Source organism: Corvus cornix, chromosome 6 (genome assembly GCF_000738735.6).
Source record: "Corvus cornix cornix isolate S_Up_H32 chromosome 6, ASM73873v5, whole genome shotgun sequence".
NCBI lineage: Eukaryota > Metazoa > Chordata > Aves > Passeriformes > Corvidae > Corvus > Corvus cornix.
In genome coordinates this window covers 181,663-469,355 of record NC_046336.1, presented here as the reverse complement: position 1 = coordinate 469,355, position 287,693 = coordinate 181,663, and the positions used below count along the sequence as shown (strand labels likewise).

General features: G+C 44.9%; 3 protein-coding genes and 2 long non-coding RNA genes across 8 annotated transcripts in view; 3 read left to right on the top strand and 2 right to left on the bottom strand.

Moving 5' to 3' along the window:
• Positions 1 to 30,520: 30,520 nt before the first annotated feature.
• Positions 30,521 to 33,671, bottom strand: LOC109145846. The gene is made up of 2 exons (XR_005602227.1): positions 33,405 to 33,671; positions 30,521 to 30,897 (listed from the first exon to the last, which is right to left on the bottom strand). It is a non-coding gene; the product is annotated as an uncharacterized LOC109145846 (long non-coding RNA).
• Positions 33,672 to 34,719: 1,048 nt separating this feature from the next.
• LOC104694926 lies at positions 34,720 to 55,975 on the top strand. The gene is made up of 4 exons (XR_752775.2): positions 34,720 to 37,293; positions 53,108 to 53,292; positions 54,477 to 54,656; positions 55,527 to 55,975. It is a non-coding gene; the product is annotated as an uncharacterized LOC104694926 (long non-coding RNA).
• A 9,415-nt stretch (positions 55,976 to 65,390) lies between these two features.
• Positions 65,391 to 258,510, top strand: INPP5A (inositol polyphosphate-5-phosphatase A). 4 transcript variants are annotated; one of them, XM_039553869.1, is made up of 16 exons: positions 65,391 to 65,508; positions 111,536 to 111,577; positions 120,115 to 120,215; positions 120,656 to 120,743; positions 162,938 to 163,001; positions 166,528 to 166,631; positions 174,195 to 174,247; positions 177,967 to 178,086; positions 193,337 to 193,421; positions 222,691 to 222,786; positions 223,114 to 223,188; positions 235,484 to 235,557; positions 251,185 to 251,296; positions 255,467 to 255,535; positions 256,740 to 256,776; positions 256,926 to 257,070. In XM_039553869.1, exons 1-16 carry the CDS (start codon positions 65,434 to 65,436, stop codon positions 256,973 to 256,975), a joined length of 1,245 nt encoding a protein of 414 aa, XP_039409803.1. In that variant the 5' UTR covers positions 65,391 to 65,433; the 3' UTR covers positions 256,976 to 257,070. The 4 variants fall into 4 exon arrangements, with proteins under 4 accessions (XP_039409803.1, XP_039409804.1, XP_039409800.1 ...); XM_039553870.1 differs by having other exon boundaries at positions 65,392 to 65,508; positions 256,740 to 256,827; positions 256,926 to 258,510; XM_039553866.1 differs by lacking the exon at positions 256,740 to 256,776 and having other exon boundaries at positions 65,392 to 65,508; positions 256,926 to 258,510.
• Positions 258,511 to 260,486: 1,976 nt separating this feature from the next.
• Positions 260,487 to 263,325, bottom strand: NKX6-2 (NK6 homeobox 2). Its single transcript, XM_039554498.1, has 3 exons — positions 262,443 to 263,325; positions 261,988 to 262,160; positions 260,487 to 261,297 (listed from the first exon to the last, which is right to left on the bottom strand). The coding sequence occupies exons 1-3, from the start codon at positions 262,855 to 262,857 to the stop codon at positions 261,049 to 261,051; spliced, it is 837 nt and encodes a 278-aa protein (XP_039410432.1). The 5' UTR covers positions 262,858 to 263,325; the 3' UTR covers positions 260,487 to 261,048.
• Positions 263,326 to 279,237: 15,912 nt separating this feature from the next.
• Positions 279,238 to 287,693, top strand: part of LOC104694925 (opsin-VA-like) — a 10,775-nt gene continuing 2,319 nt past the window's right edge. The window contains exons 1-5 of the mRNA XM_010408411.4: positions 279,238 to 279,970; positions 281,451 to 281,661; positions 282,270 to 282,387; positions 285,911 to 286,150; positions 287,285 to 287,693. The exon at positions 287,285 to 287,693 is cut by the window's right edge and continues 2,319 nt beyond it. Coding sequence (XP_010406713.1) covers positions 279,583 to 279,970; positions 281,451 to 281,661; positions 282,270 to 282,387; positions 285,911 to 286,150; positions 287,285 to 287,515 — 1,188 coding nt within the window. The 5' untranslated portion in view covers positions 279,238 to 279,582 and the 3' untranslated portion in view covers positions 287,516 to 287,693. The remainder of the gene's footprint in view (positions 279,971 to 281,450; positions 281,662 to 282,269; positions 282,388 to 285,910; positions 286,151 to 287,284) is intronic.

Here is a 287,693-nt window from a genome sequence, read left to right as displayed (position 1 = left end):
TCCTTGGCCTCTCAGGTTTCTGTAGCCCCATCGTGAGGGGGGAGAGACACCCACGAGGCGCACAGGAAGCTCCAGCTCACATAAAGTTTCAAGAAATTTTGATAAATAAAAGAAAGGCTTGGGAATTCCACAGGCTTCCTGGGGTGGCCAGCTCAGCCCTGCCCAAGTGCCCAGCTGAACTCACCAGGACAGGGCACGGTGCTGTCCCTACCCCTGGTGACACCCCAGACACAGCCTGGCACTGTCACTGTTGCAGATCAGCAAGACTGGCATAAAATTTCTGAAATTAAACACACTTTGGGCTTCAAATGGTGAAATGCTCCTTGTGCCTCTGGCTGGCAGAGGGGACAGAGTGTGGCCCCTGCAGTGTTCCCAGTGCTGCCTTTGCCCCACAGCACAGACAGACCCCACACCCAGTGCCCTGGACCTGCTGCTACCCACCCCTGCAAGAGCCTTGGGGTGCTGAGGTTCATTTTGGGCCTCCAGCTTCCCACCAAGAGCATCTGGCGCTGTTTCCAGTCTGCTGGATTCCTTGTGTAATTATTATCTCAGCCACCCCTCACTGTTCACAGTTTTACTTATGAGTCACTAAATATTGTGTGATTTATACAGCTGTGTTTTGGGTTTGCAATAAGCACCCCGCTGAAGGCCTAAACCTGGACTTCTGTGGAATCAGGGAGTCCAAAAACTGCTCACAGGCCATATGGAAAGGGCAGGATGGACTCAGAGCTCAGATTAGACTGAAGGATTGGCTTTGCACTCTTCAGGAGCACTTTGTTTCCTCCTGGCCTTCTTCCTTCTCTTCCGACCCATAACATAAAATATTTTGAACACGGAAAAGATGATCCAGTTCACCTCATCTCAGTGAAGTTGTTGTTTACAAGTACAGAGACAAGACGGCTGCATGGAAGGGTCCCAAAACGCCAGTTCCTTGCAATAAAAATAGAATTTAGGGGACTCGCTGTGTAAAGTTGTTTTTCATAGCTATAAAAAGAAAATGGAAATGTTTCCCTTTGGTACCTCTACATCCTTCCCACTAAATAAGCGATTTCCTTTTCTCCTTGCTGATTAGGAAGCTCTCCTCTGGAGGTTGGCTTTGATGTCTCAGGAAAAGAAAAATCAAATTAGCAAATCTACAGGAAAGAATTAGCATGGCCCCATTCCCTGGGCCTGGAATGAGGGATTAACCCTCTGACTGATTCCTGCTGGCTTCAAGCAGGCCGAGGAAACGGGAGAGCAGTTGGCTTGGAGTTCCCTGAGGGCAGAACAACGGGGCAATCAGGAATGCTGCCAGCAGCATTTGGGGATGTTGTGTGCACAGAGTGTCACACACTGCTGTCACTGCTGTGGGACGGGCACTGGGCATCCCTCCATCCCTCATGGCTGGCCCCCCACTGCCACCGCCTCAGCCCCCCCAGTGCAGGACCTGACCCCACCTGGGCCACTTCGGTGTAAAACAGGGGCCCAGCGACCAACCCAAACTGCCCTGACAGGAGCTGGGGGAAAACTATGGTTAGGATGTATTTGCTGTGTATCCCTCCTCCCTGGAAACCTCAGCTGGCATAGATCTATCTAATGCATTGAGGGCTGTTCAGCGTCGATGTGGCACGGACAAGTCGATGTGCTCTGTGTTTCACTTTCTGGATAAGCACCACTGTTCCCAGCCATGCCCCGAGCATCCCCTGCCGACCCTGCCGAGGGCAGCCTGAGCCCCTGCCCCGAGGGCTGGGACACGGCATCGCTCTCCGCTCCCGGCCATGTTTTGGGGCACAAACAGAATTCCCACTCAGATTTGTGTGAAACCAGAATTGCCCTTGACAGCCAAGCCCCCATCGAGTGCCCAGGGGTGGCTGCACCGCATCCCCATTTCCAGCCACACTGCTGGGATCTGCTCCCTGTCCCGCTCCCCGTGGGCTGGCAGGGACGAGCCAGGCAACGGCAACGCATTCAAGGTCTGTGTGTGAGCACTGTTCTTCCATTTCCTCTCATTAAGCAAAGCCTCTGCCTTGTTTATCTGAGCTATAAATAGTTTCCCCGTGTCTGCGTTTGCTCTCGCTGTGGTCACTGACAGGCGGAGTTGGGGTTTGGGGATGGGGTTTTAAACCTGATGGGGTTTTTGCCTGTTGCTGATGTCAGAAGGGAGTGCAAAACCAGATTAAACACATAGAGATTAAACAGAGAGATGTAGAAATGCATCTAAAAATAACCAGGCTTCACCCTGGGCTGCGCAGGGCAGCAGGCGCCAGTAATGCACAGGGCAGCCCGGTGCTGTGACAGTTCCGAGTCCCGTGATCCCCACTGGTGACAGATGGGACGTGCAGAAATCCCTGCCTCCATGAGGCACCTCCGGGACCCTGCTGGCCCATCCGGGCGGGACCCACCGCGGGCCCAGACACACGGACCGCACTGCTTCCTGGCAGCTCTGCAGTGCAAAATCAAACCTGGTCTGACCTCCTGCCTCAAGCAGAAAACACTGGGGTGCTGCAAACCCACCCTGAGCAGGGCTGGTGCTGGTGCTCAGGTGAAACCCAGGTGGTGTGGCTTTGGTGGGTGCTGATTTTCTGGGTGCATTTTCTGCCTTCCTGGCCGGGGCCGCTGTAGCAGCTTCGGAAGCGGACACCAGCAGGCCCCAAGGGCTGCTGGCCTCTGCCTCTGAGCACCTGGAACGGCTCGGACAACACGGACCCTGTCACACAGATGGAGCAACTGTGGAGTCATTGGGCAGGAGGTGCCGTGAGGAAATGGAAAATCCCAGGCCAGAGGAGGCCGAAGCCGGTTCCTGCACATACGGCCATGCCTGAGTAGTGCAGAGGAATTTTGGCTGATTGGTGCTGCTGGGTGGGGGGAGCCGCTTGGACAGGCCCGGGTACGGGATTAGCGTGTAGGTAATTCCCTATCAGGTATTAGTAACACATAAGGGTGGAGTAATGGAAAATGTGGAGAGCTGGCACACTGGCTCGAAAACCTGCTTGACGAGAAATAACCTTGGGCTGCTGGAGGTGGATCATTGGGAAGTGTCATTTATGGATGGGGGCGGGGGGCACAGGCGCATTAGTTCTCTGTGAACAGACTCTTTGCCTGGAGAAATGACTGTTGATAATGGAGATATTCCCCTCCCTCTCGGGTGTGTGTGTAAGCACCATTGGTGTGTTTGCACTGCCTGCTCCCTTCTGGAAACAGACCCATGTTTGGCATGTGCATCCTGGCACTGCCAGCCCTTTAACTACTCCACTGCTGGCACCTCACCTGCACCTGGCTGCCACCTCCCTGCCAGCTCCCTGCCACCTCCCTGCCACCTCCCTGCCACCTCCCTGCCAGCTCCCTGCCACCTCCCTGCCACCTTGCTGCCTCTGTGACTCATGAACTGTTTTTGCAAATCCCAGCAGCAGGAGGGAGGAAAAAACGCAGGGCCCACCTATGGGCCCACTATTCTTACACCTGTCATTGAACATGCAGTGTTAAACACCTGCCATGAGTCACCCCAAAAATCTTTCAATTCACACTCTTATTCCCAGGAAGAAAGGTGATCAGTTTGGCCACAGCTTGGCACAAATTTTTCACAAATAAAGGCTTTGGCATTTACTAACATCCAGGAGTTTGTTGAGGGACACTATGTGACACATGGGGAAATGGAAACTTTTAAATGCGGTGAGTCTTAGGGAAACTAAGGAAGTATTTCCTGAGGGAATTTTCAAGTTGCTCTCCTGATCTCTTGGAGCACTTTTAAGCACTAGAAGGAGCTCTAAGGTCTCCCTGGAGCCTTCTCCTCTCCAGGCTGAATAGCCACAGCTCTCTCAGGCTGTCTGGTGTCTTCATTGTCTGGTGATGCCTTGAGTTCTTCGTTAATAATTTAATTTATCCCTTCAGATTTGCCCAATTTTTGTTCACCACCAACACAGGTTTCTCAGGTGCCCTGCCCTTGAGAGTGTGAGTTATCCCTGCCACTGCTCCCTGTGCAGCCACAGAACAGATGAAATCACACTGTACACCATGACTTCCCGTGATAGCACTGAATCCTCACGGCAGTGTCACATTTCCACACAGCACAGTGGCAAACTCCAGGTTTTTATGCCACGGTTGTTTTTAGTGACTTGTCACGATCTGAAATTTACCCTCCAAGCGCAGCGGGCACTGGTGGGCAGGGGGGGCAGTGGTCGATGTTTCCAAGCACTGGGGCCTCCTGCTCAGATGGTGCCGGGGGCTGGCGGACACCGGGGCTGTCCCGATTCCATCCCGATTCCCGGTGTCCCTGCTGCTGACTGAGGGAGTTGTGACCCACATTTGAAAATACTTTGTCTTTAGTTTCAACCTCTTGGATGCATATTTCTTTATATCTTCATATTCCATCAAGCTAACTCTGAATGTTACCTTTCCTTGGATTTAATTTAATTCCAGCTTTTAGCTTTGTGTTTTGTAGTTACCTTACTTGCAGGAGAAAGGCTGGAAGAGGACAATGCTGGGAGGAAACATACAGCAGGAGCCACATCTCTGCCCTGACAAAGCATCCCTGCAAGGGCAGTGTCCTGGGACAGAGGAGAAAGTCACAGCAAGTGTCAGATTTTTCTGCAAGCTAAAAGCAGACAGATTAACAACATCTTCAGAGAGAGGAAAAAAAAAGGAGCTCCGAAACATATAATTCAAGCATGAAGTTTCGAAGTCTGGATGTGAAAATGAGAGCTGAAGGCTCTGAGAGGCTCATCTGTCACTGAAACCCTGCTGGTGACTAAGGAAAATGTCCGACCCAAAAACGTAAAAGTCATGAATCATTCCTGAAAGTCAGAACATGTTTCCTAACTTTCATGACTTCAGACCAACCCTCAGCATCCTGTTTGCCGCTGGCCTTTGTTCCAGGACTGTGACTCAGGATCTGTTGGGAGACTCACCCCAAGAGTATGGAGGCACAAAGCTTAAATTTGAAAAAATGACTCTGGGGAGACACGATTTTTTCCAAATTGTATGTGTGTATGTGTTTCTGTGTATTGCTGCTTGCCTGTCACTCGTCTGGGAGAGGGAGGAACATCCACAGCCCTTATTTCCCAGGGCCCTGGCACGTGGCTGTTGAGGTTGGCATGGCACTGGTGTGGAGCAGCAGGTACTCACTGGGCACTGTCACAGCTCAGCATGATCCCCACTGCCAGTCATTGGGTTAGCTTACCTATACATGTATTTTTATGTGTGTGTATATATATACACACACATACCAACAGCTGTGTTTGTGTGCATGTGTATGCATATCTACATGGACATATAGCTCGCTGTGGTTTTACAGAAAAAGATAAGAGCTCCTGGCCACAGTGACTTTGCAATTGCAAATATACCTATTCAGAGATGGAGGAAATAACTTATGGCTAATTTGATGGGAGCAGAATGGGCCTTCAGTTTCCTGCAGGAGTTCTGGGAGTTAGGATTGGCTCAGTAGGTCTGTTCCTCCCCCTGCAATCTGCACTGTGATGGTTCAGACCTGGGAAAGAGAAATCACCAGTGGGAACTTGGGCACCAGCCCATTGTCTCTCTCCTTCCCAAGGCCACAGTCTGCAGCGTCAAATAACCCCTAAAGCAAAGGCACCTCTTCTGCTGTTGGTTTTCAGTATTTCTTTCCTCATGCAGAGCACTAGAAATTCTCCATTGGAGCCAAATGAATTCCAGGCTGCTGAGGACACTCCTGCATTTTGTGGGCCCTTTGGACCCATGGGGTCTGGGAATCCCAGGCCAAAACCCAGTAACTGCTCATCCATTGGGAAAAATCTCATGTATCATGATGACCCCAGCTGCGTCTGTGCTGGGCTCCCTGTTTCCAGACACCCTGACTTTACAAATGCCAAGGAACTGATATTAATTATGAAATCGCGCTTTATGAGAGACATGAGAGCATGTGATTCCTGCCTTGTCTTTCAGGTTGAGAAATAATTGCTTCACATAACAGATCCTCCCCTGGGAATCACATATACATTTCCATTTGCTGCAGCTGCAGGAAAATCCAGCAGCTCCACAGCCTCGGTGGTGCCACACAGCCCTGGGGATCAGCAGGTGGGGAGTTCTCACTTGTGGGGCTGCTGGAAGCCCTCGGCGGCACAGCCCGCCCGCTAACCCGCTTTCATTGCCCCCAAAATGATCATTTTCCTCCTGCTCCCCACCAAGACCCTTGGTTTTAGCTAAGAAAGCCTTGCCTGGGTTCTTAACTAAAATCCCTGGAGTCCCCTACCCTGCTCCTATGGATGACCCCAGGGACCCCATGGCATTGCTCAGGTGACGGACCTGCCAGGTCAGGTGTGAGTGGGTAATAAAGGTCCCTGTGTGCCCAGGGGGAGCAGGCACAGAGCCCCCAGTGCAAAGCCACATCTGGGGGTGAGAAATGCCCGATCCCCTCATCGCCACCGCCGGGTACATGCCCTGGCACCCCGGTCCCCCCACGGACACCACCTCATGCTGTGATAAATATGAACAGAACTTATCACCCCGCAGCCAGCAGGGCGAAGCATCCTCCTGGGGAATTAATTAGAGGAAATGTGGAGGCAATGACCATGATATGCAAATCAGGATGAATCACAGTCACCAAAGGGATGAGTTTTGTGCTGCTGCAGTGCAGGGAGCGGAGGTGCAGGCTGCTGGGGTCAGGGTGCCGGGGTCGGGGTGCCGGGGTTGTGGCACTGCAGCCGTGGTGCTGGGGTTGGGCAGGATGGAGTGAGTCAGGGTCACCAGAAGTGTTCTTTCATCAGCTCCATATAGTTGAAGACATCTGCTCCATCCTTTGTGTGAAGACTAGGGGGGTTTCTACCTTCCCACCAGCTTTTACCTGATGGTTTATTGTCATGCAAGGAGCCATTGCTCATAGTGGGTTTCCACACCGAGAAATGCAAATTTCATTTCTTGTGGAAGACAGTTAATAAATGCTCCTCAACAGTTACCCTTGTTAATAGCTCTTTAATTCTCTAATGAATATTTATGAGCAGTTGCCTGAAAGCAATGAACCTTGGGCTGTATAGACTGATATTGATTGTGTTTGAAATTAAAAGAAACTGATTTTTTCTCTTTTGGTGGAAAAGCTGAAACAAGAGGCAGACAGCCACAAATTCAGAGTGGGGTTTTTAAATTTTGGCAGGCAATGAATTACTGAAACATCTCTTTCCAGAGAAGTGCCTTAAGGAGGGTGATTTGGTGGCGTATCAGCAGTGTCTGCCCATTTTGGGGACCCAGTTGTGTCCCTGCCCCTGTTGTGTCCCTGTCCCTGCCCACATCGTGGCAGTGGCACCCCAGGCAGCCCCGCTTTGCCCCCGCAGAGACCCCTCTCCCTGTCAGAGCCCTGTCCTGCTGAACTCTCAGCACCGCTGCCGCCGGGGCTTCCAGGGTGCCTTGTGGCAGGCGATAAAACCTGAGGGTCCCGGCCCCTGGGCCTCATCTTTGGCTGGTGGTTGTGACTCCTTACACAGAGCCCAGGCGTTCTCAGTGCACCGTGTTCCCAGATGGATTGTGTTCTCTCGTCTGACTGCATATCCAATGGACTGTGGAAATCTCCTTATTAGTATGACAGTGGCATATCCCTGTGGCTGTGGTTCCTGCCTGCCGTGTTCCCGCACTGGGGCCTCTCTGTGAGCCCGGCATGGAACACAGCACTTCTGCTCAGGAGAAATGACTCAGCCCCAGCCACGCTCCCACAATGGATCGGGCCGGTCAAAGGCTGTTCATCCCCTGCAAGGAGAGAGCCGGCGGGGACGGGCTCTGGGCATCGCTGGCGCTGCGGTGCAGGCTGGGGGCATTGGTTTGTCGGGGCCTCCTTTTGCTTCAGTTCTGTTGTTTTTCTGGGTTTGAGCATAAAGAAAGCAAATAACCGTGGATTTGAGGAGCGAAACATCAAACACTGGTAATGCTTTTCTCCGAGCGATGCCAGATGAGCTCACTTGCAGGAAGACTTCCAGCAGCTCGCCCTGCTGGTTGCAAACCAGTTGGGTGGGAGAGCCAGGCCCCAGCTTGCCCGAGGGCCCTGCTGGGGGCACAGCACCCAGGGGGAGCATTCCCTAGGGCTGGGACCCCACGGCCTGGGGCTGGGGTCAGACCCCACAGACACTCAGCCCCATGCCTGTGCTTTGCCCCCAATGTGCGGACATTGGCCTGCTCACCCCGGCATGCTCCAGGTATTTCCAACACTCTCCTCTCCAGGGCTTCTGTTACCTGCTGGGCACCCTCTGGCTGACATGCAGAAGATCCTAGGGCAGAGTTTTGTCTCCAGAGCTCTTATAAAATGGTAGAGAAGCTGATGTGAGGAATTATTGTCTTCCATGCTGGATCAGTTTTAAAAGAATAGTCATTTAAATCACTAGTAAATGCTGGGTTTGGTGCTCACTAAGAAAGCAAGCACGAGGGATGCAGGGAGCCTATTTGTTCCAGTATTCTATTCCAGAATATTCTGGAGCATCCATATATCAGAATATTTTATTCCCAGATTTTTTTTACCCTTGAGGACATGAAAATCCAGCATGCTGTAAGTGCAAAGTGGCTGTTTGCAAACAGGGGCAGCACAGTTGGTCTAAAACCCATGTCCACATTCATGATCAATGCAAGTTAGGTTTGAATGGGAGTTGATTAAAGGGACAGTGTCCATCTGAGTTTCAGACTGGGTTTCTGTCATAATATCCATCCATATTTCCATGAAATTTACTTTATTCTGCGTAGGATTTAATGGAAAGGAGATAAGAAATAGCTTTTCTTCCAGTGCAGAACAGCACACACAGGCACAGCCACATTGGTTGTTACATATTAAGCTCCTGCATGTTCAGTATTAAAGTCAGTGGAACGTTCCTCCCTGGAATAGTTTCAGTGGGAGAGTGAATCTTTCGCTAAATTGTGCTTCTAAAACAGTAATGTGAAATAAAAGTTTTTAAATCAGAGTTTCATGCTGAGATTTCCGACTGCTGGGACAGCTCGTTTAGCTGTTGTTGAGCTGAAATCTTGTGAAACTGCTCCGTGTCTCCACTTCCCACCCTCATTTTGGATAAAATTGAGTGTCAAAATGACAGTATTTCCATGGGAGATTCCTCTCTGGCTGAGTTAATTCCTTGCCATGCATTAGCTGCTACTGAAGGCTGGTCACCACATGCCAATGACAGTAATCCTTCCAGGGTGATGCAGCTGCAGCCCCTAGCACATGGTGCTGGCCAGCAGCACCTGCCTTCAGTCCATACCTCCAGTGCTTCCAACACCTCCAACTCTCCAGCCCTTCCAGCACCTCCACCATCTCCAGCGCAGGTTAGCACAGACTTGGGAAGCCCTGGGTCCCCAAGTGGGTGACACATCCTGCCATCAGAGCATGTAGGACACCCACCCTTCCCTGCCCAGATAGCACCATGGCACAGCACTCACTGGTGGCTGATTTTACAGAAATAAATAGGAAGTAAAATAACCTCTCCGAGCTGCCTGACCTTGGGGACGTGAGCACTGATGAGCCCTAATGTCCCTGACCAGCCCCACTTGGGCCGTCCTCCACCGGGAGCCCATTTCAGCGTAGCCCAGGGCTGGGGTGAGGTTCTGGGCTCTGGTTGTGTCTGACATCCCTGGGAGAGATGGCTGACCCAGCTCAGTCACTGACAGGTTTCTGCAGGGAGTTGGGTGCATCTTGTTTCACCCAGGTAAGGCTGAGCACAGCACTTCAGAGTTTGTCATCTCTACCCCACCGTCCCCAGCTGCGGATCCAAATGTTCCCAGGCTGGTTTGTCCTGAGCTATCTCAGTTCTTGCTGTTGTGTGCATGCAGGCAGGCAGCCCTGGCTGATGGAGAATGGCTCCTGCCTTTAAAATGTAGGTCACTTGGAGCTCCACAGGTCTGTAAACGCAGGGGTTTGTGCTTTCAGAAACCTGGGCTGCAGAAGGCAGAGCTGCTGGTAGGTTCTTCTTTATCTACAATCAAATTAACTAAATAATAATTAAAATAACAAATCGGGAAATACAAGTGCAAGAGTTGCAAGTTCTGTGGAACCTTACAAGGAAAAGCTTTTGCTTTCAGGCTGCAATGGAGTCCAGTACCTTCTTGGAAGGGCTCAGGGTTTCAAGGAAGCCCTTGGGCAGTATGTTTCTATTCAGAAATCATGAAGGCTTCCAGGGAGGCATCTCAGGGGGGTCCCAGGAACTGAGGACACCTCTGAAAACAGAGCTTAGACTCCAGTAACAGAGTGTGTGCCTGGGATTGGAATGGACTGTAACCAGTGAGGTCTGCAGCAGGTGAGCTTATGAAACTGAGAAGACCCATTAGTGAGTTTCCTTTTTCTGATTTATTTATTAACACTCTGAACCTTCATATGAACAGCTGTATTGATTTCTGAAAATTACCAAATAAAATTTAAACTATTTCCTTAGAACAGAAGAGCAAGCATGGAGAATGCTGGGCTGTGCATGGGCAGGCTGTGATGCAGGTGCCAAGCAGCTTTTGGACATGTTTATTTCATTTTCCTTTGTTTCTATCCTTGCCGCTTTTCCAATGGAAGACTGAATTTACCTAATAAATATTTTTCTCTTCTTAAGCTCCATCAAAGCTGTCTCAGTGGTTCTTGGTATCACTGCTCAGAGTCAGCACTGCCCAGGGCAGGCTGGACCCCTTCTCACCCTGGCTGGTGCTCCCTTGGTTTTCCCTGCCCAGAACAAATGCCCAAGGAGCGTTAGAGAGCAGCCGTGCCACACTGGAGGCAGCACGGGACCTGCAGCTGGAAACAAGGCCAAGAGCTGATCTGCCAAAGGCGAGTGGCGAGGAGAGGTCAGTGATCCACAGAGCTATCTGGGCACTGTGCCACCCTCGTGTCACTGCTGATGCACTGTCCTGACATCCCCTGCGCTGGACGAACACAGCTCTGAGCGTGTCCCTCGTCCCCACCGACCGGGCCAGAGCCCAAACTGCCGGGTCTGGGGGTGAGCTTCCCCCTCGGGGCTGAGACACGATTTGCTCCGTGGGGCTGGCGCTGTGTCCCGGGCAGGGAGCCCAGGGCAGCGGCTCGAGCAGCTCGTGGCCTTTGAGCGGACCTGAAGCCATCCCGAGCAGAGGAAGGTGTGGTGGGGTCTGTCCCTCAAGCGATGCCCGGTCTCTGTGGCTTGCAGTGTGGGATGCAGCGGCGGGATGGGACGGGACAGCCCCCTCCGGGTCCCCGGCACCGCGGTGCCGCCGCAGCCCAGCGCTCCCTGCCCAGCGCTCAGCTCGTGTTGCAGCAGCGCTGCGCCTGAAGTGCTGCTGTCTGCATATCCTTCCTGTCGGAGAATAATCCAAATGTGCTGATGAACTGGAAAATACTGGATCAGGAGCCCTGGCCGGTGTCCCAGCAAGAGGCTGTGTGTGACCCGAGGCACCCAGTGTCCCCTGCCCAGCTCCCCTGAGCAGCAAACCCTGTCTCCCCTCAGCGTGGGGGTGACTGCTCCCCTGCGAAACGCTGACAATGACCACTGATGGATAAAATATTCCCTGCCCTTCAGGGATACCTTTCTGAAGCAAAGATTAGTGTTTTAAGCACCTAACAATGTTCTGACCCTGAATGGGGTCACACCTCCTGGTGTTTTAGCTTTCAGGATGGGATGGAGACACATTGGAGGGAGGAAAACAAAGAAATCAAAACACCCCAAAGTTTCAGAGCAGCTGTTGGTAGCTTTGTGACAGTATTTTACTTGCTGGATTCTGTAAAGGGTGCAAGGAAAGGACCCCATTTTTATGGCATCATAAGGAACCTGCCTCTTCCTTGTGTTTCCAGTGGGTATTCAGCTTTTGCAGTTGTCTGAAATCAAGGGACTGTGGCAAAGGCACAAGGCTGGTTTTTACAGGTTTTTATCACTACCAAAAAGATCTGTAGAGGGAGAACTTGTCTCACTAAATTCGTGGTGCTCTTTGTCCGGGAAGGAAGGGCCAGCCCTTGGGATTAAAGCCTGGATCAAATTGTGCCCCGACTCCAATTTGGTGCAGTAAAATGCTAAATATACTGAAAGGCTCTTTTTCATGGAATACATGACAAACCCCTTCAATCCTGTCATCCGCTCTGTCACTGTCACCATTTCCCATAGCTCATTTGGGTCAGTCTGAGGTTTCTGGTGCAGGAAAACATCCTGTTTTTCCTTTCAGCTGGATCACTGGAGGGTTTCCAGCCTGCCTGGGAGCTGGATGGGATGTGAAATGGTGGGTTTGTGCTGCTTTGACTCTTCCTGGGTGCTGGAGTGACTGGAGGCTGCTCAGCTTCAGGTTTGCTTTGGTGTGCCCTGAAGGCATAAATCAGAGTGCTCTGGGTGCCTGGCTGCCAGAATGGCCCTGTCAGGCTGCGGACAACCTGCCTGATCCCACTTTTCCCCAGGGCCCAGTGAGGAGAGGTACAAAGCTGCCACCAACACATTGTAGATCTCACAGGGGGTCTTCAGTTGTCTCTGCAATCTCAGTTTTGATTCCTTGGCAAGTCCATCCTGCTGGATTTGGGTTGAACCCCTAATGTGTGAAGAAACATGGTTCTGCTCCAGTGGCTCATCAGAACCAAATTGCGAGGGGCTGGTGGTCTGAAACTTTCTCTGTGCTCATGAATGTGCTGTCCTGAGAGCTGTGGTTCCTCAGTTGTAAACCACCTCAAGCCCACATACTGACTTGCTCTCCGCAGTGAGTGGGAATGCCAAGGACTTTGTTTTAAGAGCTGTTCCACTTGTGATGGTTTTGTGCCAGCGTAGAGGGAAGGGATGGGGGAGTAGCACAGACAGGACAGATAATCCTGCACTGTGGCAAGGCTGGGATCCATAGAGCAGATCCTGGGATTTGCTCATGCTGTGAGCTCTGGGATAAGAGCTTGTGTCAGGGCAGTGCTTTAGAGTGATGTTATTGTGACCTTGTGTGAGATGGCATCAGTCCTGGGCATGGGTGGGCAGGGGGAAGGTACAGAGGCACAGAGGCCCTGCACTGGGGGTCCCTCCCCAGCCCCGGGAAGCTTCTGCAGGGATGCAGGAATGAGCACTGGTGATGCTCCACCGTGGCCATGTTCCCTTGCCCTGATCCTTACTGTGCCAGATGAGTCAGGCTCTTTGTGCTGCAGCAGAATTCAGTTGTCCAAAGAAATTTTGTTTAACCTTGCCATTGTTCAGTGTGTTTTCCCTTGGTCCCAGTGATCCACACCTCTCCAGCCCCCACTGGTCCACCCCCACCCCAGCGACTGCAGCCTGCCTGGCCACCCTGGGCTGGGAATGGAGCAGGATGGTGAAGGCTCCATGGTGTCATCCCTGGCATTTCCCAGCATGAGAACATTCTCCCAGGACATCCCTCACTGCTTTGGGGCTTGGTTTTGCTGCTGCTCGAGTGCGCAGTGCTGAATCCAGCCCAGCAGACACAGCCTGCATTAATTTTGCTGCAGTCTGGTGCATTAATACAGTAATTATTAACCATTATAAATCATTTTTATGAGATTTTGATCAATAACATCTCATATTCTAAAAATAGACCAGGAAGATAAGAAGGCACAAAACCATGAGCACCAAAGAAGCTACTTTAATTTCCTAATATAGTTCATGCTGTTAATTTATAAGAAAACTGTTGCTGTGGGGATTGAAGAATTAAATTGCACCTGCAGGATGAAATTTCAAATGAGGTAACATTTTTCTCCAAATGGGTGCTCCATGTTTGGAGCAGAACCTGTGCTGGCTCTTCTGGAGGTTGCATTTCACTTGTAAAATTCAAGTATGCGTGCAAAGAGCAGCACTTCAGTGCTGGCTGTGTCACAGCCGTGTCATTCAACCACTGAGAATCTGGTTTGTATTCATGGCTGAACTGAATGAGTGCAAGGGACAGTCGGGAGCAGGGCCGGGGTCAGGGAGCTCCACAGTGGGGATGAAGCAGGGATCCCATGCAGGGGAGCAGTGTCAGGGGGCTGTGCAGCTCCTGGGAAGCCGTAGTATGCGTGCCTGCAGCACTGCCAAGCACTAACCCGTGTCCCCAAGTGCCACATCCACATGGCCTTTCAATCCTATCAGGGATGGGGATTCCAACAGTGCCCTGGGCAGCAGTGCCAGAGCTGAACAGCCCTTTCCAATAAGAAATTTCCCCTAATATCCAGCCTAAACCTTCCCTGGCACAACTTGAGGCCATTTCTTCTTGTCCTGTTGCCTGTTCCTTGGTGTCCAGGGGTTTCCTATGAAATCCACAGTGACCCCAGCGAGCTGTTAAACCAGTGAGAAACCAAGCAGTGATGGAAACTTAAAGGAGGTTGCTTAATATCCCTAAACAGAAAATTTCCAGGGTGTTGGACAGGATTGGTTAGAGCTGTTGGACAAAATCCTTGTTTTCTGCCCAATAATCGAACCTGGCTCTAAACAAATGGCTGTTTGGAGCCCCCAGGACTGGTGAGGCTGCGGGGCTGCATTTGGGTTCACGCTCATAATTCTCAGCAGTTCGAACACAGGTCACGAATTCCCGAAGAGAGCGGGAAGGTGCTGCCCGTGGCCCGGCCGGAGGTCGCGGCTCATCGCGGCCGGGCTCCCGCGGCCCCGCGCTGTGCCGCGCATCCCATCTCCTGGCCGCAGCCGGGAACAGCAAGCGGGAGAGCCCGGGAGCGGCACAGAGCCTGTGGGGATGCTGCAGGAAAACAGGCGCCACTTTTTGTTTTATTTGCGCAGAATGTTAATCCTTTGGAAAATGCCGATTTTTTTCGTAGCGAGGGAAGGGTGGTTTGACTTCCTCATCTGACTCACAGGTCCTGGAGAAGAGCTCGGGAGCTGTCAGAACGTGTCCCTCGGGACAGTCGAAGCTGCAGAGCTCAGCCGGGGCACTGCACAGGGATTTCTGTCCTGGGGAATTGTTTACAACAGCAGAACTGCACCTGAAGTCCAGGCGTCTGCTCGTCCCAGCACGGAGGGTGGTCGGGAACCCAGACCCAGAACAAATATTTCCCCAGAGGGTCTCCAGGAGCTCCTGAGGAGGACCAGGGCACCCCGGACCGTGCGGCACTGCTGGGGCTGTGGTGGTGCCAAGTCCCCCAGCGCTTTTCTTCCCTGTCAGCTTTGCTGCTGGTTTGAGCTCTCGGCTGCCGGTGCACAGCCGGCAGCTGTGGCCAGGTGGTGACACGTGGCCGGTGGCCATGTGGGTGCCTGATGTCACACCATGCCGCTGGGGCTGCTCCTGCTCCCACCCACCTGCCTTCCGAAGGCTGCAGTGCCACCCCCTTGAGTGGAGGCATGTTCTGGCTCAAGGAAAGTGTTATGTTCAGGCAAAATTTTGAAAGAAAATTTTGACATTTGGTGAGTTTCCAAGCAGGAAATACTTGCTGCATCTTATCTTGTCCTGAGAAGAAAGTTTCACAGAGCTCCTGCCCTCATGGCTGTGCGATTTGTTATACTTGAGTGTGACAGGGCACACTGGATGCATCCATGAAGACAAGCCAGACACACAGCCATCCAACACGGGACAGGGAAGCCCTCAAACCACGTGGCCTGAGCTACTCAAGCAGTGTGGTGTCAACCAGAGGTGGGCAGCAGCAGCACTGCCTCTTATTGACATCTCCTGGCTCTCGTACACCTCATCAAACATCACACACAATCTGGCAAAATAAAACGAAGTCACAGCCAGCCATTGGAGCCTGTCTGGGACATGAGTGACGCTGCACAGGGACCCACAAAGCAGTGATTCACCAGTGGCTCAGGACTTGCAGTGTTGACTCAGGAGTCTCTGGAGACCCGCGTCTCCCAGTCAAATGCTCTGGCTGTCCTTCCTTGGCAGCTACGGACTGGTGGCTTCTCTGAGCACACGGGACGGACTGCTTGGAGCCTAGGTGCCCTCTGAGTCACGTGCCAGAAGGACTGAGCTAGACATGAGGCCTGTTTTCTACAAGGCAATCATCCCTTGCTGTAGCAGCTCTTGGTACACAAAGCCGACAAACTTTTCTCTCAGCCGGAGAATGTTGGGCACAGGCGATATGGGCACGGAGCCCCTCGGCAGCGGGAGGTGGGAGGTGCTGCCCGTGCTGTGAGGATGAGAGCGCTCAGTGAACAGCGCTGCACCTCCGCAGTTTGGGATAAATGCTGGAGAGCTTTTGACAGGCCAGAAGAACACGTACACCAAAGGAAGTCGTGCTCTTTAGCTAAGCACACCTTGGCCTTCAGAGCTGCTGGCAAAGCCGCCTGTGGTTGTCTGCTCTCCCGCTCCAGCCTGGCAGCCCAGGAGCGCTTGCCCTCGCTGTGGGCGCCACGGGGGCTCGTGCCAGCTGCTCCAAGCCTTCCAGAACATGTGTGAATTACTGGGGCAGATGGTGCTTCACCCACATGCCAGCTGCTTCTGCATGAGGACATGTTTGTGAAGGATGGGGAGGGTGCCCATGGCACGAGGTGATGGGACAGAGCTGCTCTGATGGCCGAGCACATCCATGTTTTCCAGCAGAGAGATGGAGAAGAAGAACACAAGGTATTCTTGGCTTTCAATCTTTCAAGGCCTGTTTCCATAGCCGTAGAACAGCAGTTTTCCTTGTAATAAAACACCACAGTAGCTTGGGAGTGCCCAAAATAATCCATTTCCTAGTCCACATCTTAGAACTGAGTAAGCAGATGAGCCACAGAGGGATAAAGCCTGCCATGAATGGGATGGTGGGCTTGGGATATCGGGGCTCACCTGCACACTAATGAGGGAGACCCTTATGGCAAACAGCCTCCCCTGAACTGCTCTAAATTGCCTCCAAGGTTCTGCTTCCCAGATGACACCATGAAAAACAGTTTTGTGAGCAGAAGTGGAGCACTGGGTTGCCTTCAGCAGGGGTTGGGGTGGGATGAACTCACAGCATGTGGGGAGAGAAATGCTCAAGGGACCAGGGCAAGGATAAGGCCAGGGCTGTGGCAATGGCTCTGGTGGTGATGAGTCTGGTGACAATGGCTCCAGGGATGAAGGCTCTGGTGGCAATGGCTCTGGTAGTGATGACTCTGGTGCTCACCCACCCACCACCCCGTGGGAAAGGGGAGAGCAAGGCATGGATGAGTTCAAGGCTGGGACTTGCCTCGGCTCTGCTGGGAGCTGGTTTGCTCCACACTACAACCTGGTCAGCAGCATTTAGAAAGTGCTGAGATGGATGTGGTGCCTACAGCTGCGTCTGCCAACACAGCACTTTGTCCGAGCAATCCCTAATCAATGTCTCTGCAAGCTGCTGCTCATTTGGAACATCCACCCTGGGCCTAGGGGTAAAACTGGATTGTACATGTGCGTCTTCATCGCCGTAACTTTGCTCTGGCCTATGAAGTAGGAGCAGAAATAACTCCCTCAGGAGACCCGCCTTTTCCATTTTCTAGGCATGAGTCTCACAGCCACAAGGCAGAGCAGATAATTAAAAATTAGCTTCTGCAGGCAAATGAGATACTGAAACCCACTAATTACGTATCTCCACCCAAACCCCCCACATCCTGCAGCCACGTTGCACTGGGTGGCTGAGGACAGCTGCTGTGTGGCATGGGCCCTTCCCAGGCACACACCCACAGAGAGGGTTATGACTGCTGTGTCATTTTGGAAAACCCAAAGAAGTAAAATTACACTTTGAAAGCATTTGCAAGCGGGAATGGGGAGGTTTGAATCCACAGCAGTTTCTGCTGTGAGGGCACTGCTGGAGAGAGATTGGCAATGGCACAGGGCTCTACCCACACATGGCACCACACATGTCCCCTTGCTTTCTGATCCCAGGGGCTTTGGTGCTAAAAACATGTGTTGTTTTATGTTCCTCCGACACACAGGACTGAAGAGCTTCAGTGAAATCCCATTTGACATTTCAGATTAAAACAAGGAATGCTGCTTTCTTATACACAAGGTTTGGAAGTCAGCAGAGGACTTGTGGAGCTGTAATAGCAGCTCTGGGTTCACAGAGAGCTTGCTGACCACACCAGTAGCACAGACACCGGCGCCAGCAGCTCCCAGGTGGCTGGAGAGACCCACCCCGTGCAGCTGGCTGTGGGTCACCAGCTCGTGCAAGCAGGATTCCTGTGATGCCATTAATGATGCAAAGGAAGGACCTGAGCAATCCTGGCAGCAGGCTGCACTGTGCCCATCAGGCACAGCCTTCCAGGAAAGTCTCCTTGCACAAAAACATAGTTTATTAAACTAATTCTGCCCATGAGAGGCCAATATAGCCAGGGAAAATCCAGAAGCTGGCTGGCTGTGGTGCCAGGCATGCTGCCTGCCCACAGGTGGGAACAGCCAACCTGTCCCTCAGTGCCTCTGCCCAGCAAACCAAATGGCCAGGGCAAGGAATGAAGCCCCTGGGGAGAATATGAGAGTCTTGTTCCAAGGGCTGCACAGATTGGAAAGAGAAGCAACAGAAGTAAGGGCTCACTTGCATGCCACTGTGCTATTTACCCATAGTTCAGGAGCCAGAGTGTTTCTGATGATGACAAATTCCTTCCCTGAAGCAGTGCAGATCACTGCTCAGCTGGGAGTCAGACAGCTCCGGACAGCTGTGACCCCGCCTCCCCCCACCCATCACAGTGGCCTTTTCTTGTGGCTGGCCTGGCAGCTGCCTGCACATCAGAAAACGATTTTGGGATAGAGCTATGTGCTTTTAAGCCACGTTTGATATAATCAGTGTACACTTCCCTCTATTTTAGAAAATAATTTATCATGCTGTTGGGTTGACTTTTCCTTTAATGTCCTTCCACAACCAATCCATTGGAGGGATGGATCTGATTTGAGAAACCGATCTGTCTGAGAAAAACCACCTCCAGTTCCTGTTAGATGTGATCTGCCCGTCCATTATCGTGTTATTTCTCACATTATCACCAGATGTGTATCAGTAGCACATGGTAAAGCAAATGTGCATCTAAATCTCTCTGTGAAATGTGATCCCATTCAGGCCCAGTTACTGGGTGCAGAATGATGGCAGAAATGGGGATTGCTCACAAGTGTGTGGGGCACACACACCTCAGGGCTGCTGCACTGCACTGCAACTCCAATGCACCATGTGCTGAAAGAGCTGTGAATACAACTGGCAAAAATGGACTCACCAGAGCCAGGGAAGAACCAGCTGGATCAGGAGTAAAGTAGCTGCTTCCCCAGCTGGGATGTGACGTCTGTATATTATTTATATGTACAGTCATATACACAGCACTCTAAGAGCCCACCATGATTTATCAACATGGACTAATTAACCCCATTCCTTCAGCCCTCGAGCACACAGAGTGGTTGGGGAAGCTGTAAAAGTGACTCCTGTGAAATGAGACCCCATAAAGGACATTCCGCGAGCAAGCACGGAGCCGCTTCCTGACGGAGCAGTGACGGAGAGCCCGTGTGGTCACTCAGGCTGCTGGCCACTCCAGAGGGTGCAGGAGACCGGGGTGAGGGAGGAGCCATAGGAGTGTGTGCCGGGAAGGGGCAGTGGGAGAAGCAGTAGCTCCCTTCTTCAGTACAGAAATTGCACTTTGGAAAAGGCCTCTGCTTTGAGATGCAGCTCCAAATGGTGAACATTTAGAATTTTCTTTCTAAGTTTTCTCCTTGATAATGCTTTTCTAAAACCCACGGGAACATGCAGCTGCTACTCCAGCAGAAAAAGGATCAAATGAAAAAGCATTTTAATAAGAATTTTATCCCGTGTCATAAAAATAATTACATTAAAAAACCCCACCTGTTTATGTGCAGGTACTGTATTTACTATGGGCAATTGAAGAAGAAATAAAATTCAACTTCAACCTCATTTTGATTTGCAAGTTATGAGAAATGTTTCTGGAAGGAGCTAATAAATGTGATGAATGCGCCCAGCAGTAATTGATCATTTATATAAAAAATTCTGGCAAACATTTTATTCCACTATTCATTAAAATGTTGCCCTTGTGAGACATAATCCATAAAAATGATCTATCCAATAACCAAGATGTCAGGGAACTGAGATTGAGGGTGAAGGTAACCTGGGATTCCAGGAGGCAAATTCCAAATGCTGATTCTCTGACGGGTTAATGCAAGTGGTGCCTGCGTCTGCTCAGCCCAGTGTAATACACTGGGAACAGCCTTTCTCCCCCGTGTTTGAGTACATTATTTTTAAGCGCTTCTGTACAATAAAAGCTTTAAGGTGTTGGAAGAGCAAACACAAGTGCTGGACACGTTTGTCCTGGTCAGCTGCTGGGCTGCATTGTGAGCAGTGGCACGTCCTGCCGCAGCCCTTGGCTTGGCCCCAAGCCCCCACTTCAGCCCAGTGTGACCTGAGAGCCCCAAAATCACTTGGGTGCATGTCTTGCCACATTCCCCCTTTGTCCTGGGAAGGCTGTTTGGCTTCTCAGGCGGTGCTTGAGGGGCCTGTCCAAGCTGTGGCTGAGGAGATCCACCACCAAACCACTCTTGGGGCTTCAGGGTAGCCATGGGGGATTTAGTGTGCCAAATCGAGGTGTCCTGCACATGGGGAAGGAGGGACTGTGTGGGCAGTGTGGGCAGGATAAGCAGTATGGATGGCACGGGATGTATGGATGGCATGGATGCTGAGGGTGGTATGGGCAGTACGGACAGGATGGGCAGGATGAGTGGGGTGGGTGGTGGGGGCATTGCTCGAGGCAAGGCTGGTGTCAGGGCACAGTGTTGGGGCAGCACCAGCTGATGCCAGGGCAGAGCTTCTCATCTTGGGATGTTCCCAGGGGCTCCAGATCCCCCCTGTGCTCCCAGACCTGGGGGAGCCCCGGGGTGCGTCAGGCATGCCCGCTACCCTTACCTAAATCAAAATCCTCTTTAAGGTGAGCAAGCCAGACATTGCCTGGTAATTCTAATTAGTTTGAATGGCAGAAAAGAAATAAAACCAATTAAGGACTAATTGCAGGGTTGCCCTAATTTAGGGAGTGATGATCTGTTTCTGAGCAGATAAACAAAGGCAAAGGGTTTATCTTTGCTGGGAGCTGCAGTACTTTGGGGAGGGACAGATCCTGTAGCCAAATCGGAGAGGAAATGCAGCATTTCAACATGAGGTTTTTGGCCTCCTGTTTGTCCTTGTTTTCCAGTTTCTCTTGTAGTAATCATAAAAGCCATGTGGATGTGGTGTCAGGAGACATGGGTAACTGGGGTCCTTAGCAGGGCTGGAGAATGGTTGGATTTGATGGTCTGAGAGGGCTTTTTCAACATAAACAATTCCATGATTTCCTACAGCATGCCAGTGCCAAGTGCTGGGCTTCCCCCACATTAGATCTTCCCAGGGAAATGCATCTTCTCACAGGGCACAGGGACAGTGTTCACGATGCAGGGCCTGTCTCGCCAGGCGCTCCAGCACTGGTACCGATGCTCTCTGCTCCGAGGCTCTGACACTGCAGGTCTACTGTAAAAAAAGGAGGGTTCAGGCATCCCAGTGACCTCTGCCCATAGGTGTGTGTCAGCATGACCCTGGTGCTTTTAATTCCTATTCTAATTTCCACTTACAAAGCCATATTGAGAGGGGAGAGGAGCAGGAGTCCAGACACAGGGAGAGAGTCGTGATCACGGCAGAATTCCAGGCTGCACAGGAGAAGTAAAACCACCATGTAGAAATGTCCTCCAGAGAATTGATTTCAGTAAGTTTTTTCTCAATTAGTGTCTGTCTCAGGGTAGATGTTCTTACCCTTCAACTTCCCAGGGCACTGGAAACTGGCAGCCCTGACACAGGCCCATCTGTCTCTCGGTGGCCCCAGTGGCCGTTGGGCTCATGACAACACAACCAACCTGCCAGTTGCACTTGGGACGTAACTCAGGCTAAAATAAGGCAAGACAGGTGGATTATTACTGGGCTTGTTATTTTTCAGTTAGCACGGTTCCCCACCATTAGCCAGGATGGGAGCAGGTGGGGGACTGAGGTGATCACAGCCTGAGGCAAGGACAGGGACCACCCACCCAAAGTCAGAGCTGCATCCAGGAGAATGAGCTGAGGAGGCTTGGGGGCCCAGGATTGGAGAGGTGGCAGGAGGGAGTGGTGCTCAGAGGTGCTCAGTGGTGCTCAGAGGTGCTCAGAGGTGCTCAGAGGTGTTCAGTCATGCTCAGAGGTGCTCAGTGGTGCTCAGAGGTGTTCAGTGGTGCTCAGAGGTGCTCAGCCACAGTAGGCAGAGGAGAGGACACTGCAGGTGTGATGGGACAGAGTCAGCATGAGCTGCTGTGAGGGGGGTCAGTGGGCAATGGAAATCAAGGAATCAGAGAGCATCCTGAGCTGGAAGGGATCATTGAGTCCAGCTCCTGGCCCTGCACAGGACACGCTGTGCCTGAGAGCCTTGTTCAAGCAGTCCTTGAGCTCTGGCCAGATGGGCCTGTGACCACGTCTGTCCTCATTTCTCATTAATGAGAGGGCAGGTTTATTTTAACAAAATTGGGTTTTTCTTAGTTAATTCTGTTATTTCAGAGCTTTATGAAAAGCTAGCATGACTGCCCTTTTGCAGCCACATTTATATCATTATGCAACCGTATCGCAGAGCTCTGTTACAGAGATTTTATGGTTTTCAGGACAAATCCTTCCATACGTAGAGACATGCATTCCCGAGGAATGCATTTGTTTGAAGTCACAGTGTTTTCTGGAAAACCTCAAGTCTGTTATGAGGATTAAGTGAATCATTATCATTTTGAAGTACTGTGTGGGATCAAGGGGTGTAAAAGACATTCTCTGAAGAAAGCTTATTCCTGGGGCATTTCAGGCCGAGGTTGCAATGAAAGCTGACCTAATTAGACAATTTATAGATATTCGGTTACCTAATTTAAATTGGCTGCAGTATAAGTGCCAAAAAAAATCCCTTTTTACCTCCCCTCTGCCAAGTCTTCTCTTTGGAAATTTATTATGTTTTAAAGCACCACTAGAGCAGCATTCCAGGTTTCTTTTTCAAGGCTCCTTCATTTTAAAGTCATCACAGTGCACTTCAAACAAGGTGGAATTGCAGTCTCACAAAAGTATTTCCAGGTTGCAGAGCAGCTCAGGAGATCAGCTGCCACAGCTCACCCTGTGATGAGTGAAGCACCTGAAGGCACAGCAAGGGGTCCCAGGGGATTGATTGTCTTAAACCCATTTCATTCAAGGATTCTGTGGAATTCCAGAATGGTTTGGGTTGGAAAGGACCTTAAAGACCACCTACTTCCAAAACCCTGTCACAGGCAGGGACACCTTCCACTAGACCAGATTGCTCCAAGCCCTGTCCATCCTGGCCTTGACAGCCCTTTCCGTGAAGAAATTTTCCCTAATAACCAACCTAAGTGTCCCCTGGCCCAGCCTGAGGCCGTTCCCTCTCCTCCTGTCCCTGTTCCCTGTGAGCAGAGCCCGACCCCCCCGGCTGCCCCCTCCTGTCAGGGACTTGTGCAGAGCCACAAGGTCCCTCCTGAGCCTCCTTTGCTCCAGCCTGAGCCCCTTTCCAGCTCCCTCAGCCGCTCCTGGGGCTCCAGCCCCTTCCCAGCTCCCTCAGCCACTCCTCATCAAACTTGTACTCCAGACCCTTCTCCAGCTCTGTTGCCCTCCTTTGGACAGGGGTTTGGGATCATGTTAGCCCTGGGCTCCTCCTCCAGCTCTGCAGCTGGTCCATTAAGTTGTTCGGTTCCCCTTTCCAGTGCCTCTTTGTTCATTTGTGTTTAGGGAAGTAAGCTGGGAAGTCAGGCTGGAAATGGGCATTAGGTATGGAGTAGTTTAATTTGGAAGTCCTGACAGATACACTCGATATTGTGAGCTCTGTGGTTTTATGCTGAGCACTGGCACTGTGACTCTTCCAACCTTCTCAGGTAAAGTGTGTGCAAAAGGGCAGGAAGGTGAGAAGGTGAAATAGGTTGTCTCACTGGGGGAACAGCCTGGTGCAGATGTAAGTTATGTGCCTCTCGTTAGTCTATTCAATGACCCTGTTTAAAATCCAGCCTTTTTCTCAGCAGAAGGAGCTGGTGGGGTCATGCAGTCGCTCCAGCTGCAGGTGCTGCGTGAGCAGCTTCGACAGCGAATGCTGCCAGGGACCTTTCTGATAAGCAGCTATTCTCTAACATAATCTGCAACATTTAAATGCTGCAAAAGCAGCAGCTGACAGCGTGGATTAACCCAGCGCTGAGGAATGAGCATTATTTCCTCTGCACTGCACTCCATGGGGGACCAAGGCCAAGCCTTCCTGTAGGCGGCAGCCCGGGATGCTTGGATCCATGTCCAGGTCGACTGGCCAAGGAGGAAAATAAAAGAAATCCTGGCTGATGTTTTACTCCAGTTCTCCCAGAGTTTGGAGGCTGATGGGATCACAGTGAAACAACAAAGGGCAGCTGAGCAAAGGGCAGCTGGGTTGAAATGGGATGGAAGAGCTGCAGCCTTGGAGCATCAGGAGCCCCTGGCAGAGGCTCATCTGTGGGAGAACAGGCAGGAATAGGAGACACCCTGCAGTCCCTGGCTCAGCGTCGCTGCTGAACGGCTCCAGGGGCTCCCAGCCCAGCACTGCTCTGTGTGACCAGCTCCCCAGCACTGGGCTGTCAGCAGCACCTTGTGAAAAATGTGGCTGGGGCTCTGCCTGCCTCTCACAGCCAGACTTCTCGGTGCCCAGGAGTGGGTTTGGGATAGGGATACACTGGAGGCAGGAGGATGCTGGCAATAACCAGCCAAGCCAGAACAATTGATTTTCTGAAGCTGCCCAGCAGCTTGCATGGAATCTGCGTTGTTTGGAGGCATTCTGTGATCAGGTGTAATTTGCCTGATTTTAGTAAGACACTTTAAAATTAGATTTTGTATTTGACAGCTGGATTGGTTGTGCAATTTACAGTGGAAATATCCCTTTTATTCTGAAAAGTGCCTTCCTAGCTTTTATTTGAGGGTTTGGTACATGGCAGCCCCTGTGGAAGATTTAGAAAAGACCTGGAAATTTTGCTCTGCCCTTCAGCCCCGAAGGAGGTGCCTCTCTGAGGGAGCTGAGGCCAGTGGGATTGGTACCCGCTTGGCCAGAATAACGGGACACAGTGAGAAGGAACTAAAAGCAGGCTTAATGCTGAAATATCCAGCTGGTGTTTCTAATCTGCAGTGTATTATATTGATCCCCTGAACAGCGTGTGCGGGGCTGTAATCCCTTTATGTAACTCTTGAGGAGGAAGCAATAACCCCTGAGTGGGGCTCTGCCCCCCAGCCAGGAGGAAAGGGCATTATCAGATCCTGGGTGGGAGATGTGGTGGTAAAGAGGCAGCAGGTGGTTGTGGAAGGAAACTATTCCCTGTAAGTCAGGTCTCTGAAAGGGTCAGTGAGAGAGAGGGGGTGCTCTGTTCGATAGTGTGCACCTGGATTTCAAACAGCTTTTAGTGGTTCTGCATCCAAAGTCTATAGCTGATGTCAGCTGCAGTTGCCAGTGGGAAGAGAGAGTTGGTGTTAAAGGAAAAAAAGGCAAAACAAAAAACCAAACCTAACCAACCAACCAAACAAACAAAAAAACCCACCAACCCCCAAAACCAAAACAAAACCCACAAAAAACAGCTGTAAAAGAGTGGGAGTGAGGTGCCACTGCCTGCTGACCATAGCACAGTCATAAGGTACACAAGCAAAAAAAATACTGAGAAACTGCTCAAAGTGGGCAAAAAGAGAGGCAGAGTACAGGAAGATGAGAGAAGTTACAGGCAGAGAAGGCTTGTGGGGTGGCTGTGGCCAGTTGTGGAAGAGGTGCTGGCATCGCTGACAATGCCCTGTCAAATGCCAGCTTGCTCCTGACCCATCACTGCAAGGGCAGGTGAAATCCCAGGGAAACGCTGACTGGGTGGGAGCCGGACTGCTCCCTCTTCTGTGCTCCAGGACATCATAGGGTCACAAAGTCATAAGGTGTCTTTCCAGTCTGGCCTTCAAAATGCTGTATTTTATCCCAAAGTGCCAGTCCTGGGGGCACAGCTTTCTGTCCTGTGCCCCAGCCAGGGGCTCCGTGCCTCGCACAGATGCTGTCACACGTCCTCTTGTCTCCTGGCGTGTGCCATCTCTACCCCTGCGATCGTGCTGAGCATTCCTGGTAGAATCGCCCATGTAGCCAGTTTGCACATTCGTTTTTAGGCCATTGTTAACAACAAGTTTGCTCCTTGTGTAATATGTCCCAAGTCTTTCACTTCCTTAAAAGCCTGGAGGACACTCGCAGTAATGTCGGTGTGATCCGAGCCGAGGCTCTGGCAGACCGTGGTGCTTTGATTTCTGGAAATCCTTTCTGGAACACTTCACACTGACACCGTGCACAGGTGTCTGCAGGGACAGCGTTGTCCCGTCCCGTGGCATCGGACAAGTCCGGATCACAGAGCTGCTGGAAACAGGCGGTGGGCGGGGGCGAAATGATCTTTTCCATGAGAAACTGTTTGTGTTTCTGCAGGCAGAGGGAGTCTGAGCCCGAACAGCCAGAGCCTTCATTGGACTGACTTGCTTCATTGTTTTGCCCTGATTTGCAAAGACTTCTGTAGGAGGAAGACGAGGTTTACGAAAGCGAGCAGAGCCAAGGAACCGGCCCGTGCTGTGCTCGCTGCCGTGGCCGAGCCCCGGCTGCCCGTGCCGGGCTCTGCCCGGTGCCCCCGGACCCCCGAGCCGGCCGGGGCTGCCCACCGGTGCCCGGCCCACCTCCCCTGCCCCTTCCCCTCTGCCCACTACGCTGCCCCCTCCGTGCCCCTGTCCCCAAAACCCCAGCGGTCGCTGTTATTTTCAGCCTCTTTTTGTGCTGCTTCTTCCCTATGGGAACTGGGGACTTAGTAATATCTCCCTGAACCGATGGAAGGTCTGATTCCACCCTTCAGCAGAGGAGGAGTCGGGAGCAGCGTCCCGTCCCCTTGGAGGACAGAGCTGGTGAGAGGATGCTGAGAGATGTCTTTGCAAACAGGGCACAACCCCATGCCCTCCCCACTACACATCCCATGGACGTAGGAGAAGTTGCTAAATAAGTATGTCCTTAACCTTTCTTTTCTTGAACGAAACTGCATCCAGGTTTTAACTCCAAGGATTTTCTTAGATGAATAGCAGCTACTGCTGAGCTGCCAGGAACACGTTTGAGCAGTAAGTGCTAAAGCCTGCCGGGGCGACTCTGAGCTAGGATGTTCACAGCGCTGTTCCGGGCACGCACAGCCACACCTGAGCACACACACACAGCTGAGGACAAGCCATGTCAGGGGTTTAAGGGCTACAAACAAGGAATGGGCAACAAATTGCCAGTCAGAGCAGTTCAGCTGTCACAGCAAAACCTTCAGTGATTAGGCTTTTCTTCTTTTTTGAAAGTAACTGCAAATTTTCTCCAAGGATTTGCCTTCTATGCATTGGGGGTGTGCAAATTGTAAAGGGGAGAAGAGAGGGGGGAATCACTCACTCCCACCCTGAACTCAGTCCTGACACCTCACACTGGCTGTGAGCAGGGAGCAAGTGCAGAGGGCAAAGAGCAAGTCCCAGTTTTCTTCCCAAATCTGTGGCTGGGGAGAGGCCTTGTGTTCGTATCCTACAATGTCCCAGCAACTCCAAGAAAGGTGTGAGTTGTCCTTCCACACACTTGATGATTTTTTTTGGTAGCTGTAAAATGTAGCAAAAAGCATAAATAACACCATAAGCTCTAAGGGTGGGCCATTAGTAATCTGAAAAGTGTTCTCCCCTTTGAAATACAGCAGAGATTGTCTTAGCAGAACATTTTGAAGTGATACAAATAGTCATGCCAATTCTTAAGATGCAAACGTTGATAAAATACCATTTTTCTCCACATCAGTATTGATAAACGTGTCTTGAAAAGCTATAGCACTAAAGGTTAAAAAGTAAAATTAACTTGTGCCTATGAAATTCACTTGTTTTAATTTATGTTTATTCTTTAGAAACAGCCATAAAAAGCTTCTTGTCATAATTTATTCTTGAAATCAGTATTGCCTCTGGAGTTTCCATAGTTACAGATGTTTCTGGGTCTGTAATGTTTGCACAATTGACATTTACCACACAGCAAAAACCTCTAATTGATTTTTCTACCTGGAAAGAAGAACACGAGTGCTGGGCGATACACGGGGTGTCCAATTGCCAGGTTCTGGGGGACCTGGTGATGCAGCCGAAGGGCTGCAGGGGTGGAACAACACAGGGCAACACTCATAAATAATGTGACAGTCACAAGGTGAGATTGTCAGCAGAGAGCAGTGCAGGAGGGGGCAGCTGGCACCCACACACCGAGCCCCGGTTCTGCCAGGACCGTCCCGTGGGTGTGGCATTCCTGCAGCTCTCGCCTGGCACCGGCTGGGGCATGGCCCTGGACCCAGCACCCTGCCCCAGCTGCAGTGCTCCAGACACAAGGGTGCCGAGTTTGACTCACATTAAGCATTCCCAAACTAAGAATCCTACATCTGAAATAAAGGAAATAGTGCAGGGAGAGGGGAAAGAATGGAAGAGGCACAGAGAAACCCTGGAAGGTGCCTGCAGCGATGGCACAACCTGACGAACTCAAACACAGCCTGAGGCTCTGATTGCCATCCTTCTCACACTGCAGGCTCTCTGGGATGTTGGAGAAGTCCTTTCCACGCTGTTTATTCCGCATGGCTGGGTGTTTGCGAGGCTGGTGGGTAAACTGAAGGTCTAAACTAGTGATCCAAAAGCAGCTTGTCCAGCCCCTCCCCGACACCCACCACTGCCCCCCATCTGGTGTCTGCCCCCTGTCCCTGGCTGTCACTGTGCACTCTCTGCTCCCCCACAGCCAAACAGCCATTGCTGGTCACCCACAGGTATGCCTTGTAGGGAGTTCAGCTGACCAAAAACACTATCAAAGAAAAAAATATTTTCACTAATAATTTTTTTTAAATGTAATTTTTAACTGTTGGCCCTAAGTTAGCTGTATTGACAGCAATATTTAAGTCCTAAAGGTGAAGATATGGATACACAGTGCATTAACTTTCTCAGTTGCCTTGTTCCATCTTCAAAATAACAGGAAATGATGACGCATGTTGGGGAGAAACTGCATCAATTTATACTGAGAAAAGTAAATCCATTCTCTGCTGCTGTAACTCATGGGACTGTCACTTCCGTAAAACGTGTGAACTCTTTTTTCAAATGTAATCCCATTTTCTAAAAACGCCTCTCACTAGGACATTCTTTTTCCTTCTTCCCTGGCTGTTTGATTATTTTCAACTACTTCTAATCAGGCAACAATGAGATCAGGGTAGAAGTATCTGGAGGAGAAAACAAGGTGGATTAAAGCATTAGGGCTGTAGCAAATCACTAAAGATTAGGAATTCCAATTTATAGTCCCAGAGGCAAATGCTGCTGAGAACTGCAAGAGCAGTTTAATAGGCTGATGTGAACACCATCAGGTTAAACTTCTTGTCTCCCTAAATCCGTTTTCCTCATCTCCCGTTGTTACCCAGATATTACTTTTTTTTTTTTTGCTGTTTTGAGGAGATTCAGACCATGAGATAAAAGCATATTATGTAAAGAGACATATGCTGTGATTTGTGGGATAACTCCTGTTGAGAGGCTGCTCAAGGCTGTTCTGGGCTCCAGTGACCAGGCACTGGGGCTGTCAGGGTTTCCTGTCTGTCAGGGGGTGCAGCCCTAAAGATATCTCAGCCAGCCTTTTCCACAAACCTTATTCCTGTGTAAAGTTTTAATGATAACAGAAATTCCTTAAGAAAACTGAAATTACTTCTAAAAAGTATTAAATATGGCTGAAAAAGTGCACAAACTTGAGTTGGATCCACGGGTACTTTAAGAATTAAAAGACATTTTTCATGGAATGGTGACAGGAGCTTGTTTCCTGCATGGAGAGTTTCCTGGGAGCCTACAGGGCTCGTAAACTCAGTGGGGTTGGATATTAACCATGACCATACAGCCTAACAGAAGGAATGGGGAACAGGAGCCTGAGTAAAGGTGTTCCCATAGAGAGCCCTGGTGGAAAGTGAAAAAAACCAACACAAAACACAAAAGGTGATGGGGACTGACTTTGTGTGCCAAGGCAGTGTGAGAGCTCTGGAGAGTGTCAGTAGAGTGAGCAGCACTCGAGTTTGATGTGGAAAAAGAAGGGAGAGAGAGGCAAAGGGAGGGGACAGGAAACTGCTGTCATGAGGGTGTCCTGCGAGGCTGCAGCGGGGCTTTGGCCAGTGCCAGGTGTTGGCATGCTGCCGTGTTTTAGACCCCTCCTCAATCTCTTAATTGTGTATCTCAAAATTCAAGCTCCGGAGTAATCAGCAGCAATATTGCCAATAACAGCGAGGGCTAATTAGGATTTTCCTTTTCTATTAATTGCTATTTTTCATCTTCTGAGCTTTAATTATAGCTGGCAATTACGCAGACCAGGGGTTATTACGTGGGTTGGGAACAAGCGCAGGTGAGCTGAGAGAAGCCGCGTCTCGCCCCGGCGCTGCCAGTGGAACGCAGCGGTGACGGCCGCGGCAGGAGGGCCTGGAGCCGAGGAGAGCTGCAGAGCAGCCACACTACAGACCCCAGGTGGAAGCACATTGCAGGTGACTGGCAGGAATCAAGTCACCTGCCAGCAAGAAAATGACAGCAGTGTCTGCTGGAACCAGTGCTGGTCCAGTGGCACTCACTGCTCCATCTCCTATCCTCATCCCTCCTCATGCTGGGCACGTGGCGAGGGCTATGCTCCAGCCGGGGCTCAGGGCCCCACCGCTCCAGCAAACAACATCTGGAGCATTTCCAGTCCCACTTTCCCCACTGTTTCAAGCCTCAGATTTCAACCAGTGTTTATTTAAACTGGTTGGTCATAGCAGAGTTAATTTTTTGGAAGGCTGAGCCAGACACTCTTGGCAGCTGGACAGGAAAATCTCAAACAAACAAACAAAACCTCCTTAAACTGTAGGCATTGCTTAATTCTTCAGTCTTAAGTACAAAACACCTTAGAGAAATCATCCATTCTGTAAGAGTAACGAGGCCAGAGCTGTTTCATTCCAGGATACAGCCTTTGGGTTTTGGGTGGTTGTTGCTGTGGGCACAGCACTGAGCTGGACCCACTGGCACCGAGTGTCACAGAGGCCTGGGCGCCTTCCCCGTGGGACAGGGCATGAGTTGGGGCAGCCAAGCAGAAGCACAGAACATCTTTTCCTCTGCATTAAAAACAAGAAAAGAAAATAAAAAGCATAACCAGCACTTTTCTGTCCATTCTCCAGGAGCACAGCCTCATTTTGGCAATGGATATGAGTGCATGCACACACAAAATAGAAATGAGAAACAAACAAGTGAAATTGGCTAGAAGAAAACATTTAGTATTTCCCTTTGGAATGTTTTCTACACAAATACCCAGGTTGTGGATTTCATGCTGATTTGGTTACTGGTGCAGACTGAGCTTGAAACACTCTGATTTAACACTGAGGTACTGAGAAAGTGCTATGATGGCCAGTGAGGTAGGGGAGCTTTTCCAGGAACCCCAGGAATAACGTGGGATAACCCTGCATGGCACTGGGGATGCTGGGGGCTCCGGCTGCTGCTGCAGGGCTGAGCAATGACTTGGTCTCCCAGACTGTGCTCCCCTCCCAGGCCAGGACCTACTCTAAGTGCTTTACCTGGCATGTGCTTGTTGAACGTGCACTTGGGAATATCCAACAACATGGACACAACAGAGTCCCTGGAAAGTTGGTTCTGCCATCAGCTGAACTTACCACTAATGAGTTTCCTTGTGTCTAAACCCAACCTTTCTTGCCCCAAGTTAAGCACACCAGCTTTGTTCTCTTTGCTGAAGGAGGTAGCCTGTCCCCTGCCCCTTTCTTACATCTGTGAGCACTTGAGGCCAGCTGTGTCTCCTGTGGTTGGCTCTTCAGCCTCAGTGACCCATTTCACCACCTGACCTCTGGTTTTTGGTTATTATCCACCCTGTCATTGGGACTTTGAGCTCTGCTGCCCTGCCCTTCCCTGCCAAGCCAGTGGCCATCCTGGGCAAGGCCAGCCCTGTCAGATAGTGAGCAGTTCCCTTCCTGCCCCAGCTGCCAAGTTTGAGGGGAGCATGGTCCTCTGCCGGAGTGGCCCCTGGTGATTTGCACCTGGGGGTGCTGACGGCAGAGGGGAGCATGTGCTGTGCAGTGCAGCACCACCACTGAGAGTGGAGGCCCTGGGTCTTGGACTGCCCAGCCAAGGCTGGGACGATGACATCTGCAGGGTGGCACTAGCCATGGCCAGGCCAGCATCTGGCCATGCCACCACATCCTCCCTACACAGCTCTGTCAGCAATCCTGCTCCCCAAACCCCATAGGGGAAGAAACTGCTGATGCTGAAAAAACCTTGCAGTACTTGGTGATGCAGACAAACATCCGTCAGGATCCAGACTGAGAATCCCAGTCTGGTTTTACCTCTGCCCCAAGACACTCAAACAAAGTTTTCAGAAGGAGAAGACTAATAAATCAAGACCATACTTCTCCAGGCCCTGCTCAAGGGAGCTGGTTAAAATTAGCAAGGAATGTGGGCCGGAGGAGCCCTCCCTCACATCGCAGCTCCCAAAGCCACGGCGCCGCACCGAGCCCGTCCCGGCTCTTCCAAAAAAGGCGATAACCAGTTCTGGGCCCATCGGTGCCTGTGCTCCCTGCACGCCCCAGGGCACGCAGGTGCTGCCCTTCCGACTGAGAAATGAGCTGCTGCCAACGCGAGGAGAGGCTGACTCCAATTTAAACGTTGGGAAAGGAGTGGGATGAGGCATCCCCAGGTCCTTGTGGGCTTCAGGGCTTTTTCTACACATCGCTAAATATTAATGGGTCATTCAGCCCAAACAGTTGAAGGGAGGCTGCTGGGGCTCACTGCATCCCAGAGAGGAGGGTGATGGAAGGAGCACCTTGGCCATGACAGCAGCCACAGCATGCAGCAAGGTCAAGGAAATGTCCCCTGGATGTTCCAGAGCCAGGTCCTACAATCCCAAGCATGCAGTAAAAATCAGGGCAGAACATGTTATTGCAATCCTGATGGAGCCAACAGTAGGTTTTGGGGAGACAGGGACAGGCCAAATGGTATGGTGCTCAGAAAACCCCAAGACACCTGCTCCCAGTGCAGGGAGGGCAGGAAGGGCTTCCAAAGGCTTCCCAGAATTTACTTCTTCTGCTTGTTGGAAATTGAGCATGAAAAAGGATGTCTGGCTGCTGCCTAACTTTACTCTGCAGGCAGCAGCAAGGCCCTGGCCGGCACATCCTCCTCAGCACACAACAAAGCCATCATGAAGTGCCCTGACCTTACGTGCCTCAAATGTCACACACAGAAGCAGATTGTCTCTGCTGAGCAGATGCCTGTTTCAAAAATTGCATGCCAGATTTTCCTGGTTGTTTCCAGGTAACAAATAACCTGTACTTTTTAAAAAAGCCTTCATTTTTCTTAAGAAAAGACAGTGGTGGGGGCACATTCACCAAGAACAGTGTTCAAGGCCAGGTTGGACAGGGCTTGGAGCAACCTGGTCTAGTAGAAGGTGTCCCTGCCCATGACAGGGGGTTGGAATGAGATGAACTTTAATGTCCCTTCCAACCCAAAGCAGTCTGTGATTCTCTGGCCTGTGATTCTACGATTAATTCTATGCCAGCCATTGATGGCCAGGTGGCAGTGACAGCTGCTCCTTGTCTGCCCACCACGTCACACAACTCACCGAGAGAGGGGAAGAAACATGTTGAGAGGTGAGTAAGATCAGGATCATCGGCTGCATCGCTTCTCTCTCCTCTTGTGCTGCTGTGTCTGTGCTGGGGCGGCCGTGAGCCGTGCCGGAGGTGGGACTGCCCTTCCTCAGCACGGGGATGACGTGGCGGTAACGACGCGCTCCAGCCTGCAGGAACCTCTGCAGCTTTTGGGTTTTGCCTCAGCCCATGTTTCTCTCCTCTAGGAGATCAAAGCAGGAGCACTGGAGCAAGCAGTGCCCAGCAGTGAGCCGGAACCCAAGGGCTCTCTTCACTATTGCCTTTCTATTTTAAGAACAGGGGATTATTGTTAATATATTTCTTGTGTTTGGTTTCTATCAGAGTCAGTTTGTTTAACTAATAGGCAGATTTATTTACTGAAAGGAGGAGGAAAGCAGCAGTTAAAAGAATACGGCAAATCCAGCAAATATTAATCTTGTCCCCAGAAAAAGCCACTGGCAGCACCTTGGAATTTTTTCAACTTTTCTACAAGGTCTTTAGATTGTAGTCAAAATAATGCCTTAATCTGCACATTCCCAACTCCAAGGTCTGGAACAGGAAGGGCTTGTGCTGAAGAGCAGTCTTTGCCGTAAAATGCAATGGAATTCGTTGAGCAACGCAGGAACGGATGCCAAAAACGTAATTCCCATTTATCTCAACAGGAGGTTCCTTACTGCTGCTCAGGGCCTACGGTATAGGCACTTTTCCAATTTAAAAGAAAAAATCTCCAGCAAGAGAGGACAATAATTTCAATTTATTTTGTTTCCTGACTTTTACCAAACAGAGCAGTTCCATTTTGTTTCTTGGACACAACTAATATGAATATTTGCCTTTGCTGAGAGGTGACACAAACTTTACATTTCCATGAAAGTGGAATTTTATTTAAAGGAAAACAAAACCAAATAAAACAGCAACAAAAACAAATAAAAAACCTCTTGAAAACTCAGGTTTTACTCTTGGATATTCCCATCTCTCTCTAAAGAGAGTGCTTCAGATCAAATATCCCACATGTGAAATATTCTTTGAAGAAGCAAGTCTCAGTGAAATATTTTCACTTTGAATGCCACATTTTGGTGAAATGGTACTTCCTTGAAAACGTGCCAGGTGATGATGATGATGATTACATCCTGTGCTGGTCCCCAGCCTGCCCCATGGTCTTTCCCACCCCAGAAGCAGCTGTGTGGGTGCTGCTGGCAAGGGGACACCACTGCCACAGGGGATGTGCCTGAGCCCTGAGAGAGCCAAAGCCAGCCTGTGGGAACAGAGCTGCAGCACCAAGCGTGGATCAGGGCTCTGCAGGCCACACAGGACTCTTGGGAAGAGCACTGGATGTGAGATTAATCTCTGGATTTTGGTACCTGTATCCACGAGTTACCTGTGAATGACAGTGATGCCTTACAAAAAGCAGACCACCTCTTTTGTAAATTCTTGGCAACACACTGCCATTTATCTCTGTGCTTATATTGGTGCAGAAAAACATTTGATTTTTTTTGTCCAGCTGAATTCCTTGAGGCTTCCTGTGGTTAAAAAAGAACAGTAAATTCTGAAATTTAGAAAAAATTAAATGCTGTTATTCTGAACATCAGCTGGCTGGAGATACTGGCAGTAACTTGCTTTTAACTCTAACATCCACAGTTCCTATTCTGAAGCTAAAATTGGCACTGACAAACTTTGGCTATCCTGACAGTCCCACTAAAATCAGTCAGACTGTTGACATGAGTGATAGCACACAATATATTGTAGTTTATTTGTGGTTAATGATTTATAGAATCACGGATTCTCAGAATTTGGGTTTGAAGGGTTTTTCCTTAAAGCTCGTCTCATTCCCCTCCCTGCCATGGGCAGGGACACCTTCCACCAGCCCAGGTTGTTCAGAGGTAACTGTACAGACAAGCACAGGATGTTTATCTGCCCTTTGTGAAGCTGTATGATGGCACAAGGTTTGAGCATTACTAAAACATCCCTTGTCTGTGGGCTCACACACTGGAGGGCGGGTTGGGGAGGGGTGGGACACTTGCTCACTTTCTTAACCATTTCCCTTCTGAGTGAACCAGGACACAGCTTTGCATGTGGGTCAACATCCAAGAAAAGTGAAATTAATTTGTTCAGAACATAAAACAACCATCTCTTTGCTCACAGAATTTGTCAGAGAGCTGCCTTTCTCCTTCATTTGCTTTACAAAATGCTAATTTTGCTTAACCACCGACACACAGCATTTTGTAAAAGAGAACCATTTTATTCTCATTATGATGTTTATGTTAAGAGGAAGAATGAGCAGCTTTGTGACAAGAAAACATCTGAGTTTTCCAAAGAAGAGGAGCAAGCTGGCTGTCACGTATTGTTTTGCTATTCTCCTATTTGCATATCAGAGTGATCTTTGTTAAAGGTTTGCAAATGAAACACTTGAGATCCGTTTTTGGTCCCCAGCTGAGGGCAAGAAGTCCTGGCCAAGATGGCCACAGAGGCAGGAGGACATGGTCCCAGTCCTGCTCACGTGCCATGGGCAATGCCAGCCTGGTGCTCACCCGTCTCCCTGCAGCTGCCGACATGCTCGGCTCTGAAGGAACGTGGATTTGCCCACAGCCTTGTCTTAAATGCAGAGCTAAGCAGCTGTCTGGTATCATCTGTCATAACCTGTTCTCAGTATCCCTGCTCTGTCTCGCCAGAGGTTTTCTGTCTGCTGTGCGAGCTGTTCTGCTCCCTCCACAGAGGGACAATGTTTTTCCCAGGGCGAGCTCTCCCCAGGCTTGGGACCATGGCTTGGGATGCAGACAGCAGCACCCCTCCTGTGATGACTCAAGGCATTGGGAAAGTAGATGGGGATATATTTCTGACATTTGCCACCACCGTGGAGTCCAGGGGCAGACCCTGCCCTGCCAGTGGCACCCACCCAACAGGGTTCCAGCATGACACACCACCGTGACAGACTGGGGACACTCCCCCTCCTCAGTCCTCAGTGCACTTTGAATATCCACCTCCACCAGGAAGTCCAAGAACTGGCCTTGAGCTGAGTTGAGTTTCAGGCTTTTATTTATTCAGGTCAATAGTTCTTATTTCTTTGATGCTGCTCTGTGCTCACCTTTTGTACATTCATTTTACCCTCTTCCTGTTTTATATGTTCCCTAAAGCCACCAAATCAGGAAGGATGGGTTTGGCTTGCTGAGCCTCGATCTTTCTGTCCATCAAACACTTGCCATCTTGGGGACCCAACTGTTTCTCACCAAAGAGCTGAAAAGATGCTTGCACTCAACCCTTACAGTCACTCTGTGCTCCCCATCCTCACAGGATCTCTGCTCCAAAGGGACAAGATTGATGCTTCCTCCTGTCACCTACATCAGGCCTCTCTTCCTACCGCTTCAGCCAATGTAAAACCCTTCTGATGAGCCGGGATTAGGCCTTGCTCTTTCTTGAATCGGCTGATCATTAAAGGAGCCCCCCTAATGGAGACACATTAGTGATTTGAGAGGTGAACCATTTGCTCTTGTGAGTACAGAACAGCACCTGGGATGGCATCCATCTGAAAGATGATGGTGCACTGATCTTCAGAAACCCAGTAAACTCTCCTGGTAATCCTGATTAGGTGCTAATTTGAGCTGCATTTTTTCTGCTCTCTTTCACCCTCATTTTCTCCTTGCAGGCTTTACAGTTTCCCTCCATTCACTATGTTCCTCTCCCAGGAAGGCTGTGTTGGAAGAGCAGATTAAACCTTTACACAGGTAGCTGTGAATAAATGTCTGTGAGAATTTGCTACCTTCCAGCAGTTTTAGCACATCTCTTGGAAAGCGCTTTCTGTGTGTGAAATACAGCAGGCACCATCTCAGCTGATCCAGCAAACTCCATCTATGGAGATGTCACCTTCTTCCTGTAAGTATATTGAGTCCTCTTGATACTGGTTTTTGTTTGCTTCTTTTGTTATTTCCTGTTTCCACAGGCTGATAACTCTGAAAATCAGTCCCTGAACAACAAATCGTGGGAGGGCTGGTTGTCTCTGACAGAGCTGCAGCACCCAGACATCAGCCATGGTTCTACCAATCACCAACACATCTTTGGGGAAAGGCGTCTGTCACACCACTCTGTTCAGCATCCCTTTCAGCAGAACTAGTGCAGGCATCTCTACAAAGTTTTTTTAGGCCTCATTCCCAGTAGCTCTTTGAAGGAAAATACTACAGCAGCTGAGCAGCGGCTGGATGCAGAGGCATGTAAACCAGCCCTGAGAGTGCCAAAACAAATGAGCTCGTACAGTGGGAAAGCTCAGGCCTGCAGCCCAGGGGTGAGTCCTTCCCTCTGCAAATCCCTGCCAACAGGCACACGTTCACTGCAGCACAGCTTAGTTTGCATTCTCGTCACTGGATGCTCTGAAAGGCCAGATTCCCTGACACTCAGGTGCAGTTCACTCCCCTCTTGCTTGTCCCCACCTCCTGAGAGAACACAAAGCTGAACAGAAAGGAATGTGGTAAGGGTAGATATATGTTCGTGTATTTAAAAAACAAACAGGAAAAAGAAACAACATGAGTCAATGGTAAAGCAGTTACAGAAAGGAGCACAAAAATAATCTCCATGACAGCACCATATCAAAGGCTGTGTGTGATGGAAGGGCACAGAAAGTACCATTAGACACAGATGAAAGCCTACCTGGGAAGGGGAGACAAGGGAAAGCAACAGAGCTCGGTCACTGCAGGTGTGGAGGTGACTCCTCAGGGGCTGAAAAGCCTCATTGCTCAGAGAACAGTTGCAAGAGGAGAACAGGCAAGGCTGAACTGCTGCCTCCACTCTGGGAAAGGGGGCTGACCACTTGGCTGAGGAGCAAGGCAGTCTCTGCAAAGTTTCCTTCCCTGCCACAGCCATGGACGAGCTTTTGGTTCCAGTGGTACATTTCTTGACCTGTCTCTAGGGAAAACCCCAAAGAAACAAAGGCAGGAGCCCGGTGTGCATCACAGCGGGCCTGTGCTCTGCTGGGCACCTCTCTGGGGCCTCCTTTGTCTGAAGCCAGTATTTCAAACCCCAAACCTCATGCAGTACATGAGGATGGCATTGGTGCTCACAGCAACCTGGGGTTGGACAGAGCCAGAAATGTTTAAAGAATATCTGGTTTATATAAGCCAGAATAAAAAAAAAGCAGAAGACTAGTTGTATTTGTTAACATCAGCATAGAGGTAAGTGCGGGAAATAAATGGCATATCTAAGGACTCAGGGGGAAGGTGGGAGGGGCACAATCTAGGAATACGTGGGTCTTTTTGCCAGAACCGTAGGTTGAATGTTCCTATTTAAATATGTTGTTAATGTCTTTATATAATTAATTTCTAAGTTGGTCACCATGGCAGCAATGGCAGACTCACATGAATGAAAATAGACTTCAGCATAGATGAGAGCAGAGAATAGCTGGAAGTTGTTTTTGCCATCCCTATTGGTTTTGGATCCACTAGTTCCCAAAAGAGTGAGTTTCCCCAGCAAGGGCTGATTCCTTTGCCAAGCTGCTGGGAGCTGGGCACCCTCTTCCTGCCTGGGATCACCTTCCAGGCATGGCACAGAGCTCTTTTTCATCACATTGAACTTAGGACCCAGACTCAGATTTATTGCCATCTTCCCAGGTTTCTTTCTGCTACTGATCAGCAAAGACAAATTTGCTCCCACAGCAACACAAACTACCTGCCTTGTTTGTTTAGTTGGCACCTGTGTAAGGAGTAAGCGAGCCCTCATCCTGTATCCTCCTAAATCCAGCAAAAAAAGAGAATCCCACCCGGCTCTGGAAGCAGAGGGCTGATAGTCCCCAGGGACATCACCCAGCACTCAAAACATCATTTCCAAACCCTTCTGCCGGAGATCTCAGAGGAGAACAAGGCAGGAAGAAGCTGATGACGGCACAGAGCTGTCGTCTCAGCTCTGGCACTGGCCTCCAACCCCCTCATCATCCCTCCCCATCAGCTGTGTCAGTCCTGTTTTCAAGGATGGAATATTCACAGCTGGAGAGGGGAAAGCACAGACACCCTTTGGAACAGCTGAGTAGCTGGACATTAATTAAAACAGATCTAGGGATATTAAATTATCTGTGACTGGTTAATGACACTGCAGAAAGCTCGCCAGTGAGAGAACTATAATGTTGCCATGGACTTGTGGCACTGGCAAGGATGGCAAGAACAGACGTGGATACCAGGATGTCTCTTGCACAGAAGGAAAACCCTGAGTTGTTCCTGGAGTTCTGTAGGAAAGTGTCTGTCTGTGACGCAGGGCCATGGAGGGAACACCAGCAGCCTCTCTTTGCTGACGCCATCTGAATGGCATGGTGGGAATGGGGCTTCCTCTAACTCTCTGCCTTGACTTTCTCCTTGAAGAAAATCTGGTGGAAGATTTACATTTGTCTATGTTAACGTAAACAGAGAGTGGAAAAGGAAGTTTACACCAAATAGAAAGAGAGACAACTTTCCAAACAGGCTTTTTGCTGTGAACCAGCCATGCTTGGCTATCCAGGGAAGGTCCAGGAGACAGCTCTTTGCTGGGGGGTCACACGGGCACAGGATGCTAGGGATTTCAGTGCTTCACTCAGAAAAAACTGATTGAGATCAGACTCATCGGGGATTAGGTAAATAAACTGCTTTCCTGTTCTGCAGAGAGAGAGGCTGGACGTTCCAGTCATTAGGTGGAAGAGAAAAAAAACAGCTGAAAAAGGAAGGTAGTGTCAGCCTTCATCCATTCCTAATCCACAGGTACCGAGCAGCAGCACCAGCAGCAGCATTTCTGGACTGTCAAGGATGGGTTTTGTGAGAGAGATGATCTCAGGACAACTGACTGCCAGTCTCAGGGCCTTGTTCCTCGGCTGGGCTGGGCACCTCAGAGTGCGGGGGCAGCTGGTTCATGGAGCACATTGCTGATCTCAGCTCACACTTCTGCTCACAGTGGGACCCCCAGGTGCTGAGGTGTAGGGCAGAGTTCAGGGGCTCTCTCGGGGTGCATTGCAGCGAGGTGAGGGCCAGGCTGTGCCCCCAGCCCGCCAGGCCACAGAGCCCCTCTAGCACAGGCTCTGCTCATGTTCTCACCAGCCTCCTGTGGCCTTGCGGCTGCTGGTTTCCTCCCTGGTCGGTGTCGTGGCAGTGGTGCACACACCAAGTCCCCAGACAGCCAGTTACGCAGCCAGGCAGGGGGGAAACCAATATTTGTTTATTTCACATTTTTTTATTTGTTTCTAGGAAATTGAAACACAACTTTTATCAGAGATAAATTTGCTTCTGTAACCACGAAGGTTTCTGCCAGAGGCAAGTGCCGCCTCTCTAGGAAGGGAAGTTCAGCCAAAGGCTCTTCTAGGCTTGGTTTGTTTTCCAGACCCACTGCAGCAGTTTTCTAGTCTTTTGACCAATTTCCATGTAATTTGATAGGGACTGAAGCATATTCACCAGCTGCAGGTTTCACTGAGGAGAGGAGGCAGGAGCACAGCCAGGAGGGACCCCAGGCACTGGTGCAGTGGACACCGCTCTGAATGGACAGATGGACACTGCTCCAGACAGATGGACACCACTCCAGCAGACAGATGGACAGACAGTGCTCTCCAGCCCAGGCTCAGTCCTTGGGCAAGACGACTGCCTGGTCTAGACCTGCTTCTCATTTTGCAGTCTGCTGAAGGCCTTGGGATTAACGAGGTGATAACTTGGGCTCCCCAGTACAGCAGCTGGGCCACAGCCCAATGAGCAGAAAGTGAAGCACCAAACTATTTATGTTCCAGTTCCTACAGCTATTTTTAATAGAGCTTCAGAGACTTGCTGTATTATCCTGCCTTTTTAGTGTCTGTTTCTTTTCTTAATCTCATTTCCCCTGCCCTTTCTTTATCTTTGGATCAATTTATACCATCCTTTTTATCATGCTCTAATCAGAACACACTTTATGATTTCAGATAAATGTAGTCATGGTAATTTTCCACTCCATTTAGGTCAAGTCAGGATGAAACAATTTTTTTAAATCTTATCTAGTAACCACCAGAAATGGCTCCTTGTTAAACTGTCTGGCCCCTTGCTTTTCTAACTTTACTAGATTTTAATGTCAACTGTCAGTCTCCTTTTTTGGGTTCTTCAGGAAATTGGTTCTGCACTGAAAGCCAACCCATCAACCCTAGGAAGAGCAGCAGGGTGGTCCTTTTTCTGGCAGGGGGTGGCTGATGAAGCCCTTCCATCCCTTGGTCCCACAGGCACAGCCATCCTGTGATCCCCCTCAGGCCACAGCAGCTGCGTGGCATTGGCCACACTGCCACATGTTGGGCTGTGCACAACTCTTCACCATCTAAAATTGGCCTGTTGGAGAGGGGCTCCCCAGCACCTACAGGCACAGGGAGTGGCTGGAGGAGGGCTTTGCCAACAGCTCATGCAGCAGCCACTATGACAATCTGCACTAATCCACAGAGACTTGGTACCAGCCCCCCACATCCTCTCTGACAAGGCCATGTCTGGGATTTATCCATTTGGGAGTGCCTTGGGAGTGGCAGCACCGGCTGGGGAGAAATCCTGTGCCTGAGCTCTGTCCCAACAACACAAGCCCAGGTTTCGCTGCCGTCACACCAAGGGTGCAGCTGTGGGCGCTCCTTGTGACCCTGCCTGGGTTTCAGTGTGATGGTGATGGCACTGTTGGCGTGTCCTGTGACCTCGGCTGGGGGTCCACTTGCTCTCTGCAGCCAGTTGAAATCTGCCTCACTCTTCTGAAGTATTTGGAGCAGGACTTTGTTAGCTTTGGGTGACACATGCTGCGGTTTAATAATATCACTGAGAATAATACTGCTCAGCTTTGCGCAAGCTCACAGAATGTTAACCATCATTTCATTTGATATTGCATGATTTCAAAAGCATTTCTGTGCCAAATTGTCACACTGCTCCTCTATTCTGTCCTCTGAGGATGGCATTGGTTCCAGCTTTGAAGTGCAAATACCAGTCCCAGAGCTCCCACTTCCTTGCAAAGGTTAAGAACACATTTATCTGCTGTGCCTGGCTGGCTGGAGAAGGGTAGGAGATGGGGGCTGGAATGAGGGCTACAGCTCAATCCCAGTTTGGCTACAGCGGGCTTTGGAGCTCTGCTGGTTATATTGTCCCATATTCTGTTTACATTTGAGGGGTTGTTTTATTGAATATTGCAGCTATTGGTAAAGATATGTTCAAGACTTCTGAGGATGTGTGAAGTGAGGACAGAAGTATTTGGGATAAACATTATTTTTAAACCTCAGTGTAATTAGGGCAATTGATCATTTTAACTTTAAAATCACAATTGAACTGTTGGCCAGGGTGCTCTGAGGATGGACAGTGGAGCACGGGATCCTCTGCAGAGGGGGAGTTGGACTGAGTTTGGGGCACCAAACTCAGAGTTTCGGGGCAAGGGACAGCTCCTGTTCCCGGGGGACCGAGCAAACCTGTCCCGTTCCGCCCGATGGGCGCAAGGGGAGGGGAGGGAGGCTTCGTTTTGCGGGCAGCGCTGAGCTCCCAGGCAGAGCCCGGAGGATGCACAGTGCCTCGCTGCGGGATGCAGTAACGGGACGTGCCCCAGCGAGGGCTGCTCTGCCCGTGCCAGCCTCTAGCCCGGCTGCCAGCACCCTCTCCCGCGCCTGCAAGGGCACAGGCACTCCTTCCCAACAGCCCTGCTTGCCCTCGCAGCACGTACAGCTTCTTCTCGCCTGACTCACGGCCCCTCCCCGCAGCCCCGGATCCCCCTGGCAGCCACCGGGGAGGCGCGGGCAAGGCGGCTCACGGGGACCCGGGCAGCTGCGGGGGGACAGCGGGGACAGAGCCTGGGGACAGCGGGGACAGACCCTGGGGACAGCGGGGACAGAGCCTGGGGACAGCGGGACACCGCCTGGGGACAGAAGGGACAGGCTGGGGACAGCGGGGACAGAGCCTGGGGGCAGCGGGGACAGCGGGGACAGACCCTGGGGACAGCGGGACACAGCCTGGGGACAGCGGGGACACAGCCTGGGGACAGCGGGACACAGCCTGGGGACACCAGGGACAGCCTGGGGACAGTGGGGACACAGCCTAGGGACAGCGGGGGCAGCCTGGGGACAGGAGGACACAGGCTGGGGACAGGAGGGACAGGCTGGGGACAACGGGGACAGCCTGGGGACAGCGGGACACAGGCTGGGGACAGCGGGGACACAGCCTGGGGACAGTGGGGACAGCCTGGGGACAGCGGGACACAGGCTGGGGACAGCGGGGACAGGCTGGGGACAGCTGGTCTGCGGTGCGGAGCGGACGGGCAGGGCAGGGAGGGAACGGGGCAGGGCGCAGCTGGAGCAAAGCCGCCTGCCCTGGAGGGTGCGTGGGCCCGGCATGGCCCTGCAGAGGGACGGCAGCTGCCCCAGCGCGGGGCTGGGCTAAAACTGCCCCGAACGCGTGAGATACCGAAATTTTGAGATGGTGTCCAAAGGGCTCATCATATTCAGTGCCATCATCTCTCTGCTGTTCACATATGTGAACTCCTCTAGAATAAAATAAAATCTGTGCTCCCCAGTAGTCTGCAGAATTGAAATTCTGTGGATTACACCACAGATATTGCTGCCTGACAATTAAAGGTGGCAGCACTAGGCCCAAGAGTGCTAAAATCAAAGGGAAGCAAAAGGGAAATTACTTGGTAATGCTTTTATTGGGTTCTAACAGCTATCAAACCACAGCACAAATGGCTTAAACTGTGTAACTTCTACTTTCAAAATGAAACTGGAGTGGAAGAGAACAGACTGCCTAGGCATTAATCTCTTGTCTTTCACTGAGCTACCTGAGACGTAACAGGACTCAGTGCCACAAATCCCTCTTTCAAGGAGCCACCAGCCCCTACATGATGAGGCCATGAGCCCCAGAAGGGTCAATGAGGTGCAATGAGGTCATTTAATCTGAAAAAACTCTCTAAGATCGTCGAGTCCAACTGTTCCAACCAGCACTGCCAAGGACACCACTAAGCTATGCCCCATGTGCCACATCCACATGGCTTTTAAATCCCCCCAGGAATAGGGACTCCACCACTTCCCTGTACAGCCTGTGCTTGGGTTGGACAGACCTTTCCAGACAGGAATTTTCCCTAATATGCAACCTAAACCTCCCCTGGTGCAACTTCAGGGGTTTCTCTCTTGTTCTGCTGCTTGTTCCTTGTGGAAGAGACCAAAAACCACCCAGGTCTTTGCTTATCTGGGGATGGGGGGTAGGTTTTTAATTTATAAGCTATTTGTGACTTACCCAGGGAAGGCAGCTCATATATAAGGGGACTTGCATCCAGCCCTTGCCAGATTTCATGCGTCCTGCTTTTACAGAAAGAAAAGATAATGTGACATGTCCTTATGGCTCTCAGCTCCTCTTGCCTCAGGGGTGCCACTGACACAATGCTGGAAAAGCCCCGTGCTGAGCCCTCCTACCCAGTCATGGTTACGGCAGCAGCAGCTCTATGGAAACAGCTCTCATGAAAACTGATTTAATAAGTTTGGAGCAGTTGGCTGTTTGTTTTGGTCTGTGCTATAACAGGGGAGAGGGGAACTGTTCGTTTGGGGGTTTTAAGATTCCTTCTACGTACAAGTTAGGAAGTAAACAGCCTAAAGACTTGAAGTGAATGTTATCAGGAGTATGGTGCTCTAATTATAATTGCATAACTCATATTTCAATTTTATGGGAATATTAAAAGGATTCCTGGGAGAGTTTTGAACAGTCTAAAAGTGCAACAGCACAAAACCCAATAAACCTTGCCTTCTTTTGGAGGACATTTCCTTAAAGGGCCCAGTTCAGCTGCCAGGGCTGCACTCTGTGCACAACTGAAATTTCCTCAAACTCCCTAAAAGATAAACTGCTTCCACACTAGAATTTTCTCCCCTCCACGCTATGGAGTAATGATAGCTTTTGCTGTTGTCAGGGCTGGAATCCAGAGGACTGTGTGAGTGGATGCAATGTATAAATATTTTCAGTGCACGCCTGATTTGTATAGAATGCAAGATGTATTTATAGCCCTCATGAACACAAGACGGATGTGAGTTGAGAGGGAGCCCTGTCTGTGTGGGCAGGAACACTTGCTGACCTCCACAGCAAGTTCGGGGGGGGTTTGAGGGGCAGGAACATCATCAAACTTCTCCCCCTTTGCAGTCCTGGAGCTGCTGGCAGGTCCAGTTACCATGGGCAAAGCCGGGCAGAGCCAGGATCACAAGAAATCATTCTGTAAAACTGCCACCCCCTGAGCTGTGCTTGCACATTTGGGGTGAATGTGGCTTCATGTGGCTCATACCCCAAGCACATACCCCACACACATTGCTGCTGGGGGCAGGAGGAGAGTCCTCTGAGCTCCTCCAAGGGCACACAAAAAGCTCGTGGCACAGCCCAGTGTGTCCCAGAGGGCACATGTCCTTGTCCCAGAGCAGAGGAGTAGGGAAGGCCACTCTGCACCTCTCTGCCCCTATGGTAGCTGTCCCAGGAGCTGGGAAGCAGAGCCTGGATGCAGGTGCTCACAGAGGTGTGTGCCCATGGTGGTGTGGGAGCAAGAGGAATGTCCAGCAGCTTTGCCCACACCTGAACCAGGCAACTGGGGCAGCCTCTGGGGGAGGCAAACAGAGGGAAGGGAGGTTGTCTAGAGGAGAGTGAGGGTGGCCAGGGTGGCCTGTAAGGTGGGAGCGGGTCCCTGGGGCACCATTTCTGCTGCAGCCCCCACAGAACCAAACTCCCAGAGCAAACATGGGATGGGAACAGCCTGGAATGCCTGACAGGCACATCGGGTCTGAGTGTGTGGGGCTGGGGTCAGCAGGTGTCAAGGGCCAGGGCAGCCTGGGGAGCACAGGGCTGTGGGGTGCACAGTGTTGTGGGGTGATGGGGAGCACTGCTGCTGCTCACAGGGAGCAGATGTTAAAATAACACCACTCCCATCTCACATTGCTCTGTTGATTCAGAAGCCTTAACTAGAGTTTCCCAGCCCTTGTCCCCTCTGATATCCAAATACAGCCTGCAGGAAATACTGCCTGTGCTCCCTGGAGTGGCGGAGAGGAATGGAGGGAGGGAAGGAGGGAGGCGGGGGGAGGATAAGTCCCAGCTCCTACGCCCATGGCCTGGCAGCAAAGAGCTGCAGCCCCTTGATCCCATGTGGTCCCCCAGGTCCCCTCAGCCCCTAAGATTCCACAGGTCCTCAGGCTCCCCACCCACACCCCTGACTTCTTCAGGCTTAGCAGAGTGAGAAAGACAAAATGTTGAAGCTCTCATTCCCACTAGGAAATAAAAAATGTCCTTAATATCTGGGCTATCATCATCTTTTAGGTCTTCAGACACTGCCATTTCATTACTTGAGTATTTGTGCTTTAACTGCTTCACACCCTGAAGCACTTTCTGAAAGGAATTCATTTGGGAATCCTACTTCTCACAAATAGGGTCCACTGGCATGAGCATGAGAGGACACCAAGAAACCTGAGTAAATACCCTGGCTTGCTTCAGAGCTTCACTGCTTTTAGTTTCCAGGGTTAAATGAGTTTTCTGAATCTCCAGTTGTTGTTCTAATGAAACTGCAACATACTTACTGGGTTATTCATCTCATTCTCCACGTGCTCTCAATCCTGACTCAGTCATAGTGACAGCTCCTGCATGGGAATATGAACTCAATCAAAAATCATGCTCTGGGGTTGTAAGCCTTCCCAGGAAAGGATTAAGCCTTGCCTACAGGCAAAATTACATGTAATATTAACAGGTGTTCATTCTATCGTGGTAAATTTTAGACAAAATAAAGCTCAATGAATCATTTTGTGTAACACAGTGCATTGCTTAGTTTTATATACTGAGAACCAGGGGATTAACTGGGAACTGGAAACCAATCTGAAACATGCACTTGTGTTTAAATGCATGCACTAAATACAGGCACAGATTTGGGCACATGAAAACATTCCTGTGACCTTTCCTGTTCAGCCAGACACACCCTCCCTGTGTGTGCAGGTCATGGCTCCAAGCACAGCCCGGCCAAGAGCTGGGGCTGGGGGATCCTGCAGGCAGGGGATGATTTTTGGGTAAAGTGGCACAAAGAGAGCTCTCCCCACCAAAATGCTGCTCTCTGGAAAACACACTGACCTCAAACAAACGCCTGCTGGTCACAGAGCAAACGCTCCCACAACTTTGTGCAGTTGTGCCAAGACATCTATGCAAACCCTTTTATTCAAGTTTCCTCTGTTTTCTCTCCAGAAATTTTCCAGGCTTCTTCAGCCTATGCTAAGCTCAAAAATGAGGAAAAAGCTAACCCTAGAATATGTTATTACCCTTGCGAGGAACACAACTGCGGTTGCACTGGGCCAGAGGAACTCCCCAGTCCATGGCAGGGGGAACATAGCCCTGTGCTGATGCTCATGGCGTGAGAGGTGGTTCCTTCTCACAGGAGGAATGCCTGGAAGACCAAACCAGACCCAGCTGGCCTTTGTTACACAGGAGGTGAAGCAGTTTCAGGCCCAAGCCAGTCACTGCCCTGGCTGCAGCCACTGCAATCTGTGTCACTGGAGGAGTTGGGGTTCCTTGGGGCCACACCCTGCCTTGTGCCAGGGCCGTGTGCCTTTCCTTGGTGTCACAGCTTTGCTAATCATCAACTGCCACCTCCCCCCAGGTGAGACACTGGTGCCAAAATGGGGCTTGTCCCCTGCACCCTTTGGGGCCTGGGAGCCTTCCCCCTGCTCCTGCCAGGACAAGAAATCTGGTACCACAGAGGGGCAAATCCTGGGGGCTGAAGAGCACTTCTGCCCGAGAGAATGTGATTTAGATTAACTATTTTTAGCTGGATCTAGTGGGAGTTGAAGAAGGAGAGTGTCTTCCAGGAGATGCAGAATACCACGCTATATTGGGCGCCAAAATCGGAGCAGATGCTTCCAATTACACTTAATTCACCTCAATTATAGAAAAAGTAAAAAAAAAAAAATTATAGTTATACTAAGAATATCCATCCTCTGAAGTTACAAGTATTTGGCACTGCAGACTGCCCGCACTGAAGAGCAGGGACACTGTGACGTAACCAGCCCTGGAGCAGTTTGGGACCCTCTGCTGCTGCTGCCCCAGGGACACGGGGCTGCTGGCAGGCGGGGCTCACTTCACACTCCGTCTTCGGGACAGTATATCCAGTGTCTGTTTCCTGGCATTAACCAGCTTTGTGATGTATTAGTACATCCTGGAAAAAGTGTTTTGTTAGAGTTCACATAGTAATATGGTCTGGTGCTCACCCTGAATCAGACAGTGTCACAAAGACAACACTGTGTCACCCTGTCCAGGTGACCAGAGGCTGGGACTAATGCCTGGAATCACAGCCCAGCTGGACTCACCACAGCCACAGCAAACAGTAACAGTCTGTAACATGCTTGAGACTGGGAGATGTTCCAGTGTGCCCATGTTTCACACAGTCATATCCTTCCTGGAGAGAAAGAACTATCCCAGCTTCCTGGTGGTGCATCCCAGGTAGGCAAAGGAGCTCACATTGGCACACCATGACTGGTCTTGGATGGTACTTCCTCAGTGCCAAGTCATGAGTCACTTTTTCCTCTGGCTTTTCCCTCTGACAAACTCTTTCCTACAGTCATGCTGCCCTTTTTATCAGCTGGAGACAGACATCAAAGCCTGGGGTTTCCACCCGCTGCTCAAGGAGGGCAGGCAGCTCCAGCTCAGGCACCAGGGTGTCCCTGTTCAGCTCTTGGCTCTGCTGCAGCCGGGGCCTGCCAGGCACAGAGGGGCCCACATCCCAGCCCTGTGTCCTACCAGAGCCCTGGCCCCCCAGGCTCTTCCAGCTCTCCCATGGTCCCAGCCCCACCTCCAGCACCCCCAGGACCCAGACTGCCCTGGGCCCCCATCCTTGAGCTGCAGGCTGGACAGGTTCTTGACATTTTGTCAGACTTAAGGGGGAGAAAAAGCCGTTCAGTCAGTGCTGATTTCCTAATTCAATGTAACCTTTTCATATCCAGGCTAAGGACAGCTTGACATTTTGTCTGCAGCCCAGGGAGAGGCTACAAAGCCTCTCAGCTCTGCTCCTGATGCTGCTGCACGTCTCTGTGACACATTGTGCATTGTCAAACATTTGGAAAATATTAAACTAATTTTTAAAGCCTTTGTTCACCCCCTTGAGTCATGGAAAACCTACAGGGCATTCCACTCTACTCGGCCCACTCCCCCCCAAAATCCTCCAATTTACAGCTTCCCTGTGAGGGTGGGCAGGCCCTGGCACAGGGTGCCCAGAGCAGCTGGGGCTGCCCCTGGATCCCTGGCAGTGGCCAAGGCCAGTCTGGACATTGGGGCTGGGAGCAGCCTGGGACAGTGGGAGGTGTCCCTGCCCATGGCAGGGCTGGCACTGGGTGGGCTTTAGGGTCCCTTCCAACCCAAACAGTTCTGGGATTCTCTGATTTTCTCTAGAACATCAATATAACCTTTTCAAGACAGAAAGCAGAAAAAATACGTGTTACCCTTAGAGTAGGCACCAAAAGGAGGTCATGTCCACTTATATATCACTGTGCAAGTTCTGCAGAAGGGAAAGGGAAAGCTGTGTTTCAGAGATGGAATACCACCAATCTTGGATCCCTTCTCCTGGCTTCCAGTGTGTCCAGGACTCTGCTGCCTGAGCTCCCTCCAGCAACTTAACACATGGCCAGTAGCCGCTTTGTCCTTACCTATTGCTCTGCTCAAAGGGAAATATTGTTTAACATGGCAGAGAAGCCTTTGAAAATAACATCTTGGATGAATTAACATTTCATGTCTATGCTTGATTTGTTGTCCCTAGATAATGTAACAGGAGCAAGCTTTTGCCAGACTCTCTCATGTACCCTTTATGGGATCGTGGGACCTTTTAAAGCCTCCCTTCATCTGAACATTCTGCAGGTAGTGTTTCTCCAAAAAGCAAAGGTATCTTTCACCTTGAATTAAAACACCATGTGGGAGATTAAAGGGCAACTTTCCTTCCACTTTTCTGACATCCCTTTTTGTTCCAGAATCAGCCTGTGTCCTGTTCCCTATTGAATAAGTTGATCTTTTTCCAAACCCTACAATTTGCAGAGAAACTTTGCAGGCTGATTGTCCCTCAAACTGGCTGGAGTTGTTCCTCTTTTAATAACCATTTTTCAAGCTGCCAGCAGCTCTTAAAAGTAGTTTTGGATTAAAAAGGAAGGAAGACATCCCAGGACTTCATGTTTCTAATTATGCTCCCAGAGAGCCTTGAAATGACTTTCATGAATCTATACCCACAGCAGCCAAGTCTCTTGCTGCTCTCCACGTTTCTGTCCTGATACAAATCTATTCCCTTTAATGGGACTATTACTGTTTTTAAAAGGCTTGCATAAGGGTAGAATGGAAGCCAGTAGGTGGTCTCCAGCTCACACCTCTTCCTTTATTTCAAACAGCTCCTGAAGGAAGAAAACCAAGTTAGTTAAAATAAGGCCAAAAAGTCTTCTGTACACGTAGGAAGAAAGGCAGCAGATGCCCACCCATTGTTTACCCCTCAGGCCCCAAGATGAGATGAGCTCCCAAAGTGTTGTGAGTGCTGAGCTTCCCGAAGCCAAACACCCCTGGTGGGCCCAAGATTCCCATTCTCTGCAGGTCCTGGGTCCATCCACTGCCTGGAAAGGGAAGTGAAATCACATTGGCCATGCCCGGCTGGAGCCCAGTGCTCCTCAGCAAACCCACAGGAGCCAGCTGGCAGAGTTTGGAGAAAAGTTATTCCTAAATAATTGTCTGCATTTACAATTAAGGAAATTGTGTCCTTATAACAACTTCTCTGTTAAAGGCTGGATTTAGAAAAAGGCACTTTGCACTTAACCACATCCAGGTCTTCTCCATGCCTGTACTTCTCCCTGGCACTCATGAGTAACACAGGAACTACAGTCCATGTTGAAGACTGATGCCAGCTCACCAGGTAGCCTACAAATACGATGTCTTACAGAATTTTCACGTGAAGCGAAGCATTGGATATTATTCTCAGATTCACTTTCCTCTACTAGGCTTCTTGGCAAAAGTAGAAACAGGATCATGAGAATATTTTTTATCTGGTTATCTGTCTCTTGACAGCTACTGAAAAAGAAAAATACAGATGTTTCTTTAGAACTGCAAACAGTTTCAGCCATGAGAGGGGCAATAAACAATACAGGTTCATAAAGGAATTGAAATACAGCTTTGCAAATAAACTCATGGTGAGGTGTCTCTGTGGATGGCTTCTGGAGAGCAGGGAATAAGGAAGTATTCACTGAAAATAACCTGTGTCTTGCCTTGGAGTTACTCCAGTTCTTGTTCCAAGTTTCCTGCTTTCATGTCTTAGAGCAGAAGGAAGGAAAGAGTGGTGCCTGCATCCCTGCCTCTGCCTCTTCCTCTTTGGGCAGTCCCTCCACCTGAGCCCTGGGAGCTGGAGGGAGCTACTCTGCTGCCCATGCTCAGCTGTGGACATTTTGTGAGCAAGTTATGAGCTCTGTTCCTACTTCAGGAGACGAATAAACTTCTGAAAGCCATTTACAAGGGTTTATGTGTGTCAGTTTTATTGCTGGTGCAGTCTCTGAAGCATTCTGAGGTGGAAGGAACTGGCAAGGAGTTGCTGCTGCAGTCCCACCTCACCAAAGAGCTGTGGTCAGCATTCACTGCAGGGCTTGCTGAGGATGGACTTGGGAGCTGGGGCACAGGCTTTGCTTCAGAACTTGTCTGACAACTGACCCCCAGCAACAGCACCTGTTTCTGGGAAAAAGCTCTCCTTAAACCTGCTCAGAGTGGGAGACACAGAGGGAGAAAAGGTAACTCTTTAGAGGAGTTGGCATTCAGTATGAGATGCTTTTGCTTTGGCACATTCTCTTGTTCCCTACCAATATAACCATATGGAAAGTCCCAACTGGAAGTGCTGTACCTGACCTGTGTACCTGGCCAGGAGCTGCCACAGGATAGCAATTCTCAGCTCTCATGCTCACTTGCTGAAACACAAGTACATTGCTGTGACAGTTGGTTGGGTTTAGCTCAGCTTTGAAGGACCCAAAATCACACTGCAAAGGGAGATGCTGCTCGCTGGCACTAATGCTACACGTGCTGCCATCCCACCAGCTCCAGAGGCTTCCCACAGCCTCCTCGCATGGCAGGGACACGTGGAACAGAGGCACGGAGGAGTCAGTCCAGGGGGTGACAAAGGAGCAGCTCTGGGGCACCAGCTGCAGAGGGAACAGACAGCAGAGACTGCTTGAACACGGGGCGAGAGCCAGGGGAGGCTGTGGTGCAGTGCTGAAAGGAACCTGAGCAGCCACTGCATGAGAAGCAAACGTTCCACGTTTGGGTCAGCTCCAGAGCTCTCTCTGGTGAAGGTGAAGCATGGCAGCCATTGAGACCCACTAGTGAGGTTCCTGCCCTCTGACGAGTTTTTCTCTGGCTGGAAAAATCTAAGATATTACATAGAAAATCTAATTGACATAGGACTCGTGGCTGTGCACAAATGATAACCTTGCATTAGGGGTAGGGTGAATGAAACCCTCACCTGGTGTTAATGTTTGCACATAAGGAATCGTAAGGAAAACCTCATGCTGACTAATGACACAGGTATTCAGGACTAGAGCAAACAGCTGTGAATGCTGATCAAAGCAATCCATTGTCTCCACCATAGGCTGAATAAAAGTTCATCTTTGGCTCACTGTGAAGCTGTTGTACTTTAAATAAAGTGGCACAGCTGAACCTGAACAATTCATTGCCATCTGCTCTCAGGATCACTGTAATTCTCTCTTTTGGTTTTTTTTTTTTAGGGGATCCTTGCTGCCCAGCTATGTTTCCCAGCACGAGCAAGGTCTGCAAGCTGAGGTTTTGGGTCTAAAACAGCAGCTGCCATCAACCAGGGGTCGCTCTGGTGGGTCTCCTTCAGGGCATGTTGCTCGCACAGTGCCCTGGCCAGGTCGGGTCCTCCCGTTCCCTGTTCCATGCGGTTCAGCAGGTGAGTGTGTCCTCAGCGACATCCTCGGCTTCATCCTTGCCTTCATCCTTGGTTGTGCCTTCAGCTCAGTCGTCTCTGGAAGACCTGCTTCCTCATGGCCCAGCTCTCCACTATTAACAGGATTTAGCTAATTAGCTGTGAGCAGTGCTGTTTTCCCTCACCAATGTAAAGGGTTTACTATTTTTATCTGACTCTGGATGGTTTTGGTTCCAAGGGGATTAAGGTCATAGGGCACATATTTATTCAGATGCTGGAATTCTTACATTGTTTTTCCATTACTCAGTTGGGAAGGAGGAGCCTCAGCCTTCAACTCCCTCTTCCTCCCCTCTGGCTGCTCGCCCTCCCTGCCTCCCTCCCTGCCTCCCTCCCTGCCTCCCTCCCTGCTCTGCATGGGAAGCCATTTCCTCTGAAACAAGAACGTTCTCTACTTTCACTAGTGGTACAGAAACCAAACAGCTTATTTTTAAACACAAGTGGTGTCCAAGTGAGCAACAGAGGCATGCAGCCACTCCATACAGTGCCCTATTGTTTATCTGCAGCACAAGAGTTTATTCTAATGCATTTTTGAAGCTATTGCTTCCATATGTTGCTTGAAAGCAAGGGTTCTGCCTGGCAGGGCAATGTTATTTTCCTTCAGAAAAGCTCTCCCTTGGTACAACCCCAAAATCCCTCCACAGCCTGAACTCACAACACTTATGGTATTTCAGTGATCCCAATGCTTTGAAGTACAGCCTGAAAACATTCCTGATACACACATACTTCTGGTTAGCTGAATCCCACAACACCTTAGGCTCTGAAAAGGAAGTTTCCATCAGAAATTTTAACACCAGTGGATTCAGAGCATCATTTCAAGAGTTGCCCCTGTATGGCTATAACCATTTCAGGACTGGCTCCCCGATGGTGCTTAACTGCAGTTCATGAGGGATTGACTGCTTTCTGGTGCAGAAATCACACATGCTATGAGGCATTTTCCTCTGGTGTGCGATATTTAAACATCCATGTGGGATATGAGAGTACCCAAGTGAGCAAGGCTTGGCTTTAGAACTGCACCTACTGCAAAAACACTGAGATTCATGATGAGCCTCAGACCATGCAGGAATTTCTGCAAGAGTCTCAAGGTGGTCCTCATAGTTCTGCTTTCTGCTCTTAAGTTAAAGCTTTACAGGTTTCCATCTATTTTCCAGATGAGCAAAGCTACTGATCAGGACCTTCCCTGCACATCCACTGACCTGCTGCTGTGCAGTGGAGGGCCTTGCAAGGAACACGGAGAGCCTGGTTTGACAGAGGATCCCCAAATATTGTGGTGGAGTGGACAGGCCATGCTCCCACACCCTGGTCAGACGTGCCATAGAACTCATCTCCAGGTAAAATTTCCCACAGGCTGATGGCTCTGGGCTCAGGAAAGTTGTGTTGCTGTAGCTCAGATGAGGTGTGTGTCTTTTGTAACACAACTTTGGCTGAGGATCCGAAACCTCGTCAGGTTATGGTTTAGTCCTGATTTTCTCTTCATGCTGAGCTCATCTTTTATGATAAAATAATTTACAAATTATGGCCTGTTTCCTTCCCACATAGTAAAGGCCAGGTTGGACAGGGCTTGGAGCAACCTGGCCTGCTGGAAGGTGTCTCTGCCCATGGCAGGAGGGTGGAATGAGATGAGCTTCCAACTCAAACCATTCTGTGATTCTGTGATTTTATGAAAGCACACAGGTTGTTAGTCTTTAAAGTTCCGAGTCTGCATCAGTTCTGAGTCTTCTTTCTATCTCCTTCACACTGTAGGAGAAAAAATATGCTATGAGATGAAAATGATTGGGCAAAGAAGGCAGAGAAATATGGTACACATTTAACAATAATATTTCTATATAGAATTCCATAGTGTATTGAATCTATTTAATGAGTTTTCTAGATTAAGTAGAAGTCTGGGGAATTTTTATTATAATGCCATATCCCACAAAAATATCTATGGTCCTGGGAGAACAGACACCATGTTAATCTATTTCTTTAATGTTAGGTGATTAGGTAATAGCCTTTCTGCAGCAATGTTACACTGTTACTCCTTGTGTAATTTAGTTAAAAAGTTCTGTTCCTCTAGGCCTTCTCCATCCCAGCCTCAGGGCAGGGTAAGAAGGGTGAAAGTGCCGGTGGCTGTGCAACCTACAGGGTACAGACTAAATTTATGGCATTCCCTACATTTAACTACATTGGGATATTTCTATTTTTATATATTTTGTATGCAGGCAGTTCATGAAGGGATGAAGAAGACCAGCTTCATGAGGAATAGCCCCTGCTTTGCCAACCCACAGCTATAAGAGGCCTGGACTCCTCGATTCTGCCGGGAGCTGTGGGGAGGTGCATCCGACCCAGCCTCCCTCCAGCTGGTTTCCACACACACAGAGGAGTCACTGCCTGCTCCGTGTCTTCACCTCAGTGTCCCACCACTGTGCTTCACCACACAGTGCCTGAGGTTTACTTATAGATTTGAGGAAAATCAAATTTCTAGAAAAATGTAGGTACAGAAAAAGAACTGGAATCATTATGCTGGGTTAGGAACCCTATGGAGACAGCAGGTTTGAACTAATCACACAGACAGACACCCAAATTACATCATAGCTCTTGCTTGAAAGAAACCGAATTCTGAGAAACATGAAGTGGCTTAAATTATAAATTAGTTGCTTCTGTGTGTGAATTATTTGCTCATGAGACTGGGAATTCCTCGTCATTACCTTGTGAAAGCCTTGGGAAGGGGCCGGGGCAGTCCCACAGATTCCTCATCAGCTGCTGCTGCCACCAGCAGCACCAAACCATGTCCTGGTGCCCCCGTGCAGCACCTGCAGGGGTCCAATCCCCATGTCCCTGCTCGTGGGACTGGCCAGACCCTCCAGGGCAGTGGGACCCCTCCATGGCACCGTCCCCCAGCAGCTCCCACCCCGATTGCCCCCGTTCAGCACACAGTGGGGTCACGGAGCGGCCAGCCCTGCTGAGAGCTGTGCACCAAGGTGCCTGAGAGTCCTCCACAGACATCCAACAACAATTTAGTAATTTTAAATGGCCAAAGGAGGGTTAATTCTTCTTATAATGAAAATCAATGGCCATCTGACAAGAGGGTTTTAAATCTTTTCATGAGGAAATTGCTCAGCAAAAATGCTTAATTCCCTTAGTGTGCCACCATGCATCTCACATCCCCCCCATGGTTTTCTGGGTTTTCTCTTTGTTTTTAGGGAATTGTTTGTTCTACCAGGTATAAATGGGCAATATAATAAATCCAGCTTTTCAAAAATTAGTATATAAATATTGTGATACCTGCCATGTGAATATATTCATGCTCAACAAGCTCTGCTTTCTCCTGTGACTTTTTTCCATAGGAATCCCATGACACTGTGGTCTTGGTGGTTTTTTCTTACTGTTTTATATGAAAGTGAGGGATTGATACCACAGAGCAGAACTGGGCATTTCTTAACATCCCCTGAAGTCCCTCTTTGTCTGCTTTCTGGTAGAATCAGCTGAAAGTCCTCAACTTTTCTTTGTACACTCTTTTCACACTTCACAAGAGCTGGAGGAAATGTTGCAGTTCACACCTTGTCTCACAGGTTGTTACTGGGTTCTGGAAGATTGTTATGCAAGAGAATGACCACTGGTTTGCTGTTTAGAGGTCCTGCTTTCTTTAATCTGTTCCATACATTTATAAAATTTTCCATTTCACACCTTTCTGTACATACAACTTTTTGCAGCAGAGACTAAACTTTAGCCAAGAGCAAACAGAGACAGCTCATCCCCAGCCAGCAGAGGCCCAAATCCAACTGCAGTAAGTTTTGAATGCTCTCAGCAGAAAATCAGGGTCAGAGCTGCCCTGTTGCTCTGCCAGGGAATGGCCAGGTGAGAGCAAGGTAAAGGTGTTTGGCTTTGAAAGCAGCGGGTCCTTACTCTTTTACGACGATGACAATGGTTTTTAGGTACTTTTTCACTTTTGTATCAACAAAAGATCCAGGAGATAGAACTTCAGTTTCACACACTGCCTTAGAGAGCAGGACAGGGAAAAGCCAAAGGTTTTCCTGCTCGTGCCAAGACTGTGTGTCTGGCGGCTGAGATGCCACCCTTGCAGCACGGAGCCCTGCCCGCCCCAGGACAGATGGACAAAGGCTGCTCAGCCTGGAGGCACATTGCTTTGCCCCAACATCAATGACCTCATGAGCTTTCTCGAGGCTGAGAGGGCTCAGACTGGGAACACCTGAAGCAAACCCAGGGGAGTCAGAAGAGAGTTGCAGGGTCGTTCACTAAAGCTCTCCGTGCTGGCACACAGCCCCCGTGCCATGGCACTGCCATCCCGATGGCTCCTGGTGACACTCCCCACACACTGCTGTCCCTGCTGTCCCTGCTGTCCCTGCTGTCCCAGTAGGAAAGCTGAGCTTGAAGCACTCTGGGGAACTGAAACCCACCATGGCAGCACCCCATTTATTGTTGTATTGGAATAAATTGCTACTCAATCCATATTTCTATTGAACAAATAAATGGTGTTGCAGCCTTCCAACACCCCAGGCCCAACCTTTCCCAACTGCTGTTGCTTGGAATGTGGCTTCCTGCTCCCAAGGGTGAGCAGTGCTGGGAATGGCACGTGTGGATTTCCCAGGCACTGTCCACCTTCCTGGCACCGCTCACAAAGGGTAGCAGCCTCGTGATGAGCAGTCACTGTGCCCTCCTCCAGGAGCAGCTGCACCTCATTTATATATGAAACACCCCAAACACAAAGTCTATACAATGCTTTAGGATTTCTCAAGGAGTGTTTGCAAGGTGTGACTCTTTATGAGCTGTAAAAAGTAAATATTTGGATAGCATTTAGCAGGCCGGACGGATCTATCTGGGGATAAATCCTCATAAGGGAAAGAACTGTGAGAAGAGAATAAATATGAGAAACACAAAGAGCTGGAAGAATCTTTTATTCAGCAAAATGTTTCAAAATAGGAGCAGCAAACAGTTTGGGGGTAGGGCTCTTGTTTGGCTTCTACAATAGTACTTCGTTTGGCTGAAGTTTAAAAGGTCAAAACTCTCTGTTAATCTTTATTTGGCCAGTGACAAACACTGAAAGAACCATCTTAAACACGTGTAGGTTTTGTTTTGCCTTGCCTGTTAAAGGAATTCTGGTAAGTTTCATTTGGAAATGTGTGTGACAACACCAAACACTGAAAGAACCACCTTAAACATATGGAGGTTTCATTTTGCCTCGGCTGTTAGAGGCACTCGGGTAAGTTTCACTTGGAAATGTGTGTGACAATACTGCAAAGGCAGACAGAGATTAAAGACCCACAGAAACTGATGACAGCCCTGAGGCTGCCGTGAGAACCCCTGTGGGATGCCTGGTAGGAAACACAGCAGTATAATGGCAGAGCTAAGCTCTACTGAATGACACGGTTAGTCACAGTCTCAGAGGCCTTATGTGAGGCTCCAGAAAATGCAAGAACAGACATATCACTGCCCCTGACCCACAGTTTGGCTCCAGATCCCACTGTGGGCAAACCACTGTGCCAGTAACCTCCCAGTGCTCATACAGTGACTGCTTGGCTGGAAATACGTTTTGAAGGATGAAAAAACACTTACCTCATCCCCCTCACTCACATTAGCTGCTTGTGAAGTCTCCAGAGCATCCACGTGCCTTGGATTGTCTGTGTCCAATGACGGCAGCCACGGTGCGCCAGAGCTGGGCAGTAAGAAATGCCTCAGGATGCAGCTCCATTGGTAAGTGAGCAATTGTGTGGCACAAGTAAAATCATCCCCACCCCTGACCAGCAATGGGCTTTTGGCAATTTCTCTGCAACTGCCTGGACTTGAGAGTGACTAACATGTCTCATGGTTACTGTGTAAACACCACACACACCCAGGTACGAGGGGACAAGGCAGTGTGTGGCTCTAGCTGCGTTATCCTGAAACACTCGGAAGGGAAAAATGGGGAAGGTGATATTAACTGTCCCTGTTGTGCATCAAATCTTTACTGAAAGGGTGGCAGGGGCTGCCCAGGGAGGTTTGGAGTCCCCATCCCTGGAGGTGTCCAGTGAAGGTCTGGACATGACACTCAGTGCTCTGGGCTGGGGACAAGGTGGAGATTGGGCACAGACTGGACTCGATGGTCTTGGAGGTCTTTTTCAGCCTCAGTGATTCTGTTACTCTATGAAATACAGCTGACATAGCTGATGATGATTATCAGCATGTACTTTTCTTATTGCTCGAGAGACTTTGGACACAGGCCCTTTATCAAGCTCTGTGTTGCTAAAGGAAGCCACCCTATTGAGCTGATGCCAGCAACACCTGGCTGAGAGCCCCTGGGTTATTGCTGGGTATCTGGGTCTGTCTCTCACATTAATATGCAGATGCTCACAGGCTGTCCAGGCACCACCTTCCCGGGATTATGTTCCGGTTCTCACCGAGTGCTCTGTGATACTTTATACAGGAAGCTGGACTCCTGAGATACTGCAGAAGTGCTGCAGAAGCAGTGCAGCTGCCTCCTGTTACAGGAGGGGATTTGTGAGTCCTCAGTTTTATTCCCACATGTACCAGTCCTATTCTTTAGGATCCCTTTACCTGTGGACTTTGTCACTGCATGGTGGCAAACACTGACACAGCTGCCCAGGGCAGTGAAGGTGCAAACTTCACCATTTGCCCTTTCCCTGTTTGCAGTGGAATAGTGCTGCTCCCCCAGCCTCACCTCACTGCAGGAGCTGCTTGAGGCATCCACTGCCAAAGAACAGCAGCAGCAGCAGCATCTCACTTCTGTAGCCTCGAGCAGCTGGAAGAAATAGAGCCTCACTGAAGACACCAGCCTGTGAGGTCCTTTCTGCCCTGATTTACTCCTGTACACTCAGCATAACGTAAATCACATCCTACCCACTGCAAAAGCCACAGAATCACAGAATGGTCAGAAGGGACCACCCCCCTGCCATGGGCAGGGGCACCTTCACCCGGTTGTTCAGTGTTCCACCCAATCTAGCCTTGAACATTTCCAGGTATGGGGCAGCCACAACCTCTTTGGACAACCTGTTCCAGTGCCTCACCACCCTCAAAGTGTACACTCTCCCTCCTGTCCACCCTGGCTGTAAGCACAGGACAGCAACATCCAAACAGTTTCAGGCACACTGGGAAACATTGTGGTGCAGCTGGAAATTGTTTTTGAATAACAAATTCAGTAGCTATATTTTATTTATTTGTTTTAAAGCAGTGTTTTCAGTGCATAGCATGGACTGCCAATGGATTCAGTGCTTGTTGGGGTAAGGGACACCCACTCCAGGAAATACAAGGAAATACATCTCTGTCATAGACCTGATCAAATGGCAGCACCTTAAAAGAGAATTTTAAATAAAAGAAATGGCATTTGTAACGATTATAGAAAACAGTCCATGTCTGTCCAAAGTTACATTTGTCCTTGTTGCCTCCCTCATGGCTTGGAGTGTGAGCAGATGCTGCTGGTCTCTGCCACCCTCCAGAGACAAAACAGGCAGCACCTGTGTGCTAGGCTGTGAACAGCTCCGATGTGTATCACCTGTAATTTCAGTGTTAAACTGATCAGTTGCAGCTGCCCAGAATCACAGCAAAAGGCTTTAAATACAAGTGGCATTGAGATGGGAGTTTCACCCTGAGGGAAAAATCTCAACAGCTCATAGGGCCAATCCCTAGCGATACTTAAAGATATTTAGGCTCCATATCTAAGCAAAACCTGCAGACCCTGGGCTCTGCTCTGCTGACTCCAGTGCCTCAGGGAGCCCCCTGCCCCCTAGGGCCCTCACAGTATTACTGTGTTCACATCCAAACATCCAAGGTCTAAAAAATTGGTAGGAAAACCTCAGCTTAAGTTACTGCACAGCTCTTCCCTCTTGAGATGTTTGTGGCTTGAAATGGGCTCTCCACAAAACTGCCCATGTTATGGACCCAGGTAAGCACTTACACCCACAAATAATTTTAACATTTATGACCGACTTAAGGATTTTGAGTCTTGGAGGCTTTGTTCCTGAGAGCCCAAGTCTGCAAGCCCAAAATTCAGCAGTACAAGTGAAGATAGTGAGAAGCCAGTGCTCTCAGTTGGAAAGCTCCTTTACTGACCTGTAAAGGAGGTAGAGGGATGGTCAGTGCTCACCTGGATGGATTTCAGGCACTGCAGGTCCTATGCTTCCCAGAGAGCTGTCCTGGACAGTTATCACAGGAGCTACAGACCATGAAGTTTCCTTTTTATGCAGAAAATATCTCATAATGGACAGCAATAAGTTTCTGCTGAGAAATATAGCTGAAGCTGTGTCCAGTTCAGAAATGGTTCAGAAGAATTTCAAATGACTTGAACCTAAATGAAGGACCTGTAGCAGCTGTGAGAGCTGCAGGACTCAGCCTGACACTTGTACCTGACATTGGCGACCTGTGGTCCGAGGCACAGAATAGACACTGAGCACCTTATTGGAGGTTTTCTACTCTGGTTTCTGTGGCACCAGCAACAAAGTCAATGGAGGGAGCAGATACTAGAGCGGCCCTTCCTACCTCCCAAAGTGTAAAACAAAAAAATGACAGTGAAAGCACTGTGACCATTTCCTTCATCTGTGTTTTGCAGCCTGGAAAGTACAAAATGGCCCATTTAACCAGTTGCTGGGAGGTCTCACAAATCTCACTAAGATCCCTCTCAGGGGGAGAGCAGAATCCATCCTTCAGGGTCAGAAAAGAGCTTTCAGACAGTAAAACGCAACATTGCGTTTGAAAAGTTAATCTGATGTAATTTGGGGGTTTTGCTGTTATTCCTGCCCACATAAAAAGCTCCTCATAAAGATCTTTCTAATAAAAGCATAAGCCAATTAGTAGAGCCATAAAGGCAATGATGAAAGTAAGTCACACACGATTATAGAGGGATTACATAACCGGCATGTGAGCACTCCCTCCGTCATCCCTTCGCAAGGGACAGGGAGCTGCAGCTCCAAGCACTGGCCTGGTGCTGCCACGCTCCTGTTTTATTTCAGTAGGAAAAGCAGTGAAAATACTGCAACTTGGGTCAAAAACACAATATCCCAAGCCTACAAGACAACCTTCTGTGGCACCTTTACAAGCGGTGACATTGTTTCCCAAGCTGTGCAATAAAAATCCATGGAGACAGTGATGTTGGGCACTTATCTGACCCTCAGGGTGATTTGAAAAATTCAGCCTCAAGACCATTTTTACCTCATTGTTGCAAAGCTACTTTGTAAAAACTAACCTGATTCTTGAGCTCTCTTGCTCAGTCTTAGCATTCAAGGCAGGCACCAAGACTGGAAATACTCAGACTACACTGTCTGGGTTTTAAGTACTGGAAAACGAGGAGCTGTGACAGGAAACATGAAGCAACCTTAGCCAGTAGTGGTGTTTTCCCCACAGTAATGCACTGATCAGCTCCCACTGCCCTCCAGCTCTGTGTGGGGAGGAAGAGAAATATCTGACCTGCCTCTGACCCTTGAGCCCGTGGGACTCAGTTCAGGGTCATGCTGGGAATGCTGGAGCTGGTGCAGACACAGCTGGAGGCAGCCACAGCTCCTGCTCACTGAACAGATGGGAAGTGTCACTTTCATACTTATTCCTATTTCCCCACCACTGTAGTGTACCATCTCCTCTTGAGAGTTATCCTTTGCAGTATGTGGAGGAAAGCATCAGCTCTACAGCACCCACTGAGGTTTAACATTCATGTGAGGACATGTAAGTCAGCCCTCACCTTTTATGAGCACTTCTACTTACTGCTCGCTTCCATTGCCACAGGGAAACTTCATATTCAAATGGATTTGTCCAATTATTTTTTTCCCACATAGCACAGGTACAGATCTTGCTCATCCAAATTTAGCAGGTACCAAAGTATCAGCATTGCCCAATGCAAACCAGCTCATGTCCCCTCTACCCCTCCCCTCCATCTTCCATCACGTTTGTACTGGATCCTGTAGCAACCCAGAATCCAGCTTCAATCCTTCCTGCCATGGGTCACCGCCAGAGCTGCCCAGGCCACATGTCTGGGCTGGTCCTGTCCCCTTTGCTTCTCTGTGGGGGTGTGGGATGTTCTGTCTGGCCTGTGCTGCCCCACACACAGCCACTGCTCTCAGGTACCATTGCACCTCACTCAGTGCTCAGCGTCCCTTGCTTTTGGAAACAGCTTCCATGATAATCCCTTGCTGGATAAAGCCCTTGGGAACTCACTTGAAAACACTTTATATATGTTGTGATACTTTATGTTCCTGTTTTCTAAGCTTTTATCCACTCCTGTCTCTGCAGGAGGTGTGGGATTCACAGCCATCAGCCCAGGCATTGGTCGGACTTGCTCTACTCGTGTGCAGCCGCAATACTCTCACTCTGTAGAACTTCCTCTACTAAAGCAATTGGCAGAGTCCCTCCACATCGCAGCAGCGATTCCTCGCTGGGTTCTTTACATTCTATTTTCCTGTTCTTGAGCACTGCCAAACTTTTCACCTGGATGCCATATGGCTTGGGATCCCTTTCCAGCTGGGTGTAACCTGACACGGCTACCTCCAGCATACCCTGGTTTTGATGTAATCGCTGCTGGCCGAAAGCTGTAAGACTGTGCCAAAAACACAGCAGCAGCAAAAGTTCCTTCCCCATTTTATTTTCTTTTTCCTTGTGTGTGAATATAACAAGGTACACCAGGACAGTGTTTTGGATCAGCTCATTTTTGACAGCTCTGATGGCTGCATCCACATAAGATCACCTTATCTACAGTGCAACTTTATGCAACAGTTGTCTCAGGAGCTGCACAAAACATTAGACAAGACTTTCCAGAGAAGTCCAGCACTGTTCCGTGTCTCTGCATTGCATCTATCTGTGTGCCACAGGTCACTGGACGTCAGCAAGTATCCCATGGATGAGGCAGAATTCCAGAATTTCAATATATTTTTTATTTAATTGTACATTTAATTTGTACCTTCTGACAAGGAAGGCCGGCGCTCAGGATCTGGCAGAGCTTTTGCCGTTCCGGTCGCATCCCTGCCTGAGAAAGTTCGCCTCAGAGGAGACTTGAGAGGACTGGCCCATCAGCTCAGCGTTCCCCCGCTCTGACCCTCGGCCAGCTCGGGCACGGGCTTTCCGCGCGTCGTGTCCCTTGCTCCGATCAGTGAGACACGGACCGTCACAGGGGATGTTTCACGCAAAGCAGCAGTGACTTATCTGTCATTTCTCACGTTTCTTTAGCAAAGTTACCGAGCAGGTTCCTTCCGCAGCGGGGGTTGCCGTGAGCTGCGGAAGACTCTGGGGCACCCCCAGGCTCTGCACGGACCCCTAGAGCCCAGCCCTCCGCGGGGCTGTTCGCTCCCGGGCCGAGCGCCGGGATGCTTGTCCAGCATCGCCAACCACCTCGTCGTCCCCTTGCGACAGAGCCCTATCGCGATGCTGCGCCGGGCCCTTCCCCGTGCCGGCACCGCTTCCCGCGAGCCTCGCTCGGGCGGTGGCACCGCCGGGGCTACGGCCGCCATCCCCACGGGGGGCCCCCGGGGACACCTCCCGGTTGCCCTGGAGAGCCGGCCCCCCGCGGGAGGCAGCGCCCGCCCCGCCGTGCCTCGTCCCGCGCCCCGGCGCCGGTAGGGCAGCGCCGCCGCTCGCAGGTGGGGGCCCAAGGGCCCCGCGCGGTCTTCGGGGAGCGGCCGCCGCGCCAAGCAGCGCCCGCCCGCGTCCCCCCGCCGCGGGGACAGCCGGGCCGCGGGACAGCGCTGCCGGCTGCGTGTGCGCGCCCCGCCGCGGGTGGCGTTGCCCTTTTAAGAGCGGCGCGAGGCGGCCGTGACGTCGCGCGCGCAGAGCGCTATCCCGGCGCGCCCGCCCGCCCGCACAGCCGGGAGCGGCGGCGGCACCGCGGAGCGCCCGGACCCGCCCCGGCACCGGCCCCGCCGAGCCCCGCACCGCCCCGCCGGCACCGCCGCCCTGCCATGCGCCGCGGCCCGGCGCCAGCCTCCGCCGGCGGGAGCCGTCCCGGCAGCAGCAGCAGCGCGGCGGCGGGCGAGCGCTGAGCCGCGGCCCCGCAGGGCGCGGATGTTCGCGGGCTGCCTGCACCGGGAGCTCTCGCTGCGCTGACGGGGCGGGCCCGGCGCCCCGCTCGCCGCAGCGCCCCGCGCCCGCCCCCGGGCTCCCCGCAGCGCCGCCGCTCCCGGCCGCGCTTCCGCCCGCGCCATGGCGGGGAAGGCGGCCGCGGCCGGCGCCGGGGTGCTCCTGGTCACCGCCAACGTCGGGTCCCTCTTTGACGACGTAAGTACCGCGGGCACCGGGGGGAGCTGGGGGCTTCGCGGGCCGCCGGTCCCGGCGCCGCCCGCCCCCCGCGCTGCCGCCCCGAGCGCGGGTGCCGGTGGCGCAGGGGGGCCCGGCGGCCGTCCCGGCCGTGTCCTGGCGCTTCCCGGGGTGGGACGGCTCTGCTGGAGCGAGGGCTGGGGCGCGGGGCGGCGGCGCAGCCGTGGGAGCGCCAGGAGCGGGGCGACGGGGAACGCCGGTGCCGTGTCCCTGGCCCAAGGTGGTCGCCGTGTAACACCGTCCGCAGTGTCCGGGAGCTTCCTGGGGGAGCGGCGGAGCCCCCCGAAGCGCCCTGCCCGCCTCCGGGCGCTTCTCCCCGGCTGCCGGCACGGTGTGACACGAAAATGCAGCGTAATTTCTGTTCGGCGTAGTGTGTTCGGGCAAACCTCGGGAACGTTTCTTATCGCTGCAAATAAGGCGAGAGCCGCAGCTGGCACAAGCGAGCAGAGGGAGGAACGCTCGGTTCGGTGCGTGAATGAAGGCAGATGTCGATGACTATCGCTGGGCTCCCGCACCCCGGAGACTGACCCCCGAGAGCCGCTGAAACCAGCAGCAAAGCCCCCCTGGGCCCGAGCAATGCCGGCACGTCCCACAGCCCGAGGGGAGCATGTCCAGGGGTTTGCTAGTTACAAAGTAATACGCATCTGGCATGGAATTGGGTCCAGGCTTGTGCTGTGTGTTCTTGCTGTGTCTTACAACGGGCTTTGCTCTAAGCCCAATGCACAGAGCCCCGAAATGCAGTAACCGAGGAGTTTTTTTGTCTGGTCTTCAAAGTCTGCTTTGCTTTTTCATCACTTTAAAGGCTGTTCTGAAGTTCACACTTTGATCGTAACAGCTGTAGTCAAAGGATGCAGTTCATCTTTTCTTCAAGTTAAGTAAACTTCTACAGTTATCACCATAGTTAGTTTTACACTTAAACATGCCACTTTGTATTAAATGAACACTGTGAAAATGCTCATTTCATAGTAATTGTCATGGTTGTGGCCTTGGGCACACACAGCATCTATGTGTGAGTGATGCCGGTGTGTTCAGTGGGGTTCCTGCCTTTTTCCTACTCCATGGCTGGAGCCGAGGGGTGAAGACACCTCTGTGTCACCGAGCTTGCCATCCATATGAGCCCTGCAACTCCAAGTGCTCTTGTGCTTTGATAAGAGCAGGCTCTTCAGAGCACTGTCAGTGCAGGAATCCCTGGCTGTCAGACCCAGCCATTTCCTGGTTGTTCCTGGTTGGTATTTGCGGCTCCGGGCGTTCCTGTAGCGTGCTCCCTGTGCAGCGTTTGCTGTACCGGAGGAAACGCGCTTCAGTTCTAGCGAGCAACTGCCTTGCCATGAAAAATTTAGTTTTCTACAGCAACCAGACCGAGCTCGTTTGGATCAGTTTCACTGCAGGGTGGGAAACTGACAGACTGCTCTGAACATCTGTGGTTGTGGTCCTGGTGTGTGGCTGTTGGAGTTGGGACTGGTGGCTGCCTGGCCAAGCTTCTGGAGTTACATTAGTGCAGTTTGGGTACAGGAAAGGTGACACTAACTGGGTTTGGGGATTTGGCTCTTGAGTTGTGTGTGGGAGCTGTCAGTGGCTGCTTCTGCTTGCTGGGCCCTTCCTATGCAGTCGAGGAATATGTTTCTTTGCTGTGACCTGGAATGATTTCAGTCCTGAACAAGGACTTGCTTTGATAGACTGTGCCAGAGCTGGGCTGGAAAACCACTTCCCATTCCTTTAACTCATGTTTTCTATTTCTGATTTCAGTGGGAAATATATATTTTAATTAAACACTGCACTCTTAGTCAGATGTTGCCTGACCTCGAGGTAGTGTTATGGTGTGTGCTGTCACAAGGCAGTGCAGGAACGCTGAGCAGATGGGATAGCCAGGGCAGGTATCCCGCACTCACACAGTCCTGCTGGCTCTTGTTCTGGGATCCCATCTGCTGTGGGCCAGAGCCCTCTGGAAAACATTCAGGAGCTCCAGGGCAGGCGCCCATGTAGGCGGCTGCTGTTGGCAGGCTGGGTCTGGGCAGGGGGCTCTGGGGATGGGGGGCCCTGCAGGGTGGGACTCCTGCCCCCCTTCCACCAGCAAACCCCTGTGATGGCTCTGCACTGCCCCGTCTCTGTGTGCTCCCAGCAGCCTGAGTGGTGCTGTGTGGCAGCAGCGTGATTTGCACTTCATGTGTATTTTGTGTGAGCACTGTTTGCTTGTGTGTGCAAATGCTCTTGGGACCAGCATTTTATAGCTTAAAATGCCTTTGGTAGGCAGGTTTGCCTGGGTGGGGACAGTCTTTCCTAGATCACTGGTGTTGCTGACCTGCTGTACTTTTGCAAAGAAGGGAAGATTGCTTTTTTTTGCTCTCCGATTGCCAGAAGCAGGTTATGATAACACACGGGTTTGTTCCTGCCAGCTATCCCCATTCACTAATTACCTGTTGCAGTGGTGACCTGGGAGCTCATGAATAAACATGGAAAAGTGAAGAGGGACTGAGCTGGGTTCATTTCATTCCTCTAGTAGTTTTGCTGCTTCATTAAAAACATTAATGGAGTGTTAGATCTTCAAATATTCTTCCAAGTTACATGAACATGTGCATCTCGTGAATATGAATGTGTATGATTTTTGTTACCTTTGTGTTTACTTAAGCATTTAATGCTTTTCTTGCTATAGAATCTCTTCCTGGTTTTATCACAGTATACACAGTAACAAAGGATGGAGTTCAGGCTACCCATGAGTCACTCTTTCTCTTTTTGCCCTCTTCTGATGCTGCTGCCCATGGCAGGGGAATTCAACTAGATGATCTTTAAAAGTCCCTTCCAACCCAAACCTGTGATCCCATCCTCTTCCTCTTTCTCTCCCTCCCCAATTCCTTGCTTCCTTTGCTTCCTCTAGCTGCATTGACAACATTTCACATGTACCTTGGAATGAGCTGAGGGCTGTGGTAGGCACAGAATCCATCTGCCTGGCACTGCACTGCACTGCTTTTGCTGTACAGGGATTTAATTAATGTCCTGAGGTTTTTTCCCAGTCTGCTATATCCCCTTCATTCTGTTCAGTTGATTTAAAACGACTGAGTGCTGCTTGTTTTCCCCTGTGACAGACACCTGGGAGTGGGGTGTGAGCAGCAGGCGAGGGGAGGCTGTGTGGAGAAAGCTTCCCTCACCACACGCGTCTCATGGCCAGTGCAGCACAGGAGCTGTGGCTGCTTCTGCTGCTGGGAGGCAGCTGGAGATCTTTGCAATTCAGTTGTCACGGCTGTGCCAGAAGTTTTGTTACTGTGTGCTGTGTGTTCATCTGGGTGCAGGCACAAACACTGAAAAACCACCTTGGTGCTCACACCTGAAAATCATGTCTTACTCAGTGTCAGTTTTAGGTGACTTTAACAGTGGTTTAGTGTCTCCATGTAGATCTTTAGGGAAAGGATTTACAATATGCCCAGCAGACTTAGCTGTACAGGTTCCGACATTTCTCCCTGGGTTGGAAAATAGTTCATTTGTTCCACTTATCTTTGAAATTGGAATGTATGAGCCTAAATCAGGTTGGAGCTTCTGAAACCCTTCCATCTTTATACACTAGATGTTTGTAATTCTTAAATTCTCAGGACAGGTTTAGTCAGAATAGAAGTGCAATGATGACAAGGTAGGTAAAAGTTAACCAGAACATGTTATTTTATTAGCTTAAAAGAGAAGGAGGGGAGAAGTGTGCCAGGAAATTGCTGTATGGGGCTGATAACCCATGATTTTAAATGACTAACAGCATTACTGCCCTACCTGTGCCCCTATTTTCTTTGACTCTACAGAACACTGACCTTCATGTGACAGTGCCATAGTAGGGCAATAACCTTGGACATTCCAAGGTGGTCTTCACCTATCCACATTTGGGTGAATGTGTCCCTTTTTCATACAGTACACAAAGAGGGCAGGGATGGAATTTCCTGTTTTAAGTCCCATTTGTAGTACTATTATAAATAAAGTTATTATTTAATTCTGAGTATGAACTTGAAATATTCTTTACTTCTGTTAAAAGCTGAAGTCTGTCAATTGAATTTGAAGTAGAAGTAGTTCCCATAATAATTTTTCAAAACAGCCCGCCCTTCTGATGGGTAGTGATCACAGTGTAGTGTCTCTTTATCGTGTCTGATCCTAATTTTCTGATTCTGAAGCAGTGGGCGTAGATTTGTTTTTGTATTGGACATCTGTGTATTTAGCTGGTATTAGCTGATAACTGTAAGAGGTTTTTTGGCTTTCATTTTGTTTTCTTCTATTTTTTTCCCCCCATGAATAATTGTTTGTATTTTGTGGAATGTTTTGAGTGTGGTAGGATGGGAAATGTATTAGTTCGGGTTTGATTTCTAAATAAGCATTAAGACTAGCATGTTTCAATTCAAGGCATGCTCTCTTCAAATCACAGCTATGAGATTGAGTGAAAGGTAATGTTTGATTCATTGTGGCTTTTTAAAAGAAACTCTTGATTTCACTGCTGAGAAACACTTAACCCATCCTTATGGTCAGGCAGTGTTGATGTTATCTGGAGTGGAAGATCAAACTAACCCAACCTGTCCAGGTAAGAGTGATGTTTCTCGGGTTGTTTCAGTGTGTGGGAGCATTCCCGCAGGTGTGCTGGATTGGCAGCTGGCAGGGAGGGAGTGGGGAGCCTGGGCTTGTGTTCTAGCCAGGTGAGGGCAAGAGCAGCAGAACTGAGGAAGAGGGGAGAGGCTGGTGGGAGAAGAGTCCTGGCCCGTCTTTGCCAGTGGGTCCATACTCCTGTCGCTGTGCTGCCCAAAGTTCAGTGGGAGCTGGGGCTATGGCCAGGGGGATCTGGCAGGCTGGAGCCTGCCAGGGCTGAGCTTGGCACTGAGCACTTTGGCTGGCTCCCAAGGGCTCCAGACTTGGGGGGTTATTGTCTTGCTCTCTTTGATGCCGCAAGATTGTGCGCTCACAGCTCAGACTTGGGTTTGAGGGCTATGTACTTTTGAGCAATAACATAGTATTTATAATAGGAAAAGTATTTTTCAATGTTCTTTATGATGGGAACTGTAGAAATAAGTAGTCTCCAACTTCTCTTTATCTGACTCTGTGCTTTGCAGTTTCTGGTTGTTTTGGTGTCTTCTTTCTGGTGTTTTTTTGTTGTGGGAGTGGCCTTGTTAATTTCTTAAGTATTGTTGCTGCCTTCTGTTTGTTTGGTTTTCTATGGCAGAATCTCAAAAGTTTTTCTTACAGTTTCTACCATACTCATGTTTATGTTGTATTTTAGGAGGCTTTCTTGTTTTACTCCATTCTAAACTCCCTGTGCAGAAGGGGAAATTTTGAGGTAGACCTGGCTGCAGAATAGCCCTGGCTTTGTGTGCCCTTCTTAGTATGATGCTGTGAAAAGGGATTTTGGTTTGAAAATTCACTGCTGCTTGTATTTTGCGCTGGGGGATGAGCTGAGGGATGTGTGTGTGGGCAGCTGGTGGGCTTGGGCCATACGGTGGAGCTGCACCAGCAGCAGTGCCCAAGCTGGCCTGTGTTACAGAGGTGCTTTTTGCAGGTGTCTCGGGACAAGAAGCAGGTGCTGGTGCATGTGCTTTGACACAGCTGTAGGCTGTCTGAGGAGTGGTACCCGTTAGTAACTCCTCCTTTGTTTGGTCTTTGGTGGGTGATGGTGTCAGACGTGCACAGCGGGTGATGTGCTCGCAGCTGTGTGGTTTGACAAGGTCAGTGTCAATCCCTCACAGCCTGCTCGGAGAGGAGCTGAATACTTGTCCTGATTTACGGCTCCCTGAGTGTCAGCTCTAAGTAACCCAGCTCTTGGCACGCCTAGGGTAGGCTAAGGACACATATCAGTGTGTGCTGGGGGGTTACTGGTGACCAGTGCCCCCCCGCAGAACATCCCCATCTCCAGCACTTCCCATGTGAAGGCTGTGAGTGTCCTGCTCATCAGCAGCCCTTCCCCTTCAGCCCCTGAGCTGTACTGAGAGTTGAGTATGAACTGCAGAGCAAAGTCCTCTTTTAAATATAAATGAGGAGCAAGACCTAAAGCAGACATGCAATAAAGCAGTGGCACGTTATTGTGCATCCATGTACTTGTAAATTTAAAGCTCTAATTTACTGAAGATGACTGGAACAGTAACAGTACAGGCAGCACAGAGGGTGGAGGTTTCCTCCAAGATGGAGTTGTATGCTTAAAAAAATCTACTTTTTTCTTTAGCAAAAACCCAGCACTTCTTTTCTTTAGCAGATAGTTTTACAGTTTTCTGAGCAAAAGAGTTTCCATTAAGAGCTGGTACAGTGTTTAGCCTCCTTTAAGGAGGATGCTCAGAGGCTTATCTTATAGACAATCTTTTCTTTCCTTGTGATTAAGTGCTATCACTGACAACAGGAGCACATGGAACATGAGGAGGTAATAGTGGCAAAGTGCATTATAATCACACCTTTCTTTTAATGTGGTTTTATAGCAGTAGAGTTGGCATTTTGCAGCTTGTTGGGTTTCCACAAATCACCACTGTATCAGTGTGATTGTTTAAAAGGACTTTGTTCCTATTTTATTTCATATTTGAATATGATACTATGCAATATGAATAGGATACCATAGGAAGAAAGCTTTACATGCAGATCTGATAGTTTTTTAGCTTGGACAAGCTCTAGGCCATATTGTAAAGATTTTGTTCTGTTCCAAAGTTCTCATCATCAATTTTCTTACCACAAAATTTGACTTCAAAGACTACCAGTCAAGCCCTCAAATTTCGTGATTTACATAAAAAGCTGATCTGGTTTTTACTTACTATTTCTGTTTCCCCTTTTCTATTATTTATTTCATCATACTGTTTATATCTTCTACCCTCACTAATGTATTTCTTCTTTTTACCTCAGACACTTTCTTTCCCTTTCTGGTATCATGTGTACTCACCTCCTTCTGGAAGCTCTCCCCTTACTCCTCATTTATGATTTGAAGCGAGTCACTTAAAGGAGTCTTTTTGATTTGTAGTTTTGTGGGTGCCTTGTACGCCATCAGGAAGGTGAGTGTGGCTGTCCTGAACACACTCTTTCCTCTGTTGAAGAGGAGATCCCACGGGTTAAACTCAGTTTCCTCTCCACCATGGGCACGCTGTGCCTTGGCATCCTAGCGGGAAGAGGAAATCAAGTGACTGAACTACCTTGGAAGACAAACTGGCTTTAAGTGTGGCTCTGGAAGATGTCTCTTCCACCACCCTGCAGAGGATCAGCCACTTTGTCTGTAGCTTTGCTTTGTCCTCCGCCCCTAAACTCTTACCTTAAATTGGAGGGGAAAAAAAAAAAAAAAAGTCAGGCAGACAGGTGTGACTGCAAGCTAGTTGTGTGCTTTTAGTATGTGGAAACTCTCAAAATACATCTGTGTTAGAGTAGGTTAATACTTTATTTGATATTCTCTAATCATCTTGTTTCACCCTCTTAGTGGAGAACAGGAAGTGGTCACAGGAAAATAGGATTTTCTGACCTCAGTGGCTGCTTGAATGGCCTGTCAGAGTCCTTTGGCATCCTTTTGGCATCTCTATTACTGCAGTGGCATCTTCCCCTGCTGAAATTTCCATGGAAATGTGTTATTTTTTATATTGTGGAGAAGGTCACATTAAACACAATAATCATCATTCTGGGGAAGAGAGAGTTTTAAAAGTAAAATGCTACTTTTGCTTCTTTTCTTCCAATGGTGTGTAGTAGTTATTCAACACTCTTAGCACTAGTATCAGTATTTGTACATCATTTGAAAATGTAAAAATTTTATTTAATCACTTTATTTTCTAACACTTTTCCTGTTATTGGCAAAGCTTGAAGTTAAAGCATTTACTGAAGCAAACGAAAGTGTTCATTGTTCTTGTATGATATTTGAAGTCAGATATAATTGATGGTTTTCATTAATGTCTTCAAGTTGTTAAGCACTCATCTTCATGAGTCAGCCAGCTGTAACAGATGATATCCTTGAAAGCAGAACATTAAAGCTAAGGAAAGCAATTAACCTGTGGTGTTGTCACAGGTTTTCTTCTCTCGTGGTGTAGGTACCTTAGGTTTGTTTCCAGCAGCTCTTAGGGGGTGTGACCGTCACTGACACCTGGGTGTTTATCACACTGCACTGCAGCTGAGACCTCTGGGCTGTAATTCGAGGTGGGGACCCATGGCTCAGGGATGTGGTTACAAGTGGCAAGGTGCAACATGGAGAGCTTTTCTTTTGCTTGTGGTTTGTGACTGGAAGGATTGTCCCTTCAGGTTTTGCTTTGTCTGCAGTAAAACAGCTTCTGATCTTTCCTTGTACTGTTTCCCAAGTTGGTGAAAAGCTGTCCCACCTATATTCCTTGCCAAATTCTCCTGTCCCTGTCTTTTTTGTCTCTTCTTCTTTTCCCTGATTTCACCTTGGTTTATTTTTTAATACAGTTCACAGCCAGAAGATCTAGTCAGGAAAGGCTTTAGTGTCGCACCAAATTGTAGCAGAGCCAAAAAGAAGGCGATGGGTGATGCATGGTGTGCAGGGCTGCCTGCCCTGGGCAGAGGCCAGCCAGGGGTTCTGCCCAGCCAGACCTTTTGGATAACATGTGGGTGAAGGAGAAAAAATCCTGACCTCTCTCACACACAAGCTCTTGTTTCTAAGCCGAACACGTGGTTTTGTGTTTGCCCACTTCCTGTCTATGCTTGAGGCCACAGCCAGCCTGCCGGCTCCCACCATCCATGGTCTGGGCTTTGCTCTCCACTGTCCATGGTCTGGGGTTACCTGCTCCTTGCAGATCACTGACAGCTCCAGAAGCACTGGAAGCATGGCATTTGCTCACATCCTACTTGTGGTCAGTCTTTGAAGGCAGAAGGAAAAAAATGTTGATTTGGGCTGGTTTGCATCTGGAAGCCATGCACTGTTCCTCTTAGGCCATGGGTGAGAGCCACAGCAATGGCTTGTTCCTTCAGCCTTGGCTCAAGAAAGACAGAGGAGCACCTCATATGGACTGCAGCACAGCCTGTATGGGCATGCACCACCTTGGGTTACTGGAGAAGCTCCTGGCAAAACAAAGGCTCAGATCATCTGAGATGTGTGAGCCTTCTGCTTAACAAGAGGTTCTTGGCTTGCACAAGCTCAAAGCAAAACCAGCTCTCTTTAGTTATGGGAGTAAGTAAAAGCAAGGAAGATGCTCCGTGTGGGTCTGCACTTTGGTGAGGCTCACAGAGACTGTTTACAGGATGTAGATAACGTCACCTTCTCCAGAACGTTCAGCTCTTGGTACGAGGCCTCACTCCCACAGCGCAGGAGCGGCCGATCACAGGCACTGGGTGCCATGGGAACACGCAGTATCCAAAACCTGTTTGTTGTACTTCACACGAGGTAGAGCTGCCTCTACATGTTCACTCCTCACTTTCCATTTTCCACTGCATTCTTGAAAAGAATTTTTTTTTTTTAATTGTCCTTGAATGCTTGAATGTGTTGGCAAGGCAGTGCATATTAGTGGCTGGACTCTTTAGAGCACCTCTGTACTGGGCTTGTGGCACTCTTGGCACTGCAGTGGGTGAACAGTGAGAGGCACACAGGCATTGGGAGTGGGACCTAATTCTGAATTCTTTCATTAAATCTTTTAAAGTGATGTGATAGGAGCTTGTTTTGAAGTTTTTTGTTTTCCTGGTGTGGCAAACTCTCTAAGTTTAGAGGCTTTACCAATCCTTTTGGAAAAGCAAAACTAGTTTTCCTGTAGGAACTGTATGCTGAACTTTGTGTGTCAAGTGAATAGGAAAAGAAATAGTACAAAAATCACTTGAGGAAAGTCTGTACTCATGAAGTACCATCAGCCAGCATTGGCTCTGTTTTAATCACTTCAGAATTTTTATTTAAGGACTCTCTGGGCAGTGAAGACCTTTCTGTGCACTCTCGGGAAGACAGCTGTCATTTGGTCCAGCACTGCAGCAGACTTGCACAAAGAAGGTTCCCTTTGACAAAAGTGTTGGCTGTTTGTGTCCCTGACCTCACCATTCAAAATGTTTTTTAAAACTGTCTGTTCAAAGTGAAAGTTTTGATCTAGAATTCCTGTCATGCTTTTTATTGGAGGAAGAAATTGAAAAACTGTTTGGATTTTTTTAAAATTTATTTTTAACTTCAAATGCTGCCAGGCACATGAAGGAGTCAAGAACTGGGTGGGGACAGTATGATAGGACCAACCCACTCACTTCAGAGAACTGGATGTGACCCAAAAATCTTCTGCTGAAACAAGTTTATTTTCATGAACTGGCAGTGTTGTTTTTCTGGGCTGGGAGGACAGGCCTGATCCTGGCTCCACTGTTCACCAGGCTCTGAAGCCAGTTCTCATTTGTTTTGTGGGACAGCCTTTAAGCAAAAAGGAACAAGCCCTTTTCTCTTCAGCTGTCCTTACTAAATATTAAAGTATTTGTTATTTGTGACCATTGTGCACCTTTTGCTTATCTCAACAAAGAAAGATCTGCAGTTCCTTTCCCACTTTTTCCTAAATTATATGAATGTTGTGTGGATCTACTTGTTCGTGTAGGCTGTTACTATCATTATAGTGTCACTGAAGTGTGTGAACAGAAAATTATATCCCAGGATGGATGAAGACAGAATTGTGTCAGGTGAAGGGAGATATCCTTGATAAGTAGGTGAATTTCAATGCAAGGCTTGGTTGTGTTTCTTAAAAATAATGAACTTCTGTGAACATTCAGTGTTGTATAATGAAAGTCCATGTTGAACAGATAAAGGTAGAAACTGCTACATCCAGAGCAGTGCAAGAAAGGTTCATAAGGAAATGCCAGAGAGGTGGTGGCACCTCCATCATTGGAGGTACTTGGAAGCCATCTGGACAAGGCCCTGAGCACCTGACTCTTGGGAGACTTTGCTTGAGCAGGGAGGTGGACCTCCAGAACTCCGTCACATTTAGTGACTCTGTAGCCAGACATTATACATTTTTTCCTTGGTTTTATTTTTGTTGCTGATGCCATTGCCCTTTGCTTCCCAGCACTTGCTAGGGATGACAGCATACTTCTCTGTTCAACATTTTGTGGCAAATCCTCTTTCCTTTTTATCTGCATTTCTGTTATCAGTGTAGACCATTTCCAGATGCTTTGCCGAGTGACTGGTCCAGGAACTGGAACGTGTGCATGCTTTCCTGAAAATTGGAGGAAAACCATGCATGTTGTCTGTCAGCTTATAAAGTCTCTAAATCTTGTGAAAACTTCCTCATACCCTCTTAGTGTGTGGGAACTGGAATCTCCAAGTCAGGCTTGCAGCTCTGGTGGGTTTTGTTTGTTTGCTTTTCTGTTGACATTTCAGTAGCAAATAAATACACTGTTCCCAGTTACTTCAGAAGTGGGAAAGAGCCAGAAGACCATTTCAAGTGCCTGAGACAGTAAGGGCAGTGGATCTGCAGGGTTTACTAGCAGCTAATGTGATATTTACCCAAAATGAACCTGCAGCAGAGGCATGAGGTGGGAAGTGATTCAATAGCAGAGAGGCTGCTATGCTTGTATGTTGCTTTTCTATCTACTCCCGTGTTTGCAGCATTGCTGGTTTTTTGCTTGAAGCATGATTGGTCCAAACAACTGTGCTGAGAACCGGGAAAAGTCATAGGACAGAAAAAAAAAGTATTCCTCTTGTGTTTACGTTTTTGTTCAATCCCCGTGTCATGTACAGCACAGAGAGCTGCTGTTTACGTTTGGAGTCGTTCACCTGGCACAGCTGGCGCTTCTGCCAGCACTGGGAAGCTGTCCGTGGCCTGGTGGCCAAGGGCCGGCGTGTCCGAGGGGCAGCCGCAGGGCCGGGGCTTGGCTCGCTGGCTCAGCAGGACCGGGCTCGCCCGCCGCGGTGGGAATGCCAGCAGCAGGGCGGGTTCGGACCCTTCCCTCTGCCGGGAATTCCAGACCTGAGCTCCGCGGTGACTCCCGCCGGCTTAGCGGCGTTGCCTAACCCCCAGCTGAGGCCCGGGGCTGGCTCTCTCCGTGCTCCTCCCTGCTGTGCTGGGGTGCTGCTGGGGACCCGGCGCTCCGCTGGGGACAGGGCGGTGGGGCCGTGGCTCGCGGGTGGTTTCTTGGGGAGCAAGTGGCCCTGCTGGAGCAGGGGATGGCACAAGTCGATAAGGCAGGTCTCACGGTGCTCTGGATGGGTCACGGAAGAAGGCGAGGCTGGTGGAGTCTCTTGAGGCCGTGGATATCGACAGTGTTGTCTGTCCATCTCCCCATTCCCTCTCTGCAAACAGAAAGCAGCTTTGCAGCTGTGCGAGTTCTTTGTTGGAGGAGTCTTGGTCTCATCTGCTGCTCGAGGTGCTGGGCATGGGCTTATCCTGAAAACCTGTGTAGGGTCGTGTCCTAGAAATGGAGAGACCCCTTTGTGCCACACACTGTAAATGCACAAGAGCTGCTCAGTTTTGAATAGTTTGCAACTTTTAGGTTCACCCCTGCAGTGGGGTCCAGAAATGGGAACAAGGACTGGAGCAGAAGAGGATGAACAGGGCCCTTATCCAGAATCACTGCCATCTCCCTGGGATGTCACACAAATACTGAAATATTAATGTATATCCTGGATAAGAGACAGTTGTTTAAAAAAAGTTTAAAAAAACCCCAAACAAATAAAACCCAACCAGGAAAAAACCCCAAGCAAATCCCCAAACTCCCAAATCCTCAGACAGTTAAAAGTGAATGTTATGTAGCCTCATGCTTGGCAGGAAGGTTGTTACTGGTTTTTCTTCCAAATACAAGAATAAGCCAATGGTGAATCTCAGCAGTAGTGAAAAGCTGGCTTTGCTGAGGAGTCTGGAAATGCTTGGGTTATGTTACTGTGTTCTTTAGAGCTCCTTCTGTCTAACATATCCTGGAGAATATGTTAGACAGCACTTTAACTACATTTGCTTGAAACGTGCACATACTGACACTTCCTTGCATCACACCTTGCATCATATCTAGAGGGAGATACTTCCAACTGCTCAGCTTTTTCCGAAGGTTCAGTAGTATTTTAATTAATTGAAAAATGTGAGGTGTTTTCCTGAGACCTTGGCAGAACTGAAATTCTTACTTTGTCTTCACAGCACTTCTTCCAAAATCTCTTAATTAAATCCATGAAGAACTTTAAGAAAATGGAAGTTCTCATTAAATGGGCATATAAAAAGTCAGAAAGCATACAAAGTTGTTTGTTAAAGTGGAAATTTCCAGTGTTTTTGAAATGTGACATTCACAAAGACAGCTTATTAGACTATTCCATGTGCTCTGTTCCATTTTTCATGCATGTTCCTGCTTAAAAAGGGTATTTAGTACATATTATAAGGTAAAGAATAGGAGGTGTACAGTGTCAGTGCTCGTAGAGGAGAGGTACTCGCTGTCTGCCTGTGCTATTTTCCTGATATTCCAGGGCAGTGTGTCCCTTTCTGTTGTGTGCCCAACCTGAGGTATGTCACTGTAAGTATAAGCCCTTCTCCTGTAAAATATCTGTGGATTGTGCAAGTGTTTCTTCTCTAGAGCATAAACAAATCACAATTTGAAAATACAATAGGTAGATTTGCCAAAACCCCATTTGGAATAGGGGAATTTACTTCATTTGAGTTTTCTGTCTGTCTCTAAACACTAGCTGTGGCTTGCCATGGGAGACAAATGGGTGCTTTTTTCAAATAATTTAAGTAACCATGAATTCAAGTGGCATTCTTTAATGCATTTTGGAAATAGATGTTAGATCTCTGAGAAGAGAGAGTAGAAGCTGCATTCTTCCCAAAGCACTCAATTCTTTCTCTCAGGGAAGATGCTGGTTTGAGTATTGTGTTTGCAGTACTGAGACCTTTGGATCAAAGCTCTGTTCACAGCTCAGCCTACTCTGGAGTTACTGGCCTTTTCATGGAGCTGTGGCCCTTGCATGTTCCTGGGAAGGTGATGCACTGCTTGGCTTCCTCCGAAGGCAGAGGGTGAAGTGGATGGATCGTCTGCTTCATTGTGGTGCTTGAATTTGCCCCAGTTCTTGTGAGTCTGTAACATTTTCCCTCTGATCCCTGAACCAAGGGATCTACAGGCAAATTGGCCTTTATAATAAAGTAAGCTTATGGTAAGACATAAAAAATAGCTGGAAAGGCTGCTCACCTTGTAGCTTAAGATGGTTGGTAGAGCTATTGAAACAGTCTGGATTAACTACTATGGACCTCTTCAGTACAGAAGACACTGAGTTGCAGGGGTTTTTTTGTTCTGGTTCCTGTTGTGGTCAGTGTGGCTGGGACTGACGGTGGGGTGTGCTGCAATGGCCTGAGATGTGTAGAAGCAGCCCTGACCCCAGCACTGCTCTCTCCCTCGGCACCCAGCGTTTGTCCATCCGTGCCTTTTGCCGCAGCACTGTGCCCATGCCTTTGGGTGTGCTCCAGCTGGATTTATCTCCAGAGTTTAGAACTGCAGTTAGTTGGTTGTGTGGTCTTTGTTTCTTTGGTGGTTTTTTGTTTGTTTTTTTGTGATGGTGGTGTTTTTATTGTTTTGTTTTGGGGGGTTGGGTTGTGTGGTTTTGGTATATTTTGAAAGGGACTGGCTTCTGATAATGAACTTTAAGAAAATGTGATGCAAACAGGTTGCAATAAATACTGCCCCAGTGAACTGTGTTTCAAGTGAGTTATTAGAGAAGTGGTAAATCCCTTTGGTCCTTTTAATCCTCTCCTGGGTTTGAAAGGGTAACCCAGTCTCCATGGTAGTGAGTTTTCTTGGAGCAGTGTTCTCCCTTCTGTCTGTTTTGTACTTTTCTACTCCTTTTATCATTGCTTGTGCCTCAGAGATGGATAAAATGGAAATTCTCTTGTCTGAAGCCACGTTGCATAAATATTTCTGTAGTATATTGCAAGATGTGCTGGCTGTTTAGGGATCTCAAACAGGAGCAACAACTGCACTGAGCTCAGTTAGTATTTGTGATTAATTAAGCTTATGGTACCTGGAGAGCCCTTAGTACAATTGGCAGTACAAATGCACTGCAAATGATAGCGTGTACTAAGGAGACGAGGTCTCAATTTGGGAAAACAAACTGTTTGTAAAACCTTCCTAAAATTCAGTGCCTGATACAGGACCTGGAGTACAGCAAGTGTCTTACCTTATGGAAAAAAATGCAAAGCAAATGCCAAAGGACATGGCATTAACAGAGATTGTTTAAATGTCTGGGGCACCTGACAAGTGGGTGACTGCTGTGTGAGTAGAGCTGTAGGTACCTGTTGCTGGGAGTGTGTGGGTTGGATTTAGAGAGCCTGCTCTACAGCTTTGCTGCTCTTTCTCATAAGATGCTGGGTTTTGCTCGATCAATGTAAGTAGGAATAGAGGTGAGATTACCTCAGGGAGTGCTGCACCATCAGCGAAGTGACCATGCTCCTCACGTTGTTTGTTTGGCACATTAATTAATGTGCCAGCTGTGCCCCCCCTTAGTTCCTGTGCTGCTGGGTGCCTGGGTCCAGTGTTCCCCCTCCGGCCCTCGCTCAGTGCCGGGGAGGCTGAAGAGGAGATCAGCACGCAGCTGGGTTTGCGGGTGGAAGTGAAGGATGGCAAGAACCAGTTCTCGAAAAGCCTGTGTTCCTCATGGGACTCTGGAAATGGCTGTGGTGGGGGGTTTTGGCCCAGCAGGTGTGCTGATAAACTTGAGAGGCACAGTTCTCTGAAGTGTCCTTTTTCCAGACTGCCTGATATTTGCTCCTCTGATAAATTGCAGAGCACAAACCAAGGCAGGGAGCAAAACTGGCCTGCCTTCATTGAGCAGTGCTTCAGACTTTGGCTGGAATTTATCGCTGCGTCTTGTTTACTTCTTTGAGTGTTCTTTGCAAACACAACAGCATCAGATTTGGCCTTAAAAAAAGGAGGCAATGTGCGATTTCTGTTCCACCTCATTTTGTTTAATTGAATATTTTTTGAAATAAGTCTGCCATCCTTGCTTGGCAAGGTCACCTGAAATCTCTAGCCACAAGAAGCTCTGCTTGCCATCTGTGAACTGGATTTTCTTTTGGTTTTCTGTCTCAAGTTGTTGTTCTTTTTTTAAACTCAGCATAGACATTCCCAGCAGTTAAGTTTCTGAGAGCAGCCATACTTGGGTGAAGCTGCTGGCAGCCTCTGTGCGTGGCTGGTCCCTGTGAGCAGAGTGTGAGCCCAGAGCCCTGCTGCTCCTTTGGTTAACAACAGCCATGCTCCCATCATGGAGCACTGGAGATAACAGGGGAAATGAAAACATGCCAGCTTCTGGATTTTTACCAAGTAACTGCTAATTCTGGTAGTTCAACAATGTTTAGGACTAGCATGTCTGGAATAGACCTTTTTTTTAATTTGTCAAACAGAATACATTATTTTCAAGATAAACCAAGTTTAATACTCTGCTAGTTTTTAAATCTGACAAATAGCTAAAGCTAAAAACTCCAAGCACAATTGCTGTATTCTTCTTTTATAATGATTTTTATTAGTTGGTATGTTGCAGCAATATGTATCTCTTATACTGATGTCAGTCCTTCCTACCCGTGAGGGAGATGAACTATGTCACATATTTGTATTTAATGAGTAAAAAGGTTAAAGTGCACTTTTCTTCTCAATTCATGGATTTTCATTGTGTTTTGAACCCGGTCTTCAGTGTTTTAAAACTGCTGAATCTCGCAGTTGTACCCATGGATGTATCCAAAGGTTGGGACAGAGGTGGGTGATGTACATTTTCCCGTGTTTCTGGCTGGATTCCCACCAGTGGGTGGAAGGAGCATTGTGCTGAACCCGTGGGGCACAACCCCATCAGTGGTCGTGTGATTCTGGCACCGGCACTTCTGTGCCAGGGCTGGGTTTGAGGGGGTCTGGGTTCAGGGCATCTACAGACGTGGGTGCAGGTGCTTACCTGACTGATTCCTGAGAGTATCATAACTTGGTGGTACTTCGAGTGTTAGATGTCAACTTGTAATGATAATCTTAATAAAATGATGTGAAATTACTTATCCAAGTTTTGACCTTGACATGGTTGCTTCTATTTCTTGCACAATTTATTGGTTTTTCATTAAATATCACACAAAAACTGTGACTATGTACAAGGGAAGACAGGAATGGAAAGGTGACAGGACTAGTATCTGTTCTTACTAGTTTATCAGCGGTATGGTTTGTTTTTTTTGGTAACTTGCCTGATTAGCATGATGCTGTTACATCCAATAATTTTGTTTTGATGGGAGATGTCATAAGGTTTATCTATGTAAGTAACTTCAGTGAACCCTCAAGCCTCTTGGTGTAAAGAAAACAAACAGGATTTTCCACAAATACTAGTGAAGCCAAAATAGCTGTATTCAAAGTGAAACAGTTGAGGATTGGGTTGGAGGATAAGGTGTGTATTATTCAGGAAGGAAGTAGGAAGCATTGGAGTGAAGCTATGTGTGAATTCTCTCACTCCTCTGTATAAGGATAACCCACAAAGGCGATGTTTTTCTGTATCTGCAAATATTTATTATGTTAGATGGATTGCTGTTTTAAACAAAGTAAAGCTCTTGATGAAATTTAGTGTAAGTTTCCATATGGAAACTATGTCAAATATAATCAAACCAGTCAGGCAAAGTATTAATAACTGTGCTTAGCAAATCCTTTAAGGTTTTGATGAGACCTTTACGTGTTAGGGATTAATATGCTTTTTTTGAGATACTCATTGAAATGACTTTTTCTTCTCAAATTGTAGTGATTACTGGAAAAGTGTTGTGTGAAAAAAATCTTGCTGTGTCACTGGTTGGACTGGCCATGTGTGTTTCAAACTCTGCCATTCCATTCCCACTCTCCTTGGGAGCCTCTCTCATGATGTTCTGTGTTACGGTGCATCTGCAAATAATGTGGATTTCCAGCTGATCCTCAAGCACAAATGCTGTGACTGCAGTTAACAGCTGCCTGCAAGTGTTGCTGGATTTTAATTTTTTTTTTCCTGACCAACTCCTTGGACAACTTTCTGAAAACTGATAAACCAAGTTGTTCACACTGTAGCACAGTATTTTTATTGTAATTTGTTTGCCTTCATCAAGTATTGTGCGTGGATGTATATAGACTGAGGGCACTTCAGGTTAAGGCTGTGATGGTAGAAACATACATGTGCCTCTTAGGTAAAACAGACGTGGAAAGACTAACCAGAAGGCTGAGTTTTGAGTGGCAGGGTGCAGTGTTTACTAACTCTTACAGTGGAACTTCTTTTCCATGGACTTTTGTAATGTAATTCAAGTTTTTTCAGTGCAGGGAGAATACCTGGCAGGATAAAAACTACCATTTTGGGCTTTTTCATCTTCCACAAAGGTTCTTTTGTGCCAAAGTGCTGAAATTCTGATAAATCCTTCTTTTTGGGGAGTAGTTTCAGCAGCAGCTGTCCATGGGGCATGCTGCATCTTAAAAGAGATGAATTCTGCAGTGAAATTATTCAAAGCCAAAGCTCCAGGTAAAGACTTTGTGGCCAGGTACAGTGGTGTATGTTTGGGGTGCACTTCATGCAATAGTTTTGTTGGGCAGGAAACAATCTCCTTCATTCAAAGTTTGTCTTCATCCAATCAATTTGGACATGACCCTATTCCCGCTTTTTTTCTCTTCCAACCTTCCTCTGGCTTATCCCCTTTCTGTGTAGCTTTGCAAACACAGATTAGGGCTGTGCTCTGCAAGTAGATCCTTTTATTTTCCTTGGCATCACATGTGGTCAAAGCACAGCAGCCAAGGTGGCACAACCAAAATGGGTCCAGCTGTCCAGAACTCTTCCCAAGCTTCATCCTTAAGATGCAGATTTCCATGGCAGTAAAGGAGATGGGACCAGAGCTATTACTAAGACTCTGGAGAGGGCGTTGGACAGGTAACTGTGTTGTTCCTTTCAAGCACATAGCCCTGGGAAAGATCCCACTGAGTAGTTTTGTCCATGCTGATGAAGGGAAAAGCAGCTTCGACTTGTCCTACGAGCCATTCCCAGTGTTCCGGATGTGCCTGTCTCTCAGATGCCTGGCCAACATGTTTTATTCATGTGTTGTGGGGTTAAGTTCGATTTCAGATGTGCCAGCAGACAGGCTTTGCAAAGCTCTTCAGTGTTCCTCCCCCTTGATTTGCAGCAAAGCCTGTGGATTGCTTTATGCTGTCATCTTCATTCTTATCTCACCTAATTAATTCCCAGGCATTGCAGGAGCCCTTGGCGGTAATGATGCTTCCAGCTCTCCTGGCATCTGCTTTCTCTCAACAATCTAATCTGCTGAGAATAGAAATATTTAGTTTCTAAGTTCTACAGCCAGTGTATGGGAATGTAGGTGAAATTTATCATAGGCCAGCTGTGATGATGTGGTTCCTTTTGCACTCTGAAAGCTATTGCAGAAGGTTTGTATGTACTGACAGGAATGAGAAATGGGGGGGAGGGAGGAGAGAAAAAGACACAGAGAGAGAGAGAGACTGCCTGTTTTAAATTGTTCAAGAATGAGAACCTCACGGAAACAGAGCTTCTGGATTTTTAGAATCTACAGAAAACTCCTGTTAGTTGGTAGCATGTGTGAGATTAATTTGAAGATTTCCATTAAATGTGGATTTAATGACTGGTTCTGGCTGCTGAGTTTAAGACAACCTTGGCCCTACTTGTTGGGATTGGTGACACTGTTCCTGTGGGCAGTGTGGTAACCATTGGGAAACCAAGGAAAGATGATACTTGCAAGTGTGCCCTGTGTAAGGGTGTTAAATGTTCTCTTGTGCACAGTGGACAGATTTCAGGGAGCAGACAAGCAGGTGTGACCCTGCTTTAAAGTGTCAGACTGATTTGCACCCTCATATTCAGTCATAGTCTCAGGATAGTTTGGGATGGAAGTGACCTCAAAGTTCATCTTGTTCCAGCCCCTACCATGGGCAGGGACACCTTCCACTAGACCAGACTGCCCCAAGCACTGTCCAGTCTGGCCTTGGATACTTCCAGGGATCCAGGGGCAGCCACAGCTGCTCTGGGCACCCTGTGCCAGGGCCTGCCCACCCTCACAGGAAAGAATTTCTCCTAAATATCCCATCTAACCCTGCCCTCTGGCAGTGGGAAGCCATTCCCACTGTCCTGTCACTCCAGGGCTTTGTCCGCAGTCCTTCTCCAGCTCTCTTGGAGCCCCTTTAGGTACTGGAAGGGGCTTTAAGATCTCCCTGGATCCTTCTCTTCCTCAGGCTGAACAGCCCCAACTCTCCCAGTCCAGCTCCAGAGCAGAGAGCCTCCAGCACTGTGACCAGTGTAGAAGCCTCCTCTGGACTTGTTCCAACGTTTGGAAACACTGACTTTTTAAGGGCAAGGGGAAAACTCCTACTTTTTTTTCCTGTCCATATAATATCTCATGTATCTGGACTTCTCAGGAATTTGTAATGTGATTGATGGATTGTATAATTTTCCCCCTTTTTCCTTTGGATGAGGAAATGTACAGTAAGCTTTTTAAGCTGGAGAAATTAATTGAAATTATTGCCACTATTGTTACTGATTTACATCCTTAAAACTGGACTGATTAAAAGTCTTTTGAAATCAATGAGTTTATTAAAACTGGGTCCAGTAAGTGGAGATAATATTCTTTCTTCTTTAAAATTCAGGGCTTGGATGGAGGGTGTCTCTGTAACTGACTGTGTGAGGACATGTAGAAGGATCTGACCTGGGACATCTACCACTCATCTGCTGAGGGTTGTGGATTTGAGGAGGGTAGTTTGACTTTGTATTAGGTCGCTTTTTATACTAAGGATTTATTGGGAAGTTTAGTGGTTTCTTATTTCAAAACCACCCGGTTGCCTGGTCTGTTAATATCTTTTACTGGTGGTTGGAATATCAAGCTTTCTGCAAGGCTGTGCAGAGAATGTATTAATCTGGGATGAGTTTTTGGTAAGTCTTCTATGCAGGGATATTTTTCTTCTTTTTTTTCTCTTTTTGTCTAGGTATCTTTTGTATATGTCCTCATTTTTACACTGTACCATCCTTTCTCTTAGCAATTTCCTGTTGTTGATGTATCAGTAGAGCAATAGAACTGTAATTTCCAATCCCTTGTTCTAAAATAGGACAAATCTTTCAGAAACATACCAGTGACATTTTCTTCTCAGACTTTGAAAAATTCAAAGCGGGCTCAGCTTTGTATCATGAGGAACACCATAGCTTGTTGGATTTGTTGGGAGCCTGTTGGCACTGCCAGGAGAGCTGTGTACCTGCAGTGTTCCTGGCTTTGAATAATTACTGTTTGATGGTAATATAGGAAATGAAATGAGTTCTCAATAATTGACCTGTCCATCAGGATTAATCGTTCATAAGCAAGATCATGTGTGAATGAATTGGCACTCAAATGATGCTTTATGGAATACTTTCAAACATAAGGCAGTGGTTTCTGTGGATGTTTGCTCTAAAAAGAGGGAGTCTCCTCCCTTCTCCCAGTGCTGTCAGGCAGCCAGGTTGATGGTCCTGGGTGGTGGTCACCAAGCCCTCTTCGAGCAGCTCTGGCAGCCGTGTTGACCATGGAGTTGAGCCTGACTGCAGCCATGATCTCGTCCTCATCAGAAGGTTATTTCGGAGCTCCTCCCAGTCATGGTGATGGGGAGCGAACTGCAGGGATTGCGTGGTGCCATCTCTGTGGTAACCACAGCTCCGCCTCATATGGAAAAGGGATTTTTAGAAAGTGAAGTATTTTTAGCTTCCCTGACTGAGCTGCAGCAGCTGGGAAGGTGGAGGGGCCAAACAGCATCGGCAAAACCTCTTCAGGATTTACCTACTCTCGATTTGAGCACACTGGATCCCAGCCTTGCCAGTGCCTTCCCTCCCTCCCCAGGCTCTGGGTGTACTGGGTCCCAGCAGCACTGCAATGGCTCTGCCTGTGGCCACTCGTGCAGGACATCAGGCTTTGTGCTGGCTTTAGCTGCAGTAGAGCTTGGGATCAGAAAGTGTTTGGGCATGAGCTGCCTGCTGGGTGTGTTGACATTGGAAGGCTGGTTTCTCTGCTGTTAGTAGGGCTGAGGAAAAGACTTTTTAACCTTAAGCTCAGACTCAATGTAGCAATAAACCCCAGATCTGTCTTTGTTACATTTATGTCTTCCTCTTGCATAAAAGACGACTGAGGGAGATACTGCTACACGTACCAGGGAACACATAAATTATCCCTGACTAGGGCATACAACAGCGCCCAGTACCAAAGGCTGGGACAGAACTGAGGGCAGTGTGCAAGGGAATGGCCTTCTCCGGGAGGAGCCGGGGCTCATCCGACAGCAGCTGGCACTTGGCTCAGCGGCTGTGCTTGCCATGGTGAGCTGTCTGTGCAGGTGTCGCCTGCTCCGCCTGCCAGGACAGCTCTGTGTCCCACGGTGTCCAGGGCTGGGGTGGCTGCACATCCTGGACAGAGCGAGCTGGAATTCACTGCGCTGCTCTCCTGCTGGTCTACAGCCTGACAAAGCTGTTTGCTTGGGAATAGCGAGCCTGACATTCAGTGTCTGTTCTAGCATCGCCTTGGGCGCTGTTAAGGTCTGCGCTAAGTGCTTTGTGTCTCTGTAAAAAATAATGTATCTTGGATAATACAGGGTGAAGTGCAGGTTAAAATGCTTCAAAAGCTTCAAAATGGACTTGGAGACCAAGTCCTCAATATTTTTATTGATATTTAAAAATTACTTTAATTGATATATTTGCTTTATTTCCTGTGGTGCAAATGTCTGTTTAATGCATTAAGTCACACTTGGAAGATATTACACTTCAGTTAAAAACACTATGTCTTTGCACTTTTACACCATTTGATAGCAGTGGTTTTGGAAAGAGTCCGTTGATTTTGAACAGCAGTGTTCAGACAACCTCGAGTTTGATCTTGTGGGCTCAATACCTGTCTGTAAGGCTGGAGTGCATCACTCCTGGTGGTTTCCTTCAGAGATTCAGCAGGCTCACTCCTATCAACCGTAAGGGGAAGCAATCAGGATTTTGTTCTTGTTTTGTGAACAAAAAATTGATAGGAAGGAATGTTTTGGGATGTGAAAGTCTTCTGAAAGGGAAGTAAAACCATAATGAGATGTTTGCATGGGTACAGAAGACACAAAGGCATGGTGCTGTTAAGTGTTTGCTAACATATTTACAGTAGATGCAAGATTTGGTCAGTGTGGGAACAATGATGCTTTTCTTTCTCGCTGTTCCTTTCTGTTAATAGTTGGTGTATTTAACAGCCCCACTGAAGAGCTCTGAATAGCAGGCACTTGCCTTCAACAATATACTTCTGTTCTGGAAGCCTAGGGCTGCTTCCAGGATCACCTCTGATGGAATTAGAAGGTATTTCCTGAGTAAGCTTGACTCTGAGTTTTAAGGCTACTAAGTGAAGTGGTTTTGTCTCTGGTTGTGCGGTTGTGTTGGAACTGCGAATGAAGAAATTTTTTTTAAAAAGTAATCCGTAGTTATCCAAGTTTTCTAGGAAAATCTACTTTTAAAAAATACTAATGAAGCTGGGAGTTTTGGTAATTAAAAAATGAAAATATTTCTTTTTGAAAATATGGAATGATGCTCTTAGGCCCTTCTTGCTCATACTTGGACCATAAAATAATCCAACCTGAAATGACAGATAGTTGGAAGTAAAATGGATTTAATTATCTTGTGACCCTATCAACTTGGTTGGCTTTTAAAAGTCAGTGAAATCTTCACCTTGATATTGGCAGTGCTAGTTTTAGTTTTTAGGTTTTTTTGGAAACACTTGTTTCCACTGCTGTTCCCTGTAAACTGCGCAGTCTTGGTGTCTCCCTGCATAATTAACTGCCAGCAGCACCATGGGCTGTCTTGCTGTTATAGCAAGAAGTATCACTCAAAATTCTGCCAGTGCCAGAGTTTGCACCTCAAGGACTTTAATTCCTCATAGCAGATAGGTACAGAGATAGATACACAGGTATACACACCCACCTTATATATATATATAGGCATAGTGTTCCTTTGGGGTCCGTGAATTAGCACCCTGTAGTTGGAATCCAGCTTGGTTAGATCCAGTGGCTGCCCTGAGCACCATTTCTACCAGTCTGTAGCTAAGTACTCATGGTTTATTTTGTGTGTACTATGGCTCTATCTGGGATTTGAGAATCTGCCCATATATGCTCCTGTCATTGGGTTGTAAATATCATTATAGCTTAAAAGTCATAGCTGAAGTGGAGAACCAAGTAGAGCATGCATAACCTGGGTCACTTCATTAGTAGCCCATCTGTGTGGGATGGTGCCAAGGAGAAGCCCAGTCTGATGTATGCTCAGGGAACCCCAGCTGGGATTTGGCTGTGAATCTGTTGTTTTCTGACAAATCATGAATTGTTTTCTGGCTGTGAAGCTGACAGAAGGGTATGTCTGAAGATGCTGATCGGAGCTGTGCTGTCCTGCTTAAAACAGGATCCCTTCAAGCACCTGCCCCGGCCACGGGCCCTGTGGGTGGCCGGAGCGCGGCCTGGCTCCCGGGGGACAGCGGCTCCCAGAACAAACCAGGGCGAGCCGCGTTGTGGGGTGCAGGGTGGCCCCCGACAGGCTGCTTGCACACTGCTTTACGGAAGAGGCTGGGAATAACCAAGTTGCTACTCCCTGGGGAAATTTCTTGAGATATCCTCATTTCTCTGAGTGTGGTGAGACTCCTTGTCACATGCCCTAATTTCAGGTTAGGGGCTGTGGCCGTTGGCTCTGAAGCAGCACACGGCAGCATCATGAATCAGTCAGATGAGGAGGCACAAAACCAAGGAAGGCTGCAGCCTCCAGAGCCCTGCTGAGCCCTCAGGAGTGATCACAGCTTCATCATTTTGCACTCTAATCTGTATGAACTGTAAAGTGATCACCATAGCTAATGTCCTCTTGCTAATTAAAGACTGGAAGTTGGAGAATTAGAGGAAAATTCTGGAGTTTTAACACGGTTCAGACGTTTGGTGTGCCTTTAAGCATCTCTGACAGGCCAGTTATGGTTGAAAACAAGAGTAGGTCTGTTTTGGATGTATTAAGCTGTGCCCTGTCGCTTTGAATTATCTGTTCTCAAAATAGAGTAAGTGGCAAAGCAGGTGAGCTGACACTGTGCTCCAGTGTCAGCACCTTCATGATGTACTCATCGCATGAGGAGACACATGGCAGCTTGGGTGGAAAACTGAGCTCCTGAGCCCCAGAAAAAGCAGTATAAAAAACTTGATGTTTTGCATGGAAGTTGGGAGAAAGTTTGAAGCTTCTGTTTTGATGTGACTGTGGTGACTTCTTAAGTTGGACAATGTACAGGGATGGATGTAGCTAATCCCAGTGTATCAAACCTTTTTAGTTTCAAGTAGAGATATAAAACAGGTATATGACAGCCTGTATATACCAGATACTAAGTAAGAGTGCATTAATAAATAATTCCAGTTAGTTTTATTAACCTGTAACTGCAGTTGAGTAAATTTTGTATTACTTTTGTAATAAATACTTTTGTATTTACTGTGGAAAATATCTGTGTGAAAACTTAAGAGCGTAAGAAAAGCCAGTTGGACCTGTAAGAAGGCTATAAGCACAGGGCAGGAAGAGAATTTTCACTTGTTCAGTTGTTTTTTTTTTAAATACCGAGTGTAGTGCCCTCACTTGTATTTTGCTTTATGAATAAAAAAAGTGTTCTAGCAGTCAAGTACAGGTCTTAACTTTTTTGAGGGAGGAAATTCCATTTCTCCTGTGGCTCTGAAGTTTAAGTCAGCATGCAGGTCACCTATTAAAACTCCTCCTTGTGCCTCTGTATGTCAAAGGGGATTTGGGGAGAACATTGAGTGTGGCCAGGCTCTGCTCCACATAGTGAGACACTGGTGACCCACAATGAGACTGCTGGGGTGGGTGGCTGTGAGTGTGGTGGGAAATGTCAACTGCTGTGCTCTTCCAGGAGGGCTGGAACTGGGGAGAGACCAAGTTTTTAGTGCTGAGCTGCTCTGAAAAATGAATTCCGTTTCAAGGATGGAAACAGTTGCTATTGTTTAAACTAAATTAATGTGATGGTGAATTATTTGCTGTAGGTTTTGACAGTTTCCATAATTCTTTTCCTCTGGAATGGGCTGTAGATTGTACTGATGCCATGAGGTGGAGAACAGTTTGTCTATGTAGAAAAGTGTGGCACAGAGAAAAAATTGCAATATAGAGTCTGATTTTGCCACTTCTCTTGGTGAACAAAATCTGCTATTGTAGGAAATGGTGAGCATCTTGTAAGTATTATCTAACAATGCTTGTGATCTCTTGTGGGGGCTGCCAGCTTGGAGTGCAGTCCAACAGATGCAGCACTCTTGGAAATCTGAAATCAAATATTTTTTTATTGTGTCTGTGCTGCAAGCAGGCAGGGCAGCACCATGCCCTACTCTAGTAAAAATCATGGACAAGGAAAGGCAGAGGAATAGCAAGTTTCCCATGGCTGTCCTGTCTCCTCATGTGCCTGGAAGTAAGACATGATGTCCCAGTCTAGCAGTGTGGACTGTCTTGTGTCCGTGCTCTCCATCACCTAAATCCTGCTATTTGTATCATTCCTGATTTGCCTCTTTCTTGAACTCTGTGCTGTGGAATTGGGGGAGATGAGAGAGACATTAATGAATGAAGTCTGTTCAGGCCTGCTTTGTTGCAGTGGGGTTGCTGTAAAGGTTCTCTCTGAGCCTTCAGCTGTTGGGAGAGATTCAGCAGAGTAAGTTTTAAATGCCTGATACAGTAGTGCAAGGGTGTATTTGTTCTACACATCTGCCTTCCCTCTTTTCTCTGTTACAGCTGTGTGATTTTGAATTGTTCATGATAATTTGCAGGAATGTTTTTCTTCTAGAATGTAAAAAAAATTTGAATTGTCCATGATTATCCAGGAGCTGAGTCCCACAAGTGCATCCTTGGTCTCAGAGCCCTGTTCAGCAGCCATCTCCCTGCACAGGGTTGCTCGAGGGTGGTGGTTTCTGAGCTGCAGCCTCCATTCTCCCTCCTCATGCTGCCTGTAGGCTGTCTCTGTGTTGGGAGGCAGCAACTCCAGCCTGAGGATTGTGGGGCAGTTTCCAGCCCGAGGGAATGGCAATTATGTTGATAATCCTAAATCTCAATCCTGAATTTAAGGACAGTTTTACCCGTGCTTTTAAAATAAAATTAACATATTACAGCATAAATATGTGCTTCCAAAGCTCTCCTAGAGAAACATGTAAAACTATGTACAGCTGTCATTGTGAGTGTGTCCCCAGATCTGCAGCATTGTCCTTGTGCCATGGTAGCCAGTGATGAGTCCATTTCAGTTTCATCTCTTTCAGGTGATCAGAGGAAACTCAAGGTGGCTTTTCCCAGTGTAACCCACAATTCATTTGGGATGTTTCAAAATATGAAAAAAATTTCATGGAGAAAAAGTCAATAAAGTTGTCCTTACTTTTTCTCAGAGTTTATTGGAGCCTGAAGCCCATTTTCCTAAACAGGAAAAGAGCCATTCCAGCACCATGAGGAATGTTGATACTAGGTGAAGTGCACTTCCTTGTGACAGAGAAAAATAGAGGTGTTACCTCACTGCAAACAGGATATCTCTGAATAGTTAGGTTTAAATATACAATATTTTCCATAGTGGCTTTGAATTTCTGGAGCCACGGACACAGAATGAATTTTGGCTGCAGTAGTGTTATTGCTGGCTGGTTGTTGGGAGGTTTCCACTGGTACTTTGTGATGCCACGCATTTGGGTTTTAGTGTTGGATTGAGCCTGGTTGAATTAATGTGTCCACAACATATTTGTGGAAATGGGGTTTTGTGCTTGATTTTTTAAATTTCTTGTACTTGGAGTAGGGTTGTCTGACCCCTTAGCAGTAGCAGTGTGATCACACCAGCTGCAGAATGTTCCAGGGGAGTGCAAGCTACCCACCAGCACGGAGTCACCTCCCTTCCCAGGGCCCATCCTTGGGGCAGACTTACCCTTACTTCTAATTGTAGGGGGGGTTTTGGAGATGGAAAATAAGTTTTTCAACTGAAGATGTCTTCCCTCTGTTCCCTCCAAAGTCTGTCTTGTCAGCAGCAGTGGATGGTGAATGTTATGTAACAAAAGGGAGTGATTTTCTCTGAAACACTTTTCCTGCCTATGAGCAGGTCCCAGAGTACGTGCTCTTGCAGTGCTTGACTTGCATTTTAATTTTCAAGCATGTGCTTTTTCATGTCCAGTGTGCCAGACTGTGTATGTACAGTAGGTTGGGAAGAGTTCAGTAGTTCTGGAGAAATGTACGCATCAATTCTCTTGCTGCAGTCTTGTCTTTTATCTGAGCACAACATGGTTACAATGAGGAAAAACATTCTGGAGATGTAACTTCTAAATTGGAAGTCTCTATTCCTAGCTGTGTCTTGTGAGTAATTTTGTAGATGAGTGTAGAAGAGCAAAGTGCAATTTAATGAGTTGGGGGGGATGGGGGGGGTGAACACTTCTAGGTGTTTTGCATGTATATTTTTTTTGTTCCTTTACCTGTAGGTTTGTATATTGCTAAGCCTTGTCATTTTTGTTTTTATCTGTGAAGCTTTCTGCCAGTAGCAATTTCCCCATGAGCTTGAGAATCTCTTCAGGAGTCCCACAGGAGTGATTCTATCAACCCCAATGCAGACAATGTTTTACTGGCTCCTCAAGTTCAGGCTCAGTCATGACCTTGCTAATCCTCTGCCCAGGCCAATGGTCAGTCCTGCTGCCGGACTCGCTCAGGTTGCTGGTTTGCACCTGATTACTGGAAAAGGCTTTCCCCATCTTCTGTGTCGCATCTGTCTAGGCTGTGTTCACACACAGATCCTGTCTGGCCTGCCAGATTCAGCCTGTCAGATCCTTTGCTCTTTGTCATGTCTCTTCATTTATTTCACATTCCATTACTTTGAAGATAAGCTGCCTGACTTCATGTAAAACCCCGTGGCTTGCTCAGCCTTGCCAAGACATTTTATGTCAATAGTGGGAGACTGACTTCTGGTTGCTTGGTTTATTTGTTTTTGGCCAAAGCTTGCTGTCTTGATTGCTCTCACACTGGATTTGCCCGGAGATGTTTTTGCTCTATTGCAGAACAGAGCCTTGTGAAAATCTACAAAACTTTTAGGGGCACACTGTAAAAATTTGAGAGGAGTTGAACAGCCTGTGTCCTTGAACAACAGCCTTCTATGCTAGCATCTAGCCTGTTGAGCTCCCTGTAATCTTACATTCTTCACAGTTAATGTAATTTTAACATATATTTGCATATATAAAAAATACATATATATGTTTATAGTTAAAGAATTAATTGGGGCATAGGCTGCAGGGTGGAGTGCCTGGCACACTGGGTATGGTGTGGGGCTGGCACCCCTCTAATTCGGGATTTCACAGAGACCAGGTTCCAACACCGGGGGAGCGTGTGGTAGAGTGAAAGCTCCGATGGAAGATGCGAACAGGAGCGAAGCTGCCAAGTGTTTACCTGTGAAATGCAACATGAGAATCTGAGTCACGCTGAAGGGGGATGGAGGGTGCGATCACATGGGGAGCAGATCACAGGAGCCTTGGAGGAAAGGTGCCCTGGGGCAGTAAGTAGTGAAGCTTTGTTGTCCCAACCACGGTGGTGCTTCACATTTCTGCCATTATGTATGTAACTTCTGCAACTTATTCTTGTTTGTCCAGCTCACTGCCCTGCTCTACCCTTTGACTTGTGTGAAACTAGTCCTACTGAATATCGAGCACACGTACAAAAGATGTTTTATAAAACACAGCAAATAAATTTGCTTTTGTGTTTTACATAAAGGATGCTTTGAAAAGTAGTTTTGCAGCACCTGAGTACTTTTGAGCTGGTTGCAGCTGTGCAGTCTGTCAGATCGCTGCTCATGCTGTGAATAGAGTTTTCTTTTCACACCTGGGGCTGGAGTTTGAGGTGTTTCTGTCCTTGTCATGGGATGATCAGGGGCAGCATTGGGGGAGCTGCCAACCCCCAGCCCGGTATTATAACTGCAGCAACAAACCTTGAAATCAGGAGATCTGAGGTCTTATTCATTTACTTTCTGGTTGTTATACCTTAAAGAATGCTTGCATCATGTTTCCTAGTTTCTTTGTGTAGCCACAGAGAGAGAAATTGTGAGAAGTCACATTTTTCATGGGAATGATGTCTGAGGTACTCACCTGGCCATTGGAGTTTTCTTTAAAAAAATAATCTAAAAAGGTCTAAATCACAAACACTAAGCAAAACGTTAGAGTGCTAAAGCAGTCGATGCAGCTGTAGGAGCTGACTACACAGGCTGTACTCCCAGTAAGTGCCTGTGAAGGGTTGCGTGGCAGGAACCTTAGTTCCCGGGATTAACTCCAGCTTTGCAGGTACTTGGTTACCTTCAGCAGGTGTATTGTGAAAATGTGCTCTCACTTCTGTACTCTTCCCTTGCTGCTTGAGGTTGTGTTTGGGTTATTATGAATAAGGTTTCACTTTTCCAGGGAAAGCTGTGAGTGGCTGGGCTGAGGACCTGTGGGGCTGGGGGTGTGGGGTGGTCAGCAGAGAAGGGGGCACCAGGTAGTGTATGCTGGGTTATGTGCAGTGTGGGAGACTTCCCAAAGCAAAACAACGTGTAGGCTTTCAGAGCTGAGCAAAGTCCTCATGCTTAAAAACATAAAATGCACCAAGTGAATGTAACCATTAACATGAAGAGGAACAGTCAGGATCCCGTGAGGCTGGAGTGCTGGCAGGGTGTCTTTCTGATCTGTGCATGCTTTTGTTGCTTTGGGTATTTTTTCAAATTTATTTTCAGCAATGGTTGATTTTTATTTTTTTTTCCCCCCCCTCAAACTCAAGAGAAGCTGTGATCTCACTGTTGGTTATTCTGCGGGTTTTGTGTTAGCAGAGTGTGTTCTCCTAGCCGGGCGCCATCCAACACTGCACACTGACACTCCTCGCTGCTGTCTGCCTGATGTTTCCTTCCTTCAGAGTCTATATTTAGTGTTAAACAATATTCACTGTGGCACAGGGCTAGAGGCAGTTGGCTTTCAAGCCAAAGGAAATAGTTCTCTTTAAGGATAAGAGTGAACGAGGGGCAGGATTTCCTGTGGAAACGCACCCACAGGAGAGTTGACTTTTACTTTGAAGTTAATGGCAAAAAAGGCAAAATGAAACCCTGAAGAGTTTATATGCATAGGAATGATTTTTGGTTTTTTTTGCCTGGTGAAGGAGGCCTGGGCACAGGGAGGGGTGGGGAAGGGTCTGAGCAGGGGGGGGCTGCAGGTCTGCATCCTCGGGGATGCTCCAACCCCTGGACATGTCCCTGAGATCCTGCAGTGGGGACCTGCTGGGAGCAGGGTGGGCAGGGGCCCCCCAAATCCTGCCACCCTGACCCCCAGTTCAGGTCACAGGTAGCAGCTGTGGCAGGTGTTACTGAGCCTTTTGGCTGCTGTGTTTGCAGCCCTCAGTCATCATCCAGGGCTGGCTGGTGCTGCAGAGGGGCCGGGAGGTGTGGGAGCAGAGCGGACCTGGAGCACATCCCAGCAAGGAGGTGCCCCTGCCCTGCGTGGACACAGAGGGGCACGGACTGGCCTGCCCAGGCTGAGGGCAGTGGGGCAGCACTGGTGGGCATCACACACCTGCCTGGACAAACAGCTGGGGCCTTTCTCCTGCTTTAGCTTCTGGGGGGAGCTGAAATTCAGAAAGGAAGTGGGAAAAGAAGGATTGCTCAGTGACAGCAGTGAGTTTTGCTTCTGCCTCTCCCCCACAATGAGGAAAGCTCTGTGCACATAGCCCATTAACTAGAGGGTTTGGGGATTGAAAACTGCTTTTTGTAGCTGTCTCTTTCCAAGACGAAGTAGAAAGTGTGTTTTCAGAGGTGCTGCCCACCCTGCTCCTGAGCAGTATTGGATAGGTGTCCTTCACAGGATTGCTGAGCTGCTGCCCATCAGTGCTCAGTGCAGTGAAGGGTTTCTGGAATTCCAGAATTGCCATCAGTGCTGCCTTTTTGATGCTGTAGTAACCTCATATGAATTAATATAATGTTGCACAAATCAGTTTGGAATGCATTTTTTGTTTCATCTCATGTGTTTGTCTTCTTTCATGAAAGCTGCTAAAATTCCATTTTATGCTATAAAATGCATTTTTGTCTGAGGGGTGGGGGAACAGGAAAACATTCACTTTCAAAACATACTGTGTTTGGGATTTTTGCTTGGTTTTCCTCTGTAACAGGAGGATTAAGCCCTGGTGGTGTTACTGTAAGGTGTATACTGACTGAAATCAGAAACACTGACTGTCCATCCAATTTTTATGTGTAGAAGCCCAAGGACCTTACAACTGTGAATGGATCAATATAATAAGAGGCTCTTTTCTGTAACTGGGGCCCGGACACAATCCCTAAGATTTATATACTCAAATAAAGATGTGGTGCTATCAGCATTCCAGACGTCTAAATATCACTGTTTGGATATTGCTTGTTATTTAGGCTTCCAAATGAATATAAATGCCAGATTTAAATGTACATCTGTTTTAAAAGCAGTAGTAAAGTATCTGTGTATTTCATTTGAGATTTTGCTTCTGCTGAAGCTGGCTGGATGAAACACTTTGCAAAGGGCTGGACACATCTCTGCCAATTTATGTCCTTCTAAGCTTGCCTCTCTGCCAGACGTCTGATGGCCTTTTGTAGAAACTTAAGGGAATACTGAGGGTGTTATTTCCAGTTGCATGTATCAGTCCTGGTGCTTTGACTTCCTTGAAACTGCATCAGCAATGTTCTATTAATTGAGCAAAACTGTTTTCCTTTCAGGACTTTGTTTCTCTAAATTGTTTCTTTGGAGTTGTCCATGGTTTTGAAGATTCCTATTTCTCCTTTTATGCTTTTTTTTTTTTTTTTTTACTATAAAGAATCATCTAGATATTTTCTTCATAAATTTTTGCTCTTACAGCAACTGCATGTTAAATGCAATTGTAGCACCTAAACCTTGTTCTAGGCTATCCCAAGGGTGTAGGAGGGAAAAGGACTGGGCTCCTGAATAATCAAGGTGTCAGTAATAATATATGTGGGACAACTCACGTTTCCTGTGTTCAGTTGGTTTGTTGGTGGGTGGTTTCCCCCCTGTCCTTCCTGTGTAAAGCAAACCTGAAACCTTTGCTTTTGCTTGAGGACACCAGGTTGTGACACACAGCAGTGGAAGAGGTTGCTTCAGTGTCACCTGTCAGGAGAAGAGTCTTCAGGTCCCTTCACCCAAGCTGAGCAACCGAGGGACCACACTGCTGTTCTGGACCCTGCTGCCCTGGCCGTGCTGGTGTCCAGCCCTCCCTCAGCTACCCAGAGCTGTCTGGCATCAGTCTGTGATAGGGCAGGATTTGGCAGAGACTCATTTTCCCTCTGTGAGAAGTAATGCACTGTGAAGCAGCATTGAGTGCCCACCACTCGGCTGCCTCCTGAGCCCCAGCATGAGCAGGTGCTTTCCCCTGGGGCTCAACCCCGGGCTCTCTGTGCCATGGAGCCCTGGGCAGCCGGCTGCTCTTGGGCCCTGGTGCCTGGCTCGCTGCCCTGCGATGGGTGCGTGTGGGGGCTTTGAGCTCCCGCTGGAGGCTGTGCCTGTGGAACTTCAGATCACTCCTGATGATTCCAGAGCTGCTTCTCAGCATGAGATGCTTTGTCTCAGCTGAGCATGTTGCCATGTTTGTGGGAGCCTTGCTAGCAGAGGGTGTTACCCCACAAGAAAACCCCATCAGTTCCAAACCACCTCTGCTGGGTCAGCCTCAGCATCACCAAAACAAGGTTGGTGTTTCCATGTGGCAGCTCTGAATAAAGCTGAAAATAAGCTTTATTGGACTATAGGGCCATTGGTCAAAGATGCATTTATTACAGAAATTTGCATAGCAGCAAGCAGAAAAACCCCCACCAATCCTGAAAACCTACTCTCTGGATCAAATTGAAATTAATTTCCAAGCATCTGCCTTAGCCCTTTATTTCTGAAATAGGATGTAAACAACTCTCGTCTCCTCTGCTATCAAATACTTATATTAGATCACTGTGTATTTATTAGTGTGTTGAACTCCCCTGGGTTTCACTTGGCAGTAAATTCACAGCCGTCTTGGGACTGTGGTATTTTGGTGTGAAAGCCCTTTTTTTCTAATAGAATAGGGTGTGTCGGAGCTGTCTCACTGACAGCTCGTGCTCTCCTGGCATGTTCCTCCTGGGACTGATTCTGCAGTGATTCTGGGAAAGGCTAGGACTTTCATCCCCATAGCAGTGCCCCATCACACGGCATTTGGCTCATAAATAAGGATATATCTTCTTGGGGAAAGAACATTTATTACTCAGAGGAATTGATAGACACTGCTGCATGGCAGGGCATGCAGATCATGACCTTTAGCTCTTGAGCTTTGGGTCACAGAAGTTACTGTCTGCAAACACGAGCACTTAGATAAAATTACAACATCATCATTATTATTATTATTATTATTATTATTATTAATTTTTCTACAGAGAACATTGTACTTTATTGATTTAAGGCAATTTTTTTATACCAGCCTCCTGTTCTGCAGTTACTCCCCGAGCTGTTGGGCTCAGATGCCCAGAGCTGTAGGTGTATCAGGCTAGGAGCAGTGTGTCTGTATGGAAGGACTGTATGGAATGACCTGTGGTGCTCTCACCAGTCTGTTTACTTGTCGTGGAGAAGGCACTGGGAGTCTGTGGGATGTTCTGCTTCATGATTCCGGCACAGCCCGGCTGTGAAAAGGCCTGCAGCTGCCACAGACCACTGGATTAATAAAACATGTGGGATGTTTTCAAGCCTCCATAAAACAGCCTGCAGGAAGAACCATTTGGATCACTGGCCTTTAGTTGCTGGGAGATGCAAGTCAGGATGGTGCTGCTCCCCATGCGTGTTTCTGTACCATGTAGATTTAAAAGAACAGTTGTAGGTACCCCCCGTTCAACCTGGGGGAGTTTTAAAGGTTTCACTTCACACAAATGCAGAAAGAAGCCCCACAAATACACAGGACAGACCACAGTGGTGGTTGTGAGTGTGAATGTTGCCAGAGATCTATTTTATTTATCCACATGCAAGAGCAGATTTATTTGATTTAAACTCTTTCCGTTTTCCCTGTGTCGTTCCAAAATCAGGATACAAAGCAATGGAAAACCTGAGTGTATTAATGTGGTTAATCTTGCTATTTGCTAACAATTATAGTTTGTGTAGTGTTGGATTAACTCTTGTTAATGCTCTTAACATTCTGGTTATTCAAATATCCAGGAGCTTTTAAGCTTTCAGTAAGATGTCAGTAATAGAAGTTAAATTTGAAGCACATGGGCAGTTCACTGGGGTCAGGAGATTCAAGATTCTGGACTTCTCTAATTCCAGTCTTTGCAGTTACTTGTAAATCATTACTCAGCAGTAGTAACCGCCCTGTGCTTGTGCCTGTCTGGGTTTATCCTGTGTGGGGGCTGTGGAGAGGGATCAGCCTGTAGGGGCTCTGCCCTGGCTCCTGTTGTGTTGTGTGCCCAGGGACAGGCTGAGCTCACCGTGTGCCAGAAGATAAACAGTGTCTGTGTGCTACATACCTGCGGAAAACATGGTGGTTAAACACAGTTTAACTTCATGTTTTAAGGGTGTGTCTGCCTGTATGTTAGACCTGTGTAAGCCTGATCACGTTGCCATCAGATCTACTGAATTATTTTCTACACCAGGAATTCTGAAAGTCTGGAGCTCTTGTTGCTCCATCTCAGTATAATTTAGTGTAATGTTTAAGAAAATTACCTGTTATGTAAACTCTACTAAAAATGTGTATCTTCAATTAACTGTTCTGTGGGAATGTTATAATTGAAAGCTGAGCTCCATTAGTGCTGAGAGAAGTATTTTTCTTTTGTTCTGTGATGCTGGATTAGCCGAGAAAGGAAAGGACAGATATTAATACTTCGTTTGGAATATTGTAGAATCACAGATGGATTGGGTTGGAATGGACCTTAAAGATAATTTCATTCCACCCATCTGCCATGGCAGGGACACCTCCCACTGTCCCAGGCTGCTCCAAGCCCCAATGTCCAGCCTGGCCTTGGACACTTCCAGGGATCCAGGGGCAGCCCCAGCTGCTCTGGGCACCCTGTGCCAGGGCCTGCCCACCCTCCCAGGGAAGAATTTCTCCTAAATATCCCATCTAACCCTGCCCTCTGGCAGTGGAAGCCATTCCTGTCACTCCAGGGCCTTGTCCACAGTCCCTCTCCAGCTCTCTTGGAGCCCCTTTAGGTACTGGAAGGGGCTCAAAGGTCTCCCTCTGTGAACGTCTGTGTGCTGATACACCTACACGTGCACTGTTCCCAAGTCAACTGCCTTACTTGGCTTCATTCCTCTGCATACATGGATAGTGTGGCATTATGAAGGAAAAGAGGAAATGTTTGCTCTTCTTTTTCTGTTTTTTGTTTGCCTTCTTTTCAGTCCATGACTAGAGGGACTCTGGGATCACCATTTAAGACATTATTTGCCCATTTAAGACATCATTTGACATAAATGATACAGCAGAGAAAAGAGGATCCACCTCTGTGGATGGAGCTATCTTACAGATTATCAAGTAGCTCGTATTCTATAAAAATAGAGTTTTATCAATTATTAGGCTGTGTTGGCTAATTACCAGTCTCTGCCAGTTAAGGCACACATGAAAAGTGAGGGTCTGGAGCAGTGTGAGGCATTTTCCCTCCTACTCCCCTTGGTGACTAGGAATGAGTTTCCCAGTGCTTGGCAGTCAGCACTTGTAACAGGCTCAGCTGTGCCCAGGGGGCCTGGATGGGGCACGTCCCAGCCACCTCCACCTCCCCAGGGCTACTGGCTGCCCCTCTGTGAAGAAAAGGCAGCCCACTGCACTGCCGTGCTTCCTTTCTGCATGCCAGCTGCTGATTGAGATGCTCAGTGAAAGGTGTCCTGGGGAACAGCGCTGGCACAGCTGGACACTGGTCCCTTTGAGCCCAGTCTTCTGTAGAGTTCCCAGGCCTGTGCTGCAGCTCAGGCCTGTCCTGCAGCTCTGCCACTGAGGAAATGGGCATAAATGTCTTAGGAATGAGTCGCAGAACTGGAGTCTTGATAAGTAATAGCACTTCCATCCCTGGAAGTGTTGAAGGCCAGGTTGGACAAAGCTTGGAGCACCTTTGGTGTCCCTTCCCATAGCAAGGGTGTGGAAGAAGATGAGCTTTAAAGTCCTCTCCAACCCAAACCATTCCATGACTCCATGATTTTGTATAAATTCTTTTTAGGGCTGTGCGTGGCACTGATGGTTAACCCCTGCAGAAGGGCTGTGGCGGTGTCCTGCTGAGCTCCTGCCATGTGCCATACCTGGTGCTGGCTCTAAAGCTTCATAGCCACAAGGTACTTGGAGTGCAGTTTTGATCTTTCTACTTGGGTGTTAAAAATACTGTGTTACAAACTTGGGTATTGTATGTGATTGATGAACTTCCTGAGATTTCGTTGTTCTTATGAATGGCAGATTGCTTTTAGTCACTGCCCTGAATCATCATGTGTTAGATGCAAACATTGTTTATGCTGAATTAGGTGACCAATTTCAAGTTTGTCATGTGTACTTCACTTTTTCCATTGGTAATGAGTACTTTTCTGTTTATATTTTTTCCTTTCCTATTTTCTTTGAGGGCTATTCTTGAGTGGACCTTGTTCCTTTGTCTCCACAGTTTAGGTGGGCCTCCTGAATATCCACATTGAGAACCTGAGACAGAGCTGCTCTTTGGGGCAGGAAAGAAAATTCATGATCCTGTTAAACAAGCAGCGTGTTTGTGGTGTTCCCTCCTCTCTGTCTTGCCCTGCCTGCAGGGAGCTGCTGGTCACCCTCCTGGTACCCTCAGGTCACCCTCTCCTGCCACTTGCACCCACTGGGCACAAGGTTGCAGGAGACTCTCTACACTCCAGCCCCCAAATTAAACTAAATTGGGGATGCTTTTACTGACAGATGTTCTTTATTAAAAAGCATTTGTTGTTCTAACTCATTTTTTCACTTCCTTGCCCAGAGGAGGTTTGTTTTACATGGGTTCAGTGCTTGTGCTGGGCCTCTGTCCTATCCAGGGGCTGCTCCGAGGCTCCTCGGCAAGGGCTTCTTGGGGCTAGCAGAGTTTTGGTGGCTTTAAGCACTATTATGCCATCAGCCTCATCTGCTGAAGCTGCTGAACTAGGGCTTGTTTCAGCTGCTGCTCGTAAGCTGCCTGCTCCCAGCCTTGCTTTTGGGGGCATCTGTGTGATTCTTTGGTTGTTTTAGAGTCTTATAACATGTAAGATTGGTCAGTGAGGTTCTCGAGGGTTTGAAAGATCTTGTCCAGATTGGAGTCCTGACAGCACATGCTACCATTACTGTGTAGAAGTTAAAAATAGGTGACTCTTTTCCCCTCCCCTGTCCTGTGTTGTTTGAGGTGCGGCTAATTATGGTGGTGGTATGAACTATAACATATATATGTTACACACACATGCACATACATGTTTGTCTTTGCATCCAGATCTTTCGAGGCGGTAGGGACTTGCTTCCTCTCCCTTGCTTCGGTTACATTATTCCTCATGTTTCCCTCAGATGTGGCCAGAGGAGCTAATAAACATGTCACTGTTTGTTGTTACTGTTTTAGGCTGCATTTCCTATGCTTAAGAGAGGGCTGCTGTGTTCAGAATTCAGCATCCCTGGCTGGGCAGGGCTATCTCTTGGTGTCTCTTACAGTCTGGGGACAGGTGGTTTTGGTTGTTTCAAGAGGCGCTGGTTTCTCCTGTGTACGCAGACACCAGCTCATAGACAGCTTCCGTTATTCTGAAACACAGAGCCCTAAGAACAGGCAGCAGATGCTGAGTGTCTTTCTCTCAGCTTGTGATGTGTTTTGGCAGGGAGCTCAGGCCCTTTTCGCCGCTGTTTCTGCTGGAGCCGGGCGGCCCCGCCGCAGCCGTCCCCCGGCCCGGCTCCCGGCGGAGCTGCCGCCCGTGTTCTCCGCGTTACCGCACAGGAAGCCGGCACTGCTTCGGTTTCTCTTTGTATTCCCACCGTGTATTGTGTCTTGATTTAGAGCCACTCGCAGGAAAGGAGATCAGCCGAAAAGGTCAACAGCTAGGGTTTACTGTGTTTCCAGTAGCTCCCGGGCCGTGAGCAGTGCAGGTCAGATGGGAGAGCACCGGGACTCCGGTCCTTTCACAGCAGCAGCGAGCCTGGGGCCGGCCCGGCTCTGTCCCGCGGGGCAGCGCGTCCGCAGTGTGTCCTGGCTGATGTACCCCTGCCCTTGAGCGCTGCCACCCTCCCGGGAGGGGCAAAGGCTTTGCCTGCGGGCACGCCAGTCCCGCTCCCTCGGGCACCGACTGTCTTTGCTCCTCCTGTTCGGGCAGCCGCTGTCCCGTGTCACAGTGTCATGGGCAGCAGGACCTTCCTCATCCTCTCCCGTCAGGCGCCGCTTTACCCAGCGCTACCTTCTGGCTTTTGTTCCTCCGTTTTGTTCCTCCTGGTTCGGCGTCGCACGAGGCACTGCTTTGCTCTGCCTGGGAGTAAAATGGCCTTAAACTGCTCAGTGACAGACGCGTGTGCCCAACCCCCTGTCCTTCAGTCTGCGTTAATGAGATTGTGTTGTGTTTCTTCTCCACTGCACCTGTTCCTTGATCCTGGTGACTGTCACGGGGTGTAACGGCACCAGGATGGGACTCTTCTCTTTCTGCTGCTCCTTGGGAAAGCTGTGGGCTTTCAGAAATGCTGAACTAAGGGACACCACAGTTGCGTTTGTAAGTTGTTTGTGCAAATGCATGGAATAAAGACACAGTGTTTAAGTAAAAGTTTGGACTTTGAAGAATCTGCACTTTTCCTTAGATATTTTTTTTGAACTCATAATTCTAGATTTCCTGTTTGGTCCTGGTTGGTTTGTCTACATTGGCTTTGAAATGTTGTGAACTCATAATGCGAACAGAACGTGCAGATTGTAATATTTTTGTTTGTCAATTAAGAGTGTAAAGTTGGTACAAAACACCACATTAATAGCAGCCAGCTTATGGGGGGGTTCATCATCTGTGTAGTTCAACAGAGCATAGCAACAGGGGTGCTTACAAGTCTATTTGAAAATAAAAATTAAACCCAGTGGATCTTTGAATACAAATGTCTAAAGGATGCCAGTAAACTTACAAAGACAAATAACAGATAAAAAATATTGATCAAAAAATCTTAATGTAAATAATTCTGTTGAAACAAGTGTGATGGTCAGTCATGTTGATGGACTCAAAAGAAGTTTTTGAGTAAGCCTGTTTCTGGTCAAACAGAACTTGATCAAAAGTTTTGCTTTTCATTAAATAAGTAGAAAACCAAGTATAGTAAAGGCAGGGAAAAATAGCCTGTATTTCATATTTTTCTTTATGTGTCTTGAAGGTAAAGATGAAAAGGCTCTGGGTCCTGCGTGGAACTGCACCCTAAGAGTCTGACTGCAGCAGGGCCTGGGTGGTGCTGTGGGATGCCAGGAGACTTTCGGAGCTCACACAGGGTTCCAGTGATCCCTCAGCCTGTGTTGGGCTCTTGGGGCTGTTTCAATCAGGCATGTAAAAATTGAGGTTGTTTGTTCCTTGTCTGTTCAGACGGTGTGCAGAATCCAAGTGGCCAGTTGTCCTCTGATTCGTTTTGGAGCTTAGTTTTCACAAAGCAAATCAAGATTCTTTTCGTTTTAGCTTAAAAAATGAGCCTATTCTTTGCTAAAAATAAACTTCACAAAATAGAACCTGCTTTCTATAATTCATCGTCTTTCTTCTATTTCCCTCTGAACAAAGCTGCAAAGAAATTTTCCAGGCTGTTAAATTAGTTTCATTTAGTTCTTTTCTCTTTTTCCTTTTGAATGAAAGGCTCCTTACCCTGTCTAAATATATATTCTCTCTCTCATTTTTTTTGAAAAGACTCCTTCCCCATCTGCGTATATTTTTGCAACAAGCTTAAAGCTTTCCTGTTGGCTGCTGAGTATAATTTTGTATGAAATAGAAACACTGGGGAGAAGAGAGACTACTTGTATGATCGATTTGAAAAGCCACTTGTTTTCAGGCTATTACCAGCTCATGTGGTGTCCATGTGTTCACAAGCTGACTGGTTTTTCTTATAAGCCTGACCATTACAGTGACCAGTGTGACATAAATAGACTTCAAGTGGAAACTCGTAATGAAAAGAGATCGTTTTACTGGGATTTGGAATTCCAGGAAAAGGTCAAAACTGCTTTTAATTGAAGGGAGCAGCGCATGCGGAACGCATGTCCTGGTTTTTTAATATGGATCCCACGTGGTGTTGCTGTCTGGAAGTTGTGCTTGTTTGAGGGGAAGAGTTTCTTTTGAGAAGGGTTTCTATTTGTAGCTCTGTGGAGTCAAAATGTGTGCCTGAAGGGTAGGATGAAACCAGAGCCGTGGTCCTCCAAGCACACTGGGGTGTTTGCTGAGCTCAGCCTGAAGAATGGCAGAGTTTGGTGTGTGTTTGAGGAGCAGCCTGTGCTTGAAGTGGGTAAATAACCCTGAGGAATCCATGCTGACCAGACTTGGTGTTTGCAGGCAGGAGGATGGGCACAGGGCAGAGCAATCTGGGGCTCTGAGTTGCAAGGGCAAGGGAGGAAGGTGGGGAAAAAAGAGCATTGGGCACTTGGGAGAGACACCTGGAGCAGAGAAGGCTCTGGGGAGACCTTACGGCTCCTTTCAGCAACAAGAGAGCTGGAGAGGGACTTTGGACAAGGGCCTGGAGAGACAGGACAAGTGGGAATGGCTTCCCACTGCCAGAGGGTAGGGTGAGATGGGATGTTGGAAAGGTCTTCCCTGTGAGCATGGTGAGACCCTGGCACAGGCTGCCCAGATAAGCTGTGGCTGCCCCATCCCTGGCAGTGTCCAAGGGTGGACAGCACTTGAGGCAACCTGGTCTGGTGGAAGGTGTCCCAGCCTGTGGCAGGGGGTGGAACTGGATGATCTTTAGGGTCCCTTCCAACCCAAACCATTCTATAGTTCTAGGTACTCCAAACAAAGTGTTAATGTCTGTAAGTGTTTTGCTTTCTTTTGCCTCTCCTGCTTGCTATTTGGTGGATCCCCTGAGAGCACGAGCTGAAGCTGCCCTGTGGGCAGAGGAGAAGGACTGGATTTAACTAGCTGGAGCAGAGCTGGAGGTGGGGATAGCCAGAAAGAAAGAGACTGATAAAGTGGGGTTTGGATTAGTGAGGGGGGAGAAATTGGTTCATCGGTGAATGGGTATTAAAGGATTTAGCATCAAAGAGGACAGGGAAAAGAGTAATTTCCATTATGTTACAAAAAGAATGAGATAATTTAATGAAGGACAGAGTGTGGAGAGAAAGGATAGGAAGAAGGCCAAAGTCTATGAGAGACATGAAATATAATGTGCCTATTTTTAGACAGAAAATAAGAGGAAGATAATTTATCTTTCTACTTGATTGTTATCTCCAGTCCTTCAAAACTTCAAATAGTTCCATTTATGTGAGGTGGCTGGAGAGGAGTCTGAGGCAGAGGGCTAAGTTACGGAACTGTACCACAGAGTGGTAAAAATGGAAAGAAAGGATGTGGTTGTGCCATAGGAGGGAGTGCTGGAGGAGGGTGCAGCAGTGGGAGCCAGCAGGGCCCTTCCTGCAGGCGGGTGGGTCCCTCTGGGCAGTGAGGTGGCAGCCCGAGCTGTGGGTGGGCAGCTGAGGGCCAGTCACAGCAGCCACAGGATCACAGGGGCCAGGGCAGGGCGAGTCCGTGTTGGCAGCCCCAGAGACCTCCTTAGCACCTTCTCTCCTGGATACAGAAGAACTTAATGGGCATCTTCCAGTACCGCTTCTCCTGCTCCAGTTTTTGTTTCTGTCATGACCTCTTCAAAACTTCCTGTGTCTATGGGATCCCAGAAGGAATGAATCTGCATGTGAGAGCCTTGTTCAGCAGCTCTTTGTGTTATTTCATTGGGCTTTTGCCACTTGCTGTCTGTGTGTCAGGGAATCCGTTCTGAGCCGTGATGATCAGTCGACCTCTCCCTTCTCACCCGCGACAGCGCAGTTAACAGCCCCTCATGGAATTAACTTGTTCAAATTCAGCTGCTTGGAGCTGCAGCCTGTGTTTGGCACTGTGTCTCCATGCTGTCACCTTGGGGGCAGGACAGGACACAGGGCAGTGCCCCTCAGTCCTGACGGGGAAGGGGCCTGACTCCGCAGCTGCCCCCAGGCCCTCAGCCTCACACCTCTCTCCAACATCCCTGCCCCTGTGAGCACTCCTGACCGTACCGCTGTGCTATTTTTGTTGTGTAGTTTGGATGAAGAGAAAATAAGGAAATGGGGAGGGTCCTACATCTTTTGGTGACTTGCTTCATCTCGTTGTACCTGGCTTGGTTCTGGAATTATTTTCATAAATCACTTTGCCCAGAGCCTTTGCTCTCACTGTTAATTAGCTTGATGGGTCTCACAGGAGTCAGGTGTGGGCTGTCCAGGCCATTGGTGGGATGGTGACTGTTCTTCCCAAGCAGAAGTTCTCGGTGCACCTGAGCACAGTGCACAGCAGCTCCACAGGGGACATCTGCTGTGGCTCCCAGGTAGTGACTGCTAGGGTTAAAAATAAAAAGATGATAAAGCCTTTTTTAAAAACAAACAAATAAAACCCAAATGTCAGAGCACTTTCTCCCATGAGAACCTATTTGCAGGCTACTCCTGTCTGCAGAAATCTAGGAGCTGGCAGAGACCATAACAACAGAATGTGGCAGCAGGAGTGCTATTGGTAGCTTTGATTTTATTGTTACTTGTAGCTCACACTGAAAATCCATTCCTGGTCTGCCTTTAAATGGTAGCTGCTATGGGTTTGTTTCATGTAGGTTTGAGATCTTGAATTGTTTAGGGAGCTCTGGGTTTTCTATATGTATTTGTATCTCCTCCAGTGGGAGGTGGGGGTGGATAGAGGGGTGCTCCATTTATAGTCTCTTGTCGTGCAAGGATCTCATATAATGAGGCTCTGAGGGACCTTCTCATTCTCTACAGCTCCCTGGCAGGAAGGTGGATCCACATGAGGGTTGATGTCTTCTCCCAAGTAACAAGTGACAGAACAAGAGGAAACGGCCTCAAGTTGCAAATAGGAGGTTTAGCTTGAATAGTAGGGTAAATTCCATCTCCAAAAGGACTGTCCAGCCGGGGCAGTGGTGGAGTTCCCATCCCTGGAGGGATTTAAGAGCCATGTGGATGTGGCAATTGGGGATGTGGGTTTGCAGTGCTGGGGGAACAGCTGGAATCGATGATCTTGGAGGTCTCATCAAACCCAAACAATTCTCAGGTTCCCTCAGTCAACAGTGATGCTCGTCTCATCTCCAGCTGGGCAGTGGAGGCAAAAGAAGCAAGTGTGTCCTTGACTTTCCTCTCTGAACCATTTATGTCAATGTTAGGTTATTCCTAAAACTCAAGAGATCCCCAGAACATCTTGTGACTGTCAGAAATAAAATGAAAAGGAGTGAGGAGTGCGTGGGTTGTTTTTTATTTAACACTGAATTGCCTATTGCTGGCTGAGGCCACACTTTGGTTTCAATGTCAGTGCCCAGTACTGCCAGACTTGTGCTGGGCCCCTACGCCGAGCTCTAATGGGAAGTGTCATGATCCCCAAGGTCCTGTTTTCTTGATGGTTTGAATCTTTTGAGTTAGATCCTACATATACCATATACAAAGTTTGTTCCCAGGTCATACCTATTTTGTAGAGTGATTAAAAAAAACCCCATCACTAAATCCTGTGCCCTCCTACCTAACTTGAGCCTGAAGTCAGCTCGAAATCACTGCAGCTCCTGCTTTGCTTGGTTTCTTCTTGTTACTGCTGTTACAAAAGCAACAGCCTTTACTGCTCCTCAGTGGGTTGTCTCACTGCATTCAGGACAAGTGGAAGAAGAGTTAAGCTGCTAAACAAGCAGTTTGTGGCGGACATTTCTCGTGGGTCTATTGTATTGCCTGCCCAGTGGCCACAGGGTTTATCTGTGCTGGCAGCTGAGCTGTGCCAGCTGGCCCAGGGGAAGGGCACAGATGGGAGAAAAGCATGTTTTGCTCTCCATATGTATTAATTTAAGCTGTCCCTGAGCTTGGGCCAGGGTTCAAGCCCTGCACCCAGAGCAGGGTCTTTGATGGGGAATGTGGGTAAGGGGCATTGCTCAGAAAAATAATTGTTCCTAAGGAAAGGAAATTTCACCTTCTTGACCAATGAGGTCTCAATTCTGGAATTATTAAGGAGTGAATAGCAAAAGGGAGGTGACAGATAGTACAGGACGATCATGGTGCCTCAGCTTTCACAAACTCTTGCAGACACTTCAGGCTCGCAGAACTGGGTGACTGTTACAGCCTTACAAATGGTTATAGCTACCCATGGGCAAACCTTCCTGCAACAATCAGAAGGTATAAAGTTCAAAGTTGTATCCAGCTATTTGAAAGCAACACCCTTGATGGGAGAATAGAGCAGAACAGACGTTTTGTGCCTATGTGTTTGCCTATGGGCAGTTGGTGTCAGAGCAGTTTGTAAGGGATGAGGTGTCTCTCTGGTTTTCAGTTTGGTATGTTCTGCTGCCTCCCACCAACACTGGATGTTCCTGCCACTGCTCTGAGAAGGAAGTCTAATTTGTGTTGTTATTCCCCCCTAGGATGCAAAAATTATCCAGAAGCCTTGTTATTGAACATAAAGCTCAATAAATCCATTCTCTCCCTCTGTGATCGTGTCTAGGCTGGGATCTGTTGCTGAAAGGACAGAACTTTGCACTTACTGCAGTCTTGCTGCTTCAGTTTTCATAACTTCTGTAGCAATCTGGAAATGCTTCTCCCAGTTTGTCCTTGGCAGGAGGTCAGATGGGTTGGAGCATCCCCAAAAGCACTGTCATTCCTCTGAACCAACTTGTTTGAAGTAAATCTGGGTCACTTGAAGCTCAGGTGGTGGGAGCTGGGTGTGGGCAGGTTGGTGAAGTTTCTGATCCCCAGGTGATGAATGTGCCCTTCTAACGGGACATAGTTCAACGTGTCATTGCCTGATAAACATGTGTGGGTACAAATGCTGTGCAGCCATATACAAAATGCACCTTTTTGGTGAGAATCAGAGGGGACTCGGGAATGAAAGGGTGAGGTCTGTCCAGTGGCATTATGGAGGAACATCCTCGTGTTTGTACTTTTTACTTTAATTGTGAAAAAGTTCCCTTCTCGAATGCACTGAGGAAAGCAATAGTATCATGATATTGTTGTAAAAATAGATTACTCTTACTCTTAATTAATTTTAGCCTTTTGTTTTTCAGCCAGAAAATTTACAGAAGAATTGGCTTCGGGAATTTTATCAGGTAAGGTAAAGCTTTTCTCACAGAATTCTGTGCATCTTTGTTTATTGGTCTAATTAGTAATGTCAGGATCTTTTGCTTTGTGAAGTGAAATCACTATTTTATGGTAAAAAACAGCCCTGAAAAATATGTCTCTTTCTGGATTTCTGAGTAATCATAAAAATTCAGCATATAAGCACAATTGGTTCTTATAGACAATCCTCTGCCTGAAAAATAAGTTGAGGTTTTATAAAATTGACTTTAGTTTGGCATGAAATGGTCTTTTAAGTCTACTGAGTAAGATACATATTTGAGTATTAAAAAAAAAAAAATCTGTTGGGAAGTCCAGTTTACCTTAAAATTGAAATATGACAATTTTGGGCATTGGTTTGCAATAAATCAGTCCTGTGTCGTCTCTTTCTTAACAATTTTCTTGTTTGGTAGTGTGAAAATATTGACACTGAACCCATGTTATAGAATGTGCTGTAACCTTCTGCTGTGAGGATTTTTTTAAAGTATAAAAGCCCCTCTCACACATTGTGTTATTGTAGTAGAGACTTGTTGAACTTGCAGACTTCATGCAGAAATACAGCAATAAGCAACAGGAAATTAACACTGCTGGGACATAGAGGTGTCATCCCTGGGAGGCAGCGTGAGAGCTGGTGTCACTGCTGACAGAACTGAGGGAGTCTTGAGATTCACAGAGTCCCACAATGGTTTGCATTGGAAGGGACCTTAAAGACCATCTACTTCCACACCCTGCTAGGGGCAGGGACACCTTTCACTAGACCGGGTTGTTCCAAGCCCTGGCTGACCTGGCCATGGAAAAGTGGCACCTGGTACTGAAGGGCCACAGGATTCCTTTATCCAGTTCTACATCTCTTACAGAAAAATAGTTAAACAACAAAACTGTGCTGTTCAAATTCTGAAGTGAAACTGTGTGCAGAAAATATGATCAGCAGTATTTCATCGTTTGCTTTTTGTAATGGAAAGTGTCCCATGAGTCTTTACGTTCTTAGGTTACCGGTGCAGCCTGTGACCTGTATTGCATTGATGTAAAATACTGCAATTCACGTTTACTGGCAAATGTAACAGATTTGCAAAAATCCAAGGTGCAGTAAACAGTCTTACATTCTGCAGTGTCTGCCAACTTCAGATTCATCTGTTTCTTTTTCTCCGTCCATCTTGGTCGATCACTGCTGTATGTACATGATGCTTGCGCTGTGCAAACGTCTCAGCTAGTTCTGATTCCAGCCCTCCACAGCTTCAGGAGAAACTCTTCCTATGCAGGAAATACAAATAAACAGACAGAACTCCTTTTATTTTTTTTTTTTTTTAATATGGCTGCATGTTGTTCACCATCACATGACTTATTTACGTATCTTTATCAAGGAGACTCCTTCCATGTTCATTTGTTTACTGAAGTGGCATGAGCACTGCGGAAATGCTTCTGAACAGTTTGTGGAGAACAGGAAGAGGAGGGGAAAAGAACAAGCTACTGGTATCTTAGGGCAGGGACCAGTGACATGTGACTGGATGTGGTCTGTCTTTGGTCCAGTAAGTACTGTGCATACAGAGTTCCAAAGAGGAATAAAATGACTCATTAATGCTCCATGAGGCCAGTCTAGTGCAGGGTCCAGACCAGGGAAAGTGTTACTGGGGCAGACCCAAGCCCATCCCTCAGCTGTTGGGGGTTCTGTTCTGTTCCCTCTCAGTCTCCATAGCTCTGCCCTCTGTCCCTGCAATCTGAGAACTGTATTTTAAAAAGAAAAAGAAAGGAAAAATAGACAAAGGACAAAGTTAGCAGTGTTGTGCATGGCTGCTGCTGGCCTTATCCTGCTTCCCCTCTGGGTCTCTGCAGTGGGCTGGCTGCTCACACCACACTCTCCAACGCAGTAGGAAGTGGAACAAAACTTGGTCAAAAGCTCCTTAGGGAAGAGACAAACATGTAGTTACCAAAAGTCACTTAGCACCATCCTGGCTCAGGCTTCAGAGCGACCCAGCAAATGTACAGCCTCAGAGGGATTATTGTGTTTAATTCTCTGTGCAAAACCTCTGTGAACTGAGGTTCAGCAGCAGCACTGGAAAATGACTCTTCATGCCTCTTTGTAAACTTGAAACCAGATAAACCGCAGACGGCAGTTTTTTCCATTCTTCTGAGGAATTCAATTTGCATATGCAGTTGTGTCAGGGCAGTTTGCATAACTTCTGAGGATGAGGTCCTTGTGTAAGCAGTCAAAATGTTCTCCACAGGAAAGGAAGCACCATTACCGAAGTTTAAAATGTTTCTAGAAATTAAACTTGTAATGTCTTCGAACTGATGTTAAAGAGCATTTTGTGGACTTGTTTATAAGTTCCAGTAAATTAAAATAAGGGATTTTATTTGCTTATTTATTGATTTATTGATTTATTTGCGTCATGGGTAAATTTGCTGTCATGGTAAAGTCACTTATCTATTACCATTAACTTATATGCAGTATGCATTGCATTTCTGAGGATGTGGGAGCATACAGAGGGCTGAAATAACATTCAAGTGTCACATGCTAAATTTTTAAAACTTCTAACCTTGATCTGCAAATATCCTACATCATTAACATGAAAAGTATGGAAGATCTGTTGCTGGTAAATGAAACAGTTTCTCCAAGAAATACAAATGGGAAAAAGATTACTTCAAAGACCCTTTCCAGGCTGGTTTTAGCAGCAGCTCCCAGCATAGCCCAGAGAGCAGCACACTGACACTGTGCTGTGTAACAGTACAGTGGATAAAGCTCAGAGGTGGTGTCCTGTCTGATCTGGTTTTCTTGGATTCATCCACCTCTGGTCCTATAAAAGTGGAGCCTGCATTTGGGTGACAGCTGACTGGGTAGTTTAAAATTTGTTTAACTATCAAATATGTGGTAGTCTTTTACCAGGTCACTGTTAGTTGCTGCTTTTTCCCCAAGGAAGAGTGAAACAAAATGAAGCAGTTCAGCTGGACTCAATCCCGGGTATTTCATAGAATCATAGAATGTTAAGGGTTGGACCTTAAAGATCATCTAGTCCCAACCTACCCTGCCATGGGCAGGGACACCTTTGGCTAGACCAGGTTGCTTCAAGCCCCCTCCAACCTGCCCTTGAACATTTCCAGGGATGGAGCAGCCACTGCTTCTCTGGGCAACCTGTTCCAGTATCTTGCCATCCAATTTGGACTCTAGCCCTCTTTCCAGTAAAAATTCTCTTACTCCAAAAACCTACATTGGAAACAAGGAGGGAAAGTGAATGTTGGGGGAGAGTGGAAACAGCCTGAGAACAGTGTTTTGGAGTGTTTAGTGTGTGATAGGGAAGACTTGGGTTCTTACCAAGAAATGGGATGATTGATGATCTAGGTGCTAGTGCTTAACAAGCAGTGGGATGATTTGGTGAACTAGCTGCCGTGCAAATGAGAATATTCACAGAATATGCACATGGGGATTTTGTCCCACTTGTGCAAAGTGAATCAGGCCCTGGTTTGCAGCCTTCATGTCAGTGCACAGGAAAAAATATGGGGGAATAAGAAGTTCCAAGAACATGAAAGGAAACTGTTTGCAAGGGAGGAGTGTAGGAGCACAAAGAGAGGACTTGTATTGACTTACTTATTTACTTAAGGCTCTTCTTCCTTTTCACTCCCTCCTTCTCCATCCCTTGCCCTTTCTCCATCTGCACTGGGCCTCATGTTTGGGGCAGGAGTTGTTCAGGAGCTGGAGCTACTGAAAATCTTCACTGATTTTAGTAACAATCTTTCTGTGTCGCATTCATGGTACACGGTCATTCTGGATGCAAAGTTGGAGCCAGAGTGTTTTTTCCCCTAATGCAATTTTCCATGTTGCCTGATGTGTTTGAGAGTATTTTGAGCCTTTATTTGTAGTAATACAGAAGTTAAAAGTTTACCTAATAGCTAAAGGTCATCTTGGTATAACTGCGTGGGAACTTCATGTGTTACCATTTGGAGAGAAGGAAGAAAAACAAACAAAAAAGGCCCAAACCAACCAAACAAAAAATATCCCAAAACACAACAAAACCCCACCCAGCCACTCAAAGGTTGTTTAATTATTTTAGTCGACTTGATGCTGTTTTTTTAACTAGAGGTGGTGAAAAGACTCCATTGCAGCCCTTCCAAGCTGAGGTCCCGGCCCTTTTTCAGAGGGTGCTTTTCCTCGGGTGGGGGGCTGTCTGGGCTGTTTGTTGGTTGGTTTGAATCCATGGCCTGTGACAAGGGTAAGGGATGCAAGCCTGGGCTGCTGGCCATGTGCAGCTGAGTGCTGCAGCGTTCTGGGTGCCTGGTCCCCAGGAGGAGCCTCTTTTTCTCTTCTTCAGACTTAGAGAAATTGAAAATACTTGGAGTGCTTTGGGACCACACATGCTAAATTGACTTGTATGTATTTCACAGCTCACAAGGAGGCTAAAGCCCATATTTTGCTATTTTTTTTAAGCAATCCTGTTTACATGAGATCAAGGCTCAAGCTCCTCTTCTGCTTTGCTTGGATTGAGGTCTAACACTGGTGCCCTTGCCCCTGTGCCTGCATTGCCTTCTCTGAGAGGCCCGGCCAGCAGTGTGGGGCTGTGTCCTCTCCTGGCTGCTGCCCCAGTTCCAGCAGAGCCTGACCCACTCTGCCCTGTGGACTGACTGGGTCCCCTCCCCATCCCCTGTCCAAACAGGCAAAGACCTGTAGCAATGAGAAGATGTCAGGTTTGTACTTTTCACCAGTTTTGTATTCATACTCAGCTATGCTGGAGCATCTTGCTTAGTTACCCACATCCCCCAAAATAACTCCTGATTGTCGCTTCCTTTATGCTGTTTTTGCATATCCAGAATTGAAAATAATGCCCAACTTTGTAAATACATGGTGCTGCTGTGGATGCAAATTCATTATTTATGTGGTCTCATGTATGACCTTTAACCTCTGGCAACTGTGAGTTTTCAGCTCTCAAGTATTCATTACTCATTATTATGTACTGTTTGTTCTTCCATAAGAGTAGAAAACTAGTAAAAGGTAATGAAGCAGAGCCAATTTGCTTTTACTTGGAGGGTACTTATTATATGAGAGACATAACTAATATTCAGTTCTGGTGGTTTAACCTGCAAGGAATGCTACAAGGACCTCACTGCTTTTAAGCCAATGCTCTTTCCCCATTAGAAATTACATAATTCTTCTTCTCTCTCTTTTTTTTTTTTTATCCTCTGTGATTTCAAGTTCTCAAGGATTTGTATGCAAACAAAAAAACCCGTGTCCTGCATCTCCAGAGCCTGGAAGTGTTTTCTGTTGCTGCTTCAGCACAGTAGAGTTGTTCTCCAGTGTTCTCTCACTGCTGGACTCCCTATTCAGGGCTCCCTGTGACTGATGGTTCACGAGTGTGAGATAGTTTGTGCCTACATCTTACTTGAAATAGTTTATTATATTTTTGTCTTATCAGTTGATTATTTTCATTAGCTGTGTAAGAAGAGCTCTTGCTGAAGCAAACCCATTGTGGTTAAAATGAGTAGCACGATGAGCCAGTGCGTTCCTGCCGCATCCGCAGTCGATGCTACTGCGTGTGTTGCCCTGAAACAGTTAGAGTGGGTGTTATATAGTTATTATATAGTTACAACTACTTTTTGATGCTGGTGGCTTCACAGAGCTCTCCAAGTAGGTAAGATCAGGACTTGGAATCCAGAACTGATTTGGAGCAATAAAGCACCTGGAGAATTGGGATGGCATGGTGTTAGGGTCCACAGGTGAGCTCTGTTCCAGAGTCCTGCTTCACAGGCCGTGTTTGGTTAGTATTTCTCTCCAGACAGTGAACAAAATGAACCAACCAGGTGAATGTAGTCGTTGATTGTCATTCGCTGCTGCTGGGCTCTGACAGCAGGCTGCTGCCAGTGGTCCCTTGGGCAGTGCCTTGGGAAGAAAGGAGCATCTGTACAGGGACATCTTCTCAGCAACTTCGTCCTAGTTGTTTGTAAATCTATAATAGGAAATATATATCAGAAGAAAAGCATGTCCCGGTTGGGTATAATTTCTTGCATTTCAGGTATGTTTTTAGACATCTGGGCTGTCACCTGCTTTTTTTTTTTTTCCTTTTTTTCTTTTTTCCTTCCCCCCCCAATTAAACTTATGATTGGGTTGTGCTCTGGCTCAGTCTCCATCTCTACCAATGATGGCATGCTTTAAAGCAAGTTGCTAATTTCCCCACTGGCAGAAACCAGCATTAATGATCTAATGGAAGTACTCAATGATCGTCATCAAACACCTGAGTTGGGAGTATTTACTTTTTCCTTTTATGCAGTAGCACTACCAGCAGCTCACCTCAGTGTTTCACCAAGCAGGTCAGTGCCAAGATGTTTCAATGACCGGGAAGCTGAGGTACGGAGGAAGTGACGGTTGGAAATGACTCAGAAACCCACGGCAGGACATTCCCTTCTTTCTGCAAGGGTGACCTCGTGTAGGTTGGCAGTGCTGTAATGCACTGTGTGACCTGGATGTAGTAGCACACCGGGTTCTCCTTGGCTTTGGCTTGCACAAACCACTGCCAGGCTTCCCTTCTATGGCTGGAGTCCCACCGCCCTCTCTGCCGCTGGTCCTGACCCCCTGGCCCGCTGACAGGGCCTGCGCCAGGCGCTGAGGGAGAGCAGTGTTGTAGGAATGGCCCTGAGAAGGGATGTGCTGCCAGCTGATGGTAAACCTTGCTGTCACCTTGCCCTCTTGTGCCTGACGGGCTGTGGGGGTGCTCTGAGGAGCCTCTGGTGGGGTCTGGCACTGTCACCTGCTGGTGCCCGTGAGCCCTCCCTGCTGTGGCGTGTCCCCAAGCTGGGCAGGACGGTGCCAGCTCAAAGCGGAGACCTGTGACTGCCTCTGGCTCCATGGAAAGATGCTGCAATTCAGATTTTGCTGATCTTTAATTCATTGTCTTTGAGCTTGATTGTCTAATGAGATTATTTGTGTAGTCAGGAATGAGGGGTTTTGCACCGTCATCACATCAAATAGCAGTTTCTTTCCACTGTTGTTTAAAAGAAACACCCACAACCTCTAGTTGTGGTGTCCCATCCCTGGAAGTGTTCAAGACCAGCTTGGACAGGGTTTGGAGCAGCCTACTCTAGTGGCAAGTTTCCCTGCCAATGAGGTGTAATGAAATAAGGTTTAAGGTCCCTTTAAACTCAAACCATTCTGTGCTTCTATGATCCCTAAAGAACTTTTAACGGTAATATTAGTCATTGTTGATTTACATAATTAAAAGCAGGACTGCAAAGGTTTGCTGTGTCTGTGCCTTTTCAGAGTTGTAGGGCACCAGCAGCAAGACCATGAGTGGAAGGGAGAGCAATCCCTGTTTTTTCAGCTGTTCTTTACTGTGGTGTGTTGAGGTTAGAACTCGGCAGTCCCTGAGCCCCCCTTGCGCGTGGCTGTGTTCCAGTGCAAGCGGGGGAGATGCTGTGACCCCAAGTGCAGAGCACCCCGAGCCTGCTGGCACCAAGCCCTGCGCAGAGGAGTTGGTTTATGACTCTGCTGCCAGTAGCTGGTAGAAACCACCCACTCTTCCTCCCAATGGCGGCATGAACAGCATGGCCTCTCTGCTGGCTGGGGCAACCCGGTGCCACCCATCAGAAAGAAGTGAATCCTATTTTGGATTTATCATGTTCTCTCCATGTATGCTTCCCCTGCCACATTGTTGATTGTTTTGGACTGTTCCCTTTTAAAATGGAAGTTGTTCTGGAGCTTTGTGTCCATTAATTTACAATAAGGCATGGAATAGAAGTTATAGAGACTCAGTATTAACAGAGGCATTTTGGATGTGGTGTTTGCTGTTCTGAATAAAGACAAAGCAGACAAAATTCCATAGGACAGAGTAACACTGAATGTGTGTTCAAAATGGTAGCAAATTTATGAATGTTATATTTGATTTGAGGCATGTGGAAAGACACAAGCATTCTAGGGTTTTGGTGTGGTAATTGCTGACTGTGTAATGTCTCAGATATTTGCAGTGTTCAAGACTAACACCTGGAATAGCGTGATGGATTTCCATGCCTCCTGTGTTAAGAGGTGTGTGTGCAGCTGTTATTTAAATACTTTTGTAAATAAGATACTCCATAAATAAAAATATCAAACACAACAGCTAAACAGCACTGAGAAATTTTGTAGAAGTGGAAAAGTGTCCACTCTAGCAAATGAATTGAGGTGTTTGAACTCTTCTACCTCTGAGACATGGAAACGTTTGGATCATCTTAATCATGTCAGGTCTTCTTTGAGGGGAGTTGGAAAAGTTTGGTTATATTTTAAATACAAATACTAAATATAAATGTACTTTAAATATAAACATAGTCTAGGATCTAAGTCATAGTTCAAAAAAGAAAATGTTAGTTAAGAATATTTGAGATAATTATTGTGTATTATCAATCTTGTATGTGGATGGCAAATGATGCTCCCCTTGCTGCTTATTGTGCCAGTGTTCCAATTACCTGTCAGGCAGTAGCTGCCAGTCCTCCTTTTTGAATGCCCGGATCTGTGTCATTCCCGCTGTGTGCTGAGCTGTGGACACAATTTCGTTAAATCTCGCTTTTCTCTTTGTTCCAGGTGGTCCATGCACACAAGCCCCATTTCATGGCTTTACACTGTCAAGAATTCGGAGGGAAGAACTACGAAGCTTCAATGTCTCATGTGGACAAGTTCGTGAAGTAAGTGGTGGGAGGCCATAGCCTGGCCCCCCGAGCCGGGGGACAAGGGCAGGAGAGCTCAGTCACCGGAGGAATGTCCCGGGATTATTTATCCCGATTTAATTCATCGCCTCCGAGTCCGCGCGGGGCCGGGAGCAAACCCGGGGCAGCGCCCGTGGGCCGCGGCCGCCCGCGCCCTCTGCTGGCGGCGGCCGGCGGTGCGGGCCGGCCCCCCGCCCCCGGGCACGGCGCGCTCGGCTCCGCTCGGCTGCGGCACCGTCAGCACCAATCGCCCAAATTCATGGAGCTCTGTCGGCGCCAGAGACCCGCGCCCTTCCCAGTCGTGTCCCACTCGGGTTCCTTTGGGTGATGCGGGAGGTGTCACCGCACAGAGCAATGCTGAGGCAATGCAGAACATTTGCATCTCCCTTTACATGTTCAGTCTTCTCTTTCTCTTCCAGAGAACTGTTATCAAGTGATGCGATGAAAGACTACAACAGAGCTCGAGTTTACCTGGATGAGAACTATAAATCACAGGAACATTTCACGGTAAATTTCTTTATTTCACAAGTATAGTTTAACCAAAGGTGAATTTCTTCTGTTTGGGATTTTTGACCCGTGTGAGACTGAGCTGTTTCCATCCTGATGATGATTATGTTTTTGCTTCTACTGTGTTTTACTACAAAAAGTGTTTACTCTGTGGCATGTGTACATGCTGGTTTCACAGATGTGCATCCATGTAAAATGAGCAGAATATCAGTGTGCAGACAGTTTTTTTTGTTTAAAATGGTTGTCAAAGGTCTTTTTTCCTCCAATAACTAACCTTGGCGGCTCAGAAGCACCTTCCATTTCAGAGCCTGGCAGTGTGAGGTGGTGCCAGTGCTGAGTGTGATGAGCTGATGACGAGCTTGGCAAGGGTTCAGGGCTTGTGTAAGGGATCTCCAGAGCTGGCTCACAGCCTCACTTGCCTGGGGCATGGTGACAAGAGCCAGAGCACAAGTTTGCATTAGCACACAGGTGGTGTTTAGGTACATGTAAAATTATGTGTGCGGGGCTGCCTTTCCTGCAGAGCAGAAAGGCTTGTGTGGTTGTTGCCAAGGCTGTGCATTGTGCCAACACGTCTGCTGTTTGTCCAGGTGATCACTGCTAGGCTCTGTAGGAAAGAACAACCTTTGGAAGCGAATCAGTGACATCTCCCTTCTTCCGAGGATAGAAGCTTCCTTCTCCCCCAGTATGCTGCTCAGTGGCAGTGGTGGCTCGGAGGAGCCCAGCTCGAGACCTGATGCTGCCCGGCAGCCAAAGACGGCACCTAGGACACAGCTCAGACAATAGAAAAACCAGCTGCCCAGCACACACACAAACCCCAGCTTGGAGACATATGAGCTTGGGGAATAAGAACCTGGAAAGGTTTTTATTTCTTCTTTTTTTAATAACTCTGGCTAGAAGCCCAGCTAACATGAAACTGGAGGAGAGGCATCAGCAGGTTTTTTTCTCTTGTTCATCAAAGAAGATAAAAACAAGATTATCAGCTTTACTGAGCCTTAGTGGGACAAACCTCAGTCACTAATGTTGAAACTGTACAGAGGTTCAGAAAGTGCTGGTGGGTAAAAGCTGTAGTACAGAGCTGTGTGTTTTGGAATCACTTACAGGTCAGAGCTGCCTTCAGATAATCCCACACACTGGTGGAGACCCTGCGGGGGTCCTACAGAACATATTTCCTGATGTGGGCAGGGGAGCTGCAAGGGGCTCTGCATTTACCTGATCTGCCTTCAGCCAGGTGAGCTCCAGAGCTCCCTTCCAGCCAACATTTTTTTGTGATATAGGAAAAAGGGATAATCATCTGATATCTTAATTTGGGAAACAGCATAGAAGGCTAATACAATCCATAACAAAATACAACTTTTTTTTGTTTGTTTAAGAACAGTCATAGTACTTCATAGTATCGAAGTTATTTTATTTAGCATGAGGTACATTGGTTTGACTTGATGGCATTATGGTAGATAAAAAGGTTCTTACAGAGGGTGAACAGGAATCCCAGTTAGAGCATGTGCTGTTAGTGTCTCTATGAAGAACCCTGTATTTTGCAAAGTTCCCTGTTCAAGAACTAATGTGGTTTCTTGTTTCACATACCGCATTTTCTAGGCACTGTGTTTCTTGCAATATTCCCCAACAACCTTTGTATTTCTCCCTTTCTTGTCATAAATATTACTTTGCATATTTTTTTCTTCTAATCCTTTATTTGCTAAAGCTGGGCCTTCCAGGGGAAAAAAAATTCTGTCAACATACTGATTCAATAAAGGGGAAGGGAAAAAAAAAGACTGCTAGTACCAATGTTATTTTCCATGGATAACAGTGTAAACAAACACATGTTCTTATTGTTTGGTTAAATTACCCTCTGTTGAACTGGTGACTGTAAAGATACAAAATGGGTTTCAAGAAGTGTTTGATGTGTACCCCACAAGACAGGCTGTTTGTAAATAATGCCACATACACCAGTGAGGGCTGTTGGACAGCTGGAAAATGTCTCCATCAGTCCCAAACTTAGAGGATGTCAGGAGGGAGGGAGTTTCCCATGGGAGTCCTCAGGCTTTGTGTAGGCTTTTCAATGTTAGGGCCCTGGTGGTGAGAGTGAAGCACTGGTGGTAGAATCAGAAAACAGCAAAGCCACTGGAAAATAGCGATGAGCACAGTGTGTTGGTGAAGGGAATCCCTGTCCAGGAGGGAGTGCTCTGGAAGGGATTTAGAGATTGGGTTGAGAGACTCAAAGCAAGATCTTGCTGCAATGCTGTCACTCAACAAGTAATTCAATCCCTGAAAGCAGAGCTAGTAGAGAAGGAGTGTAGGAAACATCATGATTTTGTCTCCATATGCAGACAAGGCAAAGGCAGCACAAGGTGTTCTGGGATCCAGCAGGGCAGCAAGGGTGTTCTGGGATCCAGGTCTTTTGTCACAATTTATAGAAGCATAGCAAAAAGATGGCTTCATAGAGTGATGTTTCTGGGTTTTTTCTGTCTCTTTCTCTTTCCAACCCATAAGAACCTTTTAGAGCTGAATCTGCTTAGTGTGGAAAAGGCAAAACCAAAGGAAGAGCAATTATTCAATGATGTTTTGTGTTACTATCAGTGGGAGGAAATGCTGTGTGCTAGAGGAGTGTTTTATACCTTCATTGTTAGACTTTATTAGTAGTGGCTTGGAACCAAAGCCCAAAAACCTAGAAAGGAGAGAGGGTGCGCTTTCACGTTGAGCTCCTTAACCTTTTGACTTCTTAGAGTCTGCTTTTTGGCACTGAATGCTCACAGTCCTCATTCACAGTTCCTGACATTGCTGTCAGAAATCAAGGATTCATAGAAATGGTTTTCCATACATGTGATTTGAACTGGCAGATCTCCAGCTCCTCTGCTCAGTGTGTGTGTGTGTGTGTGACTGTCTGAGCAGGGGTTTCACATGTGGTGTGTCCATTTAGGGTAAAGTTTTGGTCTTATCTCCAGTGTGGTTTGCCTTGTACGATGTCATGTGTCTCCCTGTTTCGTTGTTAGTTCTGTTTGATTGCAAAGTTCTGTAACTTCTGTGGGCTTTTTTCCATCCCTTCTAAGGCACAGACTTGGCAGCAGATGATAGCTTTGTCGTTATATTATTACCTCTCTGAAATATAAATGTTTATCATATATCATTGTATAATGCTATTTTCTTTAGAAAGGGAGAAGCCCAAGCAGTTACAGTTTGGCTAACCTTTATCTCCCTGCTGCTCTCACATCCCCTTTTCTACCAGTTTTGGCATCACTTCCTCTGTAAGGCCTTCCTTGGCTTGTCTCCTGCAAAACTAAACCAGATTTTGCTGCCCACAGTTACTCAGCTTGGCTGCAATAGGACTGGCAGCAAGATCTGAGGCAACACTGTCAGCAGCCCCTCTCTCCAGTTTACAGCAGCATAGGTGCAAATTCCACATGAGAAATAAGAAACCAGTGTAATAATGAGGTGTCTCTAGTGGAGTGATTTGGTTTTAAAAACGAATAATTTATATTGTATTAAGGATCAAAATGGATCATTTTGCATCATCCCACACATAATATCAGGATTTGTCATTTATGGTCACATATAACAAATCTGGTGTAGAAGCAGCTGGTTTTAGGTCCAGGATTTGTGGGGAGAGGGGTAGGCACCATGATGAGGGAGAGAGCTGTAGTTTGGTGGATTGTGTTTGTTCTGCCAGGAGTGACAGTAGGGTGAGACTGTGTGGGATATTCTTCCACTCAAAACTTTAACTAAACACATGCACAAAATAAACTCCAGAGCAGCGAGTGCATGCAGGGAAGGTGCTGAGGTGGCAGGTCCCTGTCCAGGGAAGGGGGTCAGCCCTCAGTATCCGAGGGTCAGGCTGAGAGCGGCAGCTTTGGGCAGTGACTCCTGGCCCAAGGCTTTCATCAAGGCCAGGCATTGGGAGCAGCAGGGGTGTCACAGGGGGCCCAGGGATGAAGCAGTTCATATCACACTTTGGAGAGGCACAGCTTTATCAGATTTAGAAACGACCTGAAGATTAATCTCTTGGCAGGGAGCTGCTGCATTAGAGCTGATGCCTGTCAGCACGGGAAGGCGGCAGCGCTCGAGCTCAGCGCTTCCAGCAGTTATGGATGAGGGCGGCGGGTGACAGCCTCCCAGGTCTGACAATGGCTTCCCAGAAATTTCAGATTAACTAAACTGGCAGCTGTGTTGCTGCTCCAGTTCTGACTGGAAATACCAATAGCAGTCGAGTGTGGATAAACTGGTTCATGTGCTAAATTTCAGACACTCAAATAGCTTGGCAAAGCTCTGTGAAACGCAGCCTCCTGTAAATCCCTGTTTGAAAGCATGATCCTTTCTTTTGTTGTATAAAATGTTATCTAGGAGGTAGATCTTGATTTCTGTCAGAGAATGTACAATTAATGAGAAGACAGATACAAGACTGAAATAGGTAAAAATCTGAGAAGCTGAAAAATTCAGTACATTGCGTTGTGACTATTCTGAATGGACTTCACTCACAATAAAATAGGTCTTTGCAGTTGCATTGATTTTACCCAGCATCCCATTATTTACATTCTCTGTTAATTTTATTGTACTTGATATAATCATGTAAGGGGTAAATTATAAATCTTGTCACTTCTCTATGTGAAGAATTACTCAAAGATAGTTGGATGTGTTGAACTTTTGCATGTCAATACTTCTTGAATAGTCCAAGTTAATGGTAAATAAGGTGGTTTTTACTGGAAGAATAAAATGTACTGAAGGTAAATATCAGTCAGAAATACATTGATGTTTTCATCAAATCCATAACTATTTTTATATGAAAACATGTCAGTATAATTGGTGACATTTTTATTGTAATTAGATCAAGTCTAGTTTTGTTCTGTGCCATGAATTTACTGATTTCTGAGTACTCAGTTAAGATCTTACATTGCTTAGCAAATCCTTGGCTTCTTTTTCATTGTTCAGAGAAGGCAAAGGAAACCCCTATGTAGCTTAAAGCCTTCTTGCTGTGTAGAACGTGTGGTTTCTGTAGGTTGGGAGAGAACCTCCTTTACTGGAGTAAGTCAATCCTGAGGAGGGCTCCTGGCAAACCAGACCTCCAAGAGTGAGCTGACCACCAGCACCTGCCTGGAGTGTTCAGGGAACATGTTGGGAGCTGTGTGGTTGGGACAGCCCTTAGCTGATGGGCAGAAGCATCTGCACAGTGGGGTAATTGCTCTACTTCCTAGGATAGGTTTATTTTAAAAAAATAAAGTGTCCTCTGTTGTCTGTCTGCCTGCTCAGGCCCACAGGTGACCTTGCAATGAACAAAATGCCACTGGGTTCTATATGTGATGTGCTGAAGTTCCAGCCTTCCCCTAGTAACAGTGCAGTGCACTGCAATTAGTTCATTGTATAGCACGGTTTCATTCAAATTAAAAAACAAATGAAATAAAACCAAAAAAAAAAAAAGCAACCTTTCACAACCAGCATTTCTGACATTAGAGACGTGTTTAAACAGCACCAGAGCTGCAAGCAGAATTTTATTAATACCAGTAGATTGAAGGGAGAGAGGTTTCTGTGCTCTCACAACTCCCCAAAGGGTGGGTTTGGTGAGATAATGATTGAAATGAAACTTCCCATCAATAACCTCCTGGGGGGGTGGACAAAGATAAAGAAAGAAAGAAAGAAAGAATAAAGTGGTAACAGGCATTTTTCTGACAAGCATTCTTCCCATACCCCTGCCAAACCTGTGCTTCAGTTGCTGAGGCTGAGAGGCTTGGGGTGCTGCTGGTGGTAGAGGCACCAGTCAGTCAATGCCCATGTGGGTCTCCTGCCATCACACCCCTCTCTGATGCGGCACAGGCCCCTGGGGATGTGGGGAGCTGACTGTCCCTCTGGCTGCCTGGCTGCCCCTGCCCTGTGCGCTGGTACTTGGTGGTGCCCATCCAGCCGTGTCCCTGCACCCGCGGGGCTGTCCCGGAGCACGGTGGTCTGCGACCGCTGTAGAGGCTCAGTGGCTGCGCAGCACCCAGCGCTCCTCAGTGAGGGTGGGTGGCACCAGACTCTGGGAACAGTGAAGATAAAGCAAGTCCAGGCACTGCCAGGGTGTGCAGGAAAAGGTTGTGCTTTCTTTTTTTCCCCTGGATTGTTTTTACTTCAGGCACTCTGTACCAGTATATTTTGTTAATGTGAAATAGCTCTTACTCTAGGGTGGATAATGCACTGGTAGCCTACAGCAGCATCTAGGGCAGACCTTTGCTCAAGTCACTACCCTTAAGAGCAATACCCTGAGCCAGCATGATGGGGGGCTCCAGTGGGCAGCCGTGGTCCTGAGAATACAGATGGACAACGTGTTATTCAAGTGCGTTATTATACCTTAAAATTATATCTGCTTGTTACTGAGAGAATAGTAAAGTTAATTTTTGTTAGATTAATGATACTTGAGTAATATTTTTGGTTGAGCTGAGTTCAAATAATTGGCCATTAATTGAAAAAGGAAATTGAAATGAATTTATCTTATACATAAATCCTGTCATAGTTATTAATGCATCTTAGAAAATATTGTCCTGTTCCCAGAAATGGATGGTGTACACTGATTCTCCTGAGCTTATTAGCTCTGCCAATTTAGAGTTTGGTTAAGTAAAATGGATGATTTAGGAAGAGAATTGTAATTGAATTGAATGTTGAGGGAATTCACATGCTGATGAGTTCTCAGCCCGCTACTTCATTAACAGTTGTACTGAATGTTCAGGCTTGGCAGAAAGGCAGGACTTGCCCAGGAGATGGAGCTGGAGCACCAGGCTGCAGCGCTGGAGCTCCAGTCTGCAGTGCCCGTGTGTGGGCGCTGGATGCCCTGGAGGAACCCGCGGGGCCCCCACGCCGTGGCCAGGAGGGCACGCTTGGGCCCCTGCTGCCACCAGGCTGGGAGGGCACGCTTGGGCCCCCCGCTGCCGCCGGGCCGGGAGGGCACGCTTGGGCACCCGCTGCCGCCGGGCCGGGAGGGCACGCTTGGGCATCCGCTGCCACCATGGCCGGGAGGGCACGCTTGGGCACACGCACAGACTCAGAGGGCAACTCTTGGGCACACGCACACACTCAGAGGGCACACTTGGGCACCCGCTGCCGCCGGGCTGGGAGGGCACCCGCACACACTCAGAGGGCGCCTTTCCCGGGCGGAACACGGGCAGCGCCCTGGCCCTAGGGAGGCCAGAGAAGGGGCTCTGCTGCTGCTGGGATGTCGATCACAATCTCAGATTTGTCACTGTCACTGTGACCCACTGCTGAACGGGAGGCTTTAGAGTGTGTTTTCCTGCTTCTCAATTACTGTAGTCTTGATTTGAATTTTCTTTTACTATTCACAGGAGCCTGTTTCCATCTTATCCTTTTTCCTTCCTCTCCTTTCCATGGAAAGATATTTTGTACCAGAGTTTATTTTTATACTGTTATGTGTAAAAATTATGCCAACCCAGAGAAGGAGGAATTTATCTGAGTGGGTGGCAGCAGCACTGCTTGGCAGAGATGTGATGATCTCTTGGGGACTGGGCTGGGCTGCAGGTGGAGGTGATGCCACAGGAGGAGCCAGGAGTGTCATTTGGACTCTCTGCTCAAATTAACTCCTGTGAGGTTCATCCAGGGAGCAATCTTCTGGGTTGGAGAAAAGTCCAGACTCCTTTCTAAGACGCACATATGAGAAACCTGCAAGTTTTCTGTCATCATCAGTCTTCCACATCACTCCTGAGCAAATGCTTCCCTCTGTCTCACTGTTGTTTGGTTTTGTTTTCCCTAAGCAATAAGTTAGTATAAATATTTTTAAACAAATTTTACTCTGCTGGTTCTTTGCTTTTTTTGTTGGTATTCAAGCATGTGGGAGCATGTGTAAGGCTGGTGACAGCAAGAGGATGAAGGGCTGTGTAGTAATCTTGGGCAAGGGCTGGGAGCAGAGCACTGGTTGTGTGCAGGTGCTGGCTACTTGGATACTTGTGTGATCTTTACTTTCTCCTAGCTACACTTCCTAGGCAGAATAAAAGGAATAAAACAGTTTGAAAAACATGTTAGTATTCCTTATAAAGGCCCTAAAAAGCCAGAAGTAAATCTCCAGTCATGCAAAGAAGTGTTTCTAGTGTGGTGTGTGTGGTAGAAAAAGGGAAATGGAAAAATGAGGATTTAAACCCTGTTTGTAGGGAAAATGCAAAGCGGGATGGAGCCTCGTGGTGGCAGTGCCTGCCAGGGATCAGGGCTGGTACTGCCCTTGGTGGAGACTCCGCTGCTTCCACACGTTTTGCAGCAGTTCTTACCTCATCGTGTCCATCCTTATCGTGTTCGTCGTCTTCATTGTAACTCAGAATTCTTTCCCTTTGCAGCCTCCTGCTTTTTGAGTTTTGGTGAAATACATGGTTGGGAGTTTCTTGAAAGGTGTCACAAAGTTTGACCTCTTCATTATCTTCTATCTTCTTTTAATTGAACAAAAATGAGTTCATGAAGGAAGCTGGTGAATGTCAAAGTTAATCCTACAGCTTCTGACAAAATCCTGGGAAAATGGTTGTAGAAGTATTGTCATTCTGTGACATGGATATTTATTTACAATCACCTGAAATGAAATCTCCCACTTAATTTTTTAGGGGGGAAGTAAGTTGTCTGGCAGGTAATAGCTTCCAAGCTCTTCTGGGTGGGAAATGGAATCTGAAAGGTGTTGCCACAGCAGAACCTTCCTCTGGTTTTGAGTTGTCTTTTTTCTACGCATTTTTGAAACAAATCTCTTAACACATCAACAGAGTTCTTGCTGGGAGGGCATGGCTTATCTTCCACTTGTTTTCTGACACTTCTATATAATTGTAAGAGGAAGAATAATTATGGTGAGGGATTTCACAGATCAGTAGCCCAGTAATATAGCCATGGGTCCATCTCTGTTGTTTACAAATGTGCTGGTGCTGAGGAAATTGGTGATAAAGCAGCTTCTTTATCTGCAGAATTGTTACACTGTTTTGTATCAGCTGTGGAATTCCTATATAGAATTGAATTTTCTATGGGCTGTGGATTTTATATACAGAATTTCATCCTGCAGTTGTGCAGCAGACTACGTGGCTAGGAAAAAAAAATTATTTGTAAAGAATAATTATAACCTGTTTTTGTAGGAATACATCCATCTAAAAATCAGCTGAAATACTTGAAATTAAATTATAGACTCTAGTCTCTGAACACAAGAAGAAATCAACTATTTCTAAGCTTTTAAAGGGTAAAAAAAAAAAAAGACTTTTCTAATTGCTGCCGGAGAGGTGAGGCTAAAGCAGGCAGAGCCTGCTGTGGCCGGCGCTCCCTGGCCGGCGCTCCCTGTCCGCCCGCAGCCCCGAGCCCCGTGGCGCTGCCACCGTGTCCCCGCTCCGGGAGCCGCGGGGCCGGGGGAGCCGGGGGAGCCGCGGGGATGCGGGAGCGCCCAGCCGAGGAGGAACACAGCAGCTGCAGGAGACCGGCTGAGGGCGGCGAGGCAGCCTGCGGCCCCTGTGCCCGGCTCCGGCGGGCCGTGCCCCGGCCGGCCCTCAGCCAGCGCTGCCCGCCGGTGCTGGAGGAAGCCCGCAGGCCGGCAGGGCAGCCACAGGCAGAACGGCACAGGGGACATTTCGGGATGGACAGCGGCTGGGATTTTATTTTGCGTCCGCTCCTCTGTGTTGTGGTAGGAGCAGCAGAAAGGCGCTGAGTGCCCCGGGCAGCTCCGCGCCCCGGGCCGGCGGGCAGCTCCGCGCCCCGGGCCGGCCGGCAGCGGGTCACCTGTGGCACTGCCGCAGGCTGCGATGGTGTGAGGTGGGAGAGCTGCTCTCATTTCAGTGCAGGAGCAGGTGGCATTTTTGTTTGCTTCTGCCTTGTTGCATATTTAATTACTGTATGTTCTTAAAGTAATTTGACCAAAGATTTATGGAAAGAGTTATTGGTTGGCTCAACACATACCTCAAACCGTAAATCTTCTCAATCATCTGCCATTTGTTTGACAACTCTGCTTTTGACAGTCCAGTAATATTGCCGACATATTTCCAAGGCTTTAACTTGGAGTCTGTGGCAGCTTAAGACTTGTTGCCTGCTTTTTGCATGAAATTTTTATTTCGCTTTTTCCCTTTTTTTATAGTACATAGTACTTAAATTTATTTTTCTTAATATGCTCTTGAAGAATAATTCCATTTGATAAATAAATTTGTTCTATTCAAACAGTAAAGAATTTTGAGGGAAAGCATGGCTAGTAGAGATTTTCACTTACTATGAATGGAATAAAAGTTTTGTTTTCAGGCCTCTTATTTTAATACAGTTTCTTTGTGGTCCAGGAACACAGCAAATCTTCTGTAGATGAAAGGAAGGAAATTTCCTTGGCACGCTGGGAGCAGGCTCTGCAGGGTGAAGGCTGTCTTGGTACAGGCACAAGGCTTGCAGCTTTGGTCGTGGCATCCATCCCCTCCCCAAGTGCTGGGGTTTGACATTGCTGCACCCTGTGTGTCTCTGCCTGTCCCAGGACCCTGTGCTGTGTGACACTGGGTGCAGCGCAGCAGCACCAGCCCAGAGACGCCGGTGCCACCTCACTGCATGCACTGCAGGCCCAGTGCTTAATGGTCTGGCTCCCCAGTGGGTGCTGTGGACACAGGGGCTGTGATTCCCCACCCGTGTTCACTGTAAACATCCCCTGGCCAGGCCAGGCTGGGACAGGGGCAAGGGAGCTTCCCAAAAGCAGGAGGGAGAGCAGAGGATTGCTTGGTGTCCATTGTCAGCAGCTCATCCATGAGTAGTCTCTTCCCACAGCACTGCCTTGCAGGCAACCAGTCACCGTGAGTGTTTCGGTACGTGCTTAGTTCGGCACGTCTGGGGAACACATGTTGGTGGATGTTTAAGTGTTGTGGAGTGTATCTACTTGGATCTAACCCTTCCCCTGGGATGCTCCCAGCCTTCTATTGAGGCTGTGGGGCAGTGCTCAGTGCTGTTGTCCCCAGTGCTCGTCAGGGCTGTGGCAGAGCCCCTCGCTGCTCACTGCCCCCCCAGCCGACCAGGCTCCTCACAAGGGCCGAGGGTTCAACAGCATTTTGCATAAAGGCTTGCCAAGTGCTCAGGAGGATGTTGGGTATTTAATAGAACAGGAGGAATGGTAATGGAAAACAGTGTTACCTGCTGACGTAATTGAGAATCTGACATAAATAATACAGGAAATGCTTTAAATTGAAGTTTTCAAAGCCCCACATGGGGTCCTCTTTAGAAATTTGCACGCCTAGTTCCCAAGTTTTGTCTTTTTACAGAAAAAAAAAAGCCTAAGGGGCAGTCAGAAATCTTGTTTGCATTTGTGTGTAGTAGGGTGAAGGGCAGGGCCAGTTACACATTGGTTGAGCAGAGCCTTCATGTTATTAAAAGCTCTTTTCAGGTAATGCATGTGTGGAATTTGGTTCGTGTAACAAAATGTTTGATTTGGAATAACTCTGGCTTTCAAGAAAAGACGTGAGATTGGAAAATATGAAAATAATTGTTTAGGAAATTATGAAATGCTGCTTAAGATACTTGCTAATGTGTTTGTCTGAGGCACTGAATTAATACTTAAATAAGATCAGTGTGACTGTAGAAAAATCAAATGTATGGTGTTTACTGACAGAAATTAATGGGTTTATTACTGTTTGAAATAATGTTATAACGCAGCATTTATAGCCAAAAAGAAATCAAATCCATGAGGCTGCTCGTTCCCGACTGTGAACATCCTATGGCAATCGGGTTTCACTGCACTCTCACCCGCCATACAGTGCAGAAAGGCTAGGAATGCGCCTGTTGTTTCACAATGAAATCAAAACTAACGGGAGGAAAAGATGGAATTGTGTTATGTCACCTGATCGTATCTCGGGATATGGCTGTTGCTGTGAAAGGCACTGAGCATCCCAGTTTCCAAGGGAAAAATGGTAAGATTCTGCACAGCTCTTGAGTGATGCTGAGCTGAGGTGAAGCCTGCAGCCTCTGCTGATAGAAGCCGATGGATTTCGGCAGTAGAACCGTTCCCAGGGAGAGAAGCCAGTGACAAAGGCCCAGCAAATAGCGTGTCATGCTTTCAAGAGCTGTGAGTGTTCAGAGGTTTGGAAGCGAAAGTTGAAATGCCTCAGACACACTCTCACTGCTGTTACATTTAGCAATGTTTGCAACGTGCTGACCCAAACCAGAACCCTCTGACACTGAGGAAGCATTTCCACTCGTTTTAGAGGGCTTTCCAAGTATCTATTGATCAGTGTTCCCTAACAGCACAGAAATAATGTGTCTAATTTAACTGGCCACATGGAAGAGTATAGAAAAAACATTAGTTATCCCTTGAAAGGCTTGGAACGTCGATAGGAGGACATAACATTAATGACTTTCCTATACACAAGCTTCAAAAATGGCTAAATGAGGAAGAAATTACAAATTTATTTTCCTATAATTTTAGCAGTTGTCTTGTTTTACTGCACCAGTAAAGCATTAACCAATGAAATGTCAAACAAGGAGTATTTTCCTGATAATTTGTCTGACATGCAAAGCGTGTGAAACAAAAGAGGAAAAGGTAGAAATGTGGGGTTTAGTCATTTTGACAAATTAAGTGATTTTTGCTCATGAATTCTGGCTAAGACTCTGCTGCCTCTGTCCAAACAATTCCAAATATTGCTATTTGCTGAGTGGTTCACTGTACAGGAATAGCTTTGTGTCTCAATTCTGGCCTTTACCCTGAACACAGATTGCCATATTGGCAGTAATTTATTAACATAAATAAATGTAGCAAAACAAAAGCAACTGATCATAACAATTTTTTCAAATAACCAGGATAAATACCAGGTCTCCAGAGGTGGGTGATAACAGTTGCAGTTGGGAAGGATTTTTATCTGTTCCCTTCCTTTGGCTGTGCATATCAAAGTGTAAAGGAACTTGGGGTCGGTTTCATTCTATTCCATCTTTTCCAGGCAAACAAAAGATTTTGTTGGAGAAAAATGTAAAATCCGATTTCTGAATGAAATAAAATCACCCTGAACATTGGTTCTAGGAGTGATGGGTGTTATTCTCGGATTACCCACAAATCCTTCCCAGTTCCTGTGTCCTGTGCAGGGGTCTCTCCCTGGCAGGGGTGATGGCAGGGGCGAAGTGCTCTTGGCTGTTGGGGAGAGCAGGTTTGCCTGCGGTGTTTGGATGTGCTTGTGCGACTGGTGGTCTTGGTTTCCTTCTTGTCTGATGATTCAGGTTGTGCATCTTTCATCCTTTAGGTTTAGTGGAGAAGCATTTGGAAAAGGCCCCATCTTTCAAAAGGAGGCATGTTTTTCTTTGCCGAAAGTTGTTACTGTACCAGGGTTCTGAGATACCCGTGGTTTTTGTTCTCAAACTAGAAGGTTTCTCTTGCATCTGCTTTGTAATAAGCATAGGAAAACTGTGCTAGAAATAGGATTTGGCATCTGAAAAGTAGATTCAGTTTCTTCCAAATAACAAGGTCAATAGGAGAGCAAAGTTTTGTTTGGGACAGGAAAGGGCATCAGTTTGTCCAAGAGGGAATGTCAGACAATATAAATACCATGGAAGGTGGAAATCTGTCTCATACAGTGTTAGGGCTGATCTTTAATGTGTCTGTGAAAGTCAGCAGATGTGTCAGTGGTGAGCTGGTCCATGTCACTGGAAGCAGGCTGGGACAGCACATGCCTGTAGGTATGGCTTACGGTCATGGAAGTTATGGGAAATAGGGCTGCCCAGAAACTGGGCCACAATTCGGCTGGCTCTCATATTAAAATTTGTAGTTGATGGTTTGACCACTTACAGTAGAGCAGTTTGGGGCATTTGGACCACAGAGTAAGAAATCATGTAAGGAAAGGAAGTCTGCGTGGGTGGGTAATGTGTGAGAATGTTGGGAGCAAAGTCCTAGTGATCAGGAAATGCATGGACCCTGGTGGGTGGAAGAAGACAAAGTAAATCATAACTTTAATCTAAAAAAACCTATCAAACCAACACACACACAAATACCAAAAACTCACAACAAAACACAAAACCCCCTAAGACGTTTTGCAAGACTCAGCTAATTACAGTAATGGCTTACTAAACCCAGGCTCGGAAGGCTGCAGTCTTATATGCCTTGCATTCCTGAAAAGGTCTCCAAAAAAGATGGAGTATTTCTGTACTGACTCATTTCTTTGTGAAAGCAGCTGCAGTTATAAGCCCCCCATTCAAATGTTGCTGCTACTTGCAGTCCTCTCTTATGCAAATGGACTTTTAAATAACAGTTGCTGTAACGACAGGTCATTTTAAAGCTTCCTGTCCCCTTGATGCCCAACTACTAGGTAAGACTTTGAAAACCCCTCAGTTTCAGATCAGGAACTGACTGCACCAGCTTTGGGTCCTGATACAGATAATGTGTGTGATATAGATGAGGAGAAAAACACGTCAGTGCATCATCACCTGCCTGGCAGTTCGGTGTTCATGCTGGTGCTGGCTGGAATCTCAGCCCCAAATCCTCCCCTGGACATGTGCATGGACACAGGTGCTCCCAGGTTACAGGAATGCTGGCTTTTGACATGTGGCTTCTCAAGGGAACCTGCAGTCAGATCCCCAGGTGGATACAGTACATGGGAACAAATCCTGTTTACCTGGACTGTTATATACAGGAAGACATGGGTTTAAGGCATGGAAACACAGAACTGAGTAACATTTGGAAACTGTTATGATATTTCTGATACTGTAATTATACTTTTACAATTGAAAAACAACGTTTCCTCCAAGAACAACAGAAAAATCTTAATACAGTACAGAACTAAAGTTCAGGATTGAGGCAGGTAGAGGGGAAGTTATATACCCCTATTTCACATGTTGCTTTACCACATTTTCAGTTGCCTGCCTCAGAACTTAAATATTGCTGGAGCGTTAATGTCTTTCAAACTGGAGGTAGCATTGCTTGTCAGTGACAGTGACTTTGCAGTACACCAGCCACCCTCTGCTTGCTTCCCTAAGAACAGGGAGTGTAAATCGGGAACTTGAACCAGAGCTTATCTGCTGCACACACTCTGGAACTTCACTCGATGGGTGTGTCTTCTCTCTGGACTCGCCCTCTAGGCAGGAGCAAGGACTCCCCTCTGGTGGTACCTCCATTTAGCTTTTGGGCAGTAAAGGGAGAGCACTTGCCTGTGTGCCAGAGGCCTCAGAGGTAGATGGAGAAGGAGGGGATGAAAATATAATTTGGAGGCTGCTGTTTTCTGGGGAAGTGCAGAACCACGCTTTGCTGTAAATTCGTATTGACTAGCAATTTCTCCATGTAGACAAGGGTTATTCTTCTGTTTATTGAAATGATTTTTTGCAGGACAAAAAAAAAAGTATCTCCAGTGGTCCTGAAAGAGTGAGAAAAATCTGACCTAAAAAAATTAGAACACTTGGAAAATACAAACTTAAAAAAACTCAGATGAACCAATCCCAGACCAGGTTGTGAAACTGGAGACAGTCACTTGGCAGTCATTTCTTAGGATTTCTAGTGCATCAGAGCTCCGCTTCATTTTTTTGCCTTTAACTGTGAGCCAACAAAATACCGCTTGCAGAGTGTTCATAAGTCTTCTTCAGAGATGCAGTGGGTATTAACAGGCCAGTAAAATGCTGTGTGTCTATACTGGCTGAGCTGGAAGGATGTGTTCCTTAGCAAGATGGTGGAGTGGAGAAGTCTGGAGAGCATTATCCAAGGTATGTGTCTCCATCCAAGCACATCCAGTGATGGATGTTTTTCCAGGGGCCTTGGATGTGTCCTCAGTTTTCAGCCTTTCTCCCAGGTGAGAGATACCAACTCACAAACTTGTTCCCTGCCAGGTTTCCAAATAGCCTCTGGGAGCACCAGGATCCTAGGGTCAGTCTCAGCCAGGTTTTAGTGTTTGTTTTCTGATCTCCTAATACTAACATAAGAGTAAAAAATGTCATTTGTCAGCCTGGATCCCTTTGGCCTCTGACTGAGAGAGATCCAACAAACCAAGAATTCTTACTGAGTTGCAAGATTTAATTGGGAAATTAGATGCTTTGCAGTGAAATCCAAGGACTGTTCCTTCTAAACATGTCACAAAAGCACAGGTGACCATCCACACATTTGGGTCATTTGTCAGTCACTGCAGTTCTCCACTGTTACCCTTCTTGAATGTGGAAGGACTTACTGACTCGAATTTAGAAGTGGGTGTCAGTCCCTCTCCATACAGAAGAGGCGTATCAGGGACGGCGTGCTTGGGTGCTGCGCATGTCCCCGCGAGTCCGAGGAAGTCTCCTTACCCTGACTTTGCAGTGCTGCTGTCAGAAAGCCAGAAGCTGCTGGCTTTCAGTTAATGTCATTACATAAAGCTGCTCCTTTAATATGACCTTTAGCTCAGATACATAATTTGGAGAAATAGTCCTGCATTTACTTTTCAGTTAGTATTCTGGAACACACCCCAGGAGGATGACTGTCATTTATCACTCTTCCAAGCACAGGACTTCATGAAGGCAATTTTTTAAAGAGTGTGAGCTATTAATTATGCTGAGAAAAGAATGTGTCCCTTGGAGCAGTCCATCTGCAGAGACACATTTCCTCCTCATCTCTGGTGCCTGTTTTCTAAGACACAGTAAGAAGAACGTGTGAGATTTCCTCATAAATGCTTCTTACTGGTAGATGCCTTTCCCATTTTGGTAACCACCTGGTTTCAAGTGAGCTGCGCTTTTAAGGAACTGATTGCTGCACTAAATGACAAGTAACATCCATGTTATGGTACCATCAATGACTTCTTGGGGCTAGACATCACCGTTTTGTTACAAAATCACTCAGGGGTGTGCAATTAGTGCTAGGGTTTGAGTTGTGGTTCTGTGATCGTGAGAGTACTTTGTCCAGACAGCGTAGTCAGCCTGCAGCAGTTACCTGTGCAGTGCATGCATGCTCAGGTAAGCTTGAGTCTTCCAAGCCCTGCCAGCCGTAAGTCCCACAGGCCTGTTCTTGTGCCACACACATCCCATCACTGACCTCCATGTCACTGACCTGTGTACAGTAAAACCTGCAGTTAATGCTCTTCTCAGTATTTAGAAACAGTCTTCCTTTTTCTGAAGCACTATGTTAGTGTTTGTGTAGCATCTCAGTCTCTTACCCTGGAAGGGTGATGCCACTGTGGAAGGGAGGGTAGGAGCCTAAAGACTGCGTATAAAAGGTGCCTCTGAAGCCAGTATGTCACAGTGGAGAGGAAGCAGCCGGATTCAGGCTGGAGTGGTCAGGTGTGTCAGTGCGTGGGCAGCGTGTGCCGATGGCTCTGGCTCTTGGAGCAGCAGCGTATCCTTAGCGGCGGCAGGGCAGGAGGTGTCGGGCAGCGCCCGCCACCGGGCCCACGGCTGTCCCCGCCTGGCTCCCCCGGCCCTGCAGCGCCGATCGATAGAGCCACTGGAGCCCACCAACAGCGCCTCGTGCCACAGGGATCCTCCCTCCTGCTTTCCCCTGTGTGCTCGACTTCTTCCAGCCATCAGAACAATATTTTGAAATTTATGGAAAATTAATTATCGATTACAGATGTGCCCTGGTTCAAGGAAGGTAAAAACGAATGGATGCATTTACGATGAGGGACGTAATCCGCTTTGTGAAACTGATTGTCTTTTGCTCTGCTCCTGCCCTCCCTCTCTTCCCCTTCTCTCTCATCCTGCCCCCTCCCCCTTCCCGTACACTGGGTAAGAGACAGGCCTGATAAAGTGGGAGAAGCAAGATTGGTTTTCTAAGGGCACCAGGCCCTTCATGACCAGGTAAATCATGGGCTGTCTGGAGCTGGGTCTGGGTGATGACCTGCTCCCTGTGCCGCGGCACTGCACCCCCCTGCGGGACGTGATGATGTGCACCCGTGCGGCTGCGGGGGGCTGCAGTGAAGGTGAAACTGTCATATCGATCTTTTTAGCACTAAAATATGAGCCACTTTACTCCACTCCCCGATGCTGTGATGTGAAAAATAATAACTCGGATCCAAATTAAAAATATTGATCTCTGGAAGGTGTTGAAAGTAAATAAACACCTTCCGAAGTTTTTGGGTCAGCCAAGAAATGGTATTCAGCAATAAATGTGTCGGCATGTCAGAATCCAGGGTTCTTGATCTGTTTTTCCTTTCAAATTGATTTTTCATTACTTACTTCCTAAAAGTGTTGGAATTTGGTCCTCTACCGTTAAATCTCAGTGTTTGGGCAAATTATTTCTTTGGGGCTTATGAGGTGCTCCTAATCCACTCGGTCATTGATTGATTGATTTTTGACTCAATAAACTTGCATTACCCTTGCTTTATTTAAGGCTTCCATCATAATTTTTTGTACATTTAGGCTTGACTTTTTTATTTCCTTCTAACAGATGAGCTGACATTGGTCTATCAAACATGTGGGAAAACAATTGCCACAAGGTTAATTTTATTGCTAGCTCCATGCATTTTAAGTAGGTGCCAGGTATTTTCCACTCCAGGCTGATAAATTGCAGTTGAACCACTAAAGCATAAGAATGAACAGAAGCACTGTAACAACAACAATAGAAACCCCATAGAAATGCATCACAGAGCATAAGCATTAAATGGATTATTTTTGCTTCATTGGTTTAACTTCATTTTACATCCGACCAGCAATAGGTATGCAGCAGTGTAATGAGCTCTTTGACTGGGACTTGCTCAGGTCCTAGCACTGCAGCATTGTGTACTCAGGGGGTGGAGGAATTTAGGTCTTTCTGGTTAGTGGAAAGGATAATATGCAGTCACCTGCATTTTCAAAAAGTCATTTTCTCTTAGAAAGCAACCAGCTGAGTTTTAGGTATCAAAATGTTCTTCTGAACAGATCTATTGATGTTGCTGTTCTCTGGCAGCTGTTCCAGCGATGGCAGAGCGCCGGCTCAGTGCTAAAAGGCGGCAGGAAAGAAGAGCTGCAATGGGCATGGGAGGGGCTTCTTCCATGAACAGACAGAGAAATTTGGTCAGTGTTAAAAAAGACCCTTAAGCTGTTTGGTCTGTCCTGCAGAGCCTTCACTGCACCCCAGCTGTCCCCGAGTCACTGTTCACACCTTCACATTTCTACAGGCAGAAGCTTCCATTTTGCAGTGTTCCTTTCCTGAATTTACTAGCCACTAGACGTTTCAAATACAGTTAAAATTATGTGTTTATTCTGTTTAATTCAAGGAAACGTGATCAATTAAGAAGAATAAAACTGGATCTCTGTGAATTACTTGACTGAGTTGATGGCAGTTTCGGTCAGTGTCCGCTTCCCTCCTTAACTTCATTTCATCAACCAAGTTTGCCATTGTTAGTGTGCAGGAGTTTGATTAAAATTCCTGGAGTTCACACTATTTTTTTTTTTTTTTTTAAACCTGCATCTGTTTTCTGGTATTCCTGTGACATGGCACGTAACTGTGCTCCCAGGACTGTAAGACTTATACATAGGAATCTGTAGGTATCACCAGCTCCCATGTCCTGGGAAATTTGGCAGTATGTTTAATGTCCTTTCAGATCACTTGTGGTGAGGACAAAGGGGAAAAAAAGAAATTAGATTTTTTACTAACGTGAGTATTGTAAATGCAGTTTGCAAACCTGATATTCTTCTCTTTGGGTATGCTAAATAACAAAGATCCTGTGTTTATTTTCAGAGACGTTTTTTGACTGCGGGTTAATGAATATTCTTAGTTTGTTCATAAAAGGTCCGGTTCAGTAACCAAAAAAATCGAAAGGGAACAAGCCTTTAAGAGTGGAGGCCAAGGAATCAGTAAAATAGCAAAAAAACACAGGTTCACATGCAGCGATGTAGAGATAGAAGGCAAGAAAGAATTTTTAGCAGTCTTTAGATGTTGTCTCCCTCCTTCATAGCTTTGCAGTCACTGTCTGTGGACATCTTTGACAGCTGTGTCTATCACAGCAGCACTAAAACGTCTCTTCTTTCCTATTTAGGAGTATTTCCATGTGGAAAAGCAATATTAGATTCTGTTTTACTTTGGAAATTAAAGAGAGTCCAGTCCTACTATCTATTTGGGTATTTTTCTCTATTTTCAAAAATGTTTTTAGTTCATTGGCAAAATGGAGAACTTTGAATATCATCATCCTGACACCTGATAATACCAGTGCCTGGGTTAAGAGATCATATGGCAGGAGCATCCTCAGCTACTGCAGCACTGTGGCAGTACCTTGGTCACCTCACGTTGTCCTTAGCAAACTTCTGGTTGTGATATTAAAAAAAAAGAAGTCAGCAGCTGTTTAGGTCCTGCTGGTTGTGTTTAGTTTGTCCATTTATGTTAAGATCAGTGTTATGCCCAGATTGTCTTTTAATTCAATCACTTGTCAGTAGACTTTCCTAAAAAGTAAGAAAAATTTGTAACTGACAGGCTGGCAAAGGTTTGACCAAGTGTATTGTGGTTGGACCATATATCAGGGCAAAAGACAAATATGATTGAGTGCTGTGTCACGGCACCACATGTGGGAAACAAATATTCTGCACAAAATCTGTAGGAGCAAACTGCAAATTTGTTAAGCTCTTAAAGAGCTTAAAGGCTTGTTAGCATTTTCTGACAGAAGCCCACTGAAGCAGTGAACAGAAAGAGCCAAAGAGTCGCAATGGCCGATTCGGAATTCAGATTTGCAGTTCTGTTCAACATCCTGCTCCATACAGGCACTTATGTCTCGTGCTGAGACTGGGACCAGGATGTCTCCTGGCAGCCTGGGAGCCTCTTCACTCCATGGTCTGAGACTCCCTACAATTGAACAACTGTCACCTGTGTTCAGGGAATTCATCAAGTTCCCTTTTGTGAAACTGTACGAAAGTCTTAGTAATTTCTTATAAAGTGCTGCTGTCCTTTGGGTTTTTGGATGGATTCTGCTGAAGTGGCTGAACTCACGGTATTTGGGTCTAACATGGCCATCTGCTGCCTGACCAAAAAGGGTTTATTTGGGTTTACTTTGCCCGAGATGGGTACCTGATGTGAACAGCTTCTTGTGGCACTGCCAGCATAGGACAAAGACCCTCCATCACCCAGATGAAGCCCCTCATTACTGTAGGTACTAAGTGAACCAAATATGCATAGGAGGAATGAAGATCAGGTTAGATCAATAATCTGTTAAAGCGCTTGGTTTTCCTTGTCTTCTCACAGGTTTATAAAAGCCTAGTAGAAAAAAAATCAGCTCATACTAGATATAGTACTAAAAGTAAGAGTTGTTTTAAAACAGAACAGTGATGAGGATAAATAAATCTGATGGACTCCCAGTAATGTTGGGTTTGTTTCTACAGACCCATGTTATTTCTTTAAAAGCCTGCCAGTGCAATTTGAAAAGCTAAGTGAGGTTGAACACTTTTTCTATCTTCAACAGCAAAGATGTGCTTAATAATTCTGAATGAATCTGTTGCTTGGGGTAAACTTTACCAATGCTTCCTTCATTCTTCAGGCACTGAGATCAGTGATGATTATTAAGCTTTGCAAAGCCATCATGGGTCAACATGTGCATGATAAATGGAGCTATTATTGTACATAGGGAAACAATTAATGTGTTGCTCCATATGGTAGGATGTCCATTAACACGCCCTACTAGTAATGCAAGCCAGAAGGGATGTAGTAGCATGTGCACAGGTTTTAAGTGAGGTACAAAGGAAAATATTCTAATAATCTATTCAGGCACTAATTTGAAAGTTGTATTTTTCTTTCTTTCCTTCCAGCCAGCAGGCAATGAGCTCTGCTCTGAATGGTGGGGTTATGCAACTGTCCTGATCTGTACTCTTGGTGAACCATGCTCCCTGCTCTGCCTTGCAGGAGGGAGCTGGATACTTGAGGAGAAATGCCGTGTTCAATACTCATAGCACATTACTCCTTTTTAATATATATATTCTATGAATTCAACTAGCTAGCTGTAGAATCCATATGTGGACTCATGTCTGGATTAATTTTTTGTACTGTGTAATGGGAAATAGTTCAAGCTGTCAGTGCAGATACTGCATAAAATTGTTAGGGGTGATAATTTCACTGTGGTATGAAAACAGTGTTACTTCATATTTCCTAATTTAATTTTAAAACCCCTCCAAAAAATGTCTGTTTCATTTCCTCTTTCAAGTTTCTCAAAGAAGAGTAACCCCTGTCTAACATATGCATGCTTCCGTATGCTATGGCAGCAGCCAAGTCTTTAGGCCTGTCACTAATGTGAGAAGAGAAAGGGTAGAGCAGAGTTTGAAGGTATTGGGGAATCCCAGAGTAACAGTGGCCTCACTTGTTTGATGTGCTTTCTGGTCATTTTTTAAAAGATAGCAGTTTGGTTCTGTTTTGGTGCAGAAGCTTTGTAATTTAAAGATTTCATTATCAGAGCAAAATGTAATTAACTCACAGTAGCATTCCTGTAGCCTCCCAGTTCTAAATGTTGTCTTCCCAGTTTTGAATCTGCAGCTATTCCTGCAGGAGAAAGATCTTTCTCGTTACATCAAATGGCACTCGGGACTTGGGTTTGATCTCTGCCAGGCAGCAGTTCCTGTGTGTAAGGAGTGAGCGATGGAACACCAAGCTTACTGCACGCCACTCCATCAGCTTGACTTAATTTTATAAGAATTCTGTTTGTGCTAGAGTCAACGAATTTAATTAAAAAACTTAAGCTTGTTTTTAAAGCTCAGTTATTGCTTTCCAGTTTCTTCAGTATTGTGAAAAATTTTTAATAGTCTTTGGTTACCCTTTCAGGGTTCTTTGTTAGACAGTTCATCTAAGAAAATCTTCAGGTTAATAGATTTTCTGATTAAAATACTTGAGACACAGTAGATATTTTAATTGTCCTGAGATCCATTTTTCTTGAGAGTCTGTGGCAATGTGCAGTCTGCTTTTTAGAAACACTGATTGATGAATTCTGCTGTAATTTAAACTAAAAGTTAATAAGACAGGCCTACATAGATCTGTTGCAAGTTATTAGACCTGTAAGGCACTTTAATACATGCCATTTATTATTCAAAGAAGTGAAAGCCAAAAATGTTTCATGTGCACTAATAAAAATTCAATATAATTATTTCAGAGAACTTCAGGAAATGCAAACGGTCAGATAAACTGAATTTATTAAACAATATCCAGTGACAGGAATGCTGATGGACCTCTCAGGCTGGTGGTACCTTTGCAGTAGAAGTATGATACTATTGAAACTTCCTTTGCATAAGAGGTTTTTGACTGTTCCTTACCATTGAGTTAAAACTATGACATTCAGTGTTTCACTTTTGCTCTCTGCTTCAAAATATAAAATGTTGATGGCTCTGTCCAATGTTTTTCCTGAATTGCTGTGGATTTCTGTATCCCGAGGTTAAAGATGAGCTCAGGTAACAATAGCTTGACTGCACTTCCCGCTGGTCAGACTTGAAATCCAAGCCCACTCCTATGGCTGTCTCAAAAAGTTTAGGGTTTTCTACTATTAAAATCTTCCTTTGAAATAATAAATGACTACATGCTGTCAAAGTAGGGTCTGGAAAGGCCAGCACGTAGAATGGGCTGAGATTTCATCTGAGTGTAGTTGAGTTTTATAGATCTATTTATGAGATCCAATACTGTAATGATGTAATTTTACTTGTCTAATAAATGTAGCTGTACAACGAAGGATAGCAAACATTTCCATTGTGACCAAAATCCTTTAAACTGCAGCCACTTTGATCTCAGAGCTCATGCTATTTAATAAATGCTGGCCATTCTTCTAACAATCACAATTATTTAAAGGGTTTTCAAAAGGGATAGAGCAAATCAAATAAAACAATTACTGTTGTATCTCATTCTGAAGTTAAGTGTATTTTTTTATGTGAGTCTTGTTTAGTGTCTCCTCCCAGTTTTCATCCATTATCACAATAATTGAGTTTGTAGCTGGAATTAAATTTATCAAATTGTGTTATCCTCTTTTGAAATTGGATAGGTATCCTGGCAGTGGGAGCTAGAAGTTAATCTGCTTTGCTAAAGCCTCCAGTGGCACAGCGGCAACAGGATTGAGAAGGCTCAAACATTTTCCTGTCACCCTGGACACGATGTAATTTCTCCTCAATCCCTTGTGCAAATAATGACATTTGAATCGAGCATTAACAGGCTTAATTACTTTAAAATTGTCATTTTAATTTACACTGATATAGTATTGATCATACAAGCAGAGATTAAGCTGTTCACTGGAGCAGATGATGGGGAATTAAACATTAAAGGGTCCTCGTGGGGCTGAGAGGCCGCCCAGAGAGTGCCAGGAGAGGAATGATATTTCTCCGTAATGAACTGGCGGCATGCAGGGACATGAATCTTTGGCCTACTGGAAAAAGGGAAATAATGGGGTTTGGGAAGCATTTGCAGGTTATTCATTCGCTGCCATGCACCAATTCTCCAGTGATTCATCCACCTCACCAACATTTATTTATCTAGCAAATTCAGGAGCTCTGACCTTTCTGCTAAGTACATTTAACATAAGACAGAGTGGAATATTTCAGGTGTAACTTTTTACAAATATTAGTTATTGTTTCTTATTTCTGACTAATATTAAACAGAGTTATTTAATCTGCCATCCATACTTGCACCCATTTGCGTGACTCATGATGAGCAGACGGACTTCATAAAGAGATCCAGGTATTGTGGGACTCGATGAGGTCCTCAAAGTCCTTGACCTCATTTAGTTACGGTCTGATTTTCTTCTTTGGCAAACCTGAATTAAAGTTAATTTAAGGCAAGCTGACATGAGTTTACACGGGTGATTATACAGCGTATAATAGCAAAAATGATGACTAATCCTTGTAAAACCTCCATCCTAAAAATGTCACCACTCTGGTAGGGAGCAAGACCAAGGAGATATATATGGAATATTTCAAGGCTAAAAATTTCATTTCAGTGATTTGGATTTGTCTAATAATTTATTGAAATGTTGCTAGGAAATAAGTATTGCTATTTTGATAATTTACAGTTTAAAAATTAAAAATTAAATGTGGATACTAAATTGCACAAAATCGATTTTGTGTTTTTATACGTAGCGGCAAAGTTATTTTTTTTCCCTGTCCCAAGCTAGTAGGCTAGTGTTCCTTGTGCCTTACATTTTGTTTTTATCAGGGAAAACCATAACCAGCAATGTAACTATGCAGGATACTGGGTGAGTCAGGGTATTTGTAGTCACTGCAATTCAAAATCAAGTGTCTTCTTTCTGAAAATGGACATTTTTCTTATTTAAGAGAACAGTAGGGCCAGATCACCCCCATTGACTCCAGGTGTTAATTTTTTTTTTATTTGGTGAATATGTAAATTCCCAAGGAAGTCCATTGAAGTCAATAGCATCTGTGGACTTGTTAGTGTAGCTTCCTTAGGAGGTCATTCCTCTTGCAGGTAATCAAGGAATTGATCCTTAAAAGTGAGGAAGGTGATGCAATCTGGGAAGTTGAATTTTCTTTTGGCTTACTTGTTTTTTTGCTTCCACTGGAAAATGCTTTGAATAAAAATGTAATCTGGTGCTAGGCAGAAAAAGGCAAGGGTTTAGGATTCTAAAACACGCAGCAATGATTTGTGCTTGTTTTTTTTAAAAGCAACTTCTTTTGAAAACTAAGGAAATTTGTGTTTACGTATTTCTGTATCAGAAGGGATGTTTTATTTGGGATTTGGGGGAAGATCTTTGGGTTTGGGTTTTTTTTAATTACAGACTTAGGAACATACTTGGTTGCTCTTAGTTCTCTGTGGGCTTGGCTGATTTTAAAGGTTTAGTAGTTTTTGCTTAAAAATGTTCCTGTTTTCACTGAAGACTGAAATGCTGAATCCTGCAGTGCAAGTGAGGAAGGCCGTGCAGTGGTGAAGTGCAGCATGGCTGGAAGGGCTCAGGCTGCTGAGTGGAAGCAAAGGAAATTGGAAAGAAAGGGCAGCTGTGGCTGAGGTGGAGAAGGGGGATGTGCAGGCACAAAGCTGCCCCAGCACGAGCAGCCAGGCGCTCGCTGCCTCCAGGGTGCCTGGGAAGAGCTCCCCACCGCCTCCCTGTCATGTGTCCATGTGTCCGTGCACCCGTGTGTCCGTGTGTCCGTGCATCCGTGTGTCCGTGTGTCCGTGCGTTCGTGTGTCCGTGTGTCCGTGCACCCGTGTGTCCGTGTGTCCGTGCATCCGTGTGTCCGTGCATCCGTGTGTCCGTGTGTCCGTGCGTTCGTGTGTCCGTGTGTCCGTGCATCCGTGCATCCGTGTGTCCGTGTGTCCGTGTGTCCGTGCGTCCGTGTGTCCATGTGTCCGTGTGTCCGTGCGTCCGTGCGTCCATGTGTCCGTGTGTCCGTGTGTCCATGTGTCCGTGCATCCGTGTGTCCGTGCGTCCGTGTGTCCATGTGTCCGTGCGTCCGTGTGTCCGTGCGTTCGTGTGTCCGTGTGTCCGTTGTTCCATGTGTCCGTGTGTCCGTGTGTCCGTGCATCCGTGTGTCTGTGCGTCCGTGTGTCCATGTGTCCGTGCGTCCGTGTGTCCGTGCGTTCGTGTGTCCGTGTGTCCGTGTGTCCGTGCATCCGTGTGTCCGTGTGTCCATGTGTCCGTGTGTCCGTGCATCCGTGTGTCCATGTGTCCGTGTGTCCGTGTGTCCGTGCATCCGTGTGTCCGTGTGTCCATGTGTCCGTGTGTCCGTGCGTCCGTGTGTCCGTGCATCCGTGTGTCCGTGCATCCGTGTGTCCGTGCGTCCATGTGTCCGTGTGTCCGTGCGTTCGTGTGTCCGTGTGTCCATGTGTCCGTGTGTCCGTGTGTCCGTGGCATCCGTGTGTCCGTGTGTCCGTTGTGTCCATGTGTCCGTGTGCCGTGTGTCCATGTGTCCGTGTGTCCGTGCATCCGTGTGTCCGTGGTGTCCGTGTGTCCATGTGTCCGTGTGTCCGTTGCATCCGTGTGTCCATGTGTCCGTGTGTCCATGTCGGTCCGTGTCCGTGCATCCGTGTGTCCGTGTGTCCATTGTCCGTGTGCCGTGCGTTCGTGTGTCCGTGCATCCGTGTGTCCGTGCATCCGTGTGTCCGTGTGTCCATGTGTCTGTGTGTCCGTGCATCCGTGTGTCCGTGTGTCCATGTGTCCGTGCGTCCGTGTGCCCCGCGCCGCTGCCAGCGTGTGTGGCCGGGCGGCTCCGGGGAGCTTCTGTTCCTGCTCCTGGAGGGAACAGTCTATCTCCAGTTCCTTGTAGGCTAATGTATTGCTGCAGACACTGGTATAGACATCTGAAATATAATTAAATGGCAGGAATGCTCTATTTGTCTAAACAAGACAAAGCATGCAATGGGTTCATTTGACTTGAAACATGTAATTAGCATAACCCTTCTGGATGCTTGTTTTATCATTTGCAATATAGTAAATGATTGATTATTGTACTGTACCTTTTGAATGTCATTAATAGAATTGTTTTGTCCCCTTGATTAATATGTTGCCTCAACCTCAGAATAATCAGATTAAACTAGGTTGCCTTGTTCCTTCTGACTTGGAACATTCTTATTTCCATGCACCATCTTCTCACAAAGGCCCCATGTAGATTGTCTTTGGTGCATTTTGTTATCTCCAATATTTCAGGATACATCCAGCTGGGAATCTCTCCTGATGTATGGAATCGGTGTTGCTATAAAAATGTATTTTATAAGTTAGTTAACTACAATCTTCTAAGTTAAAACAGTTGGGGGGTGGAATTGGGATGTTTTCACTACAGTTCCTGTGACAAATCAAGCATCTGGTGTCCATACATGTTCAGACCTTTCAGATATTTTAGGTATTATTTCACATCAGGGATCTCCAATTTTGAATGTGTGATCCATAAGACATTAACGGTTTGTTCTAATTTTTGTCTTATTTTCTAAGCCAAACCAAATTACACGAAAGCCTGAGCCTTGTTCTTTGCAAGAGTCAGTATTACAGTATTAGTTGTGTGATAATTCACATTTGTGATCCATAAACTGTTGGCTGGATTAAATCACTGACATCCCAGCAGCTGAACAGCTTTTGCTGCAGTGATATTATCTGATCTCAGGTAAAGGAATGTTTCTTTTCATTGAACACATGTATTTTAACATATTTAGGCATGAAGGCTGTTTATCAGATCTTAGTCCTAAGTCCAGAAGAACTTGAGTTCTTGAGAGAGAACTTGAGTAAGTATTTGAGGTTAGGGCCAGTCACTGCAAAGCAAAGGCCAGACTGTGGGTAAGCCATGTGCCTTGGTCTTGTGCTGGGAGAACTTGCATCTCCTGAGCCGGGCAAAGAGGACAGCGGGACACAAAGCCTGACTTCTGGGAGCGCAGGCCCCTCGCTGTATGGAAACGGTGTGTACTGAGTGTACAGTGTGTGTACACATATGTACATTAAGAGATGTAGTGAACATTCAAAATGTCTTGACAACAAAATGTGAATGAAGCATAAACTTATGCTCCAGGATTAAGATTTAAGTTTCTGTCTATCTGGGTCAATGTTTGAGGTTACTAAGTGTTTGAGTCATTGAACTTTAAGACTGCATTCATCACAGCTTCCTAGACTAATATAAATTTCTTCCCATTAAGTCAATAAGCGTGGTTACATCAGACAGCAGTTCTGTCTAGAAACTAAGATTAATGTCCATCATAAAAGTGACATGAAGAGACAACTTGTTTGATTTATACAGACTATTTTTATCTTCTCAGTTTTAAAGTAAAATTCAAGTTATTACTTCTATTTATATAGAGGTTTTCTTTCTCACTTCCACTATTACTGAAGCATTCCTTTCAGATGGTGGCTGCTTGGTAATCCAGGTGTGAGCCTGTAGGATAAAAAGCCCTTCTTGTGGATGTGCTAATGGCACAACTGACTGATACCTTGTGCTCCTTTGAAAGAGCCCTTTTTTTTTTTAGGCCTTTTAATTCATCTGTTTTCTGTAAGAAAGCATATTCCAGTTTAAAAGTGGAAATTTGTTTCCATTCATTTGTGCTCAAATTGACATGTAAGAGCGCAGTAACTGTGGTAGTGCAGCAGCACAGCGTGGCTCTTGAGCCTGGCTGTAATTCCAGGCTGGCTGAGCGTGTGCCTCCATCCTTTGGGTTGTTGTCAAAGCCGTCCCTGAGCCCACGGTGCCCGGTGCCGTCACTGCCAGCTATGCAGGAACATTGGCATCATCCTGAGCAGGAAGAGATCTGCAGTTAATGCCCTTGGAGACTGTAGTAAAGTCAGGCCTCATCTGCAAGTTTGGAGGCTTCTAGTCTGCATCACCCATGCTCCCTTTTATCAACTTACATGTGATCAATAAGCATGTTACAGAGCCATGAGCTTTATTTGTGCAGTGGACTTTTTGTTATTGATGGATCAGCTTCACAAAGTATGTTACAGTGCTCTGCTGTTCTTGGAATGCTTAAAATATATTTTTTTTACTGTTTCCTATCTCAAAGTTGGAAAATAATGGTAATATGGTGGTGCTAGCAAGGCAAAAAACAGGGTTTTAAGGCAGTGGTGACAAAACTAGTAAATGAAGTAATCTTAACTCTCTTTTCATATGCTCTGTAGAGTCCTTTGATTTTGTTTTCCTTTTTGAATTGTTTTTTAAAAGTCAGGCATGCACATTGAAATGCTGCCTTTGTAAGCCAGGCCCCCACCTGAAGCTGGTAAAGCCTTTGAGCACAGTTGTATTGTTTCTAGTTCAACACCTTGAATTCCCTTGTGGCAGTTCAACAGCTGAAGTTTCATCTGAGACTTCCAAAGGTAAAGCATTAATGGAAATGATTAATTACAGTTACAAGCAAAATGTGGCAAACATATTTCTAGGAGGTTCTTCCTAAACGGTTAGTGATATTTCATTTGTGAAATGGGCTTCTGCAGCAGGGAGAGTGCCATCCTTCCAAGTTCTCCTTACCACAAAGCTGGATTTCTGCTTCAGGATAAATCCGAGCTGGTGTGCCCAGGCAGCTGGCAGATATGGGCACTTCCATCCTAGTGCCTTGTTCATCTCCAGGCTCTCACCAGGATAAGCAGATCAGAAAGAGTAAGCCAGCATTTGCTTTCTGTTCACTGTTTATGTGATGTTTGTCATACAGGGGCAGCCTCACAAAGTGAGTTCCCTGCATGTCACAAGTGTCCTACCTGCAGCCACAGAATCACTGGAGTTTCTTTTCCGAGCATAAGTAGAATCTTTGGGATTTCCACAGTGAGAGGATGCCTTTGCCGGGAGCCCAGCCTTTGCTTGTCTCTGCTTCACACAGACCGTGCTCTGGGACTTGTCAGACCCCCCCGCAGTGAAACGAGGAGGAGGCAGTGGAAACAGACCATAGAAAACCTTTTTTTTCACTCAGACTTTGTAGGATGTTGAGACGAAAGATAATTAAGGAGTCCTGTTTGCTGTATTAAAAGTGAGTCAGAGAGTGACAATTTCTGGTTTGTTTATAAGCAATTTGTTTGGATTGCCAGAATTTTCAGAGAATAATGGCCTTGTCTGTCATCAGAGCAATGGAACCTGCCTGTCTGTAACAAACTTCAAATGAGTGCGCTAAATGCCTTCTAATTGTAAATAGTCAAGAACAAGTTCCTTTAAAATATTACTGCCTTAAACCAGTACACCACTAAACTGGGTATTTGTTCAAGTTGAGATGCAGGCATGGCTGGTTTGGGGTGCACAAGGCATGTCAGCATTGCTTTGAGCTTAAATCCAGGCTCTGCACTGTGCCAGGAGTTTGAAGTGGTGGTCCCAGCAGTTCTTCTATTGCTAAAAATCGCAGCCCAAGCAAAGTACTTATGAATGTACAAAATGTACAGTATTATTGAAATTTTAAAAATCAATTAAAGCTTTTTTGTAATTGTCCACAGGCATTGCATGCTCTGGTTGAATGGCAATTTGTAAACTGTTTAGGTTCATTGTTGCCCATCTCTTAGCATTGATTGTCCTTTAATTAACTTATCTCTATAATGCATATAATGTGATTCCCAATAAAAATTACAGGATTTTAATTGAAATTGAAAAGTTCTGAAAGGTAGAAATAAAAATAATATGTGTTATATATGTGCATACTCCAACCTGCATGGACATTCTGAAGAGACTTTAATAACAAGGCAGGTTTTCCATGTGATTTAATTACCAATAGACTTAACTGAGCATTTAAATTAGAAGAGTATAATCTGGTTTATTTCATAAAGAAAGGCTTTACATCTTTATGTCCTTATTGATTTGCCAATACCATTTAATGAGTTTCAGTTCACAAAAGTTACATTAGTTGAAATACATCTTTGGGATTGGTCTATGTAGCTTTATTTTGGAAATGCAACCGCTTGAAGAAAATGATGAGCATAATTTAAAATTAGTTACAATGAAGTATTGCTCTGAAGTGTACATGAAGAAATGCAAAATGGCAGCATGCATTCAGTTATTCTGCATAATCCAATTATTCTCTATAATTCCAGGAAAACTAGTTTCTTGTCAGTAATCCTGATGTTTTCTTACGTTTGCTAAATCAAACATGCTGCACATGTTTTCATTTACACTTTTACTTTTAGTTTGCATACACTGGAATTTTTTTTAAGATTCTTCATAACTCAGTTTTCAGTATTTTTACTGAACTGTGACAGAGTAATCTTAAATTGTTGTACTATTGCTGCTTTGGTTTATATCACTATTCCTTTATGGAATCAGTGCAGTAACTGGTGCAAAGGGCACAAGGGCTTAAAATATCTAATCACATAAATCGCATTGCTCTTCATGTCAGTGAAGTGAAGCCTGTTAGGAAATACCAGGTTTGGCTCCTTGTTAGCAATAATAATAATTTTTAAAAGCATACAATCTGCATCTTTGTCTCTGGCTGAAATGGCAGCGTACAGAGCAAGGCAGTGCAGTCTCTGCACTGGGTCAGTTTTGTTTGCTCAGTCAGTCCAGTGACACACGTACAAGGCTTAACACTAAGTCTCTGTATTAACAGCATCAAATAAAAGACAAAAGCTGGGAGAGAGACTTCCTGGTTTTTAGTGTAAAATATTTTGTATAAAATTGCATCTACTCGACCTCATGGTTGAGTACCATAATAACCATGTAGAAAAACAGTAGAGTAGAGTAGAGTAGAGTAGAGTAGAGTAGAGTAGAGTAGAGTAGAGTAGAGTAGAGTAGAAAAAAATAGTAACTTTGTGGTTATTTTTTCTCAGTTGGCATGTAGGCTTTGTGCTGGATTCTGGCTTTGGCTCATGATGGCATCAGTGCTGTCACCAGCAGCATTCCTGGACAGCAAGCTTGCCGTTGTAGATACTGGATTTGCAGCTGTGTTACAATTCTGGCTGTGTGGCTGCTCAGGAAGACTGTTACAGAAGTACCAGGTCAGTGTAGCTAAGGCAAAGGCACCAGAGAGGCACAGCTGAAATTATTAGTCCCATCTTCTCCAGCAGATTACCATACCATTGTGTTTTCCTTCTTCATCTGTGCAAGAACGAGAAATGATGATTTCAGTGTCCTCGAGGTTGATGCCCTTGCAAGAAGCTGTTCTGTGCCTCAGACCTGTGACCCTCTTTTGAGGCTGCCTTGTTCTTCTGCAGTTCATCTTTGTTATGTTAATTTAAAAATTTAACAGGTTTATTAATCCTGCAGAATTTATTATAGTCAAACATGAGATATTATTAAGTTGCTATTGTACGGAGCATTTACCTTCACTGTTGGAATGACTTGTCCTCTGCATTGGCAGACACAGAAACATTCATTTTGTTTCCTAATTAGGAGAGCTGCAATCAGGAACCATGACAGGGTTCAGCTCCTTGGTGTACAGCATGCCAGGTTCCATAGTGCAGGCTTTATAAAATTCTCTTTAATTCAAGAACAGAATATCATTAACTTTGTAAGTGGATGAATACAATGGACAAGCAATTTAATTAACTTCTAACATTGGATGTTGGACAGGAGACAAAATGAAATTATGCACATATTTCTTATGCAGGCAGTCAACCTTGAAAGGAGCTTGATTGTGATGGGTCAGACAAGGGGACAGCTTTTTCCAATTATTTGATGTTTAGTCCTAGAATATGAAATTTGAAATTTGGTACTTTTTAAATCAATCATCTCTTATTTTGAGGCAGCTACAAAGGCTCTCTGAGATACAAAACAACCGCCAGTGACTGTGACATGCTAAATACAACCTTTTACCACATGGTACTTTCCTCTTTGTAGATGACCTGTATAATGCTAAATGAAATGGGCATTAATGCCACCTCATCAAATTGAATTTGTCATCTTGAGTGTATTATGTAAGAATATATCAATGAAATACTGTATTGATTTAAAGTTTTCAAAATTAAAATTATTCAGCATCAACTCAGGGTAGTAGGAGTCACGCAGCTTACCGGTCTCTCCGAAGATAAAGGACCTTTTTTTTTTTTACTGGAAGAAAACTGTGGTAAAGCATTAAACATCCAGCAGTCTTTCCATCTGCTCAGAAGCCATCCAGGTTGGGTCCCAGTTCCAGAAGCACTGCTGAGGGCAAACCCCATCCTGTGTGACACAGTGGGGAGGGTCTGACAGTGGCAGCGCTGCGTGGTGCACAGCAGGACGGGGTTTTACCGATGCTGCTCTTCCTGCCAGCTGGCCCCGGCTGCAAAAATAAATGTGAAACAGAATATAGATGAAAAATAATATTCTGCACTTGTGTATTACCTTCTGCAACCTGAGATTCAAGCTCTGTTTCTTGAAATTCAGGAAGTGTTGCCACTATCCACATGATAAATCTGGATCTTTGGGTAATTTTTTGAGGTTGTCAATAATTTTTAACTTCCTGTGGAATATTTTTGGCTCTCCATAAGGGTCAACACTGAAATAACCATGAGCATTTATCTGTGTATCTTTTGCGGAGAACTTGCGCTTATTCTCTGCTGTGCTCACAGTTGGAAATTAGACTTTCTTTCTATCCCTTCCCATCCTGAGGAGCTGGTGAATATTCTGAGCAGGGCAGGGGGTTTGGCACTGTCTTTGAAGCCCTCGGTGCATCCTTAGGAGAGGCTTTGCCTCTCTGACCACACTCACCCCTTGCCATCAGGCCCGTTAAAACTGACTGGGGCCGAATGCAGAGCATGGCCCTGAACTGCAGTTCTGTCTCCTCTATTCCGACAGCCTGCCTTCTGCACTGGTGCAGAGCCAAGCTGCGTGCCTCTTATCCTGATTGGGGCCTCCAGAGTGCTTGAGTAATAGAAATATTAAATAACAACGTGATTAATGACTTTGTGAAGGCTCTACTTTGCGTTCAGGAATATTGATAAGTGGCGCTTTTTATAAGTGCTCAGCACACATACACTTCCTTTAGCTTGGGTTGGTTCCTTGGTCTGTCACTAATCTTGGTTTTCAGAAAAAGAACTTCTGTCTGATTTTTTTTTAATTTAATTGACTTGTAATTAAAATATGAAATCTTTTTGTGAAATATGTCAGTATCAAAAGTGGCATTAAATATTCTTTTTCCATGCATTAGGTTACATATAGGTTATTCATTTACTCCCTGGACGTGTTTATATATAGCTCAGAGGTTTTGTTTGTTAATTTTTCTCTTCTTAAATTAACTGGTCCCAAACAATGTTTTAAAATTGAATATGACTTTTCATTTGCTGTAACAAAATTATAAAGAGAAGGTGGTAGAGGTGGATCATGTTAGTTGAAGGTCCCTCATTTTGTTAGTCTTCAGAATAGGAAAATGAAAGCTGCTGGGGCTACGTTTTTGTTCCAGAAAATGCGCTGTGCTGGTTGCTGTTAGCAGAGACCTCTCTGAGGTATCTGTAATGACCAGGACTGCAAGCAAGTTCTTTTTTTATGTTGATCTCTTGAGTAAGAATTTTAATGACTTGGGATTTTAGATAGCTTAGACTTTTGGAAACAGTTACTCCTGTTTGTCATGCAGACAAATCTCAACCTTCAATGAAACCTAAACAGATAACCCCATTTGAAAATACCTACATCTTGTTAAAGACACTAAACAGTACAAGCTATAAAGCTATGTATGAACACTTACGGATCAGTTGTTTCCTGAATTGCATTTAATTTGACTATTATAAAAACAAAACCAAAACTAAACAGAATTTATTTTTGAATTATTTGTATTTTTTTAGTGGCAAATTTGTAGTGATTATCCCCCTTCATAGTTCCACTGTTACTGGTCTCACACTTGAAAGGGCTGCTCTGAAGAAATAAGAAGGAAGAGTGAGGAAGCAGTGCTTGATGTTACAGGTATGTCTGCTGATGCTCAACTACAATTGACCAGCAAAGATTGTGGCATTAAAATGAGGATGTCTGGAAAGCACACTGAGTGTGCTGACAGCTCACTGAAGCTGGGAACATGGGCAGTGTGAGGTGATTCACCTGGGACAGAGCAGTCTGAGGTGGAACTTCCCAGCCTCATGCAGGTGTACAGCTGGAAGAGTCGGTCTGAAAAACTGGCAGATCATGAAATAAATGGATTACAAATAAATTAGAATTTTTTAAGGCAGAAGAACTTCTAAAGACAAAACCAGTATGTGGAAATTATTTTAGAAATGCAGAAGGATATTTGGAGGTATGGATCTAATACAGTTATAGTCAAGAAATTCCCAGGATTTCGGGTCTCCTAGAGCTGACACCCTTTCTTATCCCCACCAGCTGCATCTGCTGCTTCCAGAAGTCTCTAATGCTCCAACAAAACTGACTTAACTGGGAAGTGGGTACTGGAGACATTGCTAAGATACCGGTGCAGGTGGCTTCTTCACAACATGGGTATTATAAGCAAAACATATGTATTATTTATTTATGGACATTGTATGTTTAGATTATGATGCATAGTGTTCGTTTAGGTTTTATGGAGAAGGAGAATCTGCAGTGCAAGTCCTGCCACTGGTTTTACTCCTTCTGAGTGGACAATTTGGTTTGTTTTAATGGAAATATCACATGTAACTGTACAGGTGTTTTTAATACAGACCAAGGTCTGTTTCGAGAGAGTTTTTGAAGTCTGTCACTGAGTAGTTGGAGCCCACTCACTTTGACACTTTATTAAAGGTGTAATTATTCAAATACTGTTGAAATGAAGCTGATACCTGTGTTTGTGGTACAGAGCTGCAGGAGCGGTGTGTAATTGTTTGGAATGGTCAGATTGGGCTCCGTCTGTCTGCGCTTCAGGTGGAGCAGGGCTGTTCAGGCAGTCTCAATGGCACTTTAATTGTATGTGCTTTAGCTGATAAGTCTAATTCAGGAAATGATAAATTGCTGGACACCTAATTTGTTTGCAAATAAGAAGTGATAGAGTACTTTATAATGAGTTGATCTGTGTACCCAGCCTGGTTTTTTAACCTTGAATGGGTATTAGACGGTTGGTATTAATTTGGCTGTAGTGGATTGAGTGTGCACAGAACCACAGGCAAAAACTGTACCATCACTCGTGTGTGCTGGTACTTCACCATTCACTGTTCAGGTGTGTTGGATCCAGCCTGTCCTGCAGCCTGCCCTTCCTTTGGTTTTGGGAAAGTGGCAGTTTTATCAAAACCGACATTTTATGGTAAACTAAGGGCAGGTGTCTTCACAAAGTGTTTCTAAACTGCCACAAAAATCCAAGATAGTCGTGGCTTGTTTCCCAGAAGAATTTTGGAGCTGTTTTGCTGTAGTTGTACCCATGGCAGGGTACCCTGCAGACCAGGTGCCCCATCAGCTGGGGCCATGCTCGGGTACCCCCACAGTCCCTGGGAAGCCGGGCCTGGCCAGGGGCTGGAGGGCACCCATAGCCTGGCAGCCCTGGCTGAGGTGGTGGTGGCGGCGGGCAGCCCCTGGGCACAGGCAGCCATCGTGCTGGTCCAGGCCCCTGTTTTCTCCCATTTCAGATTTTTCTGTTTAAAGTCTCTTAAACTTCACTGTGACATAAATGAGTCCAGACTGGGAGTCTCCGTGCCGTGCCCATGGCAGCTCAGTGTGACATTGCTGTCAGCCTGTCTGGGGTGGCAGCAGCAACCAGTGCTGGGCTGGTCCTCCGTGAGAGGTAGGTGGCTGCTCACAGACTCCATCTCACTAATGGAAAGCTAATGCCTGCTCTTGATGTTCAGGTTTATAAACATGTGAAATACTTTTTTAATTGTTGGTAGCAGAGCAGGCGGACAATCAATAGAGTCAGGCGTGCCAAACTCACTGTTGACATTCAGCAGAGCCAAAAAGGCTGGTAGGAGATAAGGGCTTCCTGTCAGCAGTGCTTGTGCTAATTCATATTCAGACATTGTCATGTTCCATGATAAATGAATTCCTTGAACTATATTGATATAGTAGGTTAAACATTGAAAAAGTTGGGCTGAACTTTGACTTTAAATATTCATTAAAGCTAATTATGGATTTTATGACTACATGAATTACAGTTTCTGTGTCATCATTGGCAATTTATTTTAAATATATTTAAAGCAATCTTTATATATTAACTGTCACATTTAGTGAGGTAACATAGTAAATGTTTACTCTGTACAGTAATTAAACTTTTATTCATCTATTTCCTTTTTGCATTAAATCTCCACAGTTGAAATGGTGGACTTTAAAAAGAAATTATGCCAATTAACTGTTTTAAAAAAAAAGATAGCTATTTAAATCTTCGAACTTTTGTGGCAAAATTTCTGTATAATTAAAGGAATAGTGCTTTTAATAATGCCAGATCTGTAATCCATCAGAACCAATTGTTTCTCTTGCCATCAACTAGTTTTCCCAGATGAGTCTTTCAGTATGGAATAAGGAAAGAAATCTCTACTACCATAATGAGTATCATTCTGGAACCCAATTAAATGCAGTGAATGTTCAACTTCAGTCTGCTAACAGGGAGAAGATGCCTGGTTTTTGCTCCATAATACATTTTTGGGGAGATGTGAAGCTCTTCTAATGAATGTGTTCACCTTAGGTTAAATGTCGCTCTCTGTGTCTACAGCTGCAGTACAGGTCCACACGCAGACATGGTAGGAATAGCCAGGTACTTCTGTCAGTCCGGAAAAAGCATTTTGTTAATAGCAGCATTGCCTGAGATAAAATGCCTGGCCTTTCCCTGAGCTCCTGAGCATTTCCGTAAGGGCCATTCTCACAAAAGCCAGGACGTGTTTGCCTGTGTACTCTGCAGTTAGTGACCGTGATATCAAAAGAGGTCCTAGGAGTTTACAAAGGAAATTTTCCCTGCTGTACCTACCTGATTATGTGCTGGTCTGACTGATTATAGGGGTGTTAAAGCCAAGCTGTTGGTTATAGTGAGCGGGGGGGACAGCAGAAGAATCAGTTTTACCATCTTGTGTGTTTCTAAAGAACTTGGCCAAGCTACAGATGAGTATTGTTCATGATGTGCCACCTGACTTTCTGTTTTGGTACTGAGTTACTGACAGTGACTGTGTGGTATTTTCTCATGGCCACAGGTGTTGCTCTGAAGGGTCTGTGTACTTCTGGGTGTAACTGGGCACCTCAGGCTCTGATGAAGTCCTTTCTGTCTTGTTAGCTCCTGACTTTATTAGTAAGGTATAAATCAAGGATTCATAGAATCGTGGAATGGTTTGGGTTGGAAAGGACCTCAAAGCCCACCCAGTGCCACCTCTGCCATGGGCAGGGACACCTTCCACTGTCCCAGGCTGCTCCAAGCCCCAGTGTCCAGCCTGGCCTTGGACACTGCCAGGGATCCAGGGGCAGCCCCAGCTGCTCTGGGCACCCTGTGCCAGGGCCTGCCCACCCTCACAGGGAAGAATTTCTTCCCAGTTCACCTGGCTGATCAGTCCTGGGAATAACATGTGCTGTCCCTGTATCCCTGAGGATAGCCCAGGACAGACCTGGGCTGGTCTAGAAGCTTCTGGTAGTACTGAATACAATGATCATGATATGGTTACAGACTCAGGGGTTGCCATGTTGGCCTGATGAGTTGGGAACTTTCTGATCTGAGCCTAACTGTGAGCTATCCATTCATCACTCTGCCATAAGGCTACTGAAATAGAATTCATGACCAGTCTGTTTGCAGACTGCTTGGAAGATCAAGCAGAGAAGCCTGTGGCTGCTGCCTGCACTTCATTCCAGTGAGACATCCGGTGCAGCAGAGCGTGTGCCATCCCCTGTGCATTCCTTGGGGCAGTAGTGCTCCGCTCAGGTTCAGAGCAGCTGGTGGGAAGTGTTGTGCTGTGTCTGAGCCCTGACCTCAGAAATGAGGGTGCTCTGGATGCTGGAGATGAGTCTGCAGACCGATCTGTTCGGGGGTGACTGCAGCGCTGTCTGGAGGGGCACAGCTGCAGAAGGTGCATCATCCCTGATGTGTGGAGAAGTCAACCTCAGGGGCCCTCAGTGTTGTTTACCAGGTTTCTGCTCTAGAAAGGCTGTGGTGAGAGGGCTGCACTATTCCCGGATCTGCTGGTTCGCTGTGGCGCAGCCACTGATGTCACTGGAACTGAGGAAGGAAGGGAGGGACAGTGCACAAGATGACAGCTGAGGTTCCATTTGAGTAGAAGCACCAACTTAGAGGTGGCGTGGAATTTGTGCTAACAGCAGAAGTCATCCATTTCAGCAACCTTTCACATGGAACAAATAATAGCTTTCTTTCTTTTTGTTTGAGATGTTTAAAAGTTAAGATGTTGGGGTGGTTTATAATCTGTAATTGTGTTCCTGTGTTGTATCAGTTAGATATTGTATCTGCTGATGCTGCTGTATACACCAGTACTGCTTTTTCCAAAGGGTATTGAAAATGTAAATAAGAAAATAAAGCAAAGCTCTTAGACTTTAAATTAATCTCATTTAACTTTATTGTTAAACTGACATTTTATGAGAAATAAATTGAATTAACATAATCGCCTCAACGAAAGGGCCTAGGCAGTAGGCCCTGGAAGGTTTTATATATTTCATTGTGTTAGGGCAGGGAATTGTAAGTGCACTTCATCATTTTTACAAGTTTACATTTATGTACCTAAGCCTGATTAAGTCTATAACAATGCGGAATAGCGATACGATAGCAAACAATAGCAATAGCTATAATTTCCTTTCCATTATAGTTTTGATTCTTTTTAGTGGGGTGTTTGGAATTGCGCAGTCCAAGCCTCTCTGAATGTTAGTGGTATCAGTTCCTCAAACTTGACAGAGTTACTTCATCACTGTCACAGATTCATTGTGCACTAGTACTTGATACTCAGTGCCATAATTGTAGACTATCAAACCAAACTTTTGCTGCATAAGTCTTAAAAATGAATTTTTAAAAATGAGATTAAAGCTGTACAAAGTCAAGCAATGAGCAAATTGTGACACTCAGAAATGAAGTTGTAGCTTAAGCATGAATGGCAGTACTGTTTTTAATAGAGTTATGACACCCTAAGTGAAACGAGGTTTAGAGCATCTGATTTTTTCTTGGTTTACTTGTTGATATGCGACATAGAGAAGCTTCAGAGTTCATAATTCTGTCACCTAGATTTAAATTGTCACCTTTTTTTAACATTATTTGTGCCTGATTTGGATAGGTCACTATTTCCAAATATTTTTTTTTACTTAGTCATAGATTTTCATCTCAGCTGTGACCTGGGGAATTCCAATGAGAATGAAGGGAAAAGCTTACCAAAAGGGTGGTCAGACATGGGAGCAGTAGCTCAGAAGGGAATGCAGGCTCCACCTCAGGAGAGTTCTGAAACTCCTGGGCAATGCCCTGAGCAACCCCAGTGACAGCCCTGGAGACCTCAAAGGTCCCTTCACAGCATGATTCTGCTGTCCTGCATTGTGGGGATAAAAGAAAAGCTCTCTTAAAAACATCACTTAGATGTTACAGGTAGGCTGGATTGCCATGTGTTACTGTCATAGCCTAGGATTTCCCATTGCAAGATCCCTTTTTCATTTGCTTTTAAATTTTTCAGACTTGAGGCATTTGGAATGGTATTTTCCAGGTGCTTGCCAAGGCTCCTTTTTCTTCTGAAAGGCATGTAAGAAAAAAAGCTGTATCCTTATACTGAGTTCTTAAACAGTATTATTATTGTATAGCATAGTTACCTTTATATATGTCAGATTTTGCCCTATGCATTGAAGAAAGAGATGGGCCAGATGGGAATATCAGGGGGCAGTGTTTCTGTCTTGTACCAGGATTTGTCTTTTCCTGGCTGCGTGTCCTTGTTGCAGCACACTTAACCTTGAGTCCTTCACAGGAGTGTCTCCTGCAGTTCCTTGTTCACCTCCTTCACGTTATGAAAAAGAAACCCAAAGGCCCAAGGAATCTGCCTGGGTCACAGGGACATGTACTCATCAATTAAACATGCAGCAGTGTTTTCTGTTGGATGGACTAATATGTCAAGGAGATGGGCCGGACCTCATGTTTGTGCTTTTGACAAATCAGCAAATGTCTAATCTCTGGATGTGCAGCATCTCATAAATAATGCAGCAGTCACTGAACCAAGCACTGCTGTGCTGGGAGGGGCTTTGTTGTTGGAGAGGAAAAGATGGAATGAAACTAAATCATCCTTTTTGGTTAATGCATTGCTTCTTTTATTCTTCTCAGTGAGAGTTTATCCAGTAACAGGCTGGTTTTCTCAGTTTCTGTTCGGTGCTCAGATGTATTTAGAGGCTCATCAAGTTCTCATTTTAAATTTATAATTTTTTTTTTTAATATTTCACTATAAAATCTATTTGCCCTGCTTTTTTCTCTCTTACTTGATTTTCATTTACTCTCTTCTAATATGTAATTTTCCTCTCATTAACTGGGGAAAAGCAGCAAATGATATGTCTGTGGAGAAGTCAAAGCAAGCTGCAAGCTCACGGTACTTGTGTGTGTCATCGTGGCAAAGCTCCCATGACACAAATGGAGCCAGGAAGGGACTGTGAGCCTGAGCACCAGAGCTGGGCAGCCCCGGAGGGTCACGGGAGAAGGGGCATGTGGAGAGGTGCGGGAAAGCTCGTGGGGTTGTCCCTGTTGAGGAGCTATTTAAGTTTCAGGGTAGGGAAAAGCCACGTCAGGCTGTGTTGGGAGGTCGTGGAGCCTCTTCTGCAGAGGCTTTAGGTGCAAGATAGAAAACTTCAAACTTGCCCTTGTTTCCTGTACCACAGACTCTAAAAGCTTTGGTTTTGCTCTGAAAGTGAAGGAAAAATCGTCAGGTTTTTGTAACAGAATTGAGGGTCTAGGTTTGGGGCTCAGACATCTGTCTGTGCCACCGATTCCATCCATCCCTTTGGTGTTTAAATGTACAACTGTCAGGGCCCTTATCATGGTCAGTCAGCTGTTAAAGATCATCTTTATAGAGACTGATGAAATTTCAGAGAAGCAACAAAAGAAATTAATATTTTTATAGATCTTAGAAAATGTAAACATCAGTCATTTTATTTATTAGTATTTAATTTCTTTAGTTTGAGGTTTTTTTCTGATTGGAAAGCCTGATGCTCTTTTTTTTGAGTTTCGTTAGCCAAAGTATATATTTTTATAATTTCATGTTTTATTGTTGTTTTTTTTACAGGCTCTAGGAAGTTTTTACTTTCTTCATGAATCTTTGAAAAACATCTACCAGTTTGATTTTAAAGGTAAGCAAAGGAACTAAATGTTTTTAATGGTCATTTGGCTTTATACATCAAGGCAGCTTTTCCATCCTCTTTTCTGATGGTGGTACCTGGCAGTGTTTTCATGTTATGCAGACTCCTGTATAATGCAGGCAGGTCCCTTGGTGACAGGTGTTGCTTTTCTTACCTTTTGTAGACCTTTCAGAAGTCAATGAACCGGCCACAGGTTGCAAGCCAGAGCATTAACCATTCCTATGCACCTTAAGGTCCATAGTGATCCCTGAGGATTTCAGAAGAGCTCTGAATGGCCACAGGGTTCTTCCATGTAGATCAGATACAGGACCAAGACCTTAACTGTCCAGCAGTGATGGTCATTTTGCAAAGCAGCTGAGGTAGATTTATGGCTTAAATTACTTGGGAGCAGAGCAGGTCAGTAGGAGGGTGGCACTGTTTTAACCCACACTGATCCTTCAGGTTGGAGGTCTTGCTATGTCTCACAAGTTTGAAAGTAATGCTAGGCTATATACGTTAAATATGAAAAATATCATAGAAAATTATTGAATGCTTCCTGAGGTGAATGTAGAAAAAATTGTATAAAATTTACATTATTTCAGTTGAGAACTGTATATATTTAATACAAAAATATCCTGAGCTTCATTTAGCTTACCGAGCTGAGTCACATTAATGCTACATCTAGCGTCCCATTAATGTGAGGCACTGTTGAAATGATGGTGACTATGGACTGAACTAATTGTCCTAATTATATAGATTCATTATTTTTGTTCCCAGCAGACAGATTCTCTCTGCTCATGTAATTGAGGGTACAGGGTCTTCCTGCGCTGAGATGTTTGAACAGTAGTTCTGTGTATGTACAATTCAAGACTTAGCCAACGTAAGTCCTCCTGTTACCTCTGGGTTCAGTGCTGAAGGAACATTTTTGCTATAATGTCACAGACAGAGTGATTTTATTTCTGACAAACCATGTGGGAACACTCCACAGTGGAGTCGGCACTCCTAAGAGAGGTCGTACCCAGGCTTTGTCCCAGACAAGAGCAGTTCTGCAGATGCTCAGTAATGAAGCGTGCACATGGTGGGGACACTGGGGGAAGCTGGGGGGCTCCCAGGTGGTCCCCGGGCCCCGGGTGGAACAGTCTGCAGTCCTCTGCTGTGGCTGTTTATTCACTCTGCCGTGCAAATGGCTTTGTGTGCCAGTGATATGGGAACTGTCTCAGCACACCTGAGGCCGCAGCTTCATCCCATCAGCACTGGAGGAGCAGCGGCCGTTTCGCCCCAGATGCCACCTGAAGGTCCCTCCCAGTGGTCACAGCAGGAGATGTCCTGCTCCAGCAATACCTGACAGGGAAATGACAGCTGCTTTAGGACAAGAGGAGCTTTCTGGATTTGTTAGTCCTTTGTTGGCAGCTTATTTGCTACTGTATAGCTTTTAAAATAAAGTGTAAGAATTTTTTAAAAGTGAGAAAATGGGAGGAAAAAGCATAGAGGAAACAATTAATAGGAAAACAGTAAATAGATGCTTGTTCCAGAAACAAAATGCTTTAAATGGTCGCTGCTTTGTTTTGCTTGGCAAAACCTTAGCAGAGCCAACTGGAATGTGAACCATGCTGATAAAGATGTGTTTGGCCCAAACATCATTTAGAAGGAAAAAAATTCTTAATAAAAATCCAAGGAAATGGGTGAATGGGTGTTGTAAGTCACACGCTGTTCTCGTAACGTAGAGCAGATCCGTCTCCCAGCATAGGGTTTGTAAAATATGACCCCAAAGGCTCCCATCGTTCAGGGGAAATGTAAAACTTGCCTCTTCTCTCATGACTATTGACGTTTTCACAGTGTATTGAACTCTTAAATCAGAAGAAAAATCCAAATGGATACAAACATTCTCTGCACAAAAATCATTATGAAATTCTGGTTCTACTCAAAAGCATGCAAAAAATAGATGTTTATACACAATTCAATATTCCTGGAACATCACTGTTGCTTTTCAAAATTCACTGCACAGTTGGATGTGACTGAATACAGACTGGAAAAAAAAAGATTGTCCCTGTTTTTCAGGTCTCAGGAAGGCATATCTGCATTTTAAAATAAGAACAGTTTTCTCCTGCAGCCTCACATACTATTTGCTATAGTTTAGATCTGTTGGGCTGTTTTCACAGTGGTCAGAGGCCCGAAAGTTTGCTTACAATTTAAACTAGTGCCAAGCTGTGTGTTCTGAAGGGATGTCCTCCAAGAGAGGGGGCTTAGGCCAGTTCCAGTTGACCACTTCTGTTTACAGAAAGAATCTTGTTCTCTGGCATGAAGTCAGAAATGGAGTAGACCTGGTTTTAGTTGGAGACAGGCTGCGTTGCCCCTGTGTGCACTGCTCAGCAGTCCTGTCAACAAGCCTCTGGCTTACACGTGGTGTCGATGCCACGTGGGTCATGGGGAGGTGCCTCCCTTAGCCAGCTGCTGCCTGTTATTGAAGTTCTCCCAGCAGATGCCTTCAGTTCTTACAGTCCTGCCAAATCTTTTCTGTAACCCAAAAGACATCAGGATCTCTGCTGACACTGTTAAACTTGCTGAAAGAGGCACATCCATCCACAATCTACTTAGAATGGTGCCAGATCAGTTTACCAAGATATTTTTTTAGTCATCCTGTGGGAGCCAGGCCTCAGAGTGATTGGCACGTAAAGAATGATACCTCTTTTTTCCTCGAAGATGTAATGCTGCATTATAGTAAATGCTTCCTCAGATATCCAGTAGGACTGAACAGTTTAGGACTCTTGATAATACTTGGTTTGGAGTTTTCCTCTTACACATTCCCAGCTGAAACTCAATCCAGTTGAGTAGGTCCAGCATAACGGCAGCTGTAGGTCAGCTGCCCAAGCTCCTGTGTCAGAGGAGTTAAACTACGTCAGTTTAAGTGGTTGTTTATCTTACTGCTCTTATTTTAAAACTAAGTCAGGTTCTCACCTTAGATATGCCAGTACATTGTTCTCCTCAGGTGAGAAGCCAAGGATGAAGTGGATCAAGAAGGAGAACCTCTCATTCATGAGCTGAGTAGATCCATAGGAGTCTGTGTGGTTTTTGTCTGTGATGAAACTGTTTGTTAGAGACTTTGGAAAGTGATGTGCATCACCACTGAGCCTCTTGTACAAATCCAACACCCATTCCAGCTGTAAAAATCCATGCTTCATGTGCTGATGGCCAGAAAGGGTTGATCTTAAGGAAGCTGGGGGCTTCAGGGTCTCAGAGCAGCTGAGGTGGGATTCAAGTGCAAGGCTGTACAGAGACCAGGCTCATGATTAGAGCTCCAGCACTTTATAGGGCTCTGGACAGTAGAAATGACAATACCATAACTGTGTAACTTCAAGCTGTCTGATATAAAAAGGGGTGTTTCTTTTCCCCTAGAACAAGTCAGTGCTTGCACATTTTTGATAAGACCCTGTTGATTTACCAGCTGTTTTGCAGATGCTGCTTCTTTGCTAGTAAGTGTGAGAAGATGCTCATAATGTTGAAGTAATGTATGTTAATTTTGGTTTATCTCTCTTCCTAGCTAAGAAGTATAAAAAGGTTACTGGGAAAGAAATCTACTCTGACACTTTAGAAAGCACGCCCATGCTGGAAAAAGAGAAGTTTCCACAGGATTATTTCCCTGAGGTATGTACAGCACTGTGAAGCATTCCCAAATACTGGGTTTGATTCTGATTTTCTCTGACTACTCTTGAGCAGCTCCTCTCAGTGATAAGGGCAGAACGGAATCTTGGAATTTTATTTGGTTTTCTGTAAGTTTCTTGACACCTGTAATGTGTGTTTTAAGTCATGGCATGATGTACCAAATTCCAGCAGGAAATCCTTGTGAAGGGTGACGACACTGATGAAAAGATTCCTTTGTGCATTTAAAGCCTAAGAAATGGTGCAGTGTGCCATGGTAGGGCTGTCTGAGGGAGCCCTGCTCCTTGGCAGGGCCAGACGCTGCTGTGCGCCTTCCGCAGCCACGGCTCTGTCCCGGTGGATTCTGCCAGCGTGGCCGGCACCGACTGCCAGCAAAGGGAGTTGGCACTGGTGCAAGGGCCTGCCTGACTCAAACACACACTGATGTTGTCCTCTAGGGCTGCCCTCGGACTCCTTTTGTGCTTGTTCTCAGAAGAACTGGGGAGTGCTGGAGGTTTGCAATTGAAGGTCTTGGCAAAACCAGAAGCACAAGCAGAACTGAGGGGTTTCTTCCACTGCACCTGCAAGTGTAGACTCTCTGATCTTTGATGTCTCCTTTAATTTTCTCAGTTTTAATTTCTTAAGAACATCTAGAACATGAGTGTTTAATGGTTAATGTTTTCTTCAAACCAAGTGAATAAATATGTTGAACTCCTGTAACATTTGTGGATCACACAGGCATGTCACTACTTTAGTAAAAGGAAGAACTAAATAAACTCCTAAAATTAATTTAGAATTTGTAAATATACACACTTAAAGATATTTACATAATGCTTGTGTGCTTGGCAGAGCATTGCATAAAATAGTTATGGGATTGATAGGGTGAAGGTTGTTCTTTTTCTTGACTTTGATGCTAAATTATTTATTTTTGTATCTCAGTACTGGAGGGAAAAGTGCCTTTGACATAATTTTGCAAAGTGTTTACTTCCTGTGAATAAACATTTCAAATACTTCTTTGAAGTTAAGTGTTACATCATTTTGCAGGAACTTGAGACGGTTCCTCGGGTGTTTGTTTTTCCCCTCCATTGGCTGTAGCAGTGTGGGTGACTGGCAGTGCTGTGAGTAACAGCTGCAGTGCTGAGAGCACTGCACCGCACAGTGAGTGCTGCCATTGTGCCTCACAGCACTAGGACAAGCTATGGATTGCTCACTGATACCCAGGGAGAATTATTTCCTCCTTTACTTCTGCTTTTGCTTCACTGTGAGACTGGCAAAGCTGTAACTTGTTCAGCGTTGTTTATTACCCCTCTTGCATCAACAGCTCTTCCCAGTCTCTCGGAGCAATGGTTAAGTCTTGGGGCTTTCCCACACAGGAGCAGGAATGGCGTTCGTTCCTTGTGGGTGCTCAGGGATCAGGTGTTCCCATGTCTGCATTAGCAGCTGCAGCTCCCCCATTCGATGCACCCTGCTGTGCTGCTTTTGGGATGGGACTATGGGGTCTGGAACCCAAGGACCAGCCTTTGGAGGCTGTGGCACCCTCATACTGGTCCCATTGGTTCCAGTGCCTTAAACGACTGTTCTAAGCAGAAACCTCCGTGTTTTCGTTGTCAGGGGTAGAGTTTACCTGGAGGAGGACGAAACAGGAAAGGAGAAAAGCCACAAATACATGCAATTAAGTCACAAACAAATCTCTGAAACACCTTGAAGGTTCAGTTCTGTTCCTGCCCCCAGCACAATCTCTGGGAATGCTGTTGCAGGCAGGCCCATGGAACAGGCTGGGGCCGTGCTGTTGCAGAGCTTCACACAGAAGGAGAGGAAAGGGACACGGGCTCTCCAGGTCTGCAGTGATGTGAATAACAGCAGCATCTGCGTTGCAGCTCTGTAACTTGTGTGCTCACCTGGCCTGCACCCTGGCATGTGCCAACCCAGTATATTTTCATGTGACTTGAAAAGTTAGAAAATAATTGCAGTGATTTTTAGACTACGCTGTTTCTGTTTGGGACTGGAGACCAAGAAGTGTCTCAAACACACAGAGCAACAGCAGAAAACAACAGGGAGATAGTTTTGGTTCTCATATGCATTTTTCTATATGTAAAGCTAAAATTAATCTTGCTATCACGTGTTTTCTACCTAGACAAATGTTAGAAATAACAACAGCAATTAAGAGGCCACAAAATAATGTGTATTTTGGAAATTTGGGTTGACCCAGGAGAACGTAGGAGCAGTATATTTGCCCAAACATTGCATTGACATGCTCTTGTGTGTTTTAGCCAGACCTTTCACATCACATCTGCAATTTTTTGTGTGAGAAATGGTTTAAGACTGATTTCTTTTTATTGCAGCTGTTTAAGGATGATCTAAAAGTAATTACAGTGATTGAGGCATAATGCAATTCAAAATAATTACAGCCCACTGCATATAAAACTAACAAAACTTTCTGCCTTGATTTATGGGTCCTCTTGGCAAGGCATAAACCTCAAATGATGCCTCTGGGAGCAACACTCTAGATAATGTTAGGCCATTTTAAAAAAAGCAGATTTGTGTAGTCTATCAGGCCTGAGTAATTTTTTTTTCTCATAGTGAGAAATTGGTTGTTATCATAGATCACAGATACTGCTCAAAGCTCTTATGAAAGATGAATTAATTTCACTAATGCTTTAATGCAAACCTTTCATGGAGGAGGCTGTATGGTGATAACCTTACTGCGGTCTCTCCTTTCTCAATTATGATTTATGTTGTCTTTTAGTAGATGAAACTGCCTGTATTCACAATCCATCTGCTGGCTAAAGGAATCCTATTAACAGAGGATCTGAGAAGAGACTTAATAATGTAAGGTGAAAGATGTGGTATCCCCTTTCTGGGACATGAAGTAGGATTTTTTTTTCCTATTTTAAAATGTAGATTACTCTCTGAGAGCATAAGATGACCTATGTCATCTCCACCTGGTTTTATGCTGGCTTACAGATGGTGTAGCAGCTAGTGACTATTTGTTAAAGTAAAAATAAAGATTGTTGCGTTGAAATCTGCAATAAAAAGCAAATTTCTCTTTTCTCCTTCCCACGCCATAGCTCTTCTTTACATTCTGTTTCCAAAAATTTCCACTTTCCAAATACTTCATTTAGAAATACTAAAGCACATACATGATCCAAAAATACATAAGGCACATTGTTCAGCTGCACTGTGTATCTCAGGGTAAGGATGATACCTTCATACCAGAGCTGTTGAGCTCTAGCTCCTGGGCTGCATTAGGCCCAAAGCCTGCTAACTTCTGCATTCCTAATGTTAAATAGACAAGTTACTGATAACTGAAATATTTATTGGAGTTAAAGGAATTAAATGTGTTCAAGTTATAAGTAGCTAAAGGTAGTTTGCAGGTTGGGGTGGGGTAATACACCAGCTGCACAATGAAACAAGTGTTATTTTACAGTACGGAGGCACAGGTGTTCCTGCTTTATTCAGCCTCAGCTGTGTGACCTTTTCCAGTGTAGGCTTAAGCTCCTCCCTTGTCTCCTGTGCTGCCTTCTCCTTGGACCAGGTAAAAGGCCCAAGCCCTCATGGTTCTGTCCACCACTTGTTGCTTTTTGGCAATGACTCAGTCTGGAGCATTATGGAGCTGCTGACTTCAAATAGTTACTGAAGCAACTGGTCTAAGGAAAGAAAGGAAGTAATTTTGAGGTAGAAACTACATTCTACATTGTTTTCATGGCAAGTTGCCATAATACAGCTCTATTTCCTATCTAGTTAAACACTGAGCATGTTGTGAGCACGGGGGACATGGGCTCCTGTGTAAGGCTCTGAGAAGGAGGAGGTCTCACCCTGGCAATGAAGGCTTGTCAGTGCTGGATATTGCTCAGTGCCTGGGTTGCTCTTGCTGCCAGTATTTGGCTGATTCCTGTTTCAGGTTTCCCTCTGAGCTGTGGTGTTCCTTTAAGGAGCTGCAATTACACTGCAGTCATCACCACTTTAATATGTCTTTCCTTCATGCCCTGCTTTGTATGGTTGAATAAACCCTTTCTGGGTCACTATTTAATTTGATATGGTCCCCCTCAGTAAAATGATGGAGAAAAGATGAATTAAGGCTCTGTGCTGGTCATTATCAATCATGGTTTGTGTGCATTACTTATTGCTCACAGTGCTTTTTGACATTAGCCCTCTCTAACCTCTCTCTTCATGTTAATGCTGCCTGGAGGTCCTTTCCCCCAGTGTAGCAGGGGTTATTTATGTAGGTGGTGGTTCTGGGGGGTTTTAAAAGGTCAGCACAATCTCCTCAGGGACTCTATTCACAAAGGAAAAGCTGGCAGAATGTAACTACCAGTTTTCAAATTGTGATTTTAAAAACCGTATTTTTTTGGTGAGGACTTCTGATAGTGAGGTGTCAGAGCTCCAGTTACACTGGTTAAAGTACTCTGGTGGCAAAGTGGCCTCTCGTACATACTGCTCTCCTTGAACGGGAATTCACATGTGTGTGAGGAAAGCTTTCGTAGGAAATACTGTATTTTATGCTGTCATGAAATACAAATTGTGTTGCAAATACCTTTTTATTGACTTGCATCAGCATAGGCTTGTGTTAAACACAGTCAGGCAGCAGTGCCAAGGGCTGGGCATGCTGTGTACTGGTACTGCGGGGTGTCAGTGACAGAATTGGAGTGGAGTCCTGTGGGTGCCTGGGTCTAGATTTCACGTTCCTGTCAGATTCCACATCCTGCTGGAGAAGTGGATGAGGACTGACAACAGGACACTGGGCCTCATACACTTTGGTATAGAAAACTAAACTAGTTTATGGAGTGTATGTGCATGAGCCTGTGACAGCAGGCAGTGCCCATCCAAAGAAGAAGGGCTCTGGCTGGTGTCATTGCAAGGTTCCTTGCTGCCATCCTAAGGGCTGGGAAAACACATGTTTTACAGGCATTTTCAGGAAGGTTTTCAGGTGTCATCTCCCCAGGCATTGGAAGCTGATGGAGCAAATCTTCCTGAATGACCAGTTACATGGAGAAAGGGGTGTGCTATGGATACTGTAGGCATTGTCTCTAGCAAAGCCTTCCAGTGCAGTCTGTCACAGTGTCCTGGAAGCCCAGTTGGTGGCACCCGTACTGGGAGTCAGCTGAGAAGTTGGCCAGCCCCCAGGGTGACGGGGTGACGGACAAATGGCAGCTGGTTGGCAGTGGTGTTCCTCAGGGGTCGATCAGTACTATCAAACACCTCTGTTAGCCGCTTGGACAGCAGGATGGAGTGCACGTTCAGCTTGGCAGTGCTGTCAGCTGGGGGAGCAGTCAGTATGCTGGAGGGCAGGAATCCTGTTGGAGGACCTTCAGCAGGCTGAAGGGAACCTCATGGAATTCAGCAAAGCTTAGTGCCAAGCTGGATCCCTGGATCCCTCCCTCACAAAGTGGTACAGGCTGGAGGTGATTATCCAGGAAACAGCAAAGTACATGGGTCTGTTTGGACAGCAAGGTGAAGATAATCCAGCACTGTACTTGGATGGCAGAGAAGGCCACCAGCATCCCAGTGTGTGCTAGGTCCCAGAAAGGGGCTCCTCCATCTGTTTGGCACTCCAAGGCCGCGACATGTCTCCAGTGTCTTATTTGGGATCTCTGTCCTGGGCAAACATGGGCAGACGGGAGCAAGCAGAGCAGTGGCACCTCTGGGGCTGGAACAGAGGGTGTGGGAGGAGACACCAGAGAGCCTGTCTGTGCCCTCAGAAGAGGGAGGGGACAGGCTCCAAGGAATGTGACAGCTGCCCCTGGGAGGTGTGCAGGAGCAGGACAAGGGGCAGCAGTTGCAGCAAGAGAAAATCTGATTTAATCTGAGAAAAGCTTTTACCATGAGGGTAAACAGCAGAAGATGGGCCCAGACAGGTTGTGGAATCACTGTTCTTGGAGATGCTCAAAACCCAGCTTAGTATGACTCTAAGCAACATGATCTGGTTGGGCGTGTTTTGATGTTGGATCTTTTGAAGTACCTGCCATGTTGCCAAAGAGGAAAACAGCAAATGAGAAATGGCAGCTTGATTGAAAACATTATCTTGGACCGCATCGTAGGCTTGGACTACTTGATTTTAAGTTCAGTGTAGTTGTTTCTAAGATGGAAATGACAAAGCTCCCTTTTTTTAATCAAGATTAAATTTGAGCCAATTTTGAATGCTTTTAGCATTAGCATTTTTTCATTGGTTTGCCTTTGAATAAGTGTTGACATCTCTACTTGTAACTGTGCCCTCATGAGCATCACAGAAGAGACCTTACTGGATTGTGGGATTTATGATTCAGCCATGGATCCTGTTAGCAAGGATTAGAGTGTTTGTTTTCCAGCCAACCATACCCTGAGTGGTTGCTGGACCTGCAGAAGAGGCTGTTTTTCACTGTTTAAAAAAATTTGCAATAAAGTAGATTATTATTTGAAGTATAATTATTATGGCGATGTTTCTGGTTGGTCTTGGCTGCAGTCACCATGCTTGTGCCTAAGAAGAAGGGGAGGGAGATTGGTCCCTTTTCACTGTGGGGTGGTCAGAAGATGCAGACTAGGTTGGACAGGGCTTGGAGCAACATGGTCTACTGGAAGGTGTCCCTGACCACAGCAGGGGAGTTGGAACAAGATGGTCTTGAAGGTCCCTTCCAACCCAAGCCAGTCTGTGATTCTGTGATCCATTTTAAGACAGTCTCATTTGGTTTGTTGAGGCCCTTCACTATCTCAGGAGTATTTAGGACTTAGGGCTGTCTGTTCGCAGAGAGGAGAATAAATATACCTGGCCTCAGCAGAGGTTTGGGGGAGTGGTACCTATGACTGGGGGTGCTCTGCTGGGGCTGGCAATTTATTCACAATAAGGACTCACAGTCTTTAGCTACAAAATCATATATTTAGGCCTGTGTGGTGCAATATTCATTCCCAGAGCACATCAGCCTAGACACACACGCATTGTTAACCGGGAATAAATAGGATGCAGAATCATGTCTTCTTATGGGAGGTTGTAGTTTGTGTCAGCAGCTCGGAAGTGGTGCTGAAAAAGCCCTTCTTGTATCGTAAATGATATGTATGGGCACAAGCTGAATTGTGCCTTTCTTGCCAATGGTGCAGCTATGATGAATGTAATCTTTTAGCATTATTTAAATTCTTAACTTTTATAGAAATATTGGGTGGCTTGGCTCAGTAAGAGAAATAGCTTTCTAGCAGATCTCATTCATTTTAATTTGATGTAAATCTCTGATGACATTTCAGGTAAAATTGCAAAGAAAACATTTGTGTATAGGCAATAAGAATTTGCTGGTTTAAGCTAAGCATAAATACAGTTGGAAAGCTTTCATATTTGGTTATCTTTTATCTATAAACAACTGCCAGGGCTCATACTAATTTTACACATAAGGTTGTAACTGCTGCAGGACCAAAAATACAACTAATTCCAGGACTTAAAAAACACAGTATCTGTTTTCAAGGTACCTCAGTTTGTGTTCAGTGCTTCTTGGTTATAATGAATGAGTATGAATGAGTTCTGCTTTATTTTGTTCTCTGAGTCAGTACATTTCACTTTTGCAGTAATCTTTGCCTAAGGTGACTGGTTCTTACTCATTTATTTTTCAGTGCAAGTGGTCCAGAAAAGGTTTCATTCGAACAAGATGGTGTATTACTGATTGGTAAGTTGCATCTTTTAAGTTGTTTCTGATTACATGTGTTTTATGTTTGTTTGTTAACAACTATTTCAAGAAGCTGTTTCCATGTGTAGATTGGTCTGTTCATAGAGCGGGTTGGTTCCAAACAGTTGCTTTATTATCTGTTGAACATAAAGTGCTCAGTAAATTGTAATGATGCATAACCAGAAGTGTTGTTAATGCTCACACTTAGCATTAGTGTGGGACCATTCAGTCAGGGATTGTCAAACAGCTTGGTGCCTGTGAGCCAGGCCATGGGAGTCAGTCACAGCATGGAGCTGACACTTTCCCCCACTGCTGCTCCCATCAGTCCTGATGCTGCTGGGGCTTGGCAGCATCTCCCCTGGGTCAGGCACCATGGCCTGCCTATGTGCAGCCCTCACCTCCGGGGCTTCTGTGAAAAGAGCTTGTTCTCTAGGCACTCCTTCGGATTTCTCTAAGCCTACCTGGGAATCCGACCTTTGTTTTTTTTCCGTATAGCCACGGTTTTGGTCTTTACTGCTTACTTATGTTATAGTCACCTACATGTACAGGAACATTCAACACTTTTCCCTTCCTTGTGTGGTTGTTTCACATCTTAAAATTGGAAGCTTGATTTTGAAATCTCATGAATGTTTATATAGGCTGACTTTTGAGTACTGAACAGTGTTCTGGCTTTGTTGGCATTAAGCATGTTTATTTAATTAAGCAGCCTGTGAAAACAGAAAAGGTATCAGGTTTTCTCCTTTTATAGACTTCTGACCCAGAAATTGGGCAGGCAGTTGATAATGTAGGTTCATGTTAATTTTACAGATCCATATGCGTGGGGTGTGATTCCAGCAGTAGATAACTGCAGAAGTGGGTATTAACATCAGATGCTAATGTGGCCTTTGCTCTTGTATCATGACTTCTCTAGGTTCTGTCTCTTCTGTTCTCTGGGATTTCCTCTCTGCTGAAAAAATAACATTAATTTATTTTTAGGCCTTTCCAAGAAAAAAAATGTCCTTCAGAGACAGATTTAAATTTAATGTTTTCTTGCGGGGGGTATTAAAAAAGGGTGTTCTTTGGGAGGATCAGTCTGTAGTGGATGTTTGGATGAGATCATACACCACGCTCATGTCTGTCAGGGGTGTGTTGGGCAGTGAGGATGAGGAACCTCACAGCTTCTCCTAGTCTGTAATGAGCTGAGCCATGGTGGTAGTTCTGTCTGGAATAATTTGCAATTATGATCCACATGATCTAACAAGGTCTCGGATGTTTCTAATGGGAAGCTGAAGGGGCGAGTTACTATGAACACTTTCTGAAGAATGAAAGTGAAATACTATGGAAAATACAGGGGCTTATAAAATACACCTAAGGAAGTCTGAGTGCATAATGTAACTCTTCAGGGTGTGATGAGTGTTTGCACCCAGTCTCTGTGCATGTGAACAAAGTTCTGCCCATTTTCAGAATCGTGAAAACCAATTTCATAAATCATGACTTTTGATTAATACATTTCTACATTCTAATAGGTCAATAAAAATAGAGCCCAGACACTTGTTATTACTACTTCTGGGAGAGTCCTTGAAGGGAACTATTCATTTTCCCTGCCTAGGAAAACATTGTTACAGAATGTACCTCGTGCCAAAAAACAGGGGGCCCCCTAAAAAACAGAAAAGTGACCTTAACAGACTTCAGAGAGCTATCCTTTTTCCTCCTCTGTGATTCAGTGGTCTGTCCCAATTGAGTTTCTCTGTGAATCCGGATTTTTCAAACCCATTATTCTTCATTAACTTACCTTTAGTGTGGACAAAGAACTAAAGAATCCTGGGGCACTAATGAGTTTTCACATTATGTAAAAATGAAAGAGAACTACATAACTACATGTACTTTTATTTTGCGGGGTTTTTTAGTATCTTGACTATAAGGTGAAGGTGTTTGTTTCTATTCCAGTAGTTCCCAGTGTTAGTGTTTTAACGGGTGCAAGATAGTGCACTGAATGCATTACAGTCTTAAATATAGTTTACATACATAGTTTATATTTGCTGGGAAGGATGGAGTAGAGAACTTGTAATACTTAGGTAGGGCACCAACTCTGAGAATGTTTGCAAGAAAATCAGTGGTCAGAATCAGAAACCAGAATAGTTTTGATATTTTTGAGGAAGTAGTATTGGGAGATGACAGTCAGGGAAGTGCAAAGCATTGCACTTTGAGAGGAGAATTTAAAAGCACCAATACTATTTTGGGAATAACTGACTCATTACCCCTGCTGTAGAAAAGGATCAAGGGAGAAGGAATTTAATATGGATCATTATTATCTTACTGAGATGTGTTAATAGATAGATCCTGTGAAGGACACGAAGGGGGAAGGCATGGTAATTATTTATGTGAGTGCTGCCAAGGCCTGTGATAGAGTGTTCTGTTTGGCTTTGAGTGCTGTGCTCTAGGTAAGCTGGAAAGAGGACAGGAGAGGCAGGAATGGTGGAAGTATTTTGGTAGGGGGTGAGAATCTTTGGCTGACCACAGCAGGGAAACTGGTTGCTGTCTGTTCACCCTGCAGAAGGGGCAGAATTCAGTCTAATTTGCAGGAGTATAGGTAATATGATGAAAATTTGAGTTTAAGGACAAGGAAGTTGCAGGTGGAAAGTCCTTCATCGGTAAGTTTTAAGAGCAAGCATGTTTTAGACACATGGGGGTGAGTTACAGATACCTTTACACATGAGGTGAGCTGGTGACGTGGGACCCTCCCTGTCCTACAGGGATTCTTTCTGTTCCTCCTTCAGACAGAAAGGACTGGTTTTCTCCAGCTGTCATGTTTTGTATTTACGTGATCATTATATCTTTATGAGAAGGTTAGTGGGACTGCTTCCCCATCAGTGTGGGTTCACTGGGCAGGATGTGCTGTTCCCTGGAGTCAGGTATCTTCACCAGGATCTCTGGCAGAGCCCTTTGTGCTGAGTGATCTGTGTGTCTGACCATGCTCTCACTGTTCTCACTGCCCTTATTGCTGTGTCCAGGTCCATTCCCAATTCTGCCATGGTCTGGAAAACCTCCCTGAGCATAGCTTGGGGTTTCTGCTTGATGTCTCTCTCGGCCAGAGCCTGTCCATGCACTTGCTGGCAGGCTGCAGGTAGGCTTAGGGGGCTTTTCTGGCCTAAACAAATCTGTGATTCTGTGGTCTCACAGGCATGGCACAAGAGAAGCAGCAGGTGTCCTCTTCCCAACTGGAAGTGGTGTGTGTATTGACTGCTGCTGTCTCGGCATTCTCCAGACAGGGACAGATGAGGAGTCACAGTGATATGATGTAGTCCTTAATGTCAGTAACACTCTCCTCTCAGTAGCTTCTCATGTTTATTGCAAAGCCACAGTTCTGCTCACCACCTAGCTGCAGCTTTGTAATCCAGAAGTTGTTTACACATTCAATTTTGTTTTAAAAATATTTTAGTGAGAGGGTACTGCCTGATTTCTTGAATTGTAACTGATAAATAGCTTTTCATTTTCATGTTATGCATCCTTTAATCAAAAGACTTGATGGAGTCTTACCTATGGATGAGCTGTAATCTTGATGGCAGTCTCTGACAATTTTCTGACTATGATAGCTTAATCTGTTCAGTTCTTGTGAGTAAATATTAAGGTAACATAAGAGTGAATACAGTAAGTGCTGTGTTGAATGCTTTGCTGATGCAACAAATGGTTTTTTTTCTTTTATCCTGAATCATTTTATTTTTTTCCTTTTTTTGTCATAGTGCCTTTGACTTGGTAAACATTCATCTTTTCCATGATGCTTCCAATTTAATTGCTTGGGAAACAAGCCCATCGGTTTACTCAGGAATACGGCATAAGGCTCTTGGCTATGTACTTGATAGGTATGTATTAGCCTTTCCTGGCCTCTTTCAATCTCTGTGTTCATAAGCAGCATATGAAAGATGTTTCAAATGGCACACAGAAATGCAGAGGGTTTTATTCTGTCACTGTTTTATTCTGGTTACTGCTCGCCAGAGTTTTCTAGACAGTGCTGATTACAGATGATTTTATGACACTTACTCTTCAAAGCCAAATTACCAAATTACTGATCTCGGGGAACCACGCTGAAGTCACCAGAATTGCAGAGTAGAAACCATATTTATTTTCTTAATGTGTTAGGTAGATTAGCTTGTTTTTAGACTATGTGGACTCTAATAAAGCTGCCATTCAAGTGCGTCTTCTGTTACAGAATAACAGAATAATTCCAGTTGGAAGTGGCCTGTGGAAGTCCCTTATTTATCCCCCTGGTCTGAGCAGGGCTGGTTTCAACAGCTTGTCCAGCTGAGCTTTGAGCAGCTCCAACATGGTGGTTTGTAGCACCTCTGGGCCACCCATTGCTGTGTTTGACTATCCTCACTGTGAAACTTTCTGTCCCTATTACGCAGCCAGAGTTTTCTTCAAAGTGGGTTTGTGTCCATCGCCCAGATCTTTTGGCATGCATTGCTGACCAAAGTCTGGTTTTTCCTTTCTCTAACTACCAAATAGGTAAAGCCAGCAACAGAGTCCTCTTGTAGACAACTTTTCTGCAACCTGAACAAACCCAGGTCTTTCAGCCTCTCCGTGTGGGCCCCTCCACACGGAGCTGGTGGTGCTGTAATCTCCACTCCAGCTGGGTGCAGCAGGCAGTTCATTTTGGCAGCAGCACAGCATTTGTGTATAGTCACCACTGGTATTAACAGCCATGTGGGTTCTAATGGTATTACAGAGCTGGTTCATCTGTTGAGTGGTACAATACAGAGGAGTCCCAAAAATACCCAGAAATTTACAGCTGCCCTAATTATGAAGTCAGGAGAAAGACAGCTTTCTCTTGAGTAAGAAAAGAATGTTTCTACATGGGCATTGGTGTGTTGGCAGAGTGAACAGGTATTTCTCTTAGGAGGTGCCAGTCAGCTTCGTGTTTGCCTGAGAAACAGAACTTCAATGTGTCTCTTCAGAACAGCCATGGCACACGCTGCGATCCATGGCGTAATGGGGCGCTTAACACAAACTGCTGAGCCTGGAAGGAATATAGAACCAGAGCACTTTATGTGCTGTTTTCCTGCTCTGAGCCCTGCTGTCCAGCAGCCCATGGCCGTGTGCCAGGGTGCTGTGTTCAGAAGACTCTTTAACAAGACCCCCGATGACCATGGGACCACTGCTGCTGTTCCCTGGAGCGAGGGCTGGGCGAGGGGCACCTGGCCGGCATCACCTCTGTCCTTCCCCAGAGCGAGGAATGGGGTCCCAGCCCAACCAGGGGTGGTGAGTCCCATCCTGCTGCCCCACACAGCCTTTTGGCTGAGGCCACATCACTGGCAAGCGCCAATCCCTTGCTGGCTGAGGAGAGGGGAGCTCGTGCCTGGCTTCATGGGGAACCACTGCCCACAACAGTCTGCTGCGCCTCTGCTGCCTGGCATCTGCTCGCAGCCTCCCTGTGCATGGCAGAGGCATAAGGGATCCCCATCCACAAGCAGCTGTCAGCTCTTCTGGCTCTCTCTGGCAGCAGCCTGGAAGTTACACACACTCCTGAACAAAGCAGTTCATGCGTTGGAAAATACCTCATTGCCATTTTTCCCTATGTAGCTTTTCACTGGAAAAGGTTCTGAACTGTTTTAGTGGAGTGTAAATGCCTTTCCATTCATGTTCTCTCTCAAGCTGCCTTCCTCTCTGTGGGTTTTCTGTCCTGTAAGAGCAGGTAGGTGGGATAGTAGAGACTGCCTTTCCCCCAGCAGGGGGCTGAGCGGGAATTTCTCCAAACAGGAATTTACCATCACCTTTGGGATGATCCAAGGGTGAACAGGAAAAAGCCAGTATGCCTTTCTCCTGTATCACTTGCAAAACCTGCTCAAACCATTCAAAAATGCTGGAGGCACCTGGAAGGTTTGCATAGGTAGCATATATACAAATATATAAAAGATCCCTGATTTACAGAACAGGGACACAGGAAGATCAGGATCTGCTCTCAGCACAGTCTGAGTGCATATTCTTGAGTTCTGTTGTCTAGAGCAGTATGGGATTTTTATTTCATTTTTTTTTGCTTCATTGGTCTCCTCTCCTTTTTTAATGCTTTGCATGAGGAAAACCTGTGCAAACCTTTTGCATTATTTATTGCACACTTGTTTGCAGCATACAGTGTGCTTCATTAGCTAATTTTGACTTTGGACCTCCCACGATGCCCTGGCGAGGGTTAGGTAATAACACTGTAGTATTAGTGTCAGCTGTGGGTCAGGGATGTCACGATGGTATATCATTAAAATGTGACACTGCCAAAAACTGCCCCAACTCCCCTGTCCTTAGAAAAGGAGCCCTTCGATTTTGGGTTGCACAGTGCCACAGCAAGCTCGCCGTGGATGAATTGTTCATTTTGAGGGAGCAGCCAGCCGCAGATCCGGACCTCCACAGTGCAGTGATGGGCTGGCGGGCACAAAGGGGGAGTTCTGTAGCGCAGTGAATAATGGGAAGCCCCTTTCATCGGCAGGACTAACCTTTTGGCAGCCACCAGCACACTCTATTCTGATCTGCTGATTGGGGAGGACAATACACTGAAGCTTACTTTGAATGAATGCTGCCACCAACAGTGTCCCCATTCAGGGGCTTTGGGAACCATCTTTGGCCATTGTCCCCCAGCACTCCCCTCAGACAGCAGGAAAAGGGAAAGTGAGAGAAGCTATAGGGGGAAAAGGACTTCTTTTCTTGGCTTTAATCTCTCTTTAAAGCTTCATAGATACACATTTCCAGCTGAGCTACTGGAACTATGCAGTGTCAGATAAATACAGAAGAGAGAGGTTTCAAGCTGAGCTTTCAAATCCCCTTATCTGCATGAACTAATAATGCAGATTTAGTGCTGTTAAAAACAGAGACTGATAAGTCTTTTCCTTTAAAGCCTTTAAACTGCTAAAGAGCATTTAACAGCAATGCAGTTCAAACCCAATGAACAATGCTGAGAAGGAAAACAGTTTAATGAGCTAAACCTTCACTGAATGAAACAGAAACACCTTCTCACAGTTGATTTAGGTCACTGTGGGAGTCAGTGAAAGCTCAGTTGTGTTCACGCTGCATCTTCATAAACATGAGTTATGTACAGCCTTTCATCTGGGCAACAGCTACCACAGCAGTTTGGGATGCAAACCAGAAGAGGGTTTGCAAATAAAGCTCAGATGGATGAATTTAACTGTTCAGATTGACAGGGAACTTGATATCTCCAAAATTATTTTAGCCACAAAGTTTTAAAGCTTAACAAAAAAGCTGTGCAACATCACAGCAGTGCTGAGCGGGGGGAGGTTGGGGGAAAACCAAGGAAAAAGCATTGGGCAAATGATATAAAGTTGTGCTAAAATTCTTCTCCTGGGGAATTCTGTTAGTAATCCTAATAGTGTGTTTGGGGAGTAGAAAGGTTTGTTCTTTTAGCTTTAATGAAGGTTGAGCTTTAATAAAGTTACATCTGAAGTGATCAGCTTTAATAGCATTAAAACTAATTAAATAGAAAGAAGACCACTTTTAAAGGCAGCTCACTGGTATGTGCTGAGCCAGATTGCATTTAGTATTTGCTATTTAGCAAGGGAGAAGATGTGGTGTCGGATTGTTGCTTTATGGACCAAGAGGATTGGAATCACACTTGTTAAACAAATATTTGCTTGTATCTTTACAAACACATACACAGCATATATGTAGAAAATTGAGGTGTGTAATGAGTCTCTGTCAGCACCAATGTAAACCCAAACCAAGCCCCCAGAAGTCAGTTACGTTGTTCCAGGTAGACACAGTACAGTAAAACTGAATTTGCTTTAAAATGAGATAAGAACATCTGCTTTATATTTTGTGGGGAAAAAAAATTCTTCAAGGCCCATTTTGGATAATTTCCATGTACAGTTAGCCCTATTGGCATAATGCTTGTTTTTTTGTATTTTCTGAAGTTGGAGGGTGTAATCTATAGGTGAGAGTGAGACAAAAAATAGTTTACATTTTGGTTTAATCTTTCATGCATCTATTGTAACTAATGCTTGTGCATATGTCATATTAATTAACCATATTGGCATATTAGTCATGTCCTATAGCCACTTGATGGGGAGGAGTGTATGAATGCAATAGCCAGGCTGGGGAATGAGGAAAAAGCTGCAGGATGGGGCCCTTCAAAAGAAGGAGAGTTTGGGAAGGACAGGACGTGAGGTGTTAGCCTGATCCCTGGCTCTTGGCGTGCCAGCCATCTAAACTTCCTGAAATTACCTCAAGCATTGAGATCCATAAAATGAATGTGGTTTTTTTTTAAGGAAAGTGACAGTGCTCTTCTGTTTTCCTATTGAAATGTTCCCTGGCCTAGTTCAACAGAAACATTTTTACATTACAACTGTGAAATCTTGGCATAAAGCTCCCCTTTGTGCCCTTCATTATTTTCTCACAAATATAGTCCATTGTCACATAGCTGAAGTTAATTTGATCAACATTGGGACATTTAACTTTTATGTCCGGTCAAAGGAGCTGTTTCATGCTCATTTTGAGTATTCAAAAGAAATGATTGCCAGAAAAATAATGTTACTATTAACAATTCAGAGCAATTAGTTTCCCAGGGAGAGGCAATGTGATGCACCGGCTCCACACAACTATTCTTTGTCATTTTATGGATGCTCATCAGTCAACTGTCACCTCTTCTCAAAGACCCCTCCAATCTAAATGTTTCTCTTTGGGCTTTTCCCAGAACTAGCAGCTGAATGAGCAAAAGAAAAGCCACTTAGTTTCTAGGCAAAGGAAAACTTTGCTCTAAAGATCTGGGTCATTTGGGAAGATCCTCAAAGCAGCTCGCTTTAGGCGGGCTTGGGATTTTTTTGTTTTGGTTTGGTTTTGTTTTTTCTTTATTTGTTTTTTGCCACAGTGATTTTAACATGAACCTTCAAATGAGTAGTGAAATTTCTGTGTATTTAGATAGAAAGCACTCCCAGGGCAAATAAACCTTCCAGCCAAATGTCTTCTAACAAAGGTTTAAACCCCTGGATCACATTCAAATCAACAGCTTTTCATTAAACACCCGAGGCTCAGGTCATTAATATTCAGTCATTCTCCCCCTTAAAGGAAGGTTAAGTGCTCTCAAAATTAGTGTGTTTGGATAATATGCTCTTTAAAGAGTAAATCCAGCAAAATTGTCTTGTTACTTTCAGCCTGTCAAATAAAGCCAAAGTCACTTTTCCTTGCTCCTTGTTTTTCTGCTGGCTTGAGCTTTGGCATCTTTGATGCAGTTGTCAAAAATTGAACTCGTGTGTCCTTCCTGTTGGCACAGACACATTATGAATTTTATTTAGGTTACATTTTTAGCAAGAAAGTATTTTTGTGCTGGTATGCATTGTAAGGGAAAGCATACAGTAGTATAATTTTAAGGACACAATAAATGTAGTTCCGTATCAGGTGAATGATAATTTTTGGTCATCCTAGTCAGTAATTTTGCCCTTACTCTGTTATTTTCAGCATTTGGAGCTCTTTTTTTTTCTTCTTTTCCTTTTGACATTAAAACCCAAACAGGTTGTAATAAATTTTCCGTATTCATTATTCAAATGGTAAATATCTGGTTTTTTCTCCTATGATAAATCTGTGTGGACAGTAGCAAGTTTGGAAGCAAAGATCTGAAATCCAAAATCCAGAACTTTTGATACTTGCAGGTATCACAGAGAAAGGTGTCACTTAAAGAAAAAATAGATTAGATGCACTAAGCCGGTTTTTGCTGTATCTGGCCAGTGGGAATAGAATTGTGGCTGTTTCAGAAGAAATGCTGCAGGTAAAGCTCTGAGGATTCCTGGGGGGGTTTTAGCCAATTCTTTGCCCACACAGTCCCTGTCTGGCAGTGTGGGTGTGGATCATGACACTTGTGGCACTCAGAGCCTCCACTTCATCTTCACTAAGGGCTTTACTCCTTTTTGCCTGTTTTCCATTAACAGGATCTCCTGGAGCTGCCCTGTTGGCCACTGTGTCTTTCTAGTAGAATGTAAGTTCTGTAAGCACAGGCAAGGTTGGGTTTGCTGCAACAGTCCCACTCCCAGGAGAGCATGCGTAGTTAAACATGTGATGCAAGAAAAGAGAATGCCTCTTAAAAAAGAAATTACTGCAAATAACTTGTTGCCTGCTTGATTTTGCTCAGAAAGTGGCTTTACATGAGAATGTGCAGAGTGCATCACGTTCTCATTGAGTTATATTTCTCTCTTTACTGTAATTTATTCCTTAGAGAGCCTGGAGCTGGATGAAGATAACTCATTAGTGTCCAGCTAAAGGTGACACTGACATCAGCATCCATTGTGGTCTGTGTCTTTTCGAATCTCCTATCCTATAGCCATATCTTCTAGGATGGCTATGATTCAATTAAGAAGAATCTATATGGGCTGTTGATCCAATTCTTATTCATTTGCAGAGAAATGAAAATAAATTGCTATTGTGATTTTATTTACAATGCTGGCTGTGAGCTGATAGTTATAAAATGGAGAATGGTTTAAAGAGCCCCATTCTGCTCCCAGTGGAGCCTACAGGCACCAGGCCAGTAACCACCTTGGAGATTTTGATTCCCATAAGATGGGAGCACTGTGGAAGGAGGTTGTGGGCTCTGCATCCTGTGTTCCATGTCCTGGAAAGACAGATCATCCCTGACAGGGAAATACTCAGATGTGAGGGACGGTGCTTCCAGCCACTGGTCTGCCTGTGCAAGAGCTGGAGCGGTTGTAGCTGGCGGGGCAGACATTGCTCATGGCTGGATAGGTCAGTCCATGTGGCTGCCTCACCTGTTGTGGAGCTTCTTTATCTTCATTCCGTTAGTGTTGGGTTTCAGATGCAACCAAGATGAGTCCGTTTCTCACTGCAACAAGGAAATGGGTCCTGCTGCTTTTATATCCACTAGAATTTTCATTGTTCAAACCTAATGTTGACAGCTCTTAACTTTTTTGATCACTGTGCTCTTTGGAATTCTCTTTAGCACTTCAAATGTGTCTGTCCTCACCCCTCGTTTGTTCTCTCTCTTAGCTCAGTGCTCCACTATAGTGTGATTTTCAAAGGGATAATGTAGAATTGGTTGCTCTTGAGCTTTTCTCAGCATCAAGCATTGTTTAGTCCTTTTGTTAGTGAATTCTCTCTGGGTCTGAGCCATTTGCATTGCCCTTTTCTAGAAACATTTGGGTTTATTTTTAATTCACAGTCCTCTTGAGCCCAGCTGTTACCCAGGCCCGGATGGTGGGAGTCTGCAGGTCTCCATCACTGGCAGCTCTCTGGATGACATGGCTTGTGTCCTGTCACCATCTGCTGCCCATGCAGCCATCACAGGAGATGGAGCTGGAAAAGATGCTTGTTGTAGGTCTGGGAAGACCCAAATCTGGCAAAATTCCTCAACCATCGCACTGCCCTTTCTATCAATGAGCTGTTTAGGACAAACAGTGTCTTCAGTCTGAGTTTCTCTAGATGCATAACAAAAATACTTACCTCAACCTTAACAATTAATGGATCAGTATCCTGTTGCCATATATCCTGGTTATTTCTGTGTCACTATTTGCACTTTTGACACTAAGTGACCACAGGATTTTGGCTTAGGTCCCCACATCTGAGCCCCGCAGAACAAAAAGCAGGAGTTGGGATGTCTTTGGCCTCATGCAGAGAAAGGTAGGGCAGTTACCTGCTGTCTGCTGAGCTCCAAGTGTCACCAACACTGAAGAGCTCAGAAATTATGTGGAAGGATGTTAATATTCCATGATAAAGCAAAGATTCAAAAAGACATATGGTTTCTCTGGTTTCTTCTTGTAGTCTTCTCTTGTATCAGCTGAAGAGCATGAAAATTTCTTTGTATGCTAACACCGGAGCTGTAGTGCTGTGTTGTCCTGTAGCAGAATTGACAAGTCCTTACATCATTATCCAGGGCTGCTATTTCATTAGGCGAATGTCAGTGTCAGGTAAGATCATGGGTTTGTCAATATAATGAAAATACCAGTCAAGTGAGGAAAAAGTCACAATTTTCCAGCTCTAAAAATTGATTTTTATTGCTCTTCTTGTAATCCTTTCTTTGGATTAAGTATTTATTATTGATGTGGTCTTTCTTTTAATCTTAATAGCTGCTGACATTGTAATTAATTTAAAAATACAACATTTTTGCCCAAATGGCACTATATTGAAATGAAAAGTGAACATCACATATTAGTTAAACAGCCCTGGCAAATGTCTTGAGTGCTAAGATGATTGCCTAAGCTTCTTGACAATTCCCTTCATCTTGCTGTATGGTGCTTGACCTTTTGAGATATTTTGGTGTTATTAATAGGTTTTAGCTATTATATCAGAAAGAACAAGGCACAGAAATATCATAAACTTTATCTTTTTAATGACGGCACTACACCACCTTGGGCATGCCAATGAAGGCACTTCCATTATGGCTTTTGAGGCACACTTAAACTATCAGTCACCAGGTAATGTGTACTCAGAATTGATGAGGATTTTTCTGGAATTTGAAAATTTGGTATTTGAAATTGCAAAAGGGTGCGAGCTGCAGAAGGGAGGTGATACACAGGAGAGGACAGGGTTCTGTTTCAAAGCTGTCTCTGAAACCTCTGCTGGAGGGAACCAGTTCTCAAGGTGGAGGTGTTTGAGCTGATCTCTGAGTAAAACTTAAAAAAGAAAAAGCAGTGCAGATAGGAACAGCAGAAATCCAACCGGCCACACAGCAATCCTGTGTCTGCGTTGGTGTAAGCCAAAACCTAGTATTTACATTCTCTTGATCTTCAGTTCCCTGATGTGGCTGTAGCGGGAGACAGGTTTCAATGTTGTCGTTCCTTAACTTTCCACCAGAAGTCACTGCAGGAGCTGTTACTACCTCTGGCATTATAGATCCGTGGAAAAGGTGTGTATAACCTTGTTATCCATAGGTCACCTGCCACCTCCCAACCAGCTCTTGGCTTCTGCCAACAGGATGGCCAAGTCACTTTTCTAAACATTCCCCATTGGGGTGAGATCCTGACTGGACAAGAAAGGTGAGTTGATCATGCCTTTGGTGCAGTGACTCCTGCCATGGACAAGGTCCGGGCTCTGTACCGCGCGCAGCGAGTGCCCCACGTGTTCCCTGAACGCTTCACCCAATGTGAGAGAGGGTTTTCACAGCCCCTGTGGGGGCAGAGCCCAGCGCTGCTTTTGCTGTCTCAACTCCAAACAGAAGCTGTGGTTCCAAGCTTTGCACAGGTCAGCAGTAAACAAGGTGAGCAGTTTGTTATGAGAAATGATGATCGTACCAGGAATAAACTGATCCTCTCGTCTTGGTGTGTCAGCTGTGATCCTCATATTCCTTCACTTCAGAGAGGACATTTTATACAGGCAGTCACGTGTTAAGGTCCCTTGATTCTATGTCCTTTGTAAAAGCTTTTGTGTCTGTAACTCCCATGTGCAGATAATGCACAAAAATAAATAGATTGTGGAGAGATAGTATCTTACCCCAGTAGTTGTACAAGAAAGATGGAAGGGCTCATATTAGCTGGTATTTATCAGCTAATTATAAAAATTTGCTCACTGAATAAAATATGGCTTGACCTTTAGATTGTTTCTTCCCAAGAAATGTGACAGTGTCCCTCCTTCTCCCCCATTCAGCCTGCTTGGCAGAGCTGCACGGTTTTTGTTTTGTTTTGTTATGTTATTGTTGTGTTTAAAAAAAACCAAAACCCTCAAACCCTTCTTTTGAGTGCTGTCAAGTTAGGATGAATTGGCCAGGGAGGCATGTTTATAGACTGTGTGAAGAACTTTGTCTTTGTGTGGGAATGCTGGTGACACTGGTATGGCTTGCCTGAATGAACTGCGATGACGCGGCTAATAAGGTGTCCTGCTGAGCGTCGCTGCAGCCTTTCTCAGACCTCCCACCTAATGCCATTCAGCTCCAGCTCAGTGTAGCTAATTTTTCCCATTCCCTCAATTCTTTAGGCCTCCTTACAAACAGAAAAGTCAACTTTCACACCGAGGAGAAGATAAGTGCTTTAGGAAATAATCGTGTAAACAGAATGTTACCTTCTGACCTGATGCTGATACCTTGGTCTGGGACAAAACCCAGCTGGCTATTGCATTCGACATGGCTATTAAAGGAATAATGCTGCTGATCCTCCTTACAAAGTGCCCTGAGAAATGGTTTAGCCAAATCACAGTGCCTCTTGTCACACTGAATCATGTTCAGCTGCTCTCTTCCATGACCAAATTGTTGATATTTAACTGCTTTCTTGTCTTCTCCATTCTGTGGAGGGGGGACAGTATAGGAGGGGGGAAAGTGTGAAAGCAAGGGGAAGTTGGTCCTATAATTTTCTGGCTGAATTTCAGTGCTTTGAAGTGTGTATACAGTGCCCATACAGCATTTATAGAAGAGGGGCATTTCATCAATTAACTTTACTTGTAGCTACTATAATGAGTACTTTAAAATAAATTGCAAAAGGATTTCAGTGGTTCCAATAACACAGAATTGTTCACTTTAGGACTGCACTGAACGCTGTTGCGTGTAGCAACTGAAATTAATAAGTAGGCCCAGATTTCCAGTAGGATTGAGAAGAGGAACCTCTGCCTCTTCCTTCTTTTAGTCTTGGTAGGGATCTGACATTTCCTAAGTGACTTTGGGAAAACTTCGCCTTCAGAGTCCAGGTAGCTGACACTGCCACCCAAGCTGAGAGGTCTGTCCTTAGGGCAGAGGAATTTGGGGTGCCCAGGCTCCCAGAGCAGACCCTGAGCACAGGCTTCTGCCGTGGCATTTGTGTGACCTCTCCCTCAATCGCCTGTGCTCGGTCCGGCCCCGCTGCTGTCCCAGCCAGGCTGGTCAGCCCAAGCTGAAGCTGCACAGCTCGGGGAGGTCAGAGGTTCCTCATAATTCACCTGATGCTCCCAGAATAACAGATGGTTTTGTCACAGGACAGCGTGTCAGGGTCTGCCATGCCAAAAGCTCTGCTGAGGGAACGAGGTTTGCTTGAAGCCTGACTGAGACAGCAGAGCAAGGATGTCTCCATTGCAGCACAGGAGCTTCTTTCTGGGCCTGTAAAGCTCTTGCTGATTCCCAGAGTGAGCCAAATTGCAGCTGTTAGACCAAAATAAGAATTATATGTATTTATTTTGCAGCAAAGAAATTGCAGCAGTAATTTAGTGTTAATTTGCAGTGACAGTCAAGTTTACTCCTTAAAAAAGGTACAAATCATGGATTTAAAACATTTGTCAAAACATTTCAGCATAGAGCTAACTTGGACTGTAAACTGTACTTGAAAGTAACAATTGCCTGAATGTTTCCTTCTTTTACTGCCCTGTCATGGCTAAAAACCTGTTCGGCTCTTTCATTCAACTTGTCTGCCACTTCTCAAAATACAGCAAGATGTGAAGACAAACACTAATCCATCCAGTGCAGAAGACTTTCAGTGTAGTGTCATCAATTAAAAATGTAGAATTAGTTTTAAACCATTATTAAAATATATTAAAATAATTAAGGTAATGTGTTCCAGGTGTGAAGAGTCTGTTATCAAGGACTCCTTGTGCAATTACATATTCTGTGTTTTTGGAACTGGTAGAGGAGAAATTATCTGTGGTGTTTATAGTTGTGTGCTCTAAAGTTTACCAGGGACATCAGTAAGCCCAGGTGGGAGCATGCTTTTTTCCTAGTGCAGCTGATTTGCCAATTTGTTATATTGACTTCCAAAAACGTGCAGAAGATCTTTCTTTGGTATGTTTTAAATGTGAGCAAACTCTTTTCCCATAAGCGATTCCTTCTGGAGCAAGAGCAAAGGATGAGAAGGGTGAATGTGTTCTTCCACCCTTTTCAAAATGAAGACCTCTTTCTGGAAAGGAAGGGCTGGCTGTCATCTGTTGGAAGAGTTTTCTGTTTCATTTACATTGAAGTTTTGGATCCACTCTGAACCCCTGTCCCCTCCTGATGGCCTGCCACAGGTCACAACAAGCAGCATGGCCAGCGAAGGCATTGATGATTTGTTGTGTGTGCTGGCATGTGGAAATGTGGAAGGGAAATACCTGTGCCTTGTGTACAGTCATGAAATTTTTGACTGAGTCACCTGTTTTGTCATAAGCTATCTAAAATTGTACAGGAATAGAGCCTTCAAGTCTGCTGAAACCCCTTGGGATGAGCTGGTAAAAGGTGTTAAAGGAAATCGCACTGGGTCCTCCCACTAAAACCATAGGATTTATGCTGGTGACATGGGTTGGCTGCGTTCTTTTTATATGGCTCAGATTTATCACTTCATTGAGTGATTCATGGCAGCATTTTTAAAGGAGTATTTGATTCGTGGTTAAAGGAAGGATATTTTTTAGAAACAAAAAGCAAAGGAGAATGACATAGATTTGGAAGCCTTCCTAGTTTTTCTGCAAGCACTCATTCATTTTTCAAAAAAATTGTCTTCTGAATTCTCAGTTGCCTCTACACATGTTGAACTGTACATATTTGTGGTTTAGAACATGGAAACACAAGAAATGGAGGACTTTTGTTTAGCTCTCACCCCAGTCCTAACACTTTTCCCTGTGTCCCTGGCCAGACTGGCTGTGTTTGCAGTGCCCCATTTCTGTCCCAGTCCCCTCAGTGACAGGCAGCTTTTCTGCGTGTTCCCAGGGGAGGGGATATTGCTGTACTCTTCTTTATTGCCATCTCCTTTGCGGACTTGTGGTCTGACTCTGAAAGCACAGTCGGGAAAACTAGTTCTCATGCCATTGATTCAGGGCAGTTTTAGGCACCAGAAAGTGTTTCAGCACAGAGCTATCAGAGTTCCAAACTGCAGAAAGAGGTCTAAGATTTGGGATCTCTTGAACTAATAGTAAGTTCCACTTACTAATAGTAAATAATGGCAAGGACAGTAGCTTACATACATGTATTAAGTTGAGTCACTTAACAGAAATTTCATTGTTAGGTACCCCACATCACTTAGTAAGTACATAAATGTGTGCGTCCTTTGCTGTGCCACTGTTGGGAATTTTCCTGTACACCTGAATTAATTTCACCACCTGTGAAAAGAGATGTGTCAGAAGCCACTTGGAGCATCATTCTGAAGAAGTAACATTTGGATTCTTACTTTAGTCTGTCATGAGACACTCTTTCTAAAATGTCCAACAAGACAAGCTACAGGGGGAGAAACTGGACAAAATTATAAATTGTAGAGCTGGCATTGATTTGTATGCAAATCATGTTTAAATCAGGTAATGTGCAGGACTATGAAATGACTGAGTTTTAATTAATTGATCAGAAGCAGACTAATCAGCTGGTTTGTTCATCAGTTTGGAGACATTTTTACAGACTATCTTTGGAATAGTCTGTTTATTTGGAAAATCTGTCTTTGCATAATAGAATCACAGGCATGGTTCTCATAGTCGCAGTTTGTTTCAAGAGGCCTTCAGTGGACCTTGATGTCATTCCTGCAATATGTCATTCCTGTGTCAGCAGTAAATGGCAACGAGCAGAGCCAAAGCTGATACATGAATCGGGACAGTTGGCAAAGCAAAATCAGTTGTTCTGATGTGCAAGTTGTGGATCCGAATTTGCAATGATGGTGTTAGCAAATGTGGCAATGTAAATGGTTTAACTTTTAAGTTCTCATTTTCCTTCAATTTTCCACGAGGGCACTAATCAAATTAATGTTTTGTGCAGGTCAGGAGTGACAGGTTTTTCTCAGGGCTCGCTGGGAGCTGACAGTGGGCAGTATTTATTAACAGTGCCAGCAGTAATCTGTCAGCTAAATGGAGGATTGGAGATATTCATAGTGGAAATGGATAAGTCTTTGCAAGACATTTTCTTCAAATGATCAGTGTCTTAGGCCCAATGCACATAATTTCTTCCATAGAATAATATTCCTTACGTAATAGATTACTGTTGACGAAAACTGTGAGATGTTTTCAGAGGAGGAGCAGTATCTCATTACAGATCCGGTATTACATCTTTCCTTACAGCTTTGAGAATAAATGGATGTAATGCATTAGAACTTGTAAAGCCATCTGAAACAAGTGCCTCCTCATGGAGCAGCAGTGGCTCCTGATTGCTGGATAATGCTTTACCTGTCTGTGTGGGCCCTGCCCCGGGTTCACCTGGAGTTTCTGACAGTGTAATGCTTACATGTTTATGTATTCCCAGAATGTTCACAGCGTATTGCCTGTGTTTGTTCCTTAGTTCTCACATCTTGCACACCCAGGGGGGTTCTGTGCATTTAGTGTGCATAAATTCTTCGTGGCTGTGGCACTCAAGTTTTGGATGTTTCATACCTTCCTCAGCCACCAATAGATGAATTATATTGATTCCTGGTTTGAAAATAAGCATGACTTGGTGCATTTCTAAATGCCAAGATCTCTAGAAGCTGCAAAACTGCATATTGTTGAGAGTACCTCACAAATGTTATTAATAATAGATTGTCTAATAATATAATGACAGTTTTTAATAACACAGGATTTGAAAGATGGATAGTAATGCCATATCTCCCTGGGCAGGACGGAGCAAAGGCTTGAGGAAAAAGTCAGTCTTCACTCCACGGCTGGAGCAATTACTTGTTAGGTGTTAGCTACAGCCTCATCAAAAATCTGCCATGAACAACACAGAGAGCTGTCTTGAGAGAACTGTAGCCAGTCTGGGAACCTCAGGGATGCCCAGTCTGTCGGATGGGATGGTTGATGTCTAGCCCTACCATGTCACTTCTCATGTGGTTCTCAAAGTAGCCAAAAACACTGGTAACATTACTTATATATCAGTAAACTCAAACATATTCTGAACTCACCGCTAATTCAGCATTCCTAATTCTTACCTGCCCAGCCCAAAGCCATGTCCTTAAACTTGCCAAGGTGTGAAGGACCTCCATGATACCCTCAAGATTTCTGTGGTCCCCAAATGCCACTTCTGCAAGATTTGTATGAACTGCTGCAAATATGCTTTCCCCCAGCTTGCTCTGTCACCCAGGAAGAGGAAATCAGATGCACTCTTGTACAGGGGCTGGAGATAGAATTGCCTAAGCAAAGAAAATCAACTGAAAAATACGGTTAATATATTGGTCCAGTATAAACTGGTAGTTTTGATGGTTCCAGTAATTATTTCTGAGACTGTGCTTAAGGATAATGTGTGTGTTTGTACATTGTTGTATGTATGTAAAGCCGAATGACAGGTTTGTTGTTTTCATTTTTTTCCAGAATTATAGATCAGCGGTTTGAGAAAGTTTCATATTTTGTCTTTGGAGATTTCAACTTTAGACTGGATGCCAAAGCAGTAGTAGAGGTAGGACTTCTCTTTTTCTTCTGTTGTAGACTCTACCAGGTTTGATTCCTCAATTTTTTTCCCTGTAGAAAAGCTAAAAGTGACTTAACAAAGTAATGTTAATATTGACATCAGACTTAGCCAAGACTACTTTTAACAGGAACATCCAACAAGTAACTAACATTGCGTGGTTGTGACTTTTGCCATCTCCTTATAGCTCACAGTGAATCAGAATAATTTCCTGCAAGCAGAGGAAGTACTGCATTACCTTCCTACTCTGAGGAAAAAACAAGAGGCATTTCCTAAATGTCTGTGATAGAACTCCACACTTTAAAAGTACAGGCAGTCATCAGTACAGACCTTTGTCCCAGTAGCATCTTGATGTGGAAGGGTGACTGGGAGATTTGTATAAAGCCAAAAGAATGTACTAAACCTTTTTGATTATGAGTTAACTTTGACTTGAATGCTGAAGCTCCAGGTAACATGGTTTCGGAAATAATACCCAGGTTGAAAACCAGTTTAATCTTACGGTTTCCCCACTTTAATTCTCTGAGGTACTGCAATGTTTTTTTGGTATTCTTGAGGGTCAGCATGTATCTTTTGAGCCAAAAGTTTTAATTTTGTAAATGAAGCTGTGGGAAATGTCCTGTGTGCCAAAGGCTGGCTTTCCCCCATTCAGTGGTACAGTGCTCTTCTCCTTCCTTATGTGATGAGTACTCCATCTGTTGAAAAACAGGAGTTTGATGTTACAACATTGCATATGAAACCAATAACTTCTTGGAATCCTTTCTATAGTGCATTTAGCCAACAAGCTTAAAGCATAGTTGAAATGAAAGTCAAGTCACTAATTCAGAATATGCAGCTTCATACTGCATGTGTTAAGGGTTAAGAGCTGCTCTGCTATCCTGTGGCTGCCTTGGTTATCATCAATGTTCAGAGATCACTTGATTTTGAACTATTATGCCTTTTTTCTTCACTAGTGATGTGATGGTGTTATTGATAATGTTCCTGTCTGAGAACACCTGTCAGTCACACTGCAGCAGTTATCTCCTGCACTCAGTACTGATGAAGGGTGCTCCAAGTTTTTCCTGACTTACACACTGCCTGCAGTCTGCAGGACTGAAACTGCAGGGGGTGTTTGCTTCAGTACCAATAGATTAAGATTTCTACATTTCTATCTGTGAGTTTCAAAATGATCCCCATCAAACAAAATACTGTCACTAACCCCAAGTGATGGAAACTGAGTGAGCTGCAGAACAAGTAGGGTGAACGCAGTGGGTTCTGAGCCTGACACAGTACTCAGCATCCTGGGAGTGCTTCCCCCCTGCCAGTTAATGTTGCTGCATGCGAGCACAAAAGGTGTAATTGGAAGATGAATCAAATTCATTTTCTCATTCTTCCTACCTAAGGTACAAGCCTGTGTGAGTGTACAAAGCACTAGAATAATACAGATTTTCTACTGCTTTTTTGGAGAAGTAGTATAGCCCAGTAATCAGAACTTCGCCCAGCCATTCTGCAATGTTAATTAGGCATAACTGAAGTTGATCCAGAAACTTCCACTTACACTTTGTACATGGACAGCTAAAGTCATAGGAAGTTTGTTTTGTAGTGTTCTGTACTTGGTGCAGTTTATAAATCAGTATGTCAGCAGACCCCAAAGCTTTAAGAAACAGTTGTCTCGTGTGTCTCAGACTGCCTCTAGGCACCAGAACAGTCCTAAGGGAGTTAACAGTCAGCATACAGCACTGGCAGTAAGGTCTGGCTCCTAGGTGACAGACCAGTTCCTAAAGTATAATTTGGAAGGGCAGAGCTATAGGCCACTTCTAAAGGGAATTGTACTAGGTAGGACTTGGTGGTCTGATTGTGTTTAAGATTCAGGCCGAAATCACAAAGTAGCTTGTAAAGGGTGTGACTCAAAGGTGCCATTTCTCTGGAGCTGGCTGAGTGCTGTGACCAAGGCCATGCACAGGTGGCAGTGGCAGAACAGGAACAAGAGCAGCCAGAGGTGCTTCTGTCCCAAACGCTCAGTACCAGCCCCAGGGTGAGCCTGTGCTAAGCTGGGAAACTCCCATTCCAAAGGCTATCCCAGTCCCTTCTGGTATTTAAACGTGTGCCCATGTAAATGGGTATTAACCACTCTTTGGACTATTCAGCAGTGGAATTAATACTGGGAATTGTAAGGGTTAATCCATTGACCTGTCATCTTTGTGTATGTTACAAGATTTATCTCTGCTTTTCTTGCTGACCTTTTGAATTCCCTCTTGAGACCACAGTTGCTGAACGCTTGAACACTGAGATGCTACAAGCAATACTTGTGTTGTGTAAATGCAGACTGTGGTTACATCAAACACAGAGAATAAAGTGTGTTTCTAAAGAATTTCCCAATTAAGCCATTTAAAGGGAGAATCTGAGAGCTGTTCAGAATGTGGAGTCCAGACCCTGACATGCAGTGTCCTAAATCAGATGCAAAAAATGTTGTATTAATTCATAATTAATAGACTATAAATCATTAATATATAATTTATTGAACACTTACGGGAGCTTTAATTTAAGGTCACATTGATTTCCTTGCTAGGAAAATGTGCTTTCCTGTTGTTGGTGTAATCCAGGGGAAGGTTGTTACTGCCACATGGGCAGTGCCAGGAGGTGCTGTTGCTGAGACAGCACCAGTGAATCTCCCAAGTGTGTTTGCTGGTCAGTTCCTGATCTGCTTTGGCAGCATCACTGGGGCCAGATCCCGGCACATCCCGCCGGGCCTGTGCAGCCGAGCTGGGGGGGCCAGTCTCTCTCCTTAAGGAAGGTGAATGCCAGTGCTTTATCATTGTAAAACATCCAGGAAATCTTCCATTAGAGTCCAGCCTCTTGGAAGACACCACCCTGTTCAGCCAGCAAAAATAATCCTTGTAGTTACAAAATGTATTTAATAAGGCAGTAACTGCAGAAGAGAGATGTACATTTCCTCAGGTTTTGGTCACTTTAAGGTATGCTGTAAGACCTGAATTTTCTGTCTGACAGCCAGCTAAATTCATTTAATCCTATATTGGCAAAGGTGGCTGAGGATTTGCTGCTGCTTAAATTCAAAGTTTTGCCTACTGAATTTTGTTTTTAAATGCTAGACTTTTTTGGGTGTTACAGCATTCTGATAATTTGCCCACTGCTTCCAGATTATCTTCCGGCACCTCTATTCCCAGCATATATGGAAGTGTTTGCAACATATAAAAAATTACACAAACTTTTCTATTGGTCCAACTATGAATTCTAGTCTATATCTATAGCTTATCTGCCGTGTCTCTAGTACAAGTATTGTCACAGCCTTTCACAGAAGCATAGATTTGTGATGTTTCTTTGTGTAGGAGACAGCTTTCCTGTAAGTTTTCCAAAAGTTCTGCTCTCTCCTTTTAAAGCTAACACAGGTCACTGTAATCTTTGCACTTACCAGAAGTACTTTGTAAATTTATCGTTGCACGTGTGACAAAGGTACTTGTTCTGTTTCTGGAAAATTATCTTCTAAAATTCAGTAGAAAGGAGATTTGATGAGGTGACTTTAAAGAAATGTGCAGCAGCAGTGAGATACACCGTAAGCTGAACTTGAAGAATATTCCAGAAATTAAATCATTATTATGAGTTAGTGTTTTGGTTCTTAAAAAGGTTATACATTACATGCTTGAAAGTTCTGAAATAAGACAACTTGGCTATCACCTGAATAAAACCAGGATACTAAAATCTCTGAACACGTTAAGAATAAGAAGGGAACAGGAGGTCGTGGGGATGAATGAGGGGGTTTATTACTAAGAACTGAGGAGGTCAGGTTACTTTTGTTTGAAGTGAGAAATTAGAGAAATGAAGTGACTCTGAGTGACCACATGGAAGAAGTTAATTCTCTCCCCTGTGGTGCCTGCTGCAGAGCTTATGGGGTTTCACGCTGTGACAGGTCCAAGGCCATTCTGATCTCCTCTTTTACCTCTTTTTTTCATGTAAACAACTTACTAGCATCTATTATTTTCTGTGAACTCCACAAACACTTGCTGGTGAAAGTGTGGAAGCAGAACTGGTCCCATAAATCTCTCTGTGGCTCCTCATTCACGTGGATCTGTGGAAGGGCAGTGAGAGGGTTGTGACCTCTGTCATTACGTGTGTGAGGCTTCCTACACACTGCATCCACGTGGCTGGCACTTTGGGGCTGGCACATGCAGGGGTGCCCTTTCCTCTTCTTTGTTAGAGAAGGTGCTAAAAACAGAGAGATTTCCCATTCCAGTTGGCCCAGGCACTGTGCTGGAACTTGGAGCTGCTTCCCTCCTGTTCCTTGCTCCAGCCCAGAGCATCTCAGCTCCCAGCTTTGGCTGTGCTTATCCAGAGAAGTGTTACTCCTTCTGTCTCAGTGAGCCAGTTTACCACTCGTGCTCTATTAAAGTCACCTTTCAAGTGTTTTAGGTGGGTTTTGAACAAGGAAGAGTATTTTTTTCAGTCAGCTGGCCTTAGTAACAATCTGTATTAATCTTTGAGAATTATTTTATTTTAATATTTAAAGAAGTTATTCACTGAAACTCTAAACTATAAGTCTTCCTAGTCCACTATGTGCATGTTAAGAAAGTACAAACAGGCTTAAGAAACTGGGCTTATTTTGACTGTTTGGGAATAAAACCCTCTTTCTGTCTGAGACTGCTGATTCAGAAGTCTCTTAAAAAAGTACCTTGTACTTCCAAGAAAAAAAAAAAGGATAATTATGTGCTACTCAGTCCCAAGAAAGGCAGGTCAGTAACAAGTTCAGTTTGTCAGGCTTTAGGAGAAAGTCACATTAATCACAAAATCCATTTGCTCAAGGTAAACCATAGTCTTTCTTTGTATCCAGGAAAAAACAGATTTGGTTTTTTTTCCCTCACTAAAGAATATTTTGTTTGGGTTGGTGGTGGTAGCTTGGTAAGCTGGAGAGGGGTTAAGTGTATTGTATATGAAAATTTATAAAGGTAGCAACAGAAGTGGTGTTTCAGGATTCCAGACATTTTGGCCTACAAAAAGCTTTCAAGCTCTACCTGCAGAAAAAGAAGTAATATCCTCATCTTAAAACTCAGAATTAACCTTGTCCACCCACCTTGTCTGCTCCATGGGTTACAGTGAACCAGAATATTTCCTTTCTAGAGTTCTGCCAAGCAGCCCTTTGATAAGCCATGACTGGAATTGCTGATTAAATGTTTTTTAGAAGGTAATAACTGCTTGTAAGAATTTACATGTCTGGATCCATCATTCGTTTGCACTGTGCCCCTCTGCCACCTCTGACCATGTAATTTTATATTATCTGATAAAATAGGAACGACTTCATTCTGGCATGACATCTTAGCTCCCACTGTATTGCTGATGCTACAGTGAGTCACGTAATTTCCATTTGATCACACCTTCCTGGCACAACGTGGTCTTTCATTCTGAAAAAGCCAGCGGGGGGGGTATCGTATCCCTTTATCCAGCGTGCCTGTGGCAGCAGAATTTGGAGGAGCACTCCTGTCAATGCCGCAGTGTGTGTGCCTGCAAAATGCAGACCTCAAAAGCTGATGAACAGCTTTTCACGTCTGAATAATTGATTTAGATCTTACTCAAATCTGAAGAGATATTTTAAGTTGAATTTGTTCCATCCCATGCATTGGACACTAACAAGGATCTTTGCAAACTCCAGCCAACAATTGAGCCATTAGTAATTGTTATAAAAAAGATTAATAGTTAATTAGACAATTGTCACTGATTTGAAAAGCTGATTCAAGTGAGGTAGTCAGGTGATAGATGGATGTGGAGACTTAATTATCTCCTCCTCGGTACAGATGTGCTTCCCTGGACAAAAACAGGTCACCCGTCAGGATGAGGCTCTTGCTGTCCTCGTGCATACAGGAGACAGCACCAACCACCTGGCTGTCTTGTCAGGTACAAATATTTGTGTGTGTGAATATTTTTTTAAATCTAAGTAATATTTGCAGAAGATGCTTTGAATGCATCAGGAAAAGGCCGTGAAAGAATTGCACATTCTTCTTGTTACAAACACAGCTGTAACTTTTTATTTTTTAAATTCTTACTAATTTTGCTTTGAGAAACCAGTAAAGTTTCATTGCATTAAAAATACTGACATGGCATAAAAAGCAAGTGTATGTAGTTGTGGGCGTAGTCAGTTATGCCTCCCTCTCCCAAACCAAACCAGACACTGTTACCTTTCCTGGGCAGTGATAACGTGCAGGTGTCCACATATCCATTTGGAATATCAGGTACAACCATTTAATTCATGGCCAGGTGGTAAGCTCCAGTAGGTCCTGCTCCATAGTGGCTGGTAGTTTAAAACTATAGCAGGGTTCCCTTCCTCGGGCAGTAAAGTGATACTAAGCCATTCTTGCAAAAGAAAAAACACTTTGCTTTATTTCTGAGATAAACCTGCACATCAGGGAATAAATCAATAGCTTACAAGCTTCAGATCATGTTTTCATTCCAATTAGGAAAGCATGTAAAATCCTAGATTGGTTTTATAATCTCAAACAGTTCATTGTAAATACCTTCCTCTCAAAAAGATTTTAACGTTCTTTACAAGCTCAAATGTTTCTAGGAAATGCTGGAAACAACATCCTTTGTAAAATGAAAGTGTAACAAAGATTTGTTAAATTAAAATGCATACAATTTCAGGTCTAATAAGGAGAGCTTTATTAATGAAGGTAAATGGCAGCAACACATCTGAGGCACCTGCTAAATGTTCATTATAAATTACTCTCGCAGACACTGTGATGAGTTTTATATTGTCGCCAGACTTATAAAAGCATGCAGATTGCTTCCTCAAGGGACTGGATATATTTACTTAACAGTGTAGTTAACCGCAATTACTTATTTTCCAGTGATTGCAAATGGCCTCTGCATTAAGGATACATGTGGCTACTAGGAATTATTCAATTACCTCTCTTCTTAGTAGTCTAAGGCAAACCCGAGCTCGGATTCCCAGAGGCCAGACAGCAGTGTATTAACTCAATCTGCTCCTCAGCTTTCTGCTGGGGCCAAGCTCTGTAGACATGAGTCCTCTCAGCAGAGCAAGCTTGAGAAATGCTCATTACCCTGCAGCTGATTTTTTGACATCTTTCATTCCATACTGATGCTGCCACACATATTGGCAAGATTCATAGGAGGTTAATTAAATCCATCTTCAAAACAACGAGGGGCCAATGAGCCATATCCCCGTTGCAATAGTAAATTAAATGATGCAATTGTTTCTGCTTCCATCATAGATAAGGGGAGAGATGAGTGAATGGATTGTTCTCTGGCTGCCTCCTCTGGGGCCCCAGAGGGTCTCAGAGCATGTGGTCATAAACCTGCTTTTAATTTGTGGCTGCAGGAAGGGATGACACTGCTATCAGCAGGCAGAGGTCCCGCACGGCGTCATCATGTGAAGGATGGCACTGTAGAAACAGGGCCTCTTTGCAGCGGTGCTGAGCAGCTCCTCCAGCTTCAGATGCAAATTTATACAAAGGCGGTGACAAAGCAGAACAAAAAAGATGATACGTTCATCAGACTTAGCAGTGCCTGGTCCGTAATTAAAACGTACACAAATTAAATACAATTATCTCGTGCTTTCTAATAGGGCTGAGCGTCATTAAGCTAATGAATCCCACGGTGTGTAAGCTGGGCCCCGCGGCTGCGGTTGTCGCAGTGTCCGTCTGCTGCCGGCGGCAGCTGTGCCCTCAGCTGGCACTGACGGCGGGTGACAGCGGTGCCAGCAGCGCCCGTCCCCAGCGCCTCACACCTGCCATCCATCACCTGCTGACAGCGCAGGCACGGCTGGCACGGGGAGCAGTCCCAGCCCTTCCTGCTGCTGGGTGCTGGCTGCCGGGGATGTGCGTGCCAGACTCAGAATGGGCAGCGAGAGCACGGGGCTCGCTGCTGGTGGGTGAGCGTCTGTCATCGGGGGCAGGTGGCACCTGGGAGCTCCTGACAAAGCGGCCAGAGTTATCCACAGGGCACCTGGCAGCTTTCCCCGTGCTGGCTTCGTGCACATGGATAAACGGCCTCGACAGTGGCTCCTAGTTGATAAAATCCTAATGCCAGATCCAGGTATCCACTGCAGCCTGCCCAGGTGTAACGTGCTTGTCTGTCTGCAGGAGGCAGGTTGATACCTGCTGGATGACAGACTGTGTTGGCCAAACTTTTTGACATGCCCAGAGTTTTGCACCTGTAACGTGGGGAGCGTTGGAGTCAGAATATGGGAAGCAGTTCATCCCATGCTTTACCTTTAAGCAGTGGCAATCAACCATTCTCAGTCAGGGCAAGAAGGCTTGTGCAGCAGGGACTGTGGCTAGAAAAACACACATATAACCAACAAGTAATAATATCTGGACTTTAAAGTTACTCTTATCTAGGCAGGTGTGTTTGAATAATTTAGTGGAGTATTGTAATGCATAATGCAAATCTGTAATAAGTACTTTAATAAAGCCACCTGTTAATTGGCTTTTTGCTTATTTCTAGAGTAGAAACTTGTCAGCTCAAATGGGGCAAAATACCACCTGGGTCGATGCTATAAAATCCCTTTTTTAAAGAATTATGTCATTTTAGAAGGAATGGATGTACCTGCAAAAAATGCATTCTTTTTACTTTTCAGTTTATTCCTGGGTGTTTCTGCAATACAAAATTTTAACATCTGTGAATGAATTATGCACTAGTATTTGAAAGGCACCCACTGATGATCTAAAACAAAAGGCAGGGGGAAGGAAAGGCTTACACTCTGCTTATTTGCAGTGTGTCAAAAGCCTGTGTATACCTATTTTTATTGCCAAAAATGGAAGCCTAGACAGAGTTTTTTTCGAAGAAATCACACTGTGTATTAAAGAATGATATTTTGCTGGCTTATCAAAAGCAAAATTGGGTAGAAAGAATTTGGTGTCTATCTGAAAATCGAGGAGCAGGATTATATTTGCCTCTATCATCAGCGACTCCTGTTGCAGTGGCAGATTTTATTCTTGAGTTGGAGTCAGAAGTACAGTGAGAGTTGATTAACTGAATGCACAAAATCTCTGGATGTGTGTGCAGCTATGTTAAAACATTAAAAAATTTCTTTATTTTACCTGAAAATAGTAAGTCTCAAAAGTTGTAGAAAAGTGCACTAAGAAACCAAGATGGATATTTTGTTAAAGAAGAAAAACTTTATTTAGATTTGATCAGTCGTAAATGTGGTTGGCCTAGGGAGAATGGAGAAACAGTGATGCCTAAAGTATGTAAAGCTCATTGGTGGTAGGATATTGTATGAGCCAGGCAGCAAACAACGGTGGTGAGAGACGCCAGTTGCTGTTGCATTAAATTGTTTGGCTTGTAATTCACATCTGGATCACATCTGTTTCCATTGCAGTTAAAGCCGCCTTAGCCAAACTGTGATTATCTGAACTATCTCGGCAGATAAAGCCCCTCAGACTCCCCGGCTCGGGTTGGTGCATGTCACAGTGGTCCAAGAGGCTCCTGAGTCAGAGGCAGCACTGTGTCCTTCCCTTGAGGCACAGGCAGTGTGAGCAGCTGCCATCCGTGGGGTTACCCCGCGGGGCTGTGCTGGCCCAGCCACTGCACTGCTCTGTTCAGCTCTGCTCGGAGCCCTACCCAAGGTCCTGCTTTGCTAGAGGAGAGGAAGAACTTGCCATCAGAGTTTTATCCTATTTTTTAGGATAAAAAAGGTATTTATTGGCTCCTCTTGTCGGTAGTTTATGCACCTTTCCTGTTTTACCAGTCACAGTGGCCCCAGAGCTCTGTCATACCTCCATGGTGCAGTGTAGGACAGATAGACATGCTGTTACCAGGGATAGAGTAGCTCAAGAGGTTCAGCTTTTTGACCTGTTACAAACTTTATTCATTCTTGCTTTTCAAGTGGCCTTAAATTAAACAAGGTATTAGTAATCTTTAATGGAAATAAACCTAGTGGCTTGACAAAGAGTAAATAAAATGTGCAGTCTTTAGTCAAAGAAATTCTTCCATTCAGGTTTTTTAAAGAAAACATACCAGATTAAATTCTCTTGCCAGACTAAATTTTTCAATTGTATTTACTAATTGAACCAAATTCTTCTAACACTGCAAGCTCCTGCTAGCTTCAATGTACTTTGTAGCTCTCAGTTCCCTGCCTGTCCCATTTCTTTCCTTTTTTTTAACACATTCTTGGATATGTAATTATCACTTAATAAATCCGCTTTTAGATTATTTCTGTTTGATTCCATCCCACTCAGACATGCATAAAAATGACAAAGATGCCTATTTCCCCAGTTGACTGCTTATTCATCAACCAGATGATGGATTGCCCCTTGCAAGAAGAATATAGGTTCTCTTGAGTTTGGTTCTTCGTGGGATCTCTGCCATGAAGCTGTCAGGATAGAGATGTTCAGAATATTGTTGGATTGTACCTTAAAATGCAAGCATACACGTACATACATGTAATACTCTTTGGCAGACAGATTTTTTATTTGTTTCTCTTTCTTCCAGCTTCTCCAGCCCTCTCTGCACTAACACAGGCAAATGGATCCTCCTTTCACTGTAAATTAGCATAGACATCTGTATTAATTTTAAGAAGGTTCAGAAAACACACCCTGAACTGCTTAGCACCATGGAATAAGCACTTGCAACTTGTTACTTTTCTCTCTTTCATGGTTCTTGCTCTGACAGTTCTGTAGCAGAGAGGGAAGAAACAGGACAGCAGCTTCGGTTCCTCAGCCCCTCTGAGGAGGACTCACACAATGGTAATTTCTAAAAAATTTGTATTGGATGCAGGTCTCCACTGTATTTTATCCTGCGCATTATTAAAGGAAACTTTGACTTTCCCATCTACATGATGTGTCCACAAATCTACCTTTATTAGTATTGACAATTCAGACAATTTTCAGCAAATTTAATTAATTTCAGCAATTTTACCTTTGTCAGAATAGGATTTCCCATGATGTATCATTTTTCCCGGTCCCAATTTGAGATGAGAATTTGACATTTCAAAGCAAAATACATAAAGTGGCAATCTCAAATCAACTGTAACAGTTGCTGTAACATTTAGGTTGCTCCTTCTCCAAGGAAAGAAAGATAAAGGTTCCTGGCCCTTTATGTAGTCGTACAGCAATGGGTCGCCTTTGCCTGGTACCACATGGCAAGAGAGGTTCTCCATGTCCTGCGCTGCCTGAAATACCTCTTCAGTCTGCAGCCTTACCAGAGAGATCAAACTGGTTTCTTCTCACAGAGAGGCCAAAAGAGTGAGAAGGGGGCAGAATGCACGTTCTAGTAGTGACTGAGACATTACCTCCTGTGAAAATTTTATCATTCTATCTCTACCTTATTTAAAATCTAATCCTGAATTTTCGCATTACTGCTTATACAAGAAATGTGTTAGGGTGTAATTTGCAGCTCTTACAAGCTTTCACAAGGGTCATTAATAATTGTGTAGTATTTTAATATGTAAAGCTGTTAAGGGGTTAAAACCAATTGTATGAAAAGAGGTTATAGGATCTTTATCACATGTTGTTTATCTGATCAACAGTTAACAATTTAAGACAGTATTATCCTAGGAAAAAGAAGATTTGTTTCAGATACTGACATAAACATCCCCTCATAATAGTGGCTTTTCATTTACTGCGTTGCAATGTACCATAAGCTTAAAGGCACAACAGCTTCTTTGTGTGTCTCAATAATGCCCATCCAGAGTGATGTCAGTCAATTTTTGACCTATACAGTCTGATGTTATTCTCAACGATCATGGAATAGATTTTTTTTTTTTTTTAAATGAGTGAAGAGTATGCCAATAAAATCCTTGAAAATTATCATGTTTCTTCATGGTGTCTTCCTCTGGAAGAACAAGGTATATTACCACATGGACCTTTCTGTGAAGTCATGTTTCCTCTGACTTCTGCTGGTTTTTGTTGTTTTCTTTGTAGCTGACTTTCCACACTCTCGTGTAATTTGCCCTTTCAGTGGGACAAATAAACACTAACAATTAAATAGCACTTTCTGTAGAGGTAGGAGAAGACACAGTGTATATGAAACAGCCGCCTGGTAGGAGCAATTCAGCCTCTGTGATGGCACTCTTGGGGTCCCATATAAAAAGTGTTTGATGGGTCAGCCCCCTTGTGCTCCTTGGAAACAGTTCCTGCAAGGTAGGAAAAAAGGCTGTGGAGTGGGTCAGGGTTCCTTTAGAGCGCATAGAATGCCTCAGGGGGATTCCCCCTCCTGGCACACTGCTGTGGGTGGTACTCCCCATCCCCAGCAGAGGCAGTGGGAAGAGGCAGCACACTGACACAGTATCTCAGAAAGATATGCTCAGCCCCTGCTGCATTCCTGTCATAAAGGGAGCAAATCAGCCTCCTGGGGCGCAAACATCTTCCTGAGCTCTTAATGAAGCACGTCTTCTCAGCCCTTGCCAGGCAGGATCACAGCAGGAACACAGACTGAGGCCCCCGTGCTCAGTTTTGCCCGTGAGGTTCAGTGCAGCGGGGCTATTCAGTGGCTGTAGATGATTCCCATCATCTCCTGTCCAGCTCTGAGCACAGCAGATAGCTCTCAGACAGGCAAAGGCTGTTAGTTTGCTCTCCAGCTTCAGGAAGTCTGGGATGGATTACAGTACACTGCTGCTGGTTGCATCCAGGTCTGGTGCTCACTGTGTTCTGGCAAGCCTGGTGCCTGGCACTCGGGTCCCCTTGCTCCCTTAGAGACAGCAAAGAAATGCATATACTGGGTGAACTCCTTATGGAGATCACATTGTGTTTCTAAAATGCTATTTCTAGATTATTTTTATTCATATAACCCTAATGCTTCCCTGAAAATTAAACCAGATGTAATTTTTTTGTTTGTTTTCAGCTGAATGCAGTGTAAGTGTAGTACTGTCATTAATCTAGCAGAACACAAACATAACCTGGGTTGAGTTGGACTTTAGTGTGGATCCTGTATTTCCCCCTCAATGTCATTTGGGGCCTTTTTAATTATGGAGTCTCTGCAGCCCCTGAGCTGCTGTTGGAGAAGCATCTCCAGACTTCAGCTGCACTGCTGTCTGTCTCTTCCCTTCAGTGGGAACCGTGGGAGTATCACAGGAGGTGGCACTGTGCTACCCTGTCATCACCAGGTTCGGAGTAGAGTCAAGGGTGTGCTGAATGCTTGAGTGACAACAGCTGAACTTAAGCAAGCCAAAGGTCCAAAGTATACAAGAGATTTAAATTAAAGATTGCCAAAGTGGGATGGAAATTTGTTTTTCTTCTGTCTGCTGGGTATTTTACATTATATAAAATGAATACTAGATGATAATTGCCAGTATAGTGTCTTGTATTGATTTAATTCAATAAGCAACTTCACCTCCACCTTTTGCATGCACTTGCCTTAAAATATATGCATTATGAAGGCAGTGATTCAAAGTCTTTAGGAAATCAATATCCAGACAGGATTCTGTTCTTCAAATATTGACAGCAGAATAACTCTAAGAAACAATGACAAACAATAAAAGCGAGGTTAGACAAAATGAAGGCTGCAATTCTTCTGTTGTTAGGCTGTGCAGAGTGCTCAAACCGCTGCCTGATGCTGCATATTATACGTGCTTCAGCAAACAGCTGACGTTGGCCTTTTGCTGTCAGAATTTCTGGTGAAACCTGTGACCACTGAAATGAAAGGGAATTTCTGCCAATGATTCCTATACAGTTGGCTGTTTCACCTGATTTTTTGCTAATAACTTGCACAGATTTCTTTCAGCCATGTGTGTATGTAGACTGTTAGCGTTACCATTGTTCCCACCTTTGATAATTTCTCTAGAACTAAATGGAACTTGCACTGAAGTCGGTGAATTACAGTTTTTTAACCGATCAGATCTGTGTACTAGTTTATAGTGGGTTTGCAGTGGTAATTTTAAAATCCTTTAATATGGGCAGCTCAGTTTCCTGCACACTGAGTATAGTTCTCAGAAGTTAAAGTCTGTCCTTTGTAAAACATGTCACAGTTAGTGCAAGCTGCACTGGTTGCTTAGTTGATAGCAATTCTGAAATCACATTGTTGTAGGTAGTTCAGTACTGAAACTACAAGTAATGCTACATTATTAGCACTCATGCAGAAAAAGCAACCTTTCAGTGCCATTCAAAACCATGGTCTGTTTTGGTTTTCTTACTCTGAAATATCTGGACACAGTCCAAAAATTCAGATAGATATAAATTTTCTTTCCCTTAGGTGTGGAAGGCTTATGAAGGATAGCTCTTTATAGTATTACCCCACTTGTAAATGTCATTGAAAGAGTCAGCAAGACTTATTTTTCATTTCTGTCCTTTACTTTTGCAGTTTTAACAAGTGCTGAATTTCACGGGGGTGTCAACATTGTACCCATAAAAGGTTCAAGAGCTCTCTTCACATCTGGAAGTAGAAAGATCATTAAGGTTTTCCCTGAATGTACTGGAAATCTCTTTAACTTCGTGTATTTGTATATAATTTAAAAACAAAGGAAAGCTTTGAGCTGCCAATGCCTGGGTGATGTTTCCTGACAGATCAGTCAGGAGAAGGAATTTCAAGAGTAGGAATGGCCAATTGTAATTGCCCATCTGTAACCAACAGGCTTGAAAGTTGGTTTAGAACAAATTGGAGTACCTGGGACATTGCAGAATTTTAGAAGAAGAATAAATTTGTTCCTGTAGTTAAAGGGGAAGAAAGGGGGGAAACACCAAGCAGGGTTCTCATAGCTGATGGCTCATTAGCTTGACATTCATTTCAGGCAACCTAATGCAAGAGTTGGTAATGAGAAGAAAATTGAGAGAGAAAATGCAGTGACAAAACATGCTTGAACAAGGCAGTTTATCCTGAGATTAACAACTTGGATGAAGGTGGTGAAGTGAAATCAAGTGATCCTATGGCAAGATGAGTTTGTTGAAAACATCAGTGTTTAACTTTGCATTTGGCTGTGTTGCACTTGCAGGAGCACCAAGGGGTCAGTGGCAGAGCAGTGGGAGACACCAAAGGCAAGCAGCTCAACCTCAGCTCCCACAGCAATGCCATGGCATAATCATTCAGGCATCTTTAGGTAATTTTTTTTTTAACTGTGTGTTTGACTTACATGTGGCTGCTGAGCTTGTGTATTGAAATCCATTGCACACCTCCACTGCATGTATTGCAAAGTCATGGCTTGGTGTGAGAGGAGAGCAAGGCCCTCTATCCTCTTACCCAGACACTGGGCCAGAATCTGAGTGCCAAGGAGGAATTGTTTTCAGAGCTTGTAGAGCCAGGTTTGTTGAGCCGGACTTCCTTAGAGATCTACTCCAGTAAACTCAGACAACCCTTGCCAAAAGGTCAGAGGGTTTCCCAGGAGTCTGCAGTCAGAAGGCTGCGGTTTCATACTTTGCTGTGTTCACAGCAATGTCCCCCTTCCTTTTGTGTCTAAGTGACATTCAGAAGCTGCTAACAGACAATTTAAAATGAAAAATCATACGTGGGAAATTAGCCACAAGAGTGATTAATAAGTGGTTCTGTTCCTGGAGTGGCCGCCAGAGGAATTGGTGAGTGTCCTGTGTCTTACCAAGAGGTCATGCCTTTCTGAAGGTTTGTTTTAGTCAAAGAGGTGCCATTTGCTTCGGTTGAGGGTGAAATCAGTGCCACATAGGATCTGGTACATATGATTAGACTAGACAAATGCACAGTCACTTTTGGATGGAGTTTCAACCTCTAATTTTTTAAAACTTCCTGAGCAGACTTAGATACCTTCAGTCTCAGCTTTGTTTGTCATTAAAATAATTCCTACTGAGTTTGATGCTGGTAGAGGAAGATTCCAATTCTTTATTTCTTTACTGTGTGGGTCTCATGGATGCTAATAACTATCAAGTTAAATCTGCACCTGACCACAAGCAGCTGATGGAACTTTCCTTTTAGTCATCCACTGTATGCCCGATAGAGACAATCAATAGGTAAAATATGCAAATGTGTGGAGTTCAAATGAGGGCTGCCCTAAACAGGACTTAAGCTATGCACCCGCCTTTGTGCCAAATTTTGCAGGGTTTTTTTCTCCTGTAATGAATACATGTATTTTGTGCATTGGAGCATGGCACAGGGCCTTTTGGATGGCAGGCTCTTCAAGAGAGAGGAAGAGAGTTTTAATCACAAAAGCAGAAACTTCAGTCAGAGGAATGATTCCACACTTTGTTTCATTTGTAAATGCTGCGTTTTGGCTATTGTGAAACAGAACCCCAGTCCAATTCAGGACAGCGCTTCAGGGATTCTTTCCATGGGGCTTTTTGAGTCTGAAATAGTGCCCATGAAAAGAGCAGGAGATTGAACATAATTTGTTCCAACAGCTAGTCTAAGATTTTTTCCAATCAAGATTCTTTCGGCATATTCCTCTTTGTTGAGCTGTAAGCAGCTTTTAAAATAATGGCATTAGCCTATATTTCAGGGCTTCACTGGGTGTTTCCAGCTCTGGTGATTAGTTACAAGAAACAGAAATGCCTGTATTGTAACCTTTTAATGGCTATGGGAGACTTGTAAACTAAGTTGAGATTTGAGCAATTTGTAGATTTCAAAATGAGCTGCAGAGTTCATTGAGAAAGAAAAATGCATCATTGAAATTCATGGTGCCACTTTGGTTTTCTTAGCTGAGATTTATCAGTGAAAGCCATATTGCTTTCCCTTTGGCTTTATTTTAAAGCTCTTCAATACATTGCTTTTAAGGTCCATTTCTTTTACAAGCTTTTCCTTTCAGCTTGCTCAGGGTATTGGGTCCTATGAACATCTGTTTGTGCCTAAAATCAGCCAGGACCTGGACTGTACCCTGCCTTCCTCCTCCCCTTTGTTTCCAGAGGCTATTGTTTCCGATTTCATGCTATCACAGGGGCTGCATGTTTTCCTGTGTGAAGTTGTCAGAGGGATAAAAGCACAGGAGCAGGGTCACATTTCGAGGGATGGGCATGAAAAATTGGTAAAATGTATCTTGAGGGCCACCCACAAGACTTGCCTGAAGAAATTCAGAAGTAGAGAGTAGAATTGTAATTTTAAAATAGTGCAAATTTTGGGGTGGAATAAGTAGTAGTGAAGTAAGCAGAAATCTCTTAGATTTACACTTAGTTGACTTATTCCTGTTAGGTAGCTTGAGAGTCTCTGGTTGGACTTTGTTCCAAAGAAAATACCATCATCTTCATTGCGGCACCTGCCCTTGTCCCTTCAGTATGACAGTGAGAGGCCAGAAGATGTAAAGCAAGTGTGTTACACCTTTCAGCCATCATAATGCACTGGGGAGAAGAGAAGCAGTACTGGAGGTGTCTGCCTGTCCAAAATTTTCAGTATGGAATCACAGAATCATTCGTTTGTATGATATAAGACCTGCAAGGAGTACAGTGGGAGTACAGTAAGGATGATGGTGATGATGATGATAGAAAGACAAATAGTGCAGCTTAATTAACCTACTGAAACACATCTTCCAGTAAGGAAGCAAGGTATCTTTGTACCTGTGGCTGTCGTTTGTAGTGCTGCAAACCATGGTCAGCCAAAACACACTTCCTCTTTTGTCAGACATGAGTTCTAGAAATGGCACCCTGGGTTGGAAAAATGCAGAATGGTGCATGTGGTGGCAGGAGGGCAGAACAGCCGCAGTCACACACAGCTGGCTCAGGCAGTTCAGCTGAGCCTCTTCCCCACCTGCAGTAACACAGCAGGAAGAGCTTGCAGATGCCTTACAGGTACTCCTCTGAAAGGACTAAACAGCCAGGAAAGAGTTGTGCCTGTCCCTAGCTTAGTGTCAGTAGAACTAAATCAGTGCCTTGCTAGTTCATTTGGTTTATGATTTTAATTCTTCACATAGGTCTCTACCAGGTATGAAATGAAGAAAATGGTTTAACAGTACTGCTTTAGGTCAGGGATTCACTAAGATGGTTACTTTTGTTTTGGAAGCTTGTAATGAAGATTTTGTTAAAGCACATGATGAGAAAACAAATGAAATACGTAAGTTGTATTTTTTCCAAGGCAACTGATAGATAAGGGATGCCAAGCAAGGCATTACCTTGCTGCCATATGGCTTCTGAATTACTGAATGATATATGTGATACAAATCAGCCCAATACTGAAATTTTAAGGAGATTTATTTTTTCTATAGTTTTTTCCCAAAGACAAGTCAATTATTTATGCATACATTATTTGCAATTTAATATGAGAAACTAAATATACATTCTGAGTTTTGTTGACTTTAGCAGCATTTTTGCTATGGAAATTCACCAGGGGAACACTAATATGCAGACTTTTTTCCATTTTTCTAATATAGCAGAAAAAATTACTAAATATGCTTTGGTTATTGTTGAATTTATGTCCTTTATGGCAGTACTTTTGGATATTAATTTGTTCATAAGTAGAAATAGAAGAAAGCAGCAACACTGCCAAGTGTGTAACAGTTGTGTAGGTGAGTTTAAATAAGACCACTCAGTGAGTATTTTTCACTTATTAGCACTCATATTTTAGCTTGCAGTGACTTTGATCAGGCTTCTGGGTCCCACTGCAGGGGTGTCTGTGGAGGTGAAGTCCCCTGCCAGGGCATGTCCGGTGGCACAGAGGGAACCTGCCCCTCTGAGTGCCGGGCCAGGGTCCTGAGAGGTTTCTGCATGGCCAGGGTTCCCCTGAGGGTCCTGCCAGCCCCACGGGGGCCCTGTGTCCGTATGCTCCTTTTCCAGGTAGGCAGCAGAGCATGCACATCCTAGAGCGGGTGTGCGCTACCAGGTGTGAGGAGACATCTGGGCAGGAAGTCCCACCAGCACCATTCCAGTTTTGACGAGAAAAGGAATCTGTTGCTTTCTCAGCACGCTGACCACCACATTTTCATGTCTTTCACTGCTTCAAGTATGACTTGAAGAACTTGAACACTGCTGATAGCATCCATTGCTGGTCATAATGGGTATAAATTCTTTTTTAAAATCACAGCTTTCTTATACCAGCAGTTTTCTTTGGCATAACTGTCTAATTTTGGATGGGTTGAAGAATTTACTTTGTTTAGCTTTGTCTCAAAAGTGAAAAGAACAAAGGCTAGCGTAAAAATTAATAGCACATCTTAAAATCCATTACAACATCTCCTTTCTTCCTGACTAGAAGTGAGTGAAAAAGGCCTCTCTAGAGGAAATAAAGAAGTTATTACAACTTCTACTTTTTTGTAGAGTATGAAAAAGCTTTCTGTATGTTAAACAGTCTTGTGGACATCTGGCATGATTGGTTTTAATCTGCTGACTAAAAAGTCAGGATTAAATCTTGCTTTACACCTCTTTGTATTGCGGTCAGTAAAGTGACAGAGCTGCCCTGAAACAATGGTACTACTTATTCCACCCAATATGCCATGTGGTAGATCACCCCCTTTTTCAGCACCACTTTTCTGCAAAGACAATGAAGCATCTGGTGGGGTTTTCCTGTGTCCAGGATATTTTTTGTCAGTAATTTCACTCAGCCGCTCTGCTTAGCTCTCCCTCGGTGCTACTTTTTGAGATGGGGTTTGCCAAATCCAGTGGCAAGAGGTCAGGAGGCCAAAGTGATGAATTTTTATGTGCCTGTTCCTTGTGTTTCTGCTCAGTCATGATTCTTTGCGCGCTGTGCTGCCTCTGAAAGGGAGCCACAGTGAGCAATTTGTCCTCCCAGGCTGGGGAGAATGGGGAGGCAGATGAGTTAAAGTAGCGTGTATGACTGCGGACAGAGCTGTGCACAAATGTTTTCTGATGGTGGAACAGAATCCTCCTGTCACTATTCAGCGCAAGAGGGGCTTGGGAGATTTGTAGCCTGTTGGCTTTCGATCAAGTGACAAATGAATTTAACAGCACTTAAAGATACAGTGGAAAGAATAGCACTTCACAAGCCGGCCCCAGCTGCGAGCTCTAAAATGATGCTGCATTAACACTTCTGTACTCATGTGTCTCACATGTTTGAATCTTGGTTTGCTTTAATGAAAAGAATTTCATCTCTGTTTCAGAAGCTCTGTAGAATGGACTTTCTGGTTGTTTGGCCCAGTCAGGTCGCATCCCCTCTGGGGGCTCTTTGGTTGTTACAAGCAGGAGGACTCTGCCTCGTTTCTTGCAGAGCTTTCTGTCCTCACTTAGTGGTGCCCTCTGGGGTGACCTGGTGGGGTCGAATGAGCCAGGGATCAGCATTCATTGCAGGGTTAAATCCCTTTGGATCCCCAGCCAGTGCTGTCAAGTTGCTGTTCCTTCAAGTCGTTCTCTCTCTGATCAGTTGTATCCCTAGTTGGCTGAGGGCTGTTGGTCCCAAGCCTTGAACGTGTCAGTGGAGACCATGTCCTGGGGGTCCTGAACGTTGCTGTACTGCACAGCACTTTATTCTCCCACCGTCACAAGCCACGCCAGAAGGAATTCAGAGCTGCCTTACCAGAGTGGTGAATAGAGGAAATACATAGAACACGCCACCCTGTTTCCTCTCTCTATGCTGACTGTTTGACCCCACAGCTGCTTTTATGTGATGCCAGTCTTTACTGGGTGTGGTGTGGGTGTGTACACATGCTGATCTGTCAGTCCATCTTAGCCTTCATCAAGAGTATATAGCAAACCTAGGGTACACACCTTGCACATTATTTTACAAAGATTTCCTTCATTCATTCTATCCAAAAACATTTATTTTAATGTGTGAATATGGGCTCCTGGAAATGGGTGAACTCCATGATGGCCTGGGTCTTGTTGAAGAAGCCTCAGCCTGCTGGTGGGCAGTGTGCCTGGGGACAGCCCTGCAGCTCAGCCCTGGTCAGGGTGCTGCAGCAGCCAGGTGCTTGGCACTTGCACAACCACAGTGGTGGGAGAGGGACAGTTCAGCAATCCCACCTCACAGCTCTCAGAGCTATTTGAACATAACTAGCTATAAAGGATTATTTGAACTTACAGGCTGCTGGACTCATATTCCATTTCAAAAGTGACTAAAGCAGCAAATGATGGTGAATTAGACAGGGAGTATGTCAATGAGAAATGAATGAGATACAGCAGGATAAAAAGGAGTTGAGTCAAAGAGGCTGGACAGACAAAACAACAGGGGAAAAATACAGTAAAGAAATGGTTTGCATGCTGCATCAGGAAGACATCACCTGGTCAGCAAGGTTTTAGTCTCACCGTAACACCATACAGCATGTTTCAGTTATCAACACAGTGAATTTTGCATTACCAACTTGTTCAGGTCTGGAAACCAGATGCAGTGACATGAAAATTACTTTCCTGCCATATTTGTTTCCTTAAAAAGTAAATTTAACTTGGAGGGTTTTTTTTTCCTATAGACAGAAAACAGTGGAAGAACATGGACATCTCTTCCACTTTGCTGTACATGCTTGCGACCATTGTATGAGCTGGAGGGCATGCATCCCTCCTGGAGGGCACATGTCCATCCTGGAGGGCACCCATCCATCCCACAGTTGTGCTTAGGCTTAGCAAGAGCCCAAGCCTGAGCTGCTGGCAGCCCACAACACACTCATGCCTCACACTCACATGCAAGTCACTTACATATTCCACATCTCAAATCCCATCTTTGTTAAGGGACTAGGGATTTTTTTGCTGTTTTGCATAACAGGAAGAAGAAAAAATAAATAATAATATTTATTTATTATTTCTAATTTTGTGAAAAAAGTATTCAGTGGCTGCCTAGGGACATCTAGATTTTAGGTACATACGTAGTTTGATTTGAAAATTGCCTAACACTACATGTTTTAAAAGTCAGCTCCCAATTATACCTGCTGCTGAGAGTCTCCTGTGTGGGAGCCAAAGGGTGACACTCTTTTGAGGTTAAGCGTTGAACTTGAGCTGTGTCACACCACTGATCTTGTACAAAACCCCCCATTAATTTAAAGGGCAAACTCCTGAATTTACTCTTTTCAGCAGTGCTGGTTGGAAGGGTTTCTGAGGCTTGCTGTTCGTTCTGAGGTCAGGTGGGAGCGTGGAGCACTCGGCAGCAGCCACAGGGCTGGCCATGCCCACGCTGCGCAGTCCCAGCACGCTCTGTCAGGACATGTGCTCCCTGCAAGGCTTAAGGAGAATGAAGCTGACAGACTCCAGTGACTGCAGAGCCCAGTGCTGGAAGTAAGTCAAGAAGCACCAAATAATTTTCTTAGGTGTTGGCTTAAATATTTGCTACTTGATGTTACTGCTCCCATGTTTCATTTCTTATGGCTGTAAGAAACCATGAAGTTTGGAGGCGGGAGAAACACAAACACCATCAGTGCGAACACAGGCAAATGTTACCACTCAAAACAAAGGCAATTGCAAGGCACAAGGGAGCAGATGGGGTTCACAAGCTGTTTCGCTTTTAAAATGAAAAGAAATAGAGGTTCTTATTCTGCAAGTTAGATAAAAGCAAGCTTAGCTAGAAGGAGAGAAGCTGCCTCTTATTCCATTCCTACTGAATTCAAGAGAACAGGGGATTTTACGTTTCTCTACGGAAACAGATTTACATCACAGATTCTGTGTGCTTCGTCAAAGTCTTTGCTGAACAGAAACAATACACCCAGTCCTCTGCTTGGTCAGCTGGAGTGGAAAAGGGTAAGTGTTCTGAAGTTTTCCAACAAGGAATTTCTCAAGCTGGTATTACTGCATGGCCAAAGCAGAAAAAATAATGGAAGATAAGTAACAGAATATCTGAGTAGATCTGAAGAAGATCACACCTTATGGGACAAGACATAAGTATTGCATGTATGCAGAGAATTTCCTTAGGAACAGTTGGGCTGTCCCGGTTTCTGTAATTATGAAAAAGCAAATACTTCTCTTTGAATACTCCCTCAGGAGTCTTGACATCAAGTAGTAGTACAAAATTATATAGAAGTATGGACAGGAGGAGGTAAGGGATTTTTCTGGCAGATTGCTTCCAAGTTCCAGATCTTGTAGTGCTGTGGGTTTATCTGGATCTGATCAAAGTCCTGAAATGCGTATTATTGATGTCTGATGTCAGCAAGTGAGTTTAAACTGAGGCCTTAAAAAGTGAGCAGGGAATCCCTTTACCTTTGTCCACAGAGACCCCACACAGTTCCATGTCCTGATTCACACAAGTGCCAGACAGCTCCAGGTAAATTGTTTGTGAATCACTATGTAGATGCTTTGCTGAACTCAGGCTTGAGATCATAGTCAGGAAAATGAAACGAGAGAATACAAAAAGATGTGCAACTGGACCAGAGAGCCAGAGAGAGAAAACAAGAAGGCAATCAGCATGCAGGGGAACATGGAAAAGGAGTTCTAGCCTGATCTGTAATCTTGAAGAGTCTGAGAGGCAGAAGCCTTTTGGACATAATTCAGATTCTTTTCTGAAGAAGAGAATTAAAAAGAGAGCCATCATTGCCACCAGCTGTTGGCACACAGCAAAGCTGCTGAGGCCAGAGATCACAGTCAAGGACCTCAGACCTGGAGAAGAGCAGTCTGTGCCACTGGCACATGGCACTGAGCTGGCCACTCTGGCACTGGGCCAGCTATTCCAGCAGTGAGCTAGCCACTCCAGTGCCTGTCCCTGCCCGGGCTGGGGACTGCAGCAGTGTGCTGTGGGAGCCCTGCCCCACTGCCTCCTGAGCAAACACGCACAGGAACCGCAGCCATTGCTGCCAAGGGTGGCTCTGTAAGAGCTGGGTGGTGCTTTGGGCAGTGCCAGAGCAGGTGAGCAATGCTGGGCACAGGCAGGTGCACAGGTACACTGCGCCACCGGACAGCGGCCACGCCGTCACCGGGACTCTCAGGTCACTCAGCACAGTGCCTGAAGAGTAAACACGAACGGTTTGGCATTGCCGGGTGACACATTGTGGTAACCTTGCCATGAATTATCTCAGTTTCTGGACAAGAAAATGCGTTTTACAATTAACTTAGTGCAGCTGTGAAATTGAGACCAAAGGGGAAGGCAAGCTGTTTCCAGCAGGGATCATCTGTTTCAGGGAGGCAGGAGATCTTTGGGACAATGGGAGCATGAGGATAGTGTTGTGGTGCTAAGATTTTTTGGTCACAGACACCACCCAAAGAGGCATTTTAAAATATCCCAGAATATCTGTGTGCCACAGTTCAGCAGGGGGGCTTTGTGGAGAGGACCGAAATGCTCCCATAGGTCCTGGGCAGCTCCTGGGCCAGGCTCTCACAGAGGTAGGATCGGTGCTTCTTTAATCTGCCCACGAGGTTCAGTCAGTCCTGACATGGGTACAGGCAGCAGGGTCATGTCAGCGGTAGTGCTTTGCCCTCAGAAGAAGGGCTGTACACAGGGCACATGAGTAGGGTGCTGCAAGACAGGAACAGTGCAGGGGTTCTCGTTCTCCCTCCACCTGGCTCCTCCACCCCTTCTGCTCCCCTGGCTATGAGCTGGCTCCTCTGGGAACATCCAAAGAGAAAGTAATTTTCCATATTGATACTGTAAGTGGATTCTCATTAATACTTGTTGGTGTTTGTTCTTTATTCAACTAACACTTATGTCACTGCTGAGTTCAATTCCTGCTGCTGTAAAGTGCCGTAGCTGTTCTGGGATATCATCGCTATTTGCACACAGTTAAAGTTAACACAAGGTAATATATCGTCTAAAGGATATTGTTTTCAGTAGAAGTGTATGTCCTCTCAGGTAGAGTTTGGTTGCTGTACCCTGGAGACTGAGCCCTGGGATCCCCTTGATATTTGCAGCAGCTGTGAAGCCAAAAACCTGTGTGGCTGTGAACAATTGGCTATAAGAAGCCTCCATTTCAATGGCAAGGTAGAGTTTAAAAAGCACAGTGTTACCTGTCCTGTAGCTAAATGCACAACTCTCATTGACTCAGAAAGTTACATGTAACTTTGTTTTTCTCACATGCAAGTTTTATTTCTCTGATGTCATGTGACTTAGTGAATTTGCTGTTGGTGTATTCCCAATATCCAGGAAATCATGTTGGCCACTCAGAGGTAAGGAGGAGCCCAAACAAGATAGGTGTTCCTGTTATTCCCAAAGCAGCAAAGTTTTTGCCGTGTTGATTATTTCAAATAGAATATGCATCCAGATAATAATAATAATAATAATAATAATAATAATAATAATAATTTTTAATTGAGTATCTTAATTTAATAAGTGTCAGATTGATTTTGGGACTTAAGCAGCCTTTCAGAAGTATTTCACTTTCATAACTAGATGATACATGTATGTCTGTCTTTTCTTCCAGAATCCACAGAGTATGTAACTGGAAAAAAATTAAATATCTTAAATTTAGTTGATTTGGTTGCTCATGTGCTCAAGATCTTATTTCACCTGGCTCCTGTTAGCAGTCTTCAGACTCTGCACTTCTCTCCTAGCACTCACAGCCACGAGCACATCTGTGTCAATCTGTGCAGCTCACTGCAAATTTCAGTGGCAACTATTGCTGAACTTTTTAATTGTAAAGGAGCAATGTATATATTCTATTTTCTCTTCCATTTTTTAAGAAGAATTCAAAGTAATAGTAAGTCCTAAGAAGAGTATTCAAATAATAGAGAACAATAATACACATCTTTAGCATCAGTGGACAGATGCAACAGGACAGAATGAGTCTGTAGGTGCTTGAATACCTAATTTTGGGGGGTTTCCCCCCACCCCCCAAAAATTATTGAGGGACTTACAAGCATGTAATAGTTCACACATCAGGAGATGGACTCAGAGTCTAAAGGATGTTCAGAAAGCAGGAGTGTGGAATCAATGAAAAATCAGCTGCAGTTTTCAGCCAAGCAGGAAGCAGCAGTTCCATCCACAGCTGCTCACAGTGTTCCCGTATAAACACAATATAAAGTATCTTATAGACTGTTGTGTGTTTTATGTATATAACTATTGTTTTAATGCCTGTATCCCTATTTACTGTAACTATGCAGAAATTCAGTCTTAAACACTTTGATGTGTGGTGTATATGGGGGAACAGAGGTATTTTGAAGGTGTGTTACACTGTAAATCAACAGCATATTCTGTTCTGAGAATTCTGAGAATTGCCGAGCTTAGAAGTTCCAGATTTGTCTCCTGTAAGTATAAAAAACATTTCCTCCTAGCTTTGTGTAACAGGACGTTGTTATTACATTCCAAGGCTGTTGTCAGGAAAGTTGTTACTATGTTTTGCAATTCAATACACGTTAATTATTGCAAAGGGTTATTTCAAAAGTGCTACAAAGCATCTACCTGTGTAGAGTATGGGAAAACAGGAATGAGATACGGCTGTGTTTGCTAGGAAAAGGCTGGTTACTGAGCTCTCTCTCAGCTCTGAATACAGCTCTCCTGCAAGCTTTTTAACCAAATCTTGTTTCCAAAGAAAAAAAAAAAATGTTGTTTTTAAAAAAAAGTTATGTAGAGTTTTGATATCTGGTTTCCCCTCTTCTGCCCTTGTAAAAGAATACCTTTGAGGGAATACCCAGCAAGGAACAGTGAGTTTTCATAGCATTTTGATTTTCTTTGCTAGCAACAAAAAATCCCTTCATAAGCAGACTTGCCTAAAAAGGCACATGGTCCCGAAAGTTTTCTGCTTGGGTGACTACGACTGTGCAGAAATTGAAAGGAGGAGGAAAAAAGGAGTGCCTCCAGCTTGTATAAGAAATGAACCTTTGCCCAATCACTTTTGTCTGTGAATAAGGTAACTTTTTGTGTGTGTGAAATTTGAAAGCAGTAAGGTATGTGGGTCCTTTCTCTGTATTGGTTCTCAAGAGTCGATCGCGGGGTTTTTCTTTTGGAGCTGGCCTGACGTTGTGAGATAAAGCAGCTCAGGGAAAAAAATGTTCTCAAGCAGATGCCTTTAAGAGACAGAAATCATGAATTTGTTGAATTGCAACCACTCTGGGGGTGGCTACAATGACTTTTTGACAGTGACAGTAACTCTGCCTTGTCTTTTCGAGCCCTTCTTTGGCCCATTCACTCTGGAAAGCTGCTTAAACGCACTTAAGCGCATTAGCATTTGGATGCTCGGGGACCGTATTGACCCTCATTTGGAAAGTTTAAATGAGTGAAAGATGGAGCGATTTGTTAGGGCTTTAGAAACCAGCTTTAGAGAGCTGCGGGTTTTCCGCTCTGGTTTGTTCGGGTGCTTGTTCTAATCTGGTGTGCTGTTTGAAGGGACCAGACTGATTTGTGACACATGAGCCCAAAGCCTCTTTTTTTGGGCTTGACCCGATTATCTGATCTGTGCTCTGAATTTCAATCACCCACGTCGGAGGGAGCATGGTTGGGAATGGCTCGCTGCTGGATTACCTCACTTAGCTCTGTATGGACACAGATGGCAAAACGGTCATTGCATGTTTGAGCAGACAAAGGGATCATCTGACTGGCATGGGTACGAGGGAACAGGTAGGAGGTCTGTGCTTAAAAGTAAGAGGTCCCAGAGGTGCAGCTCCCACAGCAGTCTGGCATGCCACTCCTTTTGCCAGGCAGAGTGACGTTTAACCAGCATGTTCCCACTCTTCCCCAAGCCTTCAAAAAAACCGCCTTCAAGTCCTGCAGAGCAGATGAAGTTCTCGCAGAGCAGCCCGTGCCTGTGGGGCCAGTGCTCCTTCTGCCAGTGAAACCTGTGTTTGCACAGACACCTGCAGCTGTTCTGGTGCCACGAGTGTGACGAGTGTACACCTGGAGTTAGATGTACATGGCACTGCTTTTGGGGAGGGAGGAAACAGTCAGCAAGTTTGTCAGAAATGGACATCATTTGTTCAGTGAGATGGGGAATCAACACCTGTTTCATTCACAAACTTGGAAGAAAAATACCAGATTTGTGGGTTTTTACCAAATCACATTCAAGTTACCTGTTAAAAATGAAATTGCTCAACTCACTGCTTTTTATTTTAACTGTGCCAATAGGCGAGGGCCTTTATCAAGGATCAAATTTTTGTCAAATGGGAGCAAAATGTCCACTGACAGATTGTTCCCATTCTGGCACTGGTGTCCTCAGCTGAGATCTAAAGTATTTGGAAGCAGATGGATTTTTGTTTAAATACATGTTTGGCATGTATTTCTGCCTTCAGGAGAAAGGGAGAACGGGGAAAGGGGAAGTGAGCTGTAGTTCATGGTGTTGTGTCTGGTAGACACTGTACCTCTGATAATGAATCCAAATATAAGTATTTCTATCTGTGAGAGATAGAAGCACGTAGTAGGATGTGAAATTCTATACCCTGTTACCAGAGGACATATTTATTTTACAAATTAATGAAAATGAAAACCTTTTGTCTGGTCATTATGAAAAGGAATGGGGTGGGCAGAGCAGGAAAGTCACCTCTTTGCCTCTCCTTGACTCATTTTATTTAAAACACTTTTCTTAAGAACCTCTAGGAAAATAAGGTTTTATTCAGAAGGATGGTCTTTGCCAGTGTCCATATCCAGGGCTGTGAACAGATCCTGTCAGCAGCGTGTGCCTCAGCAGCAGCCATGGATGCTGAGTTGCCTCCCAGGTGTGGGCACACATCTGTGTCTTTGAACAATGCCCATGTTTCCTCAGGTCCGCTTCATGACTTTTGCCTTGTGGTTCCCAGCAGCCAGGCAGAGGGGCACGGGTACCTCTGCACAACATCCAGCAGCCTGGCCCAGGCAGGGAGGCCACAGAGCTCAGTGAACAGCTAAGATGTAGATCCCTGCATTTCAAAGCACTTAACATACTGGAAGCTTCACTAACTGCTTTGCTAAAAGCTCGAGATTCTCACCTGTTGCCTTGTGGTGGAGCCTGCCTTTGAGCAGCCCATTTCATGTTATTCCCCACTAGCTGTGGAACTGGGTCCCAGCCAGGCCAGTGGCCAATGGAGCAAGGCCCAATACTGGCATGGAAATCCATACCTCTGTGCCTGATAAAATGTTGGTTTATAATATGTTTTAGGCACCCATTTCTCAGAAAATCTGGAGATCTGATGTCTCTTATTTAAAAGAGGGAATTTGCTATGCAAAGTAAACTCTGAAAATTGCTATCAGATTGTGTAAGCGTTTCTTGGACTTGCAAAGTGTACTTGGAATATGAATTTACAGGGCAGACGTTTTTGCAAACAAGGGTTAACTTACAGAACTGTAGTGCCAATGTAGTTATCAGCTCTTAAGAATCAGCACAAAACCTGGTCATTATCTGTAAGAAGTGGTTTGGAGGATGTTTGCAAGTAATGTGTGATACAGCACACAGTGATACCTGTGAAAGAACCTGTCTGCATGGTACAAGTTGAATGACTATTTGCCTTTCCTGATCGATATTTTCTTAATGTTACCTGTTTCTCTCCAAATGGTAATTCAGTTTATTGTTTCAAGTCCGTCATGAGTGGAAGTGACTTAAATTAGCAATGCTTTGTATTTTGACCTACAGCAAGTTATATTTCATGGGGGGCGTTGAAGATACATCTATTGATAATGTTCAATTAAATCTGGTCTTCTGTTGCATATAAGCTTGTTTCCCTTTCTCCTCTTGTGTTTTTCTTAGACACTATGTGCAAAAGCCACAATGCAGACCATCCGGGCAGCTGACACAAATGAAGTAGTCAAGCTAATATTTCGTGAATCTGATAATGACCGAAAGGTAAACAACTTAATGCCCTTGGCACCCCTATGTAAATAGAAACAGTGTTGAATGTTCACTTTCTTTTCTACGAAGCATGAATATAGTTGTTCCAAACTGATAATGTAAAGGGAGGGGAGGGATATAGATTGTCACACCTAATGCTCAGTTAATTGGATCTGTTTAAGTGACTGCCAGCCAAGCAAATGGGCAAGCTGACAAGGGGCTTTGGACATGTGGAAATGTGTGGTTTTAACGGGCTGTGTGTCTCTGAAAGGGTCACTGCCAGCAGCTGGGTGTTGAGTTGCCAAGAGCTTTGCTGACCTTTCTCCCTATTTTTTTATATAGGTTATGCTGCAATTAGAAAAGAAGCTCTTCGACTATTTTAATCAAGACGTATTTAGAGACAACAATGGCACTGCGGTAAGTTCATTGCTAAACCCTTTCAAAGGAGTAAGTTGGGAACTCACATACAAATTGCATTTCTCTAACCAGCCCTTTATCCTTATCAGCCCTCCTGTCTGCAGAATGAGAAGAGATAATTCAGCCAACACAATAACTGCTCCAGATTTCCTCATCACTTAGCCAGTTATTTTGTTTACAGGTTCTTAACTTTGGCATGTTTACCTTCTTTTTCATAGAAAAATATTGTAAATTAATTGTACATGACAATTCACTTTTCTTGTCTATCCTCTGGTCTGCATTTCTTCAAGCATCCTGTTTTTCTTCCTAGCTCCTCATTGCACATCACACAGTAACTTAGGAAAACCCCTTAAATGCAAAGCCCTTCTGAAAATACCTGGGTCTTCTAAGTGTACAAAAAAATTACTAGAAACAGAAGAATAAGTAGAATAGCAATCTCAAACTCTGCAGCAGACTGTCACTGTTTGGACGAGCATACAGGGCTTCCCAAGAGGATTAAGCAGACAGGGGACACTAACACTCTGATTTGTAATAAGAACTATGATTTTTCTGTGGAGAGGGACATTATATTTTCTTTAATGTGATTTTATTGCAAATGGTAGCCACTTCATTCTGGAAAAGCTGTGTATCACTGCTTGCAGCTTTCTCCATTTCATCTGGGGTTCCTAGGAGTTACATATCTAAGGGAATACATAGAGAGCCCTCATCCCCACCTCCCAGTTTAGCTGCGCTCTGTACCAGTCACACAGTGTGCCCACTCACACAGAGTATTGCTGCTTTGTGCCCGGGCATGGGTTGTACACGGGATCCATGGCTCTCCATCTCTCTCCTCTTCTGTCCTGCCTACGGCTCATTCTCTCACTGCTCACAGACGACTGTGAGGCTGTTGGAGGGCTGTCTGCCAGGCTCTAGGACATGGAGGGCAGCTGAAGCCCTGGTACCCTCTCTGACTTTACATTGGCTTCACCTGGGAGATTAATTCTATGTGAGAATCTGAGATTTCACTCATTTGTTGAGGTCAGAAGAGTTTGATGAGTGAGACCCATGAGGGAAGTGAAGATCTGATTCCCCTTTTAGTACTTGCTGCTGTCCCACAGTGTGGCTCATATGGCCTGTGGGCTCACTACAAGAGGTACCTCTGTGGGCAACATATCTTCAAATGCAGTTATGGTCAAATCAGTTTGGGGTTATTTGTTTTAAATTTACAAGGTGAATGCATCCCCTGGAGATACCTGATGTTTCTTTCACTGATGTTTTGCAGTTTTGAGGACATTTCATTCAAAGCAGCAAGTCTCCTCCCAGTTCCTATTTCCATATTAATCCCATTCCTGTCCCAGATTTTCCCCTATGTGCATTATTATAATAACTTCTTTAGCTTTTTTTAAAACAACTCAAGTATTTGTCATTTGTGTTTTCCCCCAGTACATTCCTGAAGCTGTTCTTGGTGCTCGTTTGCCATGTCCTGGTTGTATTTTGGGTGGCTGCTGCTTGATTTGCATACAGGGCTGCAGGGTGTGAAGGTACAGGCAGAATCCAACTTAAACATATTCCATTTCAAAATCAGTAGTCATTTCTTTCATGCATCAAGAAGCGGGAAATCTTCCAGATCAAACATGGAAGAAAGAGATAAACGATATAATGAGCCATTGGAGATAATCTAATCTTCATGGTCTAGTTAAACACGCAGCACCATGATCACTAAAAACAAACTACCTATCTAAAACGATAAATGTCTCTGTGCCGAATTCAACCCAAAAAATCCATCGCATCCTTCATCAACCGCCGGTCTTGTACCAGCCTGACAGAAATTTAATTCAAGCTGGCTCCTGAAAATAATTATTGTATTTTAAGAGTAGTAATCATTGGTCGGGACATGATTGAATGTGTCCATGCCTATTGACTTTTTCTATGATTTATAGCTTTGTGTAGTCGATATTCCCATCGAAATTGTATAATTAATTATAAGTGGGGCTGTCAGGTCTGCAGGATGGAGTGCCCTGATGAGTATTTGGGAAGATTAAATTTTCCTTAGCTGTACCAATGCAAGGCTTGGGAATTTTCACAGCACTGTGGCTGTTGGATAAAGATGTTTTCTGTGTGTTTAGCAACTGCTTTAGCTCAAAATCCATTGATTTTTCAGGGAGTATTTTTTTATCAGTGCCGTGTCTCTTCAGTAACATTGGAATGTGTACAGATGTGACAAGACCTGACAAATATTTATTATCAACAGGCTACTTTATCATTGTCCATACACAGTTATTCCTTCCTTTTTACGTTGCAATCAACAAAAAGAATCTTAATATATATTTATAAAAATGATTTTTTTTAATGAAAAATCTGATATAGATACAAATCACCTGTTTAACAGAAATTCAGTTTGAAATGCCTACAGTAATCTGTCAGGTCTAATTTTTTTAAACTAATCTGTAGCTTATTCAGACTCATCTGTAGTTTATTCCAAAGTTAGCTTAGCAATTACTTATATTGATTACCTCAGAGTGCAATGACCATCTTGTATCATTGTATTTCAGAAAGGAGCACTCAGATTTATCCAGTTCTGTGGTGATAGGAAAAAAGATAAAGCCTATTTGAAAACAGCTGTTGCAATAATGCAAAGCTGTTTTATTATTTAATTCCTATGTTCTGAATTGTGCGTCAGAGTTTTGGTCCATCAGACAGACCAGGGTGTGAGTCCATAACCACACAGAGCTGTGTGGGTATATGGGGAGAGTGTTACAGAGGAGCACTGAGAGAGGTGGACAGGAGGAGGTACAACATGTAGAGTTCCACCTTGGTGTCAGACACATCCCAGTGTAAGTTGTTTCTTTTCAATTAGCAAAAGCTCAGCGTTTCTGACCTGGATAGTAGGACACAGCCAGGCTGTGCTGATCGGCTCCATGGTGTCATCCTGCTCTGGGGTCTTGCCCATGAGTGGTGGACAAGCACAAATGAGGCTTCTCACACCTTCCCAGAGGCAGCAGCCCGTGACTGGGAGCCACCACTATGCCCCCATTGCCCCTCTGTGCTCCTGCCCCTCCTCTGCCCAGAATGCACAAGAGGTCCCTGCAGGTGCGGAGAGCGCCCTGGACCCTTGCATGGATTTCCTGATTGGGTCTGTGGTGCTGCCCACACTTCTGAGCTCACACTGGTTCACCAGTATGTCACTGACTCATAACATGGTTGTAGCTTTGAATCTGCCAGCCCTGAAGTGATAAAAATCAGCATGCCAATGCTTCCAGGAGAGGGGCAGGGGGTTCTTAAATAACCTACACTTTCACCAGATATTTTTAGATTCTTTAATTTGTTGTTTAATTAATTTGTTATTAAATTGTTTGTGATAGATCAGGTATAAGGGGGGTTTTATTCAAAAGGAGTTCCCTGTTAATTTCAAAACAATCAAAAGAAAAGTAAGGCGAGGGTAATTATGTAATGAAAAAAATATAATCAGGTTATTGACCTGTACCAAAGAACCACAAGCTAAATTGTATTTCTTCAGTAGCCAATTAAATAAATATATAGTAAGAATGTAAAAACCTTGTAATGACTACAGAGGAATGATTTAATCATCAGGAATCATTTTATAATCTTTAACCGCAATTAGAAATGAGGAATGATACCTACATTACTGTCTTTCGTATGATTTGTATTAAAGAATCAATCCAGGTAGAAGCTAATGCACTGTCCTTAGGATTTTGACCACAACTGTGTAGTAAAAGTTTCAGTGGATTAATTATCTTAAAAGTGGAACCTAATGATATTCCTGCTAAAATCATGATCTCTTTTTCCTATTGATCTTTGTGGAAGCTGGTGACTAATAGTGAAGCTGAGCTTGCCCTGGTGGTCTCCTGCATCCTGCTGTCTCTGGTGGTCCTGGGTCCTGCTGCTCCAGCCCCCACTGGCCCATCTCCCACAGAAACACAGAGCCCTTGTCCGTCCATGGGCTCGGCTGCTCAGGGGCAGAAGGATTAGCCCAAGGGCGCACGCAGCTCCAGGATCACCAGAGGGTTCAGAGGGCACCGGTGGTGTACCAGCATTCATTCCAAACCACATCCAAGAATGTTATGCTGAAAAACCCAGTGGTTCCCAGCCTGGATTTTCAGGGAATAGAAGTGGTTCTGTTTCTTACTTTAATTGTGCAGCAGCTCTCTTGGTGGAGAGGACAAACAGTGAACTCTTACGGAGAGTATGTTCTGACTCCGTTTCCCTTCACAGAATAAATTCCCTTTATTCTGTGTGTCTCTTCAGCTTCAGCTGATATGGTATGAGAAGAAAATTATGATGTGCTGTAAGAACAGATTGAGTATAAAGGTCTTGTTCTCCCTCTGAGAAGTAGTGATTTAAAGTGATCCGTTATCATTCTAGTTAACTTAGAGGTGTTATTGCAAACAGTTCAGGCAAACGTACTTTTAAATTATAAGCAATTTATTGGGGGGTAGGGATGGGGGGTTATATTCCCAGGAAATCCTGAAATTATATGCAAATTGAGCAGAAAGGTTTAGTCACAAGGCACCTCTCTTAAAATTTTTGTGAGAATATGTATGCTTATGAAGATTAAGGATCTGGCATCACTGAAAATGTATTAATCAACAGACAAGATATAACACAATGCACTCTTTCCAATGGCCTTGGCTCTGACCCTTTTAAAGATAATGGGAATACTGTCCACTAGGAACTAGATTAGGACGATCAAGTGCATTTCATCAGGGTATGACTTGAACCATGATCCCAGAGGTGAAAAGCCAGAGGTTTATCCACTGAGCCAACCAGCCTCTGTCCAGATAAAATCTTGAATATGATGTATAAGGGCAAATTAGGGTAGAGAAAGGAAATTGATTGCTTAGGACCATTGCTGCCTCAGACTGGTCACAAGGAAATCCTGCCTATCCTGAAACTGCTTCTTTTATTTAAGGTGCTCTTCTGAGATTCCTGATTTTCATAAAGTATTAATAGGAAAATAGCTTCATGCTCTGTTTGTTTATTCAGAGGCAGCATTCCTGTGTTTAGAATTGCATTTGCTTAAATTAATGATTAGTTGGTATGCCACTGGATAAACTGCAAAATGAGAAATGACAGATAGGAAATATTACCAATAAATTGTTCTCACTAGCAAAACATAAATGTAAAGCCAGATTGCACAAACAAGTCAGTCCAGATGTGTTGGGTTAGCTGTTTACTGCAAGCTTCAAATAGATGAATTATTCTGATGTAGAATTTGTCCATCGCACAAAGTTACAAATATTATTTCATGACCTTTTCCCACTTGTCCTGTTCTATACAGCTGCTGTAAGGCCTAAGGATAATTCAGGTGTACTGTGATATATTTCTTTTATTAGGCATTGGTTCTTGTTTAAGTCTAGCACGAAGAGTAGGTTCAGCATCTGTATTTACACTCTGTAGTCCAGCCTGTAGTATGATCTGCTAACGTGCTTTGGCCCTTTTTAACCTGTGTGACTTGGAAAAGAATATCCAAGGAGGCAATGTTTGCACCTGCATTCCAATCCCCAAGTTTATGGATCTCACCATCATCCCTTACAGTTAATATTTGTGCACACAAGCAGCATACCAAGGCTTCCACATCTTGCCCAAAGTCTGTGGCAAGCCAAATAAAGATAGAAAGGTGCTTAACTGTTTTTTCACCATCTCTCTGCCATAGCTCAATCCTCTTGCACTCTCCAGGTACCCCTCATAACCTCCCAGATGAATGCCTGCATGCACACAGGATTGCACACACGCATAGAGAAAAGCAAATAGTAAGTTTAACTTGAAAAGTTATACTTAAGGACACTTCCATACAAAAAGCACAGCTAGAGATGAGAGTGGGGTACCCAGCTGCAAGGATGGAGAGATGGGTTCTGATCCCTGGTCTGAGGCCTCCTGTCTGTGTATTTGTGTTACATAGGTGTTGAAAGAAAAATGCTGTGGGAAGCACAGGCTGAAATCCTTCTCTCTGCTGCTCCCAGGAGCTGCCTCCAGCAGTCCTCACTGCCAGCAGTGCCCACAGGCAGAGCCCTGCTGGGTGAAAGGTGTGCCCTGCCTCGCCTGCCCCAGCACCCACCTGCTGGCACCCGGCAGCTCTCCACACAAGGAGGGTACAAATTTGAATCCCTGCTGGAAGAGGAACATCTCAGTGTTCGGTGTCTGGAAGTTCCCAATGACCTTGCGAGGTGCTTGGCTCTCTGTGAGGGAGGCACGGAGAATGAGTGGAGCTCCGCACACACCCCCAGGGGCACACCCAGCATTCGTTTGCCTCTGTGGTCCTGCCTGTTCCCCAAAAGACTCATGTCAGCCAAGCCTGCCTCATGGGCCTCGCCTGGGGGAATCTTCAACCCACAGTGGGAGTTTTGCCCAAGTAAGAAACATTTCATAGTCATTCCTCAAGAAAATTCCAGTTTTTAACCACTCTACAAGTAATACTAAAACTGTATTCTCCATATTTCATACTTCTGCTGAATTGCAGCTCACAAGTAACTGTGTAACAGGACAGTACAGTGCATGCTGGTTTGGACTCCCAAGTGGGACAAATTAATGTTTCACAGTAACAGATATATAAAGTTTAATGAAATAATCCATAGAGAGTGTGTCATATTTGCAAGCAGGATATTCCTAATTAAAGTCTTTTGGTTTTAAGGATAGCATCCACTTAGTCATTCCTGACATTTTGAAGGAGCTTTGTCACAAGCTGCTGTGCACAGTTTATGAATTGCTACAATAATTTTTAGTGTCTGTCTCAGCAAAGTTGTGAAAACGGCAATTTGCATGAATGCATTTTTCTGGAGTCAAATTTTTTTTAAATTGAGGTAAGCACTGAAATCCCAGGAGAGTGAGTGACAAAATCCATTTTTCCCATCAGAAAATGGGAAGCATGTGTTCAGCTGTGACTAGCAGTTAGTCACAGGACATGGCCACTGGCCTGTGGGCCACACTGCCCTCACATCACATTGATGGTCTAGAGAGCAGATACCGTCCGCTGGAGGAGTTGGACTGGAGCACAGGGTGATGGGGATGTAGTCTCTGTGTTACCTCTTGGGTGCTCCAGGCTCTCTACTGGGCACAGGGCAGCGTGAGGGATGGGATGCAATTCACTGCTGCAGGGCAGCGTTTGGGCAAGGAGCCCTTGGGGTGTGGAAGGAGCTTCTGTGGTCAGCAGAAAGCTCACTGCTGCTGCACGAGTGGGAGCCTAGGCTTAATCTGTGTCAGTGCTTTTGGCTTCTTAACTAGTTTATCCTTTACATATACTTCAGTCCTCTCATTAAAAACTAATTTCCTGAGTAGTATGACAGGTTCTGATTTCTGATGTTTTTTTCAAGTAACAAAAGTCTCACAAGATAAGATCTGGATTCTCTGCTGCACGTTGCATAACAGAGGGGTGGCTGAGCCCTTGGAACTGTTAGCAGGGTGTTTGGCTGACAGCTTATCCATACCAATAGTGTTAGCCCTCCGTGCTGCTAGCCACGCGTTGCTGTGCCTCACCCCCCTAATGCTGAGAACAATCTCTTTGGTGCCATTTTTCTGTGTGCCATAGATCTACATTTATGTGGGTGTTTGTGGTTTGACAGCAGTGCCATTCAGGATATATAGATATGTGCAGAAATATTATATTTTACAGAAACAGCATAAGTGGTACATTTATATTCAATGATTTGGGTTTTTCTCTGTGAAACATGATTTTAAAGACTGACAATGAGAGAAAGAAGATTGAGATTCAAAATATATAGTAATAGATCATTTTACAAAGTCTTCATTAGAGAAAGAAGTAGCTTTAAAATCAGGCAGAGTTGTGTATGGCATTTTCATGGATAAATGGGAAGAATCAGCATTTCCACAGACCTTTATCTGAAGTCAGTAGACTGCTGAATCAGTTTCTAAATAATTTGCTGTGACTGGAAAGATGGATAAAACTACTGTCTTTCCAAAGTGTCTTGGAAAAAAATGTGTGCTCCACAAGACTGGCAAAGGAGGTTATGGTGACCAGGGTCCACATGTTTTAATTCTCTGAGGTCACTTCTGTATGCTCATCTCTTTTTGGTCTGAAACTTCATTTCCCTTTCACAGCTGTGAATTCTCTGGTGGGTCCTGCAGATGGATTTGATGAATGCTGCTAATATCACCTCCTGATCTACCAGTGCTCTGACTTTGGTCTGTAGGTCTTGATGAGTAATTGCTGTTGTTCTACTCCAATGACTGAATTAAGTTGCCCTGTTTGAAGGGGTTCATACGTGTATGATTTTAGCCAAGGTGGCCCATTGCAGTGTACCAATAGATGCTGACCTTTTACCAGTGCCTCATTGCTTTAAATTGAAGCAAGCAGAATCTCAGTTTCTGCAGGTGCCTAAACTCCCTTATAACCCTTTGATTACTGTCAAGCTGCATAATGTAGAAATTTAGAATTTTGCACATTTCTTTCTCCTCCGCCCTGGCACATAAATGCATGTAACAGCGCTGCCAAGAGAAAGGGAGCAAAAAGTGAGACTCCCATCAGCAGGTTTTACAGACTACACAGCACCCTAGAAAACCAGCAGTTCTGGTAATTCCCTTAGGAGGCAATGGGCACTGCAGCTGACACAGGCATCAGCCCTAAATGCTTTTAACTCTCCTCAAATTAAATAGGAAATATTCTTTGCTGCAAATGCAGTCATTCCTATACACACTGCCTGGCTGTACTCCCCGCAGTGTGGGGTCACAGTGGCTCACAGGTATGAGCTAACTATTGATATATTACCTGTATGGATGGATGGTGTTTTCATTCAGGTGTTAATCAAACATTCCTGTTGGGCTGGTCACTGGGCATTGTAGAGCAAACATCTTGACGTAATATCATCAACTCAGTGTTGGAACAGATAAAACATAGATCCTGCATCATCTTTGCTCTTATTTAGGTATAAATACATTGGTCAAACTGACTTTGGAGGAAAAAAAGCAGTCTTCTGAAAACTGCCTATGACATATAATTCTGGAATGAACTGCCAGTCACAGCATTTTTAAATCTCTGTGTAATTGCTCAAATTATCACAGTGTGTCAGGTAACACCTTAAAGATTTGTTTCTTAAGGATGATCTTATTATGAGTAAATTAACTAGAACAATATATTGATTTTTAGCGTTTGAACTTAATTTCTTTATCATTTTTAAGACATTTAGAGTGACGGACATACTCATGTTTCCTGTTACAGCAAATACATTATTCACAGTGCTGATTGGTGTACAGTATGGAAATGAGTGAGCAGTTTGTGCTGAAATTGCCATGAAAGGAGTATTTTCCAGATGGGGTTTTTAAAGACAACATTAGATGCTTTAAAAGTAAAGACATTACCCTGTAAAATTCTGACTGCTCCGTAGTATCATCTTGCCCATGTTAATTTTCATTCATTTCCTGTCATGCCAGGTTGCTCCAGACGCCCATGTACTTGTCTTAGAGCAGATATGATGCCCGTGTCAGGCCCTATGCCTCCTCTTACTAAAGTTGCTTTCAGGGCAAGGGACATTTGTAATTGTTCTGACAAGACCTAGTAAACACCTTGTGTTTGCACTAAAAATCTTGCATTTTGAGATTACAGGCTTAAATGAGAATGCAAGTGCTTTTCATACCAAAAAAGAATAGTTAAAACATGCTCTTCTACTGAAAAGAATAACTGCAGTTTTCACAAAATACACAGTTCAGGTTTTCATCATCTCTTCCCTTCCTCTCCTCACTGCCTGCAGTGCTGCCAGGTAAACACAGAGAGGTTGTAGGGAGGTTCCCACTGCTCAGCCCTGAGCACACAGATAACCTGTCCTTGCCCTCGGCAAGAGCGAGCAGGTGTCTGTCTGCACACTTTGTGGTCGTGTTTGGACAGAAAGTTACAGGTACTGTAACGCAGTCACTTAACAGCTAGGAAAAGAATAATTTATAAAAGTGCATAATTATTTAATATATAGCAGGAAATAAAAGCTTTTCTAAATTATCCAGCAAAAATATTTGGCTGTTTTACATGGCAGGATGAATTCTTCACCACGAGTGTTCCCTAAATACTTCTAGGCACCTAGTAGGGCTTAGGCTGTGTCGATTCAGATTGAAGCTGTCCCCTTACCTGAGGAAACTTGGGAAACTGACAGCGCAGTACACAATGCAGTCTTGTTTCTGTTATCTGTCACCAGTGTCAGCAGCTCATCTGCATAGCACAGACACTACGTACACAACTGCAGCAAACAAACACAGCAGAAATTTTTGTGGGTAATAATGCACATCCAAATGCTTAGTCCTCTAAACCCCAGGCCTCACTGAGTTTGCAAGTACCATCATAGCAAGAACAATCTGAATGTATAAAATTTTGAAAATGTGGATTGGTGTGAGAGGACAATGCATCTATTGAACTTCGCCAGCCCTTGGGATGCCCATGAGTAATTTATACCATTGTGTTCTGGGGAGCATTGTTCTTTCATTCAGTCCTCGCAGTTTAATGCTTCAGAAACAGCCTTCTCTCCTGATGCCTCCCTTTCCCTACTCTGAGCTGTTTACTTGGAAAAGTAGGAAATACATATTTGCACCACATTAATAGACAGACATTTCAATTAATAGTTTTAACTGGGGATGGCAACTTGTTTTCTTCTCCCAGATACATATTGGGCAGTTGATACCTTTAAGGTGGAGACCCATGGAGCAGGAAGGGGATGGTTTGAAAACAAAACATTTGTTTTCATAGCCAGTGTGTATGTATCGTGGCTACCAATCTGTTTTGCTTACTGAAATACAGAACACAGTCTGGAAACATTCATGGTAATGGAAACATCCATTTATTCTTCAAGTATGTTGAAATTGCTTCAGTTAGACTAGTGAGTGACTGGACCAGCCCAACATTTTTAGGATTGAGTATATTATTAGATATATACTGTAAGTTTCCACACAGATATTTCTAAATATTTATCCAAACATATTGAATTCTCAGGCTTTCAGTCAGATGTTAAAACATCTACAAATTGTCATGGTTATTGGTATTGCAGAATCTTTTCCAGCATACTGTCGCAGCATTTGGTGTTGTCTGAACTAAAGTAGGGAAAGCTGCCCATCACCTGGCATCTTCATGTAAAGGTACCTACATATGGCAGTGTGGCAGGAGAAGTTGGAGAGAGCTGGCTGAGCGGTGGAGATGGAGCTAATCAGCAGTGCAGGTGGTTCAGGTAGCTGCTTTTCACACAGATAATTAATGTGTACAAGTAGCTGCTAATTGCACGTTTCAGGAATGATTTATGAGGTGACAGAGGGGAAAGAGGGACACAATCTAATTTCTTTGGGAACCTCTCCCATTCATACAATGGTATCAGCACAGCTGTGAGATGGGACATGATTAATGAACAGTGGGCAAATACACCTCCGTGGCACGGGACAGTGCCGGGACGCTTGTCAGAACAGCAAGTGGCCCTCAGAGCCAGGGCCAGCACCGTGCAGATGATGAGCTGTTGTCTTTAGCTTACCAGTTCCCTGGGATATCAGGCTGCACCCCAGCCAGGTTCTGGAGTAAGCTAGTTTGTGTCCATCAGACCAACTACAGGTTTAATGGGGATAATTATCATTGAGTTGTTGTGAGTGGGTTTGTGTTTATGAACAAAGACTGTGGATATTTATTTTCTCTGTAGAGGTCCAGGGGAAAACAAATGTAGCTAGGACTAATATTTATACAGGACATTAAATCTAGACTTATGGACATCTTTGTTAAACACCTGCTTCTGGTGCTCTGTCTTGGCTGCTGCCTGGGAACACCCTTTACCTACTGACACATATCCCTCTGTCTGCTATCTGCCGTGCACCACCTGGAATAGGTGTTCAGGAACACCTCTCGTCTTTGCTTGGGAAGAGTGATGTGCACATCCTTGTGATTTTTGTTCCTGCTTATCTGCACTAAAGATAATACAGAGTAACAGGATACATTTCACTGACATGCTCACGGGCTGATTAGCATACCAGTTTGCTGTACTTTTTTAATGCTAGTCTGGTTTATCTCTGAAAATATTGCTAATGTAATTTCAAGAAATGTAGCCTTCTTGCAGTATGAGAGCACTTACAGGTCAGTGCTGTGAAGAGCCAGTGTTATGACTTTTATTGAGAAAAATGAATGTTTTGAATACTTTTCTCAAGGCACTGTTTATGCATCAACATAGTCCAGACTGTTTTACACTGTATTATAAAAACTGTTCTATGAAGGCTGTACCTCGAGCTGTGTGTGATCATAGTCTCTTTTTATTTCCTTTTATATAATGCAGTACTTTTAAATTGCTGCAGTTCAACATTAAAGAGTGAATGCATTTATTTCTATCTTTTATAGCTTTTAGAATTTGACAGAGAGCTGTCAGTCTTTAAAGACAGATTGTATGAACTGGACATCTGCTTTCCTCCCAGGTAAGATTCATATGTAATCCATTTATTTAACCAGCTACAACATAATTGTTACTTGCAGTGTTGGTAAAATGTGAATGTTCCCATATTTATTGCAGAAATTATAATGATCTCTGTTCCTTTCATGACTGTTTATTCTCCCCACATCCCCTCCATCATTAATAAACCACGTGCAAGTAGTGCTCTGTAGCTCATCACTCGGGTTCCACTGATACTGTCTTATAGCTGCTCTTAAAACAGACCTGGCAGGATTGTGTGCTCAGAGATGTGGAAGGACTTTTAAGCACTGGGGCTAGACCACCTGTTAAATCACATTATTGCAACCATAAAGACAGTCTTTGCCTCAAGCTGTTTGATGACTGCGAGCAGAGGCACTCAGCAGGAGTGCACTCAGCTGGGGGTGTAGAGCCTGCTGCTATCACTCAGGGTAATACAAGAGGGGTATCAGGAAAGGGGGCAGGAACTTAGATTCTGTTTTTTCAGTTTCAGTAAACATCATGTAACTACTAAAGACAGAATAACTTGGCTGGCTTAATACACACGCATTATTTTAGTCATCCCTGAGGTGTTTTAGCCATGAATAGACAAGTATTGCTATCATACAAAACCAAGCCTTTTGCAAATGGTAGTCCTGTTCAGGAGAAATCTGTGGAAAATTTGGTGCCGTTTTATACATGTATGGTCCCTTTCCAAGAGTGAGGAAGTCAAATCTCACAGTTGCTTTCAAGGGAAAGGAATACTGCATTCACAAGGAAAAAGTTCAAAAACTGGTAGAAAAAAGACAGATAAAACTATGCTTTTATATACTTTTCTGTTAATAGATACAATATTTTTAAATACTGCTATTTTACGCTTCATGGACAGATAGAAAAGTATGATGTTTTGGCATACACTAAGAAAAAATTTGGAAAGCTTGCCTTTTTGTGATCATAATCTCATTACTTCTCACCAGCCAGCTGCGATACTGATTTGTATTGATCCCCTGGGACAGTGGAAGTATGCACGGAGAGGTTGCCACCACTCTAAATTGTCCTTATTGATTGAGAATAATAACAGTAGACCAGCAGTGTGTGTACATCCCTGAGTGTGTCTCACTCGTCATGTATCTGGTCAGGGTAGATGAAGGTGAGGGGAAGTGATATGATTTTTATACCATACATACTCTCCTACTTCATTTCTCCAACATTAGTGCTTTCAGCCAGAGCAAGGCTTGCCAAAAATACATTGTTCCATTAATAGTTTTCAGATTCTTCAGACCACTCTGTAAGTGCAGTTTGGTGTCATGCTCCCCTCAAGCAGAGATCAGAAATTAGGTGTGAGTAGTCTCTGTGTGTCTTAGTTCTACTTGCTCGGTTTCCATAACAACTAGGTAATAGTAAAAATAATAAATGGTAAAAAATTTTTGTGTACTGAAAGATGATATGGAAAGGACGCTAACACTGAGTTTAATTAACACAAAATTTCTTCAAACTTACGCAGATGATACTGACAAAATATGAGACTTGAATATGAGAATATTGCAAAAAATAAAATACATAAAAACAACAGGCTAAACTCATGCATACACAAAGAGCAAACTGGCTTTACATTAGGATGCTTTTTTCACCCATCCCTCCTTGTTTTCTGTGTCGTGAGGCAAGGACATGCTACTGTCCATCCCATGGTCCTTGCACAGCCACAGGCTCAGGAAGTCCTGTGTAAGTGAGGTACTTTCAGAACTGGATTCTCAGTTGTAAGAGTTACTGCAGGTCAATATGGTAGTTTTGTTCATGAAACAAGCACATTGATTTCCCAGAAGAAATAACATTATTTATTTTTCTTCTTGTTGAAATAATGACCACAATGTTCTATTAACTGCAAAACCGTGTATTTTAAATAGGCAAAAAGCAATTATTTTAATGTAGTACATCTTCTTTTTAACTTGGAATCTTTTCACTCATGCAAGGAAGAAATTAAATATATGGCCTACATGTCTTGCTTTTACTTCCAGTAGTTCTTCCTCCATTTTTCCTCTTTTTTCTTTTCTGTAGCTTATGATGATGTAGCAGCTGTTATATCACATTTGTAAATACAAGCTTGAATTACATTTGTCGTATATCCAGTCATACACTAGATTTTGTATTTTTAACAGAATACAATATCTAGTGCATGACTTGTATCTAAAATCCTTGTAACTGAAGGAGGGTACATTTAGCCCTGTAGATTTAAAAACCATTTCCTTAAGCTTCTTGTTATTCTTAGCTGGAAAGTGTGCAGTGCATCCGTTTGTTCTGCAAGTGCATCAAACAAAGGCTGTGTCACTGAAAGAAGGGACAGAGAAAGCTCTGGTCACTTTTGTGTCAAGCTTAGGGGCTTAGTTAGCAAGCACTGGAATTTAGGAGGAAGCTGTAAGCAATTGTAATGATAGCCTTAAAGTAGTATTCCAGAATTTAATTTATACATGCTATTTTAATTATGGTCGATTCCACCTCTAGTGATTTTGTCTGTGAATCACTCTCTACTTCCTTGATCCTTCTTGATGCTTGGTGTTCTGGACTTACATCATGGGATGCAGACAGTATCTTGGTTAAAACGGTACTGATCACATCCAAGTATTGCCTTTCACAGCTCGCAGGAAAGGAAAGGGCAGTTAGGACAATTTTCTCTTTCTTTCATTTGCTTCATCATTTCTGCATGCAATTAATTGATTGATTGTAGAACACAGAGTTCTACAAATCGATAGCACAGTTGCATTTCTGTCCTACTTTTAACTTTTTCCCTCAATTCAGTGGAAATTCAGTGTACTTTTGAGATAGATAGGAAAGGTCACAGCCCTTTGAGTCACAGGAGACTGTTACTTAAAAATCCATTTTTTTATCAACCTAAACTGCTTATTCTCTGGACTTTATCATGAGATATTACTGATACACTACTGTAGCTGGCCTGAGGTTGAAAGCTTTGGTCCTTCGAGTCAGTGATATTTTTGTGGTCAACTTCAGTGGGGTCAAAATTTCGCCCTAAGCAGTTTTCTGGGTTTGTTTTCACACCACTCCTAGAGTGGCGTCACACCATGGTCCAGTTTCTCAGGTGTAAGTAGGGAAAGGTGGAAACAGGCTGCCTTATAACTGACCCTGTTTTACCTTGGTGCCCTGAGTGGCACCCAGTGCAGCACAAGTTCCAGTCCTGACCAGGACAGCCAGTACCCATTGTTCATAAGGGGCTGTGTGCCCAGTGAAAAATACTGGCTTTGTAGCATCAAAATGAGCAAAGTACTGATTAAAATAATTAGTAAGGAAACAGTGTCTGGTGGCACCCAGCATATGGCAAGTGTAGGAGAGAGAACACCTTTTTGGAGGGAAAGTCTGGAGCCCAGCTGGGCCTGAGCAGTATTTTCCTCAAGCCTCATGGGCACTGAACCCTGTCCTGACGCTCACACGTGGTCGCCATGTGGGCCGCCGTGAGCAGCTCCATCACACGCTCCTGCAAAAACTTCTTCATATACTAAAGAATTTTTTGTCTCTAATTGTACTTTTCTCAGTTACCACTGTACAAGTATTTCTGAATTTAGTTTTAAATTCGAGTCTGTGGTTACAAAAAATGAGAGTTAACGTGTTGCTGTTAAGATTTGGAAGTTTTGGTGACCTCAAAGTGCTTAAGTACTTCTGAGTACAGACTGAGAAAATAGTCAAGTCTGATTCTTGCATATTCTCAGTTTTTGTTTGAAGTTATGGAAAGATTTCTTCTATTGTACTAATCTGAACAGAGAGAACATTTTTATATCTTTCTGTATTAATTGTTTTATGTTAATATATCTGCATCTTTTACAGTTGATTTCTCTGTCCATTTTTCTTAATTTCAAATGAAACCATGATAGTCATGTAGGCATTTATTTTTATACTGGTAAAATTTTTTTTAAAGGAAGTCACTATACTAAGGAACTGCTAAATTGCCTTAATACATTGATAAAAAACTCATATATTCTTAAATTTTTGGGAAACTGAGGCTCTGTTTGTCTGTACAGGAGTGATTGGGAAGAGATACCACTCTTGATGTCTGGGATTTAGGGAAAATAATAAAGAAAAGGAAGGGAAACCAAATAAATGCAAACTCTCATTTAAAAAGCTCAAGGTTCTTCTTACTTTTTTATTTAGGGACCTAAAATTCTGAAACTGTCAGTCCTTCTCATTGCCAGTTTTTCATGACCCTGAGGTAGCATTTCATTATAAGTAGTGATAGAAATGTTGGCTTCTGAAGCAATTCTCTAACTATAAAATTCCATAATGAAATGATGTGCTGGAAATACCTCAATGGAGTTTTGTTCTTCACTGTATTTATAACTATCAGTTTCATTTTGCTCTTCAAAATCCATGTGCAGTGTGCTGTGTGCTTTCCTGCAGTTTGTTACTTACTTTTCTCAGCTGATTGTAAACTACATCAAGCAACCAGGGAGAGCACTTAACTCTTATGACCTGTCTAGGAAAACATCTCAGGAATCGTTATGCACAGGTTTTGGCAAAAAAAAATAGGTCTGTACATATTCCCAGCCTACTATATTGTGGTTTTAATACCAGCTTTTATAAACTGAATGTTATATAAACCTTTTCTTATTTTCTTTCTAGTCCCTGTGCTAATGGTTCCTAAAAGTAAAATTTGGTGTTGTAGGGACTATCAAAAGTTTTAATTCTGTAGAGAGTGTACATTCTGTACTGAGTCAAGAACACTTCACAATATTTTTTGTAAACTGCTGAATTCTTGCTTGTCTCTAAGCAATAGTGAATAATTCTGTAGAGTAATTGAAATACCAGGGGCCTCTTTTCCTGCATTGTTATATTTTCCAAGTCCAGACAGCCGCTGAGAAAACACAAATATCTCTGAACAGCTCTTCTCAGCACTGGGTGTTCCAAAGAGAACTGTTCTACAACAAGTTACTCCAAATCTTCTGTGCTGTGTGGTGCTCTGAGTGAGGACACACCTCATTTAAAGCCTGTGCAGGAAGGTGTGTTATGTTGACTGTCCATTGGGAAAGGCTGCACATAACACTGTAACTGAATTAATACAGCCTTGTAGACCTGGCTTAAATCACTAAAAGCCAGGACAGTCAATTCTATATTTAGAAAAGCTATTTTTCAAGACTTTACAAGTTTGTAATGACCATTGCTTTTATTGTGTATTGAAATGTGACATGAGAGGCTCCAAAACAAGAAGTAGAACACATGCTTCCCTTTGGTTCACAGCAGAATCACAGAAGAGCACCTTGCAAGGCTGTTGCAGGTGGATTTTTCTGCCCCTATACCATATCTGCCTTGGGTTACTCCTTCTGAGTACAGCCGGTGTGACATCAAAAGGACAAGTACAGAAGTAGAGGATGCTGTCAGCCTGTGGCCAGTCCCCACCTCTGTGAGGAGGAGGGAGCTGAGTTCTGCTCTCAGAGTTCCTTCTACAGTTCATGGGACAAAATTTGAATAACAGCTCTAGGAGGGGAGACTAGAGCCTTGGCAAGGGTGATAAGATGGCAGGTGAATGAGGATTTTCAAAATTGCCAATTTGGTTCTCAAACTACTAAACAATATTCAAATGGGCATTTGTTGGATTTTACGAACTACATGACTATTTTTAATCATACGTAATTTTTGGTAGGTGTAAATAACAATTATTTATGTAGTACTTCTATGAGACTTATTAATTGATTTTGCATCTGTAAATTGAATGGTATTAAGGCAGCACAGCAAATTAATGTTACTGCATATGCAAAGGAGTTTTGACAGGGTCTTGATGGATTCTGTGTTACTGCACAGTAACACAGCTTCAGGACTTTTTAATTAACCTTAAATGTGGGAAGGATTGAAGAGCCACCTCTGAGCTTTCCTACAGTCACATCTAAAAATAGCATCTCTGCAGGCATACTTAGGGAACTCAAAACTAATCTCTTGTTCTTCCCCAGTGCAATACTGTCATTTAGTTTAAGACCATATGTCTGCTTGATCTGATGTGAATTCTTCCTCCTGCCGTGGGTGACCATCGCACTGTGGTGCAGAGGGAGGGGTGCTCAGGTAGTCACCCCTTAGAACCATCAAGAACAAAGCCTTGACTGAGCCTAAGGGTGCCTCCAACCCAAACCATTCCTTCCTTCTGTGATTTTACAGCACTGACAGCATCTGCAGGCCTGTCACTTATCTCCTCTCTGTTCAGCAGCCCTAAAGCATTTCCTAAATTCCTCTTCAATTCTGAGTTCCTTTTAATTCTTTAATGTATGTGCCTAAGCCGTATCAGCTCACCACTCTGTATGCCTGTGCCCAGAGGAGCATGCCAGGGATGCAGTGAATGAACTTCCAGGGAAAAGAGTCTTACGCAACCTGGTCTGGACCCGGATCTACTGATGCTGTGTCCACACAGGCTCCCAGCATGTTCTGTCCAGGGTCCTTGGAGCTTGCAGGGCAGTGGCAGGAGGACAGCCTGGGCCAGGCATTCCTCTGGCCCTGTCCAGAGCCCACCCTTCCCTCATAAACCCTTCCTCTGTCCTGGTGAGATATGCAAAAGGTGAGGGCAGCCTGGCAGGGAAGCCACAGTTTAACAAAAAGCCACGGGCTATGTGGCAGGTCTTCTAGGCAACATGTAAAAAATCTTTCCAACAGAGTATTTTTCAGGCATTATTCACCCACTCCTATACTCCTGTATTTTGAGGCCTTTTACTTTATATGGTAAATATTCATGTTTTCATCTTCTTACCCTTTGTGATCTAATGTAGTCTGTAGCAACCCAAGCCACTGGAGACTAAATACAATTTAGAATTTTAAACTCTGTAAGATCTGTCACTCAGGCTGAACAGTCTGGCCATGAGCAAATAGCCCAGTGTGAGGCTGCAAAGGACTTCATAGTAGTCAACAATCACTGCAAAAGGCAGGAGATGTGAAAAAAAGAAGTAACTACATTGTGGTCTGTCAATATACAGGTGGGCAATTGTTACCTTTATCACTGCTCTCCATTAATTATTATAATTATTCTTGTAGCTGTTGTATAGCAAAGATAGGAGCTGACTTTAGCAAGAGTTCACACCCACATACAAGGTTTGCTCTCAGATAAGGCTGCATGCACAGCAATCTTATGTATTAATCATTCTCTTAAAGTGACCTATTCTTGTTTGCTATTGAATTAGGCTGTCATGTAATTTACTTGTTGGACATATGTTTGTGTCTTAGATACCCTCTGTGTGATATTTGTCTCAAGCAGACCCTCTGCACTGGCAGTGTCTTGGCTTTTGATGCCTCTCACCAGGAGATGGATTGAATCTCATTTACTCTCACCAGGGTGTTCCTCCTTTGGAATTCTCTCTAGCACTGGTTCATTATTCTGCAAAAATCTTATTTAGTCTATAAAATATATTTTCTCTACCTTGTATTTTGTCCCATGACCCTTCTCTATTCTAGAAGGTTGCACAACGACACATGTATTTTTCTGGTCTGATTTGCCCTGAGCCAGCCTGCTCTGCATGAAGCAAAGCCCAGAGCGCTCCCTTGTTCCTTCCCTTCTGCAGAGACCATTCAGAGCAGAACCTCTGTGTGCCATTGCACAGAGCCCTGAGGTCACCCTTGGGTGTGAAATGGAAGGACAAGATGATGGTTTAGGTGTCAACAGGCCCCCCCCTTCCTTTCCAGTTTTCTCACTGCCTCTCTGCATGTTCTCAGATCATACAGATTGCCTGCTGCCAGGGCAGGGCAGCACTCCTGAAGCAAAGGGAATTCTCATTTCCTAGATCATCACCTCAGTAATGCTGCTGCATCCTGTTGTCTCACAAAAGGGAAATTAGGCACTTAAATTTAAAAGCCCTAGGTTATTTTTATGCTTGCTTTATCAGTTACTTTTATAACATGATTTTTTTTTTTTTGTCAATTAAGAAGTATTTTCCACTGAACAGAAATACTTCAGATTCACTCATGCACTGTAAAACACCTTCCAGGTATTAGTGAGGTATGTGAAGTCACCCATGGATCTCTCAATCCCCAAGGAACAAATTCCCACATGACATGATGCAGTTGTCTGGGTGCTTCCAGCATCTAAGGCTGGAGCACAGGAACAAATTCCCAGCTGGAAGCAGAGAGACAGCTGTCATTTCCTCCAAAACAATTAGAATTTAATCATTACAATGGTTTTTCAGGCAGATCTTTCCTCCATGTTTCTCCTCACATTAAACCAGTGCCACTCTCACCAATTCTGTTTGCAAATTGAAACAGGGTGTTTCTTTAATTTGTGAGGAACTGGAGAGCATTACCCAAGTAGGCAGTTCTGTTTGGTTTAAGGAATTGTGGCAAAGGGGAAAAGAAAGGAAAACCAATGAAGTAAAAAAGTTTCAAAGAGTTAGTCTACACCATGTGTAAGGTAAGGACTACAGACTATTGCTGCAAGCAGAAAATAAAGCATATTCTAAAGAGCTTATGGTCTTTGCTGCCAGCAAGGCTGTCCATTGTATTCCCATCTGAATGTACTGCTGAAAAGCCCAATAGTTTGGAGCTTGAACCCTGACCCACTTCTTGCCTCAGGTTCCCAGTTATTTTTTTCCAGCATGAGACTTTGTACATTTTAGCCCCAAAATAATGTACTTTTGAGAAGTACAGGCAGGTACAATCCCAGAAAAGACACTGAGCTCAATCACAGTCATATACAGTAACATCAGGCTGTTCTGGTGCAACAAGCCAGCACTGGGTCCTTCCCAACAAGCCAACGTTATTCATAATTCCATTTATCCACTTGTAATAGTAGCAGTATTGCATACATTGAGTGGGGTACAGCATTATTCTTATTAAAGCAATAGAGTGCATCACTCAGCGTTCACTTATTGCCGAATAATCTATTTTAGTATTGCCAAATAATCCATTTTTGCTAGCTGGGCCTCCCCACAGCTCTGGGATCAAACAGCAGAGCACAGTGTGCCAGTTGCCATCAGCCACGTGTCAGCCTCTGGTCCTGGGCAGGTTCTGGTGCCAGTGGGATGGAGTGAGCACTAGCACGTGTCCTCCTCATCACCAGGGTTTGGCCATAGGGTGTGAGCAGCAAGGGGAGATTTTCGCTATGGAGAACATTCTGGGTGAATGTTCTTCACAGAAAGTGAAGGGTTGCATTATGCTCCCTTCACAAGAAAGAGGCTCTGGGTTTATTTTTTTTTTAACTGAAAAAGGTCCAGAGCAACACTGGTGATACAAGAATGCTCACTCTGAAGCATATTACAGACCAGTATTTTCCAAAGACGAGTGTTAAGACAAAAAGCAATATGCCCAGCATAAATCCATAAAAAAGATTCTGATAAAAACACCATGTTGTTAAGCCTCCTTTTTTGTGTTGTGCCCAATCAGGGCTCAAGTCCTGTTTACCCATCCTGCCCTTTGCTGCTGGTTTGCCCGGGCGACCCCCCCTTCCCATTGTCACCTTTGACTCCAATTGTTGGTACTATCACCATGGTGTTAGTGTAGCCTGTGCAAGTAGCAGCTGTTTAACACATTGTTCTATAACTACTATGTTTGCAGGGCTCTGTTTGCCCTCCTGATCTGGCTGAAGTGAGACACGTATCGTGGCCAGTTGGCTCGCAGAGCATCACCAAGGCTTATTAGTGTTTTGGTACCTGTGAAGCAGATAATCTAATTCAAACAGCAGTGTGTCTTACTGCTTAGCTTAGATCTGCTGCCTAAGATGACCATATGAAGATAAATTACATGGGGTCGTTTGTTAGGAAGAGATCTAGGGAATCCAACTCTCAGGTTCAGGGAAATAAAAAATGGTAATTCAATTTTGAGGAAGAAACTAACACTCTGGTAGCTGACAAAAATTAGATGTCACCCTTTGATTGGTTGAATGGCATTTTGTTGAAATCACACTCGTGTACCAGCTCACACTAATGCTAACTGTAAATTAAAAATATAAAAATATTTTTATTTATATCTTTGGCCTTAAAACTTTCAGAGCACCCAAAGGTTGTATTGGCAGTCCACATTCACCATCCTTTCTCCAGGTAAATGTATCTCAGACAATCTGAGTGCATGTCAGAGCTGAAGGTAAATTTATCCAGCATTTTTTCAGAAAATATGAAAATAGTAAATAATAGTAAATAATTATCTGATTCCGCTTTTGAAGTTCTCTGTCAATGTCATATATAAATAGAAAGACTGAAAAGTGAGAAAAGGTTTAGTAAATGTGAGTACTCATACCTAAGCTCAAAAATAAAATGGACCAAATCAAAACTGTATCTCAGCTTTTCCCATAAAGAGCTTGGTTTTCATTGATGCTTTATAGTTCTATCCCATCTCAATTATTTTGTATTAGAAAAAAATCAGTGATATAAAATGTGGGGACTATTGACGGATGAGGGAGCACAAGGAGTTTTTGAATGGGAGGCATTTCCACTCCCTGAAACATGATAAAGTTTGAACCTAGATGTAGGCTGCACAATTGTTCAGAATGACCTTTACTGGACTAAAAAAGATGAAATAGCTGAATTTTCCCCACTGTTGCCTAGTGAGTGCTGCCACACTTCCTACACCAGCAGTGGAAGTGTGCTGTCTGTAGAAGACAGAGTCCCCAGAGCAGCACCGGAGCGTTTCTGGCAGCAGGGCCTGTCCCGCGTGCTCTCTGAGCGGAGCGAGCTGCAGCAAACTGCCTGGGACAGGTAGAGGTAAGAGCCCTCCAGAGGGAATTAATTGTTTCCTGTTAGAAAGTACATTTCACCCATCTCACTAACAGATTTTATCCATTCTTACCCAAGAGTTCATTAGGAGCGTTTTCCCTAACTGGAAATGCCAGTTAAGGAGACATTTATATACACAGCATTGCTGGCTTGTGTTTTGAGTTAAGGCACTGCTGACAGGATGGTTTATGATGTCGGACAACTTTTCACCCTGCAGTAAGCATTTTTGTAAAGGTGTCTAATCATCTCTGACAATACCTGTCAGCAGCAGTAGTGCTCTGATATTACTGACCCTCTTAATGGTTTATTTTCCCCAAACAATTGCCAAGTAGTTCTCATCCTTATTGACTGTGAGTTCATTGGACAGCCTGCTCTTTATTAACAGAGTAGGTTAGCAATTCATCAAAGTATTTGGTTAAATTTCAACAATATTAAACATTATATTAATGATGTTGCTGGAAGTTTTATTCAGAAAACCCACCTGGCAGTAATCCTGACTAAGTAAGTGTAACTGAAACAAAAGTTTGTGAAATAGCGTGGAAAAGCAGCTAGAAGCAGCATCTTGACAAAAAGTAAATCCTAAACAACTGGAGATAAATTGTGCAAGCTTTTCACATGGATGCTCCAGAACTGCCTGTCCATGCGTCATCCAGGGGCATGCACAGTCAAAGTGTATTTTGTATAATTCTGCTGGCCGGCATACACAGAGAATAACAGTCTCTTTTTGCTATTAATTACCCTGCTAATATGAGTGGTTAAGGTCCTAAATTCCAACTTTGCCACTGTTTTAAATAGGGCATAAAATTTGTTCCATGTGGAATTCCCCATTTCCCCATGTATTTTTAAATAGATGTAATACAGTGTGTGTAAAAAAGTCTGTAATTGTGTGGAATACTAAGGAAGTGTGTACAGCCTTACCTCTAATACCTGATGTGGTAGCATTATATCTATTTATCATTTGTTTCAGTGGTACCTAGAGGCCTTTATCTGTTGTGTCATCATTTTTACATGAGCACTCAGTATTCATTCTCAAGATCACTGTTTTCTGTGCGTTACACAAGGTAGATTGTGATTGAGGCAGAATGCTAATGGAAGGAAAAAATAATACATTCTTCCCTATCTAATTGTGGGACAGGGAGAGCTGGTTTTACTTTTTTCTCTGCCACAGTCATCGTCCTGGTGGTCAAGATGAAGGATGGAAGCACAGAAGGATGGCACACTACTTCCCCTCTGAGAGATTGCTACTGGAATTGTTAACTTTTGATTATTTGGTATAGAGTCCTTAAATTTCTTTTTATCAGATCTGCAGTCGTTTTTATCAAATCTGTAATTATTTCTACAATTCACAAATCAGAAAATCTGTTGACTAGAATTATTAAGTAAGTTTTGACTTAAGAACTGTGAGTTCCTTACTTGCCTTGAGTGAATGTGTTAAAAGAGGCTGGAGATGTCAGCAAAACAAATCTAATTTAATGTCCTTGATCGTAGACAGTCTTACTCCTAATGTCTTTTGGAAGATGGCTATTACAAGAACAGTTCTGCTTTTTGCATGCACACAAGCTTAAATTTACAGTAATTTTTAAGAGACTATTTATGCCTGATGGCAAAGCAGTCAAGAAGTGGGGTTGAAAGGAAGGACAAGAGAAGGGAAATCATGAAGCCAGCTTAGAAAGAACAAAAAGTGAACGGTCAAATAGAAGCGTGTATCGGCACACTCGTGTCTTGCTTACCCACTGAAGCAAGTGGAAATATTTTCCAGTTTCCTGAGTCCCATCATGAATCTGTGCTTTCTGGGCAGTGGCTGTATGGGAAAAAGCAAAAGGAGCGTTGTGCCTTCACGTGCCGGCTGTGCGGAAGCCCATGCGGTGCCGTCGGTGCCCGCTGCGCGCTCCGCAGCCCCCGGCCTCGGCAGGTGTGTGCCAGCAGGAGAGCACACAGGGGCTGCCTCCTGGGCACCCACTCCGGGTCTGAGTCTGAAACCACATGCTGGATCGGCAGCTGGTTCTGAGCCTTTGGGCGTTTTCCCTGAGTCTTTGATTCTGCAACATCTTTCTGTTACGGCTGCATCAGAATCATCAGACTTCCTGAAATGCCTATGCATCTGTAAGCTCCTCCTTCCATTGCTACTCTTGCCTGGGTTTAAATCCCATCAGCTGGTGGGAAGACATCCAAAGGAAGTAACATTATGTAAGACACCAGAGTATCCTTGGGGACAAGACCCTTAAAAACACTCCAAACAAGCAAAAGCTTCAGAGTTCACATGCAGATGATTCATTTCTGGAAGCAGTCACACTATTTTCATGCTACTATTCACTTAGCTATGGAAGAGGATGGTGGAGACAACTTCTGGGGGGGGTGTATGGTATTTGAAAAGTTCTGTTCTGGAATAGTACACATTCAGCAGCATGTTTATTCAGTGACAGGTATATTCCAGAAATCTCTAACAGAGCTTTTCTTTGCAAAAATCTATTTAAGATCAGTGGCATATAATAAATTAAAATATCCGTACAACCCAGAAAGTAAAAAAAAAAAAGAATCTCTCATGGGAATTTTGAGTCATATTTAGCTGTGACCACTATTTGAGCCCATCTACAGAAGAATTTTGCTTTTTTCAAGGTGTTTGTGACCCCTCTAGAGCATGAAGGAGGAGAGCAAATAGTTTTCCCAATTTTGGGGGCATTTATCTTGTTAGGATTTTTTATTATGTCAGTGTCAGCATTTCACTGAGAGTGGGACTTGCACACGCCAGAGGGGAGGGAGGGAGGGAGAAGCCTTATTCATTGGAGTGCAGTGAGACAGAACACTCCATGCTTCTTGCTTCCTTCGAAGGATTCTGCCTTGGAAAAAGAAGAGCTTGCCTCACTTTATTATATTAAATTATTACCTACAGGTCATTTTGTCTGGGTAATTTTGCAGCATTTATTTTTATCTCTGTCCCAGCCATTAGAAATCTGATTTTTCAAAGATACTTGTAAACTACAGTAACTTTTTGACTCTGTGATCAGTGCTAAAGACCTTGAAAAATTGGCAGAAGTTTTCACCCTGTGAAAACATTAAGATAAATAAAGCAAATTGATAAATCCCATTTCATAGAATATAGGCTCTAGGATTAAATGCTCTAACACATAGCAGTAACAGATCATTCCAGGTACAGAACATCATATTTCAAAAACCATACAGTTAATGCTGTAAAAGGAAGGATTATTTGAAATGTGATTGATTCTTATACCTTTATGTCATAAAAAGTAGCTTCAGTTATCTGGGGTTCTGGAGTAAGTAGAGTAAGAGGTTATGAGAAAAAGTCAACCCTTAAGTTGCAGACAAAGAGCTTCTACTACCAGTGTAGTATTACATCATCAAAATATTTCACAGACACTCAGAAATAAGCTGTACTTCTATATGTCAGTGAAGCAGCAAATTGAATTCTCATAATATGTTTTGAAAATGAGTCTTGTTAGGTTTGATGAGGTGGAAAACGTACTGAGATCACTGGTTTGTTCCAATACATTCAGTATGCTTTTCTTGGATGTTTGCCATGGCTAATCTTTTTAATGGCACTGTAGCTTGTAAACCCATTTGGTAGAGAGCTGTACGTCTCTGTTTCAGAATATCACACCAAGCAGGATGGTAAATAAGTTTCTCTTCAAGCATGCAAACCCTTTTTCTACAATACTAGAAATTTTATTTTAACACAAATTTCAGAAAAACCTCAGTATTTCCTTTATGAATTCAGTGAGGAGCAGAATAAAATGCAAATGTTGTTTCAAATACACTCACACATACATATGTAGATGTTTGGGGGTTTTAAGAGTTTTATCAAGGCAGACTTCAATTAATTCTGGCCCAATATTCAAGAAATTGAGCCTGTCACAAACCCTCTGGATTTCTCCAAAACCCCTTCTTAGCTACTCCCACATGCCATTTTGGAAATGGTCTAAGAAAACAGTGGGCCTTTTACAGTGTGATGAGCCATCATGGAATGCAAAGGTCTGTCTTACTAAACTGATGAGAACATTTGGGTGAGACATGAAAAACTCTAGCCTCAGCTTGTTGAGGGTGAGCCAGAGGTTGCCCCTCAAGTGCTTCCAATGATTTCAGCTCATGGGCTCACACAGGTGTGTTACTCTAGTTATATTTTGAAGATTAAAATAAACACTTTCTGTTGTCCTTTAAAGCTAAGTTAGAATGCACTGGAGATGTCATAGCATGTTTATGATGACCCCAGAGTGTAGCTACCATTTAATCTGCTTCTATTCAAGATGTCTTTACAAAATAATATACTTTTTCTTAACACAATTTCATAGGTACAGGATCTTATGTAGTCAGCATCACTTTCTTCAAACCACATTCCTGATTCCTTGGTTCTGAAAAAATCCCCTGCAAGGCCTGCTGTCTTGTCCTGTCTTCCTTTCTATCACCCTTAAAGAATCCATATAGGAGAGGTTTCTGTATAGCTGCAGTGATCCCAGCACTCTGAACTCTGTTTTCTGCTAAATTATTCCTGGATAACTCCCCTTGAGAGAATCCTGCAAAGAAATTGCACAAGATGAATTTTTTTTTTTCCCCTAGGTTTCATTTCTCACCTTCTGCATGTATATTTTCCATAGTCTCTTGTCTACTTTCAAGTTGTTGTTGAACTGATTTTTGTACTTCCACACAGATAAACAGTTTGCTGTCTTTAAACACTCTCACGTGCAAAAGCACAAGGTAGGAGGTGAGAGTTTTGAAACTCTCTTTTGAAACTCTTTGTGTGTGTCTTAACTTGTTAACCCTACAGTAGAGTTGTAGATCTGAGAAGAGACATAGAGAAAGAGCACATGAAAAGGAAAGAGGGAGGAGAAAATAAATAGAAACACGTACAAGTGTCTAGAAGAGCTGCTTCTAGACAGTGAAATTTTGGAAATAGTATGGCCCTTTGAGCCAGAGGTTTCAGACTGCTTTGCCAAGAGTCATTGATGGTTGTGGTTGGGATTTGTTTGCAGTTATCCCTACAGCGAGGACTCTAGCCAGGGAAGGCAGTACATGAACACGAGATGTCCAGCCTGGTGCGACAGAATCCTGATGTCCCACTCAGCCAAGGAGCTCATTCTGAAAGTAAGTACAGACCTGCAGCCCCCCAGTACCTCCACACTGCATTTATCTGCACCAAAGGCAGGTAGGGTTGAAAGACTGTCCTTGAGTTTGCCTGTAGCAAACACTTGCCAAGCTGGAGACAGCACACCATGGCAGTACATAGACGGGTGTGCCTCCAGTGCTTTGCACCCAAAAAGGGGGACTTGGCCCCATAAACCCACTGACAGTGACTAAAAGACGAGCTTTCACAAGCAGTTCTTTTGGTATCTGAGCTGCCAATGATGATCAACTGTCTTCTGACCTGTGCCACTTCTGTGCTCTTCTGTGCGGGGATGCACAGCACCGGGAAACTGCTTGCTTTAAAGAGAGTAACTGTAAATAAAAAGCCCCTATAAAAAGGCCCCATTAGTCCCCCAGCCCAGTCCACCCTACAAGTGACATAAACAGCAGCACTGCCCATACCAGGGATTCAGCAGGGATGCAGACAGAAGCGGGTACAAGTGACTGCTGAGGAGTCATGCAGTTGAGAGAAAAACCTGTACATCAACAGCTGGAGGCACCTGAGTTACCAGAGTGGTAGATTTCCTAAGGTACTCCCAAGAATATGTCAAGTCCTAGACAGGCCAAATCTATCGCTGTCCCCTGAATGAGGATAGTCTCCAGCAGGTAGGCTCCTAACTTTGGTACACCAACGAGGTGCCTAAATTCAGACATTCCGTTAGAGCTTTAGAGATAAGCTTGTGAAACATTTTTAGAACATACAATTCCTCTTGGGATTTTGGTGTTTATAGATAGGGTTAGGGTTAGTTGGTGATGCTCTATCCAAGGTTAAATGATCTAAACATGGTTCAGGAGCCTTCCAGTTTTCTTTTCTGTCATTTGCTCTCTCCTTTTTGTTCCACTCGGCCCTCCTCCTTTCCTTGGAAGCACTGGACCAGGTCAACTGGTTACCTGTGCCAACTTCCACTGCCTCTGTTCCTGTGTGCTTCCTCATGGCACCTAGACCCCGTCCTGCTGATGCTGGTTACCAGCTGTTCTAAAGGGCCAAGAACAGATCAGGAAAAGGGTGTGTGATACAAGATCTCTCCCACTTCTCTCTGTTCTGAGCTGGCCGGCTGGCCGTGGCCGTGGGCGGGCTGCATAAATGGATGTACTGCAGTGAGGTTGTCTTGCTGACCAGACTGTATGACTCTAACAGACTTACTGAATGCAAAATTGCCAAAAGTCGTGTGTCTGTCTGTGTGTTCCTGTATAATTAATGCTGCTTAGTGGGAGTGAATTACAGAAAATAATCGTGTAAGTAAATGAGTGTTCTATAGCTTCATGGCTTCTTTTTTTCCTGTTTAAATTAATTACACCCTTGAAACTTGCTCTCCTGACGTTTATAACCTTCTTTTTCTCTCTCGTCGGGGTTATTTATCTCATGATTAGACTGTTTGCTTTGCAGTATATAACTCACTAAAAGGCTGGGAACATGTTTTCCACAGCTACTCGAATTTCAAGTCAAGGCACTTCCTCACACGTTTTAATGTGTAAAAAGTGTCTGCATGACATCTTGAAATTTCACCCAAAATTTTAGACAATACATGTACTGCAGTATTCAGTAAAAAAATGTGAAGCCTAAAGGCAATACAGGCTTTATAGTCAAATAGTAATGTCAAAATCAGTGTTATTTGGTTTTCTTACACAAAAATATCATGTGAAAAAGTGAGACTTTACCCAAAATATTACCGATAGTACTTGGAGACCATGAAATTCCTAAAGAACAAAGGATTAAAACCATGAAAAGAGTGGCCAGTGAGGGAAGATTTTTTTTTTTTTAAGCTATGAATAAGGAGATAAAAGTGTACACAAAAGCTTGGAGAGTGTAAACAGTACCAAGAGAAAGGAATTCTTTCTGATTATCTAGAGGGCTATAACTTGGATATAATGGGAGAAGATTAAACAAGGGAAAACAAAGTTAGAGCACTGAAGAAGTTTGTAAGTGTGAGGTCAGTTACAATTCCCAGTCTCTGTGTAACAGAAACCCGATCAGTTGGATCATTCAAAGCTTACCTTTAAAAGTGCGCGTCATCCTCTCTGGAGCTTTGCATTTACAAATCGTGATCAGGCAGGTTGGGGTATCTCCAGAAGCGCATTGGTGAGGCCAGACTGGGCTTTAACTCTGTGAGCCTGTACCAAACATAGGAGCTAGCTTATCCAACCCAAAGCAAAACAGGGATTCTGGCCCATAAAACCTAATGAAAATAGTCATTAGAAAAGAATGCTGAACTGATAGAGGAAAGGGCAAAATGACCCTACAGGTTTCTGTGGTTCTACACAAGAAGCAGTGTTGGCCTTGACTGAGAACTTACTCCACTGCAGAGACCTATACTTTGAAGCTTTAAAAGGAACTCTGAAGAAAGTAAAAGCAAATTTTAAATAATTGATTACACTGTAACAAATCCTTAAAATATAAATGTATATGAATTTTTAAAGAATTTTTTCAGTCATAACTATCTATTGAATATTCTTATGCATGTAATTATTTTGCTGTATTAATTTTTCTTATAGGTAATAAAGTGTTTATTTTTCTGCCTAAGCAATTCTATATTTTGTTTCAAACAAAAATTGTAATAAATCTGCATTTAAATCCTAGATAAAGAGAGGATAGTGTGCACAAACTGCCACTGTACAGTGTGTTCAGCTACACAGTAGGCATTACAGATTGTACTGACATGGGGCTGTAAACAGCTTTCATGCAACATCATCTATCATGCCATGGTCGGTTACCTCACCATCATGTTATTTTATGCTTCCTGAGCCCTAAACCACCAAAGGTTGCCCACTGCTCAGGAGCTGCGCTGATGCCTGATCGCATGAAGTAATGAATGCTCAGCCAAGTGTATATTGTTTCTGCTTGTGCGCTGCTGTAATTTGTTTATCTGTCTAAAGATTATGCAGTTGAAAATCCACAATTTTATGCTGCCTTTGTAAATTATCAAGTCGCTTTTGATGAATGTATCCCCACTTCCGATGCTGGTGGCATTATGATCTTGAAATATTGGAAAGTGCTCATGCATACAATGCAGAAGGTTATGTTTTTATATTTTTGGCAGACAACCGTGCTGTAAAGTAAATCTGACCTTAAGCTTCCTTACTGCATTAAAGATAATTCAGTTTTAACTTTATAGTCCTAAATGCTACTGTTTATATAAAGTTATTGCCCAGTCAAACTTGACTGATTACAGATGAGAAAGTCTTGACTGTTTCATACAAAGTAAATTAGTATTGCCAACTAGTTTAAAGCACATCTACGATTGTATTAGAGACTGGAGAGTGTCCAGATTACAGATTTAATTAGCTTATAGAAATTGTTTAGCACAATAAGAAATTGTTTTGTATGGCAATGTATTTGTATTTATTCCTGAAGTACAGTGCCAGAGAATCAAAATAGCTCCTCCAAATCACGTTTATTGCAAACGGCAGAAAGATGACTACATTTTATTGTTCGTTAAGATAAAAATGCTAAAGAAGTCAGTGTATAAGGGTAAAGTTCAACATGGAACAAAATGAAAGCAATTCATAATGGAGACTGGAGGAATGTCATCCGTCATTTGCTGCTTTTCTTAAAATCACTGAATGCTTTTTTTCAGATGAAGAAATTTATCTCAGAGAAATGATTAAAGATTATACTCAGAACCTGAAAATAATAATTCATCTCTCTGAACATTTAAAATCCCTTATATGATGAAATCAAATGCTGTTATAAGGCAACATGGATTACATTTAATTCAGAGAACATTTATCTCACCTAATTCAATAAAAGTTGTGTTGTTCTTAAAAAAGGTCTGGCCAAATGTGGTTGCTGCATTTTGCAACAGAAGCCTAGAATGCAACTACAACAAGTCACTCATTTCACTTAGCACACAAAAATTTCCCAAGGTCCTGTCAGCAGGGAGGAGAAACAGAGATCTCAGGAGGTTTTTTATGCAGGCAAACTGCACAAATTACTGCCAGCGGTACTGGGCATAAAAGTTCATTTTACACAGTCTTCCTCTGGAGAGGCCAAGCTAAGATGTGTTAATATCACCTCGTTCAGAAACTGGTTTCACCTACTTGCATAATATTTCCAATATTTCTTTCTCTGTGTGTAATCTGGAGAATCCTTGGACTGACTAGTGTTTTGTTGTTTTTGTTTTTTTTAACTAGTCAGAAAATGATGAGAAGATAGTAATATATGACCACATTGGGCCAAATGTCTGCATGGGGGATCACAAGGTAATTAAATTAAACATTTTAGTCTTTTATCTTCTAAGTTTTTTGTTAGGAAGGAGAATGTATGGACTAGGTTCTATTAATTTTAAGTCAGCCATATCTCTGCCCTATTTTTGAAGTAACACCTTGAAAATGTTTCAAAGTCAAATTCAGCTGAAGTCAGTTTATCAGAATAGCTGCTTGTATGAAATCAAAGAACGGGACAATGGGTGATAGAATGAAAGCAGGATGTGGTGCAAGTGAAGAGGAGCAGCCATCTGTACACTTAAAACTGTTCTAGCATAACACAAGTGATTTCATTGGGTTATCAACTGTGCTTTCAAAGCATAGCTTCACCTAGGTTGATGCATAGGTGCCTATTAGTAAAAGAACGTATTGGCAGTTCCATATTCAAACAAGTGATAAAAAGACTATAGAAAAAGGACAAAGAATTACATAAATACCTGTTGTTGAAATTAATAAAATACCTGAATTTTGCAAACAATCTTCTTTGCTGAAGATACCAGATGGAAACCTGTTAGAAATACAATAAAACAGAGTATTTGCTTTCTTTGAAAAAAGCCAATTGAGGACTAGGAGGTAACCTCTGAAAGCCTATCTAAAAACAGCACTGAGGCTCTTGAATGATAATTCAGAGAGGGATAGTGGGTAATTGTATGTGTGGATGCATGTGTACATGCAAATCTGAACTCACAAATACATACCCCTATTTAATTCCATGGTCAGAGTTCTTGTGAGACAGAGAATTGTTTTCTAAGGAAAAATGCACTTAAGGCGTTTGGTCCAGAATCATGCAAGGTTTTAAAATAGAGCAATTACTAACTTATCCAGTAAACAAAAAGCTCTGGGTCAGCCAGTTCAGAAACAGCAATTTTCGTTTCCTTCATCACCAAAGTGGTGCGGCACTGTGACAAAAGGGAGATGTGTATGGGACCTGAACCTCTTCCCACAGAAATCAGTGGAAAATTTTCCTTTAGATTTCAGTGGGAGCAGAAATCTGTGAGGAAATAATGTTGTTCCCTTGTGCATTTTGTAATTACATTAATTCAAAAAATGTTGCAATGTTTTATTTCCAGTCATAGGGAAGTTTTTGTTTTTACCTCTGACTGTAAAGAAAAAAAAAAAAAAACAAAAAAACAAACAAACAAAAAAAAAACCAATGTATATTTCAAACATGTAACTTCTATTTTTCCCTAACTTGCTGCAGCCTGTGTTCCTGTCCTTTCGAATAGCTGCTGGGGCAGGTAAACCTATTGCAAATGTGCACAAGTGTTGTGTCGTGCAGTGATGTGGTGGTAAATATCATCTTTTTTCTTTACGTTTATATTACATTTTCTACATCATTTCCCCTGTGTTTATCTTTCTTTTTAAAAAAATGCCAATTCTGCAACAGGAAAAAGATGCCTACGAAGTGAGAAGATTTTCCGTGAAACCACACTGTAGCCAGGAGGGAAGACAGCACACTGAAATCTGTAATCCTAACAGCTGTATTGATAAATCCAGTCCTGAGTGCCACATTTTTAGACTGCTGATCGTACACTATGCTTCAGCATCTGGACTCTGTTTGAGAGAAGCCTCACATACCTCACTGTCTTGTATGTTCATGTGACATCAAGTAGAAATGTGGAATTATTTTTTATATATATGTCACAGTTCTGTTGCCAAAACTCTAAATAGACAGCAGAGATGCTATGTATTCTAGATTTCACAACTTTCAACTTTTACTAAGTGTATTTGTCAATGTGGAAAAGCTATTTCAGCATATTATAAACTTTTAAAGGTATCATGCCCCTTATACATCTTTACCACTTTGGGATTTTGTACATTGGATTGTATAGATAGAGATATTGATGGTTTTAAATGGTATTTTCTTTTTTGACCAAGGCTTATGGTTTGTGTTTTAGTTTTAGTATTTTGGTTTTCATTTTTTTAAATTTTTTTCTCATTTTATTTACTATACTGCCATGTTACATGGTTTTTGAATCACACAGCAGCTGCTTTCTATACATACATATATATGTGTGTGTATATATATGTATGTATGTGTATATATACACAGATATATAAATAATTTATAAACCTGACCAAAACTTATGCTAAATATACTTTCCAATATGAATGCTTGAGAGTGCCATATCAGCAGTAAGTGTTGGAGTCTTAGCAGGTTTAGTTAAGTGTACATCAACAACCAACATTTAAATAATATATAGCAGTGCCATCCTGGATACAGATATATAGCATACTATATAGCACATATATTAGCAGTTTCACTTTGTTACTCCTATAATCTCTTCTTTCTATGTAATATTAAGGATTGAATGTGAAGTTCTTAGCTAGGTTTGGGTGTAACTTTCCAGAATTTTGTAAACTGTTTTTGTCAGTCTTTTGTTACTGTTTTATGGTGCCATATTCGATATTGAAACAATAACATCATGGGAGAAGAAAATAATCGTCTGCTTCAAGTAGCAACTGTATTGGATACAGACTGTATTTATACAGTGTTAAAGGAAAAAAAAAGACCAACCATCAACCCAACTGTAAATTTTCCTGGTTAGTAGCTCAGTGCAGCCTACAATATAGTCTTGTTACAGACATTTTCCTCCCACCACTAAATACAACATTAAAAGGTGATTAGGGAGTCTGTTGATGAAACACAAATGTATGTTTTATTGATTTAATTTAGAACACTACAGAGTTCATAGACTGCGCGATGGCATTAGATTGATGCTTGATTTTGGTATAAATCACTACCACTGAAAATGATTTGATGTCTGCTTGCAGAGTTTTCTCAACAGTACAACCCAGTTTGTAGCAAGTATTGTTGCCCAAAGGGTGTCTGCAGCTCTGTATTGTTATTGTGCCATGTTGCATTATAACCACACAGTAATTCTATTTAAGCAAACTCAACTCATGATAACTCTGAAGGCCTTTAGAAATGAGTACTCTGGTTCTCAAGCAATAAAACTAATCATGGTGAACATGGCTGTGTCTGCCCCTTTAATCTGGGCATTGGGGATTACAGGGAAATTACTAAATTGTCACATTTCTTATTGAGATACCTTTTAATCTCCTGCCAATTAACAAGGTTATTTTTCACATAAAAACCTCTATGATAGGATGCAGTTTTGGTGTTAATCAAAACACAATACAAACCGAGGCAAAGGCACTGAGGAGCTGATATGGGAGCACTGATGTGAGGAAGGTGATGCAGCTTTACGAGCTGCTCACAAGATGCCAGTCCTCAGCAGTAAATGTGCCACCATGAACTCCTTCATGATTATCTCCAGTTTCAGAAGACCTCTCTAGCCTTTTCCAGCAGGAGCCGAAGCCTCGAGTACAGATCAACTTGCTGTAGCCTCCAGCCGCGGGGCCGTCTGGGGCCCGAACTTTCCCCGGGGGTGCAGGGTACGCCGGTGACCTGCTGGGGTGAGCTGCTGCAAATGCTCCGAACTGAGCCCTCAGCAATTCATAAAACGCAACTTTCGCCTTTAAACAGCCCGGGAGGCGAATCCGGGGGCGCAGGGTGAGCCGAGCCGGGCCGATCCCAGCGGACACCTCTCTGCAGCCCCGGGACAGCCGAGCAGTGACGGGCTCTGGCCCAGGATGGGAACGGGTCCTATCAGCTCCCCCCCCTCTGCCTGGGGCCGGGTACCCGGGCTGTCAATCCTGCGGTGCCTCGAAGCCCCTTGCTCCCGTAACGCCCCCTCCGAGCTCATTTCGTTTAAGAACTGTGGGAAGGACAGGTGGGAATGATTAGCCTCGAGCACAGGTGTTTTTATCCTGCTACTTCCCCACAGGACCCGAACAGCGGCCTGGTCTCAGCGTGCTCACAGCCGGACGAAGACTAGACCGTAAACTCGATTTATTCCCTCTGTAGCCGCGGCATAGCTGGGCGCGTCCCCGTTTAGTGAGTAGGGGCCTGCGGGACCCCCCACCCTCCTCGGGACGCGGAGCTGCCCCGGCAGGAGCGAAGGGGAATCAATCACAGTGAGCGGCGGCACCGGGACCCAAGGGGGGCTCCAGGGGGAGAGGTCCAGGCCCTTTTCCGCAGCGGAACCGCGCCGACGCGGGTCTGTGTCGTGCCGCGACATAGACGGAATTTGCGCGGTGGGTGACGGCGCCGTGCGGACCCCGGCACCGAGAGGGCGAACGGGGGAGGCCCGGGCGCGTCCCTCCCCGGTGCGGGGAGCCAGGACTCGCCCGCTCGGCCCAGGGCTGCGGAAGCTGGATGCAGAACGGGGGGGCTGCAGTGCTAGAGGCACTGGGTCCCGCACCGGACGCTGGCCTTTGCTCGGGCTGCGAAGCCATAGCTGAGACACGGGGAAAAGAGAACCTCTCGTTCATTTAAAAAAAAAAAACCAAAAAAAAAAAAAAAAAAAAAAAACCCAAAAAAAGAAAAACCACAAGAAAAAAAAAAAAACCAAAACCAAAAAAAACCCAACCAACCAAAAACCCGGCAAAAAAAAAAGCACCGTAACAACCCCGGCAGCTCACACCCACCCGGATTTGCGTGTGCGAAGGGGAGAAATGCGGAGTCTCGCCGCTGATCTCAACGACTTCGTCCCCGGGTTTTTGCAGCGGTCGGTACTCAGCGCAATGGGAGGCGTACAGGCCCCGACCTCCCCTCTCCAGAGCGGACCCTATCACCCGCCCGAAGCCAACGAAACGCTCTTGGGGCCAGGGACGAGCGTTCCCGGTTTCACACGCAGTTCGAGCGGCACCTTCAGCCCCGGGTGTCTCTCCTCTCTGGGGCTGTTGGGGAGTCCCCTAGCGCGGGTTCCCATGAGGCAGTGACCTCGGCCCCCGGCTGTGCCACAGGCGCTGGGGCTCTCCCGGCTCAGCCCACCGGCCCCCCGACGCAGGGGCTCCTTTTCCCTTGCAGGGCACCGTCGGGAACCCTGCAGGAGCTCTGGGGTCCCCGGCCTCTGGCACAGAAATGCCGGAAGAAACTCGCTAAAGGAGAAGGTTGTTAAATAATTTATTGATTTTATACAAATTCTTTCCAACACGTGTGGAGACATTCTAATGTAAAATCAAGTGTCCATTTTCCTCTCGTGCTTTTTTGGGACAGTGGTTTGGGTTTTTTGGTATTATTAAGCATAAAATCCAGAGGCAGAAGAAATGAAACTGCCAAAATACTGAGGGACGGAGTGAAAGAAAACTGCTGTTTTTACACTAGAAATATACATCACAAAATCTGAAATTTACTATATACAAAGTGGCTGAGCTGGGACTTGGGAGCCATAGAAAACGTAACAAAACCTGATTGTTAGGAGCAGGAAACTAACAGGAAAGCTAAAGGAAAGAGTGGGAAATCTTGAAGGAACACAAAACCCAAAAAGTTGAAAAAATTTCTCTGAAATTTACATCGATGAGAAAGAAAATAATTTCATAACTTATTCTGTAAAAAATATATACATTTCACATACATCTTAGGCTGTACAACACACCACTTCAAACACCCAGTTACACTCACCCCCGCCGCGCTGCCCGGTGTGGCCGTCGGCCCCGCACCCTCACAACGTATCCGAGCTGGTGCTGCAGGGGCTGACAAGGGACAGGTTCGTGGATTTGTGCTTTTTCAATAGCCTCGTGATTTTTTCGTCATCTGAGTTGGGGTCCAGGGGCTTGTTGTATTCATCATCGTCCTCATTGTCCGAGCTCTCCTTCAGCTTCTCCGTCTCCGAGTCGTGCTTCTTCTTCGCCGAGGCCATCTCTGCTGCGTGTCTCTTCCGCCACTTGGTCCGTCTGTTCTGGAACCAAACCTGGGCACCGGCACCGGGCACAGCTCAGCCACGGCCTCGGCCCCGCCGCCGCGTCCGCCCCCGCCCGCGGCGATCCCGTCCCGTCCCGCAATGCGGGGCTGCGGGCACTCGGAGCAGAGCCCGCACCAGGCAGAGTCTCAGGCGGCTCCTGGGAAGGGGCCGCCCCGCTGGGGACACCGGCCCGTCTCTGCGGGACTGCGCCACGGTTAAAGCAGCAGCTTCCCGGAATAGTCGTTTATTGAAAATGGAATACAATAGCCAAAAAAATCAGTATTTTTGGCTTACAGTGCACCCCAACACTCAGATGCACCTGCAGGCTTTACTAAAAAATTTGCAGAGTTACACAAAGTAAACTTGTGCCAGTGGACACGATCCTCATGGAAAAGTGACCCTTCAAAAGTAGTTACCTGCGGGGGGCTTTTTGTCTTTGTTGTGATAGGGTTTTTTTAATATAATATGTCTATTTATTTTAAATTGTTTGCAGCACAGAGAGCTCTGAGCACAAAATAATTTAGGTAGAAATTAGGCTAAAATCTATCCAATATCGAAATGTGACTTAAATAATAACTGACTTTTTAAAAAAATCCCTGCATAGTTGCGCAGTGTTTGTGGTTGCTAGTAATCACCGACATGGCAGAAAGCGGCCGTGGCCGGGAGCAGGAGAGACGGGAGCCCAAAGGACGGACCTACCTTCACCTGGCTCTCGGTCATCCCCAGGGAATAGGCGAGCCGGGCGCGCTCCGGTCCTGCCAAGTATTTCGTCTGTTCGAAGGTTTTCTCTAAAGCAAATATCTGCTGCCCAGAGAAAGTCGGTCGAGAGTGTTTCTTCTTGCCGTCCTTGTCCAAAACCATCCCCGTCTGAGCTGAAAGTGGAGAAAGAGCTGCGTCAGGGATAAACTCTGCACTACTCCCGGCCCGTAGCCGGGCCCCGCCAGGCGCTGCGGAGCCGCTTCGTGTGTCCGCCGGCTCTAAAGCAGGGCTCGGTCCGGGACAGACCCGGGGCCGTGAGGACCGAGTGACCCGCACCGGGCCTTCCTGCCGCCCGCCCCGTCTACCGCGCTCGTCCGCCAGCGGCTTGGGGCCGCCCTGGCTCTGGACCCCAGGCCGCCTACTCCTCGCGCCCTGCAAGAACCGGCCGCACTTACCGGGACAGGCGAGCCGGGGGTCTCTCCAGGGAGAGCCTTGCACCACTCCCGGCCAGAAAATGGGCGGCCGTCCCGGCAGCTCCGCCAGAGGCTTCGGGTAGCGGGAGACGGTAGCGGGGCTGAAGTACATCCCGGCCGAAGCCGCCAGCCCGTTGATGCGGGGCAGCCCGCCCAGCAGGTTGCTGGCACTGCCTACGGGCCGCCCCAGGATGTCGCTTATTCCGTGCGGTGTCCCCAAGGGGAGTTGCGTATTGAGTCCGCCCAGGGCCGGCGCCTTGAAACCGGAGGGGTTCTGCAGGGCGTAGGGGAACAGGGAGGTCTTCATCTCGGCCATGTTGTGCAGCGCGGCTAGCGGCGCACTGCTAAGGACGAACGCGCTCTGGCGATTAGCATCCATCTGTCCCACCGCTAACATCTGCGGGCATCAGCGAGCGTGGGTCTTCCCCAGTCGCGCCGCGGCCGCTCCGCTGGGAACCCTCGCCGGGAGCGCGGCCGCGGGCGGGACGGGCTCCTCGCCGGGAGCGCGGCCGCGGGCGGGACGGGCTCCTCGCCGGGAGCGCGGCCGCGGGCGGGACGGGCTCCTCGCCGCTCGCGGGATCTCAGCGACAGCAAGTGCCGAAGTTTGCTGGGAACAGGAAAATCCCGGCGCTTGCCCGCCCGCTCCTGCGGCGCGCACCTCCAAAGTCCAGGCTAAAGAGCGGCGAAAGCCGAGCCGGGGCAGCGCGGCGAAACAACAGACCGGGAGTCCCACGAGAAAGAGTCCCTACCGGCGGCGCGTCCCGGAAGACTACAGGTAATGCGCTCCACGCGCGATCGGGATGCGGGACCGGCAGCTCCGCGCGTCGCCCCGGCCGCGTGTCCAGCAGCCGCGGGGACGCTCCGCGCCGCGCCCCGCGCGCAGATAACTGCGCGGGCACCTGCGCGCCCCGCGCCCATTGGGCGGCCACCGCCCCGCGCCGCCGCCACCGCCCAATCGGCGCGCGGCGCGCGCCTCCACCCCAATACGTCACGGCCGGGCCGAGCCGTGGGAGCGCGCAGGGCTGCACGTGGCCGCGCTGCGCCCGACGGGACCCCCGGCCCCGCCGCCGGGGTCAGCCAGCCCCGCCCCCGCCGGCCCGCCGTGCCCCGCCGGTAGGCAGCGGGAACACCCGGAGGCGGTGGCGCCCTCCCACGCGCCGTGTCTGTCCCTTCCAGCCGGGCGGGGACCCGGCACAGAGACCGCCGGCGCCTCATCGAGCAGCCGGGCAGTGACCGCAGAGCCCCGGCGGCTGCGCTGCCCCGGAGCACTGAGCGGTAATGCCCGCCCCCATCGCTGTTCTGTCGGGTAATCGGCTCCGTCTTCAGCTGCGCAGCGGCCGTTCCCTCGCGTTAGAGGCCAGTGTTTTTAAAGCGGCTGTAAAAAATGATCTTACGCCCTAGGAATAACTGTTTAGGTCTACTTGGTTGCCTGTTCTGGAACCCACTGGCCTCGCAGAGGCCTTCGTTCCGACCCGACCCGGTCCGACCCGACCCAACCCGACGTTGGGGTAATAGCCCCTGGTCTTTAAAGGGAAAAAAACTGCTGTTACATCACCGCAGAACCAATCTCGTTCGCACAAATAAAATGACCAGAGATATTCCTAATCGAAAGCATAATTCATTGTCAAGAAAAGAAGAATTAGGATTTGAGGCTTATACAGAAAATAATTCCAGCAACTGGGCTTATAGCTTGTTATCCGCCTTGCAACTGATTTCTCCTACGGGTTTGATACATTGTTAACCAAGGAAAACATTAACTACAACAAGTGGGGAACTAAATCTTTTCTAAGTGGTCACAAAGTAAACACGAATCGACTCGATCATATCAGAACAATTATTAAAAGCGTGGTCCTTTAGATGTGATGTCTGTCTTCAGAATCGTTTGCAGGTGAACAGGGTTTCGTTTAACCTGTAACAAGACCGTAATGTCAATGTAGATTTGGAAAGTAATTATTCGGGCTCGTCCACGGTCTTTGTTTTCAATCGCTGGAGTTACGGGATGTAACAGTCCATGCGTCTTGTTCTGCGCATCTTTGTGAACAGCTTAACGTACAAACGTGAGATTAAAAACGACGCTGCGCTAAAGAAGGTTTAATAAACGACTTCGTTACTTTTCCCCCTGTCTATTGCAAACATCGGCAGCGGAGGGAACAGCCACGGTGTATCAGCTCTGTCCAGGCTCGTTTCCGCGACGCCTGCGTGCGTTGGGAAGGGGCTGGCAATGCCACCTGCTCTCTCTGCCTCCGGCGCGGCCCCGGCTTACGGCGGCGTTGAAAGCTGCTGCAGATTGCCGCCGGGGCTGATCGGCCCTCCCTGGGAGTCGTGGGTTCAGCCGGGGATCAGGGACCGCCCGTCCCGGGCAGGCAGGTGCCGGCGCGCGGCCAGCCCGCGGCTCGGCTCGGTCTCTGCCGGCCCATGCCTCTTCGGGGCGTAGACCGCCGAGTCTGCCCGCGTCCCGCCGGCCTGCCCGCCCCAGTGCGGTGCTGAGGGCCAGCAGCGCCTCTGCCTGCCCAGCCTGCAGGTCTTGCTACTCTGAATGCCTACCCCACGGCGCTGAGCGGCTCGGTTCGGCTCGGCTAACGAGAGCGACGCCTCCCGCTCCGACCGGCCGTGGGCCGAGTACTGATCCAGACACAGGCAGGCGACAGCCGCTCACCGAGGAGCGGCCCCGCCGGGACGCCGCTTTCTTGGGCGGGACCGATGGAACAAGGTAAGCTCGCGGCCTCCGCCATCCACGCTGCGGCGGGGCGAGACCGACCCCCGTCCACCCTTGACGAGTAAGCTCGGCGCTGGGCTGCCGTGCCGCCGGTAGCGGAGGGCCGTGGCGGAGCGCACCCGCGCGGCCTGCCGCCTGCTCCCCTGGTACATCCGAGAGCGTCCGTGTGTGTGTCCCGCCGCCGGCCCGCTCCCGCGCGGCTTCCGCCGCAGCCAGGAGCGCGCAGAACTCGACACGCATCGCCCCCGGCGGTCTCTGGACCCCGGCGGCCGGTGGCCCTGCGGGGGGCTGCTGCCTTGGGACCCTCGTCCATCCGGTGTACGGGTCCCGGGGGTAGAGCCAAAGCCTCCCGCTCCGTCTAAAGCCGCCCTCGGAGTCCGGTTGGCAGTTTGTATGTCATCAGTGACACTTGTTGCACATTAGTGGTGCTTTTGTCCAGCTCATTGACTTTCCTGAAATCTCATACCCTCGTTTTTCCACGTGGAAATATGTGGGATTTATCTCTGTAGATCCCATGGTATGATAAATCTACTTTTGTGTCTGTTTTTCCGACGAGGTGTGGCACCGAAGGAGGAGACCGGCAGGCATCGCCCGGTGTCTCCGGCTCCCCGCCCCCATGCTCCTCAAGAATCCCCTTTCCGCCCCGCCGCTCCCCTCCCCGATGCTGTTGGGTCCCAGGCGCTGCCAGGCTGCTCCGGGGCCAAGGACTCTCCTAGCCCTTAAGCAAACCCCGTTCCAGACGCAAAGCTCGTTCCCCTCGGAGACATCGCAGAGGCCCGGCAGTCCCCGGGGCGACTGCACCGTCCGCTACGCGCGCCCTGACCCCGGCCCGGGCCCCGGCCCTCTGACTGCCCGCCCCCGCTCCCGGCGCAGCGCCCGGAATCACGCCTGGCAGCCTCTCGCAGCGGAGAGGTGATCTCGGTAAAATGAGTCGGGGATTCCGTTCCGAGGAGTCCGCGGCTCAGCGGATGCCGGAACGCTCGCTGTCTCCCGTGCTTCCTGTGGCAGAGCAGAAGTTACTCGCAGAGGAGTTGCTCGAGGAGATATAAATCAGCTCGAGGCGTTTGTGACGGCCGGTGCGGGCGCTTTTCCCCCGTCGGGGGGACGTGCCACCGGCACTGTTCGGCTCGCCGCTTTCGGAACGTTCATTTCGGCGGAGGAGAACAGGGCCGGGCCGCGGGCAGAGCCGGTCACCTGGCCGGGCCCCGCCGCGCCTGCCCCGCGCCCTCGGGGCCGGCCCGGCCTCCGGCCGCCTCCGCGACCTGGCGGCGCCCCCTGGCGGCCCCGGGCGCCCGGCTCGGTGCCTCGAGCGGTTCGTCCGCCCCGCCCGCCGTGCCCGGCCACGTTCCCCGCCCGCCGTGCCCGGCCACGTTCCCCGGCCCGTGCCCGCTCCCGCCGTGCCCGGCCACGTTCCCCGCGCCGTTTCCCACCCGCCGTGCCCGGCCACGTTCCCCGCGCCGTGCCCGCTCCCGCCTTTTCTCCGTGCCGGATGTGCTATGGCGGCGGTGAGACGGGGCAAAGGCGCCCGGACGGACACCGGCGCCGGGGCTCTGGGAGACTTGCGCGGGTGCCCCAGCGCTGTCCCTGCGCTGTCCCGGAGCCGTGACGCGCCCATACCGAGCCGTGGGTGGGTAAGAGCGCCACGCACTCGCCGGGCGTAGTTACAGGCAGGACAAAGGACGAATTCCCACAGTGTAAAGTTAACGATCGTTTTGCTTTGCCCCTGACATCAGTAACATTTCCTACAAAGGACATAGAAATAAAACTGAAATCAGTAACATCAAATTCGTCTGGGACTTACGCATTCCAACGTACTAAAAGAGGAGTATTGCAGTACATGGACCAGAATGAAATTCTACAGTACAAATAACTTCAGACAAGTTTAGTTTAACCTGCTGGTACTTTTCTTGTAGCTTCTGTGCAGCTGAAAATGTCTGAGAGGCTGTGGACTAGAAGAAAATAAGCCACGAATAAGAATACTCTTCATCCTCTACTGTATTATACATTATTCCAAAGTGCAGCTGTAAAATCCATATAAAAACAAAATGATTGAGGAAGTGGGAGCTCAGAGCAGTTCACCTCACAGTCTTCCTTTCCTGAGTTATTCTGCGGCTGATGGAGGTACGAGTGGAGTAGCGAGGGAAATTATACTGTTGCATGGAATTACTTAGAGCAATAGTGACAAGAGAGCAGGAAAATCCATGTCCTAGCCTGTGATGATGCTATCTGCCTGTGTTCCTGACAGTATGAGTGCTGCTTCTTCACAGCATACCTAAAAGAGATCCTTGTGTTTAAAAATGAGGGGTATTTTTGTCTAATAATATAGTCACTAGAAAACAAAGTCGTTTTAGACTAGATGATCTCTGCTGAAACATCTTTGCAGGATGATATATGTTCTGGGTAAGGCCATATTTAATATTTTTCATTATGATCCTTGGCACAAAAGGTAGGAATCGGCTAATGGTGCAGAGCTGAGAGCCTTCATAGTCTTAAGCAGCAACAAGAGAAACTGAGTGACCTTGAGAGCAGTGTAACAGAAATGTGAAGAAATGTAAAAATTCTGTTTATAATTGATGTCTTCCTGGGAAGGTGGTTAACTTCAGCTACCACACACATAGATGAGACTGCTTTTTAGTGCTTTCTAGAAAGAACAAAAACAAAATGCTCAGGATGTATTGCAGTCTTGTGACTCTCTAAGGTTTTAATCTCATTGGGGTGGAGGGAGAACGATAAATAAATAAATAAATCCTTTCAAAAGAACTTATTCCTGCTGAAGACTAGAGTGGGATTTTAAAGGTATCATGAGGAAGTTTTCAGTGCCTCTGTGTGAACTGGTCGGCTCTGGATTTTAACCCATAAGTTTTTGAAGCTCTGGAAAATGTGAATTAGGTTTAAGGAAAGCTTCTGATGTTATAATCACCAATCATTACTGTAAATATTGATAAAAAATAGCATGGCCATAATTTTATATGTATTTTTAGGGCAAGAAATTTAGCAGTATTTTTGCAGGTGAAACTTCTGAGACATTTAAGATAAGCAGTTATCAGCATTAGTTTTGTTCTCTCTGTTGTGTATCTTGACAGGCACTCTTAACAAGGACATGGTGGGCAGTGTGGGGGGGTTTTTTGGCTTAATGTTCTTTTCAAAATGAAGGGCTTTTCCTACTCTAGTCGATCTCAGTGATTTATGGTGGACTGAATTGTTGGTGCAGTTTCCAGCAGATCACTGGTATTGCTGAGATTCCCAGGACTTTGATTTTTTCCCTCTGTCTGGGGAAACCCTGGTTTACCTGTCCTTTTTCTTCTGCCAATGGCTTAGATTGTTGTCAGTATTAAGAGCATTGAGTTTTTAGATCATGTCAAACTTAGTGTTCACCCACCAACCCTCTCTCACTTCCCTTGTTCCTCCAATGCTGTTCTTTTCCTACTTGTCTCCACTCTAATAGTTTATCCTTTTAATGAGAGAAGGCTACAAATTATTCTTTCTAAGTGAGATAAGCACTTGTGAGCTCTATTTTATCTAACCAAGACTGGGAAGTCATTTGCCCTTATTTGTATTAAACAGATGTATATACTTTACCGCAAGTCATTAGTGCTATAAAGAGATTGCCTTCCTATTGATAGCCTGGATGGGGAAATTGAGGAGTAAGTTGCCAATAAATAAAGTGTGCTTATAAGCAGTATTGATTCTCTCTGAGCCACAGAGAATTGTTTTGTTAGTAAAACTCTTCCTGAATGTGCAAGTGAGGATAAGAAAAAAGATAGTCAGGGATTACTGAAAGAAGAGAGGACTGGGGTATGACTTGGGGTGAGAACCTTATATTGTTTTTCTTTGAAGGGTACAGTTTGTAAAGACAGATGACAAAAATGTGACAGCAGTTCTTCTGGCCCTCCTCAGAAATACTGCAGGCAATCCTTAGAAAACTGAAGGGTTAACGCAGTTTTTCATATGACACACAGTTTCAGAATGATCAGAGAGTTCCCCAAATCATCATGAAAGAAAATGAAAGTATCATTTGCATAGGAAATGAAAGATTGGTGAGATTCAAATTCCTTTTGTCCTTCTGGATTTTGCAACAGTTTGAAAATGCTTTTCTTAGCTGTTTGGGGAATGTTTTAACATACGTTGGTAGACAGCTGTTAGGAGCCAATTCAGGAGCAGGTAGGAAGAGGAGCAGAGTCCATTCACTGGGAGCTGGAAGAACAGTGGATTACTCAGGTCTATAGTGCTTGCACTGTCTTGTGTGTTCCATATTCATCCAGGTTGCTGAAAATAAGTATTATTTACAGAGCCATTTTCCAAGAAAGACAACAGGACAGAACTGGATGGACAGCAGAACAAAGCTACAGTGCAGTGGTGTTCTCTGTGAAACCATGTTCAATGGTAGGATTCCCATCACCTTCAGTGCACATATTCCATGATGTAATTTGCATTTGTAAGCTGACAGGCTATTCCTTTAAGAGTATCTTGAAAGAATAACAGATTATAATATTACTTCAGCTTTGACAAATCTTTTAATTGTGGTAAGTTAGAAGATTCTCCTGGTGATGTGCTGATCTTCCTCACATTTATTTGAAGACATAAACCAGTGATAAATGATGGGCCTACATCAACTGTTTAGTTATGTGAGACACAATATTGTAATTACCCTGAATGTGGAGCAGTAGATCAGCTAAATAATATCCATTTAATATTGTTACTCTTAGTAACAAAAAAAATGAAATGTATTGGACTGATGCACATTAAAGATATCCTGTGTCTTCAGGAAGCTGTTTTCTTCAGATTAAAATGGCAGTACGAATTCAAAAAGTTTCAGGTTATATTACAAATGCATCATATACTGGTTTCTTTATGCAATTTTCCTCACCATTAAGACATATTACGTGTGAATGTATCTAAGAAATTATATTATATCTGTGGGGGGTTTGGTTGGTTGGTTGATTGATTGTGGTTTGGATTTTGTTTGGTTTGGTTTTTAAACACTTACCTCATGTTTTTTTTCCAAAAGGCTCTTACAGAATTCATTACCTCTTCTGCACTTAGGTTTGATCTTCTGTTTAGATTTCTTTCCTTCTATTATTTTTTATTCCTACATTTGGTGATGATGTTATTTAGGTTTTCTTTGGGAGGTTCGTTATATTTATTCCACAGTATTTAAAAATTAAAGAATACTTTTTAAAAATCAGGAGTTGTCAAAACACTCAAGAAAAGAATCTTCCTTGGAAACAAAGCTGTTTATGCTGTGATTTGCCTTCCATATTCACCCAGTCTGCTGAAATTAGTATTATTTAAAGGTGTATTTCTAGGGTAGACTATAGGACAGAATTGAATTCACACCACCTGAGGGCACTGTAATACTATTTACTTTAACTTTCAAGGAAAATACAAAAGGGTAGTGTTGGAAATGGTCCCCATTTTTCTTCCTCTTACTATTAATATTAACTTCTAGGACAAGCATACCACTGAAATGAATCATAATCATTAATAAAGAAAAGACGTGTTGTTGAAGGCAGGTATCTTGGAAAGAAGGCTGTCCTTTTCTCCTGTCACTAAAAATTTTTCCTTGTGCCCACTGTAGAATGATGGTAATTTTAAATACAATGCTAATATTATTTTGAATTATGTGTTACTAGTGTGGCAGTGATTGCTGTATAAAATCGTGAAATTGTCTAGGTTGGCGAAGACCTCCAAGATCAGGGAGTCCAAGTGCTAACCAAACACCACTGCAGTAGCCACTGAACTGTACTCCTGGGCTGCGGTTCTGGCTGTTTATTTTTGCTGCCTCCTGTCTGTGTGCAGAAAAGTGCAGAGCTGATGCAAAAGCACCCAGTGATTATGCTGTGTTCATGTACTTACACTACTTGTACTACTTAGCTAGAATCATAGAGTCACTGACTGGTTTGAATTGGAAGGGACCTTAAAGATCATTCAGTTCTAATGGCAGGGAGTGCTACGGGCACGGACACCTCCCACTAGACCCGGTTGTTTGAAGAATATAAAAAAGTGAGAAACAGGAGCAGTAAAAAGCTCCCTACATGGACACTCCTGATGTGGCTTGTTTTCTCTGTCTTGCCAGGTTTGCGTTCTCTCTCAGCTCTTTCTACACTGCCATCTCTCTCTTTTCTTTCTTCTGTACTGTTTTTCCATCTGCTCTCTAGTAATTTGATTTCACCATCTTGTTCTTTTCTCTGCTAGTGCAGGAAGAGGGTCTCCAAGTATAATTCCAATAAGAAGGGCTCTGTGCAGGTCAGGAGCTTCTCTGCAGGAAGATGTGCTTCCAGAGCTTACAGCCTTTGGCAGTGGTCACTCCTTCCTTCTGACAAGGAAGTGGCTGAACTCTTCCAGTGTATATTCACTTGAAATCACATCCTGGAGCCTATTTGTTGTTTTTATACAGCATGCGACAGAGTGAAACCTTCAGGTCAAAAACTAGATAGGATTTATAATTTTGTTAGAATAATAACCAAATGTGTTTCCACCAGAAAAATGCCTCAAGACTGTACTTTTTTAGTTTGGTCATTTCAGCAATCTAGGAGTAAATTCAGGAATACTTCTATAGATAACACATTCTACAACGACCAATTCGACTGCAATAAATAATACTTCTAATTTGTGTGTGCTAATTGGATTAGCAATGGAATTATACTGTTTCTTTTGCAGTTGGAGGACAGAAGTGAATGAGCTCACCTGTGTTTTGCATAACAGGATTTCTTGGTACACACAATGGAAAACAGAAAGTTGTGTCAGATAATGTAGTTTAAAAATACCCTGGAATGACTCATTGAGGAATTATCGTGTATTAAAGAAAAATGAAAGTTAAAAAAGGACTTTAACAGCTGTATTTAAAGACAACTCTACCTTTAAATGGCACGGTATTAACCCTGTATTAGGGATAGGAATAAATATGTAGTTATTTAAGAGATCTAAGCTCTTCCAATAAAGCAATTCCAATAAAACAGAAAAAGACAAGAATATCCTGTGTAACTAGTCCTGTTGGTTTGCATGTCTTAACTTGTCTTTATAGATACTTAAGTATCTTGAAACAGTGAGATGAGATTAATCTCTTGCAGATACTTTCCTTCCTTGAAATCTGATCAATCTAATACATTATTTTATTACAATAAGGTCATCAGTATGAAATATATATAATTTACATTCCTGAAATCTGACTAGGAAGTTAGTTTTTGCACTAGTGAGAGACTGAATTACTTTGGAGAGGACCTTTGGTATGTGAAACATGAACACTACAGGGAGAAGGAGGGCTGTACTTTGGTTTGAGGTCCTGCGGAAGCAGAGGCACAGAATTCTCCAGTGCTTGGGGATGCCACAACTGGAATGTGATTGCCTGTCCAGCCTTAGTTCCTCTTCAGAAATTCTGGTCTGTAGAGAACTCTAAATGCCGAAAAGCCGAGAAGATGATAAATAAGAGTGTTTTGAGGGTCTCTGTGCCATCTAAAAGTTGTGCATTTTATCTCAGAGGCCTGAGATGGAACTTAAAGGTGAGAACTCCCTTGGCATAAGATTTGCTAATAGATCAGTTGCTTTAGGTTTTGGCTTTAGTTTTTTAATATTTTGGTTTGAGGTTTGGACACTTCAGTTTTTATTTTTGTCTCAGTGTAGCTGAAAATCACATTATAGCATCATTTATGGGATTAAATATAGCTATTAACTAGAGATACACTTACCTGTAAAAATCACAGGGAAAATGTGGAGGGAATGTTATCACAAAAACATGGCAAGAACCAAATTTTAAGATCTTGTTACAGTGGAGCAATAGCCAGAGTCATTCTTCCATGCTTGCTAAACATGAAACCTCAGCTTTCCATGAGCACATGCTTGTTGATATAGTCGCAGGTATTGATACAAATGAGAGATCCAAACCTTTACGCAGAACTCTAGAGAATGGTAGCTGAGAAGAGGAAATATGAAGATGCAGTGATATAAGGGTCCTGCATCCTTTAATCTTAATTCTCAGCTCCAAAAAAGCTTTAGGATATGTTCTGTGTTTCACAGCAAGTGTTTATTGAATGAAATAGATATTTAGGCAGTTTTATTTCTAGCAGATTTTTTCATATATAGTAGCAAACACTTTCCAGTGATACTGTATCAGCATGGAATGTAACTTTTTTTCCATATGTACACTCTGTATGTAAAATCATGAGGCTTAACTTTACTTTCACGCATTCTGATGTGCACTTTCTATCCTCTCACATGCCAAATGACCAATACCTCTGGGTTTTTTTTTCTTTCTGGCACTAACTTTTGCTTATTTGACATCCAATTTGCCAAATGAATTATGACAGTAGTCCTTTCTTCTGCTCTGTTGCTTCACCTTACTCCACACTATTATTCAGGTTTTCTGGGGTTATTCTTCTTCCCCACTGCCCCTTGTTTTGATAATGAAAGATTGGATTTATTTATACTGATTAAAATAATTCTGAATGGTTTTGCATTCATTTTAGCTCAGATAAACTGAATTGCAAAAATTAAATATATCTTGTAACCACTTATGCAGAACGTGAGGACTTTTTATTGATTATATAGAAAAACTCTGTATGAACTCACATTCTGAAGGAACAAAATTACTAACAAAATCTGTCGTTGGAACAGGGGTTAAGAGACTAAGAAGCAGTAGCTACAAGAAGATATATAAAGGACTAAGAAGCAGTAGTTATAAGAACTCATGGAAAGAAGGGTTCAAAAGGACCTTCTCAAAGGGAGAATAGATTGTGGAAATACTTTATAGTTGTGTCTTTCCAAACACAAACATTTAGAAAATGTCTACTTCAATAGGAAAGATAATTAGAATGGCAAATTAGACATCTCTAAACGTGACGAAGGCAAAAAACATCATGCATTTTGAAGATGAAATGCTTTTTTTCTGTAAAGACAATATTTCTCTTGAAGTACATACATCCTAATTTATCCACAAAATAGTCAGGCAAAAGGAGATGGGCTTAGTGCTTGCCTGTTAGTGCAGTTAATGTAGAAGAGGAAATATCTTACTAAGTGTATGCATGCATACCCAGAAGAATGGAGGGGAGAACCCTGTGCTATCAAAGGTTCCTCTCATCAAGGCTTGCAGCCTGCCTGTCTACCCAGGCCGGTTCCTAGCCAGAAGTCCCATGACCATGTTAATGCTAAATCAGGTCAGTGAGAGCTGCTTGCTAGCCAATTACCAAGTTGCATAATGTGGTGACTTTTTTCCATGCGTAAAGAAGCTTACTTTGTGCTGGATCTCAGTCTTACCCTGGCTGTTCTGACTCTTCAGCCTATGCTTTTGGCCCTTCCCTATGATTATATAGGAAAATTATGTACTGGGGTATAATACTTCTGTTAGAAGTCAACAAGAAGATCAGGACAGTTATCTTTGTGCATTGCCTTTCACTATGGCAAATTCATTGTCAGTCCACCCTGCATCCTTGCATGAGAAAGCCTCATCTCCTCTCTCAACACTCACTCCTTTGCTTTTCTTTCCAAAGCACTGAGTAACACAGGTGTTGTGGGATTTCACACACAGGATGTCTCAGGCAGTCTAAGTTTATCTGCAAGATTTCTGATTATGCTCTGAAGCAGTCTGTGCAATTCTTGCTGTTTTAACTCCAAAGGACTGCTTAGCAAATTTCTGTCTACAGTTTCACCACAGTACCTGGCTGTCCAGGCTGGTGACCAGCTGTGTGAACCTCTGGCAGTCCCTCCCCAAGGTGCATCCTTCTGACCACCTGCTGGGCCAGAAGTGAGCATTGCAACTGCAGTGCTCCCAGAGCATGAGGAAAAAGTGGTGGCACTGGTCCTTCCGTGTATCCTTACCAATTCCCTTCATCTCATTTTTGCCCTGGTTTAATGGGACTCACTTTTTGTGATAGAATTTAATGGCATTTGGATCAGTATAAGCCTTCATTTAATGGGCTGCAAGATATGCTAACTTTTAATTTAGGGCTGCAAGAGATACCGTCATTTTAAAAAGTTAACCCTGAACAATCTGAAGCATATAAGAACATATATCTGGGACATTTGTGCTAGGAATAAGAGGGTCACTGAATTGAGAAGTGATTGTTCTTTTTCATGGACCTTTGTGTATGGCAAAATGACATCTGGCTTGGTTTATACAGGACCTAAAACTCTCTTAAAGTAGTATCTCAGAAGATTTTACTTTCTTCTCATAAATTCTCAGCGATAAATGTTCTACTTCAGTACAAATACAAAAAAAAATTATTAGGTAAAACCTAATTCAGATGGACAAGAGAGTACATAAAATATGCTACGCCATCAGAAAACTCCAATTACAGGCAATTATAACTCCATTGATGCTGGAGTAAACAAGATATGTGGATGATAACTTCTGGTGCATCTCAAAAGGAAGTGCTTTGGAAATATTTCCATGTTCATGAAAACATCTGCAAGTGTATTTAGTTTGCAGAAATGGAATTTATATTCAGATCAGCCCTAACTGGGGAAACCATCTGCAAAGAGATTGCAATTAATTATTTACTATTAGGGCAGGAGAAATAGAAAAGCCCCTTTAATTTTTCACATTTCAGACTGATTTTTTCAAAGTGAGCAGGAAGAGATAGGAATGTTTTATGTAGGCTCTTGAATACTCTTAATAATATCCAAAATTACTATTTAGAGCAGAAGCACCTATTAAGTCATGTAGGATCAAGTCAGGGTCAGCTCCTGAAATCCGTATTTGCAATTAACTTTCAGTAATGCTTCAGTTCTTACTGTTCTGTTAAATTCCATCAATTTAATCAGAGGTTGGATAACATGTTTAAGCAATGAACTGACAAATTCTGCCAGCAAAATAATACAGCACATACAGGTCTTCATGTCAGCAATGTGCAGTCAAATCTTTTTACCAGCTACCTGGGCTCAGGAGCTGTTTTGGGTAAAGACAGATTCAGCTGTCAGTATGAAGCAAAAAGCTTGACTGCTTTTGTTTCTGTTGATGCTGAATTTCAGTTTTTAATATTGTAATTATATTCAGTAGGCTTTCAGAACGTTTTTCAATCATCAGCTGATCTAAGAAAGCAAGACTACTCAGAAGTTGAGCTAAAACTAATGCATTTTGGGACTAGAAATTAGCAGCAGAACTTCACTAAATATGACATGTATATAATGAGACCCCTGTGTGTATTGTACATATCACTGCAGCCAGATGTAGGTTATCTTTACCATCAGTCATTATAAAGGCCTCTGGACAAACAAAATATTTAGAACATTTATTTTCATTTCTGGATTATCTGAGATACTCAGGTTGATTAAGAAAAAAATAACTGCTTTGCAAAGAGACAGTGGGATCTAATCTTGTGCAGCTAGAGGAAAGGAGTCCCTGGGTCTGGTTTTTGCTCCCTGCTGATTCCATGTGTTGTCTTATCTGTTGGTTTCTCAAGGTCTGTACAAGAAAATTCATCCACAGAGAATTCTTTGGAACCCACCCGATGAGACGGGTCAGTATAATATCAAATGTCACATTATTTTGATTTCAACATTTACAGTTCCTTTTCCCAAATTCCTGCGAGCTCTCTGGCTCACAACAGACATCTCCCTCTCACCAGCCTTTCTTTGCCACCACACAGAAAGAGTCTGGTGTCCCACTCACTGGCCAAAATCTCTCTGTGACAAGAGCTGTGCTGAGCATGGCGTGAAGCAACAGAAGCCCAGGACACAGTGCATGTACTCACATCACATCATCCCCTCAGAAGTACTTACCTTTCAGCCCTTTCAGCCCTTGGGGATTACTGCAAGGGAGAAGGTAAGCAGATACACAGTGAAATTTTGGGTGGGTTTCATCACTTTTGCCCAGTCATGCTTCAATTCTGCCCAAGAAAATGAAGGCTGCAGTAGGTCAGATGTGTGAGGTAGTGATGAGCAGAGGCTTCTTGGTTTGCATGGGCATCACGTTTATCAACAAACTTTCAGTATATGGAAATTCAGGAAAAGGAATTTGGTATTAATACAAAACAAGACTTTAATAAAAGGAGCTGAAACTCCTGTGATGCATTGCTGGGGAACATCTGTCTCCTTAAAGGAAGGCTACAAACCTGAGATACTCCTTTTCTTCCTGTGCTCGTAAGACAATGCTTTGTTTTTCTAATTTTGCCTTATACTGATTTCAGAAAAAAAATTTCACAACAAGAATATAAAAATCCATGTCTTTAATATTTGGACCTAAAGGAAGACAAAAGGCCTGCAGTGCAAGGTGGTGGCAAATGTGGGCCAAGTAGCAAAATACAAACCCCTGCTGCTGCAAGAAGTGCAACTGCTGTAAGTTGTAACAAGAGAGCATGTTGCAGAGAAGCACTGACAGTGATTAAGCTGACCTGCTGAAGAAGAAAAACAAACAAAATGAGCAATCAAGACAGTATAGGAATATTTTTAAAGGATTCTTAACAAAGAGGAAACACAAGATAAAGAAAAGAAAATGAATTTAAACTCTAACTAGAATAGTAACTTATACAACCAACCTTAAAAATATGATAACATATAACAACGAGAAAATAGCTGGTAACAATAGTTAGCCATCATTTTAAGGAGTTCACTCTGCAATGCTATACTTTCCTCCAACCAAAACATTTTTTCCTCTATTATTATTGGAAAGCAGAAGGAGGGGGAGTTTGCTCACACTTTTGTTAGAGCAAAACATCTTTTAATCCTGAATGTACAATCAAGAGATTTGTACTATAGACAAGTCCAGATACTACCTTCCCTGTCGTATGCTAAATTCAGAGTCCTGGTTTCATTACAAAACCCACAAGAATTTATAATCGCACATAATTTCTAACAAAGTACTATTCAAACGTAATTTTAAAGCTGTGGCCCAGATCTTCTACTGTAGCATGCAGGGAGTGGAACTATGCTGAACCATGTCATGCAAGGACTGTCTGGAGGAATTTTAATGTTGCTCTGTATTGATCTTTCTTTCATTAATAACACTTGGAATTTTTTTATATTCCTGCTGAATAAGTATAGTTTTGTGAGTAATTTTGTTGCTAGATTTGAACTGTTTAAGCAATATTTCTTTCCTTTTCAGTTACCAACCATTTAAAAATATCTTTGGTATTTTGTTTATGGTAAATAGGAAACTTCTTTTCAGTTCAAAATTTTCTGGTGCATAGCTTTTTCTGCCAGTATCCAGAAGCCCTTTTGATTCCATTCCTGCATGCCAAAAGATTTTAGCCTGCGTTAACAAGATATTTCATGTACAAACCAAACCAAATCTGAAGTCAGGAGACTGTATGGACCAGCAGTGTTACTCATTCCTACTCTAACTGTTCATTTATTCATTTATTCGTGTGTTGTATGTGCTGTGCATTCAAAGTGTGAACTCTCCAAGACAATAACTGGATTGCTTTTGGTTTTTTGATTCTGGTTAAAACTGAGGATCTGCTTAATGATTACAGTCCCAGGAATTATCTCACAACACAGTAGAATGATTTCCATTTTTTTGAGGTATCCTTCTTAATTTGTGGAATAATTACTGGCAGTCCTGTAAAACAGGAGTACTGCAATACCTATCACAGTGTTATGCCTAGTGAGGATGCAGAGATTACTGTGCTACTTATCTTTGGAAATAGAAACAAGTAACCCTAACTACTGATAACTATTAGAGTTAGATATATTCAGTCATTTTTATCAGAAATATATGACTTAATTTTCCTGGTGTCTGTTGTCAAGTTGTATTTCTTTTACTGTATTTACAAATGCTATCTTTAAAATATTGTTTTGCTTCTTTTAGGTTTTAGTGCTAAAACTGCAGTTAGAATCATTATGCCTTCTTCAGGAATGACATTCATACTGTCTCAATAAAAACTGAAATTCCATGGAATAACAGAGAAAACTTACTTAATTTGGAGCCTTAAGCCAGCCTGAGATGCGGGCAGAGTTTTGTAGTGCAGTCTCATCCATTTTCCCCATTAATCTCTCCAGTGCTGCTGTCTTTCAAGAAAACATTCAGCTGGGAGCCTCCCCCTTGCTGCACTCCCATCATCACCGGGCATGGGGGAGATCGCACAACCCTTGCACTGACCAAAAAAAAAAAAACAGCTGCATCTTGAAAGTGTGGGAGGCTTGGGGTATTTCAGCACTGCTGGCTGCTGCAGGAGGAGGAAACCTGCAGCTTCCACAGCTGGGTTCTACTACAGATAAAGGCACAGCTGCAGTGGGAGAGAGGCAGGAGATGATGGGCAGAGAGGGGCACAAGTTGCTCTAAAAGATATTCTTGCTAATCCCTGTTCCTGCATTCAGTCTGCAGCACTAAACTTTCCTCCAACTGAAACAATTTTCTTCAGTTATTATTGGAAAGCAGAAGGAGGGGGAGTCTGCTCACACTTTTGTTGGAGACAGCAAACATCTCTTTTAGTCCTGAATATTATTTACAGATCTGAAACTAAACTTCAATATTATATGATATTATTTTTGCTGAGTGAAGTAATGGATGCATTCAGAGCATTTGAAAATGAGTCGCTTTTGTCGAGTTACTCTGTTCCTGCCAGATTGGATCCCTTCCGTCGTCCCTTGGACTCCATCCAGCCCTGGCAATTCAGGCTTCTGGCAGCAGTAATGTTGGTGGTGACCTCCCTGTCACTTGCTGAGAACCTGGCTGTAATCCTGGTAACTTTTAAGTTCAAGCAATTGAGACAACCTGTCAATTATATTATAGTCAATTTGTCTGTGGCTGATTTCCTGGTCTCACTGATTGGTGGTACCATCAGCTTTTTAACAAATCTGAAAGGTTATTTTTATATGGGATACTGGGCTTGTGTACTGGAAGGATTTGCTGTCACATTTTTTGGTAAGCTTGATTTTGTTTGTGGTTGCATGTTTTTTCCTTCAACCTCCTTCCCTGTATTCTACTGCAGTTTCCTAAGTCACTGACTTTGCATGCCTTTGAATTCACTGGTATTTTCCCCAGTTACATATATTCTGTAGTGGAGAGTGAGAAACCTCTCTCTCTATCCCCGCCATATACATGGCCTGTTGCATGTGTACTGATAATACAATGTGTTTCATAGAATGAGGAAAAGCTTGCCAATAGAATAGCAGTGTTGTGGAGCTTAAGTTAAAACAATTTCAGGAAAAAAATCCTTATGCACAGGTATTTTCAATATTTGTAGTTAGGTGTGCATATATGGATAAATAAGAGAGAGAGAAAAAGAGTGAATGGCTGCCCATAAACTGGGGAAAACCTCAGGGCACAGAACATCTCATGTTCTCTACCCTCCAGTGGTTCTGAGGAGCAGGGACACACCTGTAACAGTCAGTCCACACAATTACATCTCTTTGTGATTTTTTTTTCATGGCTTTGTTCATTTACTACAAAAAAATATTAGAAGTAGTAAGAGGAAAAATCCTCACCACATAGAACCCTGTGTAAATACATCTCTACAGAATAAATGGGTATTAGTTTAAAATGGGACGTCTACTTACTTGAGACAGACACTCATTCCTGCGTCCTGTCCCTGTTTCTGAAGCTACATAAAGACAGCCAGTAATGCTTGTCCCTGTTCTAAATCACACACAGTGCTGACCCTCAGTCTGAAAAGGAGTCCCACAGCTGCTCTCTGCCTGTTTAAGCTAGTCAGAGGGTATGTTGGTGAGGAACAATGCTTCTGCATCAGTTTGTGGCATGTAAGTCGTGTCCTATGGAGAAATATCAGGCTATTTCAAGATTTTGGTGTCCCACCAGGTAATATGTGCCTAAATTGATAATGTGATATTGTGGGTAGCTGTCTGCAGGTTTGAGTTTTATGATAGTCTGAAATAATTTTTGCAAAGATAGTGTTTTGAAGATTTTAGTTAGTTAATTTGGATGCTACATAATTTGCAGCTTTTCAGAGTAGAAACAAATGAAAAGACTGTCACAATCACTTAACTGGTCTGATCAGCTGCTTGATTTTGTAGCCCTTATACTGTAGACTGGAAAACTTGAAAAATGTGAAATTCTTATGCTCTTCATTAATATTAGAATAATGCACATAAATTGGCCATCCTTTCATTACTTGTGTTGATAGAAAAGCTGTTTCATGTTGTGGGTAGTCAAAGAGTGTAACTGGTTGCCCTGAGTGGTTGTGGAGTCTCCGTCTCCAAAGATACTCAAAACCCAACTGCACTTGGTCCTGAATAACCTACTATCTGGACAGTGCTTGAGGGGGAACGATGACCTCCACAGATGCCTTTCAAACCAAACAGTTCAGGGATTCTGTAATTTGGGATGGTGCTTGCTTTTCAGTGATCTACCCAAATTTGATGCTGACTGTGTTCTCTTGCTACAGGCATTGTAGCTCTCTGGTCTCTTGCTCTGTTGGCTTTTGAGCGCTACATTGTGATCTGCCGCCCGCTGAGAAATATGCGCTTGAGGGGGAAGCAGGCAGCTCTAGGTATTGTCTTTGTGTGGACTTTTTCCTTCATTTGGACCATTCCACCAACAACTGGTTGGAGCAGTTACACGACCAGTAAGATTGGAACTACTTGTGAGCCTAACTGGTAAGGCCACTCTCTCAGAGTATGGCAAAAAAACGAAACTTGTACCTCAGGATGTCTCAGGGCCAGAAATTTAAATAAAAGGTTTAAAGATGATGTAAATCTCTGAAAAAAAAACAGATGTAAAGAAAGTTGTAAGAAAATTGATCAAAATTTTCCAAGAGCAGTTTTTAAAACAAAAATTTCTAAAGGGTGGAGCCTCCATTTCTAATGAAAATAATCACCCTATACCTTGTGATTTTTGTCTGGAGTCATAGGACAAAGAGACAGATTTTTTCAGAAGACTGGACAAAGCTCTGAGCAAGCTGGTCTGACCCATAGCTGGCTCTACTTGGAGCAGGAGGTTGGACTACATGTCCCTTCCCACCTAATTGGCCCCACTGTTCTCTCGTACTGTATCTATGGTCATAGGATTCTCTCCTAGCCCCTGGGCAGGGAAATGGCCCAGCGCTCCATCTGGTGATATGACTAGAGCTGTAAAGGGGCACACTGAACAAAAACATTTGACAAAAATACTAGTGACATCTTTGAAAAGCAGAATTAGTATTTCAAGAAAATAGTAAAAACACGTATTATTAATACATACACAAGGTATTTTGTATTTTATACAGGTACTCAGGAGCCTATACTGACCGTACATACATTATTGCATTCTTCACCACCTGTTTTATAGTACCCTTATTGGTGATTTTGGTATCCTATGGAAAATTGGTGTGGAAGCTAAAAAAGGTAAGAAGAAGTACTCATAAGTAAACTTGTATGTATGCAAAAGTTTGGAATTACTGTTTGATTTTCTATAAAGATCAGACATAAGCAGATCATATTTGCAGGCAGCAAACAGTTACATCCCTTGTTATATAATTATCCTTACACACAGAAATTCATGCTATGGTTAGAAGTGATTTTTTAAATTGTGCAGTTTGCATCACTTATCAGTACATCTCATTAGTCAAACATCATGTAAATGAAAGAATGTCTATCTCATAAACAGAATGACACAGTATTGGTTTATTCATAATTGTACTTCAATTCAGTGACATTTCATAAGACTCAAACCAGGCAAATCAGAATGTAGCTTAAAATGACTGCAGTTGTAAATTCTAAGAGTGCTGGCTACTACTTTGTAACACATTCAAAATAAGACATAGCCTTTGTAAATAATGCAATGCTGTTTAGTAAACAAAATATTCATTTGTCCAGGAATATTTAAAAGACTTGAGAAATGCTTTTGAATTTTATTCAATGGTCATGTTGACCTGATCCAAAAGAGAAGCTGCAAAAAATGAAAAAGAAGACAATAGAATAGGAAAATTCCTATTTGGTCCAGGATTTGGGGACAAGATTTTGGGACAATATTGGCATTTCTATTTACTGAAAAACTGCCCTGACATTGCTTCAGAAATAAATTCAGTAAATTTCTTCAATTTATTGATGTTTTGGAAGTATTTGGGATAGTCAAATTTATTGTATTTATTCTGAGTATAATTTTTTCTAAGTAACAAAAAAATGTTGGGGTCTCCCCCCCTGAACAAAACAGAAGGGAAATTTGGGTGACATTGTGATTCCTGTGAATGGATTTTTCTTGATTTCCTCCAGGATTCGTTCAGGGGAGAAAAGGTTAAACGGCTGGGAGAGGTTGGTCTCAGTATTAAACACAAAAGGTTTCCCAGGCGCAATGTGGACGACAGTGAGGTAGCACAGCGCTCGCTGGTGGCAGGGATGGGGGGACCTGAAGAACAGGATACAGAAATGCTTGAATAAAACAATTGCTGATTTAGGGTCAGGCTCTCTTAAGATAATCTGTAAAACTACGGTTCTGTTATTCTGAATACCCAGAACTTCTATTAGTATTTTATTTCACCCTGCCCTAACCTACTTGCAGAGGAAACAGAATGAAGAGAGACCACAGGGGGCCAGATTGGTGTGGGAGGTGGGGCACAGCCCACAGCAGCCACACTGTGGGGCTCCCAGTCCTGCCAGGGACAGGTGTCCCTTCCTGCAGACTGGCAGTCACAGAGCAGAGTGGGAAAGGGCCACCTCCAGGAGGCATGTGCTCCTGGGAGGGGAGGGAACACATGGGGTAGTCTGGTGGCCTGGCATGGAAGGGAGGGGTGTTGCCTCAGCAGGGGGGATGTGAAGGAAGCAAGACCATTTGCATCCAGCACTGTCTTGGGGCTGCCAGACTAGTGGCTAATCTGTTAATCAGGTGCTTCAGCAGTTGCACAGAAAAACAAAGCAAGTGAGATGATGAATAAGGGAGGCAGTGATGGAAAATGTCACTGTCAGTCACAGCAGGAGTCATGAATGGTCCATTTGGCCATTTGAGTTAGGTCAGGATGTCTTCTGGAAGGCTGATCAGTGCCACGTAGTGTGTCCCAGCATGGGCCTGAAACCACTCTGGCACGTTGTCTCTAGGCTGTTATCCAGAAATAATAGGGGTATTATAAAAAAAATCACACTTCAGAGCAAGCTGTGTGTTTCACGCTTCCCTCGCAGCTCAGTGACCTGGCAAACCACAGCCAGGAAACAGGGGGTGGCCTCAAAATGCCACATCACAAGTGATGGAGTTGTAACCATCTAGCTTGTGCCAGTCTCGGCCTTCAGCTCTGAAAAGCCAGAACCCGCAACATATTCTGGAAATCTATAATGAATTGCTATTTTTGGCTATATCTCACAACTAAGCTCATTTTCAAAAATCTGACTACAGTGTACAGAGAAAGATCCAAGCAGCAGAACTGGTGTCTCGATGTTCCCAACCATCCCTCTTCATGCATTTTGTCCCATGGTTGTCACAGTGTAGGCTTGTTCCTGAGTGGAATAGTTCTGTCTTAGTAGTCTGCCAGTCCCTCAGTCCCAGTGGCCCCAGCTTTACAATGCCAATTGTAGCTTTCACTGCAACATCAAAGTTGATGAAAGAAATTAATCTTCAGAAAAATATTAAATTAGCAGTTTACAACAGAGGTAAATTATGATGGCAATATTCCTTTGTTTGGAAGATAAAGCACCAGTATGTTGTTCCTTACCTGTATTTAGAGAGAAAGGAAAAGCTGTATCTGAAAAAAAGACCCGGCTGATGTGAGACAAAGCTGAAAGTGCAATCAAGGAGATTTTGTTCCTTTTCCAGGGGACTGCACTTCTGCTGAAAGGGAGGCTGGGCTGCTCTCTGTGTAGGTACAGCATATATGAAAAAATGCTATAGAAATTTCATATATTTGCAGGGAATATCTTACCAGTACCAAACACAGCCTTTCTTAATGCCTAATAACTTGTAGTTATTTTAATAATTCGTTATTGTTATTATTATTACTGTCGTTGTTATGTTTATATTTGGTGAAAACTGACATGAATTGCAACTTTCTACGGAGATGAGGACATTGCCCTTCCCAGGAGGTGCTTCTATACCTCTTTAAGTACTAAATATATTGAATTCTCTGAGTGCAATTCAAAAGTTAGAGAAAATGTCTCCATAGAGTTCTAACATTACTGCAGGAAGTTAAAAGGCCATGTTAGACAAAAAAAAAATCTTACTTTATTAGAATGTAACATTGCAAGACCTGGCATCAGGTTTTTCTGGAGCCATACACAGTTATTAGTTATTGCTCATGTAAAATAACATTTCATAACAGCGCCTTGTTTCACTAAGTCATCAGAAACCAAAGATGTTTCCCGGAAACACGCTGTTTGACATCACCTAATCTCTGTATGAATATACGTGTCTAAGCTTCTTGCATGATCAGTGAGGAAAAGAGGAAGAGCATTCCTACTAAATGCCCCAATCCCACTTTAATTCTGGTATCATTAGATTGTGAATGCCCTTCTGGGGAAGGCCATAAAGCACCACTGAGCCAGACAGATGCCTCTGGTGTAAATTTCCCCCTTGGTGAGGAGGTTGCACAGCCTTGATTGAGTGCTGTCTGTAACACCCCTATCAGACACCTAGTTGTCTGCAAAGGCTACATGGAATAGAAAGTGCTTGAATTCAGCTCATTATCTGCTTATGATTCACCATGATGTCCTTCTTTTTCACTTTGACAATAAAAATACAAAGATACTTAAGCAAAGGAAAATTTACTAATGCTGGTATATGGTAATTCATGTCCCTCAGCAGTAACTTCAGCATCCATCCTTCTGTGCTGCCACACTTGGGAAGAGCAGGTCTTTCCTTCTAGCATGGCAACTAGACAGCTCACTAAAGTCACTGGTTGGACACCTTGCTGTTTGTTTTCTAGAATCTTTTCTCTTTTCTTAAAAGGTGTCAGATGCACAAGGCAGGCTGCGAACTACCAGGAAACCTGAAAGACAAGTGACTAGAATGGTTGTTTTTATGATCATTGCCTTTCTAATCTGCTGGATGCCATACGCTACCTTTTCTATCCTCGTCACTGCATATCCCTCCATTGAGCTGGATCCTTGTCTGGCAGCAATTCCGGCTTTCTTTTCCAAAACAGCTACCGTTTACAATCCAATTATTTATGTCTTTATGAACAAACAGGTACTGTATGCCCTCAGAGTGTCTCCAATACTCATATTTTGCTATTTGGTCTTGCTTTATAATGAATTATTTCTACCTACCTACGTGTTAGTTAACAAGCATTACAATATCCTGCATTTAGAACGAAAAAAATTGCCTGGTGCAAGATGGCATAAGCCTCTGAGCATTTTTGAAATATAAATGTTAATAATTATTAGGTTTAGATATTGCAAAGGAAAATCAGCCCTTAGGGAAGATGAGTTAGTTTCCTGTATGAAAATTATGTTCTCAAGACCGTTCCAATATATTTCAATAATTGTTTAGGAATGCAACACCAGTAAATTATCTAGAGGTGGGGTGCACATTTTCAAAGCTTGAATTTGTCTTGGGGAAATGAGGCATTTGTTGCTTATGTGCAGGGGGTAGGAAGTATTGCACATGGCCATTTAACAGGGAGCTTTCTTCTCTGGAATGAGGGCAGAGGATTGGATGCAGAGAAAAAGAATTGATATGGGGATGAATGAGAGTGTTGTGTGCTCACAGTGGTAACAGGCATGATAATAAACATGAGCAGATTTCTGCAATGAATGCAGCAACTGAGAGTGGTGGCATCAAGCAGAGTATAAGCACGTAAATTAAATAAAGAAAAATAGTTAAGTGTCTGTTGAGTAAGAAATGGTGAATTTATTTATCCGGTCCTGCAGAGAGAGCAATTGCTTATCTCACATCCTGTGGACAGCACCCTAATCTCCCAAAGCATGGTAGATGTGTGCCACTCTTTATCCTGTTTGTGGATGCAAACAACAAAAACCCATCTTCGAGTAGCCGGGAATTTAGTATATGAAAGCATGAGTCTGGAGAAATGGCCAATTATGTCCATTAGATATGATTAGCTAGAAGCAGAAAAGAAAAATTATTTTTTAGATTAGGATGTACCAGTAGTTTGGGTCTTTTCAGAACATAGTTAATTTTTAGGTTTAGAGTTCTTCATGGTGGCATGGGGAAATATATTTTATGGGGTTATTTCTTCATATTCTCAACTGGTTCATGAGAGAATTTCAAAGACCTTTTTAGCTAATATGCAGATTGATTTATAGAACTGTTTTTAAATTTCTTATGTGTTTTGACTGATCTCCTGTTTTTTCAACTTTTTAGTTCAGGCAGTGTCTGATTCAAATGTTCAGTTGCAGTGCCATAGGAACTGTGGAGTCCAACATGAACCTGACTTCAGAGAGAGCAGTGCTAACCCAGGACAGAAGAGGCAGCGAGATGTCCCCCATGGCAGTTCCTAGCACCATTTCTGAGACGAAAACTGGAGTTGAACACAGAAATAGACAATCTTTGGCTCTGTTGAAAACTTCAGAAAACAAAATTTGTCCCATGTAGAGTGGAGATAGGATCATTATTGCAATGCTACAGTGTATTTCATTGTTACAATCATCTAACACAAAAATATGTTGTCATTGGGCACATTCTGCTCCTGTGGACACCAGCTTTTGAGATTGCGGGCTCCTCAGTGCATGTAAGAGCCTCTTGGCTCTGCAGGTGCAGTCAAACTCCCAGC

Bases quoted from the DNA above. Each gene is read 5' to 3' on its own strand.
- INPP5A (XM_039553866.1), top strand. From the start codon at position 65,434: ATGGCGGGGAAGGCGGCCGCGGCCGGCGCCGGGGTGCTCCTGGTCACC. The intron at 163,002-166,527 runs GTAAGCAAAGGA...CTCTCTTCCTAG, and splicing joins CTACCAGTTTGATTTTAAAG to CTAAGAAGTATAAAAAGGTT. The intron at 223,189-235,483 runs GTAAGTTCATTG...TATCTTTTATAG, and splicing joins GAGACAACAATGGCACTGCG to CTTTTAGAATTTGACAGAGA.
- NKX6-2 (XM_039554498.1), bottom strand. From the start codon at position 262,857: ATGTTAGCGGTGGGACAGATGGATGCTAATCGCCAGAGCGCGTTCGTC. The intron at 262,161-262,442 runs GTAAGTGCGGCC...CTCCACTTTCAG, and splicing joins CCCCCGGCTCGCCTGTCCCG to CTCAGACGGGGATGGTTTTG. The intron at 261,298-261,987 runs GTAGGTCCGTCC...GCCGGTGCCCAG, and splicing joins TGACCGAGAGCCAGGTGAAG to GTTTGGTTCCAGAACAGACG.